General features: G+C 44.7%; 1 protein-coding gene and 1 pseudogene across 1 annotated transcript; both read left to right on the top strand.

The window, feature by feature from the left end:
• The first annotated feature begins 19624 nt into the window (after positions 1-19624).
• On the top strand, positions 19625-221353 carry LOC126285462 (peptidoglycan-recognition protein SB1-like). Its single transcript, XM_049984875.1, has 4 exons — positions 19625-19719; positions 137112-137369; positions 165528-165665; positions 217257-221353. The coding sequence occupies exons 1-4, from the start codon at positions 19683-19685 to the stop codon at positions 217760-217762; spliced, it is 939 nt and encodes a 312-aa protein (XP_049840832.1). The 5' UTR covers positions 19625-19682; the 3' UTR covers positions 217763-221353.
• LOC126285612 (5S ribosomal RNA) lies at positions 201957-202074 on the top strand (annotated as a pseudogene).
• Positions 221354-239049: the final 17696 nt, after the last annotated feature.

Here is a 239049-nt window from a genome sequence, read left to right as displayed (position 1 = left end):
AGGCTCAGAGTCAGCAGCATCGGAGATCTGAAAGATCGTGGCCGTAAGTGACTGGAATGACTGATCCAAAGCTGCTGACAGATCCATCACGAGCAACTGCCGACCTTTTTGGCCCACCACTGTTCACTGTACCTGGCAGCTACCACTGCTACCAGCTGAATGACTGGGCACCAACATCAACCCCTTGAGGGAAATATGACAGGCCGGAACAGTACAGGGCGTGGAACTTGAGGTGAAACAAATCCCAAAAATCCTGTAGATGGTGCCCATGCAAACAATCTAGAGGACTACACCCACTAACCAGCATTTCCCACTATGCATCCAAGAAAGTTGATCAGTGCATCTTTTCAAAATGAGGCAGAGAGATACTTTTTCATCTGGGCCTTGTACATATGCACGAAGCATTGCATCCCTCCAGTTTGATTCTGGGTGAAATGGGGAAGTAGTCAGTTACTGGACACCATTGCGTTGCTGATCATTATCAGATACGAGGGCAGGGGGGGGGGGGCAACAATGAAATGACAGATAATGCACAAACATTTGCCATTGATGTCATGGAGGACAGCTTGGCAACGTATGGGAGATCTGACAACACACTGATCCCCGACATCCTTGAAGAGGAGTCCACAAAGCCAAAGTTCACTCTGTCCCAAGGTTGCTCAGAATTGGCCAAGGGGAATGTGATGTGTTTCTGCACCCTGGTATTGTGCACAGGCCATGCAAGCCCTTACCAGTAGTTCAGTACCACAGTTGATTGCTAGCCAGCAGGCACAACATTCCAAAGCCTTTATACAAGTCATACCACAGTGTGATGCATGCAGCAACTGGAGTATGTGAGGACATAATGCAGGAAGGATGATCACTCAACAGCTTTGCTCTACTGTAGCAAGCATGGTAAAAACAAGAGCAGGTTGTTGTTTGAACTCGACATCTAGTACCACCAGCAATCGCTATGGAGCATCCGCATTTGCGTGCTGGTCAGTGACCAGTATCAACTGTCATAACAACAATTACTGAGGAAGATCACTCACCTCTGCAATTGGTGGACAGTCCTATACAGCAACTTGAAACAAGGAATGAATAAGGAAACCAGTGACTTGCAGTTGGTAATGAGAAGGAACTTGCCCCATAAAGAAAACATGGAACTATTTAATCCCAAAAATCATAGATGATGCCTCCTTTTCCACTTGTGAGTAATTATGTTGCACAGCATAAAAGTCTTTGGTGAGTAAACAATAAGCTGTTCAGTGCCATCCAGATCCTGATGCAACAGAACCGTGCCAGTACCATAGTAGGACTCATCACAGGTCAGGGTTGAAGGTTTACCTAAAGAAAACCTAACAGAGAGAAGCAAAAACACTGAAAAGCTCATTGACAATCCACAGACCAGAAAAATTTGACATCCTTTAGTCAAAGCCAGTTAAGAGGATGGCAGATGTGTAGGGCTGGAGACCAAATGAAATCTTGCCCAAGAAGGACTGCAGATCTTACAGGATTTTGGGCACTGGCAAGTTGACAATGGATTTGATAAGCTTTTTCACAAGGACAAGGCCATCTCTGCAAAGCACATGACCTAAACAATGCACCTTTGGGGAAAAAAACAGTTTTCCAATTTGCAATGAAGACTGTTCTTCAGAAGTCAATGAAAACCACCTTCAGATTCCATAAATTCTCCTCTCACTTGGAGCCTGTGATCCAGATGGCATCCAGGATGTCAAAAAGAATGCCCTGAATTAACTTCTCCGAATATTGTTGATGAAAATTCAACAGGTAAGCGATTAAACTAATAAAACATAAATGGGTGTTCAACAGTAAGGTCCTCCATGAAATGGCATCCAATGGCAACTGCAGGTGTGCATCACTCAAATATTTGCATGGATGTACAAAAATACTGGCTCCCTGATAATGTCACCAACAACTCCTGTGGCTCTGGAATGGGCTACCCACACCCAGCACATTGTGCACTGACCATTTGTTTAAAATCACCACAAAACTTCTTGGCAGTGCTCTGGCCCACTGTCAGTGTGATGTCAGTACGGAGAAATTCCACATTCTGTTTGAGCATTTCCTCCATCAGTGCAAAAATGCCATGATGGCCACAGTTTAACAGTATGAAGAAAAAAGTAAAGTATCACATACATAAGAATGTCTGATGTCACCACTTTAGTGTCCGTACAAGGCAAGACAGTATGCAAACCGCCGCTGTTTACCCAGATGTAAATTACATGAGCTGATAGTCACTCATCAACAAGCCTGGAGCTGAACTCCAGAAGAGGAAATGCAACAGTCAGTCTGTGGGAGAGTATAGAGTCTGAACAACATGTAGACATTGAGCATTGGGAAAACAACATCCAATCAGTGTGAACCACTGACAACTGAGCACATGTAAACAGAGCGCTGTGTGAGATAAAGACTTGATCTGTGGGAACTGAAACCAGCATTAGAGCTGCCGGGCCAGGCCGATTGCACAACTGCACGAAAACTTCTCGGTCGGCTGCTCTGCACATCCCAGTCTCGACATTCTTCACCTGTGCACTCTCTGACAGTGTTGTGTATTATTCTGTTGCAATAACCACACCAGCGCCTCAGCAGCCATTTTGATGTCCACTGGTGGACCAAACACTGTGTATACCTTGCTTACAGAAGCACCCACCATCCAAATGCCAAGAATTTGTTTGCATTCGAATTCACTTAGCTCTGACATAATGCACTCAAAACTACACAAAGCACTGTTGTGACCAGTCCTGTTTTCCTGGGGGAACGCTGGGGGATGCATAGCCCTAAACTTATTCGTCCACAAAGTAATGTTTTATGGTGTTGAGAACTTGGAAAAGTGGAAAAGATTTATTTCACGGACGTAAATATTTTATTTCATTTTTTTGTGTTGGTAATTGCAATACAAACAGTACCAGTGCAGTTTTTGGTGGGAAAAGTGATGCCATGACTCTTTCAAGCATTTCGAAGCTATGGCAACCATTCTCGAGAACTGAATAGCTGGCAGCCAGTTCGACAAGCATGTAGCGCCTCGCCCCCTAATAGTGGGCGATGGTAGTGCTAAACGGATATGCGTACGCTCAAATGCCAAGCTATCAATAGATATCTCTACGGTCCCACTATCATCATCCTTCACGATTTATTGCCATCTTTGTTTTGTTATTCTTCACTTGTTGGTGTTTGCTGTTCCGTTCTTGTCATTCTTTTTGTTGTTCGACATATTGATGACGTTATGGCTAAAAGCAGACTGGTGGTATCCCATGCTTCAGTTGTAAATAATTTTCGCTACTTATATCCAATGTCGGAGTACCCTCAAACTTTCTTTTAGAAAAAAAGCACTGGTTGTGACCATGACTAAAACACTTTTCCGACCGTCACTGACACTTGCAATGTACTGAGAATACTGCACAGGTGCCGTTCATTGCCAAATACAATAGTGCAACCTGTGATCTTGCCTAGCATCTGCATTTATGTTTGAACATGCAAATGTCTTTGTGTTTCATTATTTTTGACCCACCCCTTTGTACGGGTTGGCTCAGTTAATGAGTGTATGTAAAATCATGAAAATGGGTAAAAAAACTGGTTATAATGCAAATTAATTGTATATATTTGTCACTGTTGCATTTCCAAATTAATTGTATACTTTGACACATAGTAACTGCTAGATGTTAACTGGTTGGTGACTAGCACAGATTTTAACAAAGAATTTTATATGTTGGTGTGTGAACGCAGACTGACAGAGAGAAATTACTGGACTGATTACTAGTCAGAGTCTGCTACAATTACTGTCCAGTGTTTTTATACATATGTGTGTGAATAATTAGTGAAATCTGTAAGTACATATAGCTCTATAATGAGATAAAGGTCCAAATTAGTGGCAATAGAACCATAGAAAATCAAATAGTAACTTTGTTCAACTATACCTTAGGAAACTTTGAAATTAACAAAGTGAGATGGGTTACTTGTTCATACTATGTAGACCTCTGTGGGGATTTACCAATTTTCTTGTAAATGGCTCCTTTCTTAATTTTTTTAATTTGCTTAATTTCTCAAGTAACACATTATTCTGACAACCAGGTGTATTTACTAGGTCAGATAGAATTTGGGTAAAAAATTATATTATTAATTCTTGCAAATTAGATGTGCTTAAGGGCCAAAAAATAAAAGTATTTTCTGGAGAATGGAAACTTAAATTACAAATAAGTTATTAGCGTGCGACTTTCCAGGAAAAAATTAAATGTTTTCTAGAAAGAAGAAAATTAGGTCTTTGGAATGATCTGTGTCCTTCTGGAAATTAAGAATCATTAGCTCACTACATTTTTTCAAGCACAGGATTTGTGAACATTGTAAATTATAGATTTCTCTTAAAAGAAAAAGGTTTATGAAGAACCAAGTGTACCACTGGAAACAGTACATCTCAAATAAGCTAGTAAATTATGAATTTTAATGAAATATTGTGTAGAAAAGAATTTAATATTTTAAATTAATGCACCATAGTTATTCCAAGGATAATGGAGAGAAGAAAAAAAGCACTTATCTATCGAGTAGAATTATAGCAAATGCACTTATCCCACATTCCTATGTTTTATGTTGTGCTTGCATAGTCAGCTTACATGTCCATTTTTTTCTTGTTTTGTATGCATGGAGGTCTTAATTTGTAAGTTTTTTCAACAGAGATGTGCACGTGTTTTTGGGTTTTGTGTTTTTCATGTTATGTACTTTACTGCACTACATTCTTTATTAGTCCTTTTTAATCATTTTTATAGCAAAGTCAACTTGTAATGTTAACACACATTTGGTTAGTACTGCTGAAATAAGCTGTTGTGTTGATGTTGCTGACTGGGAATGCATTTAGAGCTGCTCTGTGCATGGATGGTTGGCTTTATTGGGTGTATGTACCTCTGAATGTTAGACAAAGGACATATGTCCAGCACAGTGGGGCACCATCCTATTTCAGCACAGCTGTGAGGGATCATCTGAAAGCCATCTTCGGGAATCAATGGATCGACCTAGGTGGCCCCGTGGCCTGACCACCCAGATTGCCTGACCTCACGTGTCTGGATTTCTGTCTCCTGCTGGTACCATTGTGGACATGCCAGGAATCTTCTAATGGGCATTACACTCTAAAGGTCTGACAATTTACTGCGTGCATACAGGCCAATAGTCGCACATTACAGCAGTTTCTGTGAATGCCACTGTTGTAATCAGTGTGCTAAACTGCCTCCTTTGTAAATCGTATGAACCATCAGAAACTGCCATCAGGAACCATATGCTACACAACTAAATATGTTTGTTTTGATGTCCTCTACGTCTTGCATTAGTTTGAACAAATAGTTTTACTTTCATCATAGATTAGAGATTAGATTAGATAAATACTTGTTCCATAGATCATGAATATGACACTTCGTAATGATGTGGAACGTGTCAGGTTAATAAAAGATATCTGTACAAGATATTACATTACACAAAATATTGAATGACACTAATGTTTAAGTTTTTTTTTTTTTTTTTCCCCCTTAATTTATATCTAAAAATTCAGCAATGAGTAGAAGGAGTTGTCATTTAGAAATTCTTTTAATTTACTTTTAAATGTTAGTTGGCTATCTGTCAGGCTTTTGATGCTGTTTGGTAGGTGACCAAAGATTTTTGTGGCAGCATAACTTACCCCTTTCTGTGCCAAACTCAGATTTAACCCTGCATAGTGAAGATCATTCTTTCTCCTGGTGTAATAGCTATGCACACTGCTATTACTTTTGAACTGGGCTGGATTATTAACAACAAATTTCATAAGTGAATATATATACTGTGAGGTTACTGTGAGGATCCCTAGATCCTTAAATAGATGTCTGCAGGATGACCATGGGTGGGCTCCAGCAATTATTCTGATTACACGTTTTTGAGCAATGAATACTTTTCTACTCAACGGTGAATTACCCCAGAATATGATGCCCTACGAAAGCAGTAAATGAAAGTAGGCATAGTAAGCTAATTTACTGAGATTCTTATCACCAAAATTTGCAATAACCCTAATAGCATACGTAGCTGAACTCAGACATTTCAGAAGACCATCAATGTGTTGCTTCCAGTTTAACCTCTCATCAATGGACACACCTAAAAATTTTGAAAATTCTACCTTAGCTACAGACTTCTGTTCAAAGTCTATATTTATTACTGGAGTTGTGCCATTTATTGTATGCAAATGTATATACTGCGTTTTATCAAAATTTGAAGAGAGTCCATTTGCTGAGAACCACTGAATAATTTTGTGAAAAACATCATTTACAATTACATCACTTAGTTCTTGGTTTTTGGATGTTATTTCTATACTTATATCATCAGCAAAAAGAACTAACTTTGCATCTTCATCAATGTGGAATGGTGAGTCATTAATGTACATCAAGAACAGTAAAGGTCCTAAGACCGAACCCTGTGGGACTGCATACTTGATAGCCCCCAGTTTGCGGAATCAGCTGATGTTTTAACATTACATGAACCACTTATTTCAACTTTCTGCATTCTTCCAGTTAAGTATGAATTAAACCTTTTGTGCACTGCCCCCCTCAAACCATAATTTAGCTTATCTAAAAGAATTCCATGATTTACACAATAAAAGGCCTTTGAGAGATCACAAAAAATACCAATGGGTGATGTCCAGTTATTCAGAGCATTTAATATTTGATCAGTGAAAGCGTATATAGCATTTTCTGTTGAAAAGCCTTTCTGAAAACGAAAGTTTGTTAGTACTTTATTTTTACAAATATGGGAGGCTACTCTTGAATACATTACTTTCTCAAAAATTTTTGATAGAGCTGTCAGAAGAGAGATTGGGTGGTAGTTGTTGACATCCGACATATCCCCCTTTTTACGCAATGGTTTTACAATGGCATATTTCAGTCTATCGGGGAAAACACCCTGCTCCAAAGAGCTATTACATACGTGGCTGAGAATCCTACTTATCTGTGGGGAACAAGCTTTAAGTATCTTGCTGGAAATGCCATCACGTAAGAGCTTTTACTTTTCAGTGAGTTTATTATTTTACTGATTTCAGAGGGAGAAGTTGATGGAATTACAGTTGTTTCAAACTGCACAGGTATGGCCTCTTCTATTAGTAGCCTTGCCTCTTCTAGTGAAGATCTAGATCCTATTTTCTCCACAACATTTAAAAAATGATTATTGAAAATATTTTCAGTTTCTGATTGTTTGTTAGTACACTTGTCATTCAGGTTTATGGCACTTAAGTCTTCCTGTGCTTTTGGTTTCCCTGTTTCCCTTTCAATAATATTCCAAATTGCTTTAATTTTATTATGAGATCTCAGACATGATACACATGCTTCTGGACTTTTTAATAACTTTTCTTAGTACCGCACAATAGTTTTTATAATATTGAACAATTTCGGGGTCAGTACTCCCTCTTGCTGTTAGATACAGTTTTCTTTTACGGTTGCAAGATATTCTTATTCCTTTAGTTAGCCATGATTTTTTATGTTTTCTTGGAATTATGTTTAACTATTTTCTTGGGAAAACAATTTTCAAATACCTTTAAAAATGTACCGTGAAATAAGTTATATTTCAAGTTTGCATCAGGTTCCTTATACACTTCATCCCAGTCTAGTTGCTGTAGGCTTTCCGTAAAGTTTGCAATATTTATATTGTTAATTGAACGCACTGCTTTGAAAGTCTGATTTGATATACTGCATGGAGCTATGTCATGTACTGTAACTAGCTGTGCACCATGATCCGAAAGACCATTCTCAACAGGATAAGCATTTATGTCCTTAAACTTATCTTGGTCTATAAAAAAGTTATCTATCAATGTACTGCTGTTCTCTATTATCAGTGTAGGAAAATCAATGATGGAGCTCAAATTGAAAGAACTGAGTAATACTAAAAGGTCATTCTTCCTATTACACTCTTTCAAGGAATGAACATTGAAATCCCCACAAATGATAATTTGCTTCCCCCTGTCTGACAGATAGCACAAAAAAGCATCCAAGTTTTCTAGAAATAGCTGGAAATTTCCTGAGGGGGACCTATACACTGTTACAATTATGAAAGTGCCATCATTTAGTTTAAGTTCAGTGGCACATGCTTCCATATGATGCTCTACACAAAAATTTTTAGTTTCTAAATTTTTTACACTGTGGAAGCTTTTGACATATATGGCAACTCCTCCTCTCATCATATTATCTCTACTTATATGTGCAGCTAATTTGTACCCATTGATGCCAACCTTTTGCATATCAGTGACAATGTGATGCTCAGACAGGCATAGTACATCTATTACATTCTCAGTTTCTATATCTTCTAAACAAAGCAGAAGCTCATCAATTTTATTCTTCAGTCCCCCAATATTTTGATGAATTATACTAACATTATTTTTCACCTTACTTTTGTGAGTATCTTGAACTTTTTTAACATCTTTAGTACTTGCCTGGTTGAGTTTCCCACTGGACACTGATCTTACACTAAAAAAGAGTTTCCACCATGAGATGTAGTTCCTCCCCCCTTTAAATTTCCTGCTATCAGATCAGCCAGTTTACCCTTCTCTTTCTTGTTGAGGTATAGGTCATGTCTAGTAAGAGGAAAAAAGAGGACTGCTTGTATTAATATCAACAGCTCGGATGGAACAAGTACTAAGCAAAGAAGGGAAAGCAAAAAGGTGGAAGGGAGATGTATGTGAGGGTAATATTATGGAAATGGAAGAGGACGTAGAGGAAGATGAAATGGGAGATATGATACTGCGTGAAGAGTTTGACAGAGCACTGAAAGACCTGAGTTGCAACAAGGCCCCAGGAGTAGACAACATTCCATTAGAACTACTGATAGCCATGGGAGAGCCAGCCCTGACAAAACTCTACCATCTGGTGAGGAAGATGTATGAAACAGTCGAAATACCCTCAGACTTCAAGAAGAATATAATAATTCCAATCCCAAAGAAAGCAGATGTTGATAGATGTGAAAATTACTGAACTATCAGTTTAATAAGTCATGGCTGCAAAATTATAACATGAAGTCTTTACAGACAAATGGAAAAAACTGGTAGAAGCTGACCTCATGGAAGATTAATTTGGATTCCGTAGAAATGTTGGAACACGTGAGGCAATACTGACCCTACGACTTATCTTAGAAGATAGATTAAGGAAAGGCAAACCTACAATTCTAGCATTTGTAGACTTGAAGAAAGCTTTTGACAATGTTGACTGGAATATTCTCTTTCAAATTCTGAAGGTGGCAGGGGTAAAAGACAGGGAACAAAAGGCTATTTACAATTTGTACAGAAACCAAATGGCAGTTATAAGAGTCAAGGTGCATGAAAGGGAAGCACTGGTTGTGAATGGAGTGAGACAGGGTTGTAGCCTATTCCAAATGTTGTTCAATCTGTATATTGAACAAGCAGTTAAGGAAACAAAAGAAAAATTTGGAGTATGAATTAATGTGGTGGCAGATTACCTATCTCGACTGAATGCACTGTCAGTTGATATCAACTATGTTAATCTCGCCAAAGCTTAACAATAGGACCCACAATATTGTACAAGATACTACAAAACTAGAGTGGCACAGCAATTACAAATGATGGTGTTACTCGCAGTGTCGATGTGACACTCTTACCAGATGTGGCGCTGGAAGTGATGGTGAGGGATTTTGGATAAGTGTGGATATCAGACTTGTGATGCCCAGCATCTGTCACTATCTACTAGGGCCGCCTCTTTGAGTCTGTCCCGTTCTCTGAACTGTGTAATGTTTGTAGGGTTGAAAACTACCACACCACAGCCTTCCATTCAGAGACCAAAGGATTGGTGGAAAACAAATCAAACAGTCGAGGCAGAAATTACGTGTTACAGGGGCCAGTGGACAGAGTCTCTATGCCGGGTCATATAGGGTTCTCGTTCCATTCAAAGAAGACTTCTGGGTCTCTTTGGCAGAAATGTTATATGGTGGACTGTTCAACCCACCATCAGATTTCATGTCCTGAGTACAACTACCAGCAACTACAGAGCTGCCAGCTCAAGTCCAGAGAGTGAGACAACACATTATTTGAACAAGAACACCACTGCCCCAGTCCCACATCTCCCCAAATCATTTTGTGCTTTTAAGGCTCTAGCAGAATGCAAGTATATGATGTTATGGAATGATACAATCAGACCAGCACTGAAGCCACCACATTCTGGACCATATTGGGTACCAAAACGAGAAGACAACATGTTCAAGATACGATTACATAGCAAATTGGTCACCAGCTAAATGTGCTGCTTCAGACACGCCTGGACTGCATGAAATACACCCAGCAGAGACAACACAATGAGCTGCTCGAGTACGCGAAAATGCCATGGGTCACAATGGGAAAGACAGTCAGAAAATTAATAATGATTTCAAGGTGAGCGTTGATGTGCAACAATTCCAGCCATATGAAATAGGTGTAGAACCAATGGACGATTTTGTAGTTGTTGAAGGGCCGGTTGAGAACGATTTTATTTCCAGACATGTCAATCGCTGCTCCAAGCTACGCAATGGCGCAGATCCAAATCGCACCTATAAGCCAATTGTTTCCTGTCACAGTGACTGGGAAACAGCTGTCTCCTGTAAGCCCGCGTCAAGCGAAGCACAATACTGCACCACCTGCTTTGTCAGAGCTGCAACCGATCGTTCCGCCACGACAGCCCGAAATCTTCTACGCCGACCAGCAACAGCGCTATGGCAGTCCCCGACGTCCTCCCGCATACGTTAGCCATTGTCACCTGTACAACGAAAACGAGGGATGGGGGGGGGGGGGGGGTGAGGAGGCACCTTCACTGCAGCTAATGTGCTTCCTCACTGAGCTACTGTCGACTCGTGTTGTTCCTTGCACCCACCACAAAATGGTTGGTCATGCACAACTGCACAAGAACAAGAACAGGTCTACAGCTGTGATCTTCATCGAAGACGTCCTTCCTCTACTGCTCCATACTGAAGCGGGTAGGGATGGGTACTCTGTGCCCCGAGGGGACCTCACGTACTACAACATAGGTTATTACATAGATGGGGTCGTTGGTGGTAATGTGAGTTTGGCACTACTGGGGGGGGGGGGGGGGGGTTCTTTGATGGCCTAGCCTGCTCAGACCGCTATGATCAACAGTACTGTGTGCATGCGTTTCTGCTGAACATCCATCGTCAGTAATGAAGTGTGTGTTAACAGCACCTACTAGCACCCTGTTTCATTCTCTATGTGCATTCCCCTCTCTAGTCTCTACAACCATTTGGTTCCTTATTTTTCTAAAATATATCTAAAGGTGTCCTCTTCTATCCAAAATAAGAAATACACTGAAGAACTAAAGAAAATGGTACAGCTGCCTACTATCGTGTACTATCCCTGTGAACGTGCAAAAGTGCCACAACACGAGGCGTCATTGACTCTACTAATGTCTAAGGAAGTGCCGGAGGGAACTGACACCGTGAATCCTGCAGAGCTGTCTATAAATCAGTAAGAGTACGACGGAGTAGAGATCTCTTCTGAACAGCCTGTTTGAAAGCATCCCAGATATGCTGAATAATTTTCAAATCGGGAGAGTTTTGTGGCCAGCGGAAGTGTTTAAATTCAGAAGAGTGTTCCTAGAGCTACTCTGCAGCAATTCTGGACGTGTGGGGTGTCGCATTGTCCTGCAGGAATTGCATAAGTCTGTCGAAATGCACAATGGGCACGAATGGATGTAGGTGATCATACAGAGTGCTTACGTACGTGTCACCTGTCAGAGTCGTATCTAGACGTACCAGGGGTCCCATATCACTCCAACTGCACACGCCCCACACCATTAAAGGGCGTTAACCAGCTTGAACAATGTCGTGCTGACATGTAGAGTCAATGGATTCATGAGGTTGTCTCCATACCTGTACACATCAATCCGCTCGATACAATTTGAAACGAGACTCGTCCGACCAGGTAGTATGTTTCCAGTCATCAACAGTCCAACGTCGGTATGGATGGGTCCAGGCGAGGTGTAAAGCTTTGTGTGGTGCAGTCATCAACAGTACACGAATATAACACCACATTAAAACTCACTTAAATCTTGATAACTTGTCATTGTAGTAGCACTAACCGATCTAACAACTGTGCCAGACACTTTTTATCTCATATAGGCGTTGCCGACTGCAGCGCTGTATTTGGTGAACACGTAGACGAGATGCATATCGGCCGATTCTTCATCAGGAAACCTATCCGTACTGTTTTGTATCACTTGTAACGTAAAACTGAGAACGCCGGAAAAAGCAACCCGGGAAACTGGGCCAAGCAGTACTCAACTCAAGCTTGAGAACCAGCAGTAAACGTATGCTTTACTGTTGCCAAAAGCAAGTACGATTAGTGAATGGCACAAGATTGTTTGCAAACAAGACACACGGCCACACCGCCGACACTTTCACTGTTGTGCAAATATTTTCAGTGCAATAACAATACAAGGGCTAAGAAATCAAACAAAGTGGAAGTACTCTGTAACGAGCCACCGATGATGATGAGTCCTTCATGCCGGAACACTCGAAAAATGTACCCTGCACAGAAGTGTTGTCGGTGGGGTTGTAGTTGGCCAGGTATACATGCGAAATGGCCTTTTCACCAGAATGACAATTCTTCTTTTGTGCATTACTTATGCCGTATGCTGATCCACGGGGACAGACCATATTTTATTTTAAAGTATGCTTTGTCGAGTAGAAGGCATATGATATTTAAAATCCGTGTTTATAATTCAGCAGTAATGTTTTCCATTGTAGGGTCTTACGTTAAAAAAAATATTATTGGGTCCGACAGAAAATTAAAAAAATTTAATCGCTTCCGATTGGAAAAACCTTGGCAGTACATTTCTTGTTCGGGCATCTCCAGTCCTCGCCATTAGCACACTACGTAAGGGCGGAGCATTTTTTTTTATATAGGGTGGAGCCCCTCCACTCCCATACCGGCATGATGGCCAATGCAGAAGTCTACCGCCATCTCTGCATATTGGTTAGTTTCCACTAAGCAGGACGCGGTGTTTGCGTGTGTCTGGTTGTGGTTAACCATTAATACATGCTCAACTGGAGATAGATGGGGTCGAAAGTTGAACGAAGGGTAGCGGTTTGGAGGGCAGAGGAAGAAAAGTGCCAAGGCAAGAGCCAAGGCAAAAAAGGCCTCTGCGGTAGTTGGGTCGGCTTGAAAGAACAGTAGTGACGCTGTGGAGCGGTGCAGCTGGGTACCGGGGTTCGATTCTTGGTCAGCATCAGCATTGTCGCTGCTGTGCAGGGGCTTGCCGATGTTGTCGCCTGTCAGCGTACGTTGGCTCGTCATAGCTAGTTATGCCCATGCTAGTGGTGTCTTTGGCCGCTTGTGTGTGGGAGCAAGGTGGGACATCAGCTTCTATACCTGCCGGGCAAGTCACGGAGGTATGACGGGGTGATTCATGAACCCTTCCTCGACCTTTTCTGGGTGTATATTTCACTGGGAGCACTTTACAGGGCACTGTTTTACAGAGACGAAGAACTTTGCACACAATAGAGAGGCGTCGAGGAGCTGTGTCAAACCAGTCTTCGGACTGAACGCCACAACAAACAACAACAACCTATGTCTTCCCATTCAGGGATAACTCATGACTGAGGAAGAAAGAGCATGATAATACGTGATGTCAACGATTATAAAGGATCCGCCTCGACTGCAAACGGAAAATTTTGTCTTCATAGCAAGCAGTTCTTGTCAGCAGAGATGGGACTCGTTATTGTTGTTGTTTTTGTGGTCTTCAGTCCTGAGACTGGTTTGATGCAGCTCTCGATGCTACTCTATCCTGTGCAAGATTCTACATCACCCAGTACTTACTGCAACCTACATCCTTCTGAATCTGTTTAGTGTATTTATTTCTTAGTCTCCTTCTACGAATTTTACCTTCCACGCTGCCCTCCAATGCTAAATTTGTAATCCCTTGATGCCTCAGAACATGTCGTACCAACCGGTCCCTTCTTCTCATCAAGTTGTGCCACAAACTCCTCTTCTCTCCAATTCTATTCAATACCTCCTCATTAGTTACGTGATCTACCCACTAATCTTCAGCGTTCTTCTCTAGCACCACATTTCGAAAGCTTCTATTCTCTTCTTGTCCAAACTATTTATTGTCCATGTTTCACTTCCGTATATGGCTACACTCCATACAAATACTTTCAGAAATGACTTCCTGACACTTAAATCTATACTCGATGTTAACAAATTTCTCTTCTTCAGAAACGCTTTCCTTGCCATTGCCAGTCTACATTTTATATCCTTTCTACTTCGACCATCATGAGTTATTTTGCTCCCCAAATAGCAAAGCTCCTTCACTACTTTAAGTGTCTCATTTCCTAATCTAATTCCCTCAGCATCACCCAAGTTAATTCGGCTACATTCCATTGGGACTCAGGGGGAGCCAATTACGGACTGTATTGTGGGTGATCAAACACTTCTCACCGGAAACGCTGCAGGTCGAGAATTGGCATGAAGAAGCAACTGCTCGACCGTTGTGTTATGTGGGCTGCATGACGCAGGCGAAATCTCTAACGAGGCCCCCACACTTGGCGGCAGACGCTATCTTTACGTGCTCACTGTTCACTCAAAACTGAAAAAAGCGACGTGACACAATCGACGGGTATACTAGAGACACTGCCCAACACATCTGTGCAAAGCTTTACCGGATTTCCCCAGTGGTTTCCATTTGCCGACCGATCGGAACTTACTTTCTGGACAACCCTCGTATCACAATAACTGTGACCATTTGCGAAATGATGGGGAAGTCACAATGAACCTCATATATAAAGCGAATAATTTGAGCAAAATTGTTTGAGAAAGATTGCAGGGCGTGCTGCTCTACTCTGTCATGGCTGACCGGCCGAAAGATGGCAGACACTGTCAGCGGCCTCTTCCGAACAAACGAATGAACTTGCCCAGCGCTTTGGACGAAAATTGGTCACTGCACATCGCCACCGTACCCTGTGCAGACTCTGCTCTGTGCCTGCAGTCCAGTCAACTGTTGTTGCTATCGCACCGCTATTAACAGCTGACTGACTGATAAACGCGGGTATTTATTTTGACAATTTTCTATTAGAAACAAAAACAGAAAGTGAACTACGTTTGTAGTGAGGTATCGAAAAAATTTCATTCCCACGTATTCGTGAAATCACCTTTGAAATTGTGAAACAGCTGTACAAAGAAATATGCTTTGTGTACAAATGTATAAGTACAGCACCCAAATTAAGAAACATGGTCTCACGATTCCAAATAATTTCTGTACGTTGGGTAAAGGTGCTTCGTGTGTGTATAGCGTGATTTTCTAAACATCTCTGTGGCGTCGCCTCTTCATAGCATTGTAGATGGCTATTGTTTTCACCGACAATCGTTTGTGTTGTACAGTTGAAAGCTGTCAAAAGCACTGCAAGGTGTCAGAGATTTACCTAAGCTGGCTCAAGTGTAGAAGTGTCTGAGTATGAAAGAATAAATGTATTAAAACTTCATGCATGATGCATTTTTTTCACTACTCCAGTGTTCGTGACGTCGTATCTCCTGACCTATGTGTCATAAAGTGATATAATTTTGTAGGTACATTCAGCGGCATATGTGGATACAGTCTTCAAAATGTGTTGCGAATAGAATTGGTAGAAAATATGTAATAAATTTGCCGGCCGGGGTGGCCGAGCGGTTATAGGCGCTACAGTCTGGAACCGCAAGACCGCTACGGTCGCAGGTTCGAATCCTGCCTCGGGCATGGATGTGTGTGATGTCCTTAGGTTAGTTAGGTTTAAGTAGTTCTAAGTTCTAGGGGACTGATGACCTAAGATGTTAAGTCCCATAGTGCTCAGAGCCATTTGAACCCCCCCCCCCCCCCCCCCCCCCACACACACACACATTTTATAATGTGTGTGGAGTGTGAGTTTGACCCCAGAATGCCCACTGTGCCCTGTTGATGCTGTTTTATTTTTCGGAGCCGACAATGATATTCCGTGAAAGGCACGTACTCCCCGTATTGCCCCGTTCTTGTGGATTTTATGACCGACGACAACCTAATAAACTGAGTACTGGACCGCAAGCTCCGTTTAAGCTGAAACCTCTGCCGCTGTCCCAGAAACTTGGAGTTTGTAACGTGATCCCTGGTCTCGTAATATTTCATTTCACGACTGTATTCGAGGCAATGCTCGGTGAGCCTTCTTCTTTACAGTCGAATCGAGAACGCCTGAGAAAGAGGTAAAGACTGAGACAGAGCAAGAAAGGACAAGAATCGCTTATATGCGTATGCTATCCCAGTATCCTGAATGATCAGTAGACTCGTAAACTAGACATGCAGTACATTTCGGTGCCGTCAACAAAGATGAAATGTCGTCCTTGCAAAGCTGAAGACCATCTAGATCTGCGAAACCACGTGTGCAAGATATTGACGCGAATGTGGCATGCCTCGCGAAGGGCAGTCTATTACAAGAGCCGAGGGGAGGTGCGAGGAATATGAGCGACACACTCACCTACGAGAATCGAGGAGATCAGCTGTCGCGGAGCATTGCCTCGAATATAATCACGAAATGAAATGCGAAGAGAGCAGTATCGCCGTGAAAAGGGCCACGTTCCTGAGCGAGAGTAATTAAGGAGTCTTTCGGAATAAAGGTGTCGGCAAAATCTCATAAACAGGGACGGAGCGTTCAATTTAAACAAACACTGGCGTCTGGCACTCAGTTTATCAAGATCTCGCAGGCCGTCACGGAAACGCTGAGAGTGTACGCGTCTCACATAACATCGTTGCGGGCTCCGAAAAACAAAATAGCACCAGTGCGTTCATTGGGTCGTTGGGAATCTAACTGACAGTCATCTACGCCGAATCGGCAAAGAAACTGGCATAGGCAAGCGTATTCAAATACAGAGATATGTAAACAGGCAGAATGCGGCGCTGAGGTCGGCAGAACGTCTGTAAGACAACACGAGTCTGGCGCAGTTGTTAGATCGGTTACTGCTGCAACAATGGCAGGTAATCAACATCAAAGCGAGTTTGAACGTGGTGTTTCCGTCGGCGCACGAGCGACGGGCCACAGCATCTCCGAGGTAGCGATGAAGTGGGGATTTTCCCGCACGGCCATTTCACGAGCGTGCCGTGAATATCAGGAACCCGGTAAAACATCAAATCTCCGACACCGCTGCGGCAGGAAAAAGAGCCCGCAAGAACGGGACCGATGGCGGCTGGTAGAAGTGGAATTCTTCCGCAGATTGCTGCAGATTTCACTGCCGGGCCATCAACAACTCTCAGCGTGGGAACCATTCAACGACACCTTATCGATATGGGCTTTCGGAGCTAAAGTTTGTAATGGCACTTGAATTATGCATCCATAACGGCACCTCAACTCAACCTCTCGATACCAGCAATATTCTTCTGTGTTTCTGTAAAGTAGTGGACATATTTCTGAGACAACATTCAGATTTGATGTCATTAATGTAGAGATACTTTGATGCATCGATATGTTTATGTTCCAATGATATTATTCTTATGTGTATTCTTTCTTCTGTCACTATGATCTTTGACGTACTTGTAACTCTGATTTTTGGGCGCGTAAGCAATTGTTAGTGAGTTAGAGTCGGACCTTGAAAAAGTCAAGTCTTGGACGTGATGTTGGAAAGACGCGTATTGTAGTCAGCTTATAAAATGTGAACTTATAACAGTGACTGTGAGGAAAATGTTTTCAAATATGTTTTGTATTGTGAAGTGATGTTTTGTGTGTTACGTCATATTGAAATAAAAGCATTTAAAAGGGAGTGTAACTTAAATTCGGAGTGCTGATTATTATTTTTTTAACATCACTATTGTGCTAACTTTGAAAGGTTCAATCTTCAAGAATGGATAGTGATGGGCATCTATAAAACTTTTGAACATATCAGAATAAAACCTAGGCCTTTTTGCATCCGAGCTTCGAATCATCACCACCTAGATTTTCGACGATTGAGCCATGATTTTACAACGAGACCACCAGCGTGGGAAACACGAAAAGATGAGTGCCTAGTTTATTCATTATTACATGAAATGACTTTATTAACTGTGCTCTAATGACACCTGCCACATAATAACTTTGTTGTTGCCCGAAAATGCAGTATTTAGCAGCGTGAGCAACACCACAAACATTATTGAATTTTGACCTTTGTTGTGGTAGGGTTGTTAGAAGTTCCACTCTTGTACCCTTGATAACTGCCCTACACAAAGTTTTACGCCTCTCCTGGGTCCGTCAAGCATGTTGCCTAGTCGGACGAGTGTTGTTTCAAATTGTATCGAGTCAGCGGGCGTGTGCAGGTTTGAAGACAACCTCATGAATCCGCGGACCCTGCATTTCAGCAGGGGACTGTTCAAGCTGGTGGAGGCTGTGTAACGGCGTGAGTCGTATGCAATTGGAGTGATATTGGATCCCTGATAGGTCTAGATACGACTCTGATAGGTGACACCAACGTAAGCATCCTCTCTGATCACCTGCATCCATTCCTGTGCATTGTGCATTGCGACCGACTTGTGCAATTCCAGCAGGACAATGCGACACGCCACACGTGCAGAATTACTACAGACACAAACGTAAGCATCCTCTGTGATCACCTGCATCCCTTCCTGTGCATTGTGCATTCCGACGGACTTGGGCAATTCCAGCAGGACAATGCGACACGCCACGCGTGCAGAATTGCTACAGAGTGGCTCCAGGAACACTCTTCTGAGTTGAAATACTTCCACTGGCCGACGAACTCCCCAGACATATCTGGGATGCTTTGCAACGAGTTGTTCGGAAGAGATCTCCACCCCCTCGTACTTTTACAGATTTATGGACAGCCCTGCAGTATTCATGGTGTCAATTCCGTCCAGAACTATTCTAGGCATTAGTGGAGTCCACGGCACGTCGTGTTGCTGCACTGCTGCGTACTCGCGGGGTCCCTACACGATATTATGCAGGTGTACCAGTTTCCTTGGCTCTTCGGTGTATAAACAGTGGCTTGCCAACAACAGTTCAGTCTGTTTGGATCGAGGCAAGGAGTACGTTGTTGTTGTGGTCTTCAGTCCTGAGACTGGTTTGATGCAGCTCTCCACGCCATACAGTAAAGCTGCATGCCCTCGGGAAAAATTACGGCTGTAGTTTCCCCTTGCTTTCAGCCGTTCGCAGTACCAGCACAGAAAGACCGTTTTGGTTATAGTTACAGGGCCACATCAGTCAATCATCCAGACTGTTGCCCCTGCAACTACTGAAAAGGCGCAAGGAGTACACATAACAGAAAAATCGCAGCACCTGAAGAAGACGGAGGGGTGGTCGTCGAAATATCGTGCAGAAAACGGAAACAACAACTCGGATGAACGTGGAGAAGTACACCATTCATCGTGCAAATACTCAGTATATTGCCATATTTTTCGCTGTGGAAGTGTGCAGTAATCGTATATCTGTCTCGTACTTCGTAACGAAAGATTGAAATGAAGATCCGTCGAACACGCGCGTAACTGTCTAACTCGTCACGATACGCAGATGGCGAGCTGTTGTCGGACGCTGAGCCATGATTTCGCGCGGTCGGGTGGGGAGCGAGCGGCCAGTGCGCGAGTGGAGGGGTGGAGGGGGGGGGGGGAGGGGTTCCTCGCGGGACTCCACCGTGACGTCACGCCGGCGCTTCCTCGGTGTGTCCGCCGCCCGCAGTGTAGCTCCGTCAAGCACGCGGACGGGGGCCGTGCAGGCGGGCAATGGCGAGACGGCTGAACGAGGAGGATTCGGAAGACGGTAAGGCCGCTGCTCCTTGATTGCTCTCTGCAGCGCCGCCTGCGTAGCTCTTGTTTGTGGCGTCGGTGGGGAAGTGGCAGCTGCCGTCTCGAAAACTGCTGTGGTTTACGCCAGTGTTTACCGGAACCTCTATCTGGCGAGATAAGCACACCGACTTCAGTGGCAGTTGCAAGTTAGGTGTTACTGTCGGTGCCAGTTCGCTCCAAATCTCTCGTCCGGACAGGATATTTTTGAGGTCGCGACAGCACAGGTCTTCAAAACTCGACGCACATCTGCTTCCATAATCTGTGACTCACTGTGCATTGCGTGAGACAGGATACTCTCTATATTGTACCACACATGTGCAGGTTTCTTCACTTTCCACTCGCGGATGGAGCGTGAGAAAGCATCGCTGCTTGTGCGTCTGTAGTGTGAGACGTTTTCGCCCCGGGTCTGTGTGCTTGATCTCTACTGACAAGGGAACCTCCCCATCGCACCCCCCTCAAATTTAGTTATAAGTTGGCACAGTGGACAGGCCTTGAAAAACTGAACACAGACTAATCGAGAAAACAGGAAGAAGTTGTGTGGAACTATGAAAAAAAAAGCAAAATATACAAACTGCGTAGTCCATGCGCAAGATACGCAACATCAAGGATAGTGTGAGCTCAGAAGCGCCGTGGTCCCGTGGTCAACGTGAGCAGCTGCGGAACGAGAGGTCTTTGGCTCAAGTCTTCCCTCGAGTGAAAAGTTTACTTTCCTTATTTTCTCAAAGTTATGATCTGTCCGTTCGTTCACTGACGTCTCTGTTCACTGTAATAAGTTTAGTGTCTGTGTTTTGCGACCGCACCGTAAAACCGTGCGATTAGCAGACGAAAAGACGTTCCTCTCCAATGGTAACCGAAAACATTTGATCGCAAGGTCATAGGTCAACCGATTCCTCCACAAGAAAACACGTCTGATATATTCTATACTACACTGGTGACGGCATGTGCGTCACATGACAGGAATATGTTGTCGACCCATCTAACTTGTACACTTGGCGAATGGGTAAAAAGATTCTTCTACATTGCCCGATTTGCGTTTTATTGTGGATATGATAATCACTCCAAAAAAGTGATGAGAACACAAGAGTTTGTCACATAAACTGCAACAAATGAATGCAACAATTTCACAGTCGCACAGTTTTCCCTGTTCTATGTCAAAACATATGCGTATAATGTTTTCAAATTTTTCCGTGTGTAGACCGTCAAATCCTGCATATGTCCAAGCAAATCTGAACATGTCATGGAATTTTGGAGGGTGAAGTTGATTATGTGTGAGTGCCTCAGCTTTGACACACGATCACGTAAACAATACTGCTCTGTGTACCTGTGCAGCTACGCAAAATCATAGAATCTTTTCACAAAGTATTTCACTTGCCGAAAACCTCGCATCGGGCGGACGGACGAACAGATAATAATTGTCTGAAAATAAAAAATTAAACTTTCCACTCGAGGGAAGACTTGAACCTAGGACCTCTCGCTCCGCAGCTGCTCACGCTAACCACGGGACCACGGCGCTCCTGAGCTCACTTTATCCTTGATGTTGCCTATCTTGCGCATGGACTACTCAGTTTGCATATTTTGCTTATTTTTTTAATAGTTCCACACAACTTCTTCCTGTTTTCTCGATTGCTCTGTGTTCAGTTTTGCAAGGCCTATCCACTGTGCCAACTTATAACTAAATCTGAGGGGGATGTGATGTGGAGGTTCCCTTGTGGGTGGACACGTAGCGGCCTGAGGAATATTCGTAGTTTCTGCTCCCAAAGGCGCGACGGTTCTCGAAGATTGCGTAGAGTCGTCTCGCGAGTTGTACGGCTTCTTTGTTCACGTGTCTGCCAGCTGATATTTATCAACATTTCTGTTACATCCGTGGTTAATCAAAACAGGTTGGGGCCGTTCGCACCCTGTCTCTGTATACGCTTCATGTCCTATGTCAGTGCGACAGGTACGGGGTCCGAAAGTTTAGCAGTACGCAAATGCGGCCAGTACGAGTGTTTCCTATGCAATGTCTGTTGTGGACAAACTGCAGTTCTCCAGAGCCTCACCAACTAATAGCAGCCTGTTTGTCATTTGTCTTGCCTACAACTTGTAACAAAACAAGCCCTAGCGGAACCCTCTACCTCCTTAATGATATTTTCGATACCCTCCCACTACAATGCGGGTTTGAACTCTCTTTTAAATTGTACAAACAATTGCATACGCTCACATAAACATATTTAATTTCTAAATACAATTTTTTCTGCAGTTTCTATTTCCTATGGAACTGCAATATTTTCGTAAAAGTAAAGAAATTCTGAAAAGTGATTTTCTTAAATTCACCGAAAAAAAACTTTTAAAAAGTAAACTAAAATATCTGTTGTTAATTATAAAACACAATTACAGTTACTACTCAAACGTCAGTCACGAGTTATGTATTTTATATGTTTCCAAGCGACATCAAGGTCCATAACATAAGACAGGAAGTTATTTACATTTTTTTTACAAAGGTCCATAACATAAGACAGGAAGTTATTTACATTTTTTTTACAAATTTTTAATTTACTTTCACTGTTTGTTCACTGCAGAAAGATTTACGTAAATAACAACTCTATAAAAGAAACCAATGAACTAAAACGTATGTAAATTATGCAAATACAAATCACTCAATTTACTCCAGAGTGTTCTTTTCGAAGCTTCTGGAACCGTGAGCCGCGCGGTTTGAGGCGTCATGTCACGGATTGAGAGGCCCCTCCGTCGGAAGTTCGAGTTCTCCCTCGGGCATCGATGTGTGTGTTGTTCTTAGCATAAGTTAGTATAAGTAGTGTTTAAGTCTAGGGACCGATGACCTAAGCAGTTTTGTCCCTTAGGAATTCACACACTTTTGAACCGTCAGCTGAGGCGTTTTAGCACACGTAGCGTTGCTTGTGACGCAGCTGTTCTACAAAAGGTTTAGAGGGAACACGTGTCAGGAATGTTCCTGTGATGCTATTAGAGCGTATTAAAAGGCTTTGAAATCGACGTTTATCATGTCTGCACACAACTGCGTTTATGTGGATGACGTGGTGAAAGACAACACTCCAATAAAAGTGCAAGATTAAAGAAACAATATTGCCTTCCATGCAAGTTGTTTAAAGAAGCCACTTGCTACGAATTTTAGCACTATGATAACAACAGGAGCCTGCGTACTGAAAGTGATTCTTTATTACATTTTAATAAAATGTTTTCATTTATGCGCTGGTTGTTTATCCATGACAATAAACTGCTTTACAACATTACGCCAGGTCGCTGACATGTAAATTCAGTACTGATATTTTAGTCACAGAATCGTCGTCAAGTGAACCTGTGAGGTATCTATCTCTACACTTGCTCATTTCGAAATATTTCCGTGGCGTAACTGACACTGCTTTTGATTCGGTAATCCTCTAGGAAAAGTATGACACTTTTTCAGGTGTATCGAAGTGCACAAGTTTGCATTTCTCTTGATTAAGAGCTAGTCTTTGCACTACGCCGATCTTTTCTCTAGATTTGACTAGACGTTTCTTCAATTTTTAGGAAGTACAATGTTATCGTAGGTAACTGCATCATCTACGAAAATCCCGAGCTGCAACTAACGCTGTTCGCTAAGTCATCAATATACAACGGTCGTTCTACGCTCACCCGCGTCACAGCGGGTGTTCTCCAGTGTGGAAGTTTGCTGTCGGGGGAGGGGGGTGGGGAGGCGTTCGGATAACTCAGGATAAACAGTTTCTCACCCATGCGTGTAGCAGTAGTTGTAAATACCGTATAATATTCCACACAGGAGGTTTGTACGTGCCGAGCTTAGCTTCTGCTAAAGCAGACTCACCGTTACTTTTAACCATAGACAATATTGTAAACGCATGAATTACGAATATAAGCAAAGATTATTTGTTTCCTAATTGTGGCCTAAGATCGTATGGCAATGTAATATTTCAATTCTTCCTGAGTTACACCTTCTTCACAACTTCGATACCAGTATGTTCCAGGATAAACATGTTACTGGCATCGAATGAAACAAGTTTACCGTTACCAGTCACTGTTTATTTATATCCACAACGCTTTTTGAAGGTTTAAACCTCCATCATCAGGTGGAACTTCAAGTTTACAACATGTCACCTGATTATATAAATGAGTATGAAATTTCAGCTATATAGAATTGACAGAAAAGGATCTGTATTCCACTTGCCATATTTATTCCAACTCATATATTCAGCAACTCAAGCGGAAGTCTCCATAATCAAAATGGGTCAAATGGCTCTGAGCACTATGGGACTCAACATCTTATGTCATAAGTCCCCTAGAACTTAGAACTAATAAAACCTAACTAACCTAAGGACATCACACACACCCATGCCCGTGGCAGGATTCGAACCTGCGACCGTAGCAGTCCCGCGGTTCCGGACTGCAGCGCCAGAACCGCACGGCCACCGCGGCCGGCGTCTCCATAATCCTTTAAAACTTACTGCGAAATAATACTGTTATTGTGATGTATATTTTTTGTACAATGAGATAATGTTTCTGTTATGCTATATGTTCTTTGGACCTAGTAGCTTCCAGAGGTTGTCTTTGGTGTTTTGTTGTTGTTGTTGTTGTTGTTGTTGTTGTTGTTGTGGTCTTAAGTCCAGCGACTGGTTTGATGCAGCTCTCCGTGCTACTCTATCCTGAGCAAGCTTCTTCATCTCCCAGTACTTACTGCAGCCTACATCCTTCTGAATTTGGTTAGTGTATTCATCTCTTGGTCTCCCTCTACGATTTTTACCCAACACACTACCCTCCAACACTAAATTGGTGACCCCTTAATGGCTCAGAATGTGTCCTACCAACCGACCCCTCCTTCTAATCAAGTTGTGCCTCTTCTTCCCAATTCATTACAATACCGCCTGATTAGTTACGTGATCTACCGATTTAATCTTCAACATTATTCTGTAGCACCGCATTTCAAAAAAAAGGTTCAAATGGCTCTAAGCACTATGGGTCTTCTGTGGTCATCAGTCCCCTAGAACTTAGAACTGCTTAAACCTATCTAACCTAAGGACATCACACATATCCATTCCCGAGGCAGGATTCGAACCTGCGACCGTAGCGGTGACGCGGTTCCAGACTGAAGCGCCTAGAACCGCACGGCCACACCGGCCGGCTACCACATTTCAAAAGCTTCTATTCTCTTCTTGTCTAAACGGTTTATCTTCCATGTTTCACTTCCATACATGGCAACACTGCATCAAAATACTTTCAGAAAGGACTTCCTGACACTTAAATCTATACTCGATGTTAACAAATTTATCTTCTTTAGAAACGCTTCCCTTGCCATAGTCAATCTACATTTTATATCCTCTCTACTTCGACCATCATCATTTATTTTGCTCCTCAGATAGCAAAACTCATCTACTACTGTAAGTGTCTCATTTCCTAATCGAATTCCCTCAGAATCACCTAATTTAATTCGTCTACACTCCATTATTCTTGTTTTGCTTTTGTTGAAGTTCATCTTATATCCTCCTTTCAAGACGCTGTCCATTCCATCCAACTGTTCTTCCAAGTGTTTCGCTGTCTCTAACAAAATTACAGCGTTATCGGCAAACCTCAAAGTTTTTATTTCTTCTCCATGGATTTTAATTCCTACTCCGAATTTCTTCTTTGTTTCCTTTACTGCTTGCTCAGTACACATATTGAATAACATAGGGGATAGGCTACAACCATGTCTCACCCCCTTCTCAATTGCTGCTTCCCTTTCGTGCCCCTCGACTCTTATAACGGCCATTTTGTTTCTGTGCAAACTGTAAATAGCCTTTCGCTCCCTGTATTTTGCCCCTGCCACCTTCGGAATTTGAAAGAGAGTATTCCAGTCAACACTGTCAAAAGCTTTCTGTAAGTCCACAAATGACAGAAACGTAGGTTTGTTTACGAAATACAATAGTTTAAATGTAACTGAGAAAGGAGTCTGTGACCACTGGAGGTATGCCATTCTGGTTTTTCACTGTTAGATATACGTTTAGTTTTTAGTCAAAAACTTCCCTGACACCATGTTGTGAAATAGTGTTTTTGTTTTTCCACTAGACAATGCCGTAAATTATCCCAAAATCGTTTCAGATCACGCACATATGTCACACTAACAATGTAAATCCACCTGATGATGGAGGTTGAAGCCTCTACAGAGATGCTGAGCCAGCTTTAGTGGCACACGCTGCAAGAGAGGCGTTCTGCATCACGTTGTGGTCTACTGTCCGAGTTCCGAGGGCGCACGTTCCTAGAAGAGCCAGCCAATATGTTGGTTCCTCCTCAGTATATCTCACGGAAAGACCACGAAGATAAAATTAGAAATATTCGAGCCCAAACGGAGGCTTAGCAGCAATCCTTCTTCCCACTAATCGCGCGCGACTGGAACAGGGAAAGGGAGAAGTGAGACAGGTAAACAAAGCACACTCCGCCACACACCGTAAGGTGACTTACGGACTGTAGATGTAGATATGTCTCTACGAGTTCAGATTTTCATCATATATACACTTGATAATTTGGAGCGCAACTAACAGAGTGCTGTTCATGCCATACACTCATTATAATTCTTCTGCATCACTCCTGGCGTAATCCATGTCGAAATAGTCCATGGGTGAAAGGTCAGATGTCAGTGGCCAATGGACAAAAAATATTTCGGCAAGCGACGACCTTGCCATAACCTGATGATGGCAACGCGGTGGCTTGTCGAAATACACTGACGTGACAAAATCATGGGGCACGGCCTAATATCGTGGCGGACCTCCTTTTGGCAGGAGTAGTGCAGGAACTCAACACGGCATGGACTCAACAAGTCGTTGGAAGTTCCATGCAGAAACAGTCAGCCATGCTGTCTCTATAGCCGTCCATAATTGCGAAATTGTTGCCAGTACAGGATTTTGTGCACGAACTGTCCTCTCGATTATGTCCCATAAATGTTCGATGGGGTTCGAGTTGGGCGATCTGGGTGGCCAGAATGTTTCTCAAACTAGTCGTGAACAGTTGTGTCCTGGTGACACGGCGCAGTGTCATCCGTAAGAATTCCTCCACGAATGGCTGTAGACGGTCTCCAAGTAGCAGAACATAACCATTTCCAGTCAATGATCGGTTCAGTTGGACCAGAGGACCCAGACCGTTCCATGTACACACAGCCCACACCATTATGGAGCCACCACCAGCTTGCACAGTACCTTGTTTACACTTTGCGCCCATAGCTTCGTGGGTTCTGTGCCCCACTCTGACACTACCATCAGCTTTTACCAACTGATATTGGGAATCACCTGACCAGGCCACGGTTTTCCAGTAGTCCAGAGTCCCACCGATGAGGTCAGCAGCCCAGCAGAGGAGCTCCAGGCGGTGCCGTGCTGTCAGCAAAGGCACTCGCATCGGTCGTCTGCTGCCACAGCCCATTAACTCCAAATTTCGCCGCACTGTCACCTTTGTCGTACGTGCCGCACTGATTTCTGCGGTCATTTCCCGCAGTGTTGCTTGTCTGTTAGCACTGACAACTCTACGCACACGCCACTGCTCTCTGTCGTTAAGTGAAGGCCGTCGGGCACTGCGTTATCCATAGTGAGAGATAATGCCTGAACATTGGTATTCTCGGCACACTCTTCACACTGTGGGTCACAGAATATTGATTCCCCTAACGATTCCCGAAATGGAATGAGCCATGCATATATCTGCAACTACCATTTCGCTTTCAGAGTCTGTTAACTCCCATAGTCCGGCCGTAATCACGCCGGTAACCCTTTCACCTCAATCACCTCAGCACAAATGACATCTCCATCAGTGCACTGCCCTTTCATACCTTGTGTATGCGATATTACCGTCATCTGTATATGTGCATACGAGTATCACTATCCCACGACTTTTGTAACCTCAATGTATTCTGCCCGTTGGACACTGACATCTGGCCGCCATGATACATTAAACGTTGATGTCATTTTGTTTTTACTGTTCCTGAATTACTATGTCTTTCTGAAATCAAGGGACGTTTCATGTGATGGAAACTACTCATTAATTCTTTGAAAAATATCAGGATATCGTTGCCTAGAGTAGGGGAGGGGCAATGGTATCGGTTCGTATCTGATCCGGTACCGTCTTACATAACCAGGAAGTGTTTTTACCAGTTTAGAACCGTGATACATTACATGAAGTTCTTCGTACATTACTCAAAATAATGGCGAAAAATTTCAATCTCAATTATTTCATCACCAAGAACACTTTTGGAGGCAGTGCTAGGAGATATACACTCCTGGAAATTGAAATAAGAACACTGTGAATTCATTGTCCCAGGAAGGGGAAACTTTATTGACACATTCCTGGGGTCAGATACATCACATGATCACACTGACAGAACCACAGGCACATAGACACAGGCAACAGAGCATGCACAATGTCGGCACTAGTACAGTGTATATCCACCTTTCGCAGCAATGCAGGCTGCTATTCTCCCATGGAGACGATCGTAGAGATGCTGGATGTAGTCCTGTGGAACGGCTTGCCATGCCATTTCCACCTGGCGCCTCAGTTGGACCAGCGTTTGTGCTGGACGTGCAGACCGCGTGAGACGACGCTTCATCCAGTCCCAAACATGCTCAATGGGGGACAGATCCGGAGATCTTGCTGGCCAGGGTAGTTGACTTACACCTTCTAGAGCACGTTGGGTGGCACGGGATACATGCGGACGTGCATTGTCCTGTTGGAACAGCAAGTTCCCTTGCCGGTCTAGGAATGGTAGAACGATGGGTTCGATGACGGTTTGGATGTACCGTGCACTATTCAGTGTCCCCTCGACGATCACCAGAGGTGTACGGCCAGTGTAGGAGATCGCTCCCCACACCATGATGCCGGGTGTTGGCCCTGTGTGCCTCGGTCGTATGCGGTCCTGATTGTGGCGCTCACCTGCACGGCGCCAAACACGCATACGACCATTATTGGCACCAAGGCAAAAGCGACTCTCATCGCTGAAGACGACACGTCTCCATTCGTCCCTCCATTCACGCCTGTCGCGACACCACTGGAGGCAGGCTGCACGATGTTGGGGCGTGAGCGGAAGACGGCCTAACGGTGTGCGGGACCGTAGCCCAGCTTCATGGAGACGGTTGCGAATGGTCCTCGCCGATACCCCAGGAGCAACAGTGTCCCTAATTTGCTGGGAAGTGGCGGTGCGGTCCCCTACGGCACTGCGTAGGATCCTACGGTCTTGGCGCGCATCCGTGCGTCGCTGCGGTCCGGTCCCAGGTCGACGGGCACGTGCACCTTCCGCCGACCACTGGCGACAACATCGATGTACTGTGGAGACCTCACGCCCCACGTGTTGAGCAATTTGGCGGTACGTCCACCCGGCCTCCCGCATGCCCACTATACGCCCTCGCTCAAAGTCCGTCAACTCCACATACGGTTCACGTCCACGCTGTCGCGGCATGCTACCAGTGTTAAAGACTGTGATGGAGCTCCGTATGCCACGGCAAACTGGCTGACACTGACGGCGGCGGTGCACAAATGCTGCGCAGCTAGCGCCATTCGACGGCCAACACCGCGGCTCCTGGTGTGTCCGCTGTGCCTACGTGTGATCATTGCTTGTACAGCCCTCTCGCAGTGTCCGGAGCAAGTATGGTGGGTCTGACACACCGGTGTCAATGTGTTCTTTTTTCCATTTCCAGGAGTGTATTTTTGACATTTTTGGTGATAATTTTGTAAGTTTGTGAAATGTGAAGTGATCCATCACCGTCCTCAGAGGTTAGAAACACACCAAATTGCTCACAGTGTAGTACCACGGTGGCCAGTTGTCAGAGAGCTATGATCTACAGAGAAATGAATAGTAGTGGTAACGCACTCACATCATCCCTCCTAATTCCGCGTCTTATAAAGCAACTTGTCTCTCTGCGTTGTGCACGCGTTTTTCACGAAAGTGAGTGCGACTATTTGCCGACCTTCTTGTGCCGTACCCTGCCGCATCAAGCTGCGCCACGAGTAGCAGAGTGTAGCCGACTGCTGATTATCGTTAAAGCCTAAACTAGCTGATTACTTGTACTCACCTTACACATAGTGTACTACCGTATCTTCTGATAAACGTTGAAAACGTACTGTAAACATACCGGGTGATCAAAAAGTCAGTATAAATTTGAAAACTAAATTAATTACGGAATAATGTAGATAGAGAGGTAAAAATTGACCCACATGCTTGGAATGACATGGGGCTTTATTAGAACCAAAGAAAAGTATTTCTAGACGCGTGAAAGATCTCTTGCGGGCGTCATTTGGTGATGATCGTGTACTCAGCCGCCACTTTCGTCAGGCTTGGCCTCCCCGGTCCCCAGACCTCAGTCCGTGCGATATTGGCTTTGGGGTTACCTGAAGTCGCGAGTGTATCGCGATAGACCGACATATCTAGGGATGCTGAAAGACAACATCCGACGCAAATGCCTCACCATAACTCCGGACATGCTTTACAGTGCTGTTCACAACATTATTCCTCGACTACAGCTATTGTTGAGGAATGATGGTGGACATATTGAGCATTTCCTCTAAAGAACATCATCTTCGCTTTGTTTTACTTTGTTATGCTAATTATTGGTATCCTGATCAGATGAAGCGCCATCTGTCTGACATTTTTTGAACGTTGGTATTTTTTTTTTTTTTTTTTTTTTTGGTTCTAATAAAACCCCATGTCATTCCGAGCATGTGTCTCAATTTGTACCTCTCTATCTACATTATTTTGTGATTTATTCAGCTTTCAAATTTACACTGACTTTTTGATCACCTGGTATGTACACAGAATTTTGTATTGCTGTAATGCTTTACTGTTAGTCTATTATATGACAATCTAATAACCTAGTGTAGCTATAGCAGTACTGCAAACTTTCATCTCGATTATGTTTGTGTGATAGAAGGAAAAAGCCTTAACTATGATTAATTTCACCCAAAGGGTGTGACAACTGCATACATATAATGTGGGATGATTGCATTGTGGCAAAAAATGTTTGAAAATGTCTTCGCAAATAGATTCTCAAACTGTTTTTCTAGCTGCGCCACTGTTTGACCTAATGAAAAGTCATCGCAAACACCTCCCTCTGCTCGATATTTTACAAGCTTTATTCACGTCGCATGTATGCAAATGTGCCTTTGTTGTACACAAACTGTAATCGACATTTACAAAACTTCATGTTTCCCGTATTAACCTGGAACTCCTGTGCATTTATTGAACAGATGACAGAGCAGTATTAACCATCTTCTGGGCATCGTGTCTTGCAGCCAGCAAGTCTGAAGTGACATCTTGGGAAACATCAAATAGGTGCGGTAAAATTTAACTTATCACATCGACGTGTTTCGGGATAAACCCCTAAACCTGTAATCAACAGTCAGAGCTGTCACAGAATGGAAACAAGTTCGTGAGAACCACTGTTCGTAAATGACAACTGCTGTAAATAAAAGTAATCGAGTTCTAAGCACTTTTAAGAAATGTGGAGAATTAACAGTGTTTACGTATAGACTTCATGGTGTGACTACCTCTTTACAATAGTGCGCTGAAGACGGAAGGAGAAGAACGTGTACGCGACTAGTCAGTATTAACAGTGTGTAACATCGACTCACACGAGACAATTTGGCACGTATAATAACTGCGCACCGTAGTTAAATAATTCGTACTATACAACTGCAGTTACTAGGTATTGGCTAGATGTACGCATCATAGACTATACATCAACTTCCATTAGTTTCAGCATGCGACAGTCAGTATTTGTACCGTGTCGCCTGTACAGTTAAGACTGTTAATTCTACAAATTTCACCGAAATGTTTTAACCCTCTATTTGCCGTTTTTTGCCTCTTTTTTTTTTAACCTCGAGTGCAATGTCTTAAGAGTGGCTTTCATGAACGCTTTCATACTTTCACGGGTCTAACTGCCGGTATCATTTTAAATGCGAACATTTTAGTTTAGATTTTACAGCGACTGTTACTGATATCGAATGAAGCAAAAAGTTTACTCCTACCAGTCACTGTTCACTTATATCCACAACACGTTTCGAAGGTTTAAACATCCATCATCAGGTGGATTTACACTGTTAGTATGAAGAAGGGCAGCAACCTTTTCAGTAGTTGCAGGAGAAACAATCTAAATGATTGACTGATCTGGCCTTCTAACATCAACCAAAACGGCCTTGCTGTGCTGGTACTGTGAACGGGTGAAAGCAAGAGGAAACTAAAACTACAGAAACTACAGCCGTAATTTTTCCCGAGGGCATGCAGCTCTACTGTATGGTTAAATGATGATGGCGTTCTCTTGGGTAAAATATCCGGAGGTAAAACAGTTCCCCATTCGGACCTCCGGGCGGGAACTACTCAGAAGGACATCGTTACCAGGAGAAACAAAACTGGCGTTCTACGGATCGTAGCGTGGAATGTCAGATCCCTTAATAGGGCAGGTAGGTTAGGAAATATAAAAAGGGAAATGGATAGGTTAAAGTTAGATATAGTGGGAGAGAGTGAAGTTCGGTGACAGGAGGAACAGCACTTCTGGTCAGATGGATACTGGGTTATAAATACAAAATCAAATGTGGGTAATACAGAAGTATGTTTAATAATGAATTACAAACTAGGAACGAGTATAAGCTACTATGAACAGCATAGTGAACGCATTATTACAACCAGGTTTGACAAGAAGCCCACACCCACCACAGTAGTACAAGTGTATATGACAACTAGCTCCGCAGATGATGAAGAGATTGAAGAAATGTGCGATGAGATAAAATGAATTATTGAGATAGTTAAGGGAGACGAAAACTTAATAGCGATGGGGGACTGGAGTTCGGTAGTAAGAAAAGGAAGAGACAGAAAAGCAATAGGTTAATATGGACTGGGGAAAGGAACCGAAGAGTAAGCCATCTGGTAGACTTTTGCACTGAGCATAATCTAGTCAGAGCTAACACTTTAAGAATCATGAAAGAAGGTTGTACACGTGCAAGAGAACTGGAGACACCGGAAGGTTTCAGGTAGATTATATAGTGGTGAGACAGAGATTTCGGAACCAGGTTTTAAATTGTAAGACATTTCCAGGGACAGAAGTGGGCTCTGACCACAATTTATTGGTTATGAACTGCAGATTAGAACTGAAGAAACTGTAAAATGGCAGTTTTTTTGGTGCTTTTTTTGGTGCTTCCTATGCTTTATACGCATTTGGCAAGCGAAGAAACCCTAACATGTAGTACAAGGTACGCGCTCCCAAACACATCCTAGTGCCTTGCACATTAGCCCGCATCTCGTGGTCGTGCGGTAGCGTTCTTGCTTCCCACGCCCTGGTTCCCGGGTTCGATTCCCGGCGGGGTCAGGGATTTTCTCTGCCTCGTGATGGCTGGGTGTTGTGTGATGTCCTTAGGTTAGTTAGGTTTAAGTAGTTCTAAGTTCTAGGGGACTGATGACCATAGATGTTAAGTCCCATAGTGCTCAGAGCCATTTGAACCTTGCACAGTATGCATGCAGCTGTAGGTCTTGTCATTGAGCTGACCTTCTGAAGTTAAAGCAGATTGTTATTGGGTTATTAACACAATTATTCAGGAACAAACTGGCACGGTCTTATTTGCCGCTCTTCAACAACTGATTCAAAAAACAAAACAAAAATTAGGACATACAACGTTCCCAGAGCAGGGTGCCTGACGTCTTTGGAACCACCATACAACAGCACATATATTTTATTTGTTAATGCCTGGACGTGTTGCAGAATAAACCCATTATCAACACCTGGACCTCATTTAGAATGAAAGCAAGGTCGTGAAAACGGTCTTCAGCTCACTAAAGCTGAGGCCCGAAACAACTCGTCGGTCACAAAGAGCAGTTTTCAGAATGAAAACATGGTCCAAGTGGTCTGTGTTCTTTTTATTATCCGTGCAATTAGCCACTTTCAACCGTGGGTCATTTTTCAGCACCTGTAATACGTTCAACAATCATGACATTGATTTATACATCAGCTGTCTACAAGCTCACGTATATACATGTACTTTATAACCCAGGTGCTTACATGTCATCACACATTCTAATACATCGCTTGCACATGTGGACAGCTACACATTGTATTTTTGTACGTATGTGGCACAAAAACAATAGACCAGTGTACATCATTACGTTCATTAGTCGGCACACACGGAAAGTTGTAGTATCATAGTATATCCACAGCTGTTATGGTATGACCGTAGATGTTTACAACCCTGTCTGTGGATGGTCGATAGCATTAACTAAACTACTGGCGCAATATTCACTGACATATGTTCGTTATTCTAGAGGTTCGAGACGCGTACATCATGTATGTCATGCCACATTTAATACTGAAAATTACAGTACAAAATCCAAACTGGAAAAAGATTATGTTGGGCCTTTTAATATGGTGTGCCAGTCAACTTATGAAATAAAACTCATTTTCACAATCTTCAGTATAGTCTTATAATAAAACTGAAAAAACTATAGCTAGATTACATCATGTCATTAAAGTTATTTCAAAAATATACTATACGGATGTTGAAACCTGCAGATGTTGTGTGAAGAAGGGACCTGCTTTGGACTGCCTGTATGGGCTGTCTAAATTATTGCGCAACATGATGTGAAATGGAAGTAGTAGGTGGGGCAAAGAGTCTCATTCACAGCTCACACTTTGTAATTTTCATGGTACCAGCTGATTCGTAGGTCAAACATCATGTGTCACGTTACATGTACAAATTTAATAAGCATTGTCATGTTAAACCCACTAAATATTTTTATGGATTTGACAGAATTGTGCAGTAGTTACATAAATTTTAGAAGTTCTCTTCCGTTCAGGAACATGCCTCGCGGGTCACCCCTTCCCTTCTTCCCCCTCCCTCTTCCAACCTACAATTTGTTTTAGTCTACTTTTTCATTGTCGGTAGTTTAGCCACATGCATTATCTACCTATACATACAGGGAAGATAAGTGGCTAAATTATTGACGGTGGAAAGACAAGTAGACTGAAAATAATAGAAGGAAGAGTGATTCTTAGGAGATCTTCCAGAAAGATCGAATACTTATAAAATTTATACAAATAATACACAGTTTTATCAAATCCATAATATTGATGATTAGCGGTCATCTAATTCCAGTTAGGACTAACTTGGCTGAATGAAATTTAATATTAACAAACATAAAAGTAAAGGCATCTAGAAGCTAAAATGTTACACAAGTTATTTACAATTCTGTACAGTCTATAAAATTGGTAAATTCTTGAGGGAAAGCGGCGCGATAATACCAGGTAAAATAACAAAGCTAAGATGAGATAGGGAAATAACATTACGACATTACAAAAGTTACACTATAATATATGGAAATCACTGTATCTGAAGTCCATGAATCAAATGAATGATTGAAGAATAGTGGATCCTATAGCTATAGATAAAAATAGTATAGGTAAAGTAAATTACTATCTTAATAAAGCGCGGACCAATGGACGTAAAACTATTATACAATTCACACTAATATATATACATATATATATAAGTTGGGAGGGGGGTGGAGGAGAAGGGAAGGGATGACCCTCAGGGAATGTTCCTGAAAAGAAAACTTCTGAAATTCATCTAATTACTACATAATTGTGCCAAATCCATAGTAATACTTGGCGGTTTTAACATGACAGTGAGTATTAAATTTGTATGTGTAATGTGACACATGGTGTTTGACCTATGAATCAAATGGTACTATGAGAATTACGAAGTGTGAGGTTTGAGTGAGGGTGTTTTCCCCTGCTACTATTTCCATTTCACATCATGTTGTACAGTAAAATGGATATCCCAAACAGGCAATCTCCTTTACATAACACCTGTAGTTTCCGACATCTGTACTCTAATATATTGCTGAAATAACTCTACTGACATGGTGCAACCCATATGTCGTTTTTCAGTTTTATTATATCATTATTGAAAATTGCACCTACTGTATATATATATATATATATATATATATATATATATATATATATATATATATATATAATGTATGTATTCTGTTACTAGTTCTAATGTATCACTTGACCTGTTTGTTACTGCATCACTATTTTATTTCGTAGACTGAGTGGAACACCGCATTAAAAGACCTAACATAATCTTTTGTAGTTTTGATTTTATACTGTAATTTCTAATATTACATGTGGCGTGACATACATGGTGTATGCCTCTCGAATATCTAGAGTAAAGAACATAATATGTCAGTGAATATTGCGCCAGTAGTTATCAACCACCCACAGATAGGGCTGAAAACATCTTTGGTCACACCCAACAGCTGTGCATATACGCTGTGATACGGCAGCTTTCCGTTTGTGTCGGCTAATGGATGTCATCGTGTACACTGTTGTATTGTTTTTGTGCCACGTACGCACAGAAATACGATGCGTATCTGTCCACAGGCATCAGCGACGTATTAGAATGTGAAGTGACGCGTGAAGCTGAAGACACGAAGGTAACTGGGGTTATAAAAAGTACATGTGTAAGCGAGAGCTTGTAGACAATTGATGTATAAAACAATGTCACGATTTTTGGGCTTGAAAATGACCCACGGTTGAAATTGGCCAATTGCATGGATTATAAAAATACATCCTGCTTGGACCATGTTTTACTCTGTGCAGGAGACAATGCTCCAAAAATGGCGGAGTGTCAGGAAAGCTGAAAGATGGCTTTTCACACATCTTCAAGAACCTCTGATAATTTAAGTCAAGTATTTAAGCAAACCTAAACGCACCTGCGATCTCAGAAAAATGAGGTGCAGCTAATCACACAATAATATTTCAGTATCTTTAAAACTACACAAATTAACATTTCACAGTGAATAAACATTTTTCACAATGAGCCTGTGAATTAACAACTTTTAAACGTTTTATACAGTTTCAAGCCAACAATATCTCAGATGATAGCATTGTACTATAGCTATCATCTCTGAAAGCTAAGTATGTATAAATATTTTATTTCTTCTTTTATTACATTGTTTATATCTTTTCATTATGCGAATATTTATCAGAACATCATGTCCTTCAAAGTTACCTAGCAAATGAATATCTCACATTTTGACATACTTGCGTATTTATTTAATGAACCGCTAAATATTTTTCCAGTAACTTCATTTAAATATTAATTGCAGTTGATGATACAAAATATGGAAATTTTAGAAGTGGTCAATCGCGTGTGTTAGCTGACACAACCTTAATAAAAGAGTGCCAAAAGATGCTTCTGAAAAGCAGGTCTAAATAACTGTTTAAACAATATTTAATGTCAATCTGTTGTCATCTGTCGTAAGCGCAACTGCACAAGAATGTTGTCTTATTTATGGACAGACCTTTATTTATACGTATTGTGAATGGTTTGAGTGTGACTGAATGTTTATAACTGAATGTTTATAACATTTCTTCATTTAAACGTATTTGTAATGTATTAGCTTAGTCTGGGAAGTTGCCATCTTTAGTCAGAAAATGTCTGTGGAACGTAACAATGATGCATTTTTGTTGGGGACAGCCTTCAGCCAATGGGAAAGCAGACAGCAGCGGAACACTGCAGGAGTCCAGTGGAGACCGGGACTTTTTGAGGGAAGAGCTCAAGGGACGATTCGGGGCTCTTTTATGCGAGTTGTGGAGGGAGGCAGGTCTGCCCGTGGTAACGAGTGGTATTCGATTGTGTGGGCGATAGGTTCTGGGTGATGAATGGCCGTTACAATTCTCTAACTTCTGAAGATACTTTATATTCGCAGAGGTCTGAATGTACTCCAGTGTAGGATTTTGACTTTTTGCCCTTCTACTACAGAACCGAGAGCGGATAGAATGTGAGTTACTATTCTTTGTATCACATGTGTCAGTTGTTGAATCATCATATTGAACTCTGAACTGTTTTGAGTTGATGAATATTTCGCGTACTATGAATGCGAAATGGACTTAATTTTCGCATATATTCGATCACTATTTAGTTTGGGGATATTGCTACCATTCTCGTAACTCTTTCAACGTAACTTTACCGTATTTTAGAAGAGTATTTCTGTCTGTATTATACTTGATTATCGTAGGACCACTTTCCTTTTACTTGAGGTGTCCGTTCTGAATAAACATTATTCACCATAATTGTCTGTCGTCTACATCAATTACAGACGTTAGAATAAAACACTTTTTATTAAATTATGCATTTAACTTTTATTTTGTAGTTCTCTGTATTTTATTAATCGTAATTCTAGCCAATGCAGAGACCGTTTGACTACTGGATCACAGCTACAGGTTATTGTTTGCAGCGAATTAGCTGCAGTGCATGAAAGCAGACATACGATATTCGACCCTATGCCTACATCAGGCTATTCTTTTTAAACAGAGCCATGCACTGTTTAAGTACGTAAGATATGAGTTACTGCTGCTAAAGGCGCAACTGGTTTGCTCGTACTGGATGCTGTTTAGAAGAACAGCTACACTATTCACAGTAACCGTTAGGTACCTTCGCAGCTCCCACAAAAATAAAAATTCACAACGAGCAGTATTAACATCAATACTTGCCGTCCTGACCGTAGAAAGATATCAGATTTTACTCAACAGTCCCAATTCAGTGTGTAACGTTGCTTGTGTGTGTGTGTGTGTGTGTGTGTGTGTGTGTGTGTGTGTGTGTGTGTGTGTGTGTGACAGAGAGACAGGGAGAGAGAAAGGGAAAGGGAGAGAGAGCGCGAGGGAGGGAAGGGGAGAGAGATAGAGAAAGAAAGAGAGAGAGAGAGAGAAGAAAAAGAAGAAGTAAGGTCGTTCTAAGGATGGAGTGTGAGCAATCAATCTAGATGACAAGAGTTCGCAGTCAGAGATGTCCTAATTTTTCGAAGAGGTATTGCAACTATGTAAGCTGGTATAAGGTCCGGATAGGAGGAGACAGTCGATTATGGAAAGTGAGGCCGAGTGTACGTCGCTAAGGAATTTGGCAGGTGTTAAACGTGGCACTCCCCTATTGTGTGGCTTGCAACAATGTGTGTTCACGAAGACAGTTTGAGTCACTCCACCGGTAGACCAGCCACTGTTCTACTAAATTCCTGTTAAAATCAGCGTTTCGACTGAAATACTTGTCAGGAATGTAGAACTCTCTTCATGAATCAATGTACATCGTACTGACACTCTTAAAATTTAATTGATTTTCTCTTTATTTGACAAAGGCTGTTATACCGGGTGCTGACTTAAAAGTGTAGGATGTCTGTTAAATTGGGTGTGACTTCGCTACTAGCACTGGATATTAAAGTTACACTTCCAGTTGCCTGATGCTCTCTTTACAATTGAATAAAGTCCAAACTAAATATTATTTTGCGATCTTTCTATCCTCAGGAACAATTAATCACAGACACGCGTACGTAACACAACGGAAATTGTCTAGGCATCTGAAATTATCTTCTGCTGATTGTGGCGACCTAGTACTGTATGTAACGTTATCAGAGAGTATAATAACGGGGCGAAGAAACATCTGTTACTCTGGAACTGTCGATGCAAACTTACCTGCAGTAATGTGACAAGAATACACCAACGGTGAGAAATGCTCAATATTTGAATAAATTTCTCGGAACAGAAGTGATACCAAGTGAAGTATCGATTAAATTAAAACACGATAATGGACTTGCAGTTACCTCTGCATAAGGGATCAGTAAAAGCCTCGTCACCATTCATTGCTACTGTCTAGCAAAAGTAGTTTAATAAGTTTTAATTAAATAAATAAAGGGAACCAAATACGAGGGTGGCTTGATAAGTTTGGTAAAAAGCAAGAAAAAGTGTTTGTTTCGTAAACTGCTCACCTTACTTTTCGACATAGTCTCCTTTGAGGGATATACACTTGATCCAGCGATCCTCCAGCTCTTTTATCCCACCTGAAAAATATGTTCTGTCAAACTCTGCAAAATACTCGAGTAATGAAACTACCACTTTCTCATTTGATGAAAATTTTTTCTCAACAAGCCCAAGTTTTATGTCAGTGAACAAGAAATAGCCACTTGGATCTAAGTCTGGTGAACACGGTGGATGAAGAACCAATTCAAAGCCCAATTCGTGCAGTTTGACCATTGTTATCACTTATGTGTGGGGTGGTGCATTATCCTGGTAGAAGAGCACTTCTTTGTGTGCCAACATTGGCCCGTTAAGTTTCAAACGAACCAACAATGAAGCATAACAAGCATAACAGGTTTCATATTGGAAGGTTATTCCTAGGTAACCCCAAAAAACAGTGGCCATCACCGTTCAAGCTGACAAAATGGTCTCTGCCTTCTTTGAAGCACTTTCACCAGCCTTTGTCCATTTTCTGACTGCCATTTTGATTCTGGTATCTAGCGATGGCTCCAGGTTTCGCCAACAGTCGAAGATCACCGCAGAAAGTCTTGCGGATTGCGATTAAACATTGCTAGACATTGGGTTAAACTGATGTGCCGGATGTGCTTTTGGTCGACTGTAGACACTCACCTCGCACACAGCTTCATTTGTAGCCAATTCTTCACCCAGGATATTACGCATCCGCTCAGTTGGGATGTCTTCGGTCTCAGCAATCTCACCAATTTCTGTTCGGCGGCCTTACATTACTGTATCATGGATTTTGTCTATGGTTTCCTTTGTGGTGGCCTCAATTGGACGGTCGGAGCGCACTTCGTCTTCAGTGCTCGTCCAAACACGTTTAAATTCATTAATGCAAAAGTAAATGGTGTTCAGTGGTGCTGTAGAGTCCGGGTGAACTTCATCAAATTCCGTTTTGATTTGTGCGGCAGCTCAAACCTTCAAAAGAAACTCTTTAATAATACTACGAAACCCGGTTTTCTCGGTTTTCAATCGCAGTCGACAGACTGATCAAGTCAGACCGCTGTCAACAATGAACTGAACGATGTACATTATTGAAATTCTTTGTACAATCCTTGGAATAATCGAGATTACCAACCGTGAAGGAGGAAGAAAAATGTTCCATTCTTTCATGGAAAATCAACAGACTTTTCAAACCAGCTTCGTAGCAATAAACACGAGGAATTATTTTTTTTATCCTCAGGGTTATTACTTGGTGCTAAAGCTACAAGGATTATACGCAGTACAATCAGATTAATGTTGCACGATGTACCTTGTGCTCTCAGCACAATCGTACGAAGACCTGCTCCATAACATGGATCTGAAGAAAACATAAAACGAAAAACCTTTTGATGAATGAGATATCAACTTGCTAAACATCAATCAATATGTAAAGAGTACGGGATCTCCACCACAGTGATCGTAACCGCGACTGTCATCTACATCTACATCTACATCCATACTCCGCAAGCCACCTGATGGTGTGTGGCGGAGGGTACCTTGAGTACCTCTATCGGTTCTCCCTACTATTCCAATCTCGTATTGTTCGTGGAAAGAAGGATTGTCGGTATGCCGAGATATACGTAGGAGGGAGCAATATACTGCTTGACTCTTCGGTGAAGGTATGTTCTCGAAACTTTAACAAAAGCCCGTACCGAGCTACTGAGCGTCTCTCCTGCAGAGTCTTCCTCTGGAGTTTATCTATCATCTCCGTAACGCTTTCACGATTACTAAATGATCCTGTAACGAAGCGCGCTGCTCTCCGTTGGGTCTTCTCTATCTCTTCTATGAACCCTATCTGGTACGGATCCCACGCTGCTGAGCAGTATTCAAGCAGTGGGCAAACAAGCGTACTGTAACCTACTTCCTTTGTTTTCGGATTGCATTTCCTAAGGATTCTTCCAATGAATCTCAGTCTGGCATCTGCTTTACCGAAGATCAACTTTATACGATCATTCCATTTTAAATCACTCCTAATGCGTACTCCCAAATAATTTATGGAATTAACTGCTTCCAGTTGCTGACCTGCTGTTTTGTAGCTAAATGATAAGGGATCTATCTTTATATGTATTCGCAGCACATTACACTTCTCTACTTTGAGATTGAATTGCCATTCCCTGCACCATGCGTCAATTCGCTGCAGATCCTCCTGCATTTCAGTACAATTTTCCATTGTTACAACCTCTCGATATACTACAGCATCATCCGCAAAAAGCCTCAGTGAACTTCCGATGTCATCTACAAGGTCATTTATGTATATTGTGAATAGCAACGGTCCTACGACACTTCCCTGCGGCACACCTGAAATCACTCTTACTTCGGTAGACGTCTCTCCATTGAGAATGACATGCTGCCTTCTGTTATCTAGGAACTCTTCAATGCAATCACACAATTGGTCTGATAGTCCATATGCTCTTACTTTGTTCATTAAACGATTGTGGGGAACTGTATCGAACGCCTTGCGGAAGTCAAGAAACACGGCATCTACCTGGGAACCCGTGTCTATGGCCCTCTGAGTCTCGTGGACGAATAGCGCGAGATGGGTTTCACACGACCGTCTTTTTCGAAACCCATGCTGATTCGTACAGAGTAGATTTCTAGTCTCCAGAAAAGTCATTGTACTCGAACATGCTGCTACTCATTCGATGACGTTGTCTGAACAACTGGACTGTTCCAATATAGTTCACCAGATGGTAAAGTAAGGAAACACATTGCCTCGTATTGCAGAACACGTGCTTAGAAAGGTGCTGTATACACTGATCAGCCAGAACATTAAGACCACCGATCTACTATCGATATAAACCCGTCCAGGCGATAGCAGCGCCACTTGGCGTGGAATGATTACTAGTCGGACACAGGCACGGTGCGTGTAGTACCAGTGGGCGGGTTGTTCGTGTGTAGAATGGGGAAGGCGCGCGATCTGTCTGAGCCTGACTCAGGGCAGATTGTGATGGCCCGGAGGCTCGGCAACTAGCATTTCGGAAACTACACAACTTGTCGGGAGGTCGAGGAGTGACATGGTGACTGTCTGCAACAGGTGGCGGAAACGAGGTGAAACCACGCCCAGACGTCGTGGTGTTACAGATGTCGGACGACGTAGGCTGGTCACACTGGTAAAACAGGACAGGCGGTGAACTGTGGCGGAACTAACATCAGACTTTAATACTGGACAGAGTACAAGTGTGTCTGAACACACAGCGCACCGAACACTCCTAAAGATGGGCCTCCGCAGCCGAAGACCCAATGTTAACACCACCACATCGGCAACGGCTATTGGCACGGTGGCAGAGCGCCGCATCGTCTGATGAATCACGATACCTCCTTCATCATGCCGATGGGAGGGCGCGAATCCGTCGTCTTCCCGGGGAACAGCTCGTTGACTCCTGTACTGGGGGGGAGACAGAGACAGGCTCCCGATATCTGCATTATGCTCTGGGGACCTTTCATGTGGGCATCCATGAGGACGGTGGAGCTTGTGCAAGGCACTGTGACGGCCAAGGAGTATTGTACGCTGGTTGCACATCACGTACATTCCTTCATGACAATCACATTTCCTGACAACAGTGGCATTTTTCAACAAGATAATGCGCCCATGTCACAAGGCCAGGAGTGTGTGGAGTGGTTCTGCAATTTAGGGGAATTTGTCATTATTGTGTGGAGATGTAATGCCGACTCCCTCCAGCGACCCACCAAGGGCTCATTGCTTCCGTGCCACGACGCGTTGCCGCTGTTATCCGTGCCAAGGCGGACATACCCGGTATTACATAGGTGGTCACAATGTTCTGGCTGATCAGTGTATATGCTTGTTGCCATGGCTTTGTCAATACAAGCCAATTGGCGCTTTAATGCGTGGCTCCCTCTCTTTTTCTCAGTATAAGTTAATGCAGTCAGATTGGTCACCTCACCATATCACACACGAGCGAAACACCTTCACTCAAAGCCACTCTCCTCTCAAGGACCTCAGGCGGATACACTCACGAAGCTGAAGCAGCCGTTAATACGCGAAAGCCTGTCAGTGTCCACGCAAGAAAAAGCTACGTGTAAACAGAACATATTGAAGATGCCTGTTATAATGTACACCTTTCAAATGGTGGGTCAGACCACCGTAATTCAACAGTCCAGGTGCATGGCTGTGTGGCTTAATTTTAAGGTCTAAGTCCGAGTAGCGCCAATTTCACTAAAATTCACGAGTCCCAACTGTAGCAGAAAAGGTTACATTCGTTCGTAGCAGTCACTCGTGAAATTTTACTTTGTTGCAATTCCTCGCGAATTGGGGAAAAAGTTGCAAGCCCTCGCAACTAAATGCGGACGAAAATTCCTAATAACTGCGAGACACTGAATCTTCCTAAGCCCCACAGTAACACAGCCTCTTGAAGGAACGGAACATCGCAGTAATCTTGCAAACGCACCCGGAAGGCACAAGATGACCTAATATTGGCTAAGGATGCTCGCAAACCGCTGGAAAAAGCAGGAATTTATGGGATTCATACAGCTGTGGAGAGAAGCACTCGAAGAGTGGAGACTGACAGATCAGCTGTTGTGGAACATGCTTTGCAGCCTCGAGGCCATCACATTCATACCGATAGGACTCTCAAGTATTGTCAGCCACAAGTGGATACCATGAACCGCTAGACAGAGTGGCCATAGAGAGTGTAAAACACCTCAGGAATTTCAGTAGGATAGAGGGGGGGGGGGGGGGGGCGAAATTGAATGACATTTGGATCCGAGTGCTGAAGATGTCCACCAGTCTTTCACCGTGGGATCACAGCAACAGCGGATAACTGCGGTCGATAACGGCGTTTCGCTCTCGTATTCAAAACATGTGACGTCACGCTGCTGACCGGCTGCACGCCTTAACGGAATTTTGCTGCATTCAGTAGCGGGGCAGTGTGTGAAACGCACACTCAAAGAAGTTACGATCCCCATTGAAAATGTCCTCCGCAGATGCGGACGAAACGTTGGGTTTTAATGTGAAATCCATCCGAGCACAGCATAATAGCCCGGAATATTTTTTTAATTGTAACACCTCCAACGACGGTTGCGAATAAAGTGTGCGCGGTACTGGCAAGCTCGTTAAGGACTTCATCCTTATCATTTGTGAGGACACAGATGATTCGAGCTCTCAAACAGTTAAAATTTACATTCATTCTTATATACTAATTCTGCCATGCTAACGGAAACTGCATCTACAACTACATGAACTACATATACATCTATATTCTGCAGACTACTGTGTAGCAGGTCGGAGTGGATACTTCCCTTTGTAGCATGTATTAAGGTTTATTCCCGTTTCATAAGGTATATGGGGTGTGGAAAGGCGAAACACTGACGATTAATGTTACGTCGATTGTTATTAACCGAAATAGCATACCAGCTTTAGTTCTGATGTAACCGTGACGTAATTGCTTCAGGAGCTGTTTCTAATCACAATACGGCTCCTCAACGATGTTCGACATAATAACCGGCGGCACGATGTTTTACACTGTTTCACAGATATACTCTGTTCAGACACGATATGACGCAGACACCACTTTCGTCTCACACTTCTAATACGTTTCAACTCATCGCAAGTCAGTACTTTTGGCATTACGTCACATGTTGTAAAAATAGTCAGCACACCCAATACTCACTGCAGATGCGCTGTGTGTCCGGCGAACACGAATATTCGGCACAATGTAAACATTTAAAACACTTGTCAGAGATATCATTTGTCCCAGACTCGAATAACTGACGCTTCATTGACTTAGCGGTAGAGGCGCTTGACAGTCAGTTTTTCCTGCCTTCGACCTGTGTGAGTGTTTATCGTTAGGTAGGAGACCGCAGAACTCTTACAAAGGGTGACTGCGGTGCACGCTGTAATTAGCCTAACCGAAACAGCAACGAGCCCCAAGTGCGGGTATGTATTAATCTTTGCACGTGCAATCTTAAGCATACATCATAACGCCATGTTAGCAATTGTTTACAATAATTTTACTTCTCTACTTCAATTTTAAATTAATTTCATTGCACTAGCAAAGACTTATTTTACTGTGTACATACACTCTCACAGCATCGATAGCCTAACGTCTTTAAAATATTGTTTGTGTTACTCATGTAAATCTGGACCAAGCTTTGTAAAGCTTCATCGTGTGTGCTGCCATTAAAACAGCTAATGATGTGGTATAAAGAGTTCTCCAGTGAACTGAATGGAACTCACATAGTGCATGTTCAGAAATTGGTTAATTTTAAAATTCATAACAAAAACACAGGGCGATTTCGTCACACAGACTCATACAGCAGGTACATTTTCACGACATTTCAAGTTTCACTAACTTTAAAACCTTTTCACGAACGTTTCGGTAGATGTTCAAAATGTTCAAATGTGTGTGAAATCTTATGGGACTTAACTGCTAAGGTCATCAGTCCCTAAGCTTACATACTACTTAACCTAAATTATCCTACAGACAAACACACACACCCATGCCCGAGGGAGGACTCGAACCTCCGCCGGGACTAGCCGCACAGTCCATGACTCGATAGATGTCAATAGGAACTAAATCCCTATTAAATTCTACCAGATTATTAACAGAAACGTTGTCTACCCTAGTACAAAATAACGGATACAAAACGAGGCCCCAGCAAATAAGCAAGGAAACCTCTAATAATACTCTGAAAGTGGATTTGTCAGAAATCAGAAACCGGTCATTGATTCACACCATGCTTGTGGCTGGTAACTTTTCAGGTATAAACAATGTAGTATTACGGCGACAGTTCTCGAAAAGTCAGTTTTCGAGTAGCGTAAGTCTAATCTAGACTTAGCAGTCCCTACGGGATTGATATGTCTGTGTGTGGGTGTTGGAGGGGGGGGGGGGGGGGGAAGGGTGGTCTGTACTTTAGTACTGTGTATTTGGCTATACCTCATTTCAGCGTCTGCCACTTCTACTCTTGCCAATGAACTTCAACCGAGGTAACATGTTGCGTACTCCCTACCAAGAAATCCTCAGTCCTGTCACAAATTTCCTTTAATGCCCCGTAAGATCGTAGTTCGTTAATAATCGTTTGTTTAGTGCCGAGTCAGATGCATTTTCGAACACGATTATGTGTGTCGGCATACGGCATCAAGCAGTAGATGATTAGCACGTTTTGTCTACGAATAGTGGGCTCTTCTAACATTTCTCTTATATTAACAAGGTATATAACGAAACTCGCAAACAAGCAAGCACGTTTAATCATAAGGACCACCCATCCCATTGGATAGCTTACCCTCTATCTGATGGTGCCAACATCAACATCATATATAGCACAGTTTGCTAATTAAAGACAATAAAAGGACTGTTCCAACTTTGATGTCTCTAAAACTCAGTAAAAGCTCAGAAATCTATACAGGTAAAAGTATTAGCTCCAACTTAACACTACATCCAGTCCATCTTGAGGAGCTCCTGTTTCTTTTGATCTTACATGTCTTACTTACTCATTAAGGGGTAGTTACAAAAAACAGGCAGCTTGTGGCTGAAGAAAAATATGTACGAGCATTTGAGTTTTCTTTCTCGCAGGTAGTTTAAATTACATGGCAAGGCATGTAAACTATTAGCTAGTGGCGCCACTAATAGATTAGACATCAGGTTTGCTTTAAACATACGGTGTAGCGGTACTGAGCGTTAGTTGCCTTTGGCACTGGACGTCGTGGGTTGACGTTAGTCAAAAATGCCTCTAGGGCAACAAACACGTCCTTATGTACAACTAACTGAGTTTGAACGAGGTCTTGTAATAGGGCAACGAGAAACAGGATCTTCCTTCTCCAGTGATGCACAAAGACTTGTCAGGAATGTAGCCACTGTACATGACTGCTGGCAGCGGTGATCAAGAAGACCGGGCTCATAGCGGCCACGTGACACAACCGAGAGGGAAGATCACGGTGTCCGACGTTTGGATCTGGAGCATCATTCTCCAACTGCAGCAGTATTTGCGATCACACTGACACAACAAAATGCGCATAATATCTGGCGCAGTCAGATCTACTCCACTTTATTGGCTTCCACTATTAGCCGGTATAATGCCTCCTGATCTACGCAGATGTACTGCCCTTATGAGAGAATTCCACAAGATCTCCAGGAATTCTAATCTACCCGTGCATAGCGACCTGCCACTTTTAAATCGCAAGGGACTGAAATCACGCCATCCAACTCTGTGCGATGCTGCTGACATGGTTGCTAAGAATTTCAAACCTCTTGAAGAATGGGAAGGTCGGTGGGACGCAGTGACAGATGTGCACCTGCGTAACATCTTCTCAGGTGCTAAACTTCCAAGTGAATTCGACCTACCGCGCAAGACCTGGACTACTCAACAGAATCAGTCCGGCCATGACCGATGCAGGGATGCTCTCTGTAAGTGGAAGAAGCTGCCTGATCCAGCCTGTGACTGCGGGGCTCCGTACCAGACTGTTCACCACATTGTCAGGGAATGCAGGATTCGAGCCTATCACGGCGCCAAAGAGGACTTCCTGCTACCAACTCCAAATGCAGTGTGCTGGATTGAAAGACTGGATATTCGGTTGTAAAGACAAACTTAAGTTTCTTGTGTGTCAATATGTACATATGTATATGTAATTTAATTTAATGATATGTCTGTATTAGCCATACGCCAAATAATAATAACAAACTGTTACAAATCTGTTATTTCAAGGATAGCTTCGAGACAGATACTGTGTATCGTGCATTCCACTGACCCCAAACCGCAGCTATTTGCGGCTTCAGTGTTATCAAGTCAGAGCTCATTGGAAGGCAGGGTGGAGATCTGTTGTGTTTTCTGATGAAAGCTGGTTCTGCCTCAGTGGCAGTGATGACCGTGCACTATTCCGAATGACAGCAGGAACACTCTCGTGGTTATCCCACGCACCCTGACTGCAAATCTCTACGTCACTCTGGTGATTCGACCTGTTTGTGTTATCATTCATGGACAGCATTCCAGGGGGCTGTTTTACAACATGACAACGCTCATCCACATATCGCTGTTGTAACCGAACAAGCTCTACAGAGTATCAGCATGTTGCCCTGGCCTGCTCGATCACCAGATCTGTCCCCAGTCGAGCACACATCGGACAACATCGGACGACAACTGTTCCGTCTTCCACAACCAGCATTAAACGACTCTGTATTGACCGACCTAGAGCAACAACCAAGGAACACGGTACGAAAAACTGACATCCGACATCTGTATAACAGAATACATGTAAGTTTGCACGCTTGCAGTCAGCAATCTGACGGTTACACTGGTTATTAATGTACCAGCATTTCACATTTACAATGACTTATAGCGCGCGCTTACATTAACCTGTGATCTCGCAATGTTAATAACTTAAATATATTACCTTGACAAATGTATTCCAGAGATTTCATTACTCGAATTATTTTTTGATGCTGCGATTTTTTTACGTCTGTTCTTCAGCCTCCCACAATAAAAAAAGGTACGACCACTCAATATGTGACGTCCAGGGTAAGACTACATATGTAGTTGTGTTTCCTCTTGCGCACTCTCTTGAACTTGCACCGTCGGAGGGTGGTACCGGACTTGACGTTCCACCGCAACATCTTTAACGTGCACTCGAATGACGTCATTGCAGTGTTGTCATTGCCCGATAGAAAAATTTTACCCTTACACCAAGACAGTAAAACTACCATCCACCGGTGATGCTGAACCCCACCTACCGCAAAAAAAAAACATTCTAATGCTGTATAACTATGCGAAACCCTGTTGTTAATGTTACTTTGCTCATGGATCTAGCAGCTGGAGAGGCCTCTCTCGTGCCCCGTATATGGTTCAAATGGCTCTGAGCACTATGGGACTTAACATCTATGGTCATCAGTCCCCTAGAACGTAGAACTACTTAAACGTAACTAACCTAAGAACATCACACAACACCCAGCCATCACGAGGCAGAGAAAATCCCTGACCCCGCCGGGAATCGAACCCGGGAACCCGGGCGTGGGAAGCGAGAACGCTACCGCGCGACCACGAGATGCGGGCTCCCCGCATATGAATTACTCCAGCCGATTTACCCACTCAGTTTAAGCAACTGCAATTTCATCAAAGTTTACTTCGCAACAACTAAATACACTCATGTTCAAAGAGGGGGGGTGTGGGGAGGAGGAGATGGGAGAGAGGGGGAGGACGGGATGGGGAGAGAGAGGAGGTGTTCAAAAGTCATAATATATATATATATATATATATATATATATATATATATATATATATATATATCAGTTCATGACATCCACTCTTACAAATTTACTGTCTCTGATGGACACACGTCCAGATCGTCCGCTCTTAAAATTCTGCCATCTCTCTCCCCACATCCACCACTGCCGGCGGCTCACGTCCAACTGCGCAACGCTACGCGCTGTTAACAGCCAACTGCCCAACACTACAATAGCGAATTGCAACAAAGCAAACCAGCCACAGACTGCACACAGCACAGCTAGTGATTTTTATACAGAGCGCTACGTGGCGTCACCAATATAAAAACCTAAACAGCCTACTTACACAGTTTACATCCTTCTTCCTCGTACCAGCGTCGTCTCCAAGGTTACCGTTCGCTGAGCTGTTGCCGCACACTTAACACTCATTTCCCTCTCACTCCCGCCAACGTTTCCTGCTCAACGCTTTTGCTTCATACCCCGTGGCGTTGGGCGAAATCGAGGAAACCGGAGAGGCGACCTTTATAGCACGGCCTGGCAGACGCGATAAACGCGTGCTTGTGCAATATCGTCTCAGCTACGTGACTCGATTCGTGGTATCCTATGAGAGAGGTCACAGTTCGTAATAATTCGCAGAAAGTAATCGAGTAAAACACAAGTGATTTCTGCCGTTCCCCAAGGTAGTGTTATAGGCCCAGTGCTGTTCCTTATCTATATAAACGACTTGAGAAACAATCTCAGCAATCCTCTTAAGTTGCCTGCAAATGAAGCTGTCGTTTATCGACTAGCAAAGTCATCAGAAGATCAAAACAAATTGCAAAACGATTTAGAAAAGATATCTCTGTGGTGCGAAACTTGGCAATTGACCCTAAATAATGAAAAGTGTGACGACATCCACATGAGTGCTAAAGAAATCCATCATACTTCGGTTACACGATAAATCACTCAAATCTAAAGGCCGTAAACTCAAGTAACTACTTAGGAATTACAATTACGAACTACTTCAATTTTAAGGAACACATAAAAAATGTTGTGGGGATGGCAAAGCAAAGACAGCGTTTTTTGGCAGGACACTTAGAAAATGTAACAGATCTACTGAGGAGACTGCCTACAGTACGCTGGTCCGTTCTCTTTTAGAATACTGCTGGGCAGTGTGGGATCCTTACCAGATAGTATTGATGGAGTACATCGAAAAAGTTGAAAGAAAGGCATCGAAAAAGTTCAAAGAAAGGCAGCACGTATTGTATTATCGTGAAATAGGGGAGAGAGTGTCACTAAAATGATACAGGATTTGGGATGGACATTATTAAAACAAAGGCGTTTCTCTTTGCGACGGAATCCCAATCACCAACTTTCTCCTCCGAATGCGAAAATATTTTGTTGATGCCGGCCTACATAGGGAGAATCGATCACCATGATAAAATAAGGGAAATCACAACTCGTACGGAAAGATACAGGTGTTCGTTCTTTCCGCGTAGATTGGAATAATACAGAATTGTGAAGGTGGTTCGATGAACCCTCTGCCAGGCACTTAAATGTGATTTGCAGAGTATTCATGTAGATGTGTAAGGTGCCATGAGCGTAACCTATAAACTACCATGAGCATTGTTACCCATTCTGTGTAAACAACCGTCTGGACTTTCTACCTGTCGTTCAAGTCGTCGACAACAGAAACCCGCTCGTTGGCCGCGGGGCCATTCGAGAACAGCCTTCTTAACGTCCTCATCGTTGGAAAATCTGCGACTGCTACGAATAATCAGTCTTGTGACGGTAGCCTTCCTTCCCGATTAGCATCGTCCACGTCTGTGCGACTCTTGTCAAAGTGATCGCAACATTTCACTGCGACTTCTAGCGATATTGCATTTGGTCCACGCAACGTCAGAGTTTCACGGTTAATCTGTGCGCATTTTAGACGTTTTGCCCACAACAATCGTCCCATCGCGTGTGCTTCAACTCCGGAGTGCGTTTACCAAGTGCTGCGCAGTTTCGCTCGCACAGTGTGTGACGTACCTGTTACCCGTACCGCAGCACAAATGTGTCTGCACGTCATCCAGAACATATACTCTCTTCTGACAATGCGCGTTTTTTTTAAGCAGTGGGCTTAGCATGAGGCGACGTGTGTAACTTACTTTCTGAGATACCTTCATACACTCCTGGAAATTGAAATAAGAACACCGTGAATTCATTGTCCCAGGAAGGGGAAACTTTATTGACACATTTCTGGGGTCAGATACATCACATGATCACACTGACAGAACCACAGGCACATAGACACAGGCAACAGAGCATGCACAATGTCGGCACTAGTACAGTGTATATCCACCTTTCGCAGCAATGCAGGCTGCTATTCTCCCATGGAGACGATCGTAGAGATGCTGGATGTAGTCCTGTGGAACGGCTTGCCATGCCATTTCCACCTGGCGCCTCAGTTGGACCAGCGTTCGTGCTGGACGTGCAGACCGCGTGAGACGACGCTTCATCCAGTCCCAAACATGCTCAATGGGGGACAGATCCGGAGATCTTGCTGGCCAGGGTAGTTGACTTACACCTTCTAGAGCACGTTGGGTGGCACGGGATACATGCGGACGTGCATTGTCCTTTTGGAACAGAAAGTTCCCTTGCCGGTCTAGGAATGGTAGAACGATGGGTTCGATGACGGTTTGGATGTACCGTGCACTATTCAGTGTCCCCTCGACGATCACCAGAGGTGTACGGCTAGTGTAGGAGATCGCTCCCCACACCATGATGCCGGGTGTTGGCCCTGTGTGCCTCGGTCGTATGCGGTCCTGATTGTGGCGCTCACCTGCACGGCGCCAAACACGCATACGACCATCATTGGCACCAAGGCAGAAGCGACTCTCATCGCTGAAGACGACACGTCTCCATTCGTCCCTCCATTCACGCCTGTCGCGACACCACTGGAGGCGGGCTGCACGATGTTGGGGCGTGAGCGGAAGACGGCCTAACGGTGTGCGGGACCGTAGCCCAGCTTCATGGAGATGGTTGCGAATGGTCCTCGCCGATACCCCAGGAGCAACAGTGTCCCTAATTTGCTGGGAAGTGGCGGTGCGGTCCCCTGCGGCACTGCGTAGGATCCTACGGTCTTGGCGCGCATCCGTGCGTCGCTGCGGTCCGGTCCCAGGTCGACGGGCACGTGCACCTTCCGCCGACCACTGGCGACAACATCGATGTACTGTGGAGACCTCACGCCCCACGTGTTGAGCAATTCGGCGGTACGTCCACCCGGCCTCCCGCATCCCCACTATACGCCCTCGCTCAAAGTCCGTCAACTGCACATACGGTTCACGTCCACGCTGTCGCGGCATGCTACCAGTGTTAAAGACTGCGATGGAGCTCCGTATGCCACGGCAAACTGGCTGACACTGACGGCGGCGGTGCACAAATGCTGCGCAGCTAGCGCCATTCGACGGCCAACACTGCGGTTCCTGGTGTGTCCGCTGTGCCGTGCGTGTGATCATTGCTTGTACAGTCCTCTCGCAGTGTCCGGAGCAAGTATGGTGGGTCTGACATACCCGTGTCAATGTGTTCTTTTTTCCATTTCCAGGAGTGTGTATACACTGATGAGCTAAAACATTATGACGACCTGCTTAATAGCTTGTTTGTCCGTCGTTGAAACGAAATGCAGTTCTGATACTGCGTATCAGGGATCCGACGGTTTGTTGGTAGCTTTGTGGAGGTGTGTGGCATTAGATGCCTCCTATGCGCAGGTCATTCAATTCGCATAAAAAACGGGCCGCTGATTTGTGTACGTGGTGATGCCGCCCCGGTAGCTTCCCAGGTGGGTTCCATAGGATTTTCGTCAGCCGAATTTGATGGCGTAGACATCGGCGTTCACTGTAATGCTCCTCAAACCACTGTAGCACGGTTGTAGCTCCGGGACGCAGAAAATTACAGTAAAAACTTGATAAACCGTCACTCTTTAAACCGTCAGTTTCTGTTAACCGTCACCGCTGTAACACCATAACAATACTGTAATAACAGAATGTCTAAGGTGCAGTGACGCGTTCGGTTTGTTTATTTACTCTGTTTTAGTGGGAAGTGAATGTACCCGCCCGCCGTAGAATGGTACATAAAATATGACCTTCAGTTGACGTGCTAACACATCTCCCCCTTTTCTTGTCTTTGTCTCACTTCTGAGTCAACAATCACCACTGGATCGGTTTCCAGTTGTGGCGAGAAGACTGTAATTGTCGCAGTGTACCTAGCGGGCTGTGCCGTGTTACGTGTTTTCCACCTGAATAAGCTTTGTTGAATAATATTTTACACTACTGTATTTTGTGCAGGTGTGTGTGATACAGTGACTTGAGAAAATGCCTGAAAAACGTAAACGTGTTGTTTTAGGACTTAATCAAAAACTTGAAATTATAAAACGCTTAAGAAATGGCGAAAATGCGACAAGTGTAGCGCTGATTTATGGTATTGGAAGAAGAAGTTAACGATATAAAAGGTGATGCTGATAAAATAGAACATGTGTCAACAATGCAGAGCATTGATGGAGATGTGCGAACAAGAAAGACAATGAAACCCGCAAAATATAATGAATTGGACACTGCAATGTACCGATGGTTTATACAAGCAAGAAGTCAGGGGATTCCACTTTCAGGGCCTATAATAATGGCCAAGACTGTTGAAATGAACAACAAACTTGTCTTTTAAAGCAAGTATCGGATGGCTCGACAAGTTTAAATATCGTCATGGCATTCGCCATGTACAGTACAGTACTGTGCATTACGTATTTTGCAACTTTTGTAGCTATTATACGGATGTTTTTATCATGTAATAAATAATTTTATTTTCTATTACAATCGTGTTCAATTTGTTTTCGCTCCGAAATATTATTATATTACAGTACTGTGAGAGTGATATGTGTCTATACATAAAGTAATGGATTGAAGTTATGTTTTGGAGGAATACAGTGTTTCCGTTATCCGTCTATTCGCTAAACCGTCACGACCACGGTCCCGAAGATGACGGTTAATCGAGTTTCCACTGTATACTGCTCAAAGATGACATCGCCGTAGGGGAAGACATCAAGCGTGTAGGGATGCAGGTGGTTCGCAGCTGCTACTGTGTCTTCGATCAGTACCACAGGTCTCGTGCAAGCGCGGGAGAGTGTCTGCTCCCACCAGCCTGCGGCCGTCGCGCTCTGTACGTTTCGAGCCGCCGCTCACCTCGATGACGGCGTTTCTGGAGACGACCGTCGACCTAGCGTAGAAAAAATGTGAATCACCGGAAGAACCGACACGTTGCCATTGATCGACAGTCAGTTCGCGATGTCGCTGGGTCAGTTGTGTTGAGGTGGTCTGCTGCAGAGCTCTATGTTCAACAGTGTGCGATGACCGGTGTGCTCTGAAACACTTGTGCGTGCTGCAGCATTGCGCTCCTTCGGCAGACACGCCACAGATCACTATCTATCCTATTTTACAGAGCAGAGAAGCCTCCGAACCCTAAGTTCTGTGAAGAGTAGTACTCGTCCAACAATCTAGCTGATTGCCCACCGCATTAGGATGTTTTATAGACCACCAGCTTCCCTAACAAACGTCGTAGAATGTTTCAGGGAATGTCTTGAGGACATAGGAAATAAATATCCAAATTGTCCATTAGTTGTAGGTGGAGACTTTAATCTGGCATCCATTGACTGGGAAAATTACCCGTTTATCATAGGGGACAGAAGCAAAGACTCGTGTGAAGTTATTCTAGGAGCGCTCTCAACATACAACCTTGAGCAATTGGTTAGAAAACCAACTCGAGATTTTGAGTAAGTTAATCTAGAAGAAGGTATTAGCGACCATAATGTCGTTGTGGCTACTATGTCAGTGGAAGTTTCTTGTCTGAGAAAGCAAATAAAAGTGTCAATGATTAATATCTTCATAGTCAGCTCCAAGCATTCACCGCGGGACACAACGATATTGAGCATCTTTCGTCGGAATTTAAATGTATTTTCCACCATGTGCTAGGTAGCTGGCACGGTAGCTCAGCGTGTTCGGTCAGAGGGTAACGTGCGCTCTGTAATTAAAAAAAAGGCTGAGTTAACAGATCAACAACGAACTTAAATGGATGTCTTACGATGTCCGCCCCGAGCAGATGCAACGAACTAAAGCGTCGAGAATGAAAATTAAGAAACATTGGTCAGTGCGACAATGTCAATCCTAAGGGCCCGGGTTCGATTCCCGGCTGGCTCGGAGATTTTCTCCGCTCAGGGACTGGGTGTTGTGTTGTCCTTACCCTCATCGTCTCATTCCCATTGACACGCAAGTCGCCGAAGTGGCGTCAAATCGAAAGACTTGCACCAGGTGACGGGTCTACCCGACGGAAGGACCTAGTCCCACGACATTATTATTATACCACGTGCTAGAGAAGTATGTGCCTAGCAAAAATATAGGGGAGGGAAATGGTCCACATTGGCACAACAAACATATTAGGAAGTTGCTGAGAAAGCAGAGAATTTTGCACAGTCGTTTTAAACGTAGTCACTGCCCCGCTGACAAACAGAAATATTGCGAAATGAAAGCCGCTGTCAGAAGGACAATGAGAGATTCTCTTAACGAATTTGAAAGCAATATTTTATCTGCAGACTCTAAAAATAACTCCAAAAAATTTTGGTCGTACGTAAAATCTATGAACGCTACAAATAATTCAATACCTTCTCTTGCTGACAGTACGGGTAATGTAACTGATGATAAACAGAAGGCCGAAATTCTAAACCTAGCTTTCAAAAACTCGTTTACGATAGAGGACTCCAGCACCATCCCTCCTTTCAATTATTGAACAAACGAAAGGATGGCTGACATAGTGTTTAGTGTATCTGGGATTCTAAAACCGTTAAGATCTGTAGACGCCAGAAAGGCATCTGGCCCAGACGGTATCCCCGTAAGATTTGATGTTGACTATGCTACAAGTATAGCACCATTCTTATCCGTCATCTATCAGAGATCATTGGAACGGCGGAAAGTTCCACGGGACTGGAAGAAGGCCCAGGTCATAGCAATCTATAAAAATGGTAGAAAATCGGATGCACATAATAACCGACCAATTTCACTGACATCGATTTGTTGTAGAATCATGGAACATATACTGTGTTCAGACATAATGACCTTTCTAGACTCTGAGAAGCTCATCTGCAGAAACCAGCCCGGTTTTAGGAAACAGCGGTCATGCGAGACACAGCTGGCATGATATACAACAGGCTCTAGATACTGGCTCCCAGGTTGATGCCATTTTTCTCGACTTTCGAAAGGCATTCGACTCAGTTCCGCACTGAGGCTTGCTCCAAAAAGTGCGCGCTTACGGCCTATCCGATAACATATGTAGTTGTTTAGAAAGTTTCCTAACAGACAGAGAGCAGTATGTTGTCCTGAACGGGGACGGACTTCAACAGAAACAAGCATAACTTCAGGTATGCCCCAGGGCAGTGTAATAGGTCTTCTGCTTTTTACGACGTACCTAAACGATCTGGTTGTTGTTACTGACAGCGGCATTAGACTGTTTGCCGAAGACGCTGTAGTCTACAGGAAAGTAGTGTCTCACGAAAGTTGTGAACAAATCATTGAGCATTTGCAGAAAATAAATGCGTGGTGTAATGACTGGCAGTTATCTCTCAATATTAGTAAGTGTAACCTACTGCGTATAACAAGGCGAAAATTCCCATTAATGTACGAGTACAAAATAAATGCCCAGTCTTTGGAAGCGGTATCATCGGTAAAGTATATGGGTGTGACTATTCGAAATGATCTCAAATGGAATGATCTGATTACACAAGTAACGGGCAAAGTGAACTCTAGATTGCGGTTTATTGGTAGAATTCAAAGATAAGGGAAATTAGAGCTCGTACTGAGGCGTTCAGACAGTCGTTTTTCCCTCGCGCGATCCTCGAGTGGAACACACGGGGGGGGGGGGGGGGGGGGGGGGGGGGCGGGAAATGACTTTGGCGCGAATTGTGCCCCTCCGCCACACACCGCTTGGTGGCTGTCCTCCTACCTCTTTCCGTAGATGCTCACGACAGTAGCGCGTGAACATTCGATCAGCTTCGCCGTTATCGAGATACTGATTCATACGCTTTGCGTAATAATTATCTGCCCTTCGTCAAAGTCGCTTAGCTCAATGGATTTCCCCGTTTGCAGGTCATATCTTCGCTAGGGTGATGCCCCGTCCGTGTCTGCTCTGTATACATACTTTCGTTACCGCATCACGTGCCCAAAACGTTACCACGCGGCATCCATCTTCGCGGTGGGCAGTGGTCGTAATGTTTTGGCTCATCAGTGTAGCTTATTGTCGTAAATAGTCTAGAAGGTGCATTACTGTGACATTACACTGTAAAGAGTAGCTGTCCTAAATAGCTAGGAGTACAATATTGTAACTAAACCATACGCCAGGTTGAGACTGAAAGACTGCTAAGGAATTGTGTACACAGTTCCGCGTAGTCAGCGCGTACACAACTTTCCCCCTAGAGCGCGCACTGCTAAGCACAACAGCGCAGGCGCAGCGCTCGTCCGTCTCCGCACTACGAGATAGCGCTGTCTTATAGACGGACCAAATTCTGCTTCCGCCGATCCGCGTATTAATATGTCACGCAGCCAATGAGATTGCTGCAACGTAGAACCTTTTCTCCTCGTGGATCACACTCGCGCAGTGATACCTGAACGCGCGAGGTATTATAACGAGTGTACAGACCTCCGATTAGTCAGTCTGCATTAGTCTGCAGTCAAGTTTCAGTCTGCGCCTAATAAGATTATCATATTCCTGTACATAGCCATGAAGAGAAATGTATAGACACTTTGTCAAGTATCAGAGATGTGAGAGTAAGATTAACGTACCAAGACCAAAGGAACTTCAGATTGTCAGTTGTAAACAGCATCCAGAATGTTACATAAGGTTTATGCTTGTTGCTATTTTAATAAATGTGTGTGAAAATTAATCAAGTTCTATTTAAAGTTGGTCACCGTCAATCTGCTACTCTATGCGTGCAAGTGGCATTTCTATCGTCTGACCTAACGGCAGAAGATAAACACGCTACGATAAGACCACGAGAGATATTGCTAACACTCGCCTACTTCGATAGAGCGACAAGTGAAATTATCTGATGGTGTGTATACCGAAGGTCTTACAGTACCCACACCACAAAATGTAATTCACCCACGACAGAAGTGGCTCACAAAATTCTCGTTCGAGCGATTCTTGAGTACCAGGCGTCACTTGGGGTTCCTCGCCTAGTGGTAACAGCGGAAGAGATGGACAGGGCCTAAAGCACGGCGGTATTGTTCAGTGGCAGGGAGAGGGCCTTACGGAGACGCCCGATGAACTCCACTGGCAAACGTCACAGGTATGATGTTGTGCGACACGGAAAAGCTAACTTTTATTAAATTCCGAGAGCAGGTGTTCCGAGAAGAGCCAGCCAACATGTTCCTTCCTCCCACATACTTTTTCGTGACATAACCGTGACTGGAAAAAAACCGGAGACGTTCGAGCTCGTAAAGAAGTTGACTGACAAGTCGTTGTTCTCGCGCAAATTTCTGCGAATCGAACAGTATGTGAGGGGGGCGGGTGGGGGAGGCTGGGCACGACAACCTACTCTCCTGTGAGGTGTAGACAAGTGTAGTCAAAACCCATCATCTTAGTGTCAGTGGATGGCCGGTTACGTCTTTTGAAGGCGGATAGAAACTAAGGAAGAGACTACATGCTGAACTTTAGTTACTCTTTCAAATTCTGATGGAGGCAGGTGTACAATACAGGGAGCGAAAGGCTATTTACAATTTGTACAGAAAGCAGATAGCAATTATAAGAGTCGTGGGACATGAAAGGGAAGCAGTGGTTGGGAAGGGAGTGAGACAGGGTTGTAGCCTCTTCCCGATGCTATTCAATCTGTATATTGAGCAAGCAATAAAGGAAACAAAAGAAACGTTCGGAGTAGGCATTAAAATCCATGGAGAAGAAATAAAAAGTTTGAGGTTCGCCGATGACATTGTAATTCTGTCAGAGACAGACAAGGACTTGGAAGAGCAGTTGAATGGAATGGACAGTGTCTTGAAAGGAGGGTATAAGATGAACATCAACAAAAGCAAAACGAGGATCATGGAATGTAGTCGAATTAAATCAGGTGACGCTGAGGGAATTGGGTTAGGAAATGAGACACTTAAAGTAGTAAAGGAGTTCTGCTATTTGGGGAACAAAATAACTGATGATGGTCGAAGTAGAGAGGACATTAAATGTAGACTGGCAATGGCAAGGAAAGCGTTTCTGAAGAAGAGAAATTTGTTAACATCGAGTATTGATTGAAGTGACAGGAAGTCGTTTCTGAAAGTATTTGTATGGAGTGTGGCCATGTATGGAAGTGAAACATGGACGATAAATAGTCTGGAGAAGAAGAGAATAGAAGCTTTTGAAATGTGATGCTACAGAAGAATGCTGAAGATTAGATGGGTAGATCACATAACTAATGAGGAGGTTTTGAATACAATTGGGGGAAGAGGAGTTTGTGGCACAACTTGACAAGAAGGAGGGACCGGTTGGTAGGACATGCTGTGAGGCATCAGGGGAAGGCAGCATTGGAAGGCAGCGTGGAGGGTAAAAATCGTAGAGGGAGACCAAGAGATGAATAAACTAAGCAGATTCAGAAGGATGTAGGTTGCAGTAGGTACTGGGAGATGAAGAAGCTTGCACAGGATAGAGTAGCATGGAGAGCTGCATCAAACCAGTCTCAGGACTGAAGACCACAACAACAACAGTTACTTGTGAAAGTCGAAAAATTTATAACGCTGCTGGTTTTACGAAGTATGTTATTACGTAGCTGAAAGCAAATAGTACAGAAACAGTTGTAGTGATTTCTCGAGTAAGTGTGGCACTGAAAGTAATTTGGAAAAAATGTGTTTCATAGATGTTGTAGGTAAATACAGAAGTAGGGACTTGGCAGCATCTGCATATATGTAGGCATGTATATTCGTCTCTGCTTCAAAGCAACGCTATTCAGTATGTGCGGTAACAATTTTAACCCCCGACGTACCACACACACGTGACCTCTGCGGTACAGAGCCAAATGTTTGCACGCCTGGGGAAAGCAGACATGCTGATTTCTTTCTAGATAGTGAGAGCAGTTGACTTAATTGATTGGAATTTCTTCTTACAGTTCAAAACAGTACATTATCTTTTCAGTCTGATAATTCCATGAAATTTCAACTGCTGTAATTTTTTTCTCTATTGCTTTGAAAGCACCCAGCTTTCGTACTCAAATCCGTCAAGTACCCCCATCACCTAACACAGCATCAACTTGGAAGCCTTCCTGGTTTTATATTTTCGGGCTTCTAATTGCATGACAAGTATTTGAGGAGAGTTTTTTTTCAAGATATTTCATTTTTGAGATAATTGAAGCAGGGTACCCGATACCACACATTGGCATTAACCCTTACCTGTACCGCGATGGTGGGGCGTCTTTTGTGTGTCATATAATCACCGTACCGTCACCGTATAAAATACTTTTTAATGTGTTTCATAGAACAGTCTTCACACAAGTGTTAAAGCTGAACAAAATTCGTGATTCCTTCGTGACCTGTGGCAGAAGTACGTCATGTTGACTTCCCTTGTAATGCAACTGCCTGTTCACTCAGGAAAGCCGTATACACTCCTGGAAATTGAAATAAGAACACCGTGAATTCATTGTCCCAGGAAGGGGAAACTTTATTGACACATTCCTGGGGTCAGATACATCACATGATCACACTGACAGAACCACAGGCACATAGACACAGGCAACAGAGCATGCACAATGTCGGCACTAGTACAGTGTATATCCACCTTTCGCAGCAATGCAGGCTGCTATTCTCCCATGGAGACGATCGTAGAGATGCTGGATGTAGTCCTGTGGAACGGCTTGCCATGCCATTTCCACCTGGCGCCTCAATTGGACAAGCGTTCGTGCTGGACGTGCAGACCGCGTGAGACGACACTTCATCCAGTCCCAAACATGCTCAATGAGGGACAGATCCGGAGATCTTGCTGGCCAGGGTAGTTGACTTACACCTTCTAGAGAACGTTGGGTGGCACGGGATACATGCGGACGTGCATTGTCCTGTTGGAACAGCAAGTTCCCTTGCCGGTCTAGGAATGGTAGATCGATGGGTTCGATGACGGTTTGGATGTACCGTGCACTATTCAGTGTCCCCTCGACGATCACCAGAGGTGTACGGCCAGTGTAGGATATCGCTCCCCACACCATGATGCCGGGTGTTGGCCCTGTGTGCCTCGGTCGTATGCAGTCCTGATTGTGGCGCTCACCTGCACGGCGCCAAACACGCATACGACCATCATTGGCACCAAGGCAGAAGCGACTCTCATCGCTGAAGACGACACGTCTCCATTCGTCCCTCCATTCACGCCTGTCGCGACACCACTGGAGGCGGGCTGCACGATGTTGGGGCGTGAGCGGAAGACGGCCTAACGGTGTGCGGGACCGTAGCCCAGCTTCATGGAGACGGTTGCGAATGGTCCTCGCCGATACCCTAGGAGCAACAGTGTCCCTAATTTGCTGGGAAGTGGCGGTGCGGTCCCCTACGGCACTGCGTAGGATCCTACGGTCTTGGCGTGCATCCGTGCGTCGCTGCGGTCCGGTTCCAGGTCGACGGGCACGTGCACCTTCCGCCGACCACTGGCGACAACATCGATGTACTGTGGAGACCTCACGCCCCACGTGTTGAGCAATTCGGCGGTACGTACACCCGGCCTCCCGCATGCCCACTATACGCCCTCACTCAAAGTCCGTCAACTGCACATACGGTTCACGTCCACGCTGTCGCGGCATGCTACCAGTGTTAAAGACTGCGATGGAGCTCCGTATGCCACGGCAAACTGGCTGACACTGACGGCGGCGGTGCACAAATGCTGCGCAGCTAGCGCCATTCGACGGCCAACACCGCGGTTCCTGGTGTGTCCGCTGTGCCGTGCGTGTGATCATTGCTTGTACAGCCCTCTCGCAGTGTCCGGAGCAAGTATGGTGGGTCTGACACACCGGTGTCAATGTGTTCTTTTTTCCATTTCCAGGAGTGTATATACACAACATGAGAACAGATTTAGCAAGAAGGCGTCACGGTAAACTAAAAATTCTTACGCAAATGGTGTAGTTCCAACTGTTCCTCTGTTGCATAAGAAAGGCCAGAAAACCTAAGACCCGGCTAAGTGACATGCCTTCTTCTCCTTCTGCATGCCAATGCCACACCACACAGAAGCACTGTGTAAGTGACATAGCGGAAGAATAAATGGCGGTATGGCCTTTCGCAGATATTCACAGGGTGTCGAACAGAATCGGCCGTACGTTGCGTAAAAAAAGACGTAAACACTGTTTAGAAGCGACCAAGAATACGAAAGAGTGTGTCAGATAGGGAAAGGACTAAAGGGACCCACCTATAATGCAAGGAGTATACAATGTACATGAGGAAAACGCTGTGTTCGGATGACTGGACGATCCATCAATACTAGGATTGTCAACGAAACACAGTGAAGACTTTGTTATGGCCTTCACATTTTACTTCGTGAATTTTTTAAGGAGTATGTTGAGAAATAACCGTTTTGTTGTCTTTACTGGTCTCTCTGCCACCTGCCTTTAGCACATCTAACACGAGCTCGGCGCAATGTTCGTAAATCAAAAGACATAACCACGGATCAAAACACTGTCACATTTGATAACTAAAGAAGAGGGATTGCACTACTTCGCAATGGAACACCGTCACTGTGACACGAACAAATTTGGAATATAAGGATTATATCTATGTTTGCAGTGTCGGCTAACCCGGATTTGTTCCAGAACAGTAGCTTGGTTCTGAGGACCAAATAAAGTCTGAATGTGATAAGTCATTTATTTACTCAAAACGTCGATGTAGATCGCAGTAAAATGACCGAAATAACTTTCCAACTAAATGAACATAAAATCTCGTAATGTTGACTGAGAAATTGCTGCAACACAACGAGCCCAAAGTCGTCTAAAATACGACCCGCCAGCACTGCTGGGGGTACGTCATCTCTGCGGAAGATTGCTTGGTGAACGCTACAAACTTCCCTGATCTCGCGAAAGCAAAGAAAACAAGTCCAAGAACCAGTGCAATTAATCAGGCATCTCAAGTTGCGCGGCTAATCCCGCAAATGGTGAGCTGCCCAGAAAGTGGACGGCACTACTGCGAAATGCGAAGCTTACAACTGAGCAAACGTGCACCAGAATGCGCCTGTATGTTCACCGGACAAAGACGGCCGAGATGGCGTCAGAGAAAGGCTGCAAACTCTCGAACACGAGCATCCCGGACGGCTTCCCTACGACAAGTGCCGAAAATACTCCTACTCTAAACCTAATTTCCGACTTTTCGAAATATTCTACACGGAGGGAAGAACACCCAGCCATTTACACAGTGACCGGAGAGAGCTTCACTTTGTTTACTTGAATACACGGGAACCGTCCACAAATTTCCAATTCTTGACTCACTGATTGAAGAGGTTGGAGTCTCCTGCTAGCCGTGTTGCACTCATTGGTCGACCCCTTCGCGCCTAAGCACGATGGCGAGCCAGACTCAAATGGCTCTCAGCACTATGGGACTTAACATCTGAGGTCATCAGTCCCCTAGAACTTAGAACTACTTAAACCTAACTAACCTAAGGTCATCACACACATCCATGCCCGAGACAGGATTCGAACCTGCGACCGTAGCAGTCGCGCGGTTCCGGACTGAAGCGTCTAGAACCGCTTGGCCACCGCGGCCGGCGAGCCAGACTCACTGGATTGGATAATAAGACTTGGAGTGAAAAGGCAACGAATTTTGTCACGTTGGCTTAGAGGTGTAGTGTCCGCCCGTTCTTAGATATAGGTATTGCGCGACAATAATTGAACTGTATGAAATAAAATCGCCATAACTTCTGAACGGATTGCGTAGGGTGTAGCGACGAAGCCCACTTTCATTTGGATGGGTTCGTCGATAGTCAAAATTGGCACATTTGGGGGACTGAGAATCCGCATTTCGCAACAAAAAAGTGATTGTGACTGGATAGTGTGCAGTGTCCAGTCACGGAATAATCGGTGCGATATTCTTAGATGCTACGGTGACTACCGAACGGTACGTGAATGTTTCGGACAATGATTTCATCCTCATTATCCAAAGTGGTTCGCGCAAGACCAGGAGACTGTCTGATGTCCTGGAGGAGCGCTTTGGAGACCGCATTCTGGATCTGGGATACCCAGAGACCACTGCCATTGGCCTCGATTTGCCACCATGTTGTCCGGATCTGAACACATCCGACGCTTTTTTCGGGGATATGTTAAAGACAAGGTGTACATAAATAACCGCAAAAGCATTGCTGAGCTGGAAGCAGCCATTCAGGAGGTCATCGACAGCATCGACGTTCCAACACTTCAGCGGCTCATGTAGAATTTCGCTATTCGTCTGCGCCACATCACCGCCGATTGTGGTAGGCATACCGAACATGTCGTAACCTAAATCTGAAAATCTGTAGTGACGTTTACATGTTGAATAAAGTGTGTGAACGACGTAGTTTGTAACTAATTTACGTTTTTCTTTTTTTAGTATAGTTGAATAATTAGGGCAATGGCCTTGCCGCAGTGGGTACACCGGTTCCAGTGACATAACCAGAGTCAAGCGCTGTCGGGTGTGGTCGGCACTTGGATGGGTGACGATCCAGGCCGCCATGCGCTCTTGCCATTTTTCGGGGTGCACTCAGCCTCGTGATCCTAACAAAGGAGCTACTCGACCGAACAGTAGCGGTCAAGAATGCCGTCATAACGACCGGGAGAGCAGTGTGCTGACCCCACGTCCCTCCTATCCGCATACTCCACGGAGGATGACATGGCGGTCGGATGGTCCCGGTAGGCCACTCGTGGCCTGAAGACGGACAGGCAGCCGCCTTCAAAGGAAAAAGTCGCAGTTTATCGGAATCGCTTCTACGAACTGCAGCACCCTGAGGACATTTCCTTCTCTAGAGCCTCCGTAACTCACCTCATGTGGTCGAGCTGGTCTGCGGCTTGGACAAGTCGCCCGCTCGTTTCTTAACAAGATAACTGCTTGCTCCAAAGTTAGCGAGCGTTGTACAACCCTCAAAAATAGCCAGGAAAGTAATCAGTTACCAGTCGGCAGTGTGAGGTTGTCACCTAAAGTGAGAACCACGACACTTTCGTACACACTGCAACGCAGCTGGAATAATTCCTTCACAGGCAGCACTAATTCGTCCTCTCATGTTCTCTGAAGCCGTCGGAACCTCCTCGTAACACAACATGCTGTACAGAAGTGTGAGGACAGGCGACATTACTGCATACCTCTGAGCGGGACTGCCTTCTCCCACGCACCATTTTGCAAATAATTTTGTGTAATGGCTGAAGAATTATGTGTAGGGCACCCACCAATTTGAAACCACATCACTTGACGAGTTCTAAAGTGCACGTTTTCTAATAAAAAGAGGGATGTACTCATCGGAAAATGTGTGTACTTTTCCCCGTTCAGAGTACTATCAATGAAATGAGGTCCGATCATGTGCTGATCGATTATGCCACACACTGTTGTTGGCCGAATCCCTCACGGAGTCAGTGTGAATTTTCCGTTCCCAAGTAGCGCACGTTTCTTAAATTTAGCAACACTTGTGATTCGTGAACGAGGTCACGTCAGTTAGCAATACTTTTTCCAGACAACTACTATTTTACTGAAGGAGCCACTGCCATATTGAAAACGATGTTGAAAATCACAGCCAGCCATGTAGCTCTTGAAGTAGAAAAACATGGAACGGGTGAAATTTTTTTTCTGTGAAGAATTCTCAGAACGCGTTTTTGGCTGATACCGACCTCTTCCTGTGCGTGGCTAAAGCTGGCATGCGGACTTTACTGCAGCAGCTGCAAAAACCATTACTTTTGCAGTTACGTTGGTAGTAATCTTCTTCGTATACGTTTCCTTGGGGCAAAAATTACGGCCTCGCGAAGTCCTTTGATGGTACTAATGAAAGTGGGACGACCTGTAAAACGTTTAGTATACATTTCTGCTGTTCTTGATACATATGGTGACATTCGCCATAAACGAATATCAAGTCCGACCAATTCATTATTATTAAGTGGTACTGAACTGATAAACCTGATATATCCAGTACTAGAGTTTCGACTATGTGGGTGTTTTACAAGTAACACAATGTAAATAAGTTGCAGCGTCCATCATAACTAACGTGGTCTTCGTAGAACCAGTTCGATTGCACTTCAGCTAACTCCTGCAATTGACCAGATATTCTCTTGTCGCGACGACATAGGTTTTCGCCAAGCGTAGAGTAATCACCACCTACCCGTTGGCTGGACGGCTCCTGTTTCCTTGAAGAGTGACGTGAACTTCCGAGTGTTGAGAGGGGGAGGGGAGGGGGGGAGGCATTGAACGGCATCAACGACAACACAAAACCACCTGTATCCCGTGATTTGTTGTTAGATGTTCATAACAGTTTGTAATCTCCCCCCTTCTTCCTAATGCCAACTGCTGTCCACATTGACGGCCGCAGTGGCCGAGCTGTTCTAGGCGCTACAGTCTGGAACCGCGCGACCGCTACGGTTGCAGATTCGAATCGCGCCTCGGGCATGGGTGTGTGTGATGTCCTTAGGTTAGTTACGTTTAAGTAGTTCTAAGTCCTAGGGGACTGAAGACCTCAGCAGTTAAGTCCCATGGTGCTCAGAGCCACTTTTTTGTTGTCCACATTAGTCTTTTATCAAGATCTGAGAGGGGCGAAGTTTACAATAAACCTTCTAGTTTACTTAGCTTATCATACTGAGTTCGCTCCACTTCTTCTTGTCTAGGGGTCTGAGTCTTGAAGCTGAAATTCTCACATTTTAGGTGCTCATGAATGAATTCAACCTAATACATTTGAAGATTATTGTTGTAGACTTATTGTTTTTACGTAAATATATTTTGTCACATTTTAATATATCATACAATCTCTTGATTTTTCACATTAACGGAGCCGAAATTACATTGTTGACACTAAATACAATAATACGTACGATCACATAAGACACATGCTTACGACTCTCACACTCTGCGGAAAAAACATGTTCCAATGGGTTTACAATTTTTCTTAACAAACGAATTTCTAGTAGTTTCTGTTACGTTATTTCTTTAGATTATTATTTCATAAATGAATCTAGAAATAAACATAATAACCAGTACAGTATTGCGTAATTAAGTGCGACAATAATTCGAAATTTCCAATGTTTCTAAAAAAATAATTTTAACTGTACATTTAGAACTAGTACTTATCGAATATAACATCACGACTAAAACATTTTACAAAGTAATTAATTTTCATAAATTTTAGCTCGAAATATAACATACTGTGTATAAAATTATATGAGAGTTTTCAGAAAAGCAACTGAGACAATGTTTACCCGACCAAAATTCGAAAAATAATACTGGTATCGACAACTACTGTAGAGGAAAATCAGTGCTAGGGGAGTGTGTCCCGTTGCAAGTTGTATCAGGGAATTTGTCTCCTCGAGATCTGCTATTCTGGCGGCAAAAAATAGCAGACTTATATTGAAGGAAACAAAGCTGATGCCTTTCTCTGGACTATTACTGAAGTTGCTATTAGGGCTTTCTGTCTGTTTCATGATTCACTGGCCATTGTTCGCTTGAGTGAAAATGTATTACAAATGCCTTTAATGGATCAAAAGTAATTTGTAATTGTGTACATATAACTGCATTTAATTCGTAGACTTAGATTTTGTCAAGGAATACATTTCGTAAGCTCTCGATAGATTTACATCGATGTTTTAGTAAATTAATAGTAATTAGAACATCATATTTTAGTTGAAAAAATTACTTACATGGAGGTATTTCGACCTCATACATCGACTGTGATTCTTCCATTGGTTGGAAACGCTTTTCAAAACAAATGCCGAAAAGTGAGTTTTGCAGTGGGCTCATATTACTCCCTGGAAGTCGTCTATCAAAAAATCTATTACGTCATTGCCAATAAAAGTTGATTCTGGCTGCCAATATATGTTATCAATTCTAGAGACAATTTCCAAAGGAGAAACTAAATGCAAGAACTTGAATCAAAGGAAGAATAGCGACCAAGTAAAAATAAATGAAAAGGTTGATGTACAGAGAGACCGAGAATTTAATGCTGGAGTCGAACGTTTCTGTTGCGTTACACCAGAGCAAACCTTCACTGTTCTTAAATCTTGGTCATTATGAATAAAGCGTTTTCCTCCTGAAGCAATCGTTTAGGCATAGTGCTAGCGGTTGTAACCGAGCTTTGATACACGGAAAGAGCGGGGAATTCAGCAGAATTAGGTCGGAATAGGAACGACATGATGTTTGCTGCCCGTGACACCATTCGGACGCGAAGTGGTTCACGTGAACAAGTACGGCAGTCGGTGTTGCGACCTGTGTGTGGGCGCCAGTCATCTAAGCCGCGTGGAAGTGTGTTGCCCAATAGAATGGGCTGTACAGGCAGTCTTCTTCTGTACTCTGTGACTGTGCTGTAGTCTGCAACCTTCCTGCGTCTCCTTCCATTTGGCTTAATCCTCTATACAGGGTGATTCACGAAGGTATGCAAATATTTTAATATGTTATTCTGTAAGTAAAAGTAAAGAAAAAAGTTCATATAAACATAGATCCAGAAATGTTTAGTTACGGACTTACGGCTAATAAAAGATTTTGCCCGAAATGTAGCAACTTCGCTAATATGAAGCCATCGCAAAACTGTTAGAGGTTAAATTAAAGCACGTTTTCCATTTATTTTGTTGTTATTGATCTGATGTATCTAATAAAACATGTCACAGGCGTGTATCTGCAGTAGTTTAGCAGAACATCCAGAGAAACAAAGAAGTTCGTAAAATTTTTAATTTGTTAACTACTTGGCCCAATTTGTTTTTTTTTTTTTTTAAATTCCGCACAATTGCACAAAGTTTTGAACAGAAGTTGTAGAGAATTTAATTTTAGAAAAGTAATGTTAATAACGTTAACTGAAACTGTATAAATGTCAGACAATCTGCTTTTATTAATACAAAAGCACACGTGAATTAATGTTAAACCGAAAAAAAAACAAAGCTCAGTGATAAGGAAGTTGTACAGTGTACATACAGTTTCACAATAAATGTTCAAATATGTCTCCACCGAGTTCAATGAAATGGCTGCACGTGTATGAACAGATTTTGTTGCTCGTTTCAGTTTCACAGTATTGTTGTTAATTTCGTCTATTGCATTTATAAAACGAGCAAGTAATGAAACATGTGTACTGGCTTTCTCCTCATGAACTGTCTTTCATCCATCCCCATACAAAAAATCCGTTGGTGTTAAATCGGGCGACCTGGGTGGCCACAGACATGCAGCACCACGACCAATCCATTCCTAGGGAAAATGTTCGTTCAAAGTGCAGTAACGGCATTGGTGAAATGTGGAGGTGCGCCGTCATATTAAAAATACACTTCCTATCGCGTAGCAAGTGGAACATCTTCGAGCAAGCGGGGCATTTCTTCTTGAAGGAATTTTAAGTACGTCTCGTCAGTGAGACGTCCTGGGAAAATGAATGGACCAATGAAGTGTGTGTTGATTATACCACACCACACATTTATGCTAAATCGCTGCTGGAAGTTGCACTGCACTGTTGCATTTCGGTTTGCTTCAGACCATACGTGCTCATTATGTAAATTGTTTGTACCATCTCGAGTAAGCTGTGCCTCATCAGCAAATAAAATGTATTTGTGTAACTGCAAATTAGTATTTAACCAGTCGCACAACTCCAAGTGAAGGGCTGGATCTCCCGGATGTAAATGATGCACTTTTTGTTTACGGTAAGGATACAGATTATTGTACTTTAGTGTACGCCATACCTTACATTGTGAAATGTCTAATCGCTGAGAGATACGTTGTGCATTGGTACCAGGGCTACGGTGAACAGCATCCACAGTATCCTCATCGTTGTCTTCACGTATCGAGCGCTCTTACTGAGTATGGTTGGTTGGTTGGTTTGGGGGAAGAGACCAAACTACGAGGTCATCGGCCTCATCGGATTAGGGAAGGACGGGAAAGGAATTCGGCCGTGCCCTTTGAAAGGAACCATCCCGGCATTTGCCTGGAGCGATTTAGGGAAATCACGGAAAACCTAAATCAGGATGGCCGCACGCGGGATTGAACCGTCGTCCTCCCGAATGCGAGTCCAGTGTGCTAACCACTGCGCCACCTCGCTCGGTGTTACTGATTATGAACGCTAGGTAGAGAAACTGTCTCCCGTAACATTCGAAGTACTCCATTTATGGTTCGAGCATTCGGAATCCTCCAGCTTGGGTAACATATACGATATTCGTTAACTGCAGTCGTAGCATTAGCTTCACATTTGCCAAAAATAAACAACATATCGGCGTATTCCTCTGTCGTAAATTTGAAACACATCCCTATTTCATAAATAATCTGTAAACTACAACAGTTTCTATGTGGTTTCACTTAAATACACTGTTGTTATTATGTTCTTTCACTGAACAATACAGAAAACTAACTCGTTTCAAGGTTACGAAACGACTGAAACAACTCACTGACGGTTGCCAACAATGACATAAACGTTTCTACGTTCTTATTGGAAAGTAAATAAATTTACTGGCATGATAATCTTTGCTTCTTTGGATGTTCTGGAAAACTGCCGAGGATACACGACTGGGACATGTTTTATTAGATTCACCAGACCAATAACAACAAAACAAATGCAAATCGCGCTTTACTTTAACCGCGTACAGTTTTGCGATGGCTTCATATTAGCGAAGCTGCTAAATTTCAGGCAAAATCTTTTATGAGCCGTAAGTCCGTAACTAAGCATTTGCGGACCTATCTTTATATGAACTTTTTTCTTTAGTTTTACTTGTAGAATAACATACTAAAATATTTGCATATCTGCGTGAATCGTCCTGTATGTGTGTTAAATTTGGTTGTCTGTTTATTGAGTCCTTCAATTGCTTCATTTAATAGGTGCTGATTACAGCATGAGCACATCTGCCCGAGTTGTACTGGGACCGCGACGTGTCTTGTGCCTAAGAGCTCGCTTGTATCCGTTCAACTCCGAGTGTATTCACACAAAAGCTGCCAGGAAAAGCACAGACACTAAACGAACCGACTTGACGCAGCAGCGAGCCTGCTATTACACGACGGCTGCACTCTTTCAAAATTTGTGAATTTCTTACTTGCACAGAGTGGATAGTTATCGGTGGTTTGGGCGATATGGCCTGCGAAGCAAACATTAATCCAAACAAAAATCTAATTACCGTCAAAGATTAGGCTATTGTTTTCCTGGTCGGGGCTTTGAGTAGACCAGCAAAACTCATTTGGTTGTGTTTAGGATTCCATACCTGAATCGTTAAAAAACTGAACCCTCATAGGATCACTTTCTGGTCCGTCTGTCTGCCTGTTTGTTCCACTCTTCAGACTCCTTTTTCTCAGGAACGACCAGAGTTATCAAGTTGAAATTTATGTCAAGTACTAAGGTCTGCGGTCCCCTGGCGGCGCAGAAAAAATGTAGGTTCCAAGCCAATACAATCAACATATACGATCATTTATGTCACATATCTCGACACTCCAAACTCGCTCACCAAAACTTATAACGTACATCCGACGGCCTAAAAAAATGGTTCAAATGGCTCTGTGCACTATGGGACTTAACTGCTGAAGTCATCGGTTCCCTAGACTTAGAACTACTTAAACCTAACTAACCTAAGGACATCACACACATCCATGCCCGAGGCAGGATTCGAACCTGCGACACTAGTGAAACCTCCCCTTGGAAAAATTATACAAGACTGTGCTTAACCTGACTCACAATATTTTTAGCGCAACGCAATCTGACTTTCAAAAATATCTACAAAAGAATGGCCCTGACTAACATTAACCTATGCCTTTCACAAATCACTTACCTCACCAAAAATCTTCGTTATCGAACTACTGCAATACAGCCAGCACCACTACTGCGCCAAATAAAAGATTCAAACTACGGAAGGCACTAACTACTAATAGGCATAGTTAGCAAATGAAAGATTTTAATAGAGAACAAACAATGTATTTACCTCAATAGTGTTCAAAAATGATAATATATATATCAGTTCATGACATCAATTCTTACAAATAACAAAACTCCGCCATCTCTCTCTTCACGTCCACCACTGCTGGCGGCTCACCTCCAACTGCGCAACGCTTCGCGCTGTTCACATCCAGCTGCCGCTGCCCAACACTACAATGGCAGACAACAATGCAAACGAGCCACAGACTGCACACGGCACAGCCAGTGATTTTCATACAGAGCGCTACGTGGCGGCGGCGTTACCAATAAAAAAAAAACTGAACAGCCTACTTACATAGCCCCCATGCTCCCCACAAAAAAATTTACAAATTGTTTTGGGCAGTGGCCAATACAGATTTGAAATTTTTTTTCATAATTACAACAACAAAGAAATGAAATGCACACACTTATCGATACAATGTTGGTTAAAAGCTAAAATTTTCTTACAGTCCATAAAGACAGTCCTGATCGTTCATCACAGTAAAATAGCAGTGTTTTTGTTCAATGTCTGAGCAGTAAAAGAAAATGCACACGGAAGCAGTGGATTTCCATGCACTCTTGAAAAAGTAGTGTTGTCCTTCCAACAGAAAGATAATGCTGACTCTTGACATGCAGACAGGTAATGGGCCACAACAGAGCAAACCCACAGCAGAGTCAGGCGAAGGTTTGAAGAATATTGGTAGGTAGGTCATCACAGAGTAGACCCCTTGTAGTCCTGGTAGAGATTACGGTATTGGTGGGCCACCAGAGGTGCAGACCCACTGCAGTCCTTGTAGAAATAATGGTATTGGTGGGCCATTAAAGATGCAGACCCACTGTAGTCCATGTAGAGACGGCCAGCAGCCATCTGTTTGCCTGTGTAGGCGCACAATCAGCATTAAATAGTCTTGCGCAGAATATAGCAAGTCCATAAACCACCACTTGTGCACTCACAAAGTTTTTGGAATTGCCCTTAGAACCAGCAATTCTGTTAACCAGTCCCTTGCTGAATTAACAACACACGTGCGAACACTATCAGTCCCTACTTCTCAGCCACAGACTGCAGACGGTACAGCCCGTGATTTTCATGCAGAGCGCTACGTGGTGGCGGCGTTACCAATGAAAAAACCTAAACAGCCTACTTACACTAGCAGCAGCCCAGTTCCGGACTGAAGCGCCTAGAACCGCTCGGCTACAACGGTTGGCCATTGGCCTAAAATCATGAACTTTGATAAGAAGCAAGGATTCACAGCACGGCTGAAGGAAAAATCCGAAAATTGTTCACCTAGTTACATCACATAAAAAGTACTTTTTGCCATTTGCAGTCTGTCTGTTCGTCCGTTAAGACTTCTTTTTCTCAGGAATGGGAAGAGTTACCAAGTTAAAATGTATACCAGGTACTAAGGTCTAGGTTTCTGGGAGACGTGAAAAACTCTAGACGCCAAGTCAATGCAACCAAAAGATCCGGGTATTTATGTCACAAACGTCGATATTCGCAAATTCGCTTATCAGAAACTGCAGGGTAGTTCCCGTTGACCTAGAATCATAAAATTTGGTAAGAAGCCAATTTTCTCGGTACAATGAAAGGAAAAAATCCTAAACTGTCAGTTTGTAATTATATCACATGAAACAATTTTTGCCATTTGTTGTCCGTCTGTATGTCTGTTCGTCTGTCAAGAACCGTTTTGTCAGGGACAGCTAGAGGTATAAAGTGTGTGTGTGTGTGTGTGTGTGTGTGTGTGTTGTGTGTGTGTGTGTCTGTGTGTCTGTCCTGACGCAGTTCCAAATCCTCACATACAGAGGCAAAACAAAAGGAGAAGAAACGCACTATAAAGGAAAGGAAACACAAAGAAAAGAGAACAGAAATCTAAGTGAAACAAGTAGGTAATCGTTACTGGCCGACCTCTTACCTAAAATTTGGGTGAGCCAGCCACCCAGCAGCACATTAAAATCCTCTCCCTAAAATCCCAGGCAACAAATTGGACAGGACGCAAAACCGTAAGACCTTAACCACAGTCGTTGCGTCGTCTTGCAAAATAGAGGGCAAATCCGGTGGTATAAAGTCGAAATCTGTGTGAGGTACTAAGGGGTCGGTGTCTTAGGGGTGTAAATAATTTAAGCTCCTAAGTCATCTCAGTCAGAACGTACGACCATATATGTCAAATTTTGTGGTACTCGCTAACTCACTTTTTAAGACCTGTAGACGAACTATCCATGTACTTTGGGGCCTGTTGGTCTAGCGGATTCTACCATGCGAGAATTTGTGGGAACAGCTAGGGGCAACGTCTGAAGAGGGATAGTTAATTCCTTTTATGGTAGGGTAAAATGGCGAGGCCAAGTAGGGGTAGATTTTATCTTTTTTTAATTATACCTAGTTAGATAAGGAGATAGGTAAAAAAGTGGTAAAGCCCGTGAGTGGAAACCAAGAGGTCGCTGGATGGCGTCTTGGTTGGCCCACGGGTTTTTTAGTCTTCGTTTTAACCTAGCCTTGTGATAGTTAACTTCATCAAGAGTACTGGACACAATCTGTAGGTTTTAATGGTGTACGTAAATTGTAAATATGTCTTGCTGATGAAGATATTTCAGAATTGGTGTGAACTGTAAGCCAAAGCACTTTTAATTATTTTCCAATTCAATTCAATTTTTAAAACATTATGTACAAACCTGTAACAGTTAAGCTTTTTATTCTTATAAATATGCATTTCTGTATGAGTTTATTCAATTATGTCTACATTGTCACTATGTGTTGCCGATGGCTACATTGAGTGCACACTCAAAGGCCAAATAAAAAAATTTAAAGAAACCTAGCCTTCAGCTCTCGGTGATGTGTGGAGTCGGCAGAAACAACACGTGGTTCGAATTCCATGCCAAACTGTGGACGCCGTTTCCCCAGATTAGGGACCCACAAGTCGCCAGAGTGGGGCCCAATAGAAAGACCCGCACACCGAGACAAGTTGTTGATACCTGTACGGAAGCCTCAGACCTCGACTCCTGCGCTCTAATCCCTTAAAAAAAATACCGAGCCACTGTTTCCTGGAAGGGAGCTCAAGCGCAGTGACGCACAGCTCCTCTTTGTATGTGTTGTCACGGTGCGGTGAATAAGATATCCACTCTACTTTTCGTTTGCCATTGGCCAAAACTACTGACCCGCATTCAGAGTACAACACCACCGCAACGCCTCCAGCCGAAATTCTCTGACGTCACGCAACACAAGGCAAGTGCCGTGTGACAGGTATTCGCCACACGCACATCTGACCATCTCAGTGCCTGCTTTTTCCTTTCCTTTTACTTTCGTTTATTTGCACTTAATTTTTGGTTAGTATTTATTTACTGCATAAAATGACTCTAAGCGCTGTGGCTCTTAGCATCTGAGGTCATCAGTCCCCTAGACTTACAACTACTTAAACCTAACTAACCTAAGGACATCACACACATCCATGCCCGAGGCAGGATTCGAACCTGCGACCGTAGCAGCAGCGCGGTTCCGGAATGAAGCGCCTATAACCGCTCGGTCACAGCGGCCGGCTATTTACTGCATACTTCATTTTCTAATAAAAACAGTAGGGCGGGCCTATGAACAATCTCGTCTTTCCCATCCAAATGTCGGCAAACAGGAAGTGAATGAAAGTGGTTCACATTTCCAGTTACAGCATTAGGAGGAACGTCCAGACCGAAACCTTGGTTAAAACCGGTGGAGGTGGATATGAACTATTACGGTGGTGGATAAGTTTGTAAAATTTATTTATTTATTTATTTATTTGCATCTTGGTATTCCGACTACTATGGATTTATTTATCGGTTGTAATTTTTTCTTTGCAGTTCACTGTTCCTACTTGAGTTTACATGTTGTCACTTTGTCACCTGAACATATTGTGAGTGAAGCAGCGGATTCCAGAAAAGAAGAGTGCCGAGTGGGGAAATGTCCCATTTCCGACATATTTTTCTGTCTGAGTTCAATTGAGGGGTGACAGCAGCGGATGCAGCCTGAAGCATTTCCGCCACGTATGGGAATCATGTCATTTGACAGAACACAGCAAGGAAATGGTTTGTTCATTTTATGGAGGATTCGTTTCGCGTTGGCGGTTTTCCAAGTTCAGGAAGACCTTCGGAGCTTAAATCAAGATCTTTGAAACGCATTAATCCACAATAATCCAAGTCAATGTTCTCGAGAACTGGTAAATGCGATCAAGTGTGATGGTACCATTATCGTGCGATATTTTCATCCAATGGTCGACGTTCAAAAATCGGATATGTGGGTACCGCATGCCCTAGGCCAAAATCACAAAAATCTGAGGGTAGACGTGTGTGCATCTCTGCTTGCTGGATCGATAACAACACCGACAGTTCCTACTCTGTATACTTACTGGTGACGAGGAACGGTGTCTTTATGCTAAAATAAGGAAAAGAAAGGAATGGCAGAGATGGACCTGTGTGCGTAGACAAAGGATAAAGTTGTGCATCTGGTGGAACAGCGACGGTGTGGAGTGGTACGAATTGCTTCCCCGGGGTGCAGCCATCCCTGCCAAGATTTGTCAACGACTGAGACGTCTTACAACGACCAGGAAGACAGCGTGAAGTGATGCTACTCCACGATAACGATCGCTCACATTCTGCTTGATTGACGAAAAACATTATACACACGTCAAAAAAAGTTTTGCATCACCCCGGTTCCCAGCAATCCTGAAGATAGACGTTGACTGCGGATAGTTAGTTGCGTGTTCCATTGATCAATAGCACGGAAAACACGTTATGATGTGGAACGTGTCAAATGCAGAAGAAATGCGCACAGCAAACAAGTTTTTTCTTTTTTTGTTTACATTATAGTGTTATACCTAAATATTTCTGTTATCTAGCCCATTCCCTTAAATGGCACAAAATGCATATATTATATCTCCAGATTTATTTACTCATATTCAAGAATTCATCTGTGGTATAGTCGGCCGGAGTGGCCGTGCGGTTCTAGGCGCTTCAGTCTCGAACCGCGAGACCGCTACGGTCGCAGGTTCGAATCCTGCCTCGGGCATGGACGTGTGTGATGTCCTTAGGTTAGTTAGGTTTAAGTAGTTCTATGTTCTATGGGACTGATGACCTCAGAAGTTGAGTCCCATAGTGCTGAGAGCCATTCGAATCATCTGTGGTATAGAAGGAGTTGTCAAAGAGGTATGATTTCAATTTGTTTTTGAAACTATTACTGCTGTCTGTCAGACACCTTATTTCATCCGCTAATTTATCAAAACGTTTTATAGCAGCATATTTTACCCCTTTCTGTGCCAAAGATAGGTTAAGTAAAGGATAGCGTATTGTAAACATGAAAGTCGCTGTTGATTTTAAACTGGTTCATGTTGTTCAGAAAAAATTTCATTACAGAGTAAATGTACTGTGAAGCAGTTGTAAGAATTCCTAACCTTTTAAGCAGATGCCTATAAGATGTGCGACTATGAACCCCACACATTATTCTAACTACTTTCTTTTGAGCAGTGAATACCTTTTACCTAAGTGTTGAGTTGACACAGAATATTATTCCGTATGACATCAGAGAGTGGAAGTATGCAAAGTATGTTAGCTTACTAATTTCTACATCCTCAAAATTGGCAATTATTCTGATTGCAAAAGTTGCTTAACCTAGTCGCTTTAGGAGATCCAAAATAGGAATTTTCCAATTAAGATTCTATATGTACACCCCAAACCTTAGTATGCTCTACCCTGGCTACTGACTTCTTTTGATGTGTTATGTTTACTGTAGGAATTATACTTTTTGCAGCAGAAAATTGGATGTACTGTGTTTTTTCAAAGATCAGAGCAAGCCCATTCGCCGAAAACCAATTAATAACTTTTCCAAAGACCTTATTTGTATCATTTTCTATCTGACTTTCTTTCACTGGATTAATAATTATGCTTGTATTATCAGCAGACACTGCCAGTTCAGCATCTTGTTTCACATAAGAAGGGAGGTCATTCACATACATCAACAACAGGAGGGGACCCATGATCGAACCTTGTGGAATACCTAGTTTGATGAAGTGGCAAACTCCTTTGAATCACTTGAAGAATATCTAGAGACTTTTTGCTTCCTGTTCTGTAGATATGACTCATATGATGTTCCATTTATACCATATAATTGTAATTTCCCTAACATAATGTCATGGTTCACACAATCAGATGCTTTGTATAAGTCACAGAATATTCCTACTGGTGACATTTTAGTATTTAAAGACTATCATGTGGACAGTGAAATTGTATATTGCTGTCTCAGAGGAATAGCATTTCTGAAATCCGAACTGTGATTTACTAAGTATTCAATTACTGCTGAGATGGCTAACCACTCTTGAGTACATTACTTTTTCAAAGATTTTTGAAAATGCTGTAAGAAAGGATACTGGCCAGTAATTATTGACATCTGTGTTTTCCCCCTTATTGTAGAGAGGCCTGACAGTGGCATATTTTAACCTGTCTGGAAAAATACCCTGAGTCAGTGATGCATTACATATGTGACCACCGAGCGAGGTGGCGCAGTGGTCAGCACACTGGACTCGCATTCGGGAGGACGACGGTTCAATCCCGTCTCCGGCCATCCTGATTTAGGTTTTCCGTGAGTTCCCTAAATCGTTTCAGGCAAATGCCGGGATGGTTCCTTTGAAAGGGCACGGCTGATTTCCTTCCCAATCCTTCCCTAACCCGAGCTTGCGCTCCGTCTCTAATGACCTCGTTGTCGACGGGACGTTAAACACTAACCACCACCACCACCACCACATATGTGACTCAAAACATCTGCTGTAATTGCTCCACATTGTTTTAATAACTTGTTAGGGATGTCATCTACTCCAACAGAACACTTATTTTTCAAAGATTTAATAATTTTCCTTATTTTACAAGAAGTTGTTACATGGTACTTAATCTGACTAAAATTTTTCAAAACTGAATCTTCCATGTACTGCCTGGCTTTTTCTTTTGAACTATTCTCACCAATTTTTTCTCCTACACTTAAGAAGTGATTGTTAAATACATTGGCTCCCTGTGTACTGTTGGTTAGGGGGGTCTCATTCTCTATAACAGTAATACTACCTACCCCAGTTGTTACTTTTCCTGTCTCCCTTCTAACAACATTCCATATTGATTTGATTTTATTGTTAATTTCTTCTCCAACACACATATTTCTTGATTTCCTTATAACTTTTATCAGTATGTTACAATAATTTTTATAGTGTAAAACTACTTCTGGATCTTTACTAGTTCTTGCTGTCTCATACAGTATTCTTTATCTTTCTGAAGACACTTAAATACCTGTAGTAATCCAAGGTTTCTTTGAAACGTTTGTGGTGTATCCACAGACACAGTCCCTCTGACTGTTCAAATCTTTCAGTAAACCCGCCCAAAGATGTAAACAACCATGCATGAGCAGCACCTATTAGACCGACGCGGTCCGACAAGCGATCAGTTCCAGTCATTGCACTACGAAGGAGGTACACGGCTCTTGTTGTCTGTAGTTCAACCACGCCTAGACGGTCAGTACCGCGGTTCGGTTGCGTTCGCATTGTTACTTTGTGCCAGTAAGGGCTCTGAACAAGGGAAGCATACAGGCGTCTCGGAGTGAACCAAAGCGATATTGTTCGGACACGGATGAGATACAGAGAGAAAGTAACAGCGCCCCCCTGAGGCCGCCCAAGGGCTTTTACTGCAGTGGATGACCGCTACCCACGGATTATGGCTCGGAGGAACCCTGACAGCAACACCACCATGTTGAATAATGATTTTTGTGAAGCCACGGGACGTCGTGTTACGACTCAAACCGGGTGCAATATGCTGCATGAGGCACAGCTTCACTCCCGACGTCCATGCAAGGTCCATCTTTGCAACCACGACAGCATGCAGCGCGGTAGAGATGGGACCAACAACATCGGAATGGACTGCTCAGGTTTGGTATCACGTTCTCTTCTCCCGATGAGTGTCGCATATATCTTCAAACAGACAATCTTCAGAGACGTGTTTGGAGGCAACCCAGTCAGGCTAAACGCCTTAGACACACTGTCCAGCGAGTGCAGCAAGGTGGAGGTTCCCTGCTGTTTTGGGGTGGCATTATGTGGAGCCGACGTACGCCGCTGGTGGTCATGGAAGGTGCTGTAACGGCTGTACGATACACGAATGCCATCCTCCTACCGATAGTGTGACCATATCGGCAGCTTATTGTCGAGGCATTCCTCTTCATGGACGACAGTTCGCGCCGTCATGGTGCATGTCTTGTGAATCACTTCCTTCAGGGTAACGACATCGCCAGACTAGAATGGCCAACACGTTCTCCAGACATGAACCCTATCGAACATGCCTGGGAAAAATTGAAAAGGTCGGTTTATGGACGACGTGACCCACCAACCACTCTGAGGGATCTACGCCGAATCGCCGTCGCGGAATGGGACAATCTGGGCCAACAGTGCCTTGATGAACTTGTGGATAGTGCCTCACAACGAATACAGGCATGCATCAATCTAAGAGGACGTGCTACTGGGTATTAGAGGTACCGGTGTGTACAGCAATCTGGACCACCACCTCTGAAGGTCTCGCTGTGTGGTGGTACAACATCCTATGTGTGGTTTTCATGATCAATAAAAAGGTCGGAAAGGTTTTTTATGGTGACCACTATTCCAGTTTTCTGTACAGGTTCCGGAACTCTCGGAATCGAGGAAATGCAAAACTTTTGATCTGTGTACATGAGTTGGGTTGGGAAGTCATTCCGCACCTACCTTATTCACCTAATCTTGCGCCGTCAGTTTTCACCTTTCGTCCTTTCTATCGTACAACGTGCAAGCAGTTTACCTTCCGGATGAAAATGTGCTGCGAACATGGCAGGACGACATCTTCGCCTCACTGTCACGCGGTTTCTAGAGTCGCGGAATCGAAAAGTTACCCCAGCGCTGGCAGACTTGTAAATAGAGAAGGAGAATATATGATCGATGACTAAAGTCTCCATTATGCGTATTTCTTGTGTTTATTACTTTTATGGAAAAGCGGTACGAACTTATGCAACAACTCAATATTTTTAATCTGTTTCTGGCAGTGTTGTCCATTGTCCAGACGCGGGCGCGCGCGCGCGCTTGTGTGTGTGTGTGTGTGTGTGTGTGTGTGTGTGTGTCTGTGTGTGTTGCTTCACAGACCACTGTTTATTGTTTGCCGATTCTTAGTGGCTAGGCACATTCTTTCTTGCAAGAAATAGCGGTTCCACAGCGGAACGGCAGTGAGAACAGACACCTGTCAATTCCGGGTGGATTCTTCCATTTCGGCAGAAATCAAAGCTGCATTTGGATCTGACTTCCTTAACTCTTGTGCAGAAATGTCTCCAGTATACTGCTGCACCCATTTTCAATAAGATACCGGTCAAATTCAAAAATCTTAGCTGTAAGCCACGCGGTTTCAAATCGAAACAGAAGTTTCCTCATGGGTCACCCCTTGTATTCTGTCGAGGAGTTCCTTGTAAAATTAAGCTGATCCTTCTTGTATTGTTGATTGCGTTTACTTAAACTTAACCGGCCGATGTGGCCGTGCGGTTATAGGCTCTTCAGTCGGGAACCACGCGGCTGCTACGGTCGCAGGTTCGAATCCTGCCTCGGGCATGGATGTGTGTGTGTGATGTCCTTAGGTTAGTTATGTTTAAGTAGTTCTAAGTTCTATGGGACTTATGACCACAGGTGTTAAGTCCCATAGTGCTCAGAGCCATTTGAACCATTTTTTGAACTTAAACTTATGGACTGACTTTTTTCGGGTTGGTAAACATTTTATTTTTACCTGTTATTACTTTTATGTTGTAATTTAATATACTGACATGTTCCATAACCTTAGGACTTGCTCGTGAATTGAGTCCTACGGAACTTGAGGTGTAAATAAATAAATAAAGTCCCTTGTTCAACAATTCCTGTCAGATGAAGTGTGTCGTCTATAAACGGATAGCGACTAGAAAACAGGGAGTAAATCAAGCGATACTGAGGAGATCAGATTAGGAAATGTCACAGTAGAAGTGGTAGGTTAGATAGGTTATATGGGCAGCAAAACAACTCATAAAATGCGTTGCAGGGCAGGTGATGTAGATTGGCAGGGTCAAGAAAAGAGGGTTCTATTAAGACGCAATATAAGTTAAAGTGTCAGGAAGTAATTTCCTGAAGGTATTTGTCTGGAGTGTAGCCTTGTACGTAAGTAAAACTTGGACGATAACTGTTCAAACAACAACAGAATAAAAGCTTTTGAAATGTGGTGCCGCGGGAGAATGCTGAAATTTAGATGGGTAGATCGAATAACGAATGAAGAGGTACTGAATCGAATTGGGGAAAAGAGAAATGTGTGACAGAACTTGAGTAAAAGGCGGGATATGTGGACAGGAGACAGAGATGTATCAACGTATTCTCGATTTGGTAATGGGAAGAAATACGAGGGGTGGGGGGAGGATAAAAATTGTAGAGGGAGGCCAGTGTTTAAGTACGTTTTTAAGTACGTTCAGAGCCGCGCCAGACCAGTCTCCGGGCTGAAGACTGCGACGGCGCGCAAACACGGCGGCGGTGATTCGCCCGGTGATTCCCCGGCACTGGGCGACAACATCGTTAGCAGTCGAGTCGCAGGCGGCCGCAATCCCGCGGCCTGATCTCAACTCACTCTGGCCCCTCCGTCGACTCACAGTGAAAGAAGAAAAGCTCTTCTGATGACTCGAAGATCCCAACTGAAGCATTTCACATCGCTCACAGCAGCAACCTTATATAAACTGTCAATAAATGCTGCACAGCCAATCAGTTGCATAAAGTTTATTGTAATTAGGCTTGACCAGGATTCAGCACCACTACTAATTGCAGACTGACCTTTGCACTGTGGCCGAATTGGCCTGTAGTTCACAATCGATAAATCTTTCAGCAGCCAACTGGACTTACGAGGTGCTACAATAAAGTAATGAGACTGATGCGAAAAAAAAATTGCTTACCGTTTTAGTAATGTTTAGTGTTGTCTCCTTCAAAGTAGTTAACTTCTGATTGCTCACACTTTTTCCAGCGCTTCTGCCATTGATGGTAACATTTCTGGAACTCATCTTCTGTAATATCCTCCAAGGCCCTCGTCACAGCTTTTTGGACATGATGTGTTGTTTGAAAACTGTGTCCCTCGTCCGCCGTTTTGACTCTCGGAAATAGAAAAAAGTCGCACGGAGCGATATCTGGCGAATTAGGTGGCTGTGGTAGTACTGAAGTTTGTTTTGAGGTTAAAAATTGCTGTACTGAAGAGCAGTATGGGATGGCGCATTATCGGGATGCAGAATCCGATTATCAGCAATGTTGGCACAGACACGAAGAACTCTTACATGAAGTCTTGCTGAAAGTTCTTTGTAGTAATATTGGCTAACTGTTTGTCCAGGAGGCACCCACTCTTTATGAACAATTCCCTTGGAATCAAAGAAGCACACAAGCATGCATTTCACTTTGACATGCGAGCTTTTTTTGATCTGGGTGATCCCTTTGAGCACCATTGCTAACTTTGGCGTTTTGTCTCTGGATCGTACTGAAAAAACCAACTTTCATCACCAGTGATAACACGGCTCAACAATTCTGGATTGATTTCCATTTGCTGTAACAGATTGGCTGCCACATTTTTCCATGTTTCTCGCTGTTGTGGTGTGAGGTTTTTGGGGACTATTTTTTCACAAATCTTTCTCATACCAAGATCTTCAGTTATTATTAGACGAACCGTTTCTCGATCGATGATGAGTTACACTAATCTTCGATCAGATCGTACGAGTTCGTGCCCCCCCCCCCCCCCCTAGCCAAGTTGACATCCATCTGTGAGGTTGATGGTCGTCCACTGCGGCCTTCATCTTCAACATTCGTTCTGCGTTCACTAAACATTTTATGCCAACGAAAAACTCGAGCTCTTGACATAACCTCCTCTCCAGAAGCCTTCTGAAGCTTACCGTAAGTTGTCGTCACGTTTTCACCCGGTTTAACGCAAAAAGAAATGACATACCGTTGCGCAGTATCATGCGGTTCCATTTCCGTGACGAGAGACACAAACACCTGTTAACTTATTACAGCACAACTCACGACTGAGCAGTTGCATCGATGTGCTGCTTGGACTAGAAGCAGCTTATAGACCAAGGTCAAAGATATTGTGCCTTCGCAAGCCTGCAGGGTTGACACATCTTGCAAAGAAAATCAGTCTCATTAATTTATTGTCGCACCTCGTATTTGTTGCATAAAATTTACTGAAACATTTGAACAAGAAAATGAATTTTAAATTCCAGGGGGCCTTCTTAAGAACAAAGAAATATTCCAGATTATGAATTTAAAACTAGAATTCAAATAGCAAATAAAATATATTAATATGCAGAACTATATGTAGGAAAACCAATCTCTATCGCACCTACACGACAAATTCTTGCAAATCCGTGACAAACAAGGACTCTAAGAAAAATGAGACGAAGAACCCCCTGGGATTCGAGAGAGAAATTGAACGCAAAATTTTTGGAGCAGTGAAAGACTCTGTCAACGGAAAATGAAGAATCTAGAGAACGCAAGACAATATGACGCATTTAAAGAAATCTGACGTGGTAGAAACCAAGAAGGAAAAAGGATTAAGGTGATTGGTCATGTTATGTGACTGCACGGATGCAGGCAAATTCATCAGGATTGTGGTAGGGGAATAATTGGATGACAGGAAACGGCCAGGACGATTTACAATCAGATTGTTGGATAATGTGGAAATTCATCTAAAATTTAGCGCCGGCCGCTGTGGTAGAGCGGTTCTAGGCGCTTTGGTTTGGAACCGCGCGACCGCTCCGGTCGCAGATCCGAATCCTGCCTCGGGCATGGATGTATGTGATGTCCTTAGGTTTAATTAGTTCTAAGTTCTAGGGGACTGATGACCTAAGATGTTAAGTCTCATAGTGCTCCGAGCTATTTGAACCATTTTTTCATCTAAAATTTTGCAAATTACTCTTTATTCACACAAAGTTAAACACAGACAAGATTGCAAAATATTATTAAATCAGCAAAAATGAGGCCACATAGCTTGCAATTCTTTTGAAATAAGAATACCAATAACACCACTCTACAAAACAACTATTTCTTTTTCTGTGGAATGTGATAAAATTGTTATCCAAAGTAGTAAACGTACCAAAAATCGTACTGAGTGGGCATAATATCCTTTCCCGTACTCTCAAATTTCTGTACAACTTATTGTAGTAAAAAGGCATTTACAATAAAACTCCCCGTATAACAAATAGGGCGTTAGCAAGCGAAATAGCCGGCAAAAGTGACCGAGCGGTTCTAGGCGCTTAGGTCTGGAAACGCGCGACCGCTACGGATGCACATTCGAATCCTGCCTCGGGCGTGGATGTGTGTGATGTCCTTAGGTTAGTTAGGTTTAAGTAGTTCTAAATTCTAGGGGACTGATGACCACAGCTGTTAAGTCCCACAGTGCTCAGAACCATTTGAACCATTTGAGCAAGCGAAATATCTACAAAACAGAATTTTTCCTTTAGAAATTTCCTCCGTCTAAATCTTTTACCAAATCAAGAAATTTCACATTTTCTAAAACGTAAGAAATACCTTTGCAGGAAACCAAAGTCGTCGTTGATCACACCATATTGTAACGGTTAGCAAACTGCATTTCCAATAACTTTAGACCTAATAATTCTTCCGTCTTGTACTCATTCTTCATCAGTGAAATGTACAAACAGCGCTCGCACACGTGGAAACTATAAAACTCTATTTGTCAAATAACATTTACGCAGAACGTAAGGAAGAGCATTTTTTAACAACAACGACAGGGATATCCAGACACGGCTTAGTTTCAAGTCAGATTATTTAGATAGTCACAATTGTCACTTTCAAAACTCAATGGTTTACCTCTGAGGCTGATTATACGTTTTGATTTAGGGGTTAACGGTGTCCAGTTTTAGTGTTGTAAGGAGAACAAAGCTTCGGCTTGTGTTGAAAGCGTGTACCCGAGCACGACGTCGGGACACGTTCAGTAGGAATGCCTTATGATCGTTATTGCAGTAGGTCTTCGTGTTTATGCTATTTTGACACCCTTAATCACACTTCCCCCCCCCCCCACCCCCCACCCCTTCTCGTCATGTCACATTTTATCTATCCATCCTGCATTCTCTCACAAAATGATATTCATGTTGTTGTTTTGACTTTTCCCCCGGTATTTTAAAGTAGTCTTTTTTCCAATTCTCCCGCTTCACGTCAACATGACTTAAGCGCTTTCTGTGTTAGCAGCATTCAAAGCCAGTTCTTCAGTCACCCGATTCCACACGCCCGTATGCTGCTTACGGCTGTGAGACCTGGACACTTCATGACTATACAAGACGGAAACCTAGAACTGAACAACGAGGAAAGAAGAGGCCTGTGCTGGGATTTACAAGGAAAGCCAAAGAAATGAGCAGATGACGTCTGATCGGGCAAAGACGGTGCTGGAATGGAGTTCAGGAGACAAAGACGGAACACAGCCACACTGATGGCACAAAGAGGCGCGAAACATCAGCGGAGTTAACTGGCCGAACATCGCGCAAAACCGTTGCTCGTGGAAGAAGTGGCGGCAGGCAAAGTAAGCTCAGTGCGTGGAGAAGCCACATAAAAAAAATGGCTCTGAGCACCATGCGACATAACATCTGAGGTCATCGGTCCCCTACAACTTAGAACTACTTAAACCTAACTAACCTAAGGACATCACACACATCCATGCCCGAGGTAGGATTCGAACCTGTGACCGTAGCGGTCGCTCGGTTCCAGACTGCAGCGCCTAGAACCGCTCGGCCACACCGGCCCGCAGAAGCCACATCATTTCGTGATAGAAACGGCTGATAAATGTAGCATCGTATCTGCTGCTTCTCCCGCCTGCACGTGGGATACTGTACAAACTTCCTGTCCCCCCCCCCCCCCCCATTCAAAAGACCTGTTCATACATCAGGTCAACATAACAAATGTTGTTTGACTGTAACGTATTCCCATTGCAGACACGTTCACACACCAGTCGACCTGGCGTATGAAAAAGTCTTTTGAATTTTGCATTGGAATTACGTTACAGTCAAATATTAGAGATGCGGTAATGCTTTGAAAGCGTTTGAAACTGTTGTTGATTTAGTCTTCAGTCCGAAGACTAGTTTTATGCAGCTCTCCAACCTGTTCTGTCCTTTTCATCCCCGAACAACTGCTGGAACTTTCATTCTTGTGAATCTGCTTCCTGTATTCATCTCTTGGTCTCCCTCTGCGATTTTTACACCCCACACTTCCCTCTAGTATTAAGCTGGTGATCCGTTGACGCCTGAGAATGTGTCCTGTGAACCGATCCCTTCTTCTAGTAGATTGTGTACATATTTCTCGTCTCTCCAGTACTGTTTAGTACTTCCTCATTAGTTAAGCGATGCACCCGCCTAATCTTAAGAGTTCTTTCGTAGTACCACATTTCAAAAACTTCTATTCTCTTCTTGCCTAAACTGTTTATCGTCCATTTTTCACTTCCACACTTCGTTAAATTCCATACAAATAATTTCAGAAAAGACTTCCTAGCACTTAAATCTATATGTGATGTTAACAAATTTCTCTTCTTCAGAAACCCTTTTCTCCCAATTTCCAGTCTATATTTCATATCCTCTCTACCTCGACCATCATCAGTATAATAGCAAAACTCATCGAATACACTGCTCTCCATAAGTTTGGAAACACCATGGTTCGTATTACAACGGAGCAAGATGGAAGTGATCTATGCGAGTTATTGGTTAGAATACGGAATACCAAGCTCAAATAACAGTTAATAATGACATGTACTGTATTGTACACTTAATTATTGTACATATACATACATATTGGAACATGCTAGAATTGCTCCGTTTTATGTAAACCGACGTTACCTGTCCAAGCAGCTCTACTAAACACGCCAGGTGGCGCGAGTAGACCTCATGGCTATATAGAGGTACGTTATTTACTTTTCTGTTCACTTGTAGTTTCGTTTGCATAAAGGTATAACACGCCACGAAAGTAATTGACAATGGCCCCAAAGTTCCAGATTCCTTATGAATCATGGGTAATGATAATCACTTTGCACCAAGAAGGCAATAGTGTCCGACAAATAGGAAAGAAATTGATGATTTCCATCAGCGGAGTAGTCAAAACTGTACACCGGCATCGAGAAACAGGCTCCTATGGAGATCGTCCTCGCTCAGGAGCACCCAGGAAAATACAAGAACGCCACGAAAAGTATTTGGTAGCGATCACTAAACGCAACAGATTAAAAACTGTCCGTGGATTGACTGCTGAACTAAACGCAACGAGGGACACACCGGTGAGTGAGCCAATACTGAGACGCCTGGCAAACAACAACATCCGAGGTTATGTAGCAACAAGGAAACCACTGTTGCGCCCTGTTAACAAAATGAAAAGGCTTCAGTGGTCTAAGACTCAACAACATTGGACTACCGGGGGATTGGGGAAGAGTCTTATTCACTGATGAGTCCAAGTTCGAAATATTTGGAAGTAAACGCCGTCAATTTGTACGCCGTTTCCCCATGAACGCTTGAACCCTCAGTGCGTAATTCCAACTGTAAAACATGGAGGAGGTTCTGTGATGGTATGGGGATCCTTTGAGGGAATTAAGTCGGAGATTTGGTGAAAATAGATGGGAAAATGAACCAAAAGGATTATCATGCCATTCTCCAGCGACATGCTAAGACATCTGTTTGCGTCTGATTGGGGTGGAGTCTCTAGAAGTTCGTAAAATATTAAAAACGTGGAATGGCCGCCCCAATCCCCTGATTGTAACCCAATCGAGCTGCTATGGGATGAATTGGACAGGAGGATCCGAAAACGGGAAATCATGAGTGGGTCACAATTGTGGGAGGTCCTGCAGTAAGACTGGAGATTAATTCCAACTGAAACCTTGGCAAAACTAACGCAGCGTATGCCGAGACTGTGCCAGGCATTGATAAAAGCAAACGGTGGTTATTTTGAGGAATCGAAAATTTAATTGTTACACCTTCCTGTGTATTATTTGAACTCAATAAACATTTAAAAAACAACAAAATTCATTTTTATACTGTATTTCCCTTCCATTGTCTATAATTACTAAGTGTTTCGAAACTTTTGGAGGGTAGTGTACTTGAAGTGTCTCATTTCCTAATGTAATTCCCTCAGCATCACCTGATTTCATTAGACTACATTCCATTATGGTTGAAATGGCTCGGAGCACTATGGGACGTAACTGCTGAGGTCATCAGCCCCCTAGAACGTAGAACTACTTAAACCTAACTAACCTAAAGACATCACACACATCCATGCCCGAGGCAGGATTCGAACCTGGGACCGCAGCGGTTGCGCGGTTCCAGACAGTAGCGCCTAGAACCGCTCAGCAGGTCATTCCATTATCCTCGTTTTGCTGTTGTTGGTGTTCGTCGTATAACGTCCTTTCAAGACCCTGTCCATTCCGCACAACTGCTCTTCCAAGTTCTTTGCTGTCTCTGACAGAATTTCAATGTCTTCGGCAAACCTCAAAGTTTTTATTTCTTTCCCTCGAACTTTAATTCCTACTCCAAATTTTTCTTTTGTTTCCTTTACTGCTTGCTCAATATACAGATTGAATAACATCTGGGATATGCTACAACCCTGTCTCACACCGTTCCCAACCAGTGCTTCACTGTCATGCCTCTCGATTCTTGTAACTGCCGTCTGGTTTCTGTACAGGCTGTAACTAGCCATTCGTTTCCAGTATTTTCCCTCTGCTACCTTTAGAACTTCAAGGAGACTATTCCAGTCAACCCTGTAATTCTTAACTAGTCACCATTAAGTGACAAACTCAGACGGAACCTTAATAGCTAATAAAGCTGCTCGATATATTTCTTGGTTCTGGACTTATCTGCGTGGACTATCTCAGGAGAATTACCCTGTGTACTGAATAAAAAAGTTTATTTCAGACTGAGATTTTTATGTCTGCAGCTTTTATTTATTTACTTATTTATCCTGGAAGCATTACTCTTAACCAGGTAGCCTACATTTTTTGTACTACATTCAGTACGTCACACATTCATTACCTTGAATCAGCACTTAGAAATAACAATGATCTGAATTGTGGAAACAGTAGTAGCGATGAGAGAAGAAAAAATAGTGTATATTCGGTTTTGAAAAGTGAAACAAGCACGACAAATTAAAGGCACGTTGATTTAAACTGGGGCTCTCTAAGCACTGGACATGATGGAAGGGATGGGAGAGAAACGTGACAGGACAGCAGAGATAATGAGAGAAGGGGGAGAGCGAGTGATTTGTTTGATGGAGAAGCGAAGCGACAGAGGTGTTCAACTGGGAGAGTTGAGAGCGTTTTCCTAATTGTTGGACACAACTTGTTCTTTCGTGGGGAAAGCCGGCCGGAGTGGCCGAGCGGTTCTAGGCGCTACAGTCTGGAACCGCGCGACCGCTACCGTCGCAGGTTCGAATCCTGTCTCGGGCATCGATGTGTGTGATGTTAAAAAAAATGGTTCAAATGGTTCTGAGCACTATGGGACTTAACATCTATGGTCATCAGTCCCCTAGGACTTAGAACTACTTAAACCTAACTAACCTAAGAACAACACACAACACCCAGCCATCACGAGGCAGAGTAAATCCCTGACCCCGTCGGGAATCGAACCCGGGAACCCCGGCGTGGGAAGCAAGAACGCTACCGCACGACCACGAGATGCGGGCTGTGTGTGATGTCCTTAGGTTAGTTAGGTATAAGTAGTTCTAAGTTCTAGGGGACTGATGACCTCAGAAGTTAAGTCCCATAGTGCTCAGAGCCATTTGAACCATTTTTCGCGGGGAAAAGTTATGAGATTAAGAAAAGCGAGTGCTTCAGATTTTTTTAAAGCCCAAATGGGGCATGACTTGTCCGCAGAATGCGGCGTAGCGTGTTCCAGAAGATGAGGAGGAGTTTACGAATATTTTTCATTTTTATTGTATGGATGGTCACATCTAGAATGCTGATTGTCTAGTTTGAAATTCCAAGTCAATACGCTTTGTTTAAACATGTTCTGTGGGCTACAGAATCACTGTATGTCAAGACATATGGAGCAAGACCCTTTATAATGGTTCGCTTTTACCGTACTTTAACTGTAAGGCTTCCTGAGAAGACAGATACGTAGTGAGCTGTGGTTTGACGGATGCGCGCTCGCCCGAGAATCGAAGGAAACTTGTGCGAAAAGCACGCCGCGCGGGGGAAATGTCAGAGCAGCATGTCGCACGTGAATTCCAGAAAAAAACGGACGAGACACGTCACGTTCCGCGAAGTGCGTAGCGCTTCCAGCTACTGCCGCTGCGGCGCTGCTGTCGGAGCATTGCTGGTGTAATGGTACTTGAATGACGTAACAATTATGGTACCTCACCTGAACCTCTCGATACCAGCAATATTTTACTGTGTTTCTGTAAAGTAGTTAACATATATCTGAGACAACATTCAGATTTTATTTTATTTGTGATACATCGATATGTTTATGTTGCAATGATATTATTCTTATGTGTATTCCTTCTTTTGTCACTATGATCTTTGTCGTACTTCTGGCTCTGGTTTTTCGGCGCGTAAGCGATTATTAGTTGGTTGTTAACTTGTTAGAGAGTCGGACCTTGAGAGGGTCAAGTCTTGGACGTCGTGTAGGAAAGATGCGTATTGTAATCAGCTTAAAAAATGTGAACTTTAACAGTGACCGTGAGGAAGATGTTTTCAAGTATGTTTTGTATTGTGAAGTGATGTTTTGTGTTTACGTGATATTGCAATTAAAAGGAAGTGTAACTTAAATTCGGAGTGCTGATTACTTTTTTTTACATCACCATTGTGCTAACTTTGAAAGGTTTAATCTTGAAGAATGTTTTGTGAAGCGCATCTACTAAACTTTTGAATATAGCAGAATAAAACCTAGGCCTCTTTGCATCCGAGCTTGGAATCATAATCACCTAGATTTTCAACGACTGAGCCATGATTTTACGACGAGACCAGCGTGGGAAACACAAAAAGAAGAGTGCCTAGTTTTTCATTATTACATGAAATGACTATTAACTGTGCTCTAATGGCGCCTGCCACATAATATGACTGACGTTGCCCGAAAATGCAGTATTTAGCAGTGTGAGCAACACGACAATCATTAAATTTTGACCTTTGTTGTGGTAGCGTTGTTAGACTGGGCAGCCATTGGATGTCTTGGAGAACGCCAGTCAAACTGTTGTCGCAGAAATGTTACCCACTGTCACGTTCATAAGTATCCAAACGGACTAATTTGCGTTGCGTCTTGTTTCTATGCAACGCATACAACCTAACTGTCTTGCAGGTCCTCTAACCTATTTTCGCTGCAGTCGTGTGAATGTACAAAATGTTTACTACAAGAGATCACTAGAGAACTTTGTTCCATAATATAATCAGTCCAGACGCAAATATATAGCACGATAATGAAAGTGTCAGGAAACTCGTTATTAGAGATGACATAGAATGGATATGTCCCACAGTAGCAAAACAGCCTGGAACCAGATTAAGGAACTGGATGGTGACCCAAGGCTAAGCAAGTCCCCGGCCGACGTAACTTCAAACCAGGTGGCCAACCAACTCCTTCTGAACGGCAAGCTCAACTCCAAACGTCAGAAAACTAAAATCACACACCTACTGCCAACGGAAAACACCAACTTCCAGAAACCATTTACCATGAGAGAGTTGAACAATGGCGTAAATACCATGAAGAATGGGAAAGCCGCTGGGCTTGATGATATTTGCGTGGAACAGATTAAAAACTTCGGCCTTGGCGCCAGGGACTGGATACTTGGACTTTTTAACGAGTGCCGTGAAACCTTTCAAATCCCGAAACTGTGGAGGAAGTCAAAAGTGGTGGCTCTCCTTAAACCCGGGAAGGACCCAGAGCCTCCGAAGAGCTATCGACCCATAACCCTTCTCTGCCACCTGTTTAAGCTCTATGAAAGATAGATCCTCAACAGAATAGAGATCGTTGACTCAAAGCTAATTACACACGAAGCAGGTTTTAGACCTGGAGAGTCCTGTACCAGTCAAATTCTGGCATTGACGGAACATGCCGAGGATGGGTTTCAGAATAAACTAATCACTAGTCGACCTAAGTTCCGCCTGTGATACACTAGAACACCGGACACTACTGCATAAAACCTACGAGACCCTGAAAGACTACCACCTAGTCGAGATAATCGAATCCCTGATCCAAAATAGACAGTTCTTCGTAATGCTTGAGGAGAAAAAGAGTCGATGGCGGAATCAGAAAAATGGGCTCGCCATATACAAATGACCAACCAACTCCAGAAAAAACCAAAACTTTTGTAGATGCAGACGACCTGGCAATAACAGTTCAAGGTTCAAGACAACAGGCTTCAAGCCATCGAGGAGAAACTAGAAACCGCCCTTTCTACAATGTCAACCTACTACAAAAAGAATTCTCTAAAACCCATTCCCTCCAAAACTCTAGTGAGTGCATTCCATCTGAACTCAAGGCAAGCAAAGTACAGGCTCAATGTTACCTGGGATGGGACATTACTAGAACACACAGATACTCTCACCTACCTTGGCGTCGTGCTGGACAGAACACTGACATACAAATATCATTGCGAAAAAACACGCAAAAAAATAGAAGCACGAAATTCCCTAATAAGGAAGCTGTCCAATAGCAAATGGGGTGCCAAACCTACCGTGGTCAGAACTTCAGCCCAAGCTTTGTGCTTCTCAACTGCCGAAAATGCCTGCCCGGTATGGTGAAGATCCGCCCACGCAAAAAAGGTAGATATTAGCTTGAATGAAACATGCAGGATAGTAACAGGCTGCATGAAACCATCCCCCATAGAAAATCTTCACAGGGCTGCAGGTTCACAAACCCTGACTCAGGTAGGAAAGCCCATGAACATACCGAGAAGCTAAAACAAATCTTTGATGCCCGTCACTCAATATTTGGCCTAGAGTTTGGTCCCAGCAGACTCAAATCCAGATGCCGTTTCCTAAGTTGCGCCTCAGATGAGCCCCCCATTTACTATCCACTAAGAGAGGACCCACCAAGCTACGTTTCCGGTGATTGGAAAACCTGGAGAATGCTTAACCGCATGAGAACTGGGGTGGCTCCTGTGAAATCTTATATGATCAAATGTGGTTTGTTGGTCGAAAATGACGACGCCACTCGACAGGACATGGAACATCTTCTACAATGCTCTGCCTGCCCCCACAGATGCACCCTCGACGATCTATGGCTGGCTAAAGAAGAAGCATCAGTCATTGCCCAATACCGGGCAAACAAATTGTAGTTTTCAGACACGGAAAAGTAAAGACATAATTTTAATGCTTGGTTGGTTGGTTGGGTGAGTGATTCGAGGCAGGGGATCAAACAGCGAGGTCATCGGTCCCATCGGCTTAGGGAAGGATGGGGAAGGAAATCGGCAATGCCTTTTCAAAGAAACCGTCCTGGCATTTGCCTGGATCGATTTGGGGAAACCATGTAAACCTAAGTCAGGAGGGCCAGACGCGGATTTGAACCGGCGTCCTCCCAAATGCGAGTCGAGTGCGGTAACAAATGCGCCTCCCCCTCGGTTTTTAACGCTTGTAAGCTCAAATTTATTACAATAAACAGTAAAACGAGCTACTCGCCAGACCAAGGGACGTCGACCGGCCGCCGTGTCAACCTCTGCCTCGCGGCGTCATGCGGACGCGGTTGGAGCCGCACATGGTGAGCACACCGCCTCCCGGCCACTTTGCCGACATTCCCCACCGTGGGGCAGCTGCCCTCACCATTAGGACCAGCAGCTCCTCTGCCGGCACCGCGACGCTGACTAGGCTACACCCTGCTCCAGTCCTCCCACCAAAAAAGTGTATAGATTTGAACTGACGTGGGTATAGAGTTATAGGTTGGAAGGGTATTCGAAACCAGCGCTTACACGATTGTTAACTAAGCACAATCATATATTAGATATCGACGTTGTTCAGTACTAAGAAATATACGCGTGGTCTAGAGGAAAGCGTGTTCGGTCAGAGGGTTAGCAACCCACTGTAATAAAAAAACTGAGTTAATCGATCAACAACGAACTTAAACGGATGTCTTACGACGTCCGCCCTGAGCAGACGCAACGAACGAATGCGAACAAAATTTGAGTAAAAAAATAAAAAAAAAATGGTAGCGTTTTGATTAGTAATCAAAACGTCATCGGTTCCGGGTTCGAAACCCACCACCGCTTAAATTTTGATTGATGATCAGCATTGACGGCCGAAGTCTTCCGACATAAGAAGTTAGCCTCATTCTGCCAACGACCATGTCAAAGAGGGCGGAGGAGCAGACAGAAGTTCAGGGCACTCTCTTGTCCCTGGGGTGCGAAACTGTCCCTAAAGGCGGAAGACTCAGCAATGATCAACGGCACGAGGATGCAGAAGGCAGTGGAAACCGCTGCATTAAAGACACGTAACGTGTATCCACAGGACATGTCGCCTGTAATTGATAAAGTCTCATGATGATCTCTCCATTGGCAAAAGACTCCGGAATAGTCGCACATTCGGATCTCCGGTAGGGGACTGCCAACAGGGACGTAATCATGAGAAAAAGATTCAGTAACCAACAAAAGGATAACGTTCTACGAGTCGTGGCGGGGGAATTTCAGAAGTTTGAACGTGGTAGGGAAGCTAGAAAATCTGAAAATGGAAATTCAGAGGCTCAGCCTAGATATAGTGGGGTCAGTCAAGTGAAATGGAAAGAAGACAAGGATTTCTGGTCAGATGAGTATCGGGTAATATCACCAGCAGCAGAAAGTGGTATAACGGCCGTAGGCTTCGTTATCAATAGGAAGGTAGTGCAGAGAGTGTGTTACTGTGAACAGTTCAGTGATAGCGTTGTTCTTAATAGAATCGACAGCAGACCAACAGCCACAACGATTGTTCAGGTATACATGCCGACATATGAAGAGATTGAGAAAGTGTATGAGGATATTGAAAGGGTAATACAGTACATAAAGGGAAATGAAAATTTAATAGTCATGGGAATGCACTTGTAGGGGAAGGACTAGAAGATTAGGTTACAGGGAAATATTGACTTGAGACAAGGAATGAGAGAGATTAATTGAGTTCTGTAATAATTTTCAGCTAGTAGTAGCGAATATTCTGTTCAAGAATCACAAAAGGAGAAGCTATACTTGGAAAAGTCTGGGTGATACGGGAAGATTTCAGTTAGATTTCATCATGGTCAGGCAGAGATTCCGAAATCAGATACTGGATTGTAAGGCTTACCCAGGAGCAGATATAGACTCAGATCACAATTCAGTAGTGATGAAGAGTCGGCTGAAGTTTAAGAAATTAGTGAGGAAGACTCACTAAGCAAATAAGTGGGATACAGAAGTACTAAGGAATGACGAGACACGCTCTAAGGCTATTGATACAGCAATAAGGAATAGCTCAGTAGGTTGTACAACTGAAGGGGAATGGACCTCTGTAAAAAGGACAAGAACAGAAGTTGAAAAGAAAAACATTGGCACAAAGAAGCTAACTGCGAAGAAACCGTGGGAAACAGAAAAGTACTTCAGCTGAACAATGAAAGAAGGAAGTACAAAAATGTTCCAGGAAACTCAGGAATACAGAAATAAAAGTCGCTGAGGAATGAAATAAATAGGAAGTGCAGGGAATAAAAGACGAAATGGCTACAGGAAAAAATGTGAAGACAAGAAATGATTGTAGAAAGGACTGACTCAGCATATAGGAAACTGAAAACTACTTTCGGCGAAATTAAAAGCAAGAGTGGTAACATTAAGAGTGGAACGGGAATTCCACTGCTAAATGCAGAGGAGATAGCGGACAGGTGGAAAGAGTGCATCGAAGGCTTCTATGAGGGGGAAGAGTTGTCTGATGTGATAGATGAAGACATAGGAGTGTATTTAGAAGAGGTAGGGGATCCAGTATTAGAACAGAATTTCAAAGAGCTTTGGAGGACTTAAGATCAAATAAGACAGAAGGGATAGATAACATTCCATCAGAATTTCTAAGGTCGTTTGAGGAAGTGGCAACAGAATGACTATTCACGTTGGTTTGTGGAGTGTATGACTCTGACGACATACTATCTAACTTTCGGGAAAATATCGTCCACACAATTCCGAAGACTGCAAGAGATGACAAGTGCTAAATTACCTCACAAAGAGCTTAACAGCTCATGCATCCAAGTTGCTGACGAGAATTATATACAGAACAATAAAAAGGAATGTTGAGGATGTGTTTGTGCGGCTGGTCCCGGCGGAGATTCGAGTCCTCCCTCGGGCTTAAGTATGTGTGTTTGTCCTTAGGATAATTTAGGTTAAGTAGTGTGTAAACTTAGGGGCTGATGACCTTAGCAGTTATGTCCCATAAGATTTCACACACATTTGAACATTTGAGGATGTGTTAGATGACGATCAGTTTGGGTGTAGGAAAGGTAAAGGCACCAGAGAGGCAGTTCTGACGTTGCGGTTGATAACGGAAGCAAGACTAAAGAAAAATCAAGACATGTTCAAAGGGTTTGTCGACCTGGAAAAAGCGTTCGACAATGTAAAATGGTGAAAGATTTTCGAAACTGTGAGAAAAATAGGGGTAAGCTACAGGGAGAGACGGGTAATATACAATATGTACAAGAACCAAGATGAGATAATAAGAGTGGACGACCGAGAACGAAGTTTTCAGATTAAAAAAGGTGTAACACAGGGATGTAGCCTTTCGCCTCTGCTGTTCATTCTGTACATCGATGAATCTATGATGGAAATAAAAGAAAGGTTCAGGAGGCGGATAAAATTCAAGGTGAAAGGATGTCAATGATAAGATTGGATGATGACATTGCTATCCAGAGAGAAAATGAAGAAGAATGGAATGAACAGTCGACTGAGTACAGAGTATGGATTGAGAGTAAATCGAAGAAAGACGAAGGTAATGAGAAGTAGCAGAAATGAGAAGTGTGAGAAACTTCACATCAGGATCGATGGTCAATTAGTAGATGAAGTTAAGGAATTCTGCTACCTAGGCAACAAAATAACCAATGATGGACGGAGCAAGGAAGACATCAAAAGCAGACTATCACTGGCAAAAAGGGCATTCCTGGCCAAGAGAAGTGTACTAGTACCAAATATGTGCCTTAATTTCAGGAAGACATTTCTGAGAGTGTACGTTTGGATTGTATGGTAGTGAAACATGGACTGTGGGAAAACCGGAACAGAAGAGAATCGAAGCATTAGAGATGTGGTGCTATAGACGAATGTTTGAGAATTAGGTGGACTGGCAAGGTAAGGAGTGAGGAGGTTCTGCGCAGAGTCGGAGAGGAGAGGAATATGTGGAAAACACCGACATGGAGAAGAGACAGGATGATACGACATCTGTTAAGACATCAGGGAATGACTTCTATGGTAGAGGCAGCTGTAGAGCGCAAAAACTGTACAGGACATAGGTTGCAAGTGCTACATTGAGATGAAGCGTTGGCACAGGACAGGAATTCGCAGCAGGCCACATCAAAGCAGTCAAAAAACCGATGACTCAAAAAAAAAAAAAAAAGAGAGAGAGAGAGAGAGAGAGAGAGAGAGAGAGAGAGAGAGAGAGAGAGAGAAAGGAAAGGAAGTGACAAACTGAAACGGAGAGACGACAAAGTTTGGACTTACCGGGACTCCAATATAGCACCTATCGCCGTTGTTTTCTAGCCACCAACAAGCGTTAAATATCGGTGTGTTTCATCCATACTCAGATGTGCTTAAGTTTGACATGGAAATAGCGCCACGAATACTACGTTGCTGATGCCCATACCCAAGGGAGGACTCGAATCGAGCCTGCCTCAGGGGGGGGGGGGGGGGGGGGGGAGCCGCGAACCGTGAGAAGGCGCCTGAGACCGCACGGCTACAAACGAAGAGATTTTAACTATCGAATTCGTTTTCACCGGCAGCAGGGAGCGGCATGTTTCAACCTGAAACGGTGTGATGAAGAAGTTCTGTGGTTGACTGAGAGTCGAAACCGGCACCAGTCGCCATTGCTGATAGCGCACAGAGACACTTCAAAAATCAGAATTACTTTTCACCTGTGGTTTGGTGCGCACATGCTACAGCTTGTATTTTTGTGCTGGACCAGGATTCGGACCCACCTCCGTGGAGACATTGAGGAGTTTACAATCTTGGGGAAACAACGAAACGATGGAACAGTATAGTCCCTTGAAAACGGAGCTCTGAGTTCGGTTGCCAGTCTAGAATCAATATTGTTAACATCTCAAGCTCGAACACAGAAAGAAATAAGCACCCGCTGCAATCTTACATTACTTGGTACATTAATACGTTAAAATTTCTGGTGCAGGAAAGCTTGCAGGTGACAGAGGTACAACTTGCCGCGACTTTCCCCTCTCTCATACCCCATCCTAGACTGACTGCCCACCAGCCGGTAGCGAAGGGACAAAGTTCCGCGTGGGTTTCCAACAACGGTGCAAACCTACGTTGTTCAATTGGCGTTTTCAGAGGTCAACAGGATTCCTTTATACTTGTTAAAAATGGTTGTTGGGTGTATAAACTGAAGCCAGACCTTATGCGTGCGAAACTACAATCACTCCAAACGACCACCGAATTACATAGTTGGCTGGCGTATGATCTCGTCGTAACGAACATTGTTCCAGACTGGATGACAATTCTGATCACCCCGTAACAGATTACTGCCTGTTCAAAACATTCATTCCCTTGTTAGTCAACACTGCCCTTCACCAGCTGTCTTGGCTGCCCATTGCGAACGTTCGACTTGGTTTTGTAATCACTGAAATAAAATTACTGCCATCCGCACTAACTGGTGAAGTGGTACGATGCGAAACTTCTGCATGAGCTAGAGCTACCGAAGTGTGTACATCAAATCGAAGAGGTCTTCAGTGACACGTATTTGATGTTTCTTTGCCGTATAGTAGAGATTTTAAAACGGGAAGAAATGAATTAGACTTCATTTCGAAATATTAATATTTTGACCATACCTGCGCTACGTCAAAGGTTACAGAACAGCAGGTATAAAAGACAGCCAGTTGCGTTAAAAGGTGGTTTTCAAGTAACCTTTACCATGGTCTTGACGGATTTAAAACCGTTTACTTCAGAGGGACAAATCTGCATACAGTACGATAACGTAACTTATAATGAAAACGCTATCTACCCATATTAGGTGCCTAATAGAAGCTGCTCTCTACAACAAGTGTAGGAATATCACAAACAACATAGGGCAAGTTGTGCTTACAAATTGTGATACTGAGTATAGCTTCTGTTGGACACAAAATAATCATTCATGGCATTTGCATTACAAGTTATGTAATCTTACTGTATGCAGGTTTGTCCTTCTGAAGAAGACGGGTTTTAAATCCGTCGACACCACTGTAGAGGTTAGTTGAAACCCACCATTTGTTGCAACTGGTTGGCTGTCTTTTATACCTGTTAATCTCGTGCTGTTTAATTTATTTGATTAACATCTATTCTGAATTCCTCGACTTACCAGTTTTTCACTTTTTCTAGTTTTTACACGGTGCCGTCTTTAGCCTTCATGCCTGTTTCTCTTTTGGTTTTGCCCTCTTTATGTGATCCCGAATTTTTTTTTAGTAAATCAAGAGCTGATGAACAGGTGTGCACAGCGGCTATCTTGAAAGCGTTATTAAACCTTTGTAATAGTTTCAGAGATGAGATCAAGTTGTATAGTTAGCGATATGCACTCAGTAAGATTCTGCCGCAAGTACTGCAGTATTTAAAGTAGCAGTCTCTTCTCAGAGTTACATTCGATACTTCTCGTATAAATGCTGTGATAGCCTAGACAGGTATCGTTAGTGTGAAAAAATCTGGATATAGCCTACGAAAAAAAATGACACCTGCGAGGCAATGCATAGCTATTCCTTCCCAGATTCAGTTAACTGAACTCACCTTGTTACTTTATTCACGAGTAGAGGCACCTTTTTGCTCGTTTGGTTCTTATAGACTGAATCACAGTTTTGCTTAAGGATGACATATTATAGACATTAATGTCGGCGCCTTGTGTTCCTTGTTCCACTTTCTCATAACAGCTGCTACTGCTTTCATGTTATCGAAAGCTGAAATCGAACTTAACACTGTACTCATTCACGTACTTAATTTTCTTCGTGGCTTTATGAGTCTTATTTTCAGTCGCTGCGCCAGATTTCCTCGCATAATTTGCTTTTCTGATTTGAAACTGTTATTCGCAACATATGAATTTCCTTTGCCGATGTTCACATTTTGGAATCAGAGCTACTTTCTTCACGAGCATTAGAGACGGTGCTAATAAAAGCTTTCTAAACAAAAATTATTTTAAAATGTATAATATTAAAGTGAGTGTAACTTGCTATCTTAATAGCGTCTGTTGATGCTAAAAAAGCGAACCGCTTTTTTGAATCAGCTTTTTAATCTGCAGTTTTACAGAAAAACAGAACTATTATCCGATTAAAATTACTTGTTTGTAGACACGTAACGCTTTGGAGCTGGTTTCCTCCAATCAGACCGCTCCACGTCACAAACGAACCGCTCGCTGTTGCCAAACTGTGATTCAGCGTCATATGCACAGTTATCATACCCAACAGAGAACGGCTTACATCAGATAAGCGGCGGCCGACATTGCGTGAAACCGAACTTTTGAAGGCTACAATTTACCGTTGCGACTGAGTCACTATAGTCATATATACACTGTGTAACTACTAATCCAGTGTTGTGACACAGCGCAACGGTTGTCGTAGAAGTCTGACATGGAGCAGTTGTAGGTTCGAATCGGTTTAGTTTTTTTTTATTTCTTGTTCTTTACCGCGTCATTTTCGTCATCTTATTGACTTTTTTATTTGCTCCTGTTTTTCTCCCAATCATTCGTTTTTCGTTTGGAATCTGCTTACGACTACTACAGTCTGCGACCAAGTGAAAACGAGGACCGCTCATAGGCTGGTAACGAGGCGGCTCTTGTAGCCAGCGGAAAAAAGATTTCGGGTAGCCAATGCTGAGGAGAAATTTGTTTGCTTTTAGCACTGAAACAGGTTAGCTTTAATCGCCGTAACAAAACGATCGCGATTTTAGTTCTGCCTCAAATTGCTGTCCGCCGTTTTCCGTGATTCACTACACGTGACGATTCTGTGTTTAGCTCAGAACCGAGTTTAAATTCAGGGCTACAAAACGCAGTTCAGTCACTGGGCCCTGGAAATCAGCTGTCGAAAAAGCATGTCGCGTTTCCGACATACCTCGCGGCAGCCGCTTCCAACAATACACTTTGACACCACTTCTGAAGTGACCCATTGTGTTTGGGTGTGGCCTACAATAACCGAGCGGTAGCCAGCAGCCGATGTGGCAACACTGGAGCAGCAGGTGACTGACGGCAGCTATCAAGTAATTTTAATCAGACTGTAGCTTCGACAGCTACTGAAGAGGAAGGCCGCCCAAGTAATTCCCCTTACGATATTCGAGTTGCAGTCGGTGCGTCCGGATATTGTTCATAAGTACGCTTTAGGGTCACATCGTAGTTACAGAACTGCGGATAAAATTCATTGGGCTAGACTTCAGGTATTTCGGCTGCCGGCGAACAATGTGCAGTCGACGTCGGTTAGTCAGCTCAACAAACACAGCGCCTGAGAGCATTCCTGTTCTTCCTGTCGCCAGTCCAACGGAGAATTGGCACCTTTGTAGACTGCATTTGGCAACTATGTGACTGTCGATTTCAACATCAATATTTCTTCAGTAAGGAACGGAATTAAGAGGGCTGTGAATGTTGATCAATACAAGTAAAACAGTTTCTACGTCAGTCACTTCGTTCATTTTGCCACTACGCGTGTCGATGGTTCACACCTTGATCCTCAGGTGGAGAATTGTTTACTTACTTGGCTGTCGTTTGTGAAGCGTACAGACGTCTTTCACAGTCGGAGACGAAGTGCAGTGTAGGTTATCGTGCGTCTTTGGAGGGACATTAGAGCTGTAAAAGGTCTGCATACAGTTGCCTGATGTGTGTACTCTCCACTGCACATTGTATTTACACTGTCGTTGCAAGTAACTTCTTTGAAACGACAGTGTAAATATAATGTGCAGTGGAAAGTACATACATCAGACAACAGTAGCCGGCCGCTATGGGCGAGCGGTTCTAGGCGCTTCAGTCCAGAACTGCGCTGCTGCTACATCGCAGGTTCGAATCCTGCCTCGGGCATGGACGTGTGTGATGTCCTTAGGTTAGTTAGGTTTAAGTAGTTCTAAGTCTAGGGGACTGGTGACCTCAGATGTTAAGTCCCATAGTGCTCAGAGCCATTCGAACCATTTGAATCAGGCAACAGTGTCCACACCTTTTACAGCTCTAATGTCCCTCAAAAGACACACGATAACCTACACTGCACTTGGTCTCCGACTGTGAAAAGACGTCTGTACGCTTCACAAACGCCAGCCATGTAAGTAGACAATTCTCCACCTGAACATCATGGCGTGAACCATCGACACACGTAGGGGTAGAATTAACAACGTGACTGATGCAGAAACTGTTTTATTTGTACTAGCGATTTACTTCCTGGCATGGTTCGGAACTATCCTGCTAAATTCCGTCGATATTTTCGGTCATTCCGAATAAATAATCTGAATGATTCTCACTTTACGAATAATATTGGATTATCACATTTATTATTTGATTCCAGGATCGTCATTCCACATAGTATCTACAACTACTTTTATACTTTATGTTGCAAATTATCTGTGTTAAGAAGCACTATGGCAATGACAGTGTACTACAGTCAATAATGGGTCGCTAGCTAAGTGGTAATCTGGCCGGTTTGTGGAGGGGCAGATGCCTTAGCTCCAAGCTGTAGGCTCGCTGGAGACCTAGATGGTTTGTCAGATTTTTACCTCTTCTATTAATGAGCTACAAGCTTCCAGTTCTAACCCCAGTTAGGAAATCTCAGTTCCTCCACCTTCAATCTTCCCACTAGTGCCCCATTGATCCGAGGGTGAAAAATTTAAGAAATTGAGACTGTAAACTGTTGTTGACGCATTTTTCTATTTATACCGACATATTTTTTAATTTTTCGTTAACACACAATTTGAGTGATTTATGTATGACATTACATAATTTGTTCACTAGGTTCCTTTTTAGGTCTACTCTGGCCGCCAGATTTGCATATGTTAGTTCTAGTGTTGAAATGCTTCATGGGTGGGACACAGGACTTGATGTGTACAAATAACATATCGAGTTCAGAAGTCAGTAAGTCTTACTAATAACTGAAGTTTTTGGCAGGCTCGTATCATGAATATCATCAATTTCTGTTTTATTAAATTAGACGTTAGTCACAAGGTTAACACGGAAGGTTGCAATTCGTTTGTATTAAAAAAAGTGTTGATTTTAAAGTATTTCTCGTAGGTTTACTGAGTATGACAGAAAACAAGAAAGAACTTAATCGTCAACAATATAATATCTCACATTAACTAAAATACATTGATAATGTCTCAAGTAGTCTTGAACCCCGGACCTGTAGAAACTTATTGAGGTAACGGTGTTGCCAGTCCAAGATTAAGGTCATTTTTCAACCACAAAGAAATTTTCTTGATGGTTGTTCGATATGAACCGAAAAAGGTGAACGTTGTTGGCGCAATAATAAGTGAAGTAGGGATTGCTTTCCAGCCCAGCACCTGCGAAAGTTCTTTGGTGATATCAGCAGTGTGCAGACGGACGTTCTCGTTCAGTGGGAGCACTCGATGCAGCATCCATGGTAGCTTTTCTTGTAAGACGATTACAAGGCGTCTCAATTGTTGACAGCAGATGCTAACAGCGATAGTCACACCCCTGGGATGCAGACCGTAACACCTACTTTGTGCCACCAGATGCATTAAATTACTTTCTGCGGGTTCACACTGGCCTCTGCTTCAGATACTTTTTGATACGGCCAACCGTTATTTTCTTTTTGTAAACTTAACAAACGGCGGTTCAGATGTGGTTGCGGCTCAAAATGCTGGTGGACTGCCTGCAGCTCAGTAGACAGACCGCTACACACAGTCAGTTCAGCAATTTGTGGGAATCCATTTTTACCCGAGAAAAAAATGACGCTACTGCTGTAAGATATGTGGAACGACAGCAAGCTCCATGTCACCCACGTGAAGATTATCGGCATTGTTCGGCGATATATATATATATATATATATATATATATATATATATATATATAAGGAGCACTCAAATGAAATTCGAACACCCGCGAGAACTGGACCCTAGGATGGTTCTATTCAGAAGTAATTACGACACGCGTTAAGACATTTATCCCGCTGGGAAACGAGATGATCAGTTTCTGTTTCGCAGAACGCAGTCGCCGGTGACTAATCCACAGCCGCACGCGTTCTTGCACTCTCTCGTCCGACTTCGACCGAAGTCCACGCACGTCTTTCTTCAGGTGCCAGCGACGTGAAAATCACGCTGTGGAAGATCCGGGCTGTACGGGGGATGTTGCAATGGTTCCCAACCAAACAACCGAATCACTGATTCGTCCTACTGTGGTTCCGTGCCGGTGAGTGCGTGCAGAGAGCGAGCGAGGAAGGCAGGCTACGTCTGCTACACAGCTGTCTGGAGGGTAGTCGAGTCGTAGGCGCTGGCCGTACGATGATGTCACAGCTGGGCGAACACACTCCAATAACTTCATGCACGTGTGATGTGGCGCTATGCCGTTCTCTTACCACAGTGGTGACAGCACCGAAATTTAGCAGTGGTAGGCTGACCTGCCACGTGGACTGTGTGTTGCTTTGTGTGTTCGGTTTTCATTTGACGGACTGGTATATCGTAAATTTATCGTAGGTCGCTCAAGGAACTATGAGTCTAGCCTGTTGTTGGCAAAAAAGTACAGGTCATACCCATTTTCAACAGAGGGTGTAGTACATACGTGTATTACTATTGGACCTATTATGGGACGTATGTTCTACCCACGCATCATGGCGTTTATGGAGAGCGAAAATAAAAATCAACATGAATTGAATTGTACAAATAGAATTATTGCGGAAATCAGCTGACTCCGCTCCTCCGTGACACCGAGAGCACAGCAGCCATAGGCGCCCAGGTGCACGCCGTGCTCATTGACTTCAGGAAGGCGTTCGACGAAGTTCCGCACTGCTGTGAAGCGAACAAAATGTGAGTTTTGCGAATATCGAACCAGCTTTATGGTTGACTGAGGACTTCCTAGCAGATACAGCGTTACTCGTCATTCTAAGCGAGACAAACGACAGACGTAAAGGTAATTTCTGGAGTACCCCAAGATAGTTTCAGGGGGTTGCTACTGTATACAATTTACAGGGGATAGGCAAAATAATGTGTACTTACTTGGGAATGGTTTATAATAACGGACTTGATCCCCATTTGCCCGTAATACAGCTCCGATTCTTCTTGGAATACTGGCATATAATGATTGTATAGTCTCCATTGTAATGTTATGCCACCCCTCAATCAGAACCTCTGCTAACTCCTGTAGTGATGAGAGAGGCGGATATCTACTCCGTAGTCAGCGTCCCATTACCGCCCGCAAGGGTTCGATGACGTTCAAGTACGGGGACTGTGCTGGCCAGGGAAGACGCTGCAGTTCAGTTGCATGCTCCTCACACCACGATTGTACCGTCCTGGCTGTGTAACTGGGTGCACTGTCGTCCTGAAATACGGCATCATTGTTGGGAACAGCATCTGAACATAAGTGCACCTGATCACCTAAAATGCTCACATAATCGTTGGCTGTAACACGGACTTTGAGATTAATGATGGGACCAGCAGAATACCATGGGATGGCCGCCCACGCCATCACACTTCCACCTCCACGCTTAACCGTTGGAATCAAGCAATCAGGAATGTAGGCTTCTTTTGGCGTTCTCCAGACGTAAACCCAGACCAATGTTGGAAATGAAAACGTTCCAAGATGATACTCCAGGCGGGTGTAAAAATGACTGTGCGCAAAGGAAAATACTGAACGCGAAAATCAAGATTTGGCCCTGTCTAACTACCCCCTGAAGCAGATCTTAGGATCTCGTAATTGTGATATTATTTCCTCCTTCTTGCTCTTTAACATATAAATTACAACATAAACATAAATGAATGGTTAAGGGAACTAGTAACTACAAAATGATAAATGTAATTCCTGCTTCTACATTTATTGTAGATTCAAAACCCTTTTATATACTACAAATGTTTATATATCAATGTCGAATGGGCATAAACAGATACAAATGAATTTCCTAACTAATATGATTGATCAAATTGCCAAAATCTGGCCTCTTTTATGGCTACGCGATATAAATAAATGACTGGAGATGATTGGCATTATCTACATACCAAACATTAGAAGACAATACTTTCAAACATGATCTACAGTGGTGTGGAACCTCAGTGGAAATACAACTTCCGTGATGACAGCGGTGTAGCTTTATATCCTTAATATGCCAAAGCAATTAGCAATATCACCGTCTGCACTGCATCTAGTGCGTGGGAGTGATGGTTCTCATACAAGTCTTCGACGGTGGAAGAACCCCAGCTACAAAATAAAAACTCTCCCAAACACAAGGACGGAAGAAGGCGGTCCTATGACTAGTATAATCTAATACTGTCTTCTCCTCTGAGTTCTACAGACAAGAAACGCGAACTCCCAGCCACAAGGGCGGAAATCAGATAACATCTCTAAGTGAGTAGAGAGAGAAGAAGTGCTCTCAATCAGTGAACGCTGCGCACTCAGTGACAACTCCCATCCTGGAGGGAAACTCCAGATTCGTGTAAGTTCGCAACAGGACAGTGCCCAACCGTCTAACTGTAAGATCTCCTGCGAGCAAAGGCAGCAAGTCAACAAAGCTGATACTGAGCGACTGTCGAATCATATTCTCGAAACGACGGAATACTCTCCCTCTTTACAGATTCTTCCGAACGCCGACCAACCACATTTAGTCTTTTGTCGTCCAGCGCGGAACGTTTGCGAGGAAATACCTATCCTTGTTAATTAGGAACACATAGAGTGGTACGCTCCCCAGAATAAAAATCCTTGGAAATTACACAGCCTGCGTGACTTCTGAGGTAACGCTTCGTCGTTCCTCTCTGCTGCGTCCAAGAGTTTCAGAGTTCCCTAAGTACCATCCAGTTATCCCACTACAGTAACGGCCAGCGCCGCTGTGTTGTACTTCAGCGCTAGGTGCCCCGACTGTCCCTCTTGGCTTACTTCTGAGTTAAGCAGGACCAACACACCTGTGTGGGCTTTTCCACCCAGGGCTTGAGTTACGCCTGCCGTTTCATTTCCACTGGCATTCCAACCTCTACTGATATAGGCAATCATTCATTACGCCATTCTGATAACAAAGACACCCCATCACGTTTCATGCAATAAGTGTTAACAGCTATTTATAAGGTGTATGTTAGAATGTCGTCTTTAAATATTCATATATGCGATGTACAGTCTATCAAATGATAGCTAATTCCGGTTGTAAACCACAGCAAAGTATGTAGATGAGTGCTTGTAAGGTGTGAAATTATAGCCACCTTACAACGTTGACTCGTCGGACCGTACGACGAGTTTCCACTGGTCAGCCGTCCAGGATTTCTGCCCCTGACGCCGTGTTTTACGCTTCTTTGCGTTGTTTGTCGTCACTACTGGTTTCAGTATAGCAAGTCATCCACGAATATTCGCTTTATGGAGTTCTCGGCGGACAGAGTCCATAGATACGTGGTCTCAAACATGGCTATTGAACTCTGCAGTCACTTTAGCCGCCGTAGTTTTGTGTTGTTTTGACATAATTCGTGTTGGCGTACGACGATCTCCGTCATTTAGTTTTGATTTGCACACACTATTACGTTTACACAATGACTTCCTTCCATGATTTGTGTGGGCTATCATGACTGTTGAAACAGTTGCTTGCTCTTGAAACATTCAGTAAGTTGTCTCTCTCGATTACTGATGCTCTAGCTAATCGGGTCCCCACAATCTGCCCTCTTTGGAACTCTGTTAGGTCTTTCGTCGCACGTCGACCTCGGCCTCTGAATGCAGATACGATGCGTGCACTACTCGTAAACAGCCTGCACTGATGCCTGGTCCACTCTAAACACGTACGGTCCAGCGCGACACGTGCCTTACCTGTTACTGTTGACCGTCAAACACAACCACCCCGTCACTACCACTGTTCACATTATTTTGCCCGTCCCCTGTATATTGACGACTTATTGCAGCGTTTCTTAACCTTTTCGACAAGTGCAACGCTTTCTAATGTCCACTTTTGTCATCGAACTCGTGCTTTTTTTTTAATTTTTAATGCAAAATTCTGTAGATAAGTTATTTACAGCAACAACTTTATGCAGACAGTGACCTTCTGAAACGTCCCCTTAGAAAAATTTCTAAGTGACGTGCTGGTAAACCTCTTACGTTATTTAATTTTCAAACAGTTGAGCAAAATTGAACGTACTCAGGCATTTCTCTCTACTTATTCTGATCAACACTAAACTGCACACAATAGTTTTAGCGCAACGCAATCTGACTTTCCATAACCCCTACAAAATAGTGGCCGTGACTAACAATAACCTATACCTTTCATGAATCACTTACTTCTCAAAAATCTTCGTTACTCAAACAACTGCTATACAGCCAGCGCCAATAATGCCAGCTAAATAAAAGATTGTAACTACTGAAGGCACTAACTACCGCTAGGCATAGTAAGTAAGATTTTGATAGAGAACAAACAATGTATATACCTTAATAGTGTTCAAAAGTCATTATATATATCATTTCATCACATCCAGTCTTACAAATTTCGTTTTTCTGATGGACACATGTCCAGATCGTCCGCTCTCTACCATCTCTCTCCCCACATCCACCACTGCTGGCGGCTCACCTCCAACTGCGCAACGGTACGCGCTACTCACATCCAACTGCCCAACACTACAATAGCTAATATTCCAACAATCAAACCAGCCAAAGATTCCACACAGCACAGTCAGTGATTTTCATATCTACAGACCGCTACGTGGCGTTACAAACATAAAAAACTAAACAGCCTACTTACACTTCCTCAAAAAATAAGAAAGCAAACATATGGGCACTCATTACTGGAGGGTCCTTGAGATTTTCCTGGACACTGTTGCTGTCTCAAGGAAACTTCCAGCGCCAGGACACCGTGAATATTTTCGGGAAACCGTGCACATTAGGTTCCAAATCATTGGAGACAACAACAACCGTAAGATGCTTACGAATAACCGTCAGGAACGGCGCAAAGTAGAATGGGCAGCAGCACAGATATTTAAGGAAAGGATGTCTCAGACTGCGATTCACTGGTAGAATCTTAAGGAAACGTAATTCGACCGCGAAAGAAGAGGTCTACAGTATATTCGGTCTACTGATTCTGGAGTGTTGCTGCTTAGTGTGGGACCCTTACCGAGTACGATGAGGAAAAGGGATGGAGAAGATCCAACGAAGAGCGGCGCCTTTCGTCACGGGATCGCATAGCGGGCGCGAGAGCATTACGGACGTGCTGAAAGTTGTCGTTGGTTTGTCTGATTCTGATTTGAGGGGCGCAAGTGCAATGTTCGATGTATAAAACTAACCTTTGATGTTACTAGACGAGAGACTGCGATGCTTGTTCTTCTCTCTGAATTGTTAACGTAATTTACAACGGATGTACACTTCCGTTTAATTAAGAGTTTTGAATGACACATGCAGATTATATTTTCTTTTGTTTGAGAAAGGCATCTATACCGACGAATAATGGATACCCGAATGAAGTGCAGATACAGTTATAAACCGAATCGTTACCGCGCGACTACTTTTGCATGTTAACGATCGAAAGAAATTTTTACAAAAAGAAGAAAATACGAAATATTTAGTGACATTTTGAGTAAATAAAGTGAATCTGTTACAAATTTAGACTGCAGATTAGTTACGAAGCGTCGCCAGCTCAGTGTGTGAGCAGAAATTACTATGTGATTTCGTAGACTTTCCCGGCGTAATAACTGCTGATATTCTTCACAATATTTCGGCGAGGCAGTGCACCAGCATTAACTCACCTGAGGATGGCGGCCAGCTGGTCCGCCGAAATATTGTGTCTGGAGGACGAAATGATCCGGCTGCAAACCCGTGAAGAATATCAGAAATTACTATGAATTACTAATTGTTTATAGATTGCAATTACGAACTAATCACTGAATTGCAATCTGGCAAAAAGGGCACGAATAGGACCGACTCGTGCTTAGATCTAAAAACATAGTTAATACCGTGGCTTAAATTTAATCACAAAACAAGCAAATACTCTGTACTGAACACATGCACGTAAAAGTTAATTATTTGCAAAACAGTTCGGTTAATGAAGAGCTTTGCCAGAATGAGATTTTCACTCTGCAGCGGAGTGTGCGCTGATATGAAACTTCCTGGCAGATTAAAACTGTGTGCCCGACCGAGACTCGAACTCGGGACCTTTGCCTTTCGCGGGCAAGTGCTCTACCAGCTGAGCTACCGAAGCACGACTCACGCCCGGTCCTCACAGCTGTACCTCTGCCAGTGAGTCGTGCTTCGGTAGCTCAGCTGGTAGAGCACTTGCCCGCGAAAGGCAAAGGTCCCGAGTTCGAGTCTCGGTCGGGCACACAGTTTTAATCTGCCAGGAAGTTTCATAAGAGCTTTGCGTTGCTCACTGCAGTCCCAACTGTTACTGAGTTTAGAAGTGCAAATGTTCATAAATATATGTTTTCCATTACAGTAAATTATTTCTAGAAAATTCGTAATGTTTCGTTTAGTGAAGACTAAGTAAGTTTACACTCGGCTGTTACGTAATTTGCAAATGTGAGCAGAGTTTTCAATGCACATAGAAACATGAAATGCATTATTCTGAAGTGATATTTTGTGAACATTCGTTTAAATTATGCTTTTACTTTTAGTCATTATTCTTTAACTGGCTGTTCTACCAAGCAACAAGGTTTACTTCTATCAAATGGCAGTTTTGTATTGCCCTTCTTTATCTTAGTTACCGAGATTAAATTACCTCATCATTTTCAGCATTTTACAATTGCTTCACTGGTGGTATTGTCCCTGCTAAGAAAAACTGCTACATTGACTAGCCTTGTACAATCCAAAGATGAAACTGGTCGGGTCTTACTTTCACGAGGTGCTGCTGGTGCGATGTAAGGCTTCGTTCTTCGACAATGTATGACAACAGGCTGCTCATCATCGTCGCTCCACATAACAAGTTTGGGCCCGCACTTCTCTTCTTGCATATTGAATCCTCTTGATGACAAAGTACTGTGCCGACTCACAGCCAACATAGCAGTCCTGGCCGTATATTAAAAAATCATACGGTTTAGTCCTTCCACTGCCACGCACCGCGTCTGCACTTGACCACTTGTTTGCCAGCAGTTCCCTCCGCGGGCTGCTCTTGCCCGACTCCGCGATTACGCGTCCAGCGACAATACTCCACACTTCAAACGTGTTCTTTGACTCTATACAACAGCAAACTTCCCTGACAACCCTAGCGTTTTTACTACATCGTAATTACAATATTTTTTAGTAATTAAGTCATCTGAATTAATTTTTTGACATTTAATTACATGACAACATTACGGAAATAATAAAAGATACATATGACAAAAATTACGTCAGAGTTACATTATGGTTACAAAATCAACTTTGCAAAAAAAATTATTAGGGACTGTGTTGTGTTACAAACTGCTCAATGAGCCTGGTCACTGTAGACAAGTAAAACACCGCCACGATGAGACAATGACAACAACAAATTGCGTGTACAACAGATTACATTTGTTATTTGTGGAACGCTCAGGCATCGGAGGGTCGTAGGACAGTGAAGGATCTTGAAATCTAAATCATAATTGAGATCAACAGTGATTTATTTGCTGTAATGTTTGACGTAAATAACAGTAAAATTAACAAAGAGCCATGTTCTCTTAGACTCAAATGAAATTACAAAATGACTCAAACACAAATAAAATTACAAAATCACTCAAACACAGTGCGTAGGAACAAAAAGGTGTGGAAGACTGCACAGAGAAATTGTAACAAAATTGGCTCATCTGGGCAGCTCGCAAAATCAAAGTTAATGCCAGACATTATAACCAAATCAGGCGACACAAGTAGCGTGACGGAGTAAGCAAGTCCTGAGCTGCTCTGAACGCAGATCGCGCCACTGCAATGCGCGACTCCAACATTTCTCCAAATCAGCTAATGTGGCCCTATGAGCCGCAGAAGCGGCCAGACCCGCAGTCGAATGCCCAACTTCACAGCCCACCACCATTCTTCACTTTCAGAATATCTCTACATCCAAGGGATAACTCAATGCTGTCGCACTGTGACGAAAGAGAATATCGCTTATCTCACGAAAAATAGGGGAACGCATCAGAAAGTTCCCACTCTCGGAGAATAGAATGTACATTAACAGACATGAGGTTGGTGCCATCCTGGAGCAATGTTTCGTCGACTCTTTGGGCCCTCCGCGCCAAGCGTGATGGAGGGGTGACTCAGTTCTTCTGGATAACCAAAATTTTGGAGTGGAAGCAGCCGTCGTTGTCACACTAGCGCCGTGGTGCCACGGCCTGTCAGCCTCTAACGTTTGTTCAGAAAAAGCGAAAAGTGTGAAACTGAGTTAGTGTGTAGGGACGGCTGTGGTGGCAGGGCGCCCACTGTCCACAGTTAGGCCGGGAAACTGACTCTGCCCACGACCTCAGCGAAAACTACCCGCCTCCCTGGGGAGGTGCCCCCCCCCCCCCCCCCCCCCCGTAACGAGATTCACTGACCACCTTCTGCCGACAATAGGACCGTGAGACCACACTGATAGCCCATCGAACCGGCACGAAAAACGCAAAGCATTCCTCCAAAGCGTATAGGTCCACAAATTGGCTTGTTTTGAAAATCAGCCTTATACAAGCAAAATTAGTTTATTTTTATATTTACCTTACGTGTTTCGACATCTACGTATCATCTTCTGTGCGTCAAATTTTTATTTCTGTACCGTACAAGATGAAATTTATAATAGTTTAACTGTTGTAGCCTAAGAATTACAATATGTGTAATTTGCTTTGTTTTGTTTAGATGCTCACCTTAGAATTACATCGCTAAATGAACTACATTATTATTCACCGGCTTTTGTGTTCTTTGTCGTCCTTTTTTTGCGTTATCTGCACACTAGCGATGAAGAAAATTATTGCGTATTTGTGAAGAGCTGTTTCGTGGGTGGAGGTTCTGAGCGTTTCCGTACTTCATTTAGCGATGTACTTTTAAGCTGAGCGGCGACCCCCTTGCCGCACTGGATACACCGATTCCCGTAAGATCACCGAAGTTAAGCGCTGTCGTGCTTGGCCGGCACTTGGATGGGTGACCAAGAATACCATCGTAACGACCGGGAGAGCGTTGTGCTGACCACACGCCCCTCCTATCCGCATCCTCAACTGAGGATGACACGGCGGTCGGATGGTTCCCGCAGGCCACTTGTGGCCTGGAGACGGAGTGCTGTTTTAAGATGAGCATCTAACCGAAACAAAGCAAATTGCACATGTTGTAATTCTTAGGCTTACAACAGTTATTATAAATTTGATCTTGTACGGTACAGAAGTAAAAATTTGACGCACAGAGATGACACGTAGACGTCGAAACGTGTCTGGGTAAATATAAAAATAAACTAATTGTGTTTGCATAAGGCTGATGTTGAAAACAATTTTTAAATCGCAGACACGGAAGAAAATAAAGAGGAGCTTCAAACTTTAGTAAAATGAGTAAGTCCATTAGCCACAAAATATTAAACACGAAGTAGTGGCAAAGAGTGAAATGACATCACGTAGCAACATATCACAATAATGTCACAGTGCCCAACAAACTCTAGTGGCAGAAGCTGTAATAGAAGCAGTGTCTATCACGGAGAGATTTACTGTTGAAGTTCTGATGCGACTTTCGGAGAAGTGGCAGGCAAGATATTACTTGCCCCACATCAGTCTCGCAAAGTCATTAGAAGGAGGATATCAAAGAATCAGATGTCATAAGAAGCTTTATCGATAACCATTTTTCCCACATGGCATTCAGGGATTTAACGACATGGGGAAGGGGAGTGGGGGAAAATACAGGTGCGAGAAGTGCCCTCTCCCACACGCTGTGACGTCTCCTGTGGAGTGTAGACGTAGGTGTAGAGTACCTGAATGGTGCATTCATTGTTATCGTTCACCAGCCCACAGTCGCATTCTTGTGCATCAACGCGTGGCCAAAGCAGGGATTAAACCTCCCCAACATCCTTCCTCGTCCCGTAATCGCCTGCTCTGGCGTCAGTTGCCTTCATCCTCCTATCCAAACTCAAATATGCCCTCAGGGGGAGGGAGGGGAAGGGCGGAGATGTTCTGACAATGTCGAATCGATTGAATGGATGTGACAAATTCTGAACAGCGGTCCGGTCTCAGCTTTTACCAATACGTCGAAAATTAATATAATAATAACAATTTAACGTCTATTTGTACTTTCTTTTGAATTAGCCTCAGAACATATTGGACTACTGTGCAGGTAACAATAGCCGCGCGGGATTAGCCGAGCGGTCGAGGGCGCTGCAGTCATGGACTGTGCGGCTGGTCCCGGCGGAGGGTCGAGTCCTCCCTCGGGCATGGGTGTGTGTGTTTGTCCTTAGGATAGTTAAGGTTAAGTAGTGTGTAAGCTTAGGGACTGATGACTGTAGCAGTTAAGTCCCGTAAGACTTCACACACAGGTAACAATAAATGATGCTTTTCAAAAGATACATCGGTGAACAATAATGATTTTTTAAAAGTTTATAGACCATTTTATATGACAGTAACAGTATGTGATGCTATGGTTCAATGGGAATGCTGGTGATACATGAAAATGATGATGGTTATGGCAGAGATGGAATGATGAGTATGACTGTGGTGCTCTGTAAAACCACAGGTAGCGACTAAATGTCAGCAAGGGGAGGGAGAAAAGTGAAAGGATGGTTTGAGGCGGGGCGTAGTGACTCGTGTTGGAAATAGGGGTATATCTCCGGATGGTTGCATCTTTGGGGAGGTGCAGTTTGTCAAAATTACGACAGGAGAGCAAGGATAAGGCACAAAGGTGCATGGAGGGTCAAATATGGACATAGGGGTACAGCAGTGTTCCTAGATCGGCGATTAGTCCAAAGGTGCTCGAGGAAGAGAAGGAAGGATTGGGAAATGGATGACATAATGCAGGACGCTAGTTGGGGTAAATAGACGGACGAGGAAGGCGAGGCAGAGCGCATGTCTTTCCTGGATTTCAAGGGACTTGTAGCATGTTGGGGAGGCGGAGATCTATGCAACGTTGGCTTAAGTGAGTATGGGCCGCATGCGGGATTTATAGGTGAGGATAATGGTAGAGGGATGTCCATGGGATGCAGTTGGTTAGCAGTTTTAGGCGGTTTCGAGCTTTTTGTTGGATGTATGTAGGTGTACATTGCATGTTAATTTTCTGTCGACGATCAGTCCTAAATACTTTACTGTGTTAGTCAGAGGGATGGGTTGCTTGCAGATGAAGAGATGCAAATCTGGACTACAAAAAAGTCGGGTGGTGTGAGCGCAGATGGTATCTTGATTTTTCTGTGGATTTACTTGATACAACGTATACAGACGATGGTTTTATGATTATCCAACCTACTTTAAGAATTTTACCGTAGATAACATACGTACTGCTACGCCACACTGTAATAAATAAATTTCCTATCCCTCATAGCATATGACTGTATCATAATATACAATGCTGAATTCTGTCAAAGAATGTAAAAATGATATAAAGGTAGTCTGATAGTACACGTTTACTATGCAATGTACGATCTCTGATGAGGGCAAAGAATGTATGGCCTGTGAATGCGTTTCCGCACCAGCTGCCTTCTTTTTCATGTACACAACGTAGTGCTTTGATGGGATTCGTGTAAAGATGTAAACATAGTAACAATATATGTAATTTAAATTTTTTTCACAAAATACATAACATTATGCTAGTTTAATGTTGATGTATCCTTACAGTTAAAAGACTCATCATACAAATACAAGGATGAGCAGCTGCCTACCTGTTCTGATTATCAGCTGCTATGCGTTACTTCATCCGCAATGCACCACATCCCAAGCTCTGTCCAAAATTCATCCAAGACCACTTCCACACAAACTGCAACGCTTACCAGGATAATATACAATGGAAGCCACTCGCTAACCTTACAGTAACATGATGACATAATCGTACCTCATCCTTCCCACCCATATTCCCATCAAGAGCATAGATTCTCATCGCCCCAACGTCCCATTACAAGCCCTACTCCTCCAAGAATCCCATCGCTTATACCGTTCCTTCCCTCCCACTCACTTGTGTCTGGAATACACTCACACAGAGACAAGGCAGGAAGTTATTAAATGCAGAGGAACGCTGGGACTGGCACCAGACATGCACCAGCTTCGATGCTCCCCATTGACTCTCCCAAGTATTGGAAACCACTGTACCGCCTCGCTGGCAGTAATCCCAGCCCTCAGTACCTGCTCCTCCGCAACAATTCTTCCTAACAACACGAACGAAGCTGTCCACTCTCCACTCTGGATCTCATCTCTTCGACATCTGTCCTAATCCTGACGACTCTAACTCTGGTTCCTCCCTTTTCTCTACAATACACGTATCAACCAATACCACTGCCTCATCCCAGGTTCCCAGCTTCCACTACTTAGACTACATACTATAAAAAGAATTAAATGTACCAATCAAAGCAAGCAACAAGTAGTTAAAAAAAAACACACTACACCTGGTCACGAGTGCATTACTTATCGATTCCTCAAAGAATGCCTCCTCTTCTTTGTCATCGCCCTTACAGCTCCATAACTAGATCCTCTCTACAGTTTCCCGTCAGCTTCCCCTGAATGTTCATCAAGTTCTTCAAATCGACCTTCTCCTGACGCATTCATCAACAAGTGAACCAACGCCATCTCTTTCCTGTTCACCAGTGTAGCTTCCGTCGTAATTTCCTTTCTGATGATCAGCTACTGCACCGCATTCATCTCCTGTCCTGTCAGTTCAACAACCGCAAAGCCACATTCTTTGTCTTCCTTGACCTGCAGACAGCCTGTGACCAGATCAGGCATCATGTTCTCCTCTTCAAACTTAAGATTTATGCGTTTCCAGTCAAATATGTCCTCCTCATTGCGTCCTTCCTATCTAACTACCCATCCTTCATGATTATCAACAATACCAATGCACATACCTTCCATCCCACTGCAGCTATACCCAGGGGCACTGTCCCGTGGTCCTCTTCTTCATCTCCCTTACACTGCTGATTATTCACCTTCATCAGCCCATCTCCCTCAGCACGCTAAAGACGCCGATTTCGTCCTCCCTACTCCCTAGAAATCCAAAAGATCTCTCAAAAGCTCCATTTTAATTAAAGATACTTATAGTATGATGGCTGTATGAAATCCATAGGCATCAGACTTGTTGGTTCTGACAGCACAGGAGGGTTATCTTACACGTAACATACATGTGCCAGATGATGAAAGTTCCTTGCTGTGAGCCTAATGACGCGTGTCCTGTCTATTCTTCCTCTAACTCTGTTCATAATTTCCACCAAAATTCTAACATAGTAATTATGAGGTTGAATGATGTTAACACTAATCTGATAAACACTTGATTTATTAATTTTCACACACCTAACATCTCTTCGTATTATCCTCGCTCGTTCGGAAACTCATTCACTAAACTCAGCTTTGTTAGTGTGTGTCATTGCAGTTCGATGTTTCACAGGTCGCCATTGAGTTAACTGTCGTTTCTAGAGTGGTGAAATATAATTATGTCTGCATATTATGAAATTTTCCCGAGATATTAAAACCCCTACACGCACACAATTAGCACCGAATTACTACTCTATCCAGACAGAATTACTTTCTCGTGCCACAACCACACCCTGCCATTTTGTTGGGTCTTCACCGTCAGCCACACTACCTCTATGGAGCAAAGATGCGTAAGGGTGGACTCAATCCGTCAGCACCGGAATCGATACCTGTACCCTTACAACATCAATCAGTTTTTAAGACGAACCACCAAGATGTCTTGCCTCCACGACTTGCACCTTACCATTCACAACTGTTTCATCCAATTAACTAATCTACTAAAATATCTTGGACCAACCCTCGACCATCAACTAACATGGAAACGTCACCTACTAACCATTCAACAGAAATACCGCAACTAAAACTATTGGACATCGTGTTTGCACCATCCACTCTCCTGCACACCTTCAAAACATTGATCTGACCCATCCACTCCTGTGCCTATACTGCAGGCATATTCGCTCCATCGAAGTTCTGTAAGTCCCTCCAAATCCTTTGATGCCATGCGCTCTGTGCTTTCACAAACATGTCCAACTGTCCCTACAACTATGCACACTCCATATCCTATCCCAACTCAACTTCAGCCAACTCCCTCTCCCACACATTGAAATCTACCCTGATATTTACTCATCCTACCAACTATAGCTGCTTCCCTACCTATCTCGCTCCACATCAGATCTCCCTTTTGCCTCTCGTCTCTCCCCTCATGACTCTGACTCTTCCTCATCTTCTGTCTTCCTAATATCCATCCCAACACTTGCTTTAATCTCCTGTGTTTCCTATTTAACAGACCTCTATTTTTTTCACACCTTTCCATCCTCAAGAACACATTAGCCAGTCCCCAACGTTTCATCTCGGTGCACCTCCTTCACCTTTTAACTGCAAGAGCACTACCATTTTTGTAATGTCTGTCAAATACCTATATTTGTTTTTATCTTTTAATCCTTTGATTTTAACCTAAACAACAAAGAAAATCTAGTATTTCCATCTTTTATTTAAACGACAAAAAATTTTATTCTTTTATAGACTTTGAAACGATCTGCAAACTTTTCAGTGTCTAATCACATTTTTTCCACCTGAGTTCATATTTCTAAAAACACTTTTGGCTGCAGAGCGGGAAACTGTACTCCAGACAGTCCACTCTCTACCCATATGGGGCGAGAGGATGAAATAACTATAAAGACAAATATACAGCCATAAGGCACAAGTAGTATGTGGGTCACTTGGGACCACCCCCTCTTCTAGGGTTAAATTCGACCATAATTCTATTTAACTTTTAAGGTCCTATTTAACCTTAAAAATCAATTCTCAATTTTTTATTTATGGTTCAAGTTCACCTTAAATTCATTTTATTTTTAACCTTGTTTGTGGTTAAAACCAACCACACTCTCCCCAATGAGGTTTCCAAAAGTATATCTTGTTTAAGGTTAAAACTAGCCATAAAACGTAATTGAAAATAATGAACCTATTTTATGGTTCACCCAATCTTGAAAAGTTAACCTATTTTAAGGTTAAAACTAAACTTAAAAAGCGTCATAAGATTTTATTAAAAAATATGGTTCAAAGTCATCATAAAAAACATTCAAAAATGTTGAGAAAGAGTGTGGATAATCTTAATCTTAAACAAGATTTAAATGTGTGGTGAGAACCATCCATTCTATTTAAATAAAGAGTCTCAATAAAAAGTGTTAAAACTTATGGTTACTCTTAACCTTAAAATGTAATCGAAGATTTTTTCAAGAATTATTCCTACACCAAACCAACCATCTTCTAGGCTCCTATTAACCTTAAAAATTATTTTACTTACCTGTAGGATACGCTCCAAGTCAACCTTAATACAATTATTTATCTTATGGTATAAGATAAATATCAGTCTAGATATATTTTATGGTTAACATCAACCATAATATTATTTCAAAATAATTTTTGACATTATTTCACACATCCTTATTTTATAGTTAAAATCAACCTTAACTTATATTTACTTTTAAAGTCCTAATTAACCTTAAAAATAATTTCATAGAACACCGGTAGACCAACCTCTTTTACAACTACTACAAACCTCTCCTACCCATGTATTGTTCTCTTTGTCTCCATTACAATTCTCGTTCTTTACTTTTCCATTCTTTTTCTCTTTGGGTGTAACCATCAATTGTTCTGTTTAACGCCGCTATACGAACATCTTTCTCTTGTAGTAACATTTTTTGATATCTACTTTTAATCACAAGTTTTTCATTTTTAGTCATAATTTTATCCATCTTTAGTATCAACTTCTCCACTTGACTTTCTAATTCATCAAAGTCTTTTAAACAACATCGTGGTGATAAATCACTATAAACACACTCTTAAATTCTAATTCCTCTAGGGCTACTTGGACACGGTATACTAGATCAATACTACTATTATGCGAGGGCTCCATATTTAAAATTTATTATTTATTTTAATTTATATTAAAAAATCAATTCTAAATTTTTGCAAAACTCCAACTCTGTGGAGAAACACCTAACCGCATTAAGTTTTAATGGTTCAAGAAACAATTAAAATTAAAACATCTCAGTAATTAAGCTATGCTTAATTAAAAGTTCTCAGTAATTATTCCATGCTTAAGATCATAAGTCAAGTTTCTTTTACCATACATAATTATGTATGCTAAAGTGTTGTCAGGAATTGGTGAATTAAAAGTAGCTGACAATTTCATGGCAGTTTTTTGTGCAGTGACAACATTCTTTCTCCTGCTCATATTTATTACATATACAGGGTACGAATTAATGAAATTGTATGCACTAATTTTATGGTCATCTTTCAATTCAGTTATTCTCTTAAAGTCTGGAAATGCATTGTATGCCTTCAAACAAGTGTCTGGAGGATCTATGTTCCACAGTTCTTCAGGAAATATCTCATTTCTGCCATTCTTTAGATAAATGTTTTGGAGATGCACGTGATCATACACTGATGAGTCTGCATCTTGGTTTCCTTTCCTGTTGGTCTGAAACACCACAAATACAAAATAAGGCATGTCAAACTCCATAGAATTGTAGTAATTCGTTATGCCTAGCTCAAAGTTTCTCTTACCACTAATTCCTGCTATTTCCTGCGTCTGAAGATCAAAAAATGGAATCGGAATCTTATGATCCTTTAGCATCTTTCCTCTTAGCTCTAATTCATAGTTAGGCTCATATTTAACAATGGGTACTCTAATGTCCATATTTGTAATGGTTACTTTACCCAACTCAGGTCGAGAGCCTTCAATATCTGCACCACTATTATTTTTTGAAAACCATCTAAACAAGGCATCGTCAGCGTTTGCGCTTCCCACAAAAGTTACTGTTAGGTCTCCTTCCCACATGATTTCTTTGTAATCTTTAAAAAATCCACCCAACATTTTTAACGGATACAGTACCTCGTTTTCCTTTTTTCGTAACTTACCATTGTTAATGAAATTACCCTCGAATCTAATGTCATCGTCGAGAGAAGAAGTAAGGTGGTATAAAACCGTCGACGAAATGCTTGGATGCTCTAACCTGTAGATTATGTGACCTCTTTTCTTAACAATTACTGCACTCCATAACTGTGTCGGAAAGTTGTCAACGAGTTTAACATTCGATTTACCTTCGTAAGAAGTGTAATCTGATCCATTTGCGTGAGTAACATTATAGGTCATATACAAGTAAGCATTGTTGTCAAACCAACCATCACCAACTTTGATGTCTATTTCTACATCTTTGTTCGGTAGGTTTAAATTATTCCTAGTCTTCTCATTTACTGGAAAAGACTGCCACTGATAACTTTCTATTTTATTCATTTTATTTACTGCAAGATTTTAATTAAAACATTTCTAAAAGGACTGTTACCGACGCTCCTCCAAAATCTATCGCAGCATCATTTTCATCCGTTACACTTACTTCCAGGTTTTGAACTTTATCGTGCACAGGAAAAAATAATGGATAACACGGTTCGTATATAATTGGACTGCCAAACTGTAAGTGACCACACATTTCCAACTTGGGTTTAAAACAAGCAATAATATTTGTCTCTCGATGAAAGTGGTCAGAATCCTTTACAAACATACCATCAGCTAAGTTAAAATGCACTTTAATTTTTTCAAAAGGGATTATTTTCGGTAGCTCATTTGCTACAACTTTTGTTGCAGGTTCCACAATTTCGTCTCTAAAACCTAGCATCCTCCCAATACTACATTCCTTATTAAAATACAGCTTAAAGTCTAAGCTTTCTATCTCAACTCTATTTAGGATTTCGTTAGCCTTAATCTTTATATTACTAGCATTGAAAGGTTCCTGGCTCTGAATACACCTCTCTAAATTGTCTAGACTGTACTGCCCTGATGGAATATTTAAAGTATTAACCACACCATCTTTCTCATAGTGTAATCTGTTATTATCCTTTGTGACATTTGGAGTTAAGAATGTTGAATAAAATCCGACCAAACCAACCTTTGTATAAATGTTTCTTATTGGTACATTTAGCCTCTTTTTTAAGTTTGAGGATGTACCACTAATTTCAAAAATTCTATTCATTTATTAATTAAGTAATAAGTAGTAAATAAAAAAGTAAAATGACTGATTGGGATCCAAAGATCAGAATTCGAGAAAAACGAATCAAAAGCAGACATGGGAAGTTATTACCTAGTTCAATTCGTTGCGCCATCGTTGGACCAAGTGGATGTGGTAAAACAACTTTAATGGTTGATAATTACCTTCTGTGCCCTGGATGGCTTAACTGGAACACCATTAAACACTTGTACATCTACTCGAAAAGCTTAGAACAGTTTAAGTACAAACATCTTATGGAAAAATGTGAAAGAATTGAAAATGAACACAATGAGAAGGTAGCTACATTTGTTAGTAACTGTGATGACATTATACCATTAGACGAATGTGAAGAGTGCTCCGTTGTAGTGTTTGACGACTTTATATCAGAAAACCAAGATATTGTAAGAGAATACTTTACCAGAGGAAGACATAAGAACATTGACTGTTTCTACTTAGCGCAAACGTATTCTAAAATACCCAAGCAGTTGGTGAGAGACAACCTTAACTTTTTGAACATATTTAGACAAGATGACATTAATTTGAAACACATCTACGACGAATTTGTAGGTGGAGACTTTAAATGGAATGACTTTAGAGAGCTTTGCAGTAAGGTGTGGAACGAGGACTTTGGATTCATAACTGTTGACATGACTCGAAAGCTGTATGACGGTAGGTACCGTAATAAAATTAAAACTTTTATCAGATTTTAATGGTTTTTTAACCATTAAAATACCACATTTTTTCTGTTTACCCAACTATTGTGTGAGCTATCAAAACCTAGCCATTTAACAAATACTTTGTCACCCTTTTTTCTTAAAACTTTTTCTACAAGATACACATCTGGATACTTTGTCTTTTGTAACTCCTGTTCATAAAAACTTCCTTTAATTTCTTCTTCACTTGTATCTTTTAACTTGTATGTAGTCGGACTTGTGTTATTAATCTGAGTCACTTCAAATATTTCTGTCGACCAATTAGCAGTATAGCCTTTCTCGAACAAGCCTTTAAGTTTACTTATCCTAACTTTGTCACCTATCTTGAACTTGGGTGCATCTGTTTTGAGTTCCGCTGTAAAAGCGGCCTTCAGCACCTTTTTTGCATTCTTTTCATCTACCTCTATAGGTTTCATCCCTATTGTCCTATGTTTTCTGTTGTTGTAGTCATATACCAGTTTAGGTAGTAAGTCAACCCACTTTTGATTGCCCTGAAGAGCAAATTGTTTCCACATTCTTTCCTTTAAAGTCCTATTGAATCTTTCAACTACTGAAGCCTTAAGTTCTGTAAACGTAGAGTAATGATTTACACCTTCAATCTTCATGAGCTCTTTAAAGTGTTTATTGTAGAATTCTTTGCCATTATCTGTTTGTAAGTGTTTTGGCTTCCTTTCTTGTAGTATACCTTTAAAAGCGCTGGTAATACTTTCACCTGATTTATCTTTAACAGGAATAGCCCAAGCATACTTTGAAAATACGTCTATTACAGTCAGTAAATACTTCATACCGTTGTTGAATTTTGATATACCTTTAAGGTGACCAGAATCCATCTCAACCAAGTCAGCTTGCCACAAATCATCTATACCATAGGATGTAACAGGTTTTCTTGGAAAATTCTTTCTCAGTGGTTTGTGAAGCTCATGTATAATTTCTTCACGAATACTTTTACTTGTCGCAGACATTACTTTATTTTTATAAACTTACTTTTCTTGGTATTACACACCCCACAATAGACCTCAATCCTATGACGACCGTTTTTCGTGGCAACAGTGTGAGGCTGAAGTGTAGCAGTAAATCTCTTGCACCTTAGGCACCAAATATGTTTCTGTTCTATCATTTATTTAATTGAAAATTAAAGATCAAGATTCTAAGTCCTCATCAATAGCATCTTTAAATGATGCTAGTTCGCCAAATAGTAAGAGTTTTACGTCCACAGGGACTGTCTTCGCCGACTCTTTTAGTCTTACGGTTAGGAAGTTTCCTTTATGAATTAATATTGGGTTATGCTTATTCTCAATTACGTGTACTTTGTCATACATACTTACTGCAACATCAAAATCATTAAATGTTAAATCTTTGTTTATATCTTTTCCAATGACAATAACTTTTTTCAGTTCAAAATCATACTCGAAGGTGTACGTTTGTTGTTCTAATCCAGTCATAAAAGTGAATTCAACTGTTTGTTTATCACATATTTTGTTCAGGCCTTGTTCAGTTTTGTTGATGTATTGTGATAAATCACCTTTTGTATAATAATCTGAGAAAACTTTTTCTAGGTCCTTTTTACTGTAATAATGGTCGAGGTTGGTTTTACTTACATAATTATTAAGGGTTGTTAGTATACTTGTGTATTTGGCATTAGCAACATCATTAACAGCATCGAGCTGGCTTTTAGTGACTGCATAATATCCACCTATGGCATCTGCTATGTTTACAATGCGCCTTCCTTTCAATGATACCCAGTTCTTTGAAAATGAGAAATACTTCTTAATATTAAGTTTACTGATACTAGATTCTAGTCCGTTTATAACTTCTCTGACATCGTCTAGTTGTTCAATACCCTTCTTTACCTTATTTCCAAAAATATCCATTTATTGTATCAAGAATTTTAATAAAACTCCATCCATCTATAAATAGCTTCAGTACCATCACACACAAATGACCGCATATAAACTGATCGAAATTCTGAATTCTTTCTGAGTTGTAAAACAGATTGTCAGGACCCAGGTATTTCACTAACGTTTGTGGTATACTGCCACCGAATGAGTCAAAAACGTATTTTTCACCACCTTTCTTGAAGTAGCATATCCAGTGAGTACCTACGTGATCAGATGTATCCAAGTTAACTACCCCTGATTCTACTTCTTTAGGTTCTAACGGTAACTCGTCGGCCATGAATACACCTCTAAAATTTTTGATTTTTAAAGACTTTGCTAACCTCTCGATATCATAGTTGCTCAACGGGTGATCATATTTTTGCACAATTTTTTCGACTTTTTTTCGACTTTTTTCTTTAAAAAAATACCATATCCCGCTTTCTTTTCCATTTCAAGATTATGCCTCTTTTGCTCTGCTAACTCTGCGTCTTCCTTTTGCTTTTTGTGCACAGCACTTGTTATTGCCGCAGCACCACCAGCTAAAGACCCGATTGCTCCCAACGCTGCAAGTATCAGTGGTAGAAATCCACCTTCATGCTTATTCAATCCAGAACCTGCTTTCAATCTCTTAGAGTTTAGGTACTCGAGTATCTTCTTCACAACAGGTATAGAAAATGTTATCAGTAAGCTACCACCTTTTTTAAGTTTATTAGCTTTCTGTTTCATTTGAGTCTCTGTAAGATAAGCATCTAGAAAGCCATGATTTCTCAGGTCGTCATTGGACAGTTTTATTTTAATAGATTTCGCTCTCGGATTCCCACTGGAGGGAATGTTGTAGTCAATACTAAATCCTCTCATTTATTATTTCAATTAAATTAAAAATTTTAGTGCTACACTCGTATTAAATTTTAATGGGTTGTGACCCATTAAAATTACACCTCTTCATTCACATTCACAATACCCATCCATTATCATCTAAGCCTAGACCTAGCTTCCTTTTCCCAAACATTATTCCAGCTACAGCTGTTGAAGCTAATCTTTCTCCTAGGGAAGCATCTTTACTGAAAATCCTTTCCTTTGCCGCTTTCTGCAGTTCTTTATCAGCTTGATGTCTTTCTTCCAAATCTTTATGATCCCTGTATGCGATATCATGCCTTTTGCAAGCTTCATCTAGAGGATTTATTCCAGCATCTCCTCTTTCTAATCGTCTTCTAGTTTGGTACCAGGACCGCAGTACTTGTATCCAGGTAAATGCATTTCAACAGGAAGATTATTAATTAACGTGTTCACTAAGCCCTTTCCATAACTTTCTGCCTTCCAGAATGTATGAGGGAGATTGTTTAGAAATCTAATTAGGTAAGGTATCCCCTTTGGATTATTTACTATGAAGTCATTAAATTTACTCGTAAGCATCTTGGTTATTCCAACCTTCTCATTGTGGAAGTTATTATTTCCCGCATTCTCTTCACCATGAATAACCATTAGCCTATCAATTAAGTCTCTGACGTCATTCATCCACACGTACTCCACCGGTTTGTCTGTATACCTCTTTACAAAACCCATACCACCCTTTGTGTTTGGCGAGTTACCACGTTCTTTCTTGAGTGACTGCCATATTGGTTTAATGATGTTGTTGTATTTTTCGCTACTGCTTGACTTGGGTTTATTCCCCTTTGGATCATTGTTCTGATATATCGCATTGGTAACCTTCAGCATAGTTGTATAGGTATCAAGATCGTCAGATGTGTACTCTTCAGGTGATACGGTTTTCTGAGTCAGGAGCTTCATAAACCCATTGGTGGCTTTAAAGGAGTTACCCTTCACCATAATATTATCGTTGTTGAATGTTACTTCGGAGTCACCCATGTAATACCTTCCATTGTCAAAACGGAGACCAAAAATTGTGTCACCTAGAGCGCCTAAGTATTTTGAAACTTTTGGGCCCAGGTAAGTTGTTGAGTAGTCTGAAACAGCCTTCATCTTCTGCCGTTCCTTGTCTTCAATTTGTTCCAACATAGGCTCCAACCTGTTACGTGTCTTTGGTGTGATGGGGTCATCAACAAATAAGCTTCTCTCAAACGATGTTACCTCAGGAGTAGGTGGTATAGGGAACATATCGTCAAACCCCCCATCGTAAGGTAGTAGCTGCTTTTCAATCTCACGATTTTTTTCTATAGCGTCAATCACTTCTTTCCCTATCGCATCTAATTTGTAAATTACTGGTCGGTCCTCCTTTTTGTATTTTTCGTATTCGGTTATAGGCTTAATTTTCCATTCTTTAAATTGGTCTTTGATTTGTTCAAATTTCTTTCTGTTCTTTTTTGCTTGCTTAACAAGCTTTTCATCATATTTTGCAAACATTTATTTAAGGAAAAATAATAAAATTATTCGTTGGGACGTTGACGTTGGGACGTTTGGACGTTGACGTTGGGACGTTTGGACGTTGACGTTGGGACGTTTGGACGTTGACGTTGGGACGTTTGGACGTTGACGTTGGGACGTTTGGACGTTGACGTTGGGACGTTGGGACGTTTGGACGTTGACGTTGGGACGTTGGGACGTTTGGACGTTGACGTTGGGACGTTTGGACGTTGACGTTGGGACGTTGACGTTGGTACGTTGGAGATTTTAAGGGTAAAAAACCATTAAAATCAATTTAAAAGAACTCAATATCGTGTATCTTGTTGTCTTTGTTTGTTTCTTTGGTACCATTGTATAACATCTTTAATCCAACCAAAGTATTGCAATCATCCCAGCTTAATAATTTGGTGTATCTATCGGGTAATATAATCTTGTATTCACTGTCGAGTTGTAGAAAAATCTTTTGGCCATATTTTGTACTTATATTCTCAGCATTTGTAATGGTATAAGTGTGTCCCTTTTCTAACTCATTCAGCTTTGTAAACGTTTTGTTGGCGCTGTTAAGTTTCAATAGCAGTTGATTTCGTTCCATTTATTTACTGCAATATTTTTAAAAAAAAAATTCTCGTTAGGGTTTTAATGTTTCTAGCTGAGTCACAGTATCTTTTAAACTCTTCACGAGTTTGCGTTTACTCCAGCTATATCTAAAGCTTGCTCAAATCTTTGTTCTTCAGTACCAAGATGATCTGTATACACCACTTTAGTAGCCCAATCACGAAATCGATATCATATACCCGAATTTGATCTAAATATAACCTTTAAAAGACCATTATAAGTAAAAAAGGTTCGTTGGACTCGTTTTTCTTCTTCTGACCCATTTTCCCCAATATGAGTATTTTGGATCATTAAAAATTTCAGAAAATCTTCTGTCCCCACTAAAGAAGATATCTTATTTTTAGTCGTTAAAAATCTTTTATAATCTTCTGTCCTATATTCGTATAAATGGCGGTTAATGGTTACTAAAAATCTTTTATAATCTTCTGTCCTATAGTCATATAAATGGCGGTTAATGGTTAGTAAAAATATTTATATATGAAGAATGCGCTTTTCATTTACGTGTCTCGCCTCTTGCGACATCTTCACGGCCAAGGCTGCTCCGACTGCGATAGCCAGCTGGGAGGCCAACGGTGAAGGTCGGTCCGCCGATGTCATGAGTGCCTGCATTAGTCACAACAACGCTGCTCTAGCGTAATATTTTAACTTAAATGTATATTATTCACTTAAACGTAAATTTTTCGCTAATAAATTGTTGTTTTTGGATGTTGATGTGTATGTTACACTACGTAATGTAAGTAAAAATATACGGTAAGTCGGATGAAGCGCAATGCTGAGAGAGAGAGAGTAAGATTAATAGCTTACTCGAATGCGTTTGTTTCGCCGGCGCGGTAGCTCAGCGCGTTTGGTCGGGAAGACTGGCCACCTTTCTGAAGAAAAAACTGAGTAAAGTTTTCGTCGTGGAGTTTTGAGTGACGTCATGAGACGTCCGCACTGATCCGCTCTCCCTCATCTGCTAAGAAGTATGGGACGAGACGTGGTAACAAAGAGTAAAAAAACCCTGTGGGGCAGAAGAACAACGACAACGACGAAGAAATGTTACAGACAAAAGACCCCACAGGGTTCCTCGGCGCCGAGGTTTTGCTGTTTTCGACAAGAATTATTTTTTTAATTAGATAATACATATAATAAATGTCTGTGAGCAATAAACTAATACCTCCTTGTAGCATGACGTTTATTATGAAAGGCGGCGACAAGTCAGCAGTACTTCCTTTTGATATAAATAAGGTGCCAGAAATTATGTTGTTTCCCGTTTTTAATTATCTGCGCAGCCTTCAGTATTTACAACTGATTATTATGGAACATGTAGAAGACGAGAGAGAACTCAACGCAATAGGTGAAGGTACGTCACAGCTAGAAAAACAATTTGAAAAGTTGATGGTTGAAATAATACCACAATCTGACTCTGAGGCTGAACAATCTGACTCTGAGGCTGAACAATCTGACTCTGAGGCTGAACAATCTGACTCTGAGGCTGAACAATCTGACTCTGAGGCTGAACAATCTGACTCTGAGGCTGAACAATCTGACTCAGGCTAAATTCAAATATTATTTTTAAGGTCTACGAAACCTTAAAACTATTGGTAGCAAGTAGTAAGAAGATTTTTTCGAAATTAAAAAAATGAATTTTTATTTAATTTTTTTAATAAAATAAATAAGTAAATAAATGAATATGTCGGAAGGAAATAAATATAGCTATGCAGGTAAATACTGCAACAAGTGTGGAGTGGACATCACTTATAAGAATTGGTCCAGGCACTTGAAGTCAAAGATTCATCTTAAGAATGACCCAAACAATGAAGAGAAGGAGGAGAAGAAGAAGAATAAAATATACCGTGAAGATCTTAAGATCTTGGCTAAGGATTATAATCTTAGTGGTGTTTCGAAAATGAAGAAATCGCAACTTAAAGAAGCTTTGGAAAAGACTAAGGACATGTTGTACAAGAAGTAGGATTTGGAAAAGCTAAGGGTACCACAGCTGCGAGAGATTGGAAGAAATAATAACATTAAGGCGACTGTTAGGATGAGGAAGGCTGAAATAATTGAATCCATTTTGAAGACGCAAGACATTGTCTTTCGTAATAAGGTAGCTCAAGAGTTAGGCTTTCACGAAGACTTGATAGAACCACCCAAGGAAGAAAGAAAACCACCCTACAAGATCACTGAAACAAACTCACGGTTCATTAAGAAATTTAATACCACTGAAGTAGACTACACCATTAAAGTTGATAAGTTAATGCAAGTTGAGAACGCCATCAACGCAATGATTAAACTGGCCAAAGAGAAAGGAAACTACAAAAAAGGAGACAAATTAACAGTAGTAGCAAGCAACCCAAATTTCCATCATGATATTTCAACCGTGGTACAATCTAATGTTAACGCCAGATCTTTCATGAGTCATATCGGTAGAATTCTATCTTCTAACGAGAACTTAAATATCACACAGACCAGGTTCAATATTAAGATTCTGAATGTACCTAGAGGTCAAGGCAGGTCGAAAATTATAAATCTGTCTTAAGATGTGAGAACAAAAAGATGCATCACCCAAATAAAGAACAAAGATAACTTGTGCTGCCCACGAGCCATAGTAACAGCCCTGACCTACCACACGAATGAGGTTCTCGGTAGGCAACTTAGTGACATTAATATTAAACATGTCAGAGGCGGCAGACGCATTCAAACGGAGTTAACTGAAGAGTTGTGCAAGAGGCTAGGAAACTACAACGAGGAAGGTTTCACACTTGAAGATATTAAAAATGTAGAAAAATTATTGAATATTCAAATAAAGGTTGTGTGTGCCGAAAATTTTAATTCTGTTATATACTCAGGAGAAGAAAGAGAAACCAAAATTTATCTATACAAAAATGGGAACCATTTTGACGTCATAAACAGTATGAAAGCTTTCTGGGAAGCTGTTATTACTGCAATAAGTGCGACTCACCTTACAATAATAAAGACAAACATAAGTATAAAACGAAGGGAAATGTGTGTATTCTGTGCAAGAAACCTGCGCACTCCCCCGAAGAAAAGAATAAGGTTTATTGTAAGGAATGTAACAGGTATTGTTACAACCAGGAATGCTTAGATAACCACTCAGAAGTTTGTAACACAGTTTATAAATGTAGAGGATGTAATTTAATTTTATCGAGATCTAAAGAGCATAAATGCGGATACTCCTTTTGCTACAATTGTATGGAACCTTATAAGACTGGTGAACATCAATGCTACATACAACATAAACATCAGAAAGGCGGAAGGTGTGAAAGTCGGTGTATTTGTAAGGCTACCGATAAGGAGAGTTTTTTGGAACACTTTGTAGCTAAAAACAAGGATAAACTTCTCAAAAATGTTAAGCTCACTACCCTTCAAAGACAATTTGGTAATGGAGATATTTCAGAACAAGAGTATAAAGTACTCTACAATAATACACTGACTGAAATTATAAAGTTATTAAATGGTTGCCATTACACAGAAAAGTATATCTGGTTCGACTATGAAGCTGAGCAAGATACTGGAGTGCACATCCCCAACCTCGTAGTAGCCCACTATATTGACGGTACCAAAGTTTCCTTCAAAACAAATGAAGAGTTCTGCAAGTGGTTGATTTCTAAGAACCACCAAGGGTACACGGCTATTGCACACAATGCGAAAGGCTATGACTCACAATTCATTTTAAAATACTGTATAGAGAATACGTTGAAACCATACACTATATACAATGGAACAAAGTTGATGATGCTAGAGGTAAACGGACTAATAAGCATTATTGATAGCCACAATTTCGTAGCTTCTCCTTTGAGTGACTTCCCTAAAACATTCGGGCTGAAAGAACTTAAGAAGGGTTACTTCCCACATTTCTTCAACACAAGAGACAATCAGACTTATGTAGGACCTATTCCTGAGACCAAATACTATGGCGTAGACATGATGAAGACAAAAGCTAGAAAAGAGTTTCTTGAGTGGTATCATCAAAAGGTTAAAGAAAATTATATATTTGACTTTCAAAAGGAATTTATGGACTACTGTAACTCTGATGTAGATATTCTGTGTAGAGGTTGTTTGGAGTTAAGGAAACAATTTTTAGAGATTGCTAACATAGATCCATTTCAGTACATAACTATTGCGAGTGTTTGTATGGGTATTTATAGGTCCAAGTACCTCCAGGAAAATACTATGGCTGTGATAAAAAGTGCCAAGAAAGAAATGTATAGTAAAGAGTCGATAACCTGGCTCAACACCTTCGGGGGTGTACAACACGCTTTGAATGGTGGAGAAGTAACGATTCGTGGGACAAAAGTAGATGGATTCAATAAGGACACTAATACAGTATACCAGTTCCACGGTTGCTTTTGGCATGGATGTCCTGATTGTTATCAAGAAGAGACTATTAACAATGTTAACCATGAGACTATGGGAGACTTGTACGAGAAAACAAAGCGAAGAAGTTACCAAATTAGGGAAGCAGTATACAACCGTGTCGAAATGTGGGAATGCAAGTGGGCTAAGAGTAAAGGATACAACAATACTACTCCAATCGTTGAACCCTTGAACCCTAGAGATGCTTTCTATGGAGGAAGAACAAATGCAAACAAGCTTAAAGTGTGTGGTAAAAAGCTGAGATACATAGATGTATGCAGCCTCTACCCTACAGTTCAGTATTTTGATTACTATCCTGTTGGTCACCCTATAAAATTATACAAACCTAAGAGGTACAACAAAAATTGGTACGGTTTGATTAAGAGCAAAGTATTACCACCGCGTAAGCTGTATCATCCTGTTTTGCCTATTAAAAAGGATAAGTTGATATTTGGGTTGTGTGGAAAGTGTATTGAGGAAAAATGTGGTGCTTGTCAGCACACAGACGACGAAAGGGTGATAATAGGAACGTGGACTACAGATGAAGTGAAGAAAGCTATAGAGAAGGGGTATAAAGTGGTACAAGTGTACGAGGTTTGGCATTTTGAAGAAAAGAGTAATAATCTGTTTAAAGGCTACGTCAAAGACTTTATGAAAATAAAGCTAGAAACGAGTGGGTGGAAAGATGACTTTAAAACTATTGAAGAGTACACCACAGCGGTTAAGGAACATCTTGATATCGATCTGAATCCCGAAGAAGTGGTTCCGAATCCTGGTAAGCGTGCCGTTTCAAAGATTTGCTTAAACTCATTGTGGGGTAAATTCGGTCAAAGACAGAACTTGACCCAAAGTGAATACGTAGTGGATGTAGAGAGGTGGTACAAAATAATGTTAGATGATAGGGTTGATATAAGCAATATGATTTTTATTAATGATAATATTGTACAAGTCACCTATAAGTACAAAGATAATTTCGTTGAAGACTCCTACTCAACCAATGTGTTTATAGCAGCATTTACAACTTCTAATGCGCGCCTACGGCTTTATGATATGCTAGACAGGCTAGGGTCAAATGTGGTCTACTACGATACTGATAGTATTGTTTATATTGATGATGGTACCAACACTGTTGAAACTGGTTGTATGTTGGGGGAGTGGACTGATGAACTGGGTAAGGATGATCATATCACAGACTGGATTTCTACAGGACCTAAGAGCTACGGGTACGTGACATACAAAGGAAAGGAGACAATGAAGGTAAAAGGTTTCACGTTAAACTATGAAAACTCTAAAGCATTGAACATCAAAACTATGAAAAATATTGTGGATAAGGACATCGATAAGGTTAAATTGAAATATAAAATGATTACAAGAGATACAAAATCTAAACGCTTGATTAATAAGGATGTTAGTAAAGAATTCAAATTCGATTATGATAAAAGAATGATTGAGTCTGAGGGCAATGGTATTATTGAAACATATCCTTGGGGATATTAAATAACAAAAGAAATAGCAAAGTAAGATAGACACAATCTTGAAACAGATTAAGATAAATAGACAAGTTAAGGTTAAAAGAGGCTATAATTGGTAAGATAAGTTAAGGTAAGGTTTCACCTTAAATAAGATTAATGTAGGTAAAATAAGTTAAGGTAGACACAAACCACAATCTTAAATAAGATTAAGATAATTTTTTATGGTTAATAGGACCTTAAAAAAGTGTTGGTTAAGTATAGGAATAATTCTTGAAAAAATCTTCGATTACATTTTAAGGTTAAGAGTAACCATAAGTTTTAACACTTTTTATTGAGACTCTTTATTTAAATAGAATGGATGGTTCTCACCACACATTTAATACTTTTTTAAGATGAAGCTTAACCATAATCTTTCTCAACACTTTTCAATGCATTTTAATCTTTTTTAAGATTAGTTTGAGCCATATTTTTTAATAAAATCTTGTGACTTTTTCATGGTTGATTTTAATCACAGCTTTTGGTTACGTTTTATGCTGACTTTCAACCATAAATAATTTCACACTTGTGAAAGAAATTGGGATTTAATTGTATGGTTAGTTTTCACCTTAAACAAGATATACTTTTGGAAACCTCATTGGATAGGGTATGGTTGGTTTTAATCTTAAATAAGATTTAAAAATAAAATGCGTTTAAGGTAAGATTTAAGGTTAAACACGATTATCCAACAGATAAGTAAAATAATTTTTTAAGGTTAAATGGACCCATAAAAGATAAATAAAATTATGGTTGAATTTAACCTTAGAAGAGGGGGTGGTCCCAAGTGACCCACATACTACTGGCACATTCGAAGATTGGAACCACTCTTCCAGTCAGAAAAACTGCTGCCTGGGCTGTTGTCAGGGTTGGAAACTCGATAGGGAAAAGTTTTCGTCTCACTGTCACTATCTTTGGTTCAAATGGCTCTGAGCACTATGGGACTTAACATCTGAGGTCATTAGTCCCCTAGACTTAGAGCTACTTAAACCGAACTAACCTAAGGACATCACACACATCCATGCCCGAGGCAGGACTCGAACCTGCGACCGTAGCAGCAGTGCTGTTCCGGACTGAAGCGCCTAGAACCGCTCGGTCACGACGGCCGGCCACTGTCTTTGTCACCAGGTTTGCTGTCAGTCGTTGCTGCGAGTCATCACCCTGACTGTCAATTATCGCTTTGTCAATGGTCATCACCTTCACTGCCAGTCATCACCTTCTTCGTCAGCCAATATCACCGTTGCCAGTCACAGTTTTCACACCCATAATTTCCTTTGCCACCATTTTCATCACCTGCCTGCTGTCCCTGCCATTGTCGAGTTTCTTCCAGCTTTTGTACTGCTTGCCTCAAAATCTACGCTGAATCAACTCATGACTACAAAGTCCGCAGTGATCTGTTCCCACCCATACTCACCTTCCATCTCATTTCTTTACCCCTATTTACTAGTCCCACCTATTCTTCTCTCCTCCACTTCCAGACTACTCATATGACTCCATCTGTCTTCAAACTCTCTCTCTCTCTCTCTCTCTCTCTCTCTCTCTCTCTCTCTCTCTCTCTCTCTCTCTCTCACTCTTCATCCTCAGTTTCAACAGACTCCTTGTTTGCAGATAATACAACTCCAGCAGGCGTGGCAGCTGTATTACCACCGCCACCGCAGCCAGCGTTGGCAGGACTGCACCACTCAGCAGCACCACCGACCCTTACTGGTGCTCTGTTGCCAACACCTTCGCCACTATGTCTGGGTCCAGAGGCAGAAGAGCCAGCTGCAAATACTCTGGCCTCGACCGCACTTGCGCAAACTTCACAACCAGCAGCTGTGTCTGAACTAGCGACATCTGCATCTGGTTCAGCTACACCAGTTCCAGGTAAGGAAAACATCCATACCAGATCTCAGTCACCAACCAATAATCTCATACAAACTATCCCCAACACATCCTTGCAAACTACCTATCACACACACTGCACCTGTAACTGAAACCCAAAATACTCCACTGCAGCCCCACATACCAGAACCTATGGACTCCACTCCCGTCTCATCCCAAACGTCTCTTCCAACACATTCCTTCGTCCTGTCACGCCTGGACGTCAAGTTACTCAATCCTAAAACCAAATCCGTTGAAACTGAAAAGACCCTTCCAAACTTTGACAAATTTACAATTCATACCCTGCAAAGTTCCATCAAGACCAAGTCCTGCAATCCTAATTTCCACACCCAACTGCTGCACATACTTCCTGCCATAAATTTTGGTTCACGTGCCTTCCTGCTTCCACGTAGCCCACCAAGTCCTAGACGACACCAGACCCCACACCACTCGCCTGCTCTAGCTGCTGTGATCAAGGTGGCTGATCCAAAGATCACAGTGGGAGGAGTCGAGCAGATGCTAAATTCCAGTCACGATTCTCGAAGGGCCCTCCGAATTCACCACAACTATCATTCAGGATTCATAATCGGCGTCTTCTCCGAAGACACATGTACCACAGAGTACTTCCTTCAGAATGGAGCCTTAATGCACCACCATAAATACAAGGTAGAACCTCCCTGATTCCGAGCCTAAGACTACAATTTCCACAGATGCCTCACCTACAACGACCTTTGACCCCACACCGCAAAAACCCATCAGCATATCCCTACTGTAAAACCTCCACTTGAACGAAAACTGTCCTAAAATCCAGTCCCCAACTATCTGCAACACATGCAACCAATTCCTAACCACATACTCCTACAAGTGTAAAGCTATGCCCTCTCCAAAAAAAAACGATGAACCAAAAAAAAAAAAAAAAAAACGATGAACTGACCATCTCATTGCGCCCTAACGACACATCACTCTCCCAAAACAAATCCCTACACCCTCCACCTGCTGATGAAGACATCATCCACTTCATTATCCCTGTCATTCAGAATGCACAACTATTCGAGTGTGCAGATATCCTCCATGAAGTAATCCTGCCAGCCTGTTCTATGTCCCATGCCACATATTCCCAAAACCACTTCCCCTTCTTGTTTTCCCAACTAGACACCCTGGCGTGCAGCACCCATCCTAACCCCACAACATAGCTATATCCCTGCCATCACCACACCCCTCACAGATCACATCCACCAACCTTGTTTCCGTCTCTATAACAAACATCAGCTCCCAGTCCTCATCCTACGTGCAGTCTCCACCATGAACTCTTTAGGTTCACCCTTGCCAGCAGCTGTCGTCAAGCAAATAAAAGACATCACCATCGTCTTTTCAAGTAAGTGTCTCTTCTCTTTTACGTATTTACAAAACACCATGCAAGTCAGCTTGTAGTTAAACTAGCACTGTAAGATTTATTCCAGAGTCCCTGGCAGCAGTCGATTTCTTACATCAGTCCACTGGGTTGACATCAGCGCAAATGCTCTTTCCACAGTGGCGTCGTGTGCGGGAACAGAAAACAAATACTCGCATAATTTTAGTAGGTGGCATTTGTGTTCAGGATTTTCGGTTTCCTTAACAAAGTAAATCCACCTGTCTTCCACGGGGAGTTTCGTCTTCCATTCTTCTGAGTTACCCGTAATAAAGCGCTTCAGATGCATGTATTGGTATGGTGGTCTGATCATTTAATATTAAAAGACTACGACCAAAGTGTGGATGGGACCAAGGAATTGACAAATCAGACGTGATTTAACACATAAATAATTTATTCATAACATCAATACATAAAACCAACTACGTAAATCCTGCTTCGATGCTTACAATTGCACAAAATGGGAGGGCCACCACTTTCGAATTGGAAAGGTTTTAATTTAAGAAATTAAAACGCTTAATATAACTTTTTTTAAATAATAATAATACAACACATAAGTAAGCGCTAAGTGAACGCACTCTTAAATCTTTAATTGTTAATCACAAGCGTGGGTTTACCACATTTAAATTGTCATTGCAATATAAAACATAAATACATGAATTCACAACACAGCATGGCTTCAAATTTCTACCCGGACAACCTATGGTCCCAAAAGTCTCGTATTGCATTCCAGCCGAGCACATTAATAACTTATAAACACGGTTGGTAAATGAAATTTAATAATCCACAGTGACTCAAAAAACAATATCAGAAGTTCGATTCGGAACATGTAAGCCTGTTTATACAATCTTTCGGACCAAAATAGGCACGAGGGCCACCATAACAGAATTGCGCTAGTTGCTTTTAGGATAGGTGCTCCCACTAGCTTAATCACTGAGCGGATATTTACTTAAGCGACAAGATAGTTAACGCAAATAGAAGGTATTTCTAAAGTTTTTTTCTTTTTAACAAGGGGGTTTTAGTAAGGCGGAAATTACACTTTCATGAGACGCAATAGCAATCTAGCGGGCACGCCTTCACGAGGACGGCATGCTGCTACACACGTACTAAACTAGCCGTGTGTTCGCTGTTAAAGCCGAACATTAACAACACAGTTCCATATTCCTCACACCCAAATAGTCGGGATCAAAACAAAAACAAAAATCCCAAGAGCGCAAGATCCAGCATAGCTTGAGAACAGATCTTACTTCATGCGGTTGCCTTCACAAATACAGATATCGAAATGAAAACAAGAACGTGTAACAACATTCCCTAATCAGTACAATGTTCTTCGTTAGGTCCCGGTAGCGCTAGACAATGCTGACATGCCAATGTTAACAAACCTCTAAGGCAACACCCTCAAACTGACAAGCCGAAACCAATGTGACCCCTTATCAGCTCCGTGACAGGACTCGAACCCCCAACTACTGTCAGTGCAACTCACTTAGAATAAATACAGCGCAAATAGTGTGGCAGACACATATACCCAGGGATTAACACAACACTAGAATTAACCTTAATAATAGAGCACTAGATCTTGGGAGACAAGGAACTAACTCCCCACCCGAAATTCGGCAACCACAGGGAGGGAGGATGAACTACCAAAACATAGAAGTGCAAACGTACACAAATAACTTGCACAATACACCACTACACCGGTTAGCAACGATGCGTGGAAGAATCTGCACTGTCAGAATTGCACCAGTGAACAGAACAGACAGCGGTGGCCACAAGGCGGAAAAGACGACCGGATGAACTCAATCCCAAAGGACGATCAACTTGAAACATCCACACTCAACTTCTTTTCTCCTCTCCCTCGGCGCACTTCGTCCTTTGTCCGGGACTGCTGTGCACTGCTGTGAGCCGTCCCCACTCGTCCCGGCAGACCCGGCCCAGCCGAACTGCTCCCGGACTCAAAGCCTCGCCGAACAGCGGCTCCACCGCCCCACGATGGTTACTATTTGTCTGCCTTCGTCGACGCAGGCGATGATTAGACTGCCATCCGCCTCCCGCGGACAACCAATGAAAAGCGGACAGAGGGGCCCAACCAGGCCGGCCTTCCTCCACGGCTAGAAGTGCCGGTTCGATAACAACACCCATACGCGGAAGGCAGGATGTCGACGTCACCAGAGCAGACACGAAGGCCACTGCGCGACAACCTCTCCCAGCGTGACCGCGCTCGCCTATAAATACACTCCTGGAAATTGAAATAAGAACACCGTGAATTCATTGTCCCAGGAAGGGGAAACTTTATTGACACATTCCTGGGGTCAGATACATCACATGATCACACTTACAGAACCACAGGCACATAGACACAGGCAACAGAGCATGCACAATGTCGGCACTAGTACAGTGTATATCCACCTTTCGCAGCAATGCAGGCTGCTATTCTCCCATGGAGACGATCGTAGAGATGGTGAATGTAGTTCTATGGAACGGCTTGCCATGCCATTCCCACCTGGCGCCTCAGTTGGACCAGCGTTCGTGCTGGACGTGCAGACCGCGTGAGACGACGCTTCATTCAGTCCCAAACATGCTCAATGGGGGACAGATCCGGAGATCTTGCTGGCCAGGGTAGTTGACTTACACCTTCTAGAGCACGTTCGGTGGCACGGGATACATGCGGACGTGCATTGTCCTGTTGGAACAGCAAGTTCCCTTGCCGGTCTAGGAATGGTAGAACGATGGGTTCGATGGCGGTTTGGATGTACCGTGCACTATTCAGTGTCCCCTCGACGATCACCAGAGGTGTACGGCCAGTGTAGGAGATCGCTCCCCACACCATGATGCCGGGTGTTGGCCCTGTGTGCCTCGGTTGTATGCAGTCCTGATTGTGGCGCTCACCTGCACGGCGCCAAACACGCATACGACCATCATTGGCACCAAGGCAGAAGCGACTCTCATCGCTGAAGGCGACACGTCTCCATTCGTCCCTCCATTCACGCCTGTCGCGACACCACTGGAGGCGGGCTGCACGATGTTGGGGCGTGAGCGGAAGACGGCCTAACGGTGTGCGGGACCGTAGCCCAGCTTCATGGAGACGGTTGCGAATGGTCCCCGCCGATACCCCAGGAGCAACAGTGTCCCTGATTTGCTGGGAAGTGGCGGTGCGGTCCCCTAAGGCACTGCGTAGGATCCTACGGTCTTGGCGTGCATCCGTGCGTCGCTGCGGTCCGGTCCCAGGTCGACGGGCACGTGCACCTTCCGCCGACCACTGGCGACAACATCGATGTACTGTGGAGACCTCACGCCCCACGTGTTGAGCAATTTGGCGGTACGTCCACCCGGCCTCCCGCATGCCCACTATACGCCCTCGCTCAAAGTCCGTCAACTGCACATACGGTTCACGTCCACGCTGTCGCGGCATGCTACCAGTGTTAAAGACTGCGATGGAGCTCCGTATGCCACGGCAAACTGGCTGACACTGACGGCGGCGGTGCACAAATACTGCGGAGCTAGCGCCATTCGACGGCCAACACCGCGGTTCCTGGTGTGTCCGCTGTACCGTGCGTGTGATCATTGCTTGTACAGCCCTCTCGCTGTGTCCGGAGCAAGTATGGTGGGTCTGACACACCGGTGTCAATGTGTTCTTTTTTCCATTTCCAGGAGTGTAGTACAGGCCAAAGAGTGGGCTGCAGTAAATACGTGAGTCGGTTGTGTTACCAACGTACAGTTCCTAAGTACGCCAAAGACAGAACTCGCAATCGATAGTGGGTACACTATGGGCGGGAGTTCAAACGAAAGAGCTTCATAAAAGACCAGCCCTGAACAACCACGGAAAAACGAAATAGAAGCGAAGCAGTAAAAGAGAGCAACGAGATGCTAGAGCCCGATCGCGCCCAAACACTGTCGATTACCAAAAATATTGGCTCCAGACGACGCTGAGGAAACGAGACGTGGAAAGATGGACGTACACACGGCTCATGCATCCCTGAAAGCAAAGCGACTGTTACGTGGTTGTGGGCACTGCGGGAACATCTCGATGTTGGCGTAGCTGCGGCCCTCTTCCACAGCACCCAGTTAATCCACACACGAGGTGCAAGTCGCCCAGCTCTACGTCGGCAAGCCTATCCACAGTGCTGCTGTGTATCACTCACACTGCCGGAAAACAAACCCGAGACAGAAACGAGCAGCAGTGGATGGAAGCTTGAGGGCGAAGAGCCAAGTGGACAACCCTGTCGTCAGCAGCAGGTGGGGAGAGCGAACGGAACAAGTTTGTTGTCAGACAGGACACGCAGCGCGTACCCTCAACATTCGCTCTGCTGTCCACAATTCTCCGTGCGGTACACATACAAAGCCTACTGGGACAAGGAACTAAACTAAATATAATAACTTTAAAGTCAGTATCGCCATTAAACTGTTGTTTACTTACGGTGTTACATTTACACTTACGCGATCATGATTTCGGCTTCAACGTGCCATTATCAAGTGTTTTAAGTGTTATAAATTGCCCAAGATGGCATACTGCCGTATTAAAATACACAGTTAGACACATTACTCCAAGATGGTGTACTCAGTAATGAAACAAAGCAGTAGGCTCTGCCAGAAATATCGACTCTTACACAATGTGTCTAATAGTGTATTTTAATACGAAAGTATGCAATCTTAGGCAATTTATAACACCTAAAACACTTGGTAATGGCACTTCGAAGCCGAAATCATGATTTTGTCAGTGTAAATGTAACACTGTAAATAAACAGCAGTCTATTGGCGGTACTGACTTTAAAGAAGTACTTTATTACTGTGGCCCCGCATAATGGAAAAATTATGGAATGTAACGAGTCTGTAGCGAGCTACCGAGCAACTTGACTCCCTTACACTAAAGTACTCAAACGTTATTCCTGAATAATTTCTGAAAGGTCGTAGGTGCAATTCTGGTTGCTTCTGCATATACTCCGTTCCTTATAATTAAATTTGTGCAGTATACTAATTTCATATAGAAACACTCGCGATTAGTGAGTTGTCGATTGTCACTGTCTTTAATTTTCTTGTGACCGTGGCCTAATAGATGAAAGCCAATCGGATGTATCTGCTTTGAGAGTCGTTCCTAATCATGACGCGGTTACACGGCAATGTCCACGCAAAGATGAAGGGTTCTGCAGTAATCAACACCAGCACTGCTTCATTTATATATCCTGCTTAGACACTATATGGACCGGTGAACATTTTCGTCTCACACTTCTAGTTATGGCCAAATTTTCCCATTATGAGAATACTGAAGGGCGATCTGTTTAAATTTTTAAAAACCAATCAAAAGCGAAGATCGCACAAGATATTTTTTTTAATTCAAGACAACCGGTTTCAACAGTCTTAGCTGTAGCCTTCAGGTCTTAACCATTTTTTGTAGTAAAACATGTTCATTTTACGCTGAATCTCATTCAAAAAGTGTCAAGTGGATAAAACTCAGCACATTTCGTGCATGAATTTCAGCGTGAAATGAACTCGTTTTACTACAAAAAATGTTTGAGACCTGAAGATGACAGCTAAGACTGTCGAAACCGGGCCGGCCGGGGTGGCCGAGCGGTCCTAGGCGCTGCAGTCTGCAACCGCGCCCGTCGCAGGTTCGAATCCTGCCTCGGGCATGGATGTGTGAGATGTCCTTAGGTTAGTCAGCTTTAATTAGTTGTAAGTTCTAGGGGCCTGATGACCTTAGAAGTTAAGTCCCATAGTGCTCAGAGCCATTTGTCGAAACCAGTTGTCTTGAATAAAATATATTCTGTGCGGCCTTGGCTTTTGAACGATTTTTAGCAATTTGTTATGGTCAAGAACTTAAAAGTCTCTTCAGGTTTGCTGTGGGATCCTAAAATCAACTTGATTCGATATTTCGGCCATCCAAGTGGTCGCCATCTTCAGGAGAATGCGGCTTCTGCTGATGAGTCCCGCTGAGAACCGACGCCAGGCTGCAAATCGACGTCCTGTACAGGCCACCGTTCAGTACGTCGCCCATCACGGCTGCTGCCCTCCAAGACAGGGAGGTGGCGCCGCCCTTAGTGGAACACTGCTGGCAGCGATATATCGCGCTCAGGGCCGCACCGAAGAACGTTCAGTTTTGATGCGAGACAATACAGGATTCCACGTCTTGCTAAGAGGTAACCCATTGCCTCTGTTGACTAAATTATCAGCCAACCCCATTTCAATCGCCTCTTTATAGACACTGTTCCAAAAACTGGAAATGTTGGCAACTACCACAGTTTCATCATATTTCATACTGTGTCCCTAAATTAGGCAGTGTTCTGCTGCTGCCGATTTTTCCGGCTATTGTAGCCTCGTATGACGGTGATGTTCCACACACCTGTCATGCACTGTACGAATCGAATGGCCAATATAAGCTTTCCCACATTCACACGGAATTTTGAGCACACCGGCATCAAACCCGAAGAGACTTTCAAGACTTATTACGCAGGGAAAGCCTACGTAATCACAGTTATCGTCAATCTTATCATAGGTCAGAATTGTTAGTATTTGGTCACATGCTGTAAGAGTGCTCACCACACACAATCCCCGCTGGAATCCAAAATGTGGCCAGCACAGATGACTCGAACGTGGATATTTGGCACATTGGAACTCTTTAAGACACTTGTCAAAAAATATCATTTGTTACGAATCGGTAGTTTATTGCTGGTGGTCAAACCACGGCAGTGAGGACTCTCTCAGCCGGTACGACAAAACGCATAGCTCACGCCCCCGCCCGAGGTCGATGAACCCCAAACTCGACTTCCGGCTGACTCTTACTCTCTTAGCGCTAGTGGTGCTTCACAATCGATTTTGTCTACCATCGACTTGTGCGAGGCAAAGCGTCTGTATCGTCGGATAAGGGATCGCGGAGCTCATACATGCCCGCCCTAAAAGACTTCTTCGCAGCGGTAGGACCCAAGGAAGATAGAAAAAGTTGTTACACATCACAAAAAAGTAAAGAACGTGAAACTTAAGAACAAACAACAATATTACAAAGCATACTACATAAATTCCTTTGACGCCGATAGTGCTGCCTCTACAATGAAATAACACAAAAAAATGGTTCTAATGGCTCTGAGCACTATAGGACCTAACTTCTGACGTCATCAGTCCCCTAGAACTTAGAACTACTTAAACCTAACTAACCTAAGGACATCACCCACATCCATGCCCAAGGCAGGATTCGAACCTGCGAACGTAGCGGTCGCGCGGTTCCAGACAATACCGCCCACAACCGCTAGGCCACTCCGGCCGGCATATAGCACAAAAATATTACACATCTTAGTGAAAAATACTAAATGTTATAAACAAATATGTTTTATGTTATATGACATAGAAATTCATTCTTTGTAAAAAGTAATGGGTATTTTACACAGGTTTAATTTGCAGTTAATAATAAACACTTACCCCTTTCAGCCGTCTGCGTGGGACATCAAACACATAATTGTTGCTGCTTACTTTTCCTGTAGCACTGCACAAAAAAACCTCTTATTAACGTATCTCAGCTGCCCGTTCGGTGTGCCATTCTTTCAGCAGGGCTTTTGCCGCCCATAATATTATCACCATGTAATGTCCCCTCTGGTAGAACGCGTCAAGGCTGTAGAGAAAATATTTCATACTAATGGCTGTTCTACACTAAAGCGCCAAACAAACTGGTACAGGCATGCGTATTCAAATAGAGAAACATATAAACAGCGAGAATACGGCGCAGCGGTGGGCAACGCCTATATAAGACAACAAGTGTCTGTCGCAGTTGTTACATCGTTTACTGCTGCTACAATGACAGGTTAACAAGATTTAAGTGAGCTTGAACGAGGTGTTATAGTCAGCGCAGAAACGATGGGACACAGCATCTCCGAGGTAGTGATGAAGTGGGGATTTTACAGTACGACCATTTCATGAGTATACAGAGAATATCAGGAATCCGGTAAAACATCAAGTCTCCGACATTACTGCTGCCGGAAAAAGATCCTGCAAGAACGGGACCAACGGCGACTGAAGAGAATCGTTCAGCGGGACAGGTGTGCAACCCTTCCGCAAATTGCTGCACATTTCAATGCTGGGCCATCAACGTCAGCGTGGGAACCATCCAACCAAACATCATCTATATGGGCTTTCGGAGCAGAATGCCCACTCGTGTACCCTTGATGACTGCACGACACAAAGCTTTACGCCTCACCTGGGCTGTCAACACCGGCATTGGACTGTTGATGACTGGAAACATGTTGCTTGGTGGGACGAGTCTCGTTTCAAATTGTATCGATCGGGTGGACGAGTACAGGAAGAGAGACAACCTCATAAATCCATGAACCCTGCATGTCAGTACGGGACTGTTCAAGCTGGTGGAGGGTCTGTAAAGGTGTTGAGCGTGTGCAGTTGGAGTGATATGCGACCCGTGATAGGTCTAGATACGACTCCGGCGGGGCTGATCACCTGCTTCCATTCTTGCCCATTGTGCATTTCGGCAGACTTGGGCAATTCCAGCAGGACAATGCGACACCCCACAAGCCCAGAATTGCTACACATTGCCAACAGGAACGCTCTCCTGAGTTTAAACACTTCTGCTGGCCACCAGACTCCCCAAACATGAACATTATTGAGAATATGTGGGATGCCTTGCAGCGTGCTGTTCGGAATAGATCTCCACCCCTTCGTACTCTTACGGATCTATGGACGGCCTTGCAGGATTCATGGTGTCAGTTTCCTCCAGCACAACTTCAGACATTAGTCACGTCGATGCCACATCGCGTTGCAGCACTTCTGCGTGCTCGCAGGGGCCCTATACGATATTAAGCAGGTGTACAAGTTTCGTTGGCTCTTCAGCATATTATTATCTTTAACAATGTATGAACATCAAACGTATTTGGCAAAACATAACTTCAGTACAACAGATTATACGAGTAATTGACAATACTTTAATTTGTATTAAATCCTTCACATATAAATCTCTTGCTAACGTGGTTGACCAAAAATAAGTTTCAAAAGGAATGGGTACTCACTCTGCCCTAGATTATGTTTCTGATCTTGAATAGATGATATTAATTTTGCAAATAAGGTAGTACATATTTTTCTTCTGTTGACAGATATAGTTCAAAATTTGAAACAGCAGTACACATCATTCCTTATACTGTGACAGCATTCTATTTCTTAAAACTCAATACATAAGAGTGAATTACCAAGCTCAACAGCTAATTAGATCATGAAATTATTATTTCTTTGTTGTTCTTAATTAATTCTCCATTTATTCTCATTCTACCTTACTCATCATCACTTACAACATAAATACATACAGATACAAATAGGACAACTTGTGTGATAATAAATGATAGTGTTCAACTGTTATCTCTTAAACTACTCCATATTTCATATATCTCAACTCACATAAATCTCTATCACGTGTAACTCTCTTAAACTCAGTATTATTATTCCTTCAAATATATACTCCTACACATTCATTAACCTCGTTATCACCTCAATAAATACACAAAAATGCCTCCATGCACGTTAACGTCTCTACACATTACTACTCTCATCATATAAAACATCCCTGCACTTCATATTATTCATATAACCGAGTACCTCACCATCAGTATGTCATTTTACACTTTTTTTCCTATTTTTCACGACCATGATCTGTTATGTCATTCTATTTCATTGCCGTTCGTCTGCTGTTTCAGGACTTGCGAAACAAATTTACAAGTGTACAGAACAATTATCTACTAACACTAATTAGCCTTTCTCAAGATTTTGATAAATGTTTCATCTAGATTCGGCATTTATCTTTATCCTTTCTGGCACTACTGTTCGTATAGTATGATCTTGAACAATTACAGAAATTATGTCCTCTTTTATCTCATTATTACTTCATAATACTGTGACGAATGTACCACAGGTTTTATTAAACTGTTTCTAAATTACATATTTGGCGATCATTGTTTAATCTGCTTAATAATTTCCACGATTTTCTTAAACCTAAGGACAGGAAAGATGGGAGAGGTGTGAGACTTGAAACAGGATGTAAAATCTCACCCAGCTACGAGCATACCAGTGGCTATTTAGTATACTAACAAAAAAGTTGCTAGTTCCCTATGCCCATTGTGGCTCTACTTCGTCACCTGGGGTACCCATATCTTCATATGGCATGGACAGTACCTTTTCATGTTTTCAACACGTTCCTTGTCACGAGCTTTCATTGCTGTACATAATCTATTTCCACAGTGTTTGGATGTTCAATCCATATCACCATACATAGTTCATTTGTAAACATGGCTGATCTTATGTATCGCAGAATTCATTTTCTTTGATTTGGCATGCACTTTCACCAGCACCAGGACCCCGACTCGATAAGTTATTGGCTTTACCAGTTTATCATATCTCTCTTGACTCCTCCTTGCCTTCTCCCTCACACACACTTCGACTAGTTTTAATTTCTTCTCCCATGTTGTATCGCTCCCTGGTGAGAATTCAAGTAATTTACGAAAAATACTATCAGGTCCCTGGCTAAGCAAGATCTGAGATTATCACATCTGGTAGAATCACGTGATAGATGGTTCTAGACACATTCAAAGTCGTCCAACTATTCCTTCCATGAACCATGTTTCCTGTGACAGTATGTTCTGCAGAGACAGTTTAGCTCCTTCATCGTCCATTCTGCAGAATTGGAGGCCACTCTATACCTGAAGGAGGCTGTCCTTCCTATATAACGTCTATCCAGCATTTTTCTCCATTCTTTGGACCAAAATTGTGATCCGTTATCACTCAGAATTTGCACAGGTTACGTACTTTATTGAAATAGCCCTTCTCAAACTTATTAATGATAGCTTTGCTGGTGGCTTTCTTCAACATGCAAAATTTTACAAATCTGGAAACAAGTTCTTCGGCAACTAAGACTTGTGTGTAGCTTCTTTGTGCTGCAGGTAGAGGTCCAAACAGATCGATGCCTACGATGGCCTTAATTGATGTCGGTATGATTAATGCACACAGCCTTTATGTTGGACTGGGGTTGTCTTAGTCTTCTGGCGGGTATCACAAGTACTTAGTACTATGCAAATACACCTTCCCCTCTTATTGACAGTGCGATCTAATTTCAACTTATCAAGACATTTCTTTCGTGCATAAGGAGCATTACTATAATGTGTGCAACACATTAACTTATCCACTATGTGCTCTGGCACACATTGTTTCCAACTTTCTTCACTTTCGCTATTTGCATGTTGCAATCTTTTCACTAGGTTGATCCTAATATTTCTTCAGCCTGTGGTGTGTTCACTGCTACCCAATGTGAATCAGTTGGTAATCTTGATAATGCATCAAGTATTATGTTGGGTTTACCAGGTTCATATACCACTTAAAAGTCGTAGTCTTGTAACATCAGTGACCACCTTGTTAATCGACGAAAATGTCAGGGCTTTGTTGTCAATAACCACCTTCGCATATCTTTGTGTCAAATAGAAATGGAATCGTTTGAAACCCCATACAATTGCTAGTACTTCCTGTTCTGTAACAGAATATTTTCTTTCCCATGCATTTAAACTTCTGCTATCAAATGCTCTAGTTTCTATCACTTTGGTATTTCCATCTGTCTCCACATGACATAAGTATATGCCCGTATGTCCAATCTGTAATCTGAGCTACCTGCATCGAAATAGAAGTCCTTAATAAAATCAGGTTGGTACAATATTTCTGCATTATGCAAAGTTTCCTTCATATTTTCAAATTCCTCTTGACAGTCTTTTTTCCAATCTACGTCATCTTTGCCTTCGTTAGTTTCGTCAAGTTTGAAGCATTGAGTACAGGATCCTTGATGAATGTTCTATAGAATTCGCAGACACAGAAAAACACTCTCAATTGCTTCTTAGTGCTAGGAATAGGAAGTTGCCTAATGCCTTCAACTTACTCTGATTATGTAAATACCCTCCTCTGAAATTATGTGATGTAGGAATTTTATCTGTGATTCACCAAATTCTGATTCGCCCAGATTTGCTGTCACCGTTGACATATCAAATGCGTCTAGGAGGGCATCTAATCTTTCCAAGTGTTCATCCCATGACTCACTCACAATTAGTTCTTCATCCAAATAGACAGTGACTTTTCTAAGTAAGTCTTCACCTAGAATTTTATACAGTGCTCCGATAAATTCAGAGACTTATACATTAAGGCCAAATAGCAGAACCTTGATGTGGTAACTCCTGCCAGTGTATGTAATAGCGGTACAATGGCGAGATTCTGGGGCAAGAGATATTTGCCAATATCCAGAGGCCAAGTCAATGCTACTGAGTGTATTCGCTCCTCGAAATTTATGAATCAATTCTTCTATCATCTCCGGCTCGTCCCTCTCTAGTTCAGTGATTCTGTTCATTGTGTGTGCACCCAACACGATCCCAGCTTTCCCATCCTTTAATCCAATACAAACAGGGGACTGTTATACAGACTCTTGGCTCTTTCTATAACCCCAAGGTCCACCATCCTCTGTATGTCTTTCTCTACTGCTTTTCTTTTTGCTAGGGCATCGAATACTGTTTAATACTGAATAGCTTATGGCCTTTATTTTCAGTCTGCATTCTGCTTCTCTCATGATACACAGTTGCTGAGGGAAGACATTATGATGCTTGTACAATATTGTAGTGAATTTCCTCTTAACTTTTTCATCCAAATGTTTCACCCTTTCAAGTTTCTTGCCCATCATATCTTCCCTATGCTGATCCTCTTGCACTAACCCGTCATAGAATATCAGCACACCTTCCTCCTCCAGCTCTTCGTCTTGTTGTTCGGCTGTGGGCTGCTCTTTATTACATAAGATGACCCACTTAAATCCTTCCTCTTCATTTTCTTTTTCTCTTCTATAGAAGTTAACTTCTTCACCTCTCTCTTTTGCTTCAGCAGTGTCTTCATCCAAACTTACTACCGCTTCGGCTTTGTTCAACCAATCCATGCCCGCAATAACTGTCTTGTTCAGACCTTGCACTACTGAATATGTTGCTCATATTCTTCTCGCTCTACTTCAAAGGTAACCAATAATTGCTCTTTAATGGGTTTGCGCTTGGCATCCATAGCATTCACAACTCTCACGTCATTCACTGAAAAACTCGGGAAACTGACATTTGCATACAATATTTGTTCATGTAGCTTCTGGGATGTAGCACGTGCTTCACTTCTTGTGCCTATTAGGGCATCAACATTCAGTCCACATATTTTGATTTTAATCACAGGTAATAGGTAACATGGATTCTTTGGACATTTGCTCATTTTCCTCCATTATGTCCCCTCTCAGATCTCCACCATCGTCATGTTTAATAAGGTTAAAATTGGTCTATTAGGTCTCACTCCCAATCAGACCACACCTGTAGTGCTGTTTAGTTTTCCGTACTCCCTACTTCTTCAATTTGTACCTCATTACCCATTTGTCTGTCTTCTCTTCTACCATAAAATCTTGAATCATCTTTTCTCCGGTGATCATTGCAGATTGGTGCCCATTACAATGGTTCCCATATCAAAGACAACTGCCCCTTTCTCTGTAACTTGGTGAGCTGCTAAATTAATTTACTTGGTAGTTATTTTCTCCTTGGTTTTGCCCATTCATTTGGATTCTAACTCCCCTAGTACTTCTACGAGTATCTCTGTCTTTAATCAAGCTCCCAGATCGGTTTCCTTGCACTCTTCGCCTCAACCTCCTCTTAATTACATATATCATTCTGTCATCATTTAATGCTTGCTCCAACGTGTCGTTCAGCTCCCGGAAATGTTCTGAAAATTCTCTCAAGGTTCCCCTCCCAGTGTTAAGAGGCTTGTGATGTAGTAAATCTTCGGCATTATGCGTTGATGACTCTTGGACCAGATCTTCTTCAGGAATTCTAACTCAAATTGGTCATAATTACTGACTTCTTCTTTCTTCTTGACCCCCCCCCCCCCCCCAAGTGAAAGCTTCACCATCCATTCTATTGAATTTTATCTGCATCTGCGTCTCTTAACCACTTGCAGTAAGTAAATATTTTCAGGTGCAGTGTCCCTTTTGGTTTATACTTCTGCTCTATGTTAGTTTGTGCATGCCTGTTATCAGCGTTCACTAATGAAATAACACTACGTCCCCCCAGTGTTAATGTTGTACCGCTAATCTTCCTATTGATCTCTTCAGTTTTACTGTCCAGCTGGTGTATGCCATCCTGCAACTGCTTATTATGATCCGCAACTTTCTGATTGTCTTCTTGCCTCTGCACTTCTATCACCTTCTTTAAATTTACTGTCAGATACTTTTGTCTGTTTCCTAGCCCATCAAAGGCCATATTACATTGTTGTTGCATCTGTTTTGCTTCTTTGATCCCTTGATCGTGATGTGTCTCTACTGCGTGGATCTCCTTTCTAAGTCAATTTTAACTCCCATAACACCTTTCTCAACCTTCCCCGCTTTCTCTTCTCCCTTCTTGCCCATATCTTTGCAGAGTTGGTCTGCGTTTGCAGCGGTTCACTATTTCTTTCCTCGAAGTCTCTCTTCACTTATTCCTTAAATTCCAATAACCCTTTGTACAAATGTCCTTGAACTTGTAATATATTCCGTATACTATCTTTCATTTTTGTTATTTGTCTGGGTTATTTTCTCTTAGCTCTGTACGGTTTTATGTGATCTTTCTTCACCTCCTCGTGCCCTCTTCCCTTTGTTTTCTCGTAATATCTTTTCCATGTTTTTTTTTTATTCTCTCGTGCCCTGTTTTCTTCGTTTTCTCATACCCTCTTCTCTCCTTTTATTCTGATGCACGACGAGTTCTTAGAGGAGATACCTGTATGGTGCGAAAATTGACAATTGACCCGAAATAATGAAAAGTGTAAGCTCATTCACGTGAGTGCTAAAAGGAATCTGTTAAACTTAGGTTACATGATAAATCATTCTAATTTAAAGGCCGTAAATTTGACTTAATACCTAGGAATTACAATTACGAACAACTTAAATTGGAAAGAACACTTAGAAAATGTTGTGGGGTAAGCGAGTAAAGGATGCATTTATTGGCAGTACACTTACAAGATGCAACAGATCTACTACAGAGACTGCCTAAACTACGCTTGTACGTGCTGTTTTAGAATACTGCCGGCCGCCATGGCCGAGCGATTCTAGGCGCTTCAGTCCGGAACCGCGCTGGTGCTACGGTCTCAGGTTCGAATCCTGCCTCGGGCATGGATGTGTGTGATGTCCTTAGGTTAGTTAGGTTTAACTAGTTCTAAGTTCTAGGGGACTGACGACCTCAGATGTTAAGTCCCATAGTGCTCAGAGCCTTTTTTAGAATACTGCTGCACGTTGTGAAATCCTTACCAGATGGGGCTGACGGAGTACGCCGACAAAGTTTAAAGAAGAGCAGCGCCTGTTGTATTATCGAGAAATAAGAGAGAGAGTGTTACTGAAATGACAGAGGTTTTGGGGTGGACATCGTTAAAACGAAAGTGTTTTTCACTGCCACGGAATCTTATCACGAAATTTCCATCGCCAACTTCCCATTGCGGCGAAATCTTCTCGCAAAATTTCAACCACGAACTTTCCGCTCTGAATGTGAAAATATTTGGTTAACGCCGACTTAAATAGGGAGAAACGATCATCATAATAAAATAAGGGAAATCAGAGCTCGCTCGGAAAGATATAGATGTTCGTTTTTTTCCGTACACTGTTCGAGAGTGCCAGCGTTTGAGTGTAATTTGCAGAGTATTCACGTAGATGTAGACGCAGATGCAACTTTAATTTTCATGTGACTGTGGTCCAATAGATAAATGCTAAACGGATTTAGCTGCTTCGAGAGTAGTTTGTAAGCGGAATGCAGCTGCTCAACACTATTCACATAATGATAAAAGATTCTGCAATGACGAACGGTAAGATGTTTTACACAGTTTTATTTATGAACTCTGTTTAGACACAATACGAAGCAGACATTACTTTCGTTTCACACTTCTTCTTATGGTTAATCTTATGATAGGTCAGAAATTTTAGTATCCCATCACACTTTGTCACAATAGTCACCATACATAGTTCTCACTGCAACCCAAATTTTGGCTGGCGCTGTTGACACCATCGCGGATATTCGGCAGACAGTAAGCATTTAAGTGACGTGTCGAAGAATATCATTTGTCACTAATCGGTAATATTTTGATGAGGGTCAACCGATGGCGCTGGGGACTCTCTCAGCCGGTATGACACGGCGCGCAGCTACGCCCCCGTCCGGACTTGAAGGATTCCTAGCTCGAATTCCGACTGGCTCTGACCGTGTTAGCGCTAGCGGCGCTTGACTATCAATTTTACCTGCCACCGATCTGTGCGTGGGCAAAACGTGTTTATGGTTGGGTAAGGGATCGCGGACCCCTTACACAATGCTCTTAACCCAACATTGCAATGTTGTTGTTGTTGTTGTTGTCGTTGTTGTTGTGGTCTTCAGTCCTGTGACCCTGTGCAAGCTTCTTCATCTCCCAGTACCTACTGCAACCTACATCCTTCTGAATCTGCTTAGTGTATTCATCTCTTGGTCTCCCTCTGCGATTTTTACCCTCCACGCTGCCCTCCAATACTAAATTGGTGATCCCTTGATGCCTCAGAACATGTCCTACCAAACGATCCCTTCTTCTAGTCAAGTTGTGTCACAAACTTCTCTTCTCCAGAATCCTATTCAACACTTCCTCTTTAGTTATGTGATCTACCCATCTAATCTTCAGCATTCTTCTGTAGCACCACATTTCGAAAGCTTCTATTCTCTTCTTGTCCAAACTATTTATCGTCCACGTTTCACTTCCATACATGGCGACACTCCATACAAATGCTTTCAGAAACGAATTCCTGACACTTAAATCTATACTCGATGTTAACAAATTTCTCTTCTTCAGAAACGCTTTCCTTGCATATTGCTTCATTGCAATAGTACAAATAAATACACTGAAGAGCCAAACAAACTGTTACACGTTTCTACTATCGTGTAGGGCCCCCGCGAGGGCGCAGGAGTGCTGAAACACGACGTGGTATGGACTGGACTAATGCCTGAAGTACTGCACGAGGGAACTGACACCATGAGTCCTGCAGGCCTGTCCATAAATCCGTAAGAGTACGATAGGGCGGAGATATCTTCTGAAGAGCACGTTTCAAGGCATCGCAGATAATGTACATGTCTGGGAGTTTGTTGGCCAGCGGAAGTGTTTAAACCCAGAAGACTGTTCCTGGAGCCACTCTGTAACAATTCTGGATTGGTGGGGTGTCGCACTGTCCTGCTGGAAATGCACAGGTGCGTCGGAATGCACAGTGGACACGAATAGATGCAGGTGATCAGACAGGATGCTTACGTACCTGTCAGCTGTGAGAGTCGTATCATGGGTCCCAACTGCACAGGCCCCACACCATTACAGAGCCTCCAGCAGCTTGAACAGTCCCCTGCTGACATGCGGGGTCCATAGATTGAGGAGTTTGTCTCCGTACCCGTACACGTCCATCAGCTCGATGCAATTTGAAACGAGACTCGTCCGACCAGGCAACATGTTTCCAGTCATCAACAGTCCAACGTCGGTGTTGACGGGACCAGGCGTGGCGTAAAGCTCGGAAGCAACCCCTCCTAACCTCTCCTTACTACAATTTACTGAAGTGGGTTTAAGAAAAAGGTATATGGCTGTGTTTTCAACTGACCAATCAGGCTCTCAATGTTAACCTAAAGCTCCACCTACAAAAATTCTGTCTATCCAATGAGAAAAGTTATACTTTTCGTGGTGGGGCAATGTTTTTAATGTTTGCTACGTAATAGAGACGCGTATAGTCTCACGCTAAAACTTACAGCCGGTGTGGCCCTTTTAGTGTTATCGTAAGATCTATACTGTTCTTGTGGAAAGCTCTAGCTTTTAACATGGGCTGGTGGTGGTATTGGCGGTCGGCTGGAAACGTGGCCGTCCGTTCCTTATCGAAGGGTCTCCTAGCCTACACGACTCTTCTCTCGGCTTCTGTTCTCGTTTCTCCTCTCAGAACTGGGTCTGTTTCGTGGTGGGAAGGTATGCTATGCATTTAGGCGTTCTTGTGTTAGTCTGTGGTATTCCAAGTGATCACACGTTGGTCGTATTAATTTGGTTAATTTAATGTCAGGATTTATTCGGAGCTATGTGACTCAGCTGAAAACTGAAACTAGCAGCTTGGATTTTTCAATTGATAAATAATCACTCTCTCTTAAATCATTTAGTAAAAATTAATTACTTATTCATTACAACTTCTGTAATGTCCTCTTGGTCAGGCAAAAGCATGGCAATCTAGCAAATCGTTTAAATTTTACACTCTATATTTACATACTGTACAATTACCCTTTATGTGGTATTAATCAATCCTTGGTTGGTACAATTTCAGGTCTACAATGTTCCGTATACCTAATAGCTTTCCAGAGCTAGGAAACTCTAAGCAATAAGCATTTGTGTGAGGTATACCAATGACTTTATATGGTCCATTATAAACAAACTTAAATTTAGAGATTTCATTGTCTATCTCGCTCTATTTCTCATGAGCTTTTACAAGTACTAAGTCTCCGCTTGCAAACTTAGCAAAACGCGCTTTAGCGTCATGACGACGTATGCGAGCATCAGCTTTTAGCTTCATTTCTTCACGCAAACGATCTTTATTCACACCAATGCTAATTTCAATCCGTGGAGGGAATTTGATTATCTCTTCCACTAAACTTTTGCCTCTGTCATCCTACAGGATTTCCTCTGGAGAAAATCCCGTAGATTTATGTCTTAAGGTGTTCATAATTCTCTCAAATACTGCTACATATTTGCCCCATGCCCTATGGTTGTGATGGCAAAGTCGGCCTAGCTCGCGCATATAGCTCTCAGCGGGATTCCCAGCCGGACGATAAGCTGAAATATGGATCACCTCGACCCCATTACTTTCCATGCCTTCATTCCACAACTTAGAAGTCAATTGTGCCCCATTGTCTGATAGAATCGCCTTGGGCTTACCAATATGAACAAAATAATCGTTCACAAGCTTGTTATAGACCGCTTTGGCGTTAGCTTTCCTAACCGGGTATAATTTGATGAACTTGGAAAAAGCTTCTAGCACTGCTAAAATGTAGGCAAAGTTTCCTGATGGCTTGGGCAAAGGTCCGTACAAGTCCACGCACAGTAATTCAAAGGTGTCGTTAGGCCTAATACGTTACATAGGACCACGACTCGTACAGTTGGTAGTTGGTAACCTTCACCTTCTGACATAAATCGCAAGTTTTCACTCTGTCAGTAGCGCGTTTCAACATGTTGTTAAAATGCTCTACTTCACTCAGCTTTTCCGTACATTTCTTTGGTCCACAGTGACCATACGCCAAATGGTAGTAGTCTATTATTTCCGTGACGTATTTGGTGGGCCAGCATACCCGCCAAATATTACTATCTTCATCCTTACGTATGTACAAGATATGATCGTATATCTTGTAATACTTCCTTAATTTCTCTCCTTCTGGACTCCTTTCGTCATATCGGGTTTTCGCCATATTTAAACAACCATCCTCGTTCTGATGACGACGTAGATTCTTACAGACGTTCATTATTAATTTGCGTCCCTCAACGTCTTTAAAATAGTGTAATTTGACTACTCCATCTGACTCATCTTTCAATACATCTTGATTAGACTCGGGCAACCGCAACAGCGCATCCGCTACGCAATTGTCGGTCCCTTTTACGTAACAGATGTCATAGTTAAATTTCTGTAAATACAGCGACCACGTAATCAGTCGTTCGTGAAGTAGTTTACAATCCTTCAGATAAGTGAGCGCCTTATGGTCGGTATGAATAATCACCTTACGGTCCCATAGGTAACCCTTGAACTTCTTGAATCCCCACACGATAGCGAGACACTCTTTCTCAGAAATCGTGTAGTTTCGCTCACTTTTTGATAAAGTTCGACTCGCGAACGCTATCGTCCGGTGTTCCTTATCCTCTCCTTTACCAACTTCTTGGAACAGTACTACCCTCACCCCGTAATTCGACGAATCCGTTCCCAGATGGAAGGGTAGCGATAAATCAGGCTGAAATAGTATGTTAGATCTTAACAACTCGTCTTTTAATCTCTTGAAAGCGGCCTGACACCCGTCTGCCCACGCAAACGGAACATTTTTGCGTAAGAGATTATTCAAAATTTCATCATTAAACACTTGTCCTTTTACAAATTTACGGTAAAATCCTGTGAGCCCTAGAAAACTTTTTAACTGTTTCCTAGACTTGGGTGCTGGACAATTCCTTATTGCCTCTAGTTTCTCTGGGTCCTTCGTAACACCAGCAGTGGTAATTACATGCCCTAAAAATTTCAGTTGCTGCTTCACAAATTCGCATTTCTTTAGCTTTAGAGACATTCCGCCACGGCGCAATGCTCTAAAAACTTCATCTAACAGGTCGCAATGATCATGGCAATTGGCATTGGCCAACAACAGGTCGTCAACATATACAGTTAATCTTGAACTCAAAGCCGGTCCCAGCACTTTATCTAGGGCCCTGATGAATACGGACACAGATATATTAAGTCCAAACGGCAGTACTCTATACTGATAACACCTGCCCGCGAACAAGAAGGCGGTGTATGGCCTAGATTCTAATTCTAGTTCTACTTGACAGTAACTAGCCGTCAGATCGAGGCTAGTCATGAACTTCACGTCATGAAAACGTTGCAAAATCTCCTCCATACTCTCTGGTCTGTCTGTTTCGCGTTGAACGACCCTATTCAACGTGCGTGCGTCAATCACAATACGCACACTACCATCCCGTTTTGCTACAATGACCAAACCGTTATTGTATGGACTCGTACATCTTTCAATCACTCCCCATTCGATCATCTTATCTATCTCCCGTTGCACTGTTTCCTTTTTGGACAGCGGTATAGCATACGGTCTCTCGAAGAATGGTTCGTGCGGAATTACATGCAACTTGCATTTATATCCTTCCACAAGTCCCGGTTTGTCTGAAACACACTTTTATTCCTCATTATTACCTCATACAGGCCTCGTCTTTGTTCGTGTGTTACGTTTGACACAGCGTCAACAATACTTTCCAATTCACTTTCTACACTATTGTCAATGCCGAGATTCCTCACGTTACAGTAGTTCAAATTCATACGTACGCCAATGGCATCCGGCCAGTTAACAATGTGTATAGGCTGGTATTGCCTATGCACACCATCTCCTGCCTCGTCAAAACTAACTACTATTGTTTTATCTTGTGACGTATGTGTCAAAGTTTTGCTTTCGCAATTAATCACTACACGGTACTTTAAATAGCCAATCTAACCCGATAATTACTTCCGTACTTATGTCTGGCACGACGGCAAACTCTTGTTCAAATCGTGCCCCACATATCTCGAAGTTGACAAAAATCTGTTTTGTGACCGGTTTACTGGCCTTCCCAGTAGCACCGATAATTTTCACTCCTGTTACTGGCATAACTACCATGCCAGGTCTGTCTTCAGTAACTCAAATATTTTTCCAGATACAGCACTCAATTCTGCACCGGTGTCCATCAACACGTTTAGTTGTAGGTCGTGCATATTAACAGACACTACTATCTGTCTACACTTGTCCTCGACTGTTTCTTTATTTTCCCACAGTAAATCCTCGTCTATATCCAGGTCATTTCAAAAAAAAACTTCCGGCTTTGATGCTAAATCCGGCTTATCTGGCGGCTTTTTCAGCCCCTGTTCACATACAGTATTAATTTCAACACTATTGTCCTGAGGCTTAGTCTGTAACTTCGCCTCCAATACCGAAACCTTTCCCTGTAACTCGTCAACTAGAGAGTGTTGCTTTGCTATCAATTCACTAATTGTCACCTTCGTTGATTCCTCTTTGGCCATATTTATCTCATCCGCCACTCTGCCTGGAGGAATGTGCCCAGTAGTCTCTGCAATTACTTCCTCTGGATCTGCGCAACCCACACTGCTACCGCCTGACCGTATAACGTCAGCTCTAACCTCATACACGCTGCAATCTACGTGCTTTTCTACCAATCGTGTCCGGCTATCACTAAAATTCTCGTAATCTTTCTCCTCAATACTTTCGCAATGTTTAAACTGGAGTTTTTTGTCGGATAGGTCGGCCACTTCTAACACTATAACTTTCGGTAAAGTCTGCCGGTCAGGGCCAGAACGTTCTGTTTCTACTTCAACATCCAACTCTTGCGGTATGAAACACGACGAATCTTGCTCGTGCTCCCCATTAACATCAACTATTTCTGGTATAGTCTGCCGGTTAGGGCCAGAACTTTCTATCACTTCACAAACACTATCTTCCTGCGGGACGAGACGTGGCAAATCCTGCCCGCGCTCCCCATAAACACTTCTCCCGTACAGGTCCCTATAATCTCTTAGTTCGTCGTATAAGCGACCGAACTGCCTTAACCAGACATCATCCCTCTCTGCATCCCCTCGCTCGATGACGGACGTGTTATCCGACATCTGATCTTCTCTCAACAATTGCGAACCATTCTTAAACTCAATCTCCAGTTCCGCTGTGGGTGTTACACCTGCCACTTCATTATCGATTTCCGGAACGCTACTTACATTGTTCTCACTGACAGTGAATGTATTTTCTACAGCCGTGTCTACAGCTGATCTACTACCCGTGGGCGCACTCCTTTCTCCTAACACTGGCTCACTCTCCCGCCGTTGATTATTCCATACGGAATTTTCATAACGACGACACCTCGGTTTCCTCCTGTTATTGGGCCTCCAAAATTTCTCCACGCCCGGTCGGCCCCTCACCGGCGCTAATGGTTTCCCTGTCTCGTCCCAGCAGATCTGCTCCCCGGATACTGCTGAGGCTGCTTATCACACCCTCTGGCGTTATCACTATTATGCGAAGCCCGTATCACGTTAGTACGATACTGGTTTCCGTCATTCCCGTTATTATTTGCATTGTACCGATAGTTATTACGGTCCGAACCATTATTGTTATTGCCGCCATGGTTGCGGTACGCATTTTTCCCATGGTTATCGTGGTTGTGGTTGTTGTGGTACCCATTGTTCTTACCACGGCCTCTACCATTGTCGCGATTATTGCGCCAATTGTCCTCGACCGTAACTCTTCCCAGGAAATCATTAATTGTCCTGCAATTACTTACTGTGTAGCGTTTTGTATCATCTGGAAGCTTCCTGTAGAGTTCCCAGACTATTTCGGATTCCGTGCGGCGATCACGCAAATATTCCAACTTGCGGATCCAGCCCTCACAAAACTCCTTCATCGAGCCGTGCGAATTCGCATCGAAAGGTCTCGATACAACAAATTCGCGCCAGACACTTTGTTGTTTTTGCTCTGACCAGTATTCAGCCAGAAAGAAATTTTTAAACTCGTCAAAATTCAGGTTCGTAATGTTGAGGTTTAAGCCCCAACGCGTGGCATCACCAGCCAACACGTCAATAACCGCATTAATTTTTCTCTCATTAGTCCATGATCTAGGTAAAACTCTTTCACAATTTTTAATGAAATCCATCGCGTGTATACCGCCTTTTTTCAAGGGGTCAAACCGCTCCTTTTTCGTCAACAATTCCGAACTGTGTGCACAGATTGGCACATAGCTCTGTTTTTCGTCAAGTTTCTTTTCTAATTCCGAAACTCTCGTAATTATTTGGCAAGTGGTTGTCGCAAACGTTTCCACTGCCCTCTTTTTCTCTTCGCAGGTATTAGCCTGCTTCCTCACTGTAATATCTACTTCGGACACTAAAGCCTTCAAAGTTTCCACCTTCTGTTGATCCTCTTTTTTCACTAATTGAATTTGTTCCGTCACCTTATCCTCGATGATCGGAGCAACTGCTTCTCCTACACTTTTCTCGATTCTGCTAACTTCGGAATAAAAACGAGCATTTATGCTCGCAGTTTCCGCCTGAACGCCTATCATTTCCTGTTTAAGATTACCGATTTCGGTATTAATCACAACAATATCTTCTTTGAGTTTATCAACTTCTGCGTTAACAACTCCAACATTGTAGTTAACAACATTAATAGCTTTGTTCTGATTGTCTAGCTTCCGTTCAATTTTTTCAGACTGAGCTTCTTGCTTGGCAGCCTGGGCTTTAATTTCTGCCGATTGACTCTTGATTTCGTTAATCAAAACATTCCATAAATCAGTTAAATTCCCGGAAACTACCGGTTTTACTTCCGTAGCGGCTTCCTCTTTAATTGTCCCCCCGTATTCGTCATCAGGGGATTCAGGTTTGATTTTCACTTCCGATTCCGAAACATTTTCTAAAGTTTGGAATTCCATTTCTGCTCTTTGTTGCGTTTCGGCGGTCGCGTCTTTCATGCTAGCCGCCTGCCCCTGAACAATGGGTACCGCGGTGCGCGTTTCCCACTGTTCGACCGATTGTTCCGTATCCAAATCTACCAGATTTTGGTAATTGTTGCCTTCACTCATTTTTATAATTTTCAATATAAATGCCAAATCTCAAATATAATTACGATTACTCCCACTACTTATTCTCGCTGACGTAACGGCCTGTTCGTAACAACTACTTTGTTACGAGATTTGCACAATGCAAAATTCGTGTCCAGAACAACCTCAAATTTGAAGATCGTCCAGTCACCAGGTCGCCACATGTAACCTCCCCCTCTCTTATCGACCTTAATGACAGTGAAAAATTAAACCGCGTGTACCTAATGGAAATTTGGGAAAAGCAATCGTCAACGAAGTTAATCTGTCGGTAAAGAGGGAGGAAAGGGTTACATCTAAATGAAAGGAAAAATGCAAATGAAACTGGTGGAAATTAATTTTGAAAAGGGGTAAACTTAATAAAGAAAGTAAATGTGCGGCCGTTACGTTAACAATTAACAAGTGGTAATTAGATATTTGAGATTTGGGATTAATTACGGTCGCCAGAGCTATGGACAATTACTACAGTAACTGAAAAAGAAAGGTTATTACACATATAATTAGCACTAGAAGCGTGGCAACTGAAGGTTGACACGTGTTGTGTGAAAACTGAAAGTTTGCCAGAAGTAATAAATTTCGCTACACTCTGATTTAATTTAGCAAAAGAATTGATACAACCGTAAAATTGAAAGTTAATTTAGTGACTGAAATTAATAGTGAGCTTCGTTTCTGAAGCACATCGAAATTCAGTCAAATACGGTTAGTCTTGGGCTACCTCAACAATCATTTCAAAAGCTACTAGAATCTACGCAATTTAGAAATAAGAGATTTAACTTAGAACTTGAATTAAATGATTCTGAACAATTGACAATAGTAAAATTTAGTACGTACCAAGCTGAGCTGTAGTCACAGGTAAGCTCAAATATGGTAACAAAACTCGCACTCATAATTTGTGCTTGTGTAATCTAAATATTGTAGCCAGCTATGAATACTGTAACTGAACTTTGAAATTAAAGCAGTGAAATGGAATAATATCATTTTAATGCTGGCGTTTGAATTTCAACGACACTCGAGTTCATTCCGGAAAAGGAAGGGAACCTGCTTGATAATGCAATTGGGACAATGAGCAACAAATGTTCATGCTAAGTTGCTGTAATTATAGTTACGAAAATGGAACAGTTTGAAAAGCTGGGGTCTGCCATACAGTTCTGAAACTTTACGTGCTACCAGTCTTCCTTGTTGGTTCATTGAAGGTTTGAAGTCGTCGATCGAGGAGGTGGCGACAGTCACTCATTGTCGGCAGTCGCTGTTGCAGGAGCTGGATGTTGGCGCGCCTTCTTCTCGACACGGTCACCAGGTGAAACGGGCTCTTGATGTGCTACAGCTAATGCTCCCCGTCCGCGACACCGTGTCAGAAACTATCATAGCAAGTCGAGCGCAATTACGTGTTGCCAAATCCCGAAAGCACGGCAACTCGCGGGAGCGTCACTCAACACACTTGCTCCACCGCCCTACTCCAGCCAGACTCTCTCTGCCCGCGCTCCACGCGGCCGAGTTCACACTACCAAAGATCCTAAGCACTTTGGTTCTCCACACGACCTATCGATGTATTCGTTCGATAGCGTAGTTTTCCCTATGCCAGACCCAGCGTCAAAATACAAATAGTATTTACAAAAGAAACCAATTATACATAGACATATATATATATATATATATATATATATATATATATATATATATATATACAAATAGTGGAACAATTACAATATATAAAGACACAGAAATGTCATATCTTCAGGTAACAAAATAAGGAAAAATCTATAGTACAATAGACGGAAATAGACGGATATGCATTTCCGGCCTTACAGACTACTCTCCATTGAGAATGACATGCTGCGTTCTGTTATCTAGGAACTGTTCAATCCAATCACACAATTGGTCTGATAGTCCATATGCTCTTACTTTGTTCATTAAACGACTGTGGGGAACTGTATCGAATAGCTTGCGGAAGTCAAGAAACACGGCATCTACCTTTGAACCCGTGATTATGACCTTCTGAGTCTCGTGGACGAATAGCGAGAGCTGGGTTTCACACGACCGTCTTTTTCGAAACCCATGCTGATTCCTACAGAGTAGATTTCTAGTCTCCAGAAAAGTCATTATACTCGAACATAATACGTGTTCCAAAATTCTGCAACTGATAGACGTTAGAGGTATAAGTCTATAGTTCTGCACGTCTGTTCGACGTCCCATCTTGAAAACGGGGATGACCTGTGCCCTTTTCCAATCCTTTGGAACGCCACGCTCTTCATGTTATGACCTCCAAAATATACTAATGTGTTACTCTTTTCCTCAGTTTGCGCCCTGTGGTTCGTTAATTTAGCATGAGAAGTATAAGCGACCCATTTTTCCCACTTGGTTTACAGATAAGCACGCGAGCCCCCCGCCAGCGACACGCCGGCCCAGTATTCTGACGTCACACTACCTGGTGTTTGGGTTCCTGGCCTTCGGAGTGCTGGTGCTGATCGGGAGCCTGGTGTTCACCATACTATCCAGTAAGGAAGGTGAGTGGCACGCAGGTCCCTCTGCTGTACGCCTGCGCTCGGACTGCGTCACACGGCACAGTATTCTGACGTCACACTACCTGGTGTTTGGGTTCCTGGCCTTCGGAGTGCTGGTGCTGATCGGGAGCCTGGTGTTCACCATACTATCCAGTAAGGAAGGTGAGTGGCACGCAGGTCCCTCTGCTGTACGCCTGCGCTCGGACTGCGTCACACGGCACAGTATTCTGACGTCACACTACCTGGTGTTTGGGTTCCTGGCCTTCGGAGTGCTGGTGCTGATCGGGAGCCTGGTGTTCACCATACTATCCAGTAAGGAAGGTGAGTGGCACGCAGGTCCCTCTGCTGTACGCCTGCCCTCGGACTGCGTCACACGGCACAGTATTCTGACGTCACACTACCTGGTGTTTGGGTTCCTGGCCTTCGGAGTGCTGGTGCTGATCGGGAGCCTGGTGTTCACCATACTATCCAGTAAGGAAGGTGAGTGGCACGCAGGTCCCTCTGCTGTACGCCTGCGCTCGGACTGCGTCACACGGCACAGTATTCTGACGTCACACTACCTGGTGTTTGGGTTCCTGGCCTTCGGAGTGCTGGTGCTGATCGGGAGCCTGGTGTTCACCATACTATCCAGTAAGGAAGGTGAGTGGCACGCAGGTCCCTCTGCTGTACGCCTGCGCTCGGACTGCGTCACACGGCACAGTATTCTGACGTCACACTACCTGGTGTTTGGGTTCCTGGCCTTCGGAGTGCTGGTGCTGATCGGGAGCCTGGTGTTCACCATACTATCCAGTAAGGAAGGTGAGTGGCACGCAGGTCCCTCTGCTGTACGCCTGCGCTCGGACTGCGTCACACGGCACAGTATTCTGACGTCACACTACCTGGTGTTTGGGTTCCTGGCCTTCGGAGTGCTGGTGCTGATCGGGAGCCTGGTGTTCACCATACTATCCAGTAAGGAAGGTGAGTGGCACGCAGGTCCCTCTGCTGTACGCCTGCGCTCGGACTGCGTCACACGGCACAGTATTCTGACGTCACACTACCTGGTGTTTGGGTTCCTGGCCTTCGGAGTGCTGGTGCTGATCGGGAGCCTGGTGTTCACCATACTATCCAGTAAGGAAGGTGAGTGGCACGCAGGTCCCTCTGCTGTACGCCTGCGCTCGGACTGCGTCACACGCCACAGTATTCTGACGTCACACTACCTGGTGTTTGGGTTCCTGGCCTTCGGAGTGCTGGTGCTGATCGGGAGCCTGGTGTTCACCATACTATCCAGTAAGGAAGGTGAGTGGCACGCAGGTCCCTCTGCTGTACGCCTGCGCTCGGACTGCGTCACACGGCACAGTATTCTGACGTCACACTACCTGGTGTTTGGGTTCCTGGCCTTCGGAGTGCTGGTGCTGATTGGGAGCCTGGTGTTCACCATACTATCCAGTAAGGAAGGTGAGTGGCACGCAGGTCCCTCTGCTGTACGCCTGCGCTCGGACTGCGTCACACGGCCCAGTATTCTGACGTCACACTACCTGGTGTTTGGGTTCCTGGCCTTCGGAGTGCTGGTGCTGATCGGGAGCCTGGTGTTCACCATACTATCCAGTAAGGAAGGTGAGTGGCACGCAGGTCCCTCTGCTGTACGCCTGCGCTCGGACTGCGTCACACGGCACAGTATTCTGACGTCACACTACCTGGTGTTTGGGTTCCTGGCCTTCGGAGTGCTGGTGCTGATCGGGAGCCTGGTGTTCACCATACTATCCAGTAAGGAAGGTGAGTGGCACGCAGGTCCCTCTGCTGTACGCCTGCGCTCGGACTGCGTCACACGGCACAGTATTCTGACGTCACACTACCTGGTGTTTGGGTTCCTGGCCTTCGGAGTGCTGGTGCTGATCGGGAGCCTGGTGTTCACCATACTATCCAGTAAGGAAGGTGAGTGGCACGCAGGTCCCTCTGCTGTACGCCTGCGCTCGGACTGCGTCACACGGCCCAGTATTCTGACGTCACACTACCTGGTGTTTGGGTTCCTGGCCTTCGGAGTGCTGGTGCTGATCGGGAGCCTGGTGTTCACCATACTATCCAGTAAGGAAGGTGAGTGGCACGCAGGTCCCTCTGCTGTACGCCTGCGCTCGGACTGCGTCACACGGCCCAGTATTCTGACGTCACACTACCTGGTGTTTGGGTTCCTGGCCTTCGGAGTGCTGGTGCTGATCGGGAGCCTGGTGTTCACCATACTATCCAGTAAGGAAGGTGAGTGGCACGCAGGTCCCTCTGCTGTACGCCTGCGCTCGGACTGCGTCACACGGCCCAGTATTCTGACGTCACACTACCTGGTGTTTGGGTTCCTGGCCTTCGGAGTGCTGGTGCTGATCGGGAGCCTGGTGTTCACCATACTATCCAGTAAGGAAGGTGAGTGGCACGCAGGTCCCTCTGCTGTACGCCTGCGCTCGGACTGCGTCACACGGCACAGTATTCTGACGTCACACTACCTGGTGTTTGGGTTCCTGGCCTTCGGAGTGCTGGTGCTGATCGGGAGCCTGGTGTTCACCATACTATCCAGTAAGGAAGGTGAGTGGCACGCAGGTCCCTCTGCTGTACGCCTGCGCTCGGACTGCGTCACACGCCACAGTATTCTGACGTCACACTACCTGGTGTTTGGGTTCCTGGCCTTCGGAGTGCTGGTGCTGATCGGGAGCCTGGTGTTCACCATACTATCCAGTAAGGAAGGTGAGTGGCACGCAGGTCCCTCTGCTGTACGCCTGCGCTCGGACTGCGTCACACGGCACAGTATTCTGACGTCACACTACCTGGTGTTTGGGTTCCTGGCCTTCGGAGTGCTGGTGCTGATCGGGAGCCTGGTGTTCACCATACTATCCAGTAAGGAAGGTGAGTGGCACGCAGGTCCCTCTGCTGTACGCCTGCGCTCGGACTGCGTCACACGGCCCAGTATTCTGACGTCACACTACCTGGTGTTTGGGTTCCTGGCCTTCGGAGTGCTGGTGCTGATCGGGAGCCTGGTGTTCACCATACTATCCAGTAAGGAAGGTGAGTGGCACGCAGGTCCCTCTGCTGTACGCCTGCGCTCGGACTGCGTCACACGGCACAGTATTCTGACGTCACACTACCTGGTGTTTGGGTTCCTGGCCTTCGGAGTGCTGGTGCTGATCGGGAGCCTGGTGTTCACCATACTATCCAGTAAGGAAGGTGAGTGGCACGCAGGTCCCTCTGCTGTACGCCTGTGCTCGGACTGCGTCACACGGCCCAGTATTCTGACGTCACACTACCTGGTGTTTGGGTTCCTGGCCTTCGGAGTGCTGGTGCTGATCGGGAGCCTGGTGTTCACCATACTATCCAGTAAGGAAGGTGAGTGGCACGCAGGTCCCTCTGCTGTACGCCTGCGCTCGGACTGCGTCACACGGCACAGTATTCTGACGTCACACTACCTGGTGTTTGGGTTCCTGGCCTTCGGAGTGCTGGTGCTGATCGGGAGCCTGGTGTTCACCATACTATCCAGTAAGGAAGGTGAGTGGCACGCAGGTCCCTCTGCTGTACGCCTGCGCTCGGACTGCGTCACATGGCACAGTATTCTGACGTCACACTACCTGGTGTTTGGGTTCCTGGCCTTCGGAGTGCTGGTGCTGATCGGGAGCCTGGTGTTCACCATACTATCCAGTAAGGAAGGTGAGTGGCACGCAGGTCCCTCTGCTGTACGCCTGCGCTCGGACTGCGTCACACGGCACAGTATTCTGACGTCACACTACCTGGTGTTTGGGTTCCTGGCCTTCGGAGTGCTGGTGCTGATCGGGAGCCTGGTGTTCACCATACTATCCAGTAAGGAAGGTGAGTGGCACGCAGGTCCCTCTGCTGTACGCCTGCGCTCGGACTGCGTCACACGGCACAGTATTCTGACGTCACACTACCTGGTGTTTGGGTTCCTGGCCTTCGGAGTGCTGGTGCTGATCGGGAGCCTGGTGTTCACCATACTATCCAGTAAGGAAGGTGAGTGGCAAGCAGGTCCCTCTGCTGTACGCCTGCGCTCGGACTGCGTCACACGGCACAGTATTCTGACGTCACACTACCTGGTGTTTGGGTTCCTGGCCTTCGGAGTGCTGGTGCTGATCGGGAGCCTGGTGTTCACCATACTATCCAGTAAGGAAGGTGAGTGGCACGCAGGTCCCTCTGCTGTACGCCTGCGCTCGGACTGCGTCACACGGCACAGTATTCTGACGTCACACTACCTGGTGTTTGGGTTCCTGGCCTTCGGAGTGCTGGTGCTGATCGGGAGCCTGGTGTTCACCATACTATCCAGTAAGGAAGGTGAGTGGCACGCAGGTCCCTCTGCTGTACGCCTGCGCTCGGACTGCGTCACACGGCACAGTATTCTGACGTCACACTACCTGGTGTTTGGGTTCCTGGCCTTCGGAGTGCTGGTGCTGATCGGGAGCCTGGTGTTCACCATACTATCCAGTAAGGAAGGTGAGTGGCACGCAGGTCCCTCTGCTGTACGCCTGCGCTCGGACTGCGTCACACGGCACAGTATTCTGACGTCACACTACCTGGTGTTTGGGTTCCTGGCCTTCGGAGTGCTGGTGCTGATCGGGAGCCTGGTGTTCACCATACTATCCAGTAAGGAAGGTGAGTGGCACGCAGGTCCCTCTGCTGTACGCCTGGGCTCGGACTGCGTCACACGGCACAGTATTCTGACGTCACACTACCTGGTGTTTGGGTTCCTGGCCTTCGGAGTGCTGGTGCTGATCGGGAGCCTGGTGTTCACCATACTATCCAGTAAGGAAGGTGAGTGGCACGCAGGTCCCTCTGCTGTACGCCTGCGCTCGGACTGCGTCACACGGCACAGTATTCTGACGTCACACTACCTGGTGTTTGGGTTCCTGGCCTTCGGAGTGCTGGTGCTGATCGGGAGCCTGGTGTTCACCATACTATCCAGTAAGGAAGGTGAGTGGCACGCAGGTCCCTCTGCTGTACGCCTGCGCTCGGACTGCGTCACACGGCCCAGTATTCTGACGTCACACTACCTGGTGTTTGGGTTCCTGGCCTTCGGAGTGCTGGTACTGATCGGGAGCCTGGTGTTCACCATACTATCCAGTAAGGAAGGTGAGTGGCACGCAGAGCCCTCTGCTGTACGCCTGCGCTCGGACTGCGTCACACGGCACAGTATTCTGACGTCACACTACCTGGTGTTTGGGTTCCTGGCCTTCGGAGTGCTGGTGCTGATCGGGAGCCTGGTGTTCACCATACTATCCAGTAAGGAAGGTGAGTGGCACGCAGGTCCCTCTGCTGTACGCCTGCGCTCGGACTGCGTCACACGGCCCAGTATTCTGACGTCACACTACCTGGTGTTTGGGTTCCTGGCCTTCGGAGTGCTGGTGCTGATCGGGAGCCTGGTGTTCACCATACTATCCAGTAAGGAAGGTGAGTGGCACGCAGGTCCCTCTGCTGTACGCCTGCGCTCGGACTGCGTCACACGGCACAGTATTCTGACGTCACACTACCTGGTGTTTGGGTTCCTGGCCTTCGGAGTGCTGGTGCTGATCGGGAGCCTGGTGTTCACCATACTATCCAGTAAGGAAGGTGAGTGGCACGCAGGTCCCTCTGCTGTACGCCTGCGCTCGGACTGCGTCACACGGCACAGTATTCTGACGTCACACTACCTGGTGTTTGGGTTCCTGGCCTTCGGAGTGCTGGTGCTGATCGGGAGCCTGGTGTTCACCATACTATCCAGTAAGGAAGGTGAGTGGCACGCAGGTCCCTCTGCTGTACGCCTGCGCTCGGACTGCGTCACACGGCACAGTATTCTGACGTCACACTACCTGGTGTTTGGGTTCCTGGCCTTCGGAGTGCTGGTGCTGATCGGGGGCCTGGTGTTCACCATACTATCCAGTAAGGAAGGTGAGTGGCACGCAGGTCCCTCTGCTGTACGCCTGCGCTCGGACTGCGTCACACGGCACAGTATTCTGACGTCACACTACCTGGTGTTTGGGTTCCTGGCCTTCGGAGTGCTGGTGCTGATCGGGAGCCTGGTGTTCACCATACTATCCAGTAAGGAAGGTGAGTGGCACGCAGGTCCCTCTGCTGTACGCCTGCGCTCGGACTGCGTCACACGGCCCAGTATTCTGACGTCACACTACCTGGTGTTTGGGTTCCTGGCCTTCGGAGTGCTGGTGCTGATCGGGAGCCTTCTGTTCACCATACTATCCAGTAAGGAAGGTGAGTGGCACGCAGGTCCCTCTGCTGTACGCCTGCGCTCGGACTGCGTCACACGGCACAGTATTCTGACGTCACACTACCTGGTGTTTGGGTTCCTGGCCTTCGGAGTGCTGGTGCTGATCGGGAGCCTGGTGTTCACCATACTATCCAGTAAGGAAGGTGAGTGGCACGCAGGTCCCTCTGCTGTACGCCTGCGCTCGGACTGCGTCACACGGCACAGTATTCTGACGTCACACTACCTGGTGTTTGGGTTCCTGGCCTTCGGAGTGCTGGTGCTGATCGGGAGCCTGGTGTTCACCATACTATCCAGTAAGGAAGGTGAGTGGCACGCAGGTCCCTCTGCTGTACGCCTGCGCTCGGACTGCGTCACACGGCACAGTATTCTGACGTCACACTACCTGGTGTTTGGGTTCCTGGCCTTCGGAGTGCTGGTGCTGATCGGGAGCCTGGTGTTCACCATACTATCCAGTAAGGAAGGTGAGTGGCACGCAGGTCCCTCTGCTGTACGCCTGCGCTCGGACTGCGTCACACGGCACAGTATTCTGACGTCACACTACCTGGTGTTTGGGTTCCTGGCCTTCGGAGTGCTGGTGCTGATCGGGAGCCTGGTGTTCACCATACTATCCAGTAAGGAAGGTGAGTGGCACGCAGGTCCCTCTGCTGTACGCCTGCGCTCGGACTGCGTCACACGGCCCAGTATTCTGACGTCACACTACCTGGTGTTTGGGTTCCTGGCCTTCGGAGTGCTGGTACTGATCGGGAGCCTGGTGTTCACCATACTATCCAGTAAGGAAGGTGAGTGGCACGCAGAGCCCTCTGCTGTACGCCTGCGCTCGGACTGCGTCACACGGCACAGTATTCTGACGTCACACTACCTGGTGTTTGGGTTCCTGGCCTTCGGAGTGCTGGTGCTGATCGGGAGCCTGGTGTTCACCATACTATCCAGTAAGGAAGGTGAGTGGCACGCAGGTCCCTCTGCTGTACGCCTGCGCTCGGACTGCGTCACACGGCCCAGTATTCTGACGTCACACTACCTGGTGTTTGGGTTCCTGGCCTTCGGAGTGCTGGTGCTGATCGGGAGCCTGGTGTTCACCATACTATCCAGTAAGGAAGGTGAGTGGCACGCAGGTCCCTCTGCTGTACGCCTGCGCTCGGACTGCGTCACACGGCACAGTATTCTGACGTCACACTACCTGGTGTTTGGGTTCCTGGCCTTCGGAGTGCTGGTGCTGATCGGGAGCCTGGTGTTCACCATACTATCCAGTAAGGAAGGTGAGTGGCACGCAGGTCCCTCTGCTGTACGCCTGCGCTCGGACTGCGTCACACGGCACAGTATTCTGACGTCACACTACCTGGTGTTTGGGTTCCTGGCCTTCGGAGTGCTGGTGCTGATCGGGAGCCTGGTGTTCACCATACTATCCAGTAAGGAAGGTGAGTGGCACGCAGGTCCCTCTGCTGTACGCCTGCGCTCGGACTGCGTCACACGGCACAGTATTCTGACGTCACACTACCTGGTGTTTGGGTTCCTGGCCTTCGGAGTGCTGGTGCTGATCGGGGGCCTGGTGTTCACCATACTATCCAGTAAGGAAGGTGAGTGGCACGCAGGTCCCTCTGCTGTACGCCTGCGCTCGGACTGCGTCACACGGCACAGTATTCTGACGTCACACTACCTGGTGTTTGGGTTCCTGGCCTTCGGAGTGCTGGTGCTGATCGGGAGCCTGGTGTTCACCATACTATCCAGTAAGGAAGGTGAGTGGCACGCAGGTCCCTCTGCTGTACGCCTGCGCTCGGACTGCGTCACACGGCCCAGTATTCTGACGTCACACTACCTGGTGTTTGGGTTCCTGGCCTTCGGAGTGCTGGTGCTGATCGGGAGCCTTCTGTTCACCATACTATCCAGTAAGGAAGGTGAGTGGCACGCAGGTCCCTCTGCTGTACGCCTGCGCTCGGACTGCGTCACACGGCACAGTATTCTGACGTCACACTACCTGGTGTTTGGGTTCCTGGCCTTCGGAGTGCTGGTGCTGATCGGGAGCCTGGTGTTCACCATACTATCCAGTAAGGAAGGTGAGTGGCACGCAGGTCCCTCTGCTGTACGCCTGCGCTCGGACTGCGTCACACGGCACAGTATTCTGACGTCACACTACCTGGTGTTTGGGTTCCTGGCCTTCGGAGTGCTGGTGCTGATCGGGAGCCTGGTGTTCACCATACTATCCAGTAAGGAAGGTGAGTGGCACGCAGGTCCCTCTGCTGTACGCCTGCGCTCGGACTGCGTCACACGGCACAGTATTCTGACGTCACACTACCTGGTGTTTGGGTTCCTGGCCTTCGGAGTGCTGGTGCTGATCGGGAGCCTGGTGTTCACCATACTATCCAGTAAGGAAGGTGAGTGGCACGCAGGTCCCTCTGCTGTACGCCTGCGCTCGGACTGCGTCACACGGCACAGTATTCTGACGTCACACTACCTGGTGATGGGATCCTGGCCTTCGGAGTGCTGGTGCTGATCGGGAGCCTGGTGTTCACCATACTATCCAGTAAGGAAGGTGAGTGGCACGCAGGTCCCTCTGCTGTACGCCTGCGCTCGGACTGCGTCACACGGCACAGTATTCTGACGTCACACTACCTGGTGTTTGGGTTCCTGGCCTTCGGAGTGCTGGTGCTGATCGGGAGCCTGGTGTTCACCATACTATGCAGTAAGGAAGGTGAGTGGCACGCAGGTCCCTCTGCTGTACGCCTGCGCTCGGACTGCGTCACACGGCACAGTATTCTGACGTCACACTACCTGGTGTTTGGGTTCCTGGCCTTCGGAGTGCTGGTGCTGATCGGGAGCCTGGTGTTCACCATACTATCCAGTAAGGAAGGTGAGTGGCACGCAGGTCCCTCTGCTGTACGCCTGCGCTCGGACTGCGTCACACGGCACAGTATTCTGACGTCACACTACCTGGTGTTTGGGTTCCTGGCCTTCGGAGTGCTGGTGCTGATCGGGAGCCTGGTGTTCACCATACTATCCAGTAAGGAAGGTGAGTGGCACGCAGGTCCCTCTGCTGTACGCCTGCGCTCGGACTGCGTCACACGGCACAGTATTCTGACGTCACACTACCTGGTGTTTGGGTTCCTGGCCTTCGGAGTGCTGGTGCTGATCGGGAGCCTGGTGTTCACCATACTATCCAGTAAGGAAGGTGAGTGGCACGCAGGTCCCTCTGCTGTACGCCTGCGCTCGGACTGCGTCACACGGCCCAGTATTCTGACGTCACACTACCTGGTGTTTGGGTTCCTGGCCTTCGGAGTGCTGGTGCTGATCGGGAGCCTGGTGTTCACCATACTATCCAGTAAGGAAGGTGAGTGGCACGCAGGTCCCTCTGCTGTACGCCTGCGCTCGGACTGCGTCACACGGCACAGTATTCTGACGTCACACTACCTGGTGTTTGGGTTCCTGGCCTTCGGAGTGCTGGTGCTGATCGGGAGCCTGGTGTTCACCATACTATCCAGTAAGGAAGGTGAGTGGCACGCAGGTCCCTCTGCTGTACGCCTGCGCTCGGACTGCGTCACACGGCACAGTATTCTGACGTCACACTACCTGGTGTTTGGGTTCCTGGCCTTCGGAGTGCTGGTGCTGATCGGGAGCCTGGTGTTCACCATACTATCCAGTAAGGAAGGTGAGTGGCACGCAGGTCCCTCTGCTGTACGCCTGCGCTCGGACTGCGTCACACGGCACAGTATTCTGACGTCACACTACCTGGTGTTTGGGTTCCTGGCCTTCGGAGTGCTGGTGCTGATCGGGGGCCTGGTGTTCACCATACTATCCAGTAAGGAAGGTGAGTGGCACGCAGGTCCCTCTGCTGTACGCCTGCGCTCGGACTGCGTCACACGGCACAGTATTCTGACGTCACACTACCTGGTGTTTGGGTTCCTGGCCTTCGGAGTGCTGGTGCTGATCGGGAGCCTGGTGTTCACCATACTATCCAGTAAGGAAGGTGAGTGGCACGCAGGTCCCTCTGCTGTACGCCTGCGCTCGGACTGCGTCACACGGCACAGTATTCTGACGTCACACTACCTGGTGTTTGGGTTCCTGGCCTTCGGAGTGCTGGTGCTGATCGGGAGCCTGGTGTTCACCATACTATCCAGTAAGGAAGGTGAGTGGCACGCAGGTCCCTCTGCTGTACGCCTGCGCTCGGACTGCGTCACACGGCACAGTATTCTGACGTCACACTACCTGGTGTTTGGGTTCCTGGCCTTCGGAGTGCTGGTGCTGATCGGGAGCCTGGTGTTCACCATACTATCCAGTAAGGAAGGTGAGTGGCACGCAGGTCCCTCTGCTGTACGCCTGCGCTCGGACTGCGTCACACGGCACAGTATTCTGACGTCACACTACCTGGTGATGGGATCCTGGCCTTCGGAGTGCTGGTGCTGATCGGGAGCCTGGTGTTCACCATACTATCCAGTAAGGAAGGTGAGTGGCACGCAGGTCCCTCTGCTGTACGCCTGCGCTCGGACTGCGTCACACGGCACAGTATTCTGACGTCACACTACCTGGTGTTTGGGTTCCTGGCCTTCGGAGTGCTGGTGCTGATCGGGAGCCTGGTGTTCACCATACTATGCAGTAAGGAAGGTGAGTGGCACGCAGGTCCCTCTGCTGTACGCCTGCGCTCGGACTGCGTCACACGGCACAGTATTCTGACGTCACACTACCTGGTGTTTGGGTTCCTGGCCTTCGGAGTGCTGGTGCTGATCGGGAGCCTGGTGTTCACCATACTATCCAGTAAGGAAGGTGAGTGGCACGCAGGTCCCTCTGCTGTACGCCTGCGCTCGGACTGCGTCACACGGCACAGTATTCTGACGTCACACTACCTGGTGTTTGGGTTCCTGGCCTTCGGAGTGCTGGTGCTGATCGGGAGCCTGGTGTTCACCATACTATCCAGTAAGGAAGGTGAGTGGCACGCAGGTCCCTCTGCTGTACGCCTGCGCTCGGACTGCGTCACACGGCACAGTATTCTGACGTCACACTACCTGGTGTTTGGGTTCCTGGCCTTCGGAGTGCTGGTGCTGATCGGGAGCCTGGTGTTCACCATACTATCCAGTAAGGAAGGTGAGTGGCACGCAGGTCCCTCTGCTGTACGCCTGCGCTCGGACTGCGTCACACGGCACAGTATTCTGACGTCACACTACCTGGTGTTTGGGTTCCTGGCCTTCGGAGTGCTGGTGCTGATCGGGAGCCTGGTGTTCACCATACTATCCAGTAAGGAAGGTGAGTGGCACGCAGGTCCCTCTGCTATACGCCTGCGCTCGGACTGCGTCACACGGCACAGTATTCTGACGTCACACTACCTGGTGTTTGGGTTCCTGGCCTTCGGAGTGCTGGTGCTGATCGGGAGCCTGGTGTTCACCATACTATCCAGTAAGGAAGGTGAGTGGCACGCAGGTCCCTCTGCTGTACGCCTGCGCTCGGACTGCGTCACACGGCACAGTATTCTGACGTCACACTACCTGGTGTTTGGGTTCCTGGCCTTCGGAGTGCTGGTGCTGATCGGGAGCCTGGTGTTCACCATACTATCCAGTAAGGAAGGTGAGTGGCACGCAGGTCCCTCTGCTGTACGCCTGCGCTCGGACTGCGTCACACGGCACAGTATTCTGACGTCACACTACCTGGTGTTTGGGTTCCTGGCCTTCGGAGTGCTGGTGCTGATCGGGAGCCTGGTGTTCACCATACTATCCAGTAAGGAAGGTGAGTGGCACGCAGGTCCCTCTGCTGTACGCCTGCGCTCGGACTGCGTCACACGGCCCAGTATTCTGACGTCACACTACCTGGTGTTTGGGTTCCTGGCCTTCGGAGTGCTGGTGCTGATCGGGAGCCTGGTGTTCACCATACTATCCAGTAAGGAAGGTGAGTGGCACGCAGGTCCCTCTGCTGTACGCCTGCGCTCGGACTGCGTCACACGGCCCAGTATTCTGACGTCACACTACCTGGTGTTTGGGTTCCTGGCCTTCGGAGTGCTGGTGCTGATCGGGAGCCTGGTGTTCACCATACTATCCAGTAAGGAAGGTGAGTGGCACGCAGGTCCCTCTGCTGTACGCCTGCGCTCGGACTGCGTCACACGGCACAGTATTCTGACGTCACACTACCTGGTGTTTGGGTTCCTGGCCTTCGGAGTGCTGGTGCTGATCGGGAGCCTGGTGTTCACCATACTATCCAGTAAGGAAGGTGAGTGGCACGCAGGTCCCTCTGCTGTACGCCTGCGCTCGGACTGCGTCACACGGCACAGTATTCTGACGTCACACTACCTGGTGTTTGGGTTCCTGGCCTTCGGAGTGCTGGTGCTGATCGGGAGCCTGGTGTTCACCATACTATCCAGTAAGGAAGGTGAGTGGCACGCAGGTCCCTCTGCTGTACGCCTGCGCTCGGACTGCGTCACACGGCACAGTATTCTGACGTCACACTACCTGGTGTTTGGGTTCCTGGCCTTCGGAGTGCTGGTGCTGATCGGGAGCCTGGTGTTCACCATACTATCCAGTAAGGAAGGTGAGTGGCACGCAGGTCCCTCTGCTGTACGCCTGCGCTCGGACTGCGTCACACGGCACAGTATTCTGACGTCACACTACCTGGTGTTTGGGTTCCTGGCCTTCGGAGTGCTGGTGCTGATCGGGAGCCTGGTGTTCACCATACTATGCAGTAAGGAAGGTGAGTGGCACGCAGGTCCCTCTGCTGTACGCCTGCGCTCGGACTGCGTCACACGGCACAGTATTCTGACGTCACACTACCTGGTGTTTGGGTTCCTGGCCTTCGGAGTGCTGGTGCTGATCGGGAGCCTGGTGTTCACCATACTATCCAGTAAGGAAGGTGAGTGGCACGCAGGTCCCTCTGCTGTACGCCTGCGCTCGGACTGCGTCACACGGCACAGTATTCTGACGTCACACTACCTGGTGTTTGGGTTCCTGGCCTTCGGAGTGCTGGTGCTGATCGGGAGCCTGGTGTTCACCATACTATCCAGTAAGGAAGGTGAGTGGCACGCAGGTCCCTCTGCTGTACGCCTGCGCTCGGACTGCGTCACACGGCACAGTATTCTGACGTCACACTACCTGGTGATGGGATCCTGGCCTTCGGAGTGCTGGTGCTGATCGGGAGCCTGGTGTTCACCATACTATCCAGTAAGGAAGGTGAGTGGCACGCAGGTCCCTCTGCTGTACGCCTGCGCTCGGACTGCGTCACACGGCACAGTATTCTGACGTCACACTACCTGGTGTTTGGGTTCCTGGCCTTCGGAGTGCTGGTGCTGATCGGGAGCCTGGTGTTCACCATACTATGCAGTAAGGAAGGTGAGTGGCACGCAGGTCCCTCTGCTGTACGCCTGCGCTCGGACTGCGTCACACGGCACAGTATTCTGACGTCACACTACCTGGTGTTTGGGTTCCTGGCCTTCGGAGTGCTGGTGCTGATCGGGAGCCTGGTGTTCACCATACTATCCAGTAAGGAAGGTGAGTGGCACGCAGGTCCCTCTGCTGTACGCCTGCGCTCGGACTGCGTCACACGGCACAGTATTCTGACGTCACACTACCTGGTGTTTGGGTTCCTGGCCTTCGGAGTGCTGGTGCTGATCGGGAGCCTGGTGTTCACCATACTATCCAGTAAGGAAGGTGAGTGGCACGCAGGTCCCTCTGCTGTACGCCTGCGCTCGGACTGCGTCACACGGCACAGTATTCTGACGTCACACTACCTGGTGTTTGGGTTCCTGGCCTTCGGAGTGCTGGTGCTGATCGGGAGCCTGGTGTTCACCATACTATCCAGTAAGGAAGGTGAGTGGCACGCAGGTCCCTCTGCTGTACGCCTGCGCTCGGACTGCGTCACACGGCACAGTATTCTGACGTCACACTACCTGGTGTTTGGGTTCCTGGCCTTCGGAGTGCTGGTGCTGATCGGGAGCCTGGTGTTCACCATACTATCCAGTAAGGAAGGTGAGTGGCACGCAGGTCCCTCTGCTGTACGCCTGCGCTCGGACTGCGTCACACGGCCCAGTATTCTGACGTCACACTACCTGGTGTTTGGGTTCCTGGCCTTCGGAGTGCTGGTGCTGATCGGGAGCCTGGTGTTCACCATACTATCCAGTAAGGAAGGTGAGTGGCACGCAGGTCCCTCTGCTGTACGCCTGCGCTCGGACTGCGTCACACGGCCCAGTATTCTGACGTCACACTACCTGGTGTTTGGGTTCCTGGCCTTCGGAGTGCTGGTGCTGATCGGGAGCCTGGTGTTCACCATACTATCCAGTAAGGAAGGTGAGTGGCACGCAGGTCCCTCTGCTGTACGCCTGCGCTCGGACTGCGTCACACGGCACAGTATTCTGACGTCACACTACCTGGTGTTTGGGTTCCTGGCCTTCGGAGTGCTGGTGCTGATCGGGAGCCTGGTGTTCACCATACTATCCAGTAAGGAAGGTGAGTGGCACGCAGGTCCCTCTGCTGTACGCCTGCGCTCGGACTGCGTCACACGGCCCAGTATTCTGACGTCACACTACCTGGTGTTTGGGTTCCTGGCCTTCGGAGTGCTGGTGCTGATCGGGAGCCTGGTGTTCACCATACTATCCAGTAAGGAAGGTGAGTGGCACGCAGGTCCCTCTGCTGTACGCCTGCGCTCGGACTGCGTCACACGGCCCAGTATTCTGACGTCACACTACCTGGTGTTTGGGTTCCTGGCCTTCGGAGTGCTGGTGCTGATCGGGAGCCTGGTGTTCACCATACTATCCAGTAAGGAAGGTGAGTGGCACGCAGGTCCCTCTGCTGTACGCCTGCGCTCGGACTGCGTCACACGGCACAGTATTCTGACGTCACACTACCTGGTGTTTGGGTTCCTGGCCTTCGGAGTGCTGGTGCTGATCGGGAGCCTGGTGTTCACCATACTATCCAGTAAGGAAGGTGAGTGGCACGCAGGTCCCTCTGCTGTACGCCTGCGCTCGGACTGCGTCACACGGCACAGTATTCTGACGTCACACTACCTGGTGTTTGGGTTCCTGGCCTTCGGAGTGCTGGTGCTGATCGGGAGCCTGGTGTTCACCATACTATCCAGTAAGGAAGGTGAGTGGCACGCAGGTCCCTCTGCTGTACGCCTGCGCTCGGACTGCGTCACACGGCCCAGTATTCTGACGTCACACTACCTGGTGTTTGGGTTCCTGGCCTTCGGAGTGCTGGTGCTGATCGGGAGCCTGGTGTTCACCATACTATCCAGTAAGGAAGGTGAGTGGCACGCAGGTCCCTCTGCTGTACGCCTGCGCTCGGACTGCGTCACACGGCACAGTATTCTGACGTCACACTACCTGGTGTTTGGGTTCCTGGCCTTCGGAGTGCTGGTGCTGATCGGGAGCCTGGTGTTCACCATACTATCCAGTAAGGAAGGTGAGTGGCACGCAGGTCCCTCTGCTGTACGCCTGCGCTCGGACTGCGTCACACGGCCCAGTATTCTGACGTCACACTACCTGGTGTTTGGGTTCCTGGCCTTCGGAGTGCTGGTGCTGATCGGGAGCCTGGTGTTCACCATACTATCCAGTAAGGAAGGTGAGTGGCACGCAGGTCCCTCTGCTGTACGCCTGCGCTCGGACTGCGTCACACGGCCCAGTATTCTGACGTCACACTACCTGGTGTTTGGGTTCCTGGCCTTCGGAGTGCTGGTGCTGATCGGGAGCCTGGTGTTCACCATACTATCCAGTAAGGAAGGTGAGTGGCACGCAGGTCCCTCTGCTGTACGCCTGCGCTCGGACTGCGTCACACGGCACAGTATTCTGACGTCACACTACCTGGTGTTTGGGTTCCTGGCCTTCGGAGTGCTGGTGCTGATCGGGAGCCTGGTGTTCACCATACTATCCAGTAAGGAAGGTGAGTGGCACGCAGGTCCCTCTGCTGTACGCCTGCGCTCGGACTGCGTCACACGGCCCAGTATTCTGACGTCACACTACCTGGTGTTTGGGTTCCTGGCCTTCGGAGTGCTGGTGCTGATCGGGAGCCTGGTGTTCACCATACTTTCCAGTAAGGAAGGTGAGTGGCACGCAGGTCCCTCTGCTGTACGCCTGCGCTCGGACTGCGTCACACGGCCCAGTATTCTGACGTCACACTACCTGGTGTTTGGGTTCCTGGCCTTCGGAGTGCTGGTGCTGATCGGGAGCCTGGTGTTCACCATACTATCCAGTAAGGAAGGTGAGTGGCACGCAGGTCCCTCTGCTGTACGCCTGCGCTAGGACTGCGTCACACGGCCCAGTATTCTGACGTCACACTACCTGGTGTTTGGGTTCCTGGCCTTCGGAGTGCTGGTGCTGATCGGGAGCCTGGTGTTCACCATACTATCCAGTAAGGAAGGTGAGTGGCACGCAGGTCCCTCTGCTGTACGCCTGCGCTCGGACTGCGTCACACGGCCCAGTATTCTGACGTCACACTACCTGGTGTTTGGGTTCCTGGCCTTCGGAGTGCTGGTGCTGATCGGGAGCCTGGTGTTCACCATACTATCCAGTAAGGAAGGTGAGTGGCACGCAGGTCCCTCTGCTGTACGCCTGCGCTCGGACTGCGTCACACGGCACAGTATTCTGACGTCACACTACCTGGTGTTTGGGTTCCTGGCCTTCGGAGTGCTGGTGCTGATCGGGAGCCTGGTGTTCACCATACTATCCAGTAAGGAAGGTGAGTGGCACGCAGGTCCCTCTGCTGTACGCCTGCGCTCGGACTGCGTCACACGGCACAGTATTCTGACGTCACACTACCTGGTGTTTGGGTTCCTGGCCTTCGGAGTGCTGGTGCTGATCGGGAGCCTGGTGTTCACCATACTATCCAGTAAGGAAGGTGAGTGGCACGCAGGTCCCTCTGCTGTACGCCTGCGCTCGGACTGCGTCACACGGCACAGTATTCTGACGTCACACTACCTGGTGTTTGGGTTCCTGGCCTTCGGAGTGCTGGTGCTGATCGGGAGCCTGGTGTTCACCATACTATCCAGTAAGGAAGGTGAGTGGCACGCAGGTCCCTCTGCTGTACGCCTGCGCTCGGACTGCATCACACGGCACAGTATTCTGACGTCACACTACCTGGTGTTTGGGTTCCTGGCCTTCGGAGTGCTGGTGCTGATCGGGAGCCTGGTGTTCACCATACTATCCAGTAAGGAAGGTGAGTGGCACGCAGGTCCCTCTGCTGTACGCCTGCGCTCGGACTGCGTCACACGGCACAGTATTCTGACGTCACACTACCTGGTGTTTGGGTTCCTGGCCTTCGGAGTGCTGGTGCTGATCGGGAGCCTGGTGTTCACCATACTATCCAGTAAGGAAGGTGAGTGGCACGCAGGTCCCTCTGCTGTACGCCTGCGCTCGGACTGCGTCACACGGCACAGTATTCTGACGTCACACTACCTGGTGTTTGGGTTCCTGGCCTTCGGAGTGCTGGTGCTGATCGGGAGCCTGGTGTTCACCATACTATCCAGTAAGGAAGGTGAGTGGCACGCAGGTCCCTCTGCTGTACGCCTGCGCTCGGACTGCGTCACACGGCCCAGTATTCTGACGTCACACTACCTGGTGTTTGGGTTCCTGGCCTTCGGAGTGCTGGTGCTGATCGGGAGCCTGGTGTTCACCATACTATCCAGTAAGGAAGGTGAGTGGCACGCAGGTCCCTCTGCTGTACGCCTGCGCTCGGACTGCGTCACACGGCCCAGTATTCTGACGTCACACTACCTGGTGTTTGGGTTCCTGGCCTTCGGAGTGCTGGTGCTGATCGGGAGCCTGGTGTTCACCATACTATCCAGTAAGGAAGGTGAGTGGCACGCAGGTCCCTCTGCTGTACGCCTGCGCTCGGACTGCGTCACACGGCCCAGTATTCTGACGTCACACTACCTGGTGTTTGGGTTCCTGGCCTTCGGAGTGCTGGTGCTGATCGGGAGCCTGGTGTTCACCATACTATCCAGTAAGGAAGGTGAGTGGCACGCAGGTCCCTCTGCTGTACGCCTGCGCTCGGACTGCGTCACACGGCACAGTATTCTGACGTCACACTACCTGGTGTTTGGGTTCCTGGCCTTCGGAGTGCTGGTGCTGATCGGGAGCCTGGTGTTCACCATACTATCCAGTAAGGAAGGTGAGTGGCACGCAGGTCCCTCTGCTGTACGCCTGCGCTCGGACTGCGTCACACGGCACAGTATTCTGACGTCACACTACCTGGTGTTTGGGTTCCTGGCCTTCGGAGTGCTGGTGCTGATCGGGAGCCTGGTGTTCACCATACTATCCAGTAAGGAAGGTGAGTGGCACGCAGGTCCCTCTGCTGTACGCCTGCGCTCGGACTGCGTCACACGGCACAGTATTCTGACGTCACACTACCTGGTGTTTGGGTTCCTGGCCTTCGGAGTGCTGGTGCTGATCGGGAGCCTGGTGTTCACCATACTATCCAGTAAGGAAGGTGAGTGGCACGCAGGTCCCTCTGCTGTACGCCTGCGCTCGGACTGCATCACACGGCACAGTATTCTGACGTCACACTACCTGGTGTTTGGGTTCCTGGCCTTCGGAGTGCTGGTGCTGATCGGGAGCCTGGTGTTCACCATACTATCCAGTAAGGAAGGTGAGTGGCACGCAGGTCCCTCTGCTGTACGCCTGCGCTCGGACTGCGTCACACGGCACAGTATTCTGACGTCACACTACCTGGTGTTTGGGTTCCTGGCCTTCGGAGTGCTGGTGCTGATCGGGAGCCTGGTGTTCACCATACTATCCAGTAAGGAAGGTGAGTGGCACGCAGGTCCCTCTGCTGTACGCCTGCGCTCGGACTGCGTCACACGGCACAGTATTCTGACGTCACACTACCTGGTGTTTGGGTTCCTGGCCTTCGGAGTGCTGGTGCTGATCGGGAGCCTGGTGTTCACCATACTATCCAGTAAGGAAGGTGAGTGGCACGCAGGTCCCTCTGCTGTACGCCTGCGCTCGGACTGCGTCACACGCCACAGTATTCTGACGTCACACTACCTGGTGTTTGGGTTCCTGGCCTTCGGAGTGCTGGTGCTGATCGGGAGCCTGGTGTTCACCATACTATCCAGTAAGGAAGGTGAGTGGCACGCAGGTCCCTCTGCTGTACGCCTGCGCTCGGACTGCGTCACACGGCCCAGTATTCTGACGTCACACTACCTGGTGTTTGGGTTCCTGGCCTTCGGAGTGCTGGTGCTGATCGGGAGCCTGGTGTTCACCATACTATCCAGTAAGGAAGGTGAGTGGCACGCAGGTCCCTCTGCTGTACGCCTGCGCTCGGACTGCGTCACACGGCACAGTATTCTGACGTCACACTACCTGGTGTTTGGGTTCCTGGCCTTCGGAGTGCTGGTGCTGATCGGGAGCCTGGTGTTCACCATACTATCCAGTAAGGAAGGTGAGTGGCACGCAGGTCCCTCTGCTGTACGCCTGCGCTCGGACTGCGTCACACGGCACAGTATTCTGACGTCACACTACCTGGTGTTTGGGTTCCTGGCCTTCGGAGTGCTGGTGCTGATCGGGAGCCTGGTGTTCACCATACTATCCAGTAAGGAAGGTGAGTGGCACGCAGGTCCCTCTGCTGTACGCCTGCGCTCGGACTGCGTCACACGGCACAGTATTCTGACGTCACACTACCTGGTGTTTGGGTTCCTGGCCTTCGGAGTGCTGGTGCTGATCGGGAGCCTGGTGTTCACCATACTATCCAGTAAGGAAGGTGAGTGGCACGCAGGTCCCTCTGCTGTACGCCTGCGCTCGGACTGCATCACACGGCACAGTATTCTGACGTCACACTACCTGGTGTTTGGGTTCCTGGCCTTCGGAGTGCTGGTGCTGATCGGGAGCCTGGTGTTCACCATACTATCCAGTAAGGAAGGTGAGTGGCACGCAGGTCCCTCTGCTGTACGCCTGCGCTCGGACTGCGTCACACGGCACAGTATTCTGACGTCACACTACCTGGTGTTTGGGTTCCTGGCCTTCGGAGTGCTGGTGCTGATCGGGAGCCTGGTGTTCACCATACTATCCAGTAAGGAAGGTGAGTGGCACGCAGGTCCCTCTGCTGTACGCCTGCGCTCGGACTGCGTCACACGGCACAGTATTCTGACGTCACACTACCTGGTGTTTGGGTTCCTGGCCTTCGGAGTGCTGGTGCTGATCGGGAGCCTGGTGTTCACCATACTATCCAGTAAGGAAGGTGAGTGGCACGCAGGTCCCTCTGCTGTACGCCTGCGCTCGGACTGCGTCACACGCCACAGTATTCTGACGTCACACTACCTGGTGTTTGGGTTCCTGGCCTTCGGAGTGCTGGTGCTGATCGGGAGCCTGGTGTTCACCATACTATCCAGTAAGGAAGGTGAGTGGCACGCAGGTCCCTCTGCTGTACGCCTGCGCTCGGACTGCGTCACACGGCACAGTATTCTGACGTCACACTACCTGGTGTTTGGGTTCCTGGCCTTCGGAGTGCTGGTGCTGATCGGGAGCCTGGTGTTCACCATACTATCCAGTAAGGAAGGTGAGTGGCACGCAGGTCCCTCTGCTGTACGCCTGCGCTCGGACTGCGTCACACGGCACAGTATTCTGACGTCACACTACCTGGTGTTTGGGTTCCTGGCCTTCGGAGTGCTGGTGTTGATCGGGAACCTGGTGTTCACCATACTATCCAGTAAGGAAGGTGAGTGGCACGCAGGTCCCTCTGCTGTACGCCTGCGCTCGGACTGCGTCACACGGCCCAGTATTCTGACGTCACACTACCTGGTGTTTGGGTTCCTGGCCTTCGGAGTGCTGGTGCTGATCGGGAGCCTGGTGTTCACCATACTATCCAGTAAGGAAGGTGAGTGGCACGCAGGTCCCTCTGCTGTACGCCTGCGCTCGGACTGCGTCACACGGCCCAGTATTCTGACGTCACACTACCTGGTGTTTGGGTTCCTGGCCTTCGGAGTGCTGGTGCTGATCGGGAGCCTGGTGTTCACCATACTATCCAGTAAGGAAGGTGAGTGGCACGCAGGTCCCTCTGCTGTACGCCTGCGCACGGACTGCGTCACACGGCACAGTATTCTGAGGTCACACTACCTGGTGTTTGGGTTCCTGGCCTTCGGAGTGCTGGTGCTGATCGGGAGCCTGGTGTTCACCATACTATCCAGTAAGGAAGGTGAGTGGCACGCAGGTCCCTCTGCTGTACGCCTGCGCTCGGACTGCGTCACACGGCCCAGTATTCTGACGTCACACTACCTGGTGTTTGGGTTCCTGGCCTTCGGAGTGCTGGTGCTGATCGGGAGCCTGGTGTTCACCATACTATCCAGTAAGGAAGGTGAGTGGCACGCAGGTCCCTCTGCTGTACGCCTGCGCTCGGACTGCGTCACACGGCACAGTATTCTGACGTCACACTACCTGGTGTTTGGGTTCCTGGCCTTCGGAGTGCTGGTGCTGATCGGGAGCCTGGTGTTCACCATACTATCCAGTAAGGAAGGTGAGTGGCACGCAGGTCCCTCTGCTGTACGCCTGCGCTCGGACTGCGTCACACGGCCCAGTATTCTGACGTCACACTACCTGGTGTTTGGGTTCCTGGCCTTCGGAGTGCTGGTGCTGATCGGGAGCCTGGTGTTCACCATACTATCCAGTAAGGAAGGTGAGTGGCACGCAGGTCCCTCTGCTGTACGCCTGCGCTCGGACTGCGTCACACGCCACAGTATTCTGACGTCACACTACCTGGTGTTTGGGTTCCTGGCCTTCGGAGTGCTGGTGCTGATCGGGAGCCTGGTGTTCACCATACTATCCAGTAAGGAAGGTGAGTGGCACGCAGGTCCCTCTGCTGTACGCCTGCGCTCGGACTGCGTCACACGGCACAGTATTCTGACGTCACACTACCTGGTGTTTGGGTTCCTGGCCTTCGGAGTGCTGGTGCTGATCGGGAGCCTGGTGTTCACCATACTATCCAGTAAGGAAGGTGAGTGGCACGCAGGTCCCTCTGCTGTACGCCTGCGCTCGGACTGCGTCACACGGCCCAGTATTCTGACGTCACACTACCTGGTGTTTGGGTTCCTGGCCTTCGGAGTGCTGGTGCTGATCGGGAGCCTGGTGTTCACCATACTATCCAGTAAGGAAGGTGAGTGGCACGCAGGTCCCTCTGCTGTACGCCTGCGCTCGGACTGCGTCACACGGCCCAGTATTCTGACGTCACACTACCTGGTGTTTGGGTTCCTGGCCTTCGGAGTGCTGGTGCTGATCGGGAGCCTGGTGTTCACCATACTATCCAGTAAGGAAGGTGAGTGGCACGCAGGTCCCTCTGCTGTACGCCTGCGCTCGGACTGCGTCACACGGCACAGTATTCTGACGTCACACTACCTGGTGTTTGGGTTCCTGGCCTTCGGAGTGCTGGTGCTGATCGGGAGCCTGGTGTTCACCATACTATCCAGTAAGGAAGGTGAGTGGCACGCAGGTCCCTCTGCTGTACGCCTGCGCTCGGACTGCGTCACACGGCCCAGTATTCTGACGTCACACTACCTGGTGTTTGGGTTCCTGGCCTTCGGAGTGCTGGTGCTGATCGGTAGCCTGGTGTTCACCATACTATCCAGTAAGGAAGGTGAGTGGCACGCAGGTCCCTCTGCTGTACGCCTGCGCTCGGACTGCGTCACACGGCACAGTATTCTGACGTCACACTACCTGGTGTTTGGGTTCCTGGCCTTCGGAGTGCTGGTGCTGATCGGGAGCCTGGTGTTCACCATACTATCCAGTAAGGAAGGTGAGTGGCACGCAGGTCCCTCTGCTGTACGCCTGCGCTCGGACTGCGTCACACGCCACAGTATTCTGACGTCACACTACCTGGTGTTTGGGTTCCTGGCCTTCGGAGTGCTGGTGCTGATCGGGAGCCTGGTGTTCACCATACTATCCAGTAAGGAAGGTGAGTGGCACGCAGGTCCCTCTGCTGTACGCCTGCGCTCGGACTGCGTCACACGGCCCAGTATTCTGACGTCACACTACCTGGTGTTTGGGTTCCTGGCCTTCGGAGTGCTGGTGCTGATCGGGAGCCTGGTGTTCACCATACTATCCAGTAAGGAAGGTGAGTGGCACGCAGGTCCCTCTGCTGTACGCCTGCGCTCGGACTGCGTCACACGGCCCAGTATTCTGACGTCACACTACCTGGTGTTTGGGTTCCTGGCCTTCGGAGTGCTGGTGCTGATCGGGAGCCTGGTGTTCACCATACTATCCAGTAAGGAAGGTGAGTGGCACGCAGGTCCCTCTGCTGTACGCCTGCGCTCGGACTGCGTCACACGGCCCAGTATTCTGACGTCACACTACCTGGTGTTTGGGTTCCTGGCCTTCGGAGTGCTGGTGCTGATCGGGAGCCTGGTGTTCACCATACTATCCAGTAAGGAAGGTGAGTGGCACGCAGGTCCCTCTGCTGTACGCCTGCGCTCGGACTGCGTCACACGGCCCAGTATTCTGACGTCACACTACCTGGTGTTTGGGTTCCTGGCCTTCGGAGTGCTGGTGCTGATCGGGAGCCTGGTGTTCACCATACTATCCAGTAAGGAAGGTGAGTGGCACGCAGGTCCCTCTGCTGTACGCCTGCGCTCGGACTGCGTCACACGGCACAGTATTCTGACGTCACACTACCTGGTGTTTGGGTTCCTGGCCTTCGGAGTGCTGGTGCTGATCGGGAGCCTGGTGTTCACCATACTATCCAGTAAGGAAGGTGAGTGGCACGCAGGTCCCTCTGCTGTACGCCTGCGCTCGGACTGCGTCACACGCCACAGTATTCTGACGTCACACTACCTGGTGTTTGGGTTCCTGGCCTTCGGAGTGCTGGTGCTGATCGGGAGCCTGGTGTTCACCATACTATCCAGTAAGGAAGGTGAGTGGCACGCAGGTCCCTCTGCTGTACGCCTGCGCTCGGACTGCGTCACACGGCACAGTATTCTGACGTCACACTACCTGGTGTTTGGGTTCCTGGCCTTCGGAGTGCTGGTGCTGATCGGGAGCCTGGTGTTCACCATACTATCCAGTAAGGAAGGTGAGTGGCACGCAGGTCCCCTGCTGTACGCCTGCGCTCGGACTGCGTCACACGCCACAGTATTCTGACGTCACACTACCTGGTGTTTGGGTTCCTGGCCTTTGGAGTGCTGGTGCTGATCGGGAGCCTGGTGTTCACCATACTATCCAGTAAGGAAGGTGAGTGGCACGCAGGTCCCTCTGCTGTACGCCTGCGCTCGGACTGCGTCACACGGCCCAGTATTCTGACGTCACACTACCTGGTGTTTGGGTTCCTGGCCTTCGGAGTGCTGGTGCTGATCGGGAGCCTGGTGTTCACCATACTATCCAGTAAGGAAGGTGAGTGGCACGCAGGTCCCTCTGCTGTACGCCTGCGCTCGGACTGCGTCACACGGCCCAGTATTCTGACGTCACACTACCTGGTGTTTGGGTTCCTGGCCTTCGGAGTGCTGGTGCTGATCGGGAGCCTGGTGTTCACCATACTATCCAGTAAGGAAGGTGAGTGGCACGCAGGTCCCTCTGCTGTACGCCTGCGCTCGGACTGCGTCACACGGCACAGTATTCTGACGTCACACTACCTGGTGTTTGGGTTCCTGGCCTTCGGAGTGCTGGTGCTGATCGGGAGCCTGGTGTTCACCATACTATCCAGTAAGGAAGGTGAGTGGCACGCAGGTCCCTCTGCTGTACGCCTGCGCTCGGACTGCGTCACACGGCCCAGTATTCTGACGTCACACTACCTGGTGTTTGGGTTCCTGGCCTTCGGAGTGCTGGTGCTGATCGGGAGCCTGGTGTTCACCATACTATCCAGTAAGGAAGGTGAGTGGCACGCAGGTCCCTCTGCTGTACGCCTGCGCTCGGACTGCGTCACACGGCCCAGTATTCTGACGTCACACTACCTGGTGTTTGGGTTCCTGGCCTTCGGAGTGCTGGTGCTGATCGGGAGCCTGGTGTTCACCATACTATCCAGTAAGGAAGGTGAGTGGCACGCAGGTCCCTCTGCTGTACGCCTGCGCTCGGACTGCGTCACACGGCCCAGTATTCTGACGTCACACTACCTGGTGTTTGGGTTCCTGGCCTTCGGAGTGCTGGTGCTGATCGGGAGCCTGGTGTTCACCATACTATCCAGTAAGGAAGGTGAGTGGCACGCAGGTCCCTCTGCTGTACGCCTGCGCTCGGACTGCGTCACACGGCCCAGTATTCTGACGTCACACTACCTGGTGTTTGGGTTCCTGGCCTTCGGAGTGCTGGTGCTGATCGGGAGCCTGGTGTTCACCATACTATCCAGTAAGGAAGGTGAGTGGCACGCAGGTCCCTCTGCTGTACGCCTGCGCTCGGACTGCGTCACACGCCACAGTATTCTGACGTCACACTACCTGGTGTTTGGGTTCCTGGCCTTCGGAGTGCTGGTGCTGATCGGGAGCCTGGTGTTCACCATACTATCCAGTAAGGAAGGTGAGTGGCACGCAGGTCCCTCTGCTGTACGCCTGCGCTCGGACTGCGTCACACGGCCCAGTATTCTGACGTCACACTACCTGGTGTTTGGGTTCCTGGCCTTCGGAGTGCTGGTGCTGATCGGGAGCCTGGTGTTCACCATACTATCCAGTAAGGAAGGTGAGTGGCACGCAGGTCCCTCTGCTGTACGCCTGCGCTCGGACTGCGTCACACGGCCCAGTATTCTGACGTCACACTACCTGGTGTTTGGGTTCCTGGCCTTCGGAGTGCTGGTGCTGATCGGGAGCCTGGTGTTCACCATACTATCCAGTAAGGAAGGTGAGTGGCACGCAGGTCCCTCTGCTGTACGCCTGCGCTCGGACTGCGTCACACGCCACAGTATTCTGACGTCACACTACCTGGTGTTTGGGTTCCTGGCCTTCGGAGTGCTGGTGCTGATCGGGAGCCTGGTGTTCACCATACTATCCAGTAAGGAAGGTGAGTGGCACGCAGGTCCCTCTGCTGTACGCCTGCGCTCGGACTGCGTCACACGGCCCAGTATTCTGACGTCACACTACCTGGTGTTTGGGTTCCTGGCCTTCGGAGTGCTGGTGCTGATCGGGAGCCTGGTGTTCACCATACTATCCAGTAAGGAAGGTGAGTGGCACGCAGGTCCCTCTGCTGTACGCCTGCGCTCGGACTGCGTCACACGGCACAGTATTCTGACGTCACACTACCTGGTGTTTGGGTTCCTGGCCTTCGGAGTGCTGGTGCTGATCGGGAGCCTGGTGTTCACCATACTATCCAGTAAGGAAGGTGAGTGGCACGCAGGTCCCTCTGCTGTACGCCTGCGCTCGGACTGCGTCACACGGCCCAGTATTCTGACGTCACACTACCTGGTGTTTGGGTTCCTGGCCTTCGGAGTGCTGGTGCTGATCGGGAGCCTGGTGTTCACCATACTATCCAGTAAGGAAGGTGAGTGGCACGCAGGTCCCTCTGCTGTACGCCTGCGCTCGGACTGCGTCACACGGCACAGTATTCTGACGTCACACTACCTGGTGTTTGGGTTCCTGGCCTTCGGAGTGCTGGTGCTGATCGGGAGCCTGGTGTTCACCATACTATCCAGTAAGGAAGGTGAGTGGCACGCAGGTCCCTCTGCTGTACGCCTGCGCTCGGACTGCGTCACACGGCCCAGTATTCTGACGTCACACTACCTGGTGTTTGGGTTCCTGGCCTTCGGAGTGCTGGTGCTGATCGGGAGCCTGGTGTTCACCATACTATCCAGTAAGGAAGGTGAGTGGCACGCAGGTCCCTCTGCTGTACGCCTGCGCTCGGACTGCGTCACACGGCACAGTATTCTGACGTCACACTACCTGGTGTTTGGGTTCCTGGCCTTCGGAGTGCTGGTGCTGATCGGGAGCCTGGTGTTCACCATACTATCCAGTAAGGAAGGTGAGTGGCACGCAGGTCCCTCTGCTGTACGCCTGCGCTCGGACTGCGTCACACGGCCCAGTATTCTGACGTCACACTACCTGGTGTTTGGGTTCCTGGCCTTCGGAGTGCTGGTGCTGATCGGGAGCCTGGTGTTCACCATACTATCCAGTAAGGAAGGTGAGTGGCACGCAGGTCCCCTGCTGTACGCCTGCGCTCGGACTGCGTCACACGGCCCAGTATTCTGACGTCACACTACCTGGTGTTTGGGTTCCTGGCCTTCGGAGTGCTGGTGCTGATCGGGAGCCTGGTGTTCACCATACTATCCAGTAAGGAAGGTGAGTGGCACGCAGGTCCCTCTGCTGTACGCCTGCGCTCGGACTGCGTCACACGGCCCAGTATTCTGACGTCACACTACCTGGTGTTTGGGTTCCTGGCCTTCGGAGTGCTGGTGCTGATCGGGAGCCTGGTGTTCACCATACTATCCAGTAAGGAAGGTGAGTGGCACGCAGGTCCCTCTGCTGTACGCCTGCGCTCGGACTGCGTCACACGGCCCAGTATTCTGACGTCACACTACCTGGTGTTTGGGTTCCTGGTCTTCGGAGTGCTGGTGCTGATCGGGAGCCTGGTGTTCACCATACTATCCAGTAAGGAAGGTGAGTGGCACGCAGGTCCCTCTGCTGTACGCCTGCGCTCGGACTGCGTCACACGGCCCAGTATTCTGACGTCACACTACCTGGTGTTTGGGTTCCTGGCCTTCGGAGTGCTGGTGCTGATCGGGAGCCTGGTGTTCACCATACTATCCAGTAAGGAAGGTGAGTGGCACGCAGGTCCCTCTGCTGTATGCCTGCGCTCGGACTGCGTCACACGGCACAGTATTCTGACGTCACACTACCTGGTGTTTGGGTTCCTGGCCTTCGGAGTGCTGGTGCTGATCGGGAGCCTGGTGTTCACCATACTATCCAGTAAGGAAGGTGAGTGGCACGCAGGTCCCTCTGCTGTACGCCTGCGCTCGGACTGCGTCACACGGCACAGTATTCTGACGTCACACTACCTGGTGTTTGGGTTCCTGGCCTTCGGAGTGCTGGTGCTGATCGGGAGCCTGGTGTTCACCATACTATCCAGTAAGGAAGGTGAGTGGCACGCAGGTCCCTCTGCTGTACGCCTGCGCTCGGACTGCGTCACACGGCACAGTATTCTGACGTCACACTACCTGGTGTTTGGGTTCCTGGCCTTCGGAGTGCTGGTGCTGATCGGGAGCCTGGTGTTCACCATACTATCCAGTAAGGAAGGTGAGTGGCACGCAGGTCCCTCTGCTGTACGCCTGCGCTCGGACTGCGTCACACGGCACACTGATTGACGACCCTCAACGTCTGCGCCAGTGAGGCGCAGGCTCTGCACACGATTCCGGTAGACGCGCCGCTGCGCCCTCTTCCACAGGAGCTCCTGTCTGCCCAGGCACCAGACACGTCATAAACGATCTGATCAAAAGTATCTGGACACCTTTTACTGGAGACCGATGTGGGCTGTGTCCTCCCTTTGTCTTTAAGGCAGTAGGCGTGCGGTCTGAGGCGCCTTGCCTCCTTCGGAGGTTCGAGTCCACATGTGTGTTGTCCGTAGCGTAAGTTAGTTTAAGTTGGATTAAGTAGTGTGTAAGCCTAGGGACCAATGACTTCAGCAGTTTCGTGCCATAGGGACTTACCAAAAATGGTTCAAATGGCTCTTAGCACTATGGGACTTAACATCTGAGGTCATCAGTCCCCTAGAACTTCTACATCTGCATTTACATAAGTACTCTGCAATTCACATTTAAGTGCTTGGCAGAGGGTTCATCGAACCACAATCATACTATCTCTCTACCATTCCACTCCCGAACAGCGCGCGGGAGAAACGAACACCTAAGCCTTTCTGTTCGAGCTCTGATTTCTCTTATTTTATTTTGATGATCATTCCTACCTATGTAGGTTGGGATCAACAAAATATTTTCGCATTCGGAAGAGAATGTTGGTGACTGAAATTTCGTAAATAGATCTCGCCGCGAGGAAAAACGTCTTTCCTTTCATGACTTCCACCCCAAATCGCGTATCATATCTGCCACACTCTCTCCCCTATTACGTTATAATACAAAACGAGCTGCCCTTTTTGCACCCTTCCGATGTCCTCCGTCAATCCCACCTGGTAAGGATCCCACACTGCGCAGCAATATTCTAACAGAGGACGAACGAGTGTAGTGTAAGCTGTCGCTTGAGCACTTTGGGTCCTGAGCCATTGAGTGCGGGTGTCTACCATAAAGACTGGCTGGTTTTAACGTATTTTAAACTACTACAACTCATGAAACGTTTCAGTTATAGCAATAAAATTACTCTTATTGAATAACCTAGACTTTCTTGTTTAAAACCATATATAATACCTTTCTCTTGAATTAATACTCACTTTTGACAAGCGTTATTATTATAACATTGATTTTGAAAAAAGGAAAAATTGGTCAAAGGTATATTCACTGTATTTTCTAGAAGGAATTTTTTTTATTTTATACAAAAATTATAATTATGATGGATACAGTATGTCTTATCTACAATAACCTCCTGTAACTGTTTTAGGACGCAATTTTCCTCTTTGTGTGGTAAATTTTGAAGAGCGCAATTTGCACAATGCTACTTTACATTAACTACACTGGCTGCTTGTGTCTTTTCGCCACACTTTGCCAGAAACTTCCTTATTTCCATAAGTGTAACTCCTTTCCACTTTGATAATGAGCAGGTGGGTGAAAGGGAATTTGTGCTTCATAATTTCCTGATGCATTGTTGAGCATACAGATTAGTTTGTTCCTTTATATGTTTCATCATACTGTCAGGAAACATGAAAAAAATTCTAGAGGTGCACTGTTCTCGTCTAAACTGACAACATTGCACATTCCAAGTTGTCCTGAGAATAGATCGCTATCTGGTGCATGATCAGTAGTCGTCCAGTCTTCCTCAGAATCGGTGCGGCGCGCACGTTTCGGCTTCCCCTCGCCGTTAGTCGCACTCATTCTTCAGGCACAATATCGACGGGATTACTTGCTGCTGAAGTGCTTGGTCACCTGCGCTCCTCTTCTGAGTCTATCAGACGAGTAGTATTTGCAAATAAAATCATAATTACGCACTTAGAGTTTTTTCAGTGAAAATCTGAGCAAAAATTATAGATGTTTTGTTGTCAGAATTCTTTATCTGAACTGCCAGAAACTTCTTCTTGAACATAGTCCACATCATCATCAGAGTCATCTACAATATCTTCCTCTGACAAATCAACGTGAATTTCTTCTAAATCACGATATAACTCGCGAGCAATTTCTTCGTCCGTCAAGCCACGCTTCGCCATGTCGACGCTAATGAGACTGCGCGGGTAAGAAATCTCAGCTCACAAAATCCGACAAATAAACAGGGAAGCACACCCTTCCACAGCATGCCCGCACTATCTAGTGACCAATACTCGAACTACAGTCCATCCGTCCATCCAGGGCATCCCAGACAAGCGGGAGCCGTAAGAACACACAAAGGAAAGAAGGGGAAGAACGAGAACACGCGCCCGTACAATTACGGTCGCCGGACTTTCGGGCAGGTCGCGCTCGCCCGTATTTTTACGAGCGTCGGCGCCTAAGTGTTAGTGCACGTGTTGCATCTTCGAAGTGTCCTGCCAATGAAACGCTACCTTTGGCTCGCCTTCCCCACAATATTATCTATGTGGTCTTTCCAACTGAAGTTGTTGGTAATTTTAACACCCAGGTGCTTAGTTGAATTGACAGCCTTGAGAATTGCACTATTTATCGAGTAATCGAATTCCAACCGATTTCTTTTGGAACTCGTGTGGATCACCTCACACTTTTCGTTATTTAGCCTCAACTGCCACCTGTCGCACCAAACAGCAATCTTTTCTAAATCGCTTTACAACTGATACTGGTCTTCGGATGACCTTATTAGATGGTAAATTACAGCATCATCTGCGAACAACCTAAGAGAACTGCTCAGATTGTCACCCACGTCATTTATATACGAGGTGCATTAAAGTTCTAAGGCCTCCGATTTTTTTCCCCCGGACTGGAAAGAGATAGAAACATGCACATTGTTTTAAAATGAGGACGCGTTCATTGTCAATACGCCCCAGAGATGGCAGCACCGTACGGCAGATGGAATTTTACCGCCAGCGGCGAGAATGAGAACTGTTTTAAACACTTAAAATGGCGACGTTTTCCTTACTTGAACAGCGTGCAATCATTCCTTGTCTGAATTTGCGAGGTGTGAAACCAATTGAAATTCATCGACAGTTGAAGTAGACATGTGGTGATGGAGTTATGGATGTGTCGAAAGTGCGTTCGTGGGTGCGACAGTTTAATGAAGGCAGAACATCGTTGTGACAACAAACCAAAACAACCTCGGGCTCGCACAAGCGGGTCTGACGACATGATCGAGAAAGTGGAGAGAATTGTTTTGGGGGATCGCCGAATGACTGTTGAACAGATCTCCTGCAGAGTTGGCATTTCTGTGGGTTCTGTGCACACAATCCTGCATGACGACCTGAAAATGCGAAAAGTGTCATCCAGGTGGGTGCCACGAATGCTGACGGACGACCACATGGCTGCCCATGTAGCATGTTGCCAAGCAATGTTGACACACAACGACAGCATGAATGGGACTTTCTTTTCGTCGGTTGTGACAACGGATGAGACGTGAATGCCATTTTTCAATCCAGAAACAAAGCGCCAGTCAGCTCAATGGCAGCACACAGATTCACCGCCACCAAAAAATTTTGGGTAACCACCAGTGCTGAAAAAATGATGGTGTCCGTGTTCTGGGACAGCGAGGGAGTAATCCTTACCCACTGCGTTCCAAAGGGCACTTCGGTAACAGGTGCATCCTACGAAAATGTTTTGAAGAACAAATTCCTTCCTGCACCGCAACAAAAACGTCTGGGAAGGGCTGCGCGTGTGCTGTTTCACCAAGACAACGCACCCGGACATCGAGCTAACGTTACGCAACAGTTTCTTCGTGATAACAGCTTTTAAGTGATTCCTCATGCTCCCTACTCACCTGACCTGGCTCCTAGTGACTTTTGGCTTTTTCGGAGAGTGAAAGACACTGTGCTGCTATTGCCTCAGCGATTTTCCAGTGGTCAAAACAGACTGCTAAAGAAGCCTTCGCCGCTGCCATGAAATCATGGCGTCAGCGTTGTGAAATATGTGTACATCTGCAGGGCGATTACTTCGAGAAGTAACGCCAGTTTCGTCGATTTTGGGTGAGTAGTTAATTAGAAAAAAAATCGGAGGCCTTAGAACTTGAATGCACCTCGTAGATCAGGACCAGCAGAGGTCCCAGGACGCTTCCCTGGGGAACACCTGATATCACCTCAGTTTTACTCGATGATTTCCGTCTATTACTACGAACTGCGACCTTCCTGACAAGAAATAACGAATCCAGTCGCACAACTGAGACGATACCCCATATGCCCGCAGCTTGATTAGAAGTCACTTGTGAGTAACAGTGTAAAAAGCTTTCCGGAAATCTAGAAATACGAAATCAACCTGAGATCCCCTGTCGATGGCGCCATTACTTCGTGCGAATAAAGATCTAGCTGCGTTGCACAAGAACGACGTTTTCTGAAACCATGCTGATTACGTATCAATAGATCGTTCCCTTCGAGGTGATTCATAATGTTTGAATACTGTATATGCTCCAAAACCCTACTGCAAACCGAGGCCAATGATATAGGTCTGTAGTTCGATGGATTACTCCTATTACCCTTCTTAAACACTGGTGCGACCTGCGCAATTTTCCAATCTGTAGGTACAGATCTGTCGGCGAGCGAGCGGTTGTATATGACTGCTAAGTAGGGAGCTATTGTATGAGCGTAATCAGTATACAATCTGGACCTGAAGACTTGCCCGTATCAAGCGATTTGAGTTGCTTCGCTACCCCTAAGGCATCTACTTCTAAGTCATGCTACTTAGAACTACTTAAACCTAACTAAGCTAAAGACATGACACACATCCATGCCCGAGGCAGGATTCGAACCTGCGACCGTAGGGGACGCGCGATTCCAGACTGAAGCGCCTAGAACCGCTCGGTCGCAACGGCCAGCGACTTACCACAAATTTAAAGTTTCCTTTAAGGCAGCATGAACGGTGCCACGGACACTTTCAATGAAGCGGCTGAATGTCTGTGGATAAATGGCAGCCGTTGTTCCGGACAAGGTAGTGATGTTGGACGCTCGGATCTGGAGCGAAGGCGACGTTCTGACTCATCCCAGACGTGTTCCACTCGGTTGAAGTCTGAATTCTGCGTAGGCCAATCCGTATATTACTGTACACAAAAGACTGCCTCGAAGATGTTGCTTTCGGACAAGGGTGCATAGCAGTGTTGATACAGTCATCGTCTCCGAACTGTTCCTCTACTACACGCAGTACACAGTGCTGTAAAATGTGTTCGTATCCATCAGCATATAGCCTTTTCTTAAGCACAATAAGACGACCGCATCCTAACCAAGAAAACCACTCCCATGCCGTTACACCACTTACTCCATACTTCACTGATAGTTCCAGACACAATGGCAGGCAACGTTTTCGAGGCTATCGCCAAGTCCAAACCCTTCCGTCGCATTGACACAGTGTAAAGAGTGACTCATCACTGCAAATCACTCTTTTCCAGTCACCTCCTGTCATGCGACGCTGCTGTTTGCCGCTCCTCAGACGTCGCCTCGTATTGACTGCAGAAATGTGTGGTTTGCGAGGAGCCAGTCGACTATTGTACCCCATTCTCTTTAATTATACTCACATAAAAAAAGCTTTGCATGACCCCGGTTCCCACAACTCCTGAAGATGACGTCGAGTGTGGGTATTGTATCACAGACACAGTTCCTTTGACTGTTCAGATATGTCACTAAACCCGCTCAAAGATGTAAACAACCATGCATGAGCAGCGCCTATTGGACGGCATCTGACAGCCGATCAGTTCTAGTCACTCCACCGGGAAGGATGGACCACGGCTCGTGTTGTCTGTAGTTCAGCCGTGCCTAGACGGTCAGTACCGCGGTTCGATCGCGTCCGCATTGTTTCTTTGTGCCAGGAAGGGCTCTCAACAAAGGAAGTGTCCAGGCGTCTCGGGGTGAACCAAAGCGCTGTTGTTCAGACATGGAGGACACAGAGAGACAGGAACCTTCGATGACATGCCTCGCTCAGGCCGCCCAAGGGCTACTACTGCAGTGGATGACCGCTACCTACGAGCTATGGGTCGGAAGAACCCTGACAGCAACGCCACCATTTTTAATAATGCTTTTCATGCAGCTTTTCGTGTTACGACTCAAACTGAGCGCAATAGGCTTCATGATGCGCAACTTCACTCCTGACATCCATACAGAGGTCCATCTTTTCAACGACGACACCATGCAGCGCGGTACAGATGGGCCCAACAACATGCCGAATGGACCGCTCAAGATTGGCATCACGTTCTCCTCATCGATGAGTGACGTATATGCCTTCAACCAGATAATCTTCAGAGACGTGTTTGGAGGCAACCCGGCCAGGCTCAACGCCTTTGACACACTGTCCAGCGAGTGCAACAACGTGGAGATTCCCTGCTGATTTGGGCTGGCATTATGTGGGGTCGACGTACGCCGCTGGTGGTCATGGAAGGCGCCGTAACGGCTGTACGATACGCGAATGCCATCCTCCGACCGACAGTGCAACCGTATCGGCAGTATATTCGCGAGGCATTCTTCTTCACGGATAACAATTCGCGTCCACATCGTGCACATCTTGTGAATGACTTCCTTCCGGATAACGACAACGCTCGACTACAGAGGCCAGCATGTTCTTCAGGCATGAACCCTACCGTAAATGCCTGGGATAGATTGAGAAGGACGTGACCCACCAGCCACTCTGAGGGATCTACGCCGAATCGCCGTTGAGGAGTGAGATAATCTGGACCAACAGTGCCTTGACGAACTTGTGGGTAGTGTGCAATGCAAGAGGACGTGCTACTGGATACTAGAGGTACCGGTGTGTACAGCAATCTGGACCACTACCTCTGAAGGTCTCGCTCTATGGTGGTACAACATGCAATGTGTGAGCAACAAAAAGGGCAGAAATGATGTTTATGTTGATCTCTGTTCCAGTTTTCTGTACAGGTTCCGGAACTCTCGGAACCGAGGTGATGCAAACTTTTTCTGATGTATGTATAAGGACAGTAATTGTGCTAGCAGGACTCTGGAACTTCTGACTGATTCCTTCTGCAGATGTTTTACTTCCACCCTGTGTAATGCTCGACGGTCGCTGTGCGTCAGTATATGAGGTCCACCTGTTGTTGGTTTAACCACCGTTGTTCCTTCCTGCTTCCAGTTCAAAAGCACGTTATCAACACTTCAACACTCGATTTGGTGAGCTTTAGGTGGGCTCGAATGACATGCAGTGACTGGGCCGTGGTTCGAAATGACATTCCATCCTCCTGTTACTGCTTCTCTGCTGACAACACAATACTGTTGCGTCCGCCTCTCGTGAAATCTGCTGGTCCTGTCCACATTAAATAGGGATGTCTGAATGCGTTTAATCAGACAGCATACTCACCTCTTATTTGTACCTTTTACTTGGGGTTTCGAGTGATGTGACGAATCATTTCTGGTCACGGAATCGCACATAGCGTCGAGAAAGGCTCCAGCCTGTCAGGCAGTCTCTCACACACACATCAATAGCCATTCGACACGCCCCCCCCCCCCCCCCACCCCTGATACCCTCCAAGTCACCTCCATTTACATTCTCCTTCTGATGTGTGTGATCAGTAATGTATATGCAACTTACTTCTTTAGCTAGAAATCGGATTGTAGTTGATCATTCACACAAAAAGGGTAAGATCAGCTGTAAGTGAATAAATATGAAGCAGCCAACTAGTTGCAACAAAAGGCGGTTTTGTTCAGCCTTTGACCATATTTTCGACACATGTAAACCCATTTTCTTCAGAAATTCATGTAACACTGGAAAAACATCAAGTAATGAAGCAATCTGACATTTGTCCACTGCAAATATACTGTTAGCGCACATCATTGTACACGTTATTAAATATACTGTCCACTGTGATCAGGGCCTGTCAAGTATGAATAATCAAAATCCAGAAATAAAACTAATCAAATAAAACGTGAGATCATGTTATCAGATGTACCCTGACACCATGTGAAACTGTTCTCAAAGGTTATTTAAAGCCACCTTTTGTTGCGACCAGTTGTCTGCTTTGGATCCATTTACAGATCGTTTATCGTTACTGAAGGCAACGGCGTTGCCGCAATTAATACACCGGTTCTCGTCAGATCACCGAAGTTAAGCGGTGTTGGGCGTGGCCAGCACTGAGGTGGGTGACCATCCGAGCTGCCATGTGCTGTTTGCATTTTTTGGGATGCACTCAGCCTCGTGATGGCAATTGAGGAGCTACTCGACCGAATAGTAGCGGCTCCGGTCAGAGAAAACCATCATAACGACCGGGAGAGCGGTGTGCTGACCACACGCCCCTCCTAACAGCATCCTCAGTTGAGGATGACACGGCGGTCGGATGCTCCCGATGGGCCACTTGTGGCCTGAAGACGGAGTGAAATCGTCGGTGAAGTGCAACGATGTTCAAAACATTGAGGTTCAGTTCTAAAACAAATAACTGACGAGATGCTGTCATACTACATTTTGTCTTACACATCATCACACCTACAAGCCAACAATGGACGCTGACTGATCAAATTCTCCCCTTCTCTGAGGCACCTGTCTAGACCATCACCACGTATCGCCGTGAAAATAAAATAAATATCTCGCTTGTACAGTCTGTTTAAAATTACCTGATAGTTAACGTTTGCCACTTGCTGCCACGGTGTTGCCACATGGACCGCCGGTGTCGCTGAGACTCAGGTAACAGACACGGCACGTCACTTCACTAGCGCTGTTAACGTGTTAGACGGAGCAATATTATTGAGGTGACTGCCGCAAGTTGTGCCGGAAGTCGAGAAGCTCTGTCGACAGCCGATTTCAATTGCGGCAGAAGACGCGTTTTGCAGCCCTGAATTTGAACTCCATATCCTAAGCTAACCGCAACATGGTGATGTGTAGTGTAGCCGAGGAAGCGGTGGTCAACAATCTGTGGCAGTACTGAAATCACGATCACTTTGTCCACGGCTATTAAAGCTAGCTTCTACGAGCAAACTCAAGGCAGAAAAAGTTCAGTTTCAGCGCTAGAAGCAATTTCTCGCTATCACTGGTGATCGGAAACTATCCTCTCACTGGCTATACAAGCTGCCGCGTTGCCAAACCAGATAAGCAGTCGGCGTTGTTACTTTGTTGCAGATTATATACGACACAGGCAGATTCAGGCGAAAAAAAGAATGGTACGTACAATAATAAGAGCAAATAACAAAGTCAGTACGATAATGAAAACGACATGGCAAACAATTATAAATAAAAAATTACGTTTAAGCCAGTTGTTTGAATAAAAAAGATAATCAAACTCTTTTGATTAAATCAATAATAATAAAAACAGCTGCCTCACATTTGACGAGATTCGAACGTACAATCCTCAGCGTGGTAGGCTTATTCGCTAACCATTGCAGTATGGTACAGCACTGAGTCAGGTTATTATACAGGGTGTATCAAGAAGAACCATTCCATTTTTAAAAAAATCATAACTATTATGTTATCTGAGATACGTGCATGAACAATATACTGTTGGAAAGAGCAAACTCTCGAGTTTTACGAGGTTCTCGCTAGGTAGCAGCAGTGCGCGTCCACTTCAGTTCTAGTAAAAATGGTGTCGGGCCAACAGAAAGCGTTTTTTATTCTACGTTTTGCGTAGTGCGGATCAGTAATAACTGTTCAGCGTGACTTTCGTACTAAGTATGGTGCGGGTCCTCCTACACCACAGAGCATTAGACGATGGCATCAACAATTCCGAGAAACATGTAGTTTGTGTAAAGGCAAATCGCCGGGCCGTTTCCGGGTGTCTGACACAGACGTTGATCGCATCCGCCGTAGTTTCACAAGGAGTCAACAGAAATCCGTTTTCCGTGCAGCTCGACAGCTCAGCATACTCCTGGCGTGTGTTGCGTCGACTTTCACACGTGAAACGGTAGAAAATTTAGCTACTGCAAGCTCTTCGTCAAGGAGAGAGACAACGTCTGGAGTTACGTAATTTCATTTTTAACTGAAGTTCAGTCTTGGTCACAACATTTATGTCTCAATAACATAGGTGACCGGTTTCGGTTATATTTATACAACCATCTTCAGTCCCATGGCTTCCTTGGAGGATGGTACGCGGAGCTCTCCTCAGCTGCCAGGAAGTCAACTGATCAGTTTTTTTCAAAAATGTTTACGAAAATTATGTAATTTCCTTCTTCGCAAGATGCGGAATGAGAGTTTTATTCCATGCTTAGTATTCAGTGACGAGGCAACATTCCATTTAAATGGAAAAGTAACCGTTGTAATGTGAGAATATGGGGTTCGGAACACCCACATGAAGTTGTACTACATGAGAGGGGCTTTCCAAAATTTAATGTGTTTTGCAAAGTTTCACGGGAAAAGGTGTATGGTCCATTTTTCTTTGCCGAGAACACTGTTACAGGAAGAACGTATCTCGATATGCTTCAGAACTTTCTTTTCCCACAGTTGGAGACTGATTCGAACGACTTAATTTACCAACAGGATGGGGCACCGCCACACTATGATCAGGAAGTGCGGGAACTTTTAAATCAAACGATTACTGATGGATTGGTGTGTGTGTGTGTGGGGGGGGGGGGGGGGTTATCATGTATGGTAAAATACGAAATAGAAGTGCCAGACCCGCGATTCGGTATCCAAACACAAGAAGAAACGGAAAGTGAACTCACCAACTCTTGTGGTACTTTGGCAACGGCGAACGGATCGGGCGTGACGTTGAGTGCGCTCTGACTGGAGGACACCAGCTCGAACGCGTGAAGTGTCAGCTACCGAGTTACTTTAACCAGACTGCATTCGCGCTGCAACAGCGCCCGCGCCCCACTGGACGCTGAGTAACTCGACCTCCGGAAGGAGTTCGGTACAGTTCCGCACTGTGCTTGCTGGACGTAGTTACGGACCGTCCGACCAGCTCTGTGACTCGACTCAAAGCATCTTAGGAGACGGAACTTTAAGTGTCGAAATCGTTAGTTGTTAAAGCAGTTTCTGCAGTTCCCCTGTAGTTTTTTTTAGGGCAGTTACTGACAATTATACTTATGAATGATGTGATGTATACATCGGAAGCTGCGCTAGGAGGTTCGAAAATTGTCATTAGCCGTATTGAGAGATTCGATATCGTGACAGTGTTGTAATAAAGATTTTACGTACGTACCATAACCAGTCACAGTGTTTAAAAATTATTAATATTATACCACTAATTTATTGTCGACGGGTTCAGAGCAACTACATCTCATATTCGGACATCACAGCAGACAAATCACTGAAATATTAATTACGCTACCAAGTCAGTCCTTTAGATTACACAGGCCAACGACAAATTTTTTTTTTAACTTTCTTACTTTGATAGTTGTTCTTTATAGATTTTTATGAGCTGAATGCAAATCCAGCCTTAGTTCTTTTGTATCACCCATAGTTTTCGAGCAATATGCTTTTTATAAAATTGTTAAGGCTTTCGTGGCCACTTGTTGACAAACTGCCTATTGGCTTCTGTCTCGGGTTCATGCACATGCGGAGAAGTTTATGGCGGAATGACTGGACGATCCATTAACACCAGGATCAAAGAGCATAAGCGACATTGCAGGTTGGGGCAGGTGGAGAAATCGGCCGTGGCAGAGCACGCACTGAATGAGACCGACCACGTAATAAAATTCTCTGACACGGAAGTTCTGGCTGTAGAGAAGCACTATCACACGCGCTTGTTCAGAGAAACTGTAGAAATACAAAAACACGTGAACAGTTTGAACAAGAAAGAGGAAAACCTTAAGGTAAACGGGTCCTGGCTTCCTGTACTGCAGCGAACGACCGTCGCAGGTAGCAGGTGGTGGACCGCACCGGAAATGACCGCGGAGAAGCCCTCGGGCGTTGGCGCGCCAGGTACATATAGTCTGCGGTCGCGAGCTCGGCTCCAGTTCACCAGCGGCAATGGAGGGTGAAGCTTTGACAATGCCAGCCACTCGTGCTGGCGAAAAGTCAGTAAAATCATTAGATGAACGTCGGCCGAAGAACCCGAGACAGAAGCCAATAGGCAGTTTCTCAATATGCTTTTTATTAAGTAGTATAAAAATCCTGTGCTATATGGTAAATGGGGAAATTAATGAAACGCTTTGTTACAACATAAGCATGGCTTGTATTTACAGTAAGCTACTTAAAACAATGATATGTGTTAATAGAGGTTTCACTTGTCAGCTGGAAATGGTTTGTATTTTTTTTTTTTTTTTTTTGATGCTTCTTGTGTAGTTTTTTCTACGATAAGTCGCTTGCTGACCTTCTCGGTGAAGTGACAAACAGTAGTCTCCCATCATGTTGGTGTTCCAGCCGCCTTGGTAGCGTTTTCCCATCACTCTAATGTCCCGGTGAAAACATCTCCCATATTGACCGGGAAGTAATCAAGGTGACTTGCCTGAATGATAGCCATGCTTCTTTCTCAATTAAGGTCATTGTGGATTCAAATTTAACATCAAACATCAATTTTCTAATGTCAGGTCCGACAAAGACGCCTTCTTTCAGTTTAGCTTCTGAAAAGTGTGGAAGCTTTTGGCAGAGGTACTTAAAACACGGCCCATCTTTAGGCAAAGCCTTTACAAACTGTTTCATTAGGCCTAAATTTATAGGTAGATGTGGCAGGAGTAAGTTTTTTGGGTCTACAAGGTTTTTGCGTAGAATGTTCTTCTCACCAGGTTTTAAAGACTCTCTCACAGGCCAGTTCTCTCTGCACCAGTGTTTATAGCCACCTTGCTGACGAAGGAACATGCAGATCTCCATATATCATCAACCATGAGCAGAATAGCCTATTTTATTTAGCACTATTTCTAGGTTTTCATAGCTTTCATATGTACAGAATGTCCAATTGGTATAGATGCATACGTGTTACCATTGTGTAATAAAACAGCCTTTAACTAGTTTTAGATGAATCAATAAACAGCCTCCAATCTTCCTTTTTGTATTGTACTCCAAACTCATTCATCAGACTGGTAATGTCTGAGCAGTACACTAAATCACCTTCTTGTTGAAAAAACTTGGAAAATTGCTGCTCTCTCTTTCTATGCATGTATGTGCTGGTTCCAACTGCCAATAAGTTGTTTTCTTTTAATCTAGAGCCAAGCAATTCAGGTTTTTGTTTCGTTAAACCCAGATCCCTAACCAAATCATTAAGCTCGGTCTGAGTAAACAATCTGGGCTCTAGACTTTCTGTATTACAATGGAATTCATCATCATGTGGTTCATCTAAATCACATTGTACATCAGAAAATACTTCTGTTGGAATAGAAGTTAAATCATCTGGTGGTTCAGGAACTGACAAATCTACACCATGTCCTGCTGACCAGATGGAGGACGGAAGGTTAGGGTAGCTTATCAACTTCTTGTTTTTCGAATTACGACCAGTAATCTCAACACTAGAAAAGTAGCAATCATTGGATTGATTTCTTGGCTCCCTCCACATCACAGTAACAGCAAATCTAAGGACTTTTGTCTCCTTTTTCGACCATTTTCTCAGATCTTCCACACACATGACATACCTTATGTGGCTCCCAAAATTTATGTTGATCGCCAAGTTTAGATCAAAAGTATGACAAATAAACCTTTTTCACAAAGTCTGTAATGTTTCTTTGGTGTTTTATAATCACAAATTCACCACAAATATAACAAAAAGTGTCAGCAGAGTTTTTACACCCACGATTAGACACTGTACTGCGCCTGCTATACGGACGTTTGAATCACAGCTCCCGTACAAGGTAAGTAATTTTAGTAGTAATAAACTGTTTCTAACACTTTAAACTAATTTATTACGTTAATTATAGTGCTCTCCAAGCGTACCATTAAAAGTTTTTGTCTTACTCGCGTATTTTCACAGTAATCACGTAAAGTTCGTTTTGTTTACATATCGCGGCCAGGCCGAACTTTTGAGCTTTCAGATTAAACTCCATACCGTAATTTTAAGTGCATTTACTGATAGTTTAGTGTGCTAAATACCTTTTCTCCCCCTTTATATCTGTAGAGTATCGTCATCTCTTAAGTAATTTCCAGTAATAAACTTCTGAACCACTGTTTACATTGTCGCGAGAAGGCCTAATTTTTCGTACACGTATTTTCATTGTTTTCCGGTAACTTAATTGTCTTTCTGTCACTAAAATCGATCTGTACCATGAGTGTAAAGTGCCTGACGTGCCGTAGAATCGTTAGCTCCGGGGTCTGGTGTGATGGATGTAGTAACTTTTTTCATTGGGGCGATTGTAGTGGCGTGGGAATTGGGAAAACAAGCGAGACTCATCAGTGGTTCTGTATGCTATGCAGTAGAGATAGAAAGATTGTGGAACAGGAGGGGAAAATTGCTGCCCTTCAGGCTGAGTTAGATGAGGCTAGGCGAGAACTGGGCAGGTTAAGGGGGGAGAAGGGTAAACAGGGGTGGGAAGCGGCAACAGGCATAAGGAACAGGTCAAGAAATTTTTCTGACAGCTTTGTTATTAATTTACAAAATAGGTTTGACCTGTTGCCACAGTCAGAAACTGATGAGCCTCTTACAGAAGTAGATGTAGACAGGGCTCAACAAGCTTTCAGCAGCAAATTGAATAAGAAGATAGGGAAGTCTGCAAAGAGAAAGAAAGTCTTGTTGCTAGGTAGTTCGCGTGCTAGAGGTGTGGGCCAACTTCTGCAGGATGAATTAGGGTCAGAAAACCAGGTCACAAGTTTTTTTCAAACCTAGCACTGGACTGGGGCGGGTTACAGAGGATTTAGTTTCACTATGTAGAGGCTTTACTAAGGAAGATACCGTGGTTATTGTGGGTGGGCCGGAATACAGTATTGACAGAGATCCGGGGTACAGCATAGAGTGTGACCTGGCAAATATTGCATCGGCATCGAGTCATACCAGTGTTGGGTTTGTGTCGGTTCTGGAGCGCCACGACCAGCCTCATTTGAGCTCTTCTGTCAGGAGAGTTAATTTGGAGTTGGAACGGCTACTTGGATCTGATGCAGTGTCACACATTGGTGTTGTTCCTGTTGATTCACTCTGTAGGTGGGACTGTACTAGACATGGCTTACACCTCAACAAGAAGGGGAAGGGTAAACTGGCTGGGCTGATAGCAGGAAATTTAAAGGGGGGAGGAACTACATCTCATGTTGGTAACTCTTTTTTTAGTGTAACATCAGTGTCCAGTGGGAAACTCAGCAAGGCAAGTACTAAATATGTTTAAAAAGTTCAAGATACTCACAAAAGTAAAATTAAAAATAATGTTAGCATATTTCATCAAAATATTGAAGGATTGAAGAATAAAATTGATGAGCTTCTGCTTTGTTTAGAAGATATAGAAACTGAGAATGTAATAGACGTACTATGCCTGTCTGAGCATCACATTGTCACTGATATTCAAAACGTTAGCATCAATGGGTACAAATTAGCTGCACATGTAAGTAGAGATAATATGATGAGAGGAGGAGTTGCCATATATGTCAAAAGCTTCCACAGCGCAAAAAATTTAGAAACTAAAAAATTTTGTGTTGAGCAACATATGGAAGCATGTGCCACTGAACTAAAACTAAATGATGGCACTTTCATAATTGTAACAGTGTATAGGTCCCCCTCAGGAAATTTCCAGCTATTTCTAGAAAACTTGGATGCTTTTTTGTGCTATCTGTCAGACAGGGGGAAGCAAATTATCATTTGTGGGGATTTCAATGTTGATTCCCTGAAAGAGTGTAATAGGAAGAATGACCTTGCAGTATTACTCAGTTCTTTCAATTTGAGCTCTGTCATTGAGTTTCCTACTCAGATAACAAAGAACAGCAGGACATTGATAGATAACTTTTTCGTAGACCAAGATAAGTTTAAGGACATAAATGCTTATCCTGTTGAGAATCGTCTTTCAGATCATGGTGCACAGTTAGTTACAGTACATGACATAGCTCCATGCAGTATATCAAATCAGAATTTCAAAGCAGTGCATTCAATTAACAATATAAATACTGCAAACTTTAGGGAAAGCCTAAAGCAGCTAGACTGGGATGAAGTGTGTATGGAAACCAATGCAAACTTGAAATATAACTTATTTCACGATACATTTTTAAGGGTATTTGAAAATTGTTTTCCCAAGAAAATAGTTAAACGTAATTCCAAGAAAACATATAAAAAACCTTGGCTAACTAAAGGAATAAGAATATCTTGCAACTGTAAAAGAGAACTGTATCTAACAGCAAGAGGGAGTACTGACCCCAAAATTGTTCATTATTATAAAAACTATTGTGTGGTACTAAGAAAAGTTATTAAAAAGTTCAGAAGCATGTGAATCATGTCTGAGATCAGTAACCCTGACAATAAAATTAAAGCAATTTGGAATATTATTGAAAGGGAAACAGGGCAACCAAGAGCACAGGAAGACTGTAGTGCCATAAAACTGAATGACAAGTGTACTAACAAACAATCAGAAATTGGAAATATATTCAATAATCATTTTTTAAATGTTGGGGAGAAATTGGGATCTAGATCTTCACTAGAAGAGGCAAGGCTTCTAATAGAAGAGGCCATACCTGTGCAGTTTGAAACAACTGTATTTCCACCAACCTCTCCCTCTGAAATCAGTAAAGTAATAAACTCACTTAAAAGTAAAAGCTCTTATGGAATTGATGGCATTTCCAGCAAGATACTTAAAGCTTGTTCCACACAAATAAGTAGGATTCTCAGCCACGTATGTAATAGCTCTTTGGAGCAGGGTGTTTTCCCCAATAGACTGAAATATGCCATTGTAAAACCATTGCATAAAAAGGTGGATACGTCGGATGTCAACAACTGTCGCCCAATCTCTCTTCTGACAGCTCTATCAAAATTTTTGAGAAAGTAATGTATTCAAGAGTAGCCTCCCATATTTGTAAAAATAAAGTACTAACAAAATGTCAGTTTGGTTTTCAGAAAGGCTTTTCAATAGAAAATGATCAAATATTAAATACTCTGAATAACCGGACATCACCCATTGGTATTTTTTGTGATCTCTCAAAGGCCTTTGATTGTGTAAATCATGGAATTCTTTTAGATAAGCTAAATCATTATGGTTTGAGGGGGCAGTGCACAAATGGTTTAATTCATACTTAACTGCAAGAATGCAAAAAGTTGAAATAAGTGGTTCATGTAATGTTAAAACAACAGTTGATTCCTCAAACTGGGGGCTATCAAGTACAGGGTCCCACAGGGTTCGGTCTTAGGTCCTTTACTGTTCTAGATATACATTAATGACTTACCATTCCATATTGATGAAGATGCAAAGTTAGTTCTTTTTGCTGATGATACAAGTATAGTAATAACATCCAAAAACCAATAACTAAGTGATGTAATTGTAAATGATGTTTTTCACAAAATTATTAAGTGGTTCTCAGCAAAGACTCTCTTTAAATTTTGATAAAACGCAGTATATACAGTTCCGTACAATAAATGGCACAACTCCACTAATAAATATAGACTGTGAACAGAAGTTTGTAGCTAAGGTAGAATTTTCAAAATTTTTAGGTGTGTCCATTGATGAGAGGTTAAACTGGAAGTAACACATTGATGGTCTGCTGAAACGTCTGAGTTCAGCTACGTATGCTATTAGGGTTATTGCAAATTTTGGTGATAAGAATCTCAGTAAATTAACTTACTATGCCTACTTTCATTCACAGCTTTCGTATGGCATCATATTCTGGGATAATTCATCGTTGAGTAGAAAAGTATTCATTGCTCAAAAATGTGTAATCAGAATAATTGCTGGAGCCCACCCATGGTCATCCTGCAGACGTCTATTTAAGGATCTAGGAATCCTCACAGTAACCTCACAGTATATATATTCACTTATGAAATTTGTTGTTAATAATCCAACCCATTTCAAAATTAATAGCAGTTGCATAGCTATAACACAGGAGAAAGGATGATCTTCACTATGCAGGGTTAAATCTGACTTTGGCACAGAAAGGGGTAAATTATGCTGCCACAAAAGTCTTTGGTCACCTACCAAACAGCAGAAAGCCTGACAGATAGTCAACCAACATTTAAAAATAAAATAAAAGAATTTCTAGATGACAACTCCTTCTACTCATTGGCTCAATTTCTAGATATAAATTAAGGGAGGGAAAAAACTAACTTAAACATTAGTATCATGCAATATTTTGTGTAATGTAATATCGTGTACAGACATCTTTCATTAACCTGGCACGTTCCACATCATTACAAAGAGTGGTATTCATGATATATGGAACAATCTAATCTAATCTAATCTAATCTACATATACAGGAAACAGGAAAGTGAGGTTAGGTTGACAGTAAACAAAACTCTATATGTTAACACAAAAACAGAATCGACCTTTCTTTGCCAGAAAATGTTTATCAGCATTGCTACCAACCTCATCTACATTCATTACACCTCCTTTTTAAATTACTTTAACTCTATAAAAGCTGTTAAATTCTTTTAAAAATCGCTTAATTTAATAAATTTAACCCTAAAGTGTAAAGAAATGGTGGATGATACAGCTTTCCAAGTATCATATTTGGATTTCCCACCTTAAAAACGTAAGAATAAGGTAACCAGAGTTTATACAGAGTTTCAGGGAGAGCATAAGAGAACAATTGACAGGAATGGGGGAAAGAAATACAGTAGAAGAAGAATGGGTAGCTTTGAGGGATGAAGTAGTGAAGGTAGCAGAGGAACAAGTAGGTAAAAAAACGAGGGCTAGTAGAAATCCTTGGGTAACAGAAGAAATATTTAATTTAATTTATGAAAGGAGAAAATATAAAAATGCAGTAAATGAAGCAGGCAAAAAGGAATACAAACGTCTCAAAAATGAGATCAACAGGAAATGCAAAATGGCTAAGCAGGGATGGCTAGAGGACAAATGTAAGGATGTAAAGGCTTATCTCACTAGGGGTAAGATAGATACTGCCTACAGGAAAATTAAAGAGACCTTTGGAGAAAAGAAAACCACTTGTATGAAGATCAAGAGCTCAGATGGAAACCCAGTTCTAAGCAAAGAAGGGAAAGCAGAAAGGTGAAAGGAGTATATAGAGGGTTTATACAATGGCGATGTACTTGAGGACAATATTATGGATGTGGAAGAGGATGTAGATGAAGATGAAATGGGAGATACGATACTGCGTGAAGAATTTGACAGAGCACTGAAAGACCTGAGTTGAAACAAGGCCCCCAGAGTAGACAACATTCCATTGGAACTACAGACGGCCTTGGGAGAGCCAGTCCTGACAAAACACTACCATCTGGTGAGGAAGATGTATGAAACAGGCGAAATACCCTCAGACTTCATGAAGAATATAATAATTCCAATCCCAAAGAAAGCAGGTGTTGACAGATGTAAAAATACCGAACCATCAGTGTAATAAGCCACAGCTGCAAAATACTAACACGAATTCTTTACAGACGAATGGAAAAACTAGTAGAAGCCGACCTCGGGGAAGATCAGTTTGGATTCCGTAGAAATACTGGAACACGTGAGGCAATACTGACCTTACGACTTACCTTAGAAGATAGATTAAGGAAAGGCAAACCAACGTTTCTAGCATTTGTAGACTTAGAGAAAGCTTTTGACAATGTTGACAGGAATACTCTCTTTCAAATTCTAAAGGTGGCAGGGGTAAAATGCAGGGGGCGAGAGGCTATTTACAATTTGTACATAAACCAGATGGCAGTTATAAGAGTCGAGGGGCATGAAAGGGAGGCAGTGGTTGGGAAGGGAGTGAGACAGGGTTGTAGCCTATCCCCGATCTTATTCAATCTGTATATTGAGCAAGCAGTAAAGGAAGAAAAATTTCGGAGTAGGTACTAAAGTCCATGGAGACGAAATAAAAACTTTGAGGTTCGCCGATGACATTGTAATTCTGTCAGAGACAGCAAAGGACTTGGAAGAGCAGTTGAACGGAATGGACAGTGTCTTGAAAGGAGGATATAAGATGAACATCAACAAAAGCAAACCGAGGATAATGGAATGTAGTCGAATTAAGTCAGGTGATGCTGAGGGAATTAGATTAGGAAATAAGACACTTAAAGTAGTAAAGGAGTTTTGCTATTTGGGGAACAAAATAACTGATGATGGTCGAAGTAGAAAGGATATAAAATGTAGACTGGCAATGGCAAGGAAAGCGTTTCTGAAGAAGAAAAATTTGTCAACATCGAGTATAGATTTGAATGTCAGGAAGTCGTTTCTCAAAGTATTTGTATGGAATGTAGCCATGTATGGAAGTGAAACGTGGACGATAAATAGTTTAGACAAGAAGAGAATAGAAGCTTTCGAAATGTGGTGCTACAGAAGAATGCTGAAGATTAGATGGGTAGATCGCATAACTAATGAGGAGGTATTGAATAGAATTGGGGAGAAGAGGGGCTTGTGGCACAACTTGACTAGAAGAAGGGATCGGTTGGTAGGACATGTTCTGAGACATCGAGGGATCACCAATTTAGTATTGGAGGGCAGCGTGGAGAGTAACAATCGTAGAGGGCGACCAAGAGATGAATACACTAAGCAGATTCAATAGGATGTAGGTTGCAGTAGGTACTGGGAGATGAAGAAGCTTACACAGGATAGAGTAGCATGGAGAGCTGGATCAAACCAGTCTCAGGACTGAAGACCACAACAACAACAACAAGGTATTTTCAGCAGAAAAGATTTTCCATCGTTGGCCTGTGTTATCTCTTGGTTGATTAGTTCCAGGTTCTTTATTAGGTCCACATTCTATTCCATACACAGATATGAAAAAAAGGTGAATGGTGCATTTCCTCCCAAAAAGACATACTGATGTATGAGAGATTTGCACAAAATGTGGAATTTGCACGAACTATCAACATATAAATATGAGCCGGCCGCGATGTGTTCACTAGTTACTTTAAAAATCGTACTGGAATTCAAAGATGTTACAGACCTGCAGAGATGCTTTACTTGCTTTCCAGCTGCGTGATATACGATATAGTAGTGGCGGACGAAAAACCGACCCCAACCTGGACTTCTCATTGTCGCGGTTCTAGGCGCTACAGTCTGGAGCCGAGCGACCCCTTACGGTCGCAGGTTCGAATCCTGCCTCGGGCATAGATGTGTTGCTGTCCTTAGGTTAGTTAGGTTTAATTAGTTCTAAGTTCTATCCGACTGATGTTGTTGCATAGTACTCAGAGCCATTTGAACCATTTGAACCAATAATCACGTAGGAATCAGCTGTCAGAGTCATATCTAGACGTATCATGGGTCCCATATCACTCCAACTTCACAGGCCCAACAGCATTACAGAGTGTCCACCAGCTTGAACAGTCCTCTGCTGACATGCAGGGCCCATGGATTCATGAGGATTCTCCATAACCCGTAGACGCCCATCTGCCTGATACAATCTGAAATGAGACTCGTCCGTTTCCAGTCATGAACAGTCCGATGTAGGTGTTGTCGGCCCCAGGTCAACCTTAGTGTCGTGCAGTCATCAAGGGTACAGGAGCGGGCCTTCGGCTCCGTAAGCTCATAGCGATGATGTTTCGTTGAATGGTTCACACGCTTACATTTGTTGATGGTCCAGCACTGAAATTTGCACCACTTTGCGGAAGGGTTGCACTTCTGTCGATTGAACGACCCTCTTCAGTCGTCGTTGGTTCCGTTCTTGCAGGATCTCTTTCCGGCCGCAGGACTTCATCGCTACCTCGGAGAGGCTGTGTCCCGTCGCTCGTACGCTGACTGTAACTCCTCGTTCAAACTCACTTAAATCTTGATAACCTGCCGTTAAAGCAGCTGTAAGCGATCTAACAAGTGCGCCAGATCCTTGTTGTCGTATACAGGGTGTTACAAAAAGGTACGGCCAAACTTTCAGGAAACATTCCTCACACAGAAATAAAGGAAAGATGATATGTTGACATGTGTCCGGGAACGCTTAATTTCCATGTTAGAGCCCATTTTAGTTTCGTCAGTATGTACTGTACTTCCTCGATTCACCGCCAGTTGGCCCAATTGAAGGAAGGTAATGTTGACTTCAGTGCTTGTGTTGACACGTGACTCATGACTCTACAGTACTAGCATCAAGCACATCAGTACGTAGCATCAACAGGTTAGTGTTAATCAGGAACGTGGTTTTGCAGTCAGTGCAATGTTTACAAATGCGGAGTTGGCAGATGCCCATATGATGTATGGATTAGCACGGGGCAATAGCCGTGGCGCGGTACGTTTGTATCGAGACAGATTTCCAGAACGAAGGTGTCCCAACAGGAAGAGGTTCGAAGCAACTGATCGGCGTCTTAGGGAGCACGGAACATTCCAGCCTATGACTCGCGACTGGGGAAGACCTAGAACGACGAGGACACCTGCAATGGACGAGGCAATTCTTCGTGCAGTTGACGATAAACCTAATGTCAGCGTCAGAGAAGTTGCTGCTGTACAAGGTAACGTTGACCACGCCACCGCATGGAGAGTGCTACGGGAGAACCAGTTGTTTCCGTACCATGTACAGCGTGTGCAGGCACTATTAGCAGCTGATTGGCCTCTACGGGTACACTTCTGTGAATGGTTCATCCAACAATGTGTCAATCCTCATTTCAGTGCAAATGTTCTCTTTACGGATGAGGCTTCATTCGGACGTGATCAAATTGTAAATTTTCACAATCAACATATGTGGGCTGACGAGAACCCGCACGCAATTGTGCAATCACGTCATCAACACAGATTTTCTGTGAACGTTTGGGCAGGCATTGTTGGTGATGTCTCGATTGGGCCCCATGTTCCACCTACGCTCAATGGAGCACGTTATCACGATTTCATACGGCATACTCTACCTGTGCTGCTAGAATTTGTGCCTTTACGAGTACGACACAGCATGTGGTTCATGCACGATGGAGCTTCTGCACATTTCAGTCGAAGTGTTCGTACGCTTCTCAACAACAGCTTCGGTGACCGACGGATTGGTAGAGGCGGACCAATTCCATGGCCTCCACGCTCTCCCGACCTCAATCCTCTTGACTTTCATTTATGGGGGCATTTGAAAGCTCTCGTCTACGCAACCCCGGTACCAAATGTAGAGACTCTACGCCATTCTCCAGGGCTGCATCAGCGCATCAGGGATTATATGCGACGGAGGGTGGATGTATGTATCCTTGCTATCGGAGGACATTTTGAACATTTCCTGTAACAAAGTGTTTGAAGTCACGCTGGTACGTTCTGTTGCTGGCTGTTTCCATTCCATGATTAGTGTGATCTGAAGAGAAGTAATAAAATGAGCTCTAACATGGAAAGTGAGCGTTTCCGGACACATGTCCACATAACATATTTTCTTTCTTCGTGTGTGAGGAATGTTTCCTGAAAGTTTGGCCGTACCTTTTTGTGAGACCCTGTATACGGCAGTTTCTTTGGGGATTCAGCGCAAGTAGAATGGACCTGCTTCACGTGCCCCTGCAGCTGCTCCCGACCCCGCGGAGGAGTGGAGCGTGGTGCCGCGGAGCGACTGGGACGCCAGGCCGAGCACCGGCGTGGTGCTGGTGAGGGCGGCCGCCCGGTACGTCGTCGTGGGCCACGCGGGGACCGCGCGGTGCGAGACGCGACCGCACTGCCTGCCCCTGGTGCGGCAGCTGCAGGCGCTGCACCTGCGGCGCGGCTTCTCCGACGTGGCGTACAACTTCGTGGTGGGCGGCGACGGCGCCGTGTACGAGGGCCGCGGCTGGGGGGTCGAGAGCCCGCTGGCGCCCGCCGGGCTGCGGCCCTGCCTCTCCGTGGGGCTGCTCGGCGCCGCCTCCAGCCCGCCGCCCCCCGCCCCCCAGCTGGCCGCCGCCCGCAGGCTCATCCGCGTGGGCGTCGACACCGGCTACGTCGCCGCCGACTACACCCTGCTGGCCGAGTCCCTCACGGACGGCGACGAGCTGGTCCGGGAGCTCAGCACGTGGGCCCACTGGCCCGCGAGCTCTTAGCGACTGAGTAAACCGGGAGTATCAGATGAAGCGCGCCGGGCCTTCGTTGCGGATCTCCAGACACGTCTGCTCTGGCTCGGCGCAGACCGCAACGTGTTAACGACGAAGACTGCATTTTCTTATGCTGACAAATCAGAAGGAGCCATCTGTTTTCCTCGGTAAAAGCTTTCTAAAGCCAACATAGCACAAATATTTCCTTGTTTACAAACAACAGGTTTCGGCAAATTTTCCTGTAACCTTCAGGTCTTCGAAAATGTATGTTATAAATTGTATTCACTTTGAGTTGGACCTCACACCACGTTGTCACGTAGATAAAATGTAGCACATCACATAAACATTTACATAAATAAAACATTTACTATCAAGAAACACTTTGTGGACATGTTCGTGTAAGTAGCACATACAGATAAGTGTTACGTCATAAAAAACAGAGTACATAATAAAATGCAGAGCAGCACATCTGTTAATGTTATCTGGACATCTTGTAATCACTGAAGATCTTCAATCATTGAGGATCTCCGAAGACTGAAGATCATCAGTGATTAGAACATGTCCAGCGAACGTTATCACATGTGCTACTGGGCATTTTATTGTGTACTTTTCATGACGTAGGAATCATCTATGAGTGCTATATACAGGGTGAGTCGAGTAAGACATAACACCCCCATTATTCCGGGGGCGATTGCACGTATCTACAAGTGGTGTTCGGCGAATCATAGCCGACTACGGGGCACATACTTTCATCTACATCTACATGACTACTCTGCAATTCACATTTAAGTGCTCGGCAGAGGGTTCATTGAACCACAATCATACTACCTCTCTACCATTCCACTCCCGAACAGCGCGCGGGGAAAACGAACACCTAAACCTTTCTGTTCGAGCTCTGATTTCTCTTATTTTATTTTGATGATCATTGCTACCTATGTAGGTTGGGCTCAATAACATATTTTCGCATTCGGAAGAGAATGTTGGTGACTGAAATTTCGTAAATAGATGTCGCCGTGACGAAAAACGTCTTTCCTTTAATGACTTCCATCCCAACTCGCGTATCACATCTGCCACACACTCTCCCCTACTACGTGATAATACAAAACGAGCTGGCCTTTTTTGCACCCTTTCGATGTCCTCCGTCAATCCCACCTGGTAAGGATCCCACACTGCGCAGCAATATTCTAACAGAGGACGAACGAGTGAAGTGTAAGTTGTCTCTTTAGTGGACTTGCATCTTCTAAGTGTCCTGCCAATGAAACGCTACCTTTGGCTCGCCTTCCCCACAATATTATCTGTGTGGTCTTTAAAACTGAAGCTGTTCGTAATTTTAACACCCAGGCACTTAGTTGAATTGACAGCCTCGAGAATTGTACTATTTATCGAGTAACCGAATTTCAACGGATTTCTTTTGGAACTCATGTGGATCGACTCACACTTTTCGTTATTTAGCGTCAACTGCCACCTACCACACCGTACAGCAACCTTTTCTAAATCGCTTTGAAACTTATACTGGTCTTCGGTTGACCTTACTAGACGGTAAATTACAGCATCATCTGCGAACAATCTAAGAGAACTGCTCAGATTGTCACCCAGGTCATTTATACAGATCAGGAACAGCAGAGGTCCCAGGACGCTTCCCTGGGGAACACCTGATATCACTTCAGTTTTAGCCGATGATTTACCGTCTATTACTACGAACTGCGACCTTCCTTACAGGAAATCACGAATCTAGTCGCACAACTGAGACGATACCCCGTAGGCCCGCAGCTTGATTAGAAGTCGCTTGAGAGGAACGGTGTCAAAAGCTTTCCGGAAATCCAGAAATACTTTGGTACACGCAGAATAATCACAATGTTTATATTGACCGAGATAATGAGGCAAGTACAGATTTTTTAAATGGGACGCTATACTTTTTTACCATCATTCGACCGCTCTGGAAAAGACGCGTGTAGTGATGTAACGCATGTTGCTATTGTGATTCAAACTTCGCTTAAAAGACTCTGGGAAATGTTGTACGGTCGGAAGCGGCTGCAGGCTGTAAACACGCCTCGCAGTGCTGGCCGAGTTGCCGTGCTCTATGCAGAATGCACGGCCTACGCTGCGCAGCTAAATCCTCTCAGCCCTCTTTTAAGCAAAGTTTGAATCACAACAGCAACATGCGTTACATCGCTATACGCGTCTTTTCCAGAGCGTTTGAATGATGGTAAAAAAAAGTATAGAGTCCCATTTAAAAAACATGTAGTTGCTTCATTATCTCGGTCAACATAAACGTTCTGATTATTGTGCATATACGAACGTATGTGCCCCATAGTCCGCTATGATTCGCCGAAAACCGCATGCCGTTACGTGCAATCGCCCCCGGAATAAAGGTGGTCTTACGTCTTACGCGACTCTCCATGCATATGGACATGGCCACGTGCACAAAGCGCTTCTCGATTTTAAATGTTTTATATATTACAAACCTTTATGTAATGTACTACATTTTATCTGCATGACTACTTGGCTTGAGGTCCGATTCAAAATAAACGCATTTTATGACACAAATTTTTAAAGATCTGAAGATGACAGCAAAGTCTGTCGAAACGGCTTGTTTGTAAAGAAACAAATATTTATCCGTTCTTGGGTTTATAAAGTTTTTAACGACGAAGGCGACATCAGGAATCGGTCCGGTACATTCGTGGCTGGAAGGGCGGCATCTTAAACATCGCTAAACAATTAGCTCTGCAACAGAATACAGGAACCTTATTCTGGCGTGCCTTAAATCCGAGAATCACTCTGCATTGGTGGCGACGTACGTTTCGATCACTGCAGCAGGTGGTTCTCAGTGTTGGCAGGCCACGTCGCTGGATGAACACACTTCAGCCGTGTACCCTCGGAAGCAGTGCTTCATTGAAACCAGACTGACCGCTCCCCTATCGATGCCACGTGCACACAGATAACCAGAGGACAGTCATCGACCACGAGGTGCATACAGTGTTTGCAGCAGCAAGTGACACTCACTGCTCAGTGTCGAAACTGCGATCACTCTGCTACACGCGACGACGTGTTTCTGAAAGGTCTTCACTTGTCCTTCTGAAATCAAATTACTACTTCCAAAATGAACAAAGAGAAAGGACAAAATAGAAAATTGTTAAGGCTTTCGTGGCCACGTGTTGACAAACTGCCTGTTTCCTTCCGCCTCGGGTTCTTCACCCGACGTTCGTTTGATGATTTTTTTGAGTGGTTGGAGTGCCAAAGCTTCATCCACCAGGAATGCAGGGTGAAGCTTTGACAATGCCAGTCACTCAGAAAAATCATCAAACGAACGGCGGGCGAAGAAACCGAGACGGAAGCCAGCAGGCAGTTTGTCGAAGGACAAAATCATTTCTAACCATTTGTACACTGTATGAGCAGAATTAAACTGCAGCTGGATTTGAAAGTTGCTCATCTTCGAAGTACTTCCTGAATCACACTTCAAGTGTATTTTGCTTGCATTTTCTAGGATTCCTAACAACGCATGTCATTTTGTGCATTGTTATACTCCCTTACAAAAGCTTAAGTTTTACGGAATATATTCTTTAACAAACAACTGTTTTGAATAATATCGCTCAAAAAGAATGCAAAATGTTGTACATAATAATTCAAACTAATCTGAAAAAACGCAATTTTATTTGCTCAGGGGAAATAAAAGTATCCCAGGGCGTTCGATTGGAGACCAGCCCTACTCTTTGACCTTCCACTTAACATACGTCAAGCAAGGTTCGTACTTCCTCGCAAACGACACGAGCATTACTGTTTATCCTGTTAGGGGGAAAGCAGGTGTAGAAAATTTCAAAGAATTATTAAATGTTTTCTCTTAAAACTGACCCTTAATTAAAAATACCAGAGTATTCAGTACTGTACAAGAAACAGAATGACAGAAACTTTTAAAGTGACACACAACTAGAGTTAATTTCAATTTTTTTACTGTATACACCATGAAAATTTAACTGAAGGAAACATGGTACTAAGCTACTAAATAACTAGATTCAGCAAAATTTACTACCTTTGGAAACAAACAAATCAACATCTTAGCATATTTTGCATAGTTCCACTCATAAATGTTTTATCGTACAATATTCTGTGATAAGTTAACAGTTAAAAGGAAAGTATTGACTGCACAAAAGACTTTAGTCCACCCACAATCATCTTGACATTCTTCAAGCAATAAAAACTTTTAACTGCACATACAATATCTATATAAGCTAACATATTGTCACAAATAATTCTTCACAATTTATGAAATCTTTTACATGAAAAATTAATCTTTATTTCTAATTACTAAAAGTGTCTTTGGCTTAGAAGACGTTTCAATAATCTGTCACGTAAGTCTCATCATTTGGCTAACGACATAAAATATGCAACTGTTAAGTCTAGCGTAAATCGTTCCTCCAGAACCACTTTTTCTGTTCCATAAATGAATCTGAAATTAAAAACTGGTAGTATGTGTAGCTAAATAACACTAAATTTAAGTGTATCACTAGTTATATGGACAGTATTAAACACTAATATGTTCATCCCTTTTACATTTAGTCCGTCGAACTAGCCATCTCTCCCTGCAGTTGGTTTGCAGTAGCACGCAATTCCCCTCTTCTCTCTGTCTTCCTCTTCATTTCCAAGCATGTAGTGAATCCCACTTCCTTCATAATCTGCTGCAAGAATGACGTCCTTGGTCGTCCCCAGCGATTCCTTCCCTCAAGAGCTCCTTCTGCTACTCTATCCAGTTTTATTGACGTGTCTTGAAATGTGTCCTACAAGTTTCTCTCTCCTTGTTGGGATGTGTCTCCACAGAGACTTGGCTTCCTGCACTCTTCTCAGCACTATCTCTGTCTCGCCAGCTGATCTTCGTCATACCTCTGTAGCACCAAATCTCCAGGGCTTCAAGCCGTTTTCTTTCTAAGTTTCACATCCATATAGGGCCACATCTCAGACAAAAGCTTTCATGGCCCCTTTTCTTATTTCTAGATTGATGTTCATGCTGGCGAGTAAGAACTTTCCCAAATTAAAGTAATTTCTCCCGCTGTATTCTGATCACAATTTATTTCGAGCTTCTACCATCACTTTTGATCCCGCTTCCCAAATAGGGAAATTCCTCTATCACTTCGAGCTCCACTCTTCCAATTCCTATTCTTAAAGGTTAATATTCTTCTTTATACTGCACATCACTTAATCCTGGGACCATACGGATAACAGAAAATCCTTTCCATTGTGCTGAGGACCTTCTCTAGAAATTGCTTCGTCTCCGTGACAACAGAATATCATTTGTGCTACGCTAATTGTGATCCAGACCTCATTAGTTGAGCAGACTAGGTCTATAACCACCTTAATGTAAGTAAGCATCTACAAGAAAAGTGTGGGTGGAGAAATTGCTTTTGTGCAATCTTTTTAACTTGATCGAGTCGTGTAGCCTCTGCTCTTGAGGTCGCCTCACAAGAAAAAATCACGAACGGATAAATCTGCCGATCTATGAGGCCAGGGAATCGTGAGGTCGCCAGCCGATGTGGTCGAGCGGTTCTAGGCGCTTCAGTCTGGAACTGCGCGACTGCTACGGTCGCAGGTTCGAATCCTGCCTCGTGCATGAATGTGTGTGATGTCCTTAGAATAGTTAGGTTTAAGTAGTTCTAAGTTCTAGGGAACTGATGACCTTAGATGTTAAGTCCCATACTGCTCAGGACTATTTTTTGAATCGTGAGGTCACACGGTTGCCAAACAATTTTCGCACATATGCCATTGATTGCCGTGCTGTGTGTGATGTCGCTCCGTCCTGTTGAAACCAGGCTTCTTGTTCAATGCAGGTGTAAAGAAAGTTCGTAACATCTCCATGTAACGATCGGCATTGACAGTTATTGTGTTTTCCTGTCCATTTGCGAAAAAATGCAGTCAGATAACCCTGTGTGATGAAACACGACACCATACTGTCACTTTAATAGCGTGTAAATGGCGCTCATGAACATCATTAGGATTTTTCTTTGCCCAGTAACGGTAGTCCTGTTTATTCTCATAACCTATGAGATGAAAATGTGCCTCATCTGACATACACAACTTGTTTAGAAATTCATTGCCACTCTTTATTTTTGTCATCATTTGTTGACAGAATCCTAATCGTAACCGGTAATCGTTGTCCTTCAGTTGTCGAACCGACTGTAGTTTGTACGGATGAAATTTTAAATCAAGAAGAAGAATTCTGCGAACACTCTCCCAGGACATTCGAACCACTGCTGCTTGCTTACGAATTGAACGCCGTGGGCTCCGTAAGACAGACTCGTGTACAACATCAATGTTCGCTGGAGAACGCATACTTTTTGGTTGAGGGCAGATCCAGTATCTTCAAACATATTGCGTGTTTCAACGGAACGGCAACATGACGTCCTAAATTATCAACAAAAACCTCGAAACTCCGTCTGCGCCACTTTCATTGTTTTCATAAAACATTTTTATGGCTAACGCACGCTGTTGTCCGTTCCACTGATCGTTGATTACCGAAATGGCGGACTGTTTACTCGCCAACTGACAGTGCTGCCACCCGCCCATGGCTGCAACTACTCATTTCAAGCATTCCCGTTATTCTGTGTCACCCTGTGTTTGATGAATGAATTGTTAAGAATCTTTAGAAATACCAACTTCTTAAGAGATATTCATGATGATTGCTTGATTGGTAAATATGCAAAAGGAAACAAAATTATTGTGTATGTTTCTCTACTTGATCAGAGCTCAAAGGTTAGTCTAATATTAGCTCATTTATCATTTTGAGTTCTCTGTCCCTCCCCGACTGGAAGCAGCTCACGGGTAGAAAGAGCTAATGAGCAGAAAACAACAGAATGAGGAGCGTGTTCATGCTGCTATACATTTAGTCCAAATGGTTCAAATGGCTCTGAGCACTATGCGACTTAACATCTGTGGTCATCAGTCGCCTAGAACTTAGAACTAATTAAACCTAACTAACCTATGAATATCACACACATCCATGCCCGAGGCAGGATTCGAAACTGCGACCGTAGCAGTCGCGCGGTTCCGGACTGAGCGCCTAGAACCGCAAGACCACCGCGGCCGGCTATACATTTAGTGCTTTGAGACAAAATTTTATATTATACGAAACTCTCAGATTTTACACATTTTTCAATTTCACTCTCATAAAAAGGTCTGTGCATGGAGCGTTCATACATAAATTGACTAATGAAGTAATTAACTCTCTTTATTTGTTTAATGTCTAAGTTTTTGTGAAGTGTTAGTTCTCGAGAAACATTTTGTACGTAACAACAAAATGATGTCGTCGAGGACTGAACAAAAAGTTGCCGCATCGCTGTGGAGGGGCGAGTGACTGAATCTGCCCTGCGATAAAGTTGAGGAGGAAATCGTAAAGCGCCTATTTTCTCCCACCTTATTGTCCACTTCCTGCACCAAACTTTCATTAACGACCGAAGGACGCCCACTCAGTTGTTCATCATGAACATTTGTGCGGCCATCTTTAAATGCTCTCACCCACTTTCTTATTATGTTTTCTCCGTAAACGGCACAGATCTCACGATGAATATCGATCGCTTTTAGGCCTTTAGCACTAAGAAATCTTATAACAGCCCGTTCTTTACAGTCGGCGCGACTCACGATTATCGGAGGCATCTTAAACACTCAGTACACAACGTAAACAAGGCAGAATCAGACTGTAACGGCGTCAGTGCGTAGATTAAGGTACAGGCTTTCACGTAAAAATAAAATTATTGAGATATCTTAGCACGTCTTTTTTTAATTTCAAAACGGTACTTACTTAAAAAACACGCCTCGTAAATTCCAGTACTTGGGACACCATTGTCTTATGTTCACACGCGATAGATCGTAACTGAACGAGGGGTTGGACCGGATGTTGGACGGAAACCAAAACACAGCAAGAATCGCGATCGTGAAAGAGATCAAGGCTAAAGACTGGGGTTATAGTGTCTGTACAATACCGGAGACCGTAGGATTCTTACTTTAACTCCCTGGCAAAATTTCCCGTGACATGCCTTTATTTTAACTAAATTTAATACAACCTCTCTACCGCTGACTATCAAATGGCACTTGCCGCTTGCAAGGCCCATCCTTCGCTTTCCTCGCTCCTTCCTCCCGAAAACTCCGTACCCAATAAGCAATCGATTCTTAACCCCTTCACCACGAGAAACGTGCAATGTCCTCAGAATTAACTTCAGTCTGCAGTTGCTGATCTACCTTCTGGCACCTGGTACCAATAGCACCCAATACCAAACAATTCTGTTCTGGTAGAGTAGCTACTTTCATAGTATCATTAATGATTCTAAGGAAACTGTCAGCAACAACGTTCACAGTTGCACCTGTGTCAGGTGTAAGGATGGTCGGAATTCCTCCCAGAACTGCATTAACTGCGGTCTGATCCAGTTCTTGTGCATGTTCCCTACACGACTAGGAGCTCTTTCCTAATATCCACATCATTATATTGCAAGATATGTAGTTGTTCGTTGTAAACGGTGCCCTCTTCCCGTCCCGCGACTGTCATCCAGGAGTACGATGGACTCGCATCTAGTTTTGATACTTCGTTAGTTGCCGAGGTGTGCTCACCTTTCGCTTCAGCAATACCAACTGTACGATTCTCACATCGTGTACGATTCTCACATCGTGGCCTATTCGAAGGTGGTTCCTTATTGTTCGCGTGCCCGTCGTAAAAATTAATTTTTTAAAGCAGTGGCCAGTTTGGTGTATGCCTCTCATTGTTCTCCTGTCTGTTGTCATGATTAGAATTCGTGGCGATGGACGATTTTCGTGACTTTGGTGCCACTGGTTGCCAAAATCTGATGCCACTGGTTGTGTGGGTTCGAATGACTCTGAGCACTATGGGACTTAACATCTGAGGTCATCAGTCCCCTAGAACTTACAAGTACTTAAACCTAACTAACCTAAGGACATCACACAACACCCAGCCATCACGAGGCAGAGAAAATCCCTGACCCTGCCGGGAATCGAACCCGGGAACCCGGGCGTGGGAAGCGAGAACGCTACCGCACGACCACGAGATGCGGGCTGGTTCTGTGGGGTCACATCGCGGGTCGTATGGTATCTCGGTCTGAAACGGTGGTCATCATACCACGGACGCCGGTAAAAAGTCGCCGAGTTCTGAGTGTTTCGGCGGCCGTTTTGATTCTCCGTAGCGTCGTCTCCTCATCGTCCGTTGGCGTGCCAGCCGAGCAGTTGTTGACGGGCCGCTAGGATACTTAAAGTCAGGTACTCCAGATCATCGTCTGATATCGTCATTAACTTCTCACGTATGTTGATCGGCAAGTTTGCCTTTAAAATACGAAGCACACCCTTTAGTGTGACAGGTTTGTCCCAGCACCTTATCTTACTAATGTAGCGCTCGAAGTGTTTTCTCAAGCTACCGTGTTTGGAGTTACAAACTTCTGGTCGAAAAACCTCCTTCCGAAGAAGCTCCTCAACATCTCCCGAAGGAAACAGCCAGGAATGCCTTCTCAAACTCCTCATATGTGGTCAGTGGCGGCTCATGAGTATACATTCTGGGTGTTCACGAATTTTTAGATTCAGATAAATATTAGAGTGTGAAATTAATAGCATCTGTTGCATAACACTCACTCATTTCAAAATATTTATACAGCTGCAGCGTTTGTCAATAATAATAATAATAATAATAATAATAATAATAATAACAGTAATAATAATTATTATGATAATAATAACAATAACAGTATACATAACTTGCCTGGAAAGGAAAATAATTGTTTTGTGGAATTTTGTTGTTTTGTACATAATTAAGTACAGTTTAGGGCAAGAACGAAATAATGTTCAAGCTTTTGCTTCTCTCCTTTTCGCACTTTTGTGTAAGTGGGAGTTTTCGTGCTTTTTTGTTTCTTCCGGACAAATATACACGAACCCTAACACATGCATTACTTAACGAATCAACTTCCGGGCTGAAAATCAGTCAGTGTTACGTTGCGCCCACCGAAAAACTTATGCTTATAACACACTTCTTTGTTAAATGTTCCCTTGTACTCGTACTTATTTGGTATCGTTGTTTTCAGGGTCAACGGATCCGGTATGGGAGACCCTAGTTTCTCTGAGGCTAACTTTTCCTAGTAATTTTCTTTTCTGTTACCACCTAAAACACATTCAACAGAGTTCATGGTGACACAACACAGCCGGCCGTTGTGGCCGAGCGGTTCTAAGTGCTTCAGTCCGGAACCGCGCTGCTCCTACGGTCGTAGGTTCGAATCCTTCCTCGGTCATGGATGTGTGTGATGTCCTTAGGTTAGTTAGGTTTAAGTAGTTCTAAGTTCCAGGGGGCTGATGACCTCCGATGTTGAGTCCCATAGTTCTCAGAGCCATTTGAACCATTTTTGTGATACTACACAAGAAAGCCGGTTCCTGCACGATAAGCAACTAACTGCAAACACAACCTGCCGTATGTGGAAATGATTAAATTCAAGTACTAGTGTCTGGCAAAATAGTCCCTTCACTAGGATACAAATACGGCGCTGAGAACCGTGAGGGCCAAAAGCGGTCACGCGAATTGGGATGGTTGTCATTAAAGCAAAGATGTTTTTCGTCGCGGCGAGATCTATTTACGAAATTTCAGTCACCAACTTTCTCTTCCGAATGCGAAAATATTTTGTTGAGCCGAACCTACATAGGTAGGAATGATCACAAAAATAAAATAAGAGAAATCAGAGCTCGAACAGAAAGGTTTAGGTGTTCGTTTTTCCCGCGCGCTGTTCGGGAGTGTGGTTCGATGAAATCTCTGCCAAGCACTTAAATGTGAATGCTTTCCTTAAATGTTCGTATATACAATGTGGGCCTACAGAACAGAAAACCTGATCCACCATAAGATGATTTACATAAGATATCTGTGTGGTGCGAAAAGTGGCAATTGACCCTGAATAAAGAAAAGTGCGAAGTTATTCACATGAGTACTACAAGAATTCCGCTAAATTTCTATTACGCGGCAAATATGAAGGCTGTATTTTCAACTAAATGCTTTGGGATTAAAATTACAAATAACCTAAATTGGAACAATCAGATAGATATTGTTGTGGGTAGAGCACTTAGAAGGTGCAACAGGTCTACTAAAGAGACTGCTTACACCACGCTTGTCCACCCTGTTCTGGAGTATTGCTGTGCGGTGTGGGATCCGTGTCAGTTGTGACTGACGGATGGCACTGAAAAAGTACAAAGAAGGGCGGCTCCTTTTGTATTATCGCGAAATAGACAGACATGATACGTGGATTGGAGTAGCAATCATTCAAAAAAAAAAGGCGGTTTTCGTTGCGACGAGATCTTCTCATGAAATTTCAATCACCAGTTTTCTCCTCCGACAGCGAAAACATTCTGTTGGCACCAACCTACATAGGGAGAAACGATCATTACGATAAAGTAAGAGGAATCATGGCTTGCACAGAAAAATTTAACTGCTCGTTTTTCCCGCGCGCCGTTCGGGAGTGGAACGATAGAAAAAATGTGTGAGAAATCTTATGGATCTTAACTGCTAAGGTTATCAGTCCCTAAGCTTACACACTACGTAACCTAAATTATCCTAAGGACAAACACACACACCCATGCCCGAGGGAGGACCCGAAGCTCCGCCGGGACCAGCCACACAGGCACGGTAGAGAGACAGCTTGAAGGTGGTTCATTGAACCCTCTGTCAGGCACTTCATTGTGAATAGCAGAGTAATCACGTAGATGTAGATGTAGGCGTGAAGTTTCACGGAGTCTAGAGAAGTAGCGATGTAGCGTATCGCGGTAAATTCAGTGCCACGACTTTCACATTACCACGTTTACATTACGTTCAACACCATTCAAAGAAAACCAAACAGTAAATCCGCAAGGTGTCAAAAGTTACGGTGTTCACATGCTCTTGTGCTCTTGCACAACAGCCGCTACTGTATGGGGTGGATTTATCGACGCAGCAGTTGCCCACAAAGCTCCTTCGTCCTGAAGACATGCTGTGACAAACAAAATTTTCTGTATTTCATCCCACGATCTAGACAAGACACCTTTATGAAGACAAGAGGTTGTGGGGATTTCTTTTCAGGCGAATATACCTGAAACTGGCGATGTTTTAGTGAGCATTATTCGAAACAATCACCACTAAAGTAAGTACTACCAAACCGATTCATTCGCACATTCTAAATGGGGACTAACCGGTCCTGCTTCATTCTGGTACGTTTGGCGGTTAGGAACACTCGATTCATACGTTTCAGCACCATAAGTTGCTGCGGTGTTGCCTCTACACTTAAGTCCCTGTACAGTATCTTTCAATTCGTTCACGTGTGTCTTTTTCTTTCCAACCATTTAGTATACTCGTTGCAAAATCTTTGACCTAAGCGCTTACGAACTATTTCCTCAGGGTCAAGTATCTCTCTGAGGTACTTGGTGTACAGCGGCTTCTGTGGTTGAACGATCTGTCTGCAGGACTGTACATTGCTTGTTAACTTCTTTACTGCCTGCGGTACGCCTTCGTTAAGTTTCCTTAAGCTCTGAAATTTCAGCAGAAATACTTGACAAAGAAGTATCAGTGCGAGCGGCTAATTCGTTATCTCGCTCAGCAAGAGCGGTATTGATTTGCGCGGCAAACTGTTTGTCCTGTTCCGCTAGGGTATTCTCTATTCGCGCGGAAATTCCCGTCGCCATTTCTTCGTCACGTTCGACAAGCGTGCTATTAATTTACGCGTCAAACTCTTTGTCACGCTGGTCCACTCGCATGACCAGAACCTGGTCCTGCTTGTTTATCATTAATGCAGTTTCCTTAAATAACATAGTGAATGGATCTACATTTTCACTCAGTTCAGTAATTTCCTCACTAGGTACTGCTTGTGGGTTTGTCTATTTCAGAAATGACTGGATTCACTTTCTCTGTTGCCGGATCGGCATTGTTGCAAGCGTCGGTATCAGATTCGACATTCGTTTGATTTTCAGGATCCATTCGGACATCTTTCGCTATTTTGGTCATTATATGGAAACATCAACGTCATCTAGAACTGACATGTTACACTACTACACTGAAGGGCCAAAGAAACTGGTATTGGCGTACGTATTGAAATACAGAGATATGTAAACAGGCAGAATCTGACGCTGCGGCCGACAACTCGTGTATAAGACAACAACTGTCTGGTGAAGTTGTTAGATCGGTTACTGCTGCTACAATCGCAGGTTATCAAGATTTAAGTGAGTTTGAACGTGGAGTTATGGTCGGCGCAAAGGGCAATGAGGCACAGCATCTCCGAGGTAGTGATAAGATGGGGATTTTCCCTTACGACAATGTTACGAGTGTACTGTAAATATCAGGAAACCGGTGAAACATCAAATCTCCGACGTTGTTGCGGCCGGAAAAAGATTCTGCAAGAACGGGACCAACGACGACTGAAGAGAATCGTTCAGCGTGACAGAAGTGCAACCCTTCCGAAAGTTGCTGCAGATTTCAACGCTGGGCCACCAACAAGTGTCAGCGTGTGAACTATTCAATCAAACATCTCCGATATGGGCTTTCGGAGCCGAAGGCCCACTCGTGTACCCTTGATGGCTGCACGACACAAAGCATGACACCTCGCCTCGGCCCGTCAACACCGACATTGGACTGTTGATGACTGGAAACATGTTGCCTGGTAGGACGTGTCTCGTTTCAAATTGTATCGAGTGGATGAACGTGTACGGGTATGGAGACAACCTCATCAATTCATGGATCCTGCATGTCATCAGGGGACTGTTCAAGCTGGTGGATGCTGTGTAATGGTGTGCGACATGGGCAGTTGGAGTGATGTGGGACCCCTGATACAACTAGGTACGACTCTGACAGGTGACACGTACGTAAACATCCTGTCTGATCATCTGCATCCATTCGTGTCCATTGTGCATTTCCAGCTGGACAATGCGACATCCCACACGCAGTAATTTCTACAAAGTGGCTCCAGAAACACTCTTCTGAGTTTAAACACTTCCGCTGGCCACCAAACTACCCAGACGTGAACATTATTGAGCATATCTGGGATGCCTTACAACGTGCTGTTCAGAAGAGATCTCCACCCCATTGTACTCTTGCGGATTTATGGACAGCCTTGCAGAACTCATAGTGTCAATTTCCTTCAGCACTACTTCAGACATTAGTCGAGTCCATTCCACGCCGTGTTGCGGCGCTCCTGGTCCCTATACCATATTAGGCAGGTGTACCAGTTTCTTTGGCTCTTCAGTCTATTGAGAACTTTTTAAACTGTATGTAAGTTGCATTGTAGAAACATAATGGGTACAGTTTGGGTTACTGGTACCAAATGTACTTACTACAAGCACATAATACCCGGGCTATCGAGCTTATTTGATAGTACCATTGAACCACTACCACACACCGCTCTTCTTTTCTTGCAGCGCTCCAAGATTCGACAACTGAACAACGAGTTCAGATCATCTATACCGGACAACAGGTAGGTGCTGACTCTATTGAGTGTCGTTCTGGCGGTTTTCCAGACAGCTGGCGTGTAGTCACCACAGGCAACACTGGAGTCACAACGTGAGTCTACCTGCCCCAAGGTGGATGGGTGGATGGGTTTTACATCAAAGGAATGTCACAATTGCGCTCATCTTCATAATGGGAACAGAGTCAAAATTCCCTAATCTCAAAGATGTACAAATGAATACGCACGGAAAAACGTAAACTGCCATTGAAATATGTTTATTCACTACCCTAAAGTCTTGTCGTAGGTACTTAAATGATCATACAATACAAGCTTCTGCGGCTGCTGTTTCCTTCCTCGGTTATTTTTGTTTCATGGATATTGGGCCACAGAACGTTTCTATACGTAACGTCTCGTTTGCTAATGACAGCAGTTTCAAACTTAAACAAGGCACCATGCCGGGCTGTCTATACGTATCCACGCGACGGTCGGTTCGTGACGTAATCACGCCATTGCCAGGGCTCGCAACACTACGAGATCTTGCGATCTGCAGTGACCGTTCCCGGCAGCGAGTGAATTTAACACTTACTATTTACGTGTTTAAGTGCTCTCGAGAACACATGACGAAGTTTTAAAATTCTTGACGTGGTCTTAGGTTGAAATCTTCTTGGATATTTAATAAACAGCCCAGCAGTTGCAAAATGGAACCCACCAGGGTAGCTGAGAGCGCTAACGTGCTGCTTTCTGGACTCGGGTAGGCGTGCCTGCCCCAGATCGAATCCGCCCGGCGGATTAACGACGAGAGTCGGTGTGCCGGCCAGCCTGGATGTGGTTTTTAGGGTGTTTTCCACATTCCGCTAGGTGAATACTGGGCTGGTCCCAATGTTCCTCCTCAGTTACAGGGCTTGCAGACATTTGAACGCATTCGCACTTTTCCATGGCTTACACTAGACGCAGACAGTTGGGGTACACTAATTCCTTCCCGGGTGGTACGGGGTGGCGGCAGGAAGGGCATTTGGCCACCCCTTAACATTAACATGCCACATCCGGTTAACCAGCAGACCCTGCAAGTCAGGATTAATATTTGGAAAGAGAGAGTTGTAAAATGGAACGTTTATTAAATCCACTTTAACATGGTTTCAAAGTTTATAAAATGTCTTCTTCAGAAGGAAACAGTAACAATTAGGTTACGTGTTACCAGATGTATGTTAAAATAAAGCGAAAAGGCGACAATCAGATATAAAATTTCACCTCCATAATAATTAAAACGTGCACAACATGGCTGTTGTCATGTGGTATTACCTCACCAATGTACAGCTGCTGAACTAGTGCCGTGTACTCAATTCGTTGGCAAAGGAAAGCTTCCTATACTAAATTACAACAAACATGTTGTACATGTTTTAATTATCATGGAGTTGAAATTTTATATTTGATTAACACCTTTCGGCTATATTTTAACGTACCTCCAGCCTAATACGACCTAACTGTCACTATTTCCTTATGAAGGAGAAGTTTTACGAGGGGCGTTTTAAAAGTCCGTGCAAAGTCAGAGAGATGGGACCACCGGCGCGTATCGAGGTCATATTTAGTTAGTAGCATCTTTGAGAAGAACATACACAAAGTTTCAGCCGTATTGGCATATTTCTGTGTGTTTGGCATTCGTGTGAATCAAGGAAGTCGAGTGATTGTCAAAAAATGGACGAAAAAGAACTTCGTATGGTGATTAAACATTACTTTATGAAAGGCAAAACGCCTCAGGAGACTAAAGAGAAGCTTTAACTTAAGACTAAAGAGAAGAAGTAACATTACAGTTACTCTGCACCTTCGATTAGAACAGTTTATAAGTGGTTTCAAAATGTTCGGAGTGGCCATATGGGCACAAGTGATGGTGAACGTTCTGGACGCCCTGTGGAGGTTACGACTCCAGAAATCATTGATAAAATCAATAATATGGTGATGTATGACAGAAGAGTTAAGATGCATGATATCGCTAGTGCTGTGGGTATCTCGAATGAACGGGTACATACCATTTTGCATAAACATTTGGACATGAGAAAGCTATCCGCAAGATGGGTTCCGTGATTGCTCATGCTTGAGCAAAAATGAAATCGTGTGAAGTGTTGCAAGGATGGTTTGTAGCTGTTCAGGAAGAATCCGCAGGACTTTTAAGCGTCGTTTCGTGACTGTGGATGAAATATGGATACATTACTGTACTCTTGAGACCAAGGAACAATCTAAACAATGGGTTACCAAGGGAGAATCTGCACCAAAAAAGGCGAAGACCATTCCTTAGGCCGGAAAGGTTATGGCGACTGTCTTTTGGGATTCGCAAGGGATAAGCCTCATGGACTGCCTGGAAAAGGGTAAAACTATTACAGGTGCATATTATTCTTCGTTATTGGACCATTTGAAAACCGAGTTACAAGGAGAACGCCGGCGATTGGACCGCAAAAAATTCCTTTTTCATCACGACAATGCACCAGCACACACCTTAGCAGCTGTGATCGCAGAATTAGTGGAAATAGGATTCCAACTCGTTTCACATCCCCCCCTATTCTCCAGACTCGGCGCCCTCGGACTACTATTTGTTCCCCAATTTGAAGAAATGGCTGGCGGGACAAAGATTTTATTCAAACGAGGAGGTGATTGAAGCAACTAATAGCTATTTTGCAGACTTGGACAATTATTCGGAAGGGATCAACAAATTAGAACAGCGTTGGACGAAGTGTATAAGTCTAAAAGGAGACGATGTCGAAAAATAAAAAAGTTTTTATTTTTGCACGCACTTTTCAAACGTCCCTCGTATAAACGTTGCAGCCATGATAAGGGGACTAAATTAGACCTGCCATATTGCAACTGATTGGCTGTTTATTTGGTCTACAAAGTTTAGTACTTTAGTGGGTATCTTTTTATTCACTTACTGACTTCCCGTCTGGCTCCAAATGTAGCCGAGAGTTCACGACGTGTGTCGGACAAGGCAACTAATGTGACGTCAAAATTTCGTTGTGGTGGGGGAGGGGGGGGGGGGGCGGAAGCAAGCGGCAGGTCGCGGCAGTTGGCGACGAGCGCGGAGTCATGCCGACGCGTGCTGTGGACCATGCAGCGTGTAGTGGGGGAGAGTTGGTTGGCGCTTTATTTAGCACTTAAACTGTCTTACTTCAGTCCCTCTTCTTTTCTATTGAAGTCCTTGGTGCTACATAAAGCAAACAAGGCCAGCTATTCCCGAGTGCAAGCTCCTTAAAACACGTCGGCGAGACTTCGCGAACTCAGAACATTTAGACTTGCTGAGCTTGTTTAAGTCCGAAACTACTACCAGATTCTTTGTAACCTCTGATGATGTCTCCTGGATTAGGAGGCGGAACGTTAGGAATAGAAACATACCTTGGGCCACGACCTAATACCCGTACAACAAAAATTAATTGACTTTATCCTCGTTATTGGTATGTCCAAAATGGACAATTACGTTACAAAAATCAATCCTGCTCTTTCATCTTCTACATAGGTATACATCTCCACTTCACGCTACAAATCATTGTAAACTGCGCGGTGATTGGAGCGTGGGAAGAGTGAGTGCATCGGCGTCTCTAGGAGACAGTTCCTTAGGTGGTTGCACGTAGTGGTTTCTACGCTGAAACACGGGTCATGGAGTTTTCCAAGCACGTTCTTGAGACTTGCCGGCGTCTTGCTTCCAGTTAAGCCAGTTGAGATTTCTAAACAGTTCTCTTACTCTCTCTCAATTGTCAAGCAAGCGTGTGACCATTCGCATCAAACTTCTCCTAATGATAGTACTGCAAAGCCGGGAACCGTGTCTGACTCGCTGCTGAACGTGAGAATTTTTTGAAAATATTTTTAGCTTTGGAAGATAACTCTCAGTGTTTGCAGCAACCGTAGCCTTTGTTAGATACATCAGAACGGCTGTTAATACCACACAGTAACTCGACGTCAGCGCTGCTGAGTCTTGCAGACGAGGCATTTTTTGTATCTGTGCTTTGTTTGGCGTTCTTTTCCCCCTACTATGTAAAATTAGAGAGATTAGAGCGCGCACGGAGGCTTTCAGACAGTCGTTCTTCCCGCGAACCGTACGAGACTGGAACAGGAAAGAGAGGTAGATGTAGATTAGCTGGCTGGAAACAGACGAGAAATGTTATCATAAAGTCTCACTGAAACATTTAAGTGCTCAGTTTTAAGATCTTCGCCGCACGTGGTAGATGTGAAAAACGGTTGTATTGCTACATATGCATCCACAAAGTAATTCATTTCTTAAATACAGTTATTCGCTTGCGAGTAAATGTTGTCAGTCACGTCATAAAAGTTGTCACTGTTAGCCCAGTTAGGCGCTCTGTCAGCCTCTTGTCCTCTCAAATCTCGTCTATATGGTTTTAATTAATTTCACATATTTTCAAAGTTTCGCCAAGAAGACTGTCACATGAGACTTTGATGTTAGGTACGCCTCACAGCAACCGCGTGATATTTCGCAGTGTTAAGACACTAGGAGAAAGGCTATAAACTTCCTGTTCTCCATTTCGGGTTGAGATTCTCTTGCCCCCAGATCGTTTGACGCAAACGCCAGGATGGTTCCTTTGAAAAGGATACGCCCCATTTCGGCAGTCATCCTTGTTCTACCCAACTTTGCGTCCCGTCACTAATGACCACGTCGTCGACGGGACGTTGAACACAAATCTTCCATCTTTGTTCCTGACAGCGCTGCTCCTAATAAGTCACATATTACTGCAACCTACATATCATCAGACTTCAAGGCGTCACGTGCTGCGCTAGTTATTTCTAGTAGTTAATAATGGAATCTGAAAACGGTATTAAAGACTTACTGCTACACTTCGTTCGAATTGTGACTTGATTCCTTATTCCACATCGTTGTGTACGCCACACATGTAGGATGCTCCGACATAGCCCTGACCAAACCCTCATGCACCTCTGTTCCCTTTCGATCCATATATTTATTTATTTTCGTATCCTAAAGCTGACTGATTTTTTATCTAGGTAAATAATTCGCATAACTTTACGTCAGAATGATTTCCAATACAACCTTTCATTGTTTTAACGCAGCGAAAGACTTCTCTTGACTAGTCGATTTTATTAAATTTTCCGCTTTTTCTTCCCTTCTTAATTCTTCCTAAAAAATTTCCGTTTTATTTTTAATTCCAGAGGTGTATTATCTTTGGGAGCATTGTCCCTGCCGTCCCAGCTTAATTGCGCCGCTATTATACCCCTGGATAGTTCCTTTATAATAATTGTGCTCTTGCTATTTTCCGCATATGCTGTTATAGCAAACAAAATATCGCGAGGCTACGCAGTTTTCAACAATACAAGGCTCCCTATAACGGAGCACGCTGTCGCTTAGCAGCAGTTTGAGACGAGGCGAATAGCGAGCAACGTACGTCCGTTCCCAGGCAGCAGAGTCTTTGGAAACCGTGAAACGCTGTAACAACACGGAGAACGATAGCAATCAGAAGGTAAGCCGTTAACAAACATCTCACTTCCGCCATTCTGTGACACACAAAAACAAAGACGGCAAATAGATTGCACCTTTTAGGGGGAACTAACATAAATTCTCAAAAGCTTTAACTTTAATATGCACATCATCGACGCTGTAGTTATATTCATGCAATTCTGTTTTGCAAACCAGTCGTCCAGATTGTTTAAAAAGATTTGTCCGAGGCAGTTTGTTTTGGAGACGCACGAATTTTATAAATCATAATTACAGAAAATCGGGTAATTTCCAAGAATGATTGCCTATCGAAGTTGGAGGGCTTCAAACGATACATATCGAACGTGCGATAGTAAGTCGATTATGGAAGTCTCGTGGTGCGTGTTATGATAAATTATTTGTGATCGTCATTTTTATCAGTTTTGTGTTGTTTCTTCAGTTCATGTACATTACATTCCCGCCGTACTTTTTAGTGATTCATTTGGGAAATCGACTCTGTTTCCCTTGATAACGAGTGTAATGTGTGCTGCTTCTCAAGTTTCTTCTGCGAATTACCTCACATGGAAAACTAATCCCATACATTTCCAGCTTAGACAAATGTTTGACGTTTTTCCGAAAATATGGACTTCTGCCGAACGAGGAAAGCAAGGACTGTGTTGACTGTGGTGCTGCAATCTCTGTGAAACTCTGTAAGACGAATGTGGACACTGAGGTTCCGTTTCAATTTCAATGCGGACTTTGCGGAAAGCGAACCAGTATCAGGAAAAGCACGTGGTTTGTGTCCTCCAAATTATCGATTCAGACGAGCGTAATTTTTGTGTCGTGCTGGATTCGAGATAACAAGTTGCAAGCCATAGCATCATAAACTGAGTTATCGCCAAATACCGTGTGTGACTACTTCGGGTTTTGCCGATAAGTGTGCTACGTGATAATGACAAATGACAGTGTGCCAGATGGTAGACCAAATAAAATAGTAGAAATAGATGAATCTCATATTACTAGACAAAAGAATCAGAGAGGACGACTCTCTAAAAGTAGATAATATTTGGGCTTTTGGTGGCATAGAAAGGAAGTCACGCAAGTGTTTCGTTGTGAGGGTATTGCCCTGAGACAAGGTGACTTTAGTGAGTCTCATAAAACATTTCATACTTCCTGGAACAAAAGTCACCACAGACGGGTTTCAGTCGTACCAGACTCGCAAAGCTGAAGGGTTCGAGCACGAATTCGTGAACCACTCTATGGAGTTTGTCTCTTGTCTCTTAAGATGACGTTAGTGTCCATACCCAGAACGGCTGTGGAAGTCTGTCAAGTCTACCATAAAAAGAGAAGGGCGTCCAGGACAGAGGGACGAACTGTATTTGTTCCAGTGCCTATACTTTCACAACTTGCGTTTGCAGGGTAAAGTCGACGCATACGACACTCTGCCGTTCCTG

The sequence above is a fragment of the Schistocerca gregaria genome, chromosome 8 (assembly GCF_023897955.1).
Source record: "Schistocerca gregaria isolate iqSchGreg1 chromosome 8, iqSchGreg1.2, whole genome shotgun sequence".
In the NCBI taxonomy this organism is placed as follows: Eukaryota; Metazoa; Arthropoda; class Insecta; order Orthoptera; family Acrididae; genus Schistocerca; species Schistocerca gregaria.
This window is presented reverse-complemented; position numbering and strand designations above follow the sequence as displayed.

What these genes read in the sequence shown, in the direction of transcription:
- LOC126285462 (XM_049984875.1), top strand. Translation starts at nt 19,683, where the DNA reads ATGGCGAGACGGCTGAACGAGGAGGATTCGGAAGACG. An exon ending in CGAGGAGGATTCGGAAGACG is followed by an intron (nt 19,720 to 137,111) that starts GTAAGGCCGCTG and finishes CCTTGTTTGCAG; the next exon opens with ATAATACAACTCCAGCAGGC. An exon ending in CATACTATCCAGTAAGGAAG is followed by an intron (nt 165,666 to 217,256) that starts GTGAGTGGCACG and finishes GTGCCCCTGCAG; the next exon opens with CTGCTCCCGACCCCGCGGAG.